General features: G+C 45.0%; 4 protein-coding genes across 4 annotated transcripts in view; all 4 read left to right on the forward strand.

Moving 5' to 3' along the window:
* The first annotated feature begins 71,874 nt into the window (after window positions 1–71,874).
* On the forward strand, window positions 71,875–118,587 carry angpt1 (angiopoietin 1). The gene is made up of 9 exons (XM_034545442.1): window positions 71,875–72,267; window positions 93,730–93,885; window positions 94,456–94,577; window positions 95,587–95,819; window positions 98,993–99,120; window positions 100,476–100,577; window positions 103,904–104,070; window positions 114,418–114,548; window positions 118,424–118,587. Exons 1-9 carry the CDS (start codon window positions 71,875–71,877, stop codon window positions 118,585–118,587), a joined length of 1,596 nt encoding a protein of 531 aa, XP_034401333.1.
* An 11,425-nt stretch (window positions 118,588–130,012) lies between these two features.
* abrab (actin binding Rho activating protein b) lies at window positions 130,013–130,589 on the forward strand. Its single transcript, XM_034545443.1, is given in 4 exon segments — window positions 130,013–130,018; window positions 130,262–130,349; window positions 130,352–130,434; window positions 130,437–130,589. Coding segments are annotated over 4 exon segments (330 nt in total).
* A 3,010-nt stretch (window positions 130,590–133,599) lies between these two features.
* samd12 (sterile alpha motif domain containing 12) lies at window positions 133,600–218,581 on the forward strand. The gene is made up of 6 exons (XM_034545445.1): window positions 133,600–133,686; window positions 136,276–136,381; window positions 151,084–151,292; window positions 158,213–158,342; window positions 168,802–168,942; window positions 216,605–218,581. Exons 1-6 carry the CDS (start codon window positions 133,600–133,602, stop codon window positions 216,634–216,636), a joined length of 705 nt encoding a protein of 234 aa, XP_034401336.1. The 3' UTR covers window positions 216,637–218,581.
* A 31,242-nt stretch (window positions 218,582–249,823) lies between these two features.
* The window catches only part of ext1b (exostosin glycosyltransferase 1b), a 90,846-nt gene continuing 52,311 nt past the window's right edge, over window positions 249,824–288,358 (forward strand). The window contains 1 exon segment of the mRNA XM_034546092.1: window positions 249,824–251,499. Within this exon segment, the coding sequence (XP_034401983.1) occupies window positions 250,556–251,499 (944 nt within the window). The 5' untranslated portion in view covers window positions 249,824–250,555.

A 288,358-nucleotide genomic window follows, 5' to 3' on the forward strand; every position in this document is an offset into this window, starting at 1 on the left:
TTAATCATTAATCAGCCCTCCCTCTGTCCCAGTGCCATCTGTGTGGGCTCGTCCTCAGCCGAAAAAGGACCCCGACCATCCTGACCGTTCTTGCCCCGCTCTTTGTCGGGACAAACGGTGTCCGTAATCCTTTTTTGGGCGGTGGACATTTGGTTTCAAGGGCAGGGGATGTCCACTCGCTTTCACACGCGAGACAGGATGCAGGACGCAGAAACCTGTTTTACTGTAATCTAGTGTGGAAACATTGTGTTTACCTCAAAACGTGATTAATGAAAACTCTTAAAATGGGATTTGCTGCTACAAAGTCGAATAATCCAATTATCCCAGCCAGCAATGCGTGCATATCAATATTTTTCCACTATTATTTAGATTTGCGTAAGCCTCTGTTTTAACATCTTTCCCATGGTAAGTTGGCATGAATCACAATGAGCCCATTGCAGTCCTCGACATGGGTACTGTTGATTTTGTGCGGCTGACATCAAAAGTTTATAGCACTTGTGCCACAAGGAAAGCTGGAGCCGCGGTCTCAGCAATCAGCATTTAATTACAGCCGGTCTTCAACGGAGGTGTCACTTTCTGTCATTATTAATTAACCCTGTGGTGTTGGTGGAGTTGGCCCTCGGAGGCCTTACAGATCGGCCCCCACAGCTGCTTTTCCCATTCTCATGTCTACCAAGACTGTTGGCTTCATTTCCTGCGGGCCTCGCCCCATGACACTTTCCTCTGCTATTTCACTCGTCTGGATTTCTATTCCTTCTCGCTCGTCTCCGGGTGTTTGTTTCTCCATGCGTGTCTCTTCCTGCGTCTATGCTTTACGACTTTTACCCGCTGTTGTTTCTGCCTTTCTTTGTCGCAGCTGATGCTGAGCCACCTGAACTTCTCGCATCTCACCCCGCCCGCCAGAACCAAATACTGTGTGAAAATGAGAAGTGAATGCAAAGCAGCATTTATAACCGAGCAGAGGAAATGGCTTTTTGATTGAAATATGAACGATATGCCTTTAAGCACTTTATTTTCATCATGCCGTCGCTGTTGCCAGATTTCAACTTTCATATGCTTCTATTTAAGTAGCTGCAAAAGTACAGTAGAATAGGTATTAAATATTAAACTTCTGACCTCACCGAAGTGCATGCACGTGTGCGTGTGCGTGTGTGTGTGGCCCCCTGCTTTAGCTATTTAAATGACTTAAAAGCATGGTTCATCAGCAGGTCAACCTCGAAAAGACATGGTGATTTATGGTGTCTGCAGGAGGAGGAGGGAGGAGGAGGAGGAAGGGGGGTTGGGGGCATCTAACACCCCATGCAGAATGGGGTGTTTTGGCAGCCTGCATGTTTGGCCCCTGCCGTGACAAACAGTGTTGACAGCGTCGATAAAAAATAGGCCAAGGTGCTTTCATGAACACGGAACTGTGATAAAACATTTTTAAAAAGATTTCTCCTTTTTGTAGACTGCCTCTAACCTTTTTTCTCTGCTCATCTACGACCACAAAGTGTTAACCGTAACTTCTTAACAGGTCTCCGTCACACACACAGCCAATTTAAATCTTATTTAGATACACAGGCCGTTCCACACATGTGTTTAACGGACTAAAACTGAGTCTACCCGCTCCCCTCCTATACTCACGCATTTCTTTCCTTTCATCTCGGGACTCGCTTTAATCTCAATCACTCCTGATTTCCTCTCCATTTCCTCCTTTCTTTTCTCCATGTCTGGCCCGCTCTTATGCTTATAAATCTGTCACGCCAAGGTCGATTAGTCTTGACGTTCAGTACAGATATCGTCATATTTTTCTGTGAAGCGCTACCGCCGCCCAGGCACTTAGTACTTTCACAGGCGAAGAGTTAGTTTGGGTGACATCCCAGATGTCAGAGACACACTTCTGTAAAGAGGAGTCATTTGTTGGGAGACACTTGTGGAAAAAAAAATAATAGAATACTGCAGTTGTGTGAAAAGGCAGCCGGGTGTTATAACCTGTACATTGCTTACGTCTAGTTAAAGGTGAGGCCACTGAAGCTAATATGGCCGTGCGCACACAACACGCCAGTTTATTGCCAAACATGAAAGGGAATCACGTCCAGTTAATTAATCACTAATGTTAAATACCTGGAGCCGGTTGCACCGCGAACATTTCTGTACGGTAAATGTGTAGCTGGAGCCAGTAGTCGTTTAGATTAGCTTAGCATAAAGACTGGAAAACGGGGGCAAAGACCTTCAAAGGTTAGCTTGCTCATTTATGACCCGTTAAGAGTGAGGAGTAAAAGGGGTCACATAGTTACATGACACTTGATGAAATTCTGTTTGTGAATTATGTGAAGGGGGACGATTTCAAACACCACGTCACCAAAATAACACAACACACTTCACGTTGCAAGACATTAACCTGATAGCATAAGATAATTGCGCTAATAATGAATCCCACTGCATTTATTGGCACGGCCAAAAACTGGGTATAGCCGGTTGAGGCAGAGCATTATTGATGGTTGGGCATTATTGCCCTTCAGTAGTCAGGGTCGAGGGCACTCTGCTGCAGTTCGTGATGCCATCGTGACTTCCTGTTGCTAAGATATCTCCTACATGTTAATGGTGTAGGAGTTACTTCATGCACACAGTTAGTGATGGATTTATAACCCAATCCTGATAATAAAATGACTATATTATCAACTAAACTCTTTTTTTGTTTTGCACAAATGTATTGCCATTTCACGTTAAAAAAAAAATGTAAAAGAGAGAGAAAACTCTCTGTTGTTTTGGACAATTTCCCCTGAGATCAGAACAGCTGCTCTGCAAAATGAGTAAGCAGTTTTAACAGCTTTTGCATATTTTCCCCAAAACAAATCCTGTTGACACACTTTTGGTCCAAATCATTTCCCTAAAAACACAATGAATATATCAGAGTATATTCAGCGCATAAATATTTAGATTAATTTTGGTCTCCACCCGTGGTCCTATTTACCCTGTATTTTTGTTTTCCTCTCTGGATGCATCAGCTCAGTGCTTTTCCTATGGCCCAGTGTTTGATGTGGAGTAAAAGGCTCCAGGAGTTTATGAATGAATATTTTAAAAAGGGATTCAGCGAGGCGGCGAGGCACAAAATGGTTCCTCTGTCCCCTCTACAAGCCAGTCAGTCATCCTGCCGCGAGCCCAACTCTGGTATCTCATAAAAGCAAAGCTGCATCACTCTGCTGGGAAAGGGGAGCAGAGTACAGCAAGGTCTTGTGTGTGTGTGTGTGTGTGTGTGTGTGTGTGTATATATATATATATATATATATATATATATATTGTGTATTCAAGAGAGAGAGCGGCTTGAGGCAGAGAGCTGACAGACAGAAGGAGTGCAAGACAGAATACAAGTTTAGGATGTGGGGGGGTGGGGGCAAAAAAGCGGCAAGGAAATTGTGTGGGCAAAAGTTGCTAAAATGGAAACTTTATTGTATTTTTCATGTAGTTTTTTTGTATGAACCACAGAGAAGTTCCCATACCTTTTTTTTTCCTTCCAATAGCTCAACTTGCGTACCAGCCGTTTACCGAGCAACAATACTGGTCTTTCCCCGTCTGCTCCATCATCGATTGTAGCGATTGTGTGTGCCCCCCCCCCGAAGCTGATAAAGAAAGTAGCTAACGAGTGATCCATCTCGCTCCTTTCTCATCTCTACAGGATTTTTTTTAGGGAGTGTATCTTAAATAATTTTCATAAATGAGCTGAAAAACGACATGATGATCGGATCAGTGCCGAGGAGCCCGATTTGTCTCCTCAGCACTTGAAACTTGAACTACTTGACAGTACTACTACAGAAAAATAGGCCTTTACTCTTTGGGGCCTCGGAGCCCCCAGCTGTAAAACATGCTAATGCTGTGCATCCCCTCTGTAACTGTGACTTTTCATGCCCAACTTTTGAGTGGGAAAGTTCAGCCAATCTTGACAAAACAGCAGGTTAAAAATATGATGTAAAACTTTCGCAATAGGACCAGCGGTGCCAAGGGTTCTCAGACTTTGAGCTGCAGTCTCCAGGATTTCCCAATGCAGCCCATGTTTTCTGTTCTCCCTGTTGCATAAGCACTTGTTAGCCAATCCTGGGAAAACCTTGCAGCCAGCGCGAGGCTGGTATCAGTGTTCGCTCAAAAAACAACAACATCTCAACGCAATGTGATCTCTGCTCAACTCTGATTTCTTTGGCCGCAATGCCGAAATTCCGAAGTTCGAACCGGTCGCTCTCCGTTTGTGTTGGAGGAGGTAGGGAGGGATGTCGTGGTGGCGGGGTGCTGTAATGCAAGTCTGTGTTTTTTTTTCTTCACCTTTTTTTTTTCTCCATGTCCTGTGTGGCTACAACAATAACATCAGAGGAGTGGTTGAGGGATCGTCTGAGAGGGGAACAATTGGTTTTGCAGCCAACGACCATTATTTAAACCATTCACATGCTGAAATAATGAAAGATTACAATAACAAAACTGCTTAATTTGGGTCATAATGCTAACTTCAATGAGTGAGATTTGAGCATGAGTATGTACTATAAAGTATTTACTTTTTTGTTAGTGGAGATCAGCGGCCTTTCCACTGCCGCTGCAGGAGATTATCTTGGGGAAATCCCATCCCTCAGGTCATTGTGTGCTTAATGTCCTGAGATTGAGTTGAGACCGGGAAAGCTAACTATCTCTGAAAGCATCGCCTCAGACATCTCAGGAGAGGCCGGGCATGACAAACATACACTAGACAGGGATGCTGTCTTGTCACGTGAACCTCCCCCCTGGCTTCACGTCACGGCTCTAGAGTGATGTAATGCATTGTGATTTTTCCTGACGGAGAAATATATATACTGTATATATATATATATATATATATATATATATATATATATATATATGTTTGTGGGTTTGTGGGCATTCTCACTCACTGGAGCGGGTGTCGGCGACAGTGTGGGGCTGATCTGGTGCCGGGACAGAAAAAGTATCAGCACATGTAGGTATGTGAAACTAAAGACAATAAATATGTCTATGCAAACACACCATTTCCCATCCGCTACTCCCCACTTTTGTATGTTCCCAAAACTAATACTTTGTAATCCCAGCGCCCCCATGCGCGGCCAAGGCGAGGTCGGTGGTTTACAGCACATCAGAGTATATAAATGTCTTTCATCTGAGCCACCGGCTAATACCACGGTGCAACATTTTGAGGCGAGATCAATAAGCAGCACAACCTTCATCATGGACTGGGGTTGGCAGAAAGGAGCAGATCGATGTTACAGCTGGCTCTGAGCAAATGTGTAATGACAAAAAAATGCTGCCGGACAAAATGTGTTGTGCGATTTGCTGTGAGAAATATGACCGGCGTTTGGATTGACTGAGCATAGAACCCTTTAATCAGTGATACTTTTGATGAATTTCTTTCAGCTTCAAGAGGTACAAAGCGAAACTTAGGCGGGGTGGGTGAAGAATACAGGAAAAACACCTGTGCTTTAATAGCAGAAGCCTCGTATCTTTGCTCTAACATCAAGAAGCCCGGTCATGACGTACCTCAGGCTGAAAACCTTTGACTTCATTCCTGCTGGAAAAGAAAGTGATGACACTTGAATTAAAAATGTTAAATCATAGCTTTATCAGTGCAGCGGGTCCAAAAGTGTCATCCCGTCTATTCACTGGAGCCCCCTTTTGAAATATGTATTCATCATTTACTGCAGGCACTCCTTTGCAGTCGCGAGGAACAACTTTAAATCTCTCTTGATTTAGCAGAAAAGCCAATTTTTGAGAGCGTGAGATATGATCACTTTGGCATCAGCGCATTCCCCCACCCCCCAAGCAATTTCTCCTGGTATTCATTTGAGAGCACTTGAGGTAGATGGTGTTTTTCCTCTAAGTCTTTCTAATGACGCCTTGTAAAACCCTGCTGATTTCCCTTAAATGTTTGTTGATTAAGAAAACAGGAAGGCAGGCATGCCTTGGTGCATTAGGATTTAAGGTACGCACACCGCCCCAAGGCAACGCTCATTCCATACGTACACAATGCAGCGCTGTAAACAAGTGCTCACACACACACACACACACACACACACACACACACACACACACAAGTTCACATGGAGCAATTAAAAATGTGCACAAACTATAGATGAATTCACGGACTTGGAGTACACCATGCCGAGTATTCCCAAACACACACACACACACACACACAGAGGTGTGATGCGCCAGGCGAGGCCGCAAAACGGCGCTCTGTGGGAAAACAACTCGCAAAGCAAACAGAGCCTCACAAGGAACGCGCTTGTTCCGAGGCTAGAACCCGGGGCAGCGCTGCTCGCATCCCCGTGAGAGGAGAGAGGAGCGATCCGAAGAGACCAGACTTTTGACACGATATGGATGCACGAAAGAGAAAAAAAAATAGAAGAAAAAAAACATGTCTAGGGAGCAAGAAAGAAATCCGAGGAGAGGAAAATGAATACGAGAGCACGCGGGTGCCGATTAAGGATACGGGTTCCGAGAGAGGTGGCGTGGAGGGCTTTGGAGGAAAGCTGAAGATGAGAGGCGAGCAGCTAAACTATACTAAACTAGTGATGCTAGAATGAAGCCTTGCTTTATGTTTTATGAAACGCTGCTTGCTCATTTCAATATCGTCCCCAGGGATCATCTTGACACATTCAAAAGTCAGCGGTTTTAGCTAACGTTAGCTTCAGTAGCTAGCTATTTGCGGCGGAAAACAATCGGCCAGTGACACTGGACATGAGAGGCTGCTTTTGTCTGCTTCTGTTTGGGATTAATTCAGAAATTAACAATCAATCCGCCACCGTTATGATTTTAAAAAAGCCTTACAGGCGTAACAACGCTAGCTAAAGCCGTTTTCACAACTAGATTCTGGGTTTTTTACTTTCACACACTCTCACCAACTGGACGTACTCTGTTTTGGTTCAGGCGAGGGTTTAAGGCCGGGGTAGAGTCATTGTGAGTTCTCCAGACAGTGAGCGGTGGGCTCACTCAGACAGTTACGCAGACTTTGCTCTAGGGGCGGGGTGAGGGTCAGTTTAATGTCCGGTCCGACAGATTTGCACTCTCACACACACACACACACACTTCCTCTGGGACAGGTTCAGGGGTTCAGTTGATCAGACGGTCAGTTGCGGGGAGCCAAACACAAAAACTGTAATGTAAACTTCACAACCAGAAAATGTACACGCAGAAGGTTTTACTGCGAATCGGTTCTGGATACTTTCCCGCTGAGTATTTGGCATGTGATTATTATTTATTTTTTTACTTTTTAAAACGACTGTGCAAAAGGGCCCCAAACCTTGCTATGCTTTCTGCAGAGACAACAATGAGCCACGAGGTCTGGAATCCAACAGTTTTCTCCCCCTCACCCTCTCTCTGTCTCTCTCTCTCTACCTTCTCTCTCTCTAAACACTTCCATTCTCCCTCAAGCAGAAGCAGACCGTTTTGAGAAATGTGAGCTTGTTATGCTTTATGATTTGCAATCTGGTGTCTTATTGACACGTTGCCTCCTCTGCCTCAAGAGAACCCTGTGGATAGCATACTTCAACAACGCATGACGCCTGGCATGTCAACGGTATAAGGTTGGTCGAGGCCGTAGATAGATTTCAGTCCTGGCTTTCTTACTCTTTTTAAATGGGGCTACTTTAGGACGTTTCCAGCTCAGCCCACTATAGATGGCTGGTTTTCCCTTCTATAGATGTGAATCTTGCCTTAGCATCCGTCCATGAAAGGCCAGCTGCTGCCAAACGTTTTAATGACCGCCAAGGAAAACTTGAACATGAACCGTCTCTCGGACAAAGCCAATCTTTTGTTTTTGCGGAGAGAAAAATACCCAGTTCAGTTATGACATTAATGTGCTTAAGTTTGCGAGGGAGCGATTCTTCTTTTTCTTAAATTCTTGCCGCTTAATTGCTTTCCCCTCTAAACCATGATAATCGTGTCAGACATTTTTTCCAGTCTGGAAACCTTTACTCTGATTGGTTGTTGAGTTGCCCGAGTGCCCCGGTCTCTGCTCAGTTCTGTTGCCATATACATTTTGGGTTGCTGTGATGCTTGGCACCCGGCCTGCAGGACTAGTTGTTTATGTAGGCTACGAGAGACCTGCCAGCTTGAGGTCCTGGAGCTGTAATGAAACGCCATACTCAATATTTCCCCTCAAAATCCAAATAAAAACCGACGTCAATAGCACTTTTTTAAACATCCAGAAACCCTTCCTTTTGCATTGTCGATGTTTGCTTTACCGGCTGGCACATTGCTCACGGTGACATGTTTGAGATGTTGTTGATGATGCACATTAAAAAAGCATTGTTCTCACATTTTCAAACGGCATCCAGTTTTCGGCGCTCCCAGAGTTCCCTATCGGTTCCAGCATCTGTTAACCATCAGCCAGCACCACTTCAAAAGCGATAAACTGGAAGGAATAAATAGTAATCAAAGTACAAAATGGCAGAGTAGTAAAAAAAAAAGAAAAAGGAATAGTTATTTACCATCTTAACAGTGTTTGTAGAATGTATGACTTTTTGGCTGTTAAAAAAAATAAAAAATAACATGAGCAAGTCATTTGTCTTGATACAAATGCTGTATTATGTGTGTGTTACTATTAGTGTGTGTGTATGGGTTTGTGTGACAACAACCAAAACCACAAAGGAATTGAATTTGGAAAGTGTAGTGGCCTTATTCATTTGTTTTTCGGCAGAATGTATAAATGGATACTTATCCATATATACAAAGAACAACTTCTGGGTCCACTGAAATGTCTCTGCTTCTGCTTCTATGTCACTCCATAATGTGATGTTCTTATTGCGCTATAGTTCTTCTTTAGGTAGACCATAATTGAGTTAAAGTTAGCCAATAGTTTTGACTTCTTCTCCTGGGTTTGGGGCCCTTGAGGGTCTGAGTGTACTTGTGTGATATCTACAAATCTGGGAGCCGGATCTGGACGTCCAGCTTCTGCAAGACACCCTGCTCTCATTGAGATCCAAAGCGACAGATTATCTCCGGCATTCCACATCTGGAAGCAGTTGAGTGCGGAGGAGCCACTTCTTCTGAGAAATATACAAATATGTAGGACAAAGTGCACATGAATGGAAGGGATATGGCTCTTTGTACTGTATGTCACAGAATCTAACTGTCCTCGTGGGCTTTGAGCTTTGGGTTTAACATGTCTATTGGAATTTTTTGATTTATCATTTTCAGGAACTAGCTGCAATATTTGGCGTTATCTTGGCTTTTACTTTTATTACAGTTCTACGAACATTGTATTACTTTAAAACTTAATCCCGCGGCAGTTGAAGGAATAGTCCAGAGTGCACTGTCATGCTGAAGCTAAGGAATTGTGAGCTTAGCTTTGCATAAAGACTGGAAACAAAGGAGAACAGCTAGCATGGTTCTGTCCAAAGGTAATGAAATCTACCCAGCAGCACCTTCTAGAGCTCGATTAATTGGCACGTTGCATTTCATTTGTTTAAGCCACGCAGGAACAGAAGTAGAGTCTTGGTGGAAACCTCACAGTAACAAGAAGACTCCAATAGCTCACTACCCCTGGGCAAGAAAAAGAGTAGTGGAGGTGTGAGTCCTAAAACCGGGAAATGAGTCAGTATTTTTTCCTATCCTATTATATAAAATAGGCCAGTGGTTAACCCTCCAGTGAATTTAATGTTTTAAGTGTCTTTGAAAAATGTGGTTGCTAAACAAGTGGCTACTAAACAGCAAACAATAAACAACTAAACATCATAATGTCAACAAGTCCTCCTTCATGGCCTTGTAGTATACTCGTAATCATGTGAACTTTGTGTAGTTTGTTCATAGCTTAGCTTTAACTTTTGGCAATTTGATTTACACTTAAAATATCATAAAAGTGGGGTACAAAGCATGTAAGTATCATAAACTATTTTTCTGTAATAACATAAACAGGTAAGAACAGTAAAAATGATCTTTTGACAGAATACTGACATTATACCAGCGACTATACTCCAGTTTCAATATCTGTAGAATATGACAGTTATGAAAAGAGAAAGAAAATATACATGTTTAACTCACCACTTGTTCTGTTTCAAAATGAAAGCCCATTAGCTTCTTTATGGGGGGAAAAAAGCGTATTTGTTAATACAGGAATTTTATATTAGAAATATTTGCAGTCTTTCAATCGTGAATTTTTATTATTTACAAATGAGAAAACTCTTACTAACTTTTCCTGTCTAAAATAAATATAAATTACATTTATAAGGACATGAAAAATTCTGGCCATTATAAAAGGCAAACTTTCAGCAGCAGCAACAGTGGCCCTGTGGATGCTACACGAGTGAGAGGCGAAGCAATCAGCAGACGTTCTCCTCATCCGACTCGCTTCCAGAAAGCAAATAATTACATTTCCCAAAATGACAAAACTGTTCCTTTAACAGCGACAGGCCACGGCCTCACCTGATACTTTGATCTGATTGGCCACACTCGAGTCTGATGACCGAGCTGGAACAACTCCACATCCACATGTTCAAAAGGGGTCATGACCTTTTTAAAAATAGGGTTTTCATTTATAAATCTTTTGATCATGATGTATTCCTCCATTAACAAAATTACATACACCATTAACATAAATTACATATGAAATTACATACTTGGTACAATATCAATTTTGTCATGTTATGTCCTGTTTTATGTAGGTACAACTATTAATTTTAACTATGCCTGCTACGCCTTTGTGATTGTTCACCTTGTCCTCGACCAGTCTTCTGAGACAAAAGCTATTTCAGGAGTGCAGATAAAATCTCAGTTTGGAATAATTTTTTTTATAAAATAGTCAGTGTGAAGTCAAGCAAAGAGATAAAAAGTTCTGACAGCAACCTCTGTGGTTATTATACATAATGGATCAGCATATTTACAAAGACGCACCTGCATGAATACACACACAGACACACACACACACAGAGACACATGCACGCACACACACACAGACACACACGCAGACACAGACACACACGCACGCACACACACACACACACACACGCACACACAATCATGATGATAATATTCAAACATTTGCGGATTCATTAACACCCTCCCATACAATCCTACCGCTCTCTGGAGTGTGATGATGGGTGGCTGAAAGCATTTTGTTTTCATGCGAGATGATTCATGTGATCGCACAGCATGATAATCGCCTGCTATTTGCTGTGCATCAATCAATTAAGAGAATCTGTCAGAGTCCCGTAATGGTTTTAATACGCTGCCTCTGCCCCTGGCTGGGTAATTGCCGTGTGTTTACTAAGTCGTCTCCGTTAGAGCTCTACCTGGTTACGCCGGTGCCTGAATGTAAATGCCTGGGAAGTTTGTTTCCGGTGGCTTTGTTTGAAAGGAAAGCACTTCTACTTAACGTGACTTAAAGGTGCTGTTGATAGCCTTGATAGGGGAGATTTTGACGGACTGAGGTCATTTTGCAATTAGCGAGAGATTTAGGTTACTTTGCCTCTCTGTGTTTCAAGATTCATGCAACGTCATCGATGGTAATCTCAGGATATGTCGTCCAAGCATGAGTGCGGTGCAGCTAATACGCAGGAATACAATTTATCTCTACTTCCTTTTTTTATTCTGCAGCGTACCCACTTCTAAATCCCCAACTGATGCACATAATATACATTGTTTGAGGGAAATATTACGGACACAAACAGTCGCTAATGCTAAGGTAGGTCCTCTGGGATTTAAAAGCTGTAATCTTTCTAACTTTCTAATGCCAGCGCCTTTCTACTCTTCCAACCACTCAAAGCGCTTTTGCACTAGATGTCATTCACCCATTCATACACCAATGGAAAGCGACCATGGAAGATGCCACTAGGACCAATTTGTGTGGGTAATTGTTGTTTGGACAATATAGCTAAGCTAATGTGTGCTAACGTCAGTTATCGCCTGTTGCCACAATACATATTTACGTATTGTGCAGCCTGATAGGGAGCAGGCTGACACCAGTGTCCATGAAGCCAGGGGGAGTGCCCGGGGAGCAACTCAGGGTTTAATGTCTTGCTCAAGGACACTTCGACATGGAAACTATAAGGTCTTCATATGCTTTGCATGCTTAGTAACTACACCAAATGTCCTAGAGTAAGGAGTGGAATATTCCCTTCTGAAATTTAGAAGGGAAGGAGTTCAAAGTAGTGTAAAATGACCTCCAATCGTACATGCGTTCAGGACAGTTTCACCTCCGAAAGAGCTCGGACCCCTGAGAAAGACACCAAAACCCAATGAATGCTCAAACTTTTAAACTAATAAGCCTCACCGTATCATATACTTTACATGACCTAGTCTTCATCTCAAAACACTTCATTGGAACATTTCAAACACGCCACAAACTAGTTCATTCAAATAAGCCAATAAATTCAGTTTTTTTTGTGGCCAAAACCGCCAAACTCTACAGCCAAGCCTAATGTACCCTTCATCACGACCAACTGGAAGGCGCCTCATGCTGAAACATAGAGCCGGCGCGTCACAGCAATCGCAGCCCAACAAGATGAGGCTTTGTGTGGAGCAATATATTGGCATGCAGTTTGGCTGTATTTGCTTTTCAAATGAGCCCATTGATGGCTTGAAAGTCACAACATTCACAATCCAGCTGTGCCACTTGGTAGTGACAATGGCGTGGAGAAAAGCAACGAGCACGGCTGAACCTTTTGTCCGCTTCGTACGACCCTGCCTCATCCATCTGCTTCACTTTCATCATTCTCCTTTCAACTTGTTCGTCAACAGATAGGACTTGTCAAGGTGGGGGTGGGGGGGGACAAACGAACGTCGCCCTTCGTCGTCTCGTTTAGAGTTTCATCCTCCGTCGGTGCCACTGATTAATGCCGTCTGGCCTTGTTTGGTGCCGACCGTGGTGCCCATGCAGCATTCAGGGCCCCTCAGTCACTCAGATAATTAAAGTCATTCTTCAGTAATATTCCTGAATCAACTGTTTCCTCTTGGCTATTTGAGACCTAATTGGAAGCATGTGCACTCAACCCAGAGGGCTCCTTTTAACCCCTGACACTTCAAGAATGTGTCTGTTGCGGTCATTGATTTTTTTCTTTGCTGTTTTTCCTTCCTTAATTCTTGCAGCGAGAGATAGCGTGCAACTGTGAAACCTTTGTTGGGAGGGAGGGGGGGGGGGGGGGGGGGGGGGGGGGGGGGTTGGAAGCTTTTATCAATATCAGCATATCAGCAACATATTTGCTCCCCAGCCGAACAAACCCATGCTTCATGCCAAGAGGGATTGAGCACGGGTCGTGACATCTCGTAAACGAGGGTGTTGTGTCACCGGAAAGAAAACCAGATTTACATGAATCTTTGACAAAGAGCATTGATAGAACAAATACGTTTGTCTGTGCGTTTTTTATTTTGATTTCACACCGGTTTCATCATCGCAATGGCGCCTTGTGCAAATTCTTTGTGTCGCAGACACTCTGATTTCGATTTGATTCCTTGCTTCCAACTTTGTCTTCTATATGACACACATTATTAAAACATATCTGTTAGATTATAGCATCCAAGGATGAAACAATCATTAGTGTGTGTGTATGTATGGGTGTGTACTATGAATCACTAATATGTGTTCTACGCTGTGATTGTCATGTGCCGTCAGAACACTGTATGCAATGTAATTTAGTGTTTTTCTCCATATGATTTCATGTTTCTTGCCTCCATTGTTATTTAAATGTATTCTACATTAAGCCAAACTGTCTCCCGTCTGACTTCACTGTGGAACATAGCAGGCTGCTGCTTCCAGCCCCATTACCAACCAAGACAGTGCGGTTGGGAGTGGTCTTGCAGACTTCAGACCGTGCGCTCTTTGCTTTTACAGTAAACATTGGCTTTTGTGTTTGGCCCTGTCGCCTGTTTTCATCACCGATGTCGCTTCATTTCAGTGGATCTGCAGCTTGTTATGAGATTTAGCCTCCGAGGCTGTTAGGTTTTCTCTCCGCCTCGCCGAACAACAACAAAAAAGCAACCAACGAGACAAACAGGCGTAAAAACTCCATTTGGATGCGAGATCATTTCTAAGACATATTGTTCCGATATCTTTTATTTGTTTATTGGTTGACCGGAGCGGCGGCTGGGACTCACTGAGCCTCGTCGTTCTGGCAACACAAATAGGGATTGGAAACAATCGGGAGGAGAGAGGCCGGGAGGGGGAGATTGATTTCTCAGCCATCGTTTCTGAGCCATTAAGCTTCACCTATCCTCTCCGCCTCCCCTCACACACCTGCTGCCACACGGGACATTAGTTGTGTTCAAAAGGGGAGATAACACACACACACACACACACACACACACACACACTGCCTCTCAGCCTCTGTTGGTCAACGCATCCGTCTTGTGCCTGTAGTTGCTCTCTGTGAGCGGCGAGCTACTGTACCTGCAAATGACTGTTTACAGGCGGATCAGCCGTTATTGTTCCTGCTCACTGGAGTCACGACACTCCAGTGAGCAGGAACACACTGCAAGAACAGAGAGAAGGGGAGAGAGAGAGGTTACGATGGTAAGCGCACGCAAACGCTGCCTTCTGCCTCCTCAAACGGTAACATTCCACTAGCAGCGAGCGAGGACGGAACACAGGAGGCTCGGCTTTCACAAAGAAGACTGCTGCAATCATACCCACCGTGCAGTTCCCTTTACAGAGCACTGACACTGATTGTTATATAACACAAGTGCATCATTCAAAACTAATACAAACACATGAAACTTAGCAATGAATTAGGGAACCAGGGCCACAGTTTGTAGAGTGAGTAAGTAGAGGTCTTCGTATAAGAAGTGGACCTCCTGGAGGGGACCAACAAACTGCAGTATGTACGCTGCACTTGTTCCTCGTTCCACAGTCAACTCAGTCCTGCAGAATAAATTCTTGGCATTGCACGTTTCTGCAAACCACGGGACAATGTTGATGTTTTCTGAACCAAAAATACATTCGTATTAGCCTTGTATAACGCTTGAATTAATAACCTAACAAAGTAACCTAACGCAACAACATAGCCACGCAACAACGTAACATAATAACGTAGCAACGCAACAACGTAGCCACGTAACAACGTAGCCACGCAACAACGTAGCCACGTAACGTAACGTGTAACGCAACAATGTAGCCACTCAACAACGTAGCCACTCAACAACGTAACGTGTAACGCAACAACGTAGCCACTCAACAAAGTAACGTGTAATGCAACAATGTAGCAACGCAACAACCTAGCCACGCAACAACGTAGCAAAGCAACAACGTAACGCGACAACGTAGCCACGCAACAATGACATTTGGTTGATTGTGGGTTTTCATTCAGCAAGTCACGACAGTCTCAAACAGATCCACATGGCATATTTCCTTGAAAGTGTGATGATCTAAAGCCTCAGATATGAACATGAACTGAAAACATTATGATCTCCACCAAATATTCCACTCACTGCAGAACCACAATGTCGCATTATGAGACATTTCTGTCATTTTGAGTGGTTGGCCCGTGTGTTAGCCAATTGGCATCAAGCTGAGGTCACCATTAGAGTTAGATAGAGAGAGAGACAGAGAGAGAGAGAGAGAGACAGAGAGAGAGACACACACAGAGAGAGACACAGAGACAGAGAGCGAGAGAAGTCTCCTGATGTCAAAGGTCTTGTGAAGGCGCTTGGCCACAGCGGCCTCTGCTGGGTGGCCAGGGTCGAGCACCCGGGTTGAAGAGATCAGCCATTTGAGTGAGGAGGAACTTGGCTGTGATATTTCCTCAAGAAGTGATCTGATGATCCTAATAAGCTTAATCCTGCATCTAACCACAATGGATCACACTCAGCCAGCTGCCGCGGTGGACTATAATTGATGTGGATGGATCCCCACGGCTTAACTGGGAGAAAATTGGGGAACGGGGAAGAGATTCATCTGTCCTGCCTTTGCACAGGTGCTGGAGAATGATGACAGCAGTGTTTTTTATTTATTTGTATTGAACTGAAATGCAGCGAGATTAAATCAGAAGTCAGCCGCGAACGGCGCTCATCAAATTATACCTGAAAGCACATACTCTCTCGTCTTATCGCGGGGAGCGATATCAGTTTAATATCTGACATTAATTAGAATTTATGAGATAACAAATGCACGGAGAGCAGAAGCTGAAAGCGCTGAGTGACAAGAAAAGAAAAACAAATAGTGAGAGGACACACAAATATAGCCAAGATTCAGAGAACTTTTAAGACAATATGGAAACACTTGTATTAACAGATGCTCACCACAGACAGAGAGAACAAAGGGAACTGGTGTTAATAACAAGCGCTCCACATACAGTAAGCGATGTTGTCCCATAAACTGCTCACCAAAGCTATTTTTGGTCTGTTTAAAAGTAGCCGAGCTCTGATATAAATCAAGTAATTGCTAACAGAGCCCCATGATGTAATTTCAGCCTTAAGCTCCTTGAAGAAGAGATCGGAAATTAAAGTGGAATAAAACGATGCCGTGTCTTCATCCGTCTGAAATTGAGTGGCCCCTCTAATGCGTGCTCGGGTTGGAGAGCGCGTGGCGCTGTGTCACACACCGGTTAAAGATGTGCATTTTCACGTGGCAATCGAAAGGCCTTTCTTTATTTATTTTTTATGTCACATAGTGTGTCACAAAGCCAGTGCTTGCGGATTAGGTTTGACTCTGACAGAGTGCCAGAGAGGGAGAGGGCATTTCACGGAGAACACACGAAAGCCTCTCTCGTGGATTCTTAAACGATAACTTTCATTTCTCAGCCAAATTTTCCACAACAACCTACAGACAGACAGGGGCTTATTTGTCATCATTACAGTTTTTTTGGCAGACTGTAATACTGTATTCTCACACACACACACACACACACGCACACAAAAAGACTTGAAAGAGTGACAGCATAAATCAAGATGCCAGCAGGGAACTGCTTTTGGTATGTCATCCTGTTACAGCGCCACATTAAAGGGGATTAGAGGGGAAGCGTTTGCTCGGAGGACAACTAAATCTGGAACGAAACGAGGAAAAGGAACATTTATCATACTTTCAAATGTGTCTTTCTGTGCTTTTAAATCAAATTCCGATACCGCGAGACATCCTGATTGTTGTCCCTCCTGTCCCCGGTGGAATTTATTTTTCTATCAAGTCATTTAAATATGAAACAAACGGCGAAAAGAAGTTCCCACGAGAGAGGAGGAAAAGGCTTTGAGAGCAGCCAAACCCCACCAACCCCCCCCCCCCCCCCCAAAAAAAAACACCCTCCACCGCTGCTATGTCATGACATCATCCTGCTTCCTTTCTACTGGTGTCCCTGTGGTCTGGGCATTCTCTGGCTGATGCTCTCTAAAAAATAAATGAATAAATAAAAAGTGCTGGGTGACTTAATCCAACACTGACAGACAAGAAAATAAAAGCTCTGCCCTTCAGCGAGGTCTCCGTCTGTCTCTCTGCAACGTGAATATTCTCCCCTGACACAACCCGACATTACCGGCTCGGATTGCCCCCGAATTACAGAGTTATGGTTTGCTTTGGCCGCACTCGCCGGTCCACAAAATAAAAAGCTTGGACACTGTGTAAACTCCAGAAATGTCTCTAATGACAGACACATGGCACTGAAATGTGACCCCCGAGCAAGAGATAATCACTGTCATTTAGGGGCGACAGCAAATCAGTGCGGGACATTCACACCAAAACCAGCACCAGGGAGCAGTTTGGTGAATATTCATATACAGTAGGTGCTAGAATTAAAACTATAAACACTTTTTATTTTTTCAAACTTCTAGATATGCATCTGGTTTTAGTGACAGTTAAATGCATGCTGCACAGTTCATACTTTATATTTACAGTACACACTATCGGGCTTATGGGTTTGGTTTCACATCTGTTATCAGATGGATTTTCTAGTCCAATTTACTTGGAAGAGAAATTATTGCAAAAGTAAATCGACGAAAAATGAATTTACGGCTTTTTGGATCATTCGGGAATTGAGTTAGAGATGTGATGTTTTTTTCCCCTTGTTTTGCATTCAAATAAATATAACTGAGCTGTTGGTCACACCCAAACACATTTGAAGACTTAACCTCAGGCTCAGAACGATGCGATATTTTTCATTTCTTTCTGACCTCCAATGGGCAGAAATGGTTTGTCAAGAGAATACTTATTGGCAGATTGATCAATAGTGAAACATGAATATAATAATGAACAATTTACAGACTCTCAATTCAGCTTTGACCACACAGGGCATGTGACCGTGTCCTGTGCAATGTGGTACCATCACCAACATTTCAGGTGCGCTCCATTTCAATCTGGAGAGACTTGTTTTTAGAGTTTAACAATAATGTATTACAATAGCATATACTTGAATAGTGCAAAGTCTTTGGCGATTGGACTTTATCCTGAATTAGGATAAGCAAGGGGTAGTGATGTTGATATCCTCCTGGAGTCAAGACACTGGTGGTGGTGAAGAAGAAGAAGAGAGTTGCTGTAACCCGATGATGAATGTTGAGCAGGACTGATGCAGACTGTAGGAGCCTGGGGTGAGGAGGGCCGCATCGGTTTGAGCTGAAATGACAACTGACAGCAGCAGAGAGGAGAACATATTTAAAAAGTTTGCCAACAAAGCTATGATTGGTTTACAGAACTGCGCCCCCTCCGATTGGTTCATTCATCGTACACGCCCCCAATCAGCTGATGGAGTAAGAGGCTGCTTATGAATGAACAAGAGTGTGAAGAGTGTCTTCCTTACTGTACTTCCGCTTAAGCTTCATTTAGATATCTACCTCCAAATGAAGTGGTTTGATTAACACCTAATACCCAGATGTGAGCACAGCTTGTAGCGTAAAAACATTAGCATTTCTGATAGAAACAATGTCCCAAAGCTATGAAATTCAAACCATAAAGCATAATTAATTGTAATTATCCCTTAAGTTGTTAATGCAGGAAATCCCTGGTGGAACTAATGAACTGACATTAACGATGGCTCAGTTCCAGCAGCTAACATGCAAAACACCAAGGCCTTAGAAAACAAATAAAAAGAAAAATGGGCACACAGCCGCAATTAATGCTATTTATTACACCTGTTCTTTTCCTTCTGACACGTCGAAATGTATCATTAACCCAACAATGTTAGCATTTTGACAAAGCAACGCAGCTAATAACTCAGTATTGCTTTATTTTAGGCTCTTATTTTCTGATCAAAACGCTTGAAGAAAACCTTGCTACCATGCAAAGTGGCACCTTCCCATCGGGACTATCCAACAACTGAATCAGAATCAGCCATACATGTAATTTGACTCCGGTTACATGTACGCTCTCGTCGTACATACATGTAATTTACAAATAAATGGATGAATATAAAAAGACATTAAAGACAACAGAGTAGCAACATGTATGTACAATATAAAAATCAACAACAGTGACAATGAATTGGGGATGTTAGTGCAGAAAGTGATAGTGCAGCTGGATGTGTCTGATTAATTGTTCATCAGAGTGATGGCCAGGGGAAAGAAGCTGTTCCTGTGTCTGGGGCGTACAGTGCTCTGTAGCGCCTACCAGAGGGGAGGAGTTGGAACAGCTTGTGTCCATTTACACACCGCAGGTTCCTGCAGGGGAAAATCGGTGTCTTGCCCAAGGACACAACAACATGGAGATCCGGGGAATCTAACTACCGATCCTTCGATCGATGGACGACCTCGCTCTATCACTGAGCCACAGTCGTCATGACTTTCTCCTTGATTTTATTTTGATGATGTAAACTCAACTCCTATTTAAGACATATAAGCACCTTTTTGTCGGTTGACGGTTTCAGGAAGTAGCTACGCTCCAAAAAACAACGGCTTCGCAAAATCTGGTCGTAACACTTATATTTATACTTTTAAACGTATAGACAAGTCAGTGAGCCAGTCAGAGTTTACTGCCGGGATCATTTGTACTTCATTCCTTCGCTTGAAGCCATTTTTCTAACATCAGTGTCAGGCTGCCGGGTTAGCCCAGAGAGGTAATGCTACCGCAACTTAAGCTGGATAGAGAGTCACAACAGGAGTCTTAGGCGCCCGTAATTGTGCCCTCAGTCCGTTGTGAAAGCGGAATAGTGTTCACACATAGAGGTGGTAGGTTAAACTAACGGCTGATTTAGTAGCTTATTTACTTTGGTGTTTCTGTTATGGTCAATAACGTTTATTCTTTACATAAATAGGGGCCTGGCAGGTGTCCAATGAAATAATATCTTAATAATCATAAAAGATTACTTCAAGTAAGTGAAAGTGCAGTTACTAGTACAAACTTTGCGCTGCAATTATCTTCTTTTGAATTATGTACAATCATTGACTTGCTACACGCATCTTTTCCTAAGGCAGTAGTTCTCAACCTGGGGGACGAGACGAGACCCCCGAGAGGGTCCCAATATAAATGTCAGTGATCACACAAAATAGCTTTTCAAAAAAAAAAATTTAAATCTTTTTTCAGCCTTTAGCTTGAGAATTCCAAGACACTTTTACACCTTTAAATATGTAATGCTTATTTAAATAAAACATGATGATGGATGAAACACTCTTTTGAACTGGCCCCCACACACACACACAAACCGTATATATATAGAGGTAAGGGTAAAAAAGTTCTGGTGAGATGGCCCTCAAAGTTTCCATAATTTCTTATGCTGCGTTCACACCAAAAGCGTGAGTTTACTCGTCCCACTATTTCTGGTTTATTCACGTCATTCGCTTCATTCGCACCAGAGAGGGAGCGGAGCATGGCTTATCTCTGTGGAAACAGTTATCATTTCCGCCATCCACCATGGAAGAAATAACCACTATTTCTGCTTTCTACTTGTTGTGGACATCCCACAAAAATCGGAACATCTAACGCCCTCGTGTTTGGGTTCATATCATCACCCGTGGGCTCACACAGCAGCCAGTTAGATTCACCAACATCACGATGTCAGTGATGACGGGCTATTTGCGTCATTCGTGACCTGGGAAAATTCGCTTTATTCTAAACCATTCGCATCTGTGCATTGACTTTACATGGAATCTACTCGCGCAAAATATTCAGAACACTTTTGGTGTGAATGCATAAGTGTTTTGTCATTTTCCAGTACAGCATTACCCTAATCGCGAGCTGAGTTAATTAATTTATTTGAAATTTTCGTGCAAAAATACCAAACGTCCTCTATTTCCTTCCTTCTTCTCGGCGGTGGGGATTTACTGCTTTCTCCCTGCTTGCTGTTTTTGATAATAAACAGAATATAGATTTTTCTGTGTTGGTCTGGGGAAACGAGCAATTATCCTACGACCTTGAGCAGTAATAGGCATTTTGAACACTAAACGACAACGTTGATATGCGGAACTATCAGGGCGACTGTGGGTCAGTGGTTAGCAGCTCTGTCTTTCAATCAGGGGGTTGGTGGTTCAATCCCCGCCCTAGTTGATGTGTCCTTGAGCAAGACACTTAACCCTGAATTGTTCCCTGTAGCTGTGTCTACAGTGTATGAATGTAACATGATTGTAAGTCGCTTTGGGATAAAAGCGTCAGCTAAATGACATGTGATGTAACTACAGGGAAATGGTAAAAAACAGAGTCGGGAGGTTGCCTCTGGGGGAGGGGTGGAAGTGAGCAGGGGAGTGTTTGAGTGGCCTTTTAGTGGCATTTTCTTTGTAGATAATACTTTGATGTTGTAAATAATAGTATTAGTATTTCATTCTCAATGGCCCATATTCCTGTCCCCACAAACAAAAAGAAGGAGACTGAGAATAGAACAGACAGAAGGCCAGAAACAGTGTATTCTCTGCCATAAAAGCTCCCTGTATGTGTGAGGAGTGCAAAGTTGGGTTTTGTCTCCAGCTGGACAAAAACTGCTTCTGGGAGCTAAAAAGAATCTCTAAAACGCCTCGACATTTACCAATAAAACAGCTTGTAACATGGACACTGAAAGCTCCAGGCAAAAACAACTGTTAGAGAAGATGTAAAATAGGCTAAATTTCATTCTCGTAATGTCAAAAGTTGTATACAAGTTCATTTAAAACGGTTTAGAAAAAGAAACCTGATGAAAATTCAAATAATGTTCTTAACTTTCGTTAATACACTGTTTTAAGCATCTATAACATATATTAATGACAAAAGAATTTACACAAAGGACATTTTCTGACAAGGACCAGGCGGCCAGTCACCAGAAGGGTTTTAAAGGTGGAGCTGAAAAGCTCAGGGAGAAAAAGAAGAGATGTCTGGAGAAAGATGCATCAAAATATTTACAAATCTGACATATTTGGGAAACCACCAACTGGTGACAGTGGTATGACGGTAAATTGTGGCGTTGACTTGGCCAATGTTAGCTTGCTTCACACAGATGAGGTAACGTTCCCTACCAGCTAGTTTAGCTAACGTTAGCTAGATAAATATCCAAAATTGAGACCGTTATGATCTGGTCAAATAAGCAAGTTGGCGCTGTCGTCATCATCCAGATTATCTAATTTAACAGGTTAGCCGTAGTCACTTTCTTACAATCGATGAGCAAGCTATCCATGGTGGTAGTTGTAAAGAGGGCAATCTTATAATTTCTAATAATTTATGTCAAATAACGCTAGCTCGTTATGCTAAAATCACTGTGTTACACACAACAGTACAGAAAAGTATACTTGCATGTACTCAAGTACAAGTTCAGTGTGTGCCATTTTAGTACCAAAAAGTACACTTAGTACACTTACATTTAATGTACTTAAGTGTACTTTTTTTTCACCTGGGGTACTAATACTATATACTACCAGTAGTCAATGGTTTAACATGCTAACATAATAATCCCTATTTACCACTCATGTAGGCTGAAGATGACAGCGACAGGGATAGCAGCCAAGATGACAGAGAAAGTCAAGGCCAGGATGACAGGGATCGCCAAGGGCATGATGACACAGAAAGTATAGGCCAAGATTGTGATTATTTCACCAGGCCGAACTCAGACACATTAGACCTCTTCTTCCGTTTTCACCCCCAGCAGAAGGCTGACAAGGCTGTAGTGCAGAGAGCTGCAGGTGTTTGCGAGCATCTACTGTCACGCTTTTGCAATTTGGAGATGCAGGGGGTGTCCGTCAGCTGACAGGGTGCAAAAAACGGTCGCAATGCAGGCGAATCTCAGCTTTTTTCTGTCTTGAGTTAGATGAGAAGTTTGGCCCAACTGTCTGTTCAATATGTGGCAGTGGAGGTCCTGCCCCGATGTATGGTAGTGAAAGACATTTTTTTTCAAAACACTTAAATTGTGCCATTAATTGCACATATGTTTGTCAAGTTTAAACCTAATTTTGCCCGTCAAGAAAGTTGTATTTTGTTTTAGTAGCATCATTGACAAAATGGTAAAAATACTTTTAAATTGATCAAACATCATATGTGTAAATTCATGGCACAATTCTTTTTTAATGTTTTCACTCGCAGTGACTACCGTACATATTTTCTCCTAAAGGTAGGTCTCATGGTGGTCCATTGGAACGGGCGGGACATCACATCTCGATAGCCAACAAACAACATGTTAGCGTAGCATATAATATTTAGTTTTTGTGCAGATTAAACAAACCAAAGAAACGTGTTAGTAACTGAGCGTCAGAGGTGCTGGTAAACAGATGTTGTTACTTTCTGACAGATACGGCTAGCTGCTTCCCCTTGTTTCCAAACTTTTGCTAAGCTAACTGGCAGCTGTTGAACTGTTGCCCCATATTGTCCGGGCAGATATGAGAGTGGTATCGATCTTCTTATCCAGAAAAGCAAATATTTCTCAAAATGTCAAACTGGAACAAATAATTACAATTCATCAGTTATGGGCTTGTAATACAAACCAAAGTTCGAAAACCAGTTAGAATAAGTAAAAAAAATATGTAGCACTTCATCATAAAAGATTTAATGATGCATACAATATATAGTCCGAGCTTGGAAGAAAGTTTTTAAAAAAGCATCACAAAGAGCTCCTGTTAGGAATCGCTGAGTGGGTTTTCTCACACACACACGCACACACACACACACACACACACACACATCCTCTGCTCTTTCCGTCAGCCTCTCTGCTGTGGTCTGCTGGTGGTTTGGCACCAGGGCGGCGTCGAGGTTCTGAGGGGGAGATCTGGGCCTTGTAAATACATTATTAATCTTAATAGGAGCGACCCAGGACGGCTCTGAAGGTGTCTCCGCCCCGGAGGCAGCAGACCTGCCGTAAATCTCAGGCACTCTGTCCTCCACCGCTTCACTCTGTAAATCTATCACTACCTACGTACATCCTAAACCTGCCCCCTCCCCTCTCTCTTCCACAGTCGCTCCACTCTGCGGCCCGCTGTCTGTTCTGCATGGGGATTTTGTAGGCAGCAACAACAGATGTGTGGGCAATAATTAGAGCGTTGCAATATATCATTTCACAGATGAAGAGAGGGCCTTCCTCACGATGTGTGCTGTTCATGACAGATGGCCGTGCGTCGGTTGGTTTTATAGTTGCCCCTCTGTGTTATTTAGTCATGCCGGGCAGAACACGAACACGTGTTGTTGTGATTTTTCTATCAGGTCCACGGTTTCAGCCACGTTTCATCATCGCCTGTTGCCGGGCCTCGATTATCCGTGTCAAGTGTTCTCAACTCAGCGGGAGTTTATCACAACGCCTCGCAGGAAAATGCAGTTCAAAGCAACACGGCTAATTCCATCGTTTTCTGAACTACATACTTTGTCATGGGTGTTATTATTATAATTGTTTTAATGGTAACAAATCCCATGAAAAGACAGAAACCAACACTAGAGAATATTCCAACCATGCCCCATCGAAGGGGAAAGAAGTTGGCGCCACAATATGCAACCGAGGGCTGAAATGCTAATGTTAAGTGTTAGCAAGCTGCAGTACTGTGGTCAGCTTTCACAGTAATACTAAAAAATAGCTTTCAATTTATCAACATTCTTCTATAATACAAAAACTGTGTATAAAAACTGCTTCAACTTAACTTATAGAAGTATAGCTAATCTAAAATGGATGTTTCTCTGTTGTTGACTTTTTTTACAGCTGTCATGATTGACAGCTGTATTGCAAAAGTCTATGTTGATGGTATCTGCTCCCTGCACTTTAAATGTGACTTAAGTCTTCAGCAGTCTAGTGGTTCTGAGACTTGCCTTAGTATGCTAGCATTTGCTTATTCACCACATTTCAACACATTTCCATCAATAATGTTGCAGGTATTAAGTAACACGTTTCAGTGTGGGCGCAGTTCACTAGTGATGAAACACAAGCTCTTAACAGTATTGGTTAGATCCTACACACACACACACACACACACACAAATCTCAGATGGAGGCCCAGCAACAATAGCCAACAGTGGAGCACAGTCTCCTTTCCTTGGGGGATTGGGATTGGGTTGCTGATTAAGCTGTCTAAATTCCCTATAAAAGACAATACATTATCCACAAATTCTCTGGGTGCCATCACAGTAAATATAGATGTCTCCCTTATAACCCTGGACGTGTTGAACTGCAGAGAGGCACCATGCAGCTGGTTTGTAGTCCTGGGCTGTAAACCACCGTGCTAGTTTTGCTACGTATTATGGTCCAATAATTAATGTCAGATGAGACAGTGTCATTTTGTAATCTAATCAGTTCCACAAAGTTTGGCTGCTTTAACAGCTGGTGCCGATCCGACTGTAACTCCCCCCACCCCCCGTCAAGGACTGATACTATTATCTTGGCCTGGAACAATGGCTGGCTTTAGCAACGGCTGGATGAGACAGAGCAACCGGTGGGCCGCTTACATTGCAAACAAAAGCCGGCTTGTCCGGGGATCAGCGAGAGGAGAAAGTAATATTTTTACACTAGTATCAATGGCTGAAGGGGCCTTAATATAAAACCCTAGGAGGAAAGGAAGCCATCCTTCAGCGTCTTCAGCACCAGCTCCAGGTCACAGGGTCAACAGGCAATGGCAGGAGTAGTAATCTAACCAGAGGAAACATGTGGACCGGGGTGGAGCCTTGAGTCCTGTCGTGGGGACCGCTGAGTCACCCCACCGCCCATTTAAGCAACAAACCCAATGTTTCTCATTCTGAAATCACCAGCGCGACCGTGATATTCATTTTTAATTCGCAGTAGATTCCTTCCTGCGCGTCTGCGGCGCACACCAGGCCGAGCCACAAGTCACCTCCTCCGCTTCCGTCCTCCTCCGTCCAGCCCAAAGTGGACGACCCACCGCGCCGTGAAGGCCGAGGCTTTATTTAGAGATGACCCTGGTGTCGGACTGCTTGGCCGTCGCTAGCTTCCAGCCCACCGTAATAACAGGCACGGCAACAATTTGTGGCGAGAGCCACCCGTCATTTTCTCATTCCTCGCCCCGGCCAATGCCGGCCCACCCATCGACCAACTCCCCTCCAGCGGCTCCCCGTCTGAAAAACAAAAACAACAGATGGGCTGTGCCAAGGAGACCGTGACTACTCCCGGCCATTACCACAGTCAGGAGCCGGAGGGGTTGAGCTGCTTGGGTTGCAGGTATGTAAAATAACCTGGTGGCAAGAGGAGTCTGGGCTGCTCTCCCTTGCATGTCTTCTTCTTGCTGCTCTCAGCACCTCATAATGCTTTTATAATTACAGCCCAACCCAGCTGAATCCTGATTCGTTGATCACACTCGTATCCTTTTTTTCTTCTTCTTCTGGAGAATCAGCTACTGTAAACATGTACAGGACCAGGTAGGCTGGAGGTGAAATAAGTACTCATATACTTACTGAAAGTAAAAGTACTGTCCTTGTCTCTACATAAATCCCCTCTCTGTGATTTATATATATGGCACCATGAATGCTTATGCATCAATGTGTAAGTAGCATGTCCCTTTTGTCTTCAGGGTCATCAGTTGATTAATGGGGCATGAAATAACAAAAGTCTAAGCTCTGCTCTACAGATTTGTATTCATTATTCTTGATATTTGTTTTCCTCTTTTCGTTAAATATGAGAGAAATTGACCCCTTTTGGTCTCAACTGTTATTTAAATGAAGCAATTTTTGTGGTTCAGACGGTATCCTCGATCAAAAATGTGACAAGGGGCCCCAACTAAACATTTTTGTAGCGGGGGCACATGCCAAAAAGATGGGGTTTTAGGTTTCTGAAAACTAACCAGTAACATCAGCGTTCTGAAACGCCGCGGAAGAGAAGTACAAAGTGGCACAAAATTAGAAGTACCTCAAATTTGCACTGAAGCGCAATACTTGACTGAGAGCCTGATCACAGCACATTTAACAAGCCGGAAAAAAGCGAGGCGTGTTTGTAGTTGTTTTTATTTGATTTCTTTGTTGCGAGGCAACTGAAATGATGTGTACGAGATGCGAGAGTACAGTTTAGATCAACGAAAACAACAACTTTCCTGTAATCTCTCGCACCGCCGCACTAACGTGTCTCCTCAGATCACGGGAACGGTTGGGGAAGCCACACAACTGCAGCTCTCCAGCAAAAGTCACCACAGTGAGGAAACATCTTGAATGAGGTCAGTGCTCTTAACGTGACGCGTTGAAAAGACGTGTCACGTCTCAGCAAAGCAAAAAGCAGCGTGCCAAACACATTTTTTCTTTTTCTAAAGAAAGAATTCTAAAAAGGTGCCCCCGGGGGCTGCTGAATCAACATCTACCTCAACCTGATCAGGGCCTAAATGCTGACTTTTAGGCACCCGGTGGTTATTCACTGTGATTATAATACTTAAAACATTTATGTTGGCGATAGATAGTCATGATTATGTCACGGTGAAACAATTATCTCTTGGAAACACTCCTTCAGAGCTGAGTCTGCGGATATATTACATATTCTTTTCAACCACTTACATCAAGCAACATCTGGACTCGGCTTGAAACGTGTTGTTGTCTGGAATTGGTTTGTTGCTATGAGCTGGCGTGTGACTGTGGTTGGCATGATGTTGTGCGTCACGAGGACGGAGCACTTGGTAGGAGCCGGCTTCACGCACAACCTCGTTTTTTTCAGGCAAACATTCACATTGGCTGAAGGCCGTGTGGGGACTCATCTGAGATAAAAAAAAAAAAAGAAAAGAAAAATGGCATGAAATAACCCCACCAGTAATGGCTCTGTTGGGGATGATGCCATTTTCACTACATAGGAGGTCTATCTATTTCATCTCTCCAAAGTCATTTTCTTTGGGGTAATAGCAATTCGTTCTTATCAAAACGGTTTGAAGCAAATGCTGAGAGACTGGAGGGGAACATAAAACAAAGCTGGGTTCAAGACAGAGGGATCGTAGACTCAGCCGTTATAGCGCTCTCACCGCTTTCCTACCGCTGGGAGAGTCTTTTATTTTTGCCCTTCACCTGAAGAGAAAGTGATTGTCACATTGGAAATACCAATCTAATCAAGCGGGAGCATAAGAGCCCTGTAAAAATCATCATCAGAGGTGTGGAAGGCAGGCCCCTTGAATCCGCTTTGCTATTGTCATCAATCATCTCCCGAGGTGTTTTCATCCCTCGCCTAATGTATCTCATACTTGCACTCCACCTGCCTGCCCCCTCCCCTTCCTTTTACCCTTGTTCTCCGTCTCATTGTTCAACATGTTCAACATTCAGAAAATAAATCAAATCAGAGACGCGATAGGAGAGGCGGTGACTTCCGCACGTCGCCTCCCGTCCCGTGGGAAAGAAGGCTCTCCTTTAGAATTGAACGTCTCTCCAAGTTTTTTTTTTTTAATAAGGGAACCGATCCGCTCCTGGAAAAGCGTTGCTGCTCTCCGAAAGAGTCGGCGATGCCAAGTACACGGCTTTAACTGCTACCAGATGTACCAATTACAACTACTTGCAGCCCTTGTTCGGTGGGCAAAGAAAAGAGGGAGATAAACTGCTTGGCAAAATAATGAACATTCTGCAGAAATATTGATCTGTTTAAGCATTAAGTTTTTGTTTTTTTTAAGTACTAATATTTTATTGCTTCTAAGACGAGGCATGTGTGCTCTGAGCCACACAAAGCACAACAGAATTTACTATGTTTTATAAGGTAATTATAGCCAAACACTCGTAGTAAGAGAGGGTGTATTGATTTTCATCCAGCTCATTATCGAGGCCAATTGAAAGAGCCAGATTATTTCCTCTGCTCCAAGAGTAGGACACACCACAACATTTTGTTTGACCAATCTGCTTTATTAGCCTTATTATGTTCATTGAGGTTTGACTCATAGTTTCCTGAGCCGTGCCAGGTGGCATACGACCTCATCTCTCTTGTCGAAACGGTTTTACTTTGAAAAGAGATTTTTTTGAAAAGCAATGTGGGGAAGGAGATAGAGAGAATGGGAAGCATCTGTTTCACATGTTTGGGAAGTCCCCTATACCTTCATATTCTCCACTTCTGGAATGTTTTCCATCAACCCCACGAGCCTCTGATCATTTAGAGATGGAATGTTGGCGGTGCTGGTATGTTGACAGTTAGCTAGACCCCCCCCACCCCCCACTTAGTTAATTTTGTTATGCCTGTCAAGCTTTCTGAAAACAACCAGAAATGTGTAGTTTTGTGAAACAATGGGTTGTTAACGTCAGACAAAAAAAATGCAGGTTCTTATTTTAAGCAGATTTTCCAGAAATTCTAACCGAAGCTGGCCGAGTAGCTTTTGCTCGCTGGTTCATAGTGATGTGAGGTTTGCGAACAAACCAAATCTTTTGAACGGCTCTTTTGGTACAAATAAAGGGAACAGGAGTCGTACTTTGCGGGGGTCGTTCTTTTTTATCGTCGTGCCCAAAAGAATGACGAGCCGCTCTTTGGAACGGCTCACGGAGCCACAAGATCCGCCAGCCGCTAGCTAACTGAGCTGACGTCAGAGCTACATGAGTTTATTGTTTGATATTAGGATCTTGTTGAAGGGGTCTTAAATATGGCCTAGAGATTTCCACCCCAATATGCAGTAAGGGTGGAAATCTCTAGGCCGGTCGTATTTAGCCTAGCTTAGAACGTGTCATTAGACGGCCATAGTCCACACTTCTTGTGCTCCCTCTGGCAACAATGGCAAGGGGAGTCGGCGCAATGAAAGCACTCGCACATAAATCATCCAAAGGGGATTTATCTTTTTGTAATAACAAATAATCTTTCACAGCACTCCATGCAGCGAGGATATAATGTAGTTTTCTGGAAGTGCTGTGGGGACTCTCGTCTTTATTCAGCTTATTTGGCACACCAGCTGGAGCTTAGAAAAAAGAGTTTTGCGTGTCTGTATTACTTAGAGAATGTTCCAACATGTCGACGTGTTTAAAGTCAGTCTGCTTCTGCATAACAATACACGGTCTGTAAAAAGATGGAAAATAATCTTCATGCTGACCTATCCCCACTGTATTGCATGCAATGCATTCCATATGAAATGAATGCACTGTCTGTTGGCCGGTAAAGCAAGCCGCCCGAGCTACATTAGGTAAGGCTATGCAAGCAAATAAAACGCTGACTCTGCTCGACTGTGACTCACAGGTGTGCAACAGTGTATATAAAGAGGTGGACAGCTTGTTATTACAGGTGTGCAACCACATGTTGACGTACAGTCCCTCCTTCTGCTGACACAAGTTTTATATGGTTCGGTCTCCGCTGACCCTAAAGGCAGCAGGGTGAGCACACTGCAGCCAGTTACTGTAACCCAGTATGACATTATGATTTAGCCTCAGTTTTGTGGTTAGGAATGTGATGACTTAAAGGGGCTCAGGCTCCTAAATCACTGCACCGAGGGATGCGATAAATATCAGTGAAGGATAAGTCTACCAGTTCAACATTTTACAACTTTTTATTGATCTATTTGTCTGCGAAGAAAAGAAAAAGGAAATGCTAAGTTCCCTCCCGACTCTTTTGTCTCTCACTGTCGATTTAGAGCAGTAATTGAGGTCAGGGGGTTCCAGTCAGATGGATCATAAAGCCTAGGCCAAGTGATTTTCTTCAGATTGCTGATTACGGGGTGGAAAGAGTACCAAATGTATCGCCTGTTATCTGACTTTATAGTTTACGTCAGCAAAATGATGTGGAAACAGAAGCTCTTTTTTTAATACGATCCACAGTATACATTTGAAGGACTTCCTCTTAAGGACATTATAGAGCATTGTAGGGCCGAATCTGGTCCGCCACGTCATTTTATGTGGCCCGCGACGGCTTGAAAGACATATGATCTGTACTACATAGTGTACAGTACGTGAGTATTGTATACTACAGGGGTATTGTACAGTACGTGATTAGCCTACAGCAGGTCCATGACCCCTATTATCAAAGACATATGATTGTTTTTATAGCAATGTAATTTGAGGAAAATGTACCTGCACATTAATGCTGTGAAAGCCTTTTTGATTGACAAAATCTGCCTCGTTTGGGCCAAAGGGCGATTTGATGGCTCGAAAAGGTCTTGTAAATAAATGATTCCTTGTGGGCACAATGGATAGCGCTCGTATAGGAAGTCATCATCACGTGATAACGGATCTTGGCGATCTCAAAGAACTCTCTCCCTATAAAACGTTAATCTAACTAATATCACTCCTTCATCAATGGGATCTCTGAGGAAGGGAGCTCCCAGCTTATCCAGCTAACTTAACTTAGCCTGCGCTGGAGCAGGTTCAAGTTTTTGGATGTGTTGCTATGGTGATTTTGCCAAACTTGGTTTGTGGAACCGAAAAGCCTGAATTATGTAATCTTATCGTGAAAATGATCCAGCTAACTACGTTAGGCAGGTACGAGGAATAGGGCCCAGAAGCGCCGGAGAGGAGGCGTGGTTTATCGCCAAGAAAACAGTTCATTACCGCCGTCCACCATGGAAGAAATAACCACTATTTGTACGTGTTGTACAAGTCCCACAAACGTCGGACCATCAAACCCTTGCGTCTGGGCTCATAATATTAATATGATATATAATATTATCCGTAGCTGCACACAGCTTCTTCAGGAACTGCGTCTGGATGATGGCCGCTTCCAGACGATCAACTTATCCTCCATAGTTTCTGATTCAACAGGCAGAGCATCTCAACGCTGATTGGCTGTAACGAAACAGCCTCGCACATTTTTTTCGCCCGAGTTAAAAAATTCAGCTTGTGTGAATGAGGCGCATTTTTTGCGTTGCGTCATTCACGGGCCCGGTGGAAATGACACGTTAATCACATGCGCGCCTGTGCATTGACTTTGTATTAACAAACGTCCCCAGTTCTCCTTAATTGCTGCTTCATGTTTTTCAGTATTTACCTACTGATAAGGTAATCAGAAGAAAAGTTAATGTTGTATACTTGAATCTTTTTTAATTGCATATTTTTTGTTTGTGGATAACAGCTGCTCCAAGACACCATTTCCATTGTAATGTTGGTTGTCATAGATTCAGTGAGTGAGCTATAATTGTCATCTTTTGAGGCTTTTTCAAACTACTTCTCACTAGACTTTTTTATTTCATGTTTGTGCATGAAAGCACTGTTGAGTATTCTTTTAAAGTCTGAAGTTACTGAATAGTTATATATGTTGTACTATACCTTGTGTTCTTAAGATGCACTTTTTTTATAATTGACTGTAAAAGGGAATATTCCTAACTAGTTTTGTTGTGCATACTATGATATTCTGAACTATCTTAGGTTCAAACTGCACCATATTTTCATTAAATCAATTTGAGAAGTTGAAAATGTTCCTCGATTTGGGTCGCACCACTCCCCCAGACCAGTTGAGAACCACTGCCCCAGACCAGTGGAGAACCACTGTCCCAGACCAGTGGAGAACCACTGTCCCAGACCATTGGAGAACCACTGTCCCAGACCACATCTGTCACACATGTTCTTAGCAGCTCACTATTTGTTGGACCAGAGTTATGTCCTTCTCAACTGTGACAAAAAAGCTTTGAACAAAGTTAATGTAATAACATGCGTCTGATCTTTGATACAGTAATGTGGGTTATAATAAATATAATAAAATTAAATGGATTTATTTTATAATAGAGGTTTTCCGGGCACGTCCAACTGGTAGGAGGCCCCGGGGAAGACCAAGGACACGCTGGAGGGAGTATATCTCCCGGCTGGCCTTGGAACTTCTCGGGATCCCCCAGAATGAGCTGGAAAGTGTTGCGGGTGAGAGGGAGGCCTGGGTCGGCATGCTGAACCTGCTGCCACCGCGACCCGACCCCGGATAAGCGGGTGATAATGGATGGATGGATGGATTTTATAATAGAGACATTTGCATAAATATATTTTTACATTTATATAAATGCATGTAAAATATTTTAACAAGAGGAACTAAGTTCACCCGTCTCTGGGAAAGATCTGGCCTGTGAAAGGCATTTGTTGTCTGACCAGCCAGGCATAAAGGACAAGTTGCGCCGTTGGAAACATGTGTTTCAGGTTTCTTCAATTGTTCTCCAACTAATATAAAAGCAGGTCCATTTGGATAGCTGGGTGCTAAGGAGACAAAGTGTGACAGGGTCAAATTGAATGGAGCAGTTAAGCTTGAATAATGTGGGAAAAGTGAATCACTATAAAAAAAAAATATATATATATATATATCTTATCTGGCATGAAACCCTCAATCAACCCCTGCTATCAAGTAATAGCATGTCGCAGTGTTGCAGCTTGGAATGATAGATTTATTTTATCTTGAACCGCATCGCTACATTTGACAGAAAAGTATAATATGGATACGCCTTGTTGTGACACAATGCCATAGGTGTAAGCCGAAGAAACGTGAAATCAAGAGTTGAGTAGGACCGGGAACGTTTAATCATGAAAAGCTGTTGATGGTGGAATATACAGTATCTGTGAAACATACTCACACTGTGTTGTTGTGTTATAACAGTGGAGGCATACTGAGACCTTCTCTGGTGACAACCCCTTTCATCCACATTTCATTCTCCCTTTTTTTTATTGATTCTGCACCTCCCGTGACATGCCGGTGGTAATGTGATTTTTCAAGGGAATCCATGTGCTGAGAAATGAGGCAGGAATAATCGTGTGAGCCTATCTCTCATTTGGAATTCCTAGGAAACGTTAACTCGCGTCGCCGTCCCTGTTTTTTTTGTAATTTTATTCATTGCATATGAATGTTGGATTCATTGCTATACTTCCAATTTGCTGCAAGGTTAAATTATCAGTCTCTTGGTAGGGACATTCAGGAATATTTAGTGTGACTGATGACCAGTGGTGGGAGGTCACAATGTACAATTTACCCACATATTGTACTTCAGTACAAACTTAGAGGAACATGAGGAACCTCTAGTCTTCTATTTTCGTAGACTTCTACGTGACTACAATTCACAGAAATACATATTTTCTTCCATTACTAATCCAGATTTAGCATATTTTAGAATGTTTCTTTGTTTCAAATCAATAAAATGTAATTGTTTTATATAAGTTTTTTATTATTTTGAGGCTTGTATAAAACAAGCACTCTAAAGGTGCCACTTTTGGCTCTGGGTAGTTATTATAGACTACTTTACAGAACCAAATTCGAATTATTATCGTTAATATTCCTTGAGTAATGATAATATAATGATATGGAATGGTAAAACACTCAAAGGGGCCATAAACGTGTACGTTTACTCCTAATACTTCCTTCCGTATGGCACTTTTATTCAAAGTTAGCGTTATTACATTGTGCTACTAGTACTTCTACTTAAAGGATCTGCTGACTGTGCCTTTTGTGACCAATAAACCATTTTGACATTCAAGACTCCACCACAAAAAAATAAACACCGACACAATGCGCCTAATGGAGATGAAACCGAAACAGCCACCTTCCTCCGCTTGATACGCAGAACGTCTCCCTTCCCAGAGAAGAAGAAAGGATATCATTTCAAGCATCACATTCCTTCATAAACGAAGCGGTCTCGCGGTGCGTTCCGCCGTACGTCACGTTGACCTCGTTCAGCGTGTGTGGTGCTGAGAACGAGCACATGCACACGGCGCTCTACAGGTGCGCCGTCGAGAGTGTCAACTTTGTCGGTTTTTACGAGAACATATTTTACAGAGCTGGAAATGGGACAGTAAAAAAAAACACCACCGCCGGGGCCGGACTGGAAACATACAGCGTTACACCCCCCCCCCCCAAGACTGTACCTAAATAATAAAACTGTGAGCGAGAGAGAGAGAGAAAGCAGGCTGGCCTGCTTTCTCTCTCTCTCTCGCTCACAGTTTTTATCTCTCAGCTGTGTAGACAGCAAATGGGATGTGTTTTGTCTTCTTCTTCCAGCCCTGGGGGTTACCGTGGCAACCCAGAAGAAAAAAACTCTGTGCAAACCCGATGCGTGGTCCCAAGGCGTGTATTTTTGCCCGCCACTGTGTTTCCGGCCCAGAACCCAGCCGGGTCAGTCAGCCAACATGTCGGGGGCAGTGGGCTTTCAAAAGGGAGACAGACTGTCAGTGGGGGCGGCGACGGAGGCGGCCGGCTGTAAACACTGTGTCGACTCGGACACCCTCCTGGCTCTCAGGTTCGACGACTCTGTGATTTGAAGCTCATTGAAAAGCCAGAGAGAATAACCGCAAACAGATCAAGAAGGCAAACATCAGGCACTCTCATCAGGTGCTCTCATCAGACGTGGCTTTGAAGTACAGTTGCGTCTGCCGTACGAGTGAATACGTAAGCGTCTCTCCTCAGAAAGCTGTCTGACTGCTTTGTCGAGCGGCGACATGATTATAGCAGGCCTTATGACTCTTTTGGCATTTGAGATCTTTTTGAAATTGTTCTCTTCAGGGGACTTAAGTAAGTGGTATTCTTTATTCTTCTTCTTGTTGACGCATCGCATGATCCCCCAGAAGGAGATTTAGTACATTTTAAATCTAACAGCATCAATGTGGCGCTCTGAGAGTTAAATTAAGAGGCTTGTTCTATCAGTGGTGGAACTAAGTGCATTTAAGATACCCAAGTACTGTAGTTAAGTACAGTTTTGAGCTATATTATTATAATATATATAGAAGTAATGAACTTGGCTTTCTCTTTTTTTTTGACTTGATGCTTACATATTTAATAGTGTCTCCATGGTGTCGAAGCAGAACAATATACTCTTCATGTTGTACAGTGTAACGGTTTTCTAAACTACAGAACATTTGCATTGCAGACTAATTTTAACAATGCCACCCATATAATAATAATAATAATAATAATGTCCTGTATTCAAATTGTGAATACATTTTTTTGAGTTTGAAAAGCTTGCTGTGTCCAGCAGTATGCATCATCCATCCATCCATTATCACCCGCTTATCCGGGGTCGGGTCGCGGTGGCAGCAGGTTCAGCAGGCCGACCCAGGCTTCCCTCTCACCCGCAACACTTTCCAGCTCATTCTGGGGGATCCCGAGGCGTTCCAAGGCCAGCCGGGAGATATAATCCCTCCAGCGTGTCCTCGGTCTTCCCCGGGGCCTCCTACCAGTTGGACGTGCCCGGAAAACCTCTAATGGGAGGCGTCCAGGAGGCATCCTGACTAGATGCCCGAACCACCTCAGCTGACTCCTTTCGACACGAAGGAGCAGCGACTCGACTCCAAGCTCCCCCCTGATGTCCGAGCTCCTTACCCTATCTCTAAGGCTGAGCCCGGCCACCCTACGGAGGAAGCTCATTTCGGCCGCTTGTATCCGAGATCTCATTCTTTCGGTCACGACCCAGAGTTCGTGACCATAGGTGAGGGTTGGAACGTAGACCGACCAGTAAATGGAGAGCTTTGCCTTCCGGCTCAGCTCCCTCTTCACCAAGACGGACCGGTACAGCGCCTGTTTTACTGCTGCAGCCGCACCGATCCGCCTGTCGATCTCCCGCTCCACCTTACCCTCACTCGTGAACAAGACCCCGAGATACTTGAACTCCTTCGCTTGGGGTAGGCAGTTTGCCCCCACCTGGATGGAGCAATCCGCCAGTTTCGGGCAGAGCACCATGGCCTCAGATTTGGAGGTGCTAACTCTCATCCCTGCCGCTTCGCACTTGGCTGCAAAACGCCCCAGTGAATGCTGGAGGTCACGGTCCGAGGAGGCAAACAGGACCACATCATCCGCAAACAGCAGAGAGGCGATCCCGAGACTCCCAAACCGGATCCTCTCCGCCCCCTGGCTGCGCCTAGATATCCTATCCATGAAGGTCACGAACAGGACCGGTGATAAAGGGCAGCCCCCACCGGGAACGTGTCTGACTTACTACCGAGGAGACGAACACAGCTCCTACTGCAGGCGTACGGAGACCGGATGGCCCGTGCCAACGGGTCCGGCACCCCATACTCCCGCAGCACTCCCCACAAAAAACCCTGAGGGACCCGGTCGAAAGCCTTCTCCAGGTCTACAAAGCACATGTAGACTGGTTGGGCAAACTCCCAGGACCCCTCCAGTAATCTTGCGAGGGTAAAGAGCTGGTCCACTGTTCCACGACCGGGACGGAATCCGCACTGTTCGTCTTGAATCCGAGGTTCGACAAGCGGTCGGAGCCTCCTCTCCAGCACCCTGGCATAAGCTTTTCCCAGGAGGCTGAGCAGTGTGATACCACGATAGTTCGAGCACACTCCGGTCCCCCTTCTTGAAGATGGGAACCACCACCCCCGTCTGCCAGTCCATGGGCACTGTTCCCGACCCCCATGCGACACTGAAAAGGCGTGTCAACCAAGACAGCCCAACAATGTCCAGCGCTTTCAGCATCTCAGGGCGGATCTCATCCACCCCTGGCGCCTTGCCACCAAGGAGCTTTTTGACTACCTTAGCGACCTCTGCCAGGGATATGGGTGAAACCACCCCAAAGTCTTCCGGCGCTGCCCCCTCTCCGGGGGACATGTTGGCCGGGTTTAGGAGTTCCTCCTTTCCACCGCCCGACGATGTCCCCAGTCCGGGTCAGCAGTTCCCCCCCCCCTGCTAAGAACAGCCTGGGGTAGACCCTGCTTTCCCTTCCTGAGCCGTCGGATGGTTTGCCAGAACTTCCTTGAGGCCAACCGAAAGTCCTTCTCCATGGCCTCCCCGAACTCCTCCCATGCCCGAGTTTTAGCCTCCGGGACCATCGCCGCTGCAGCCCTTCTGGCCCGCCGGTACCCGTCAGCTGCTTCAGGAGACCCCTGGGCCAGCCAGGCCCGAAAGGCCTCCTTCTTCAGTTTGACGGCTTCCCTCACCCCCGGTGTCCACCACCGGGTTCTCGGGTTGCCACCACGACAGGCACCGATGACCTTCCGGCCACAGCCCCGAGCAGCCGCGTCCACAATAGAGGCTTTGAACAAGGTCCACTCGGATTCCATGTCCCCAGCCTCCCTCAGGATTTGTGAGAAGTTCTTCCGGAGGTGGGAGTTGAAGACCTCCCGGACAGGATCCTCTGCCAGACGTTCCCAGTTCACCCTCACTACACATTTGGGCTTGCCAGGTCTTTCTAGCCGAGTCCCCCGCCATCTGATCCAACTCACCACCAGGTGGTGATCAGTTGACAGCTCTGCTCCTCTCTTCACCCGAGTGTCCAAGACATACGGCCGCAGATCAGATGATACGATTACAAAGTCGATCATTGATCTCCGGCCTAAGGTGTTCCACCTTATGTTCGAAACTGTGGCTAGCACAGAAGTCCAACAACAAAACACCATTCAGGTTCAGATCGGGCAAGCCGTTCCTCCCAATCACGCCCCGCCAGGTTTCTCTGTCATTGCCCACGTGAGCGTTGAAGTCTCCCAGGAGAACTATGGAGTCGGCAGGCGGCGCCCTTTCCAGGACCCCTCCCACCGACTCCAAGAAGGCCGGATACTCCGAAATGCTGTTCGGTGCATAAGCACAAACAACAGTCAGAGCCTTACTCCCCGCAACCCGTAGGCGCAGGGAGGCGGCCCTCTCGTTCCCCGGGGAAAACTCCAACACAGCGGCGCTCAGCCGGGGGCTCGTGAGTATCCCCACTCCCGCCCGGCACCTCTCACCCTGGGCAACTCCAGAAAAGGACAAAGTCCAACCCTTCTCCAGGAGCTTGGTTCCAGAGCCCATGCTGTGCGTGGAGGTAAGCCCAACTATATCTAGCTGGTACCGCTCCACCTCCTGCACCAGTATGCATTATCCAAAGACATATTTAGTGACAATTGCGAGTGACAACATCTGTTTTGAAAATAATTTTCCAGAGATTGAATGATGAAATAAATTTGATCGTGCCCCTCTAGACGTTCCAAATGTTTTGGGACTGTATTGATCACGTTCTTACAGTGAAACCAATACACTCCGTTGGGGTTCCTGGCGTTTAAAACAATTCATCTGTTGTTTTAAAAGCCACAGTGACGTAATCACAAATGTAGCTGGAATATGCATATGCAGCTATAGCTCTGAATCACAGGTTCACAGATAGAGGGCCGGGAAGGAGATACTTCATTTCAATACTTTTTTTTTTTTCAGGCCCGCCCCCCCAAAAATAAAACTGCACAATAAAGTACTATTTAGTTTACAGTCTTTTCATGCGTTTTCAGCAATTCATTTTCGAAACTTAAAACTTAAAACGATCTGATTAGCTCGCTGTGTCATTGGAAGACGGGCAGTTTCGAGAATTATTACTACTATCGTATTGAGCTTAATTCCTCAGCACACAGAGGTAAAATGACACCATCCTTTTTAAAATGAAAACAAAAACAACATCAGCGCCCACTTAAATCATGTCACTGAACTTTAAACACAGATTCCTTTTCAGGGGTTCATTTGTGCACGACATAACAGCTGATCGGCTGCTCGGCATGAAATCCTCACCAGCTTTAATGAACAATCCCTCTAGATCCTGGTTGGCCGCCTTTCTTTCGCAACTCCCTGACGACGGCCATTCTCCATGGCGTTTGCTGATGAGGAGCGTTCTCCACCTGTCGCACTCGTTAATGATAATTGCGTCTTCTTTTCCGTTCTCCCCTTTCTAAAAAAAAAATAAACCACTGAGGCTTCCTGTCCTCCATGATTCTAAGTTAATTCCGTCCCCCTTAGAGCTATTTAAGAAGACTTTTGAGACCGAAATTTTTTCTAGAATGTCACTTCACCCCCAACTGCATTGCCACTCTCTTTCCACTATCCAAATGGGATGCCAGACTTCATGCATTTTTAACAAGAGCAGAGGGATATGCTTGTCAGAAGTCCTACTTCTGTGTTTGTGTGTGTGTGTGTGTGTGTGTGTGTGTGGTGCATTTTCATGCGCAAGTGGGCATCAGTGCATGTGAATGCTGCTCGTACTTGTTTGTAAAAGCAAACCTGATGAAAAGGGCCAAAGAGCTTTCGATTGACTCAAAAGTTCTCTTTGGATGGTAATGTGGTGTGTGTGTGTGTGTGCGTGTGTGTGTGTGTGTAATGGGCCACACATTAATACAACATATTTTATGTCAGATCAACCTGGCCTCATTAGTGTCTGCACACAAAAAATATACTTGTTTATTATGTGTGTTTTTCTTTTCGCAAGGTCATCTTGCCTTGTGTCATCATCTCCTGTATTGTCATGGTAGAAAATTGCTGTGGGCTGGAAAAATGGAGAGAAAAAGATGAGCCTTTTCGTGAGGACGCTGCTTGCCCGACATAAAACAGACCCGCAGATGTCCAAAAAATAATCTATGCTTTATATTCTGCTTTTAGTGTCATCTTCACCCACCGAAGCTCGCGGGAGATGAGGCGCTCCTCAAGTTCATTTTCACAGCAGAATGTGGGGAATTGGAAGTTTGGTCTTGGCAAAGCCTGGACCCCGACTTCGGATACAACAGACCTTTTAAATTATTAAACGTGAAGGGATACAATACAGCCATTACTGTGGTGTTGTTCCTGTGAGTGTCTCTTTCAGTGTCTCGCTCCCTTTCCGATTGCAAAATAATTGTGGAGGTCTGGCCTGGGAACGCTACGCCAGGAAGGGACTCCTGCTAAGCCTGCTGCTCCTTTAACCAGGCACCAGACAGACAGAAAACATGTCAAAAATGTCAAATGGAATAACTGACGACTGTGACTTTAGATTGTATTGACCCAGTATGGTGAGATGCTGACCCCCTATTTGTTGGGGCCATGTGGCCGTGTGGCTAGGCATCACACGTTGTACCTTTTTTTGAACGTGGTCGGACGACGTGCTCTAATGCCTAATTTGTTGTTTATTGTTTATGAACGGACACATCTTGAGTGCCCTTTCGAATAAGTAAAATCTACTTAAAAGTGTACGGAATGCTTGGTTTATGAATCTGGGCACATGGTTTTCAATCTATACTGAATATTTCATCTCTGTTACATGACCCCTCCCCCCTCCCAGATGCGCCCCATCAGGGGTAGGGGGCTGTATATAAAATCTGCTTGAGTAAACTTTGACCTGTGCATTTTAGATCGTGTTGCATTACGATGCATCATGAGTTATTTATCTAATAGTGAAGAGTAAACTCAAAGAAAAAGAGTGAACTTTTTTGCTGCTGTAAGAGTTAGTGGTCGAGTGGGTTCACTGGTGCACGTCCATTAGATCCAAAGCCATTTATCGTTGGAGAAAATTCAATATGGCAGAAAACTGTATCAAAATAACAGTACTCTCTCTGATTGCCTCCACACCATTAAATGCCACACTAATATCTGGCCCTTGTATCCCCATTATGCACTGCTTAATTAAAAATGCAAATTAAGCTCCTTGGAATTACACACCAACTGACATGGAACTGGACAAAGCATTGTGTGTGTGTGCATGTCTGTGTGTGTGTGTGTGTGTGTGCATGTCTGTGTGTGTGTGTGTGTGGGGCTGTGTGGCTGTGCGTCGGGGCTGCATTATAGGAAGGTGAGTAATCAAGTATTGGTTGGAGTTGTGAGGTTTTCGCCGTGGACAATTGATGAAACTTTGTTAATGTCAGTCAAAGTGTTGAAAGGGGAAATGAAACCCTACGCTGAGTCTGTCAGCAGCTGGCATTGACGAATCAGGTGCTGACGCTTCTGTGAGAGCAGTTCCTCCACGGTAGTCTGTCTTGAGGGAAATTGCCCTAAATTGATGGAATAAGTCAGTCAAAATGCCCTGAAGTGCACCCTGAACCGTAGAACGATACATATCTGAGGTGTTTTTTTTTTTTTTACAGTGCCATAATGGGTGTATGCTGATTGAATTGTTTTTCTGAATAGCTGCGTTATTAGATCAGCGTTGTGTCCGTAACCCGTTACTGAGGCTACATCTATACAATTACAAATACAATATGAATCCAGGTCAATGACAACATATATGTGCTGTCAGATCAGATCGGTTCGTATGGTTTTAGGCGACGGCAAATCCTTAACTTACCGACCAGATAGACACAAAAAGAAGAAATACACATATATATATATATATATATATATATATATATATATATATATATATATATATATATATACAATATATACCCAGATGTATCACTGGAGTTTATGTCATGCAATCTCTCCATAATATAGCTCCTTTTTAACCTATGCTTCTAAAATAAAATCAAGCCCTTTTCTAAGTATTCACAGGAATGTTCCTTCTCTCCGCTGCGCCCGCTTAGCCTCTCGTTATTGTCTATTGTCGTTGCCATTTCTTTGTCGTCTTATTACAGGCTTTCAGATCCCCTCTGTCTCTCTGTCAAACGTGTTTGCCATTTCATTCCGCCGCCATCCGAAAGCCAAGCAGGAAGGAAAATGTTCGTCTTCAAATATTCGTTTATTAAACCCAGATTTGTCTCTCATCTTGAAATGGGAATTATTCATAAGTGTTGAAGCGAGTAGGGGGGGTCTCCTGTCACCGCATCGTGCATCACAACATGCCATTATGAAAGTGAATCCTTTAATATGGTGTATTAGGGACTGGAACAAACTCAGAATAATGTGCCCCAACGCTCTTCTGACGAATTGACAGAAATGCAACAGAACAAAAAAGCAGCAGATTTGGCCCGAGGCACAGCTTTTATATATAGTGTTACATATTGAAGAAGGATCGCGTATCCCCCCGCTGATATCAAACTGTAGGAGGGTTCTCAGTGTGTTGAACCGGGTTGAACTCACGCACGCTGAGTGGACTTTTAAACTGGAATGTCAGTCTGCTGTCTTCTTGAGTTGCATTCAACACATTACGAAAAAACAACACTTTTTAATTCACTCCGATGTCTTGAACCACACGACCCTATACGTGCTGCACAGAGTTGCCTTTAGGATGAAGAAAGTTTACTATGAAGTATTTATATCAGTGTATTTATTGGGAAATGACTGTTGGGATGTAAATTAAAACCCGCAGGTTTTGATTCATTTACCTCGAGGAAACCCACCTCCTCTGCCACCCACCAGACCGAACCTACCAACCAGACGACCTTTGATCTCCGCTGGTCAACAACTCGGGTAAAACAGAAGCCACCGAGCCGGTGTCTGTCTGGGATGGCGATGGAGGGAAGGGAAACCTCAGTCCTCTCTCATGTGGCCTTCTGCCCCACGGCCCAGCCTGTCTTTTTTTTTAAAAACCCACTGGAAGCACAAGATGGAACGAGGCACAAGAGGCACTCAGTGTAGCAAACCACCCTCCCCCCCCCCCCCCCCCCAGAAGAGCCCGTGCGGGCATCCTATCAAAGCTCCGGGAACGTCGCGCTCCGAGCTTAAGTCAACTTGGCTGCGTCTGAGCTCAAATATTTGAGCAGCGCTCGACGGCCCGGGCGCCACTGGCAGTGCATCACAGGATCCCAGGGGGTGGAGACGTTGGCGGGGAGGGTGCCTAAATGTTGGAAATGTGCACCACGCATGTTTATACGCCAGCCTCGGCAGTCTCCCTCCTGTTCCGAAGTGATTAGGCAGACTTGATTAAGTTGAAGGTCCGTGTGTGTGTACTTAACTTCTCTCTCTCTGCTGGTTTGGCGGGTCAATTCAGATAATCTGTGTAAATAACTTAGACTAACTATAAAACAAGATAAAAACCCAGCTCTCATGCACTTCCTGCATTAGAGGAACAGCAACAAAGCATCAGTACTTTACACATGTTGCTCATGTAACTTCAAATTAAGTCAACCAGACAATTTGGGTTCACAAAGAGAAACAGTGGTCTCCCAGGTGATGGTGCTGTGTGTGTGTGTGCGTGTGTGTGTGGGTGGGTGTGTGTGTGTGCCTAAATGGCATGAAGCTGTCAGCATGGGGAACGGCAAGAGGAATTGGCACGTCACTCACGCACCACGTCACTCAAACCTCACGCACCATGTCACTCAAACCTCACGCACCATGTCACTCACACACGTCACTCACGCACCCCGTCACTCAAACCTCACACACCATGTCACTCACACACCACGTCACTCAAACATCACGCAATATCGCGCACCCCGTCACTTACGCACCACTTACACCTCACACACCACGTGACTCACGCACTATCACGCACCACGTCACTCACGCACGTCACTCAAATACCACGTCACTCAAACACCATGTCACTCAAACACCACGTCACTCACCCATCACGTCACTCACGCACTATAACGCACCACGTTACTCAAACACCACATCACTCATGCACCATGTCACTCACGCACTATTACGCACCACGTCACTCAAACCTCACACACCATGTCACTCACACAACACGTCACTCACACAACACGTCACTCATACCTCACACAATATCACAAACCATGTCACTCACGCACAACGCCACTCAAACCTCACGCAATATCAAGCACCACATCACTTACGCACCACGTCACTCACACACCACGTCACTCACGCACCACGTCACTCACACACCATGTCACTCACGCACAACGTCACTCACACCTCACGCACTATCACGCACGTCACTCACGCACCACGTTATTTACGCACCACGTCACTCACACACCACGTCACTCACGCACCACGTCACTCACACACCATGTCACTCACGCACGACGTCACTCACACCTCACGCACTATCACGCACGTCACTCACGCACCACGTTATTTACGCACCACGTCACTCACACACCACGTCACTCACGCACCACGTCACTCACGCACCACGTCACTCACGCACCACGTCACTCACGCACCACCTTACTCACGCCTCACGCACCACGTTACTTACACACCACGTCACTCACGCACCACCTTACTCACGCACTATCACGCACCACGCCACTTACACCTCACACACCACGTCACTCACGCACCACCTTACTTACGCCTCACGCACCACGTTACTTACACACCACGTCACTCACGCACCACCTTACTCACGCACTATCACGCACCACGCCACTTACACCTCACACACCACGTCACTCATGCACTATCACGCACCACGTCACTCACGCACGTCACTCAAACACCACGTCACTCAAACACCACGTCACTCACACACCACGTCACTCAAACACCACGTCACTCACACACCACGTCACTCAAACACCACGTCACTCACACACCACATCACTCAAACACCATGTCACTCAAACACCACGTTACTCACGCACCATTTCGTGAGACCGGCCTGATAAATTATTCCACGCCATATAAAGGAGGAAGTATCTTAATCTACTTATGATGCAGAACCAGGCTAAACTAATTAAAAAGCTAACTAACTGCCATCTCAGCTCTTGACTCGAGTGCAGTTCAAACTATTTGACGTCAACCTTTATATTCCTAATATAACAATGTATTATATTGTATTGCATGATGTATTATATTGTATTCAATACAGATACTACTACTAGTGTCCTGAAATGTATCTCGAGGATCGTGGAGGTTTGCTGTCGGAGCTGAAAGCGAGGAAACAGTTTATACTCAGACTCCTCAAATATAACGGCTCCTTTTATTTTCTCAAGTTGTGGTTATTTAAGATGAACACACTTTGTGTATTCTGTATTCTGTGAAGTCTGTGAAGTGGCTCGTAAGGAGCTTTTTCTAACAGCATCCTTTAATGATATTACATATTTTTGTACTATATTGATCGTGGGCTGTACATCGATAAAACACTCTTTTGAGCTCAGTGCTAATTGTTGTGGCTCATTATTTGTATCGTACATTTCATACAAACACTTGCAGTGCTTCACACAATAAAATATTTAAATATATAACTCCAGGCAGCACCACAGTGCTTTCACCCGCTCTCCTTATTGCCCACAAATAATCGCTTTTTTCGTAATCGTAATTTATGTAAGTACTCTACTGCCAGCTAGTGGTTAAATGGGCATAGTAGACAAAATCACCTCTCTCACCGACGAACGTATGACGACACAACCCCCCACGGCCCCCTTCCCCTCGGTCCTCACATACCTGTTTGTTCTCCACTCGCAGTCTGCTTTGTGTCCAACAACCCACTGAGGGATCATTTGGGACCTTCTGGGACCTCAGCTCCCCCTCTTATGGAAGGTTAGACGGGACACAGGCAGCCGAAACATCAACACCACCAGCACCACCACCTCTGCGGTGCAGCCTCACATGACGACGAGACATAAACAAACCAGAGACTGACATCTCCCTCGGGGTGTGTGTGTGTGTGTGTGTGTGTAAAACTGTTGTTTTTACGGGTTAGATTTACAATATGTAATAATACTGAATTATTATACAACATGTTTTTCATTGTTTTGGCTCCTCTAAGTAAAGCAAAGATGTATAGCATTTAAAGTGCGACAAATAGAACACGGAAGGTGAGTAACTGGCCTTTTGTCAAATGTCGCAACACTTTTTTCAATGACATGTTCGTACTCTTCATTTGTTTGTTTGTATAATCGTGTTTTCAAATCAGTCAAATTCTGTGTGTGTAACATATTTGGCAATAAGCCTGATTCTGGAATAGATTTCGGAGGACCAACTACCGGAATCCGATTGACCCAGAACAGCGTGTGCCGTCAGTCGGAGGTCAATAACTGTTCCGCCTCTAAGTTTATGGCAGCAGATTTATTGATTTTCCTTCTGGAAAAATGCTCTGAGTGAGTTTGAGTTCCCACTGGTAAACAGTCAGTGTATTTGTCTCGGGCTTTTATTATGAAAGGTGAGAACGGTATTAGTGGATCTGATTTGTTCTACTATTGTCAAGGTTGATGAAGTCAAACAGTTTGCCTTCCGGGTTCGGACCAGTGAGCCTCCGTATTGTTTTAATTATAGGGGGTCGAAAGCTCTGAGAAACCCCCTGATGAGTAGAAGCACATGACTCCAAATGACTGAAAACGTTGCCTCCTGTTTTGCCAAATTAAAAGCTGATGACGTGTCGGTGTTCAGTGTTTGCAGGGCCCACAAAAGTAGCCACAAAAAAATAAACAGTTATTAGAGGTTTAAGATTAAAAGCCATTTTAAGTTGTTCAAAATCTTATTGGGTGAACCATGTAGGACTAATTTCTTCAGAGTTCTTCACATGCACCCTCAAATTAGAGCAGAGGGCCGGCCCTTGGTCCTCAAAGACTTTTCTTCCACTTCAAACCCTACGTGCTGAAATACCGAGCCGGCACAAAGCGCCCTGGTACTTGCAGGCCGCAGTGTAAGTCGGTGGATGTGACGGCAAATCCCTCAGCAATGCAGCCGCTTCCTCTAATAAACAACTCTGGGCAGGTGAACTTGAACTGTAGTTGGATATGCAGACTTTGATCATGCACTGTACGTGGAAAACAAATAATTATGATTTGCATGCAGCTCCGTTTTTGAATATGATGCAAGCCCCCCCCCCCCCCCCCCCACACCAGGCTGCTGAGTGATGAGCCCTTCTCTTGACAGCGTGTCTGGGACTTAACTCCCTAAGCTGTGACACAGTTCACAGGTGTGTGTGTGTGTGGTGTGTGTGTGTGTTGTTGCTTCCCTTGATCATGAACTGTATTTATATAGCAAGATGAAAAGTTGATGATGTCATATTTTCCTGCAGAGAAGCGGGGTGTGTGTGTTTGTTGAAAAAGCAGACGGACTATTTCAGAGGGATTTTTTAGATTTTGTTACCGGCTATTTTTTTTTACCCGCCCAACAGGTGGCAGTCATGCTTCATGTCCTTTTCTTGTAGCTCTTAAAGAGACACTTAACCTACATTTACAGCCGTTTGACCTGACGTGAAGAGAAACGTTCCACATATAATCACATTTTCAACAGAGATTCTGTCCACCTTAAAAAAGTGACATGTTTTGTGGAATATTTCTAACTGGGTATTTTATCATATCGGAAGCAGTGTTTGTTACCACATATGTGTGTATGGTTACTCAAAATACTCTTTACAAAATATGCATAGTCCATGCTCCCTCTTATTACCTGAATGAAAAACCAATGACAGCAAAATCCTCCTTGCAATCTTTTCCGCGGCTCAGAAATGCACATAAATCAGAGACTTGTCTCTGAATGTTGGATTTAAACTGACATTATTCCCAATGCATCGATTTACAATTCCCTTTTATGACCCCTTTTCTTAGGAATTCCCCCAAAAATGTAGAGAGAGAGAGAGAGGGAAAAAAAGAAAAAGATAAGCCGTGCAGACGATTATGGCTTTTTTACGGGCTCACGCCCGGTAACCCAATTCCCGCAATAACTAAAAGAAGTCACGCATTCCTGTCAGATCCAGGCTTTCCCTCTCTCCCCTGCACCGAGACCCCTCCGAGGATTTTTCCCAACGCTATCGGCGGCACTTTCTCTGTCTCTGTGTGCCGATGATAAAGGCCCAATAAATACTTTCAGACCTTCTCTCGCCCGTCCCAGTCCCACCCTCGGGGGCGGTGGCTATCAGAGGCCTGCGTGACCTCTTTGCCCCCGAGGATTCTGTCGGACCATATAGCTGGAATACACACGCTCCTTTGATCCCGGTCAAAGAGACTCTCTTAACTCCAGATTAGATTCACTCCCATTTGCCTTATGCCGCCAGCCGGCACAGTAACAGAGATGCATGTCGCACCGCATGAAAGACATGTCCGCCGTGGCTCATGCTGTGTGGGGTGAGCTGCTTTTTAAAAAATGATTATGATGCCTCACAGCAAGGATGCGTGTGCCACGCAATACGGTTACCTTTGAACGGGTAGCTCAGCGTTTTGAGAAGGATTCTCATTCGTGCATGTTTGTTGCAGAGACTGGGACGAGAAGATCCACAGCGCCCTCGAGGTTTGTGCACGATTTCACGTCCTTTAGCCGAGCGTAGCATGAAGACTGGAATCACAGGGGACGGTAAGCGTACCGATATGAGAGCGGTATCAGTACTCTCATCTAGCTAATAAGCGCAATTCCAAAACGTCAAACTAGTCCTTCTTAACCACCCGGTGATCAAAGGACCGGATAAGGGCTTATCGCCGGCAGGAGTAACGCGATACCTCCGCGTCAGTGCAGGCCCCGCTATCTCTGGAGTAAACCGTGGCTCGGGCTTAAAGCGGCCCCTGTGTGCTCGCTGCTCTGTGGCCGTGTGCAACTGCTATCACCCGTCTGGTCCGCTTCCTGGACACCACCCTGACTAACGCACACAAACACGTACAGACGCCCCTCTGACCTCCTCTCGGGCGCGTGCCGGGAAAGCGAGAGGATTTCAAGGTCCCCGGACACGGTGGGCTTCAGTTATCGCTGACATGGACGCTGGCGGCGACGCATGAGTAGGCACCAGAACCACACACACACACACACACACACACACAAAGCCGTGGAAATAAAGTGGGATGGTTTGGGCCTGCAACCATTACATCATCCTCTGTGTTTCTGTGACGGGGTCTTCTAGTCAGACTAAGGTCTCTGGTCATACAACGACTTATGACTTATACCAAAAAATCAGTTTCACATTGAGAAGCTTTGCTTTTTGTAAAGAAAACCAAGGCGTGCATTAATTATTCTCATCTACCTATTTGGCAAAAAAGCAAATAAAAACATGTCAATCTATTCCTTTTTAAAATGAAATGATGCTCTACAACTTTAAAGGCCGCATTCTCTGTTCATAATTTTTAAACAGGCTTTTACACTTACATGTTTCCATTGGTGATGACACAAATTAAGCCAATGATTGAGTGAGCTGGTAACTCCCAGTTTCGCCTCTCAAACACACACCCGTCACACAAGTGATATTGTAACGTTAATTCAACACAAGCTGTTATGTTAACAATATGTCAGTGTTTCTGTGATTGACACCCATCAGAGTTGACTTAGGATGGTTTCGACCGGCTGCCTCGGGCCCTCATCAGCTCCACGAGTCCCTTGAAATAGTTGCCACTAAAAATCGACACTTGCCCAGACGCTCTAATACATAATTATACTCCACGTCGGCCAATCACGATTGGCCGATTATGAGGTGTTGAAATGACTCGGCGGTATATTCCAGGACACCTTGTACGTTGTTTAAAGAAAGCTTAAATCAAAGACAGCAACTCTCTTGGCCTCGTTAAATTATAATCTAACCCGCCGGATGGTTTGTTACACGGAACCATCTGACAAGCAAACGTTAATAATAATATCGACATATACGCATTCAGGTACATACATGACATTTGACCTCTGCTTTTAACCCATCTAGATGCAATTCTAGGTAAATGAAGAAGAAGAAGAAGATCGAATGGGACTTCCATAAGTGGTTGAATTTGTGTTCTTCCATTTCTACCAGTTTGCTGATTTTAATCTGGATCGTCATCGTCACCCATTGTTTATTAAGGATGAAATCGACTGAGCATTAAACCCGGATATGGAACTGCAGTGAAAACAATAACATGTAGAGATGTGAATTGAATAACGATGAATAACAGACCATGTCTGAGAATTAACAGACACTTGAATTGATCTACGAACACATGCCGGTCTTATTTGTTGAAACTAATCCTGTTCAGTGCACCCGGAATAATTCTCACCTTCTTTGTGAGCTCAAGCGCAAAAAAATAATAATTTAGGCACTCGACATTTAATTAAAAGTCCTATAAAATAACTTTATATGTCAGACGATTTCATCAACCGCTACAGTCACAGTTCCATCGCAGGGAAACGACTGCGGACCGTAAATGCATTGCACTATATAAAAATAAAAAAATAAGAAGGGGTTTCTGACGCAGCTCTACTTTCTCTGTTTACTGCATATGACTGATATACTCTCCTGTAATCTTTGATTATATAATAGGGCGCTATGATCACAGTTAAGGGCACTTTTTGTCTGAATCTGTGCATTAAAGGTTAGTTGGAAGTAGTTGAAACTCTCTTTAACACCGCAACAGCAATCAATAAATCAAATGCTCTAACGAAACAAAAACTAAAATCTGCTGTTGTGCATTTAGAATGTACTCTCACGCCCCCTCACTTTCTCATCGTGATGTTGCAGCCTTGTGAGAGAGAATTGAATATGAATAATTGACATAATGACCAAGTAAAAAAAGTAAAAGGATTTCAGATTTCTTTCGATCATTTCAGAAAAACGTGTCTCTCCCATTGATATATAAGTATTCAGACCTTTTGCTGAGATTCAACCCAGGCGCCTCCCAGTTTTCTTGATCATCTGAGATCATCATTGTACACCTTGATTGGAGTCCCCCTGTGATTTGGAAAGACCCGTCCATAGGAAAGTCTCAGCCACGAGACGGGTGTCGGGACACGGGTCTCCACAGCCTCTCCTCCGTGAAAGACACGTGAAAGCACCGTGAGGGCTTTTTTCATGGCCGTGAGAAACTAAGATGATCTTCATCTAATGAAACCAAAGATTTATGTGCTTGGCCTCAACAGGACTCCAACCGGTCATCCACTGAGCAAAACCATCCAGTCCCGTGAAAAATACTTGCGTCAATGTTAATAAATGTGCACTTAAATCTTCTTCTGTCATTGTCTTGGGTGTGGATTGATGGAGAAAACAGATTTGAAAGGCTTTTCTATCAGGCTGCAACATGAAATAAGGAGTGGGAATACTTTCTAAGGGCTGTTCTCATCGTGTAAAATCCCCCAAAGGACCCAACGGTGCTGCTGCGTAATCAATGATGTCGACGCAGAATGTGTCAACGTCTATATTTTACATCGACTCGTGTTCGTTTTTTAAATACTTTTGTCCTTGGAGCTTTTATATTTTTACATTAAGCCAAAAAGTCAACAAACGTTTGAGGGAAAATGTCCAAATTCCATGCAGCAGTGCATTGTATTGATTCATGTATCATTACAATTGTGTTAATAGTGGCAGCCCTCGGAGCTATAGTTACATTTCTGAATAATAATGAATTACCTGCACTCTCTACTACAATCTAACTATGTGTTTATTGTTTACAGGCTAGAAGGTGCAAATAAGTGATGAAGTTGCTGTTAAGCTTGGCTACCAATGTGGAAGGAAAGTGAAACCTCTTGATTCAAAACGAAAACAAAGCTGAATTCACGAGGCATAAAGGGACGGTGAATTATAATGGTGAACAGCATGTGTGCTCTAGAGGGCCGACCCTAATGAAAGTGTAATGTGCACCGTGCTTCAGTGTGAGTCACAATGACAATATTTTAAAACAAGATGCCGCCCCTTTCACTGCACAGGTCTGGAAGGCTTTCCTGTCCCGTTCTCAGATAAGGACACGAGTAGCACTTTTCGTGACACTCTGCAGGTTGGAGCCGGTCACACAAAGAGCCCATTCAACCAACCCGGGCAGAAATATCCTCCCGAAGGCAGATGCCATCTCTCCAGCCGCGCACGGGACAGACGGGCGCAATAATAACGCTCGGAAACTTCCTGGCAGCTCGCGGCCAGACGCGGCGGCTCAGGTATGTGTGGTCAAGAGAGGAGGGAATTACAACACGACGCCGACATGAAATGAAGCAGCGCCCTGTGGGCCAAAAAAGCGCTAACTTGAGGTCATATTTATTAAGGGCCACTCAGGGGAGCGCGTGGCTTTTTCAGATTAATCACATTTGCTCATGGTAACACGGGCAGAAACACGCGCTCACCGTGCTGGCAGTGTCAGGAGACTGCTGCGCAATTAGAGTGGAGATCTTTCCGCTCAACCTCTTTGCATCGATCACACTGACGCTGAATGGGCCTATTGGCTCGGGTCCGGCTTTTCCCGTCACATTAGAGATGTCAAGCGGACACGGTTGCGTGCATCCCGGTGCCAAATCAAATACATCATCGCATAGGTGGAGTGTGGCATGGCTCAGTGGGCTCGCATCGGAGGCTCGCGCAGCAAATTGAGCGTAATGCCAAGCAGCTGTGAAAGCGATTGTATAATTACGGATGAACTCTCTCGGATTCTCGATCTGCCGCGCGCGACGTGGCTTCCCGGGAAAATTAGGATGAATTGAAGTCCTATCGTTTGGGAAATAAAAAGGAACCCTGTCTTAATGAAACAGGAAGTCTCGCGGTGTGTTTTGTATCTACTTTATTTGTATTGCAACCATTGAGAAAAAGGTTCTCGGGTCCCACGGGCGCATTTTAAGCCGCTGAGGGCGTGTGCGGAGGAGGTCTCAGCTTTACGCGAGGCATAAAACCGGGACTAAATCAATATTTGGGAATCAATTAATCTGCGGTGTTGGGATCAGAGTGGTTAGGGGTCTGGCATCCGGTTGTTCGCTGGCCTGTCGGAATGGGTTCCATGTGCCGTGCAGACTTGCTGCGAGTGGCTGGTAAAAATAGAGGGTGTAAGGGAATGAAAAGACAGTCACGCCGCTGTGTCCTGACACCTTTTAGCAGATACCAAACACATTTAATTGAGAGGTTCTTCCATGCACTTGGCGGCGTGTGGGTTTAATCTCCCGTCACCTCAGTGACACCCGGCCTCGAGAGGGGCTGGGGGGGGAATGGGGCCAAACCTCTTCCACTTTTTTTGATTGTGAGCACAAATGCATGCATGTACACACATAGACACACACACACACACACGCACAGTATTTTGTTACACACAGTACACAATGTAAAAGTACAATGTGTAGTGTGAACCCGGTGATTCTCTTCACCTCAGTTCATGAAACGGTACTTTTAGGAGCTAAAATTAGCTCCACCTTGGGCAGCATTAATGCTGCATTCATGTTCTTGCATTTTAAATGTTAAATACTGTCTGTATGTTTTGTTGCTGATACATATATACTTTTACTTAAGCCATGCAAGAGTTTTACTTGGAATCATTTCAAAGGAAGTGATCTGACCACTTGATAGTATACAGAGGATAAAAGCAAGTCAAGGTGAACTGCTTCTCCTTATCAGAGACGTTTATTCAGCCTTTGAGATAAAAGTATGTTCACCCTATAATGACACAGTTTGCCCACAGCGCCATCGAGGCTGCCCACTATCGCCACAGCAGAGACCAAACGGCTTGGCGGCAGTGCCAGCGCTTGGATCACACTTCTCCGTCTCCAGGCAGAAGAAGCATGGATTGCATCCAGCTCCAAAGTGACAGCAAGAGGAGGTTGCAGGGATTTTCACAAGAGGGTGCTAGTCGCCGCGCGCTGCGTTCGTAAGACGCTGCCGAGAACCTTCAGAGAGCTTAGTGACTGCACACTGGAACACGAGCATGGTTACAGAAAGCATTCTGTGCTTTTGCTACCAAATTCAGTCGATAAGCATCGGTGTACTTTACGCCATTAATCGGTGGGTTTCGTACTACTTCCTGCTCCAAGACAAGCCGTTGGGTGAGCGTGGTTCTGGCTTTGCCTTTGACAGCAACCTTGTCAGGTTGACATCTGCGTTGGCTTGTTGCCAAATCACTTCTGGATAATATGAGGACTTTTGTTCTTGTTTTACTGGATCACTGAATGTGTCACATTTCCCTATTTAAGACCATAATTTGGTCAACATTTTATATTGATATTTAGGCATTACATAACATTCAGATTCGCCAACTGAATTTATACATATTTGAAGGCTTATTTTCTATCTCACACACACTCCACCGGGGGCCAGATCTTGGACTTCGGCGCCTGATATATATATATATATATATACATATATATAAATAAACCTTTTTTCCACTGCAGCACCGCAAATGTTGTCTCCGGGGCAGAGCTATTGAGACAATTGGTGGATGACATTTCATTCATCTTAGTCTTTATATCTTTGTAATCCTAGGGTGGGGAGAAAGTCTTATTTGCATTTGGGCAATTATAAATAAACAGCATTTTTATGTAAGAAGCACACACATTAACATAATTGCAGAAATTAAACAACAACCGTGATTGCTGGAAAATAGCGTGCAGTTTACACCGACTCCTGCCCAATAGGTGATCTGCTCTTCCGTTGGTGATATTTATAGGTCTGTGAACCTTGGCTACCCTTTCTTACAGAATGGACGTCCTCTCTCTGCTGGCTCTTTAACTGTGTGCCCCTCACCTTCCTCACAGACGGGTAATGTTACACCACTGGGGCAAAGGAGGAACATGACAGAATGGAGCTGATCGATCAGGTTCCTCGATATTTGAGACACATGTCACTTCGGCTTGACTTGTGTGTCTTTTCATATTCATATTTTGTTTCGCGTGCAAAGCCGACTGCAGATAATCAAGAGGTTAAGTGAGATTTTAAAAGTAGAAGTTCCACATTTCCAACCGCTTTTTTAATCCAGGACAGGATCCGTGTTGACATCTGTCTCTTTAGTCATACATCCAGTTCATACTGACCGCGTCAGGCTGAACTTATATTAGTGGTTGATCTGAATGAGGCAACACGAGTCTTCCAACCTAACTTTGGCGGATCAAGAATCGGATGACGCCCAGATTTGGTGAACATGCTTTTGTATTAGGGATGATAATTGTATTTAGTGTTGGACACCTAATTGTAGACATCAGCATACTACCATGATGCCAATTACAATGATGAGATGCTGACTTAGCACTAATCACAAAGAGACTGATGGGAATATTCATAGTTTTTTAGTCATAAACCAAAGGGTTGAACCAATTTATATTTTGACCTGATGATGGTATTTCGATTTTGTAAAAATCATTCTGAGGGGAACATACCAAACATACCATTGAGTACCAAACTCAATGGAAATGTATCCAAAAGTTGCTAGCCACTTGCGTCAAGTGCACAAAGAGTATGGCAGGGAGAAACTGAATAGCTTTGTTATGTAATATAATGCCAAATACAGGTGCTTAATCCATCTGAATAGTTTAAAGCCGTGGCTGCGGTCTCATGTCAATGGCTACAACATGGGCTGGAAGCATGTAAACCAGACCAGCTTCATATATGACAGCAGTATTACAGGTATTACACTCATATTACCTCAACTTCAATATCATATTTAGTTGGAAGACAAGAGGGAAACATTATGTATTTCTTAAAGTTCCTTTTGCATAGAATGGTGCCATGAACAGATGATTTTCCATTTAAGGAAAACGATTTCTAATGATTAACATGCTATAAAATCTGATATATAATGGCCAAAGCCACACAAATATGTCTGGTTTATTTTCCTCTAAGAAATGACACTGGAAAAAAATATATGATTGAAAAGGATTTAGGTTGGACCCAAGTAGCAGTCACAGGGAAAGGTGAGCAGTTATTGGTTGTTATGGCTACAATTGTAAAATATAACAACCTAGGAATACCAAGACGTTGCACCACAAGAGTTTCCATGACTAGGAAATACAGATTCCAAGCATGATCTAACAAAGCTTTACTCAATATTCTTGGCTTTTCACCTCTTTCTGTGAAATAAATGTTTAGCCTTTAGTCCTTAAGTTTTTCTTGTGATTTGCACAATACTCACTGAAGAGCTCCAATTTCCCACAAACTGACTGAAAAGCTGCATTCTGAGCTTGAGAGCTCGGATCTGTCAGGCTTCTGTCCCTATTTTCCTTTTTGATAATGTTTTTTGCTCTTTTTAAATCACAGTGATGGCCACATCAGTCCTCAGAGGTCAGGAGCTCCACTGGCACTATGCCCCTGCCTATTCTTTCTTCTGGTCCCACAAAGTTACAAACTGACAATGCGTCATTCATTAAAGCAACTGTTTAACATTCTGTTGATAGCTTGCTCTGCAATTAAATTATTGTCATGTCATGCTGTAATCCCCAGAAGAACATTATAATAGTGAAATCAAAAGCATATTTTGTATCAAAGGAAGAAAAGCCATCTGATTTATGATCTTCGGAGATGTTCGCAGTGTGGTGTTGCCAAGGAGTTGGGTCATTTCCTCTCAGGTTGCGTAGAACTATAGTCGTCACGAGTAACTTGGGGATTTACACCAATCCTGCTCTTCCGTTTGGACAAACAGAGGAAGGTGCTCAGCAGAACTGACAAGTGGCATAGACAGGCCAACTCTGACATTTTTTAATAAAACTCAAAGAGGTTATCATTCTGGGCCAATCTCCATGAGTGGAGAGCTTTTCTGGCAAACGGAGCAAAACATATGAAGGTGTTTAGTACAAAACGTTTCCCTCACCATGACAGGGGGCGGCAGTGGGGAGGAAGAAATGCAACCAAAATGGGCCAGCCTGTTAAAAGTAACAGGAGGTAGATGTGGTGTTGAAAAGGCTGGCTGGTGTCCAGTGTCCTGCATGGCATTGTGGGAGAGGCAAGATACGGATGATAAAAAATGGTCCCGAACATTTGTTGTGAATCATGTGTTGGGTCGGGGGTTTGGATTCATATGTATTGTTTGTTCTCAGATGGGCAGCAGGAATCGTGGAATCCGGCATCATTAAAAAGACTTATGACAAATGTTGTGTGGCCAAATAACGTGATTCTTTTAAGAACATTGCTACGTTTCACTATATTTTATCAAAAAATTATGCTAACACAGTTTGTGACTGACGAGTTCTATATGATAGAAGTGCATGAGGACAAGACAAAAGGTTATCTAAGGCTTTAGTTTTTAAAAGGGAACCATTCGTAGCCATTGACTCTGGCAGATGTATTTTTGACATGCCGGTGCAGAGGAACTTCCCTTTTACGTCAAATAAAACCACACACATATTTCATTGTGCACAATCACAAGAAGGATTTCAATTACATAAGCTAAAAAGTGTGCGAGAGTGTTGAGCCTCCCTCCGTTAATAGTTTAACTGCATCTCTCACTAGCATCGCGCCGTTGCATCGTTGTTTTCTGAATCAAATAGGCTGAGCAGTTTAGCTCTTTCATTGTTTAAGAAGGTAGCCTCAAACACAGGCTACATTTTCCTCAGTGTTCTGAAGCTCAAGTGCAGCGGGCGTTTCTGCCGAGGTTTGAAAGAAAAATACTGAGCATCAGACAGTAGGTGAAGCCAGACACGGATGTGTGTGTGTGCGTGTGTGTGTGTGTGAATGTGTAGCCGACCGAATCACTTCCTTATGATGTGACATCATGTACCGATCCGTTGGCTGTTGCACGATTGTCCATGGATGTTCGAGTGCATTGATATAATGTATCTTGTACAGTCAACTATTTTATATTATATTATTAGTTGGATTACTACATTATGATTTCATTGGGACGTATATATTTATATGATATGTTGTTACATTAAAAGCATAATAACGTTGACGTGGTAAACTACTTTAGCCATGGCGCTGTAGCTCAGCTTGCTACAGTTCTCTAGAGGGTAGCTTCGGTGGAGCGAATGGGTGTCGAATCTGATTGGTCGAGTCTTGCCTGTGGTTAACTGATTGTCGAAGCATATCTTTTCTTTCTCGCGCATTGATGTCCCACTGTTTAAGCTTCATATATCTTTAGAAAACTTGTAAAAACAGCATTATTGGCCGAGATACATGTTACTATCGCTTAGCTGTCGTTTCAGAATAATGGACCGTACTGTTTGATGTGTGTGTGTGTGTGTGTGTGTGTGTGTGTGTGGTTGAGGTGCTGTTCGTAGTACTGACACTGAGCAGAGATCAATGGAGCCTTTCTTATCCTGCTTGCTTCTTGTGGTTGCAAACAGAACTCTCAGTCCTCATTCCATTTCCCCATTGCAGCAGTCCACAGATGACATGAAGGCAAAGAGACAGTCAACGGAAGAGAGAGAGAGAGAGAGAGAGATATTCAAACCGCACACAGACCGGTTGGAAATCGGCAAGCTTTCCCTTGAATGAATTAGACCACAGCCACATTGTTTTGAAAATGAAAACGTTTTTTTTTGTTTTTGACCCCATATATCCAAACACTAATTTCCTGTCTCTCCAGCTTGTTCTGCTACCACGTTCCACAAATGGTGACGTGCAGTTTCACAAGACCGGCGTGTCTAGCCAGTCATGAAAACATCTGAAACTGTAACAGAAGCTAAACTCGCTCTAATGTTCGTTTCACTGGGACTTCAAGAAAGCAAAGAGGGTTCAAAAAAAAAGCTAGAACGAGATGAATTAAATGTCGGAGTCTACAGTCCGAGGGGCATTGTGGAGTCCAAACCAGGTTTTCAGACAGAAAAGATTGGAGATGATCAGCAGCGTAACACCTGTAGACCTGATCTGTCATCAGAGCACAACACAGAGAGGGGGAGAAGCTCCTCGTAAGGAGGACAATTTCAAGGTTCAATGTGAGTGCAATTCAATTGAATTCAATGTGCTTTATTGGCACAAACGTAACAAAACATTGCCAAAGCGTCAAATAATTTTAAAAAAGTATTTAACTCCCAAAACCCCACAAAACAAACTCTATATATTTTATTATATGGTGGATTTAGCACCTGCTGTGGTCTCGGTGTAAGAGTTAACTGATGCCGACGTTGGAATTTCAGTTTGTGAAATATGAGTTGCGCCTCAACTCTGACCTGTATGTCAGAAATGACATTCAAACTATGGGCTACGTTTGAGCTTACCGCAACCCGCTGCGGAACGCTTTCCCTTTCCACGGCCGAACATCTTGGGTGTGGTCAGTCAGAGTCTTCAGATGAAACATCTTCAACACCACATTTTGACTGCTGCATATTAAATCTGCTGTGAGCTCAACCTTGATCTTTCGACAGAAACACGCTTTATATCAAAATGTCCAAGATAAGAAGTATTTTAACTCTGAACTGTGACAATAAGATATCACCAACACCATTCTCCACTAATTTATCATGGCAATGGAATTTCCCATATATTTTACATTTACATAAATCTTTTTCCGTGTTTGAAATAGATTGCGATGCATCACAATGATACTTTGTAAACATCTTCCATGTGCATGAAACATGACGAGACATTAACAGCATTCAGAGTAACTAAATAGAAATAGCCCATCAGTGTAAAGTTCCTCATAGTAACTTGAAGTAAATCTCATCCATAACATTCTTGGAACGCACTACTTGTTGGGCCATAATCTCTTATTTCTTCACTTGATACATTTTTCAGAATGACAAAGGTTATATAGTTATTGTTATATACTATATAAGTTATATAGCACCTTTTAAAAACACATACATAATAAGAGTAGATCAAAGTAAAAGAAATACATGCCACCAGTGAAGCTGTCAAGACAAAAGTATGCTTTAAGAAGAGATGTCACCGGGACCTCGCAGGGACAGCAGGGAATTGAGTAGGAAAAGTTGGAAGCGCTGTGCACCTCCATCCCCCAGTTCTGTCAACTGTGAGACCGCTAGGAGCAACAAACACAACCAGAGAGATCGTCAAGATGGTCAAACCCAGAGGTCACAGGGGTCACGGACCATGTGGCGGTGCTTTCCCTCCCCATTTGCGAAATTAGTTTCCATTTATTTTCACTCGGCTATAGTGGCTTTGGTGCGTGACAAGTTCACAGACTCAAACCCAAATAAGCACTAAGGACCCTCACTGATGTGTCCTGGAGGGCCAGTCATTGATTGTGTTTGGTGTTGGCCTGCTGACCCATCCGACAAAAGTGACGTGATGTAAACTATCGGTGCGCTTCTGGCTTTATTTGACGTGACGGACCCCCGGTAAACATACACACGGCGCGGCCACGTTTACGCCTCTTCTCCACCCTCCGCCTGGTTTCCAACACGGGAAATTGACGAGGTCAAATTATCACCCTGCGTGCGCCCAAATTACTCCGATTTAAAAGGAATCAATTCATCAATCGTGACGGTTTAATGAGACATTTGTTTCTGATCGGTGGCTGAGTAGTACCACCTCCGAGAAGCAACTCAAGTGTTTCACCGCGGGGGAGGAGGGGGGCGTGTGAAGATCTGGTTTGTAGCACAGTCAATGTTTCTGACAGTTCTCTGAAACATGTGTTTCTAATGGTCGGGGCGAGCGTCGCCAGACACTGACGCAATGACGCCTCACAGGCCGTTTCCATATACTTTTCTTTCTTCTTCTTCTTCTCTTCCCCTTGTCTTTATGATTTAAGTCTATAAATGTCTCGAGGTGCTATCAACATTGGGTGATGAGTGTTATTTGTTTATTCAAATCACGTGCACGCTCGAGACGTGAATTGCTTTGGCTCAGCGACATTTCACTTTACGAGTGCGCATAGAGATGCGGTCATATCTATTGGGTGCTGTTTGGCATATGGTTGCCATAAAAACATGATCCTATAGCCCAAAAACATATCCTCTCAAAGTGTTGGGAATAAAATGTTGGCACAGTGGCAGGTTTGGCACCGGTCGGGAGACTGTGTCCACAGCGCTATCGCAGCTTTAACGTGTGGTCACCAGCCATTTGTGCAAAGAGAAGATCGACCACCCTAAATGGTAAAAGCATGTAATATCCTTTTTATCGTTTTAGTTCAATGTTTTTGGTGTCGGATCTCAATCAAGAGCCGCAGAAAATGTCCCTTTGGAGGCCGATCAGCTTGTGGATGTGTGCTTTTTTGGCAACGGAAATTATGAAATTGTGACAATTTGAATCAAGTCGTCATGATGACTGTCCCCAGGTTCAATGGAGATATGCCAGAAGATGTGTATCGCTATGTTTTTGTGTTTCAACTTATGTGTCATAGTCACAGTCATAGTTCTGGAGAAGAAGAAATAAATACTTATAAATACCTTTGTGCGGTATGGAGGGGTCATCAATGTGGTGAAAACAAAAGCTAAACAACCCAATCCTTTCAAATTACTGCAGGAATGCACAGCTTAATGTGAAAATGAAGAAAAGGTCAAAATTAGCAATTATTCTTCTGGCAGAGAACCCCAATTTAATTTTGCTCCAGTCCCGTTTTGTGTGGTAACATTTCTTCAATAAAAAAAAAATTAAAAAAACACCCCAAAAAAACTTCAAACATGAAAATACAAAGACGTATATATATTTCACCCGGAAATATTTTCATATCGCATTGCACTCATCAAAGTGTGTGTAACCTAAGGAAAGTCAATGAGTCTGAGGTGACGACAGCACATTGAGCAGCCGTTCACCTGGTCACGAAGAAATATTTTTCAACGACTTTTTTTTTTCCGTCGTCTTAAATTGTAGATTTTACAACATGAAATTGAATTAGGAAATAATGGGAAACATGTCAGAATTGTCACCTATATGACATACAAAAGTAGAATCAACAGAACATCTATATATTTGTTGGCAGCGAAAGGAATTTGACGACAGAAACTTCACCGCTCCAACTTATATATTCGATCATGTAACTGATGACGGAACCGGACGAGAGAGACCACCGTGGCCATCCGACACTGAGTGGTATCACAGCCTCCCACCAGCTGATGTGTTTTAGGGAGAGAATGAAAACACCAGAGTCACTTTGTCCTGTCATCAGGTGATTCAGATACAGTAGAGGAGAGTCGAAGAGGCAAAAATTGAAAACAGACCATTTTGCAGGTCTGGGAAAGAGAAAGAGAAAAAAAAAAGAAAACCACCTCTTCATATATATATATATATATATATATATATATATATATATATATATATACATATATATATATAATATAAAACTTTCCTTGCAGTTAAAAATAAAAGGCTTATTTCTTCAGCAGTTTTCAAAACTAACGTTGCAACGTGCTTTACTGTATTTAAAACAGAATACATCTCTCAGGTGGGTTCTCAACCTTCAGCAACGTAAGGCCCACTTTTGATTGTTAATAACATTTTGAAGACCATCTTCCCAAATAAATGACAAAAGAAAACATAAAATGACAAAAGAAAAGGAGAAAAAAATAAACACAATAAATATTCTGCTCACCCTCACTCATTCACTGCCTGTTATGAATCCATATGTCATGTTTTCAGGGCCATATTTCCTCTCCACAGTCTTTTAAAACTTTTTATTGACCGTTTCACGAACCGTCCATTTTGGTCCAGTTAGCTGGCTCGCTAAGTCCACCGTGCTGTTATGCTACCCTGGTTACGGGACAGCGCCGGGTCTGACAACCACCAACAACACTCGCCATTTTCTGTTGTAGCGGTCAAATGACCACGTACAACGTTTGGATGGCGGTTCTGCTCCTATTGTGTTTCTATGAGCACAACCTATCAGAGTATTGCTTGACCAAAAACAGATGAGGGGAGATGGTAAGCAGATGCTTCTGTTTGTGTCTGAAACCAGGAAAGAGAGATTGGTCCCATGGGGCTTGGTGGCCATGTGCAGTTGATTTCTTTTTCTGTCTTTTTCTTTTTACAAAAAACAAATATTTATGTCTTCAGCACATGGAGAAAGACAACTGCAAACATTTCAGAGTTTATTTATGATTTAGTTTTTCTTATATTTATTATGTCATGCATACTGTTTTTTTGAATAATAACCAAAAACAAGGAAGCAAAAAAGACGTTTTAATGCTGCATGTGTATTAACTTTGAATGATTACTTCATAAAACATCATTAATAAAAATGTGTAGCAAGTGCTCTGCTGTATGAGGCATGCTTGCGCCTTTGTAACTTATACTGTGTGCTGGCTAACATAGATACCCCATTGTGCACCTTTCATGAGCATTCTTTGAACAATTGATTGATTTCAAAGACTTTCTGCAGCATTTAACCACAAAGTTTAAGCGAACCTCAACCCTTTTTTCTAGATTTGTATAAATCAATCCGGTATTCTTCACTGTGCTTGATGCAAGTAAGCCGCATTAAGTTTTTATCGCTTCATCACTCCTACATAACACATTTTTAAAGATGGATGTTGCGTCGAGAACGGCATCGTACCGATCCATCTCCCGTCCAGAGTCTTTATATTACTGCACCACCTGACCCCGCAAAGACTTTGTGAACATTCTTTGGCCCTCGGCAAACTAACCCTCCGTCCATTAAAGGATTACCATTGTGACAGAATCGACAAAACCCTGCTCCGTCTGGTGTTGGCTGTGTCATACTTCACAAAATCCACCAACAGAAATGGGAGTAGGTGTAGGTGGGGCGGACAGTGAAGCACAAAGACCCACCCTTGTTCACCGGGCCTCTTACCTGATTTCTCACCCTCCATCCTTCATGCGGCTAGGAGTCATCTGAGGGGAGTGGGCGCATGGGAGGTGAAGCAGGAGGTTCCTTACGCCGCCCCTTCCCCATCCATCTCGACTTGATGGAGCTCCACGCATCACGCGAAAGAGAAAGTGAGAGGACAATGAAACACGGGAGGCGTTTGTGTGGAAATGTGTGCATGACACCTACTTTCAACACCTCTGTACTTCCTTTGTGCGTGCAACATGTCCTTGAACGGGCCGAGTGTTTATCGCTCTCACGTGCATGATCTCACGCAATGCACAAAAACACCTACACACTGACTCAATACGTGTTGCTGATTCCACAGGCGACGGATCGAGTCCAGAAGAATAACCGCACACTGATGTCATGCTCCCCCCCTCCCCCTCCCATCTCGGGAGGACCGACCGGCCCCATTACCGCGGAAGGAAATACAACATGACAAATGGCAGCGGGCTGGCGGTGCATTAAGTCGACGAGGACAAACAACGCTTGCCAGCGGTGAAATTAGCAGAGCAAGTAAGAAGATATAGCTCGGCTTACTGTGTCTCCTCTGATGTATGACACTGGACGACGTGGCCCATCTGGGGCCAGCAGAGAGAGCCTCCATCTCAGCGTCATCGTGATTGATGTCAAACAGTGGTCCAAGTAGCCGGGCTAAATTTGTTATATCGGGAATTAAGAGCTGCGTTGCTGCCTCATCCCCCTCATCGGATCAGGTTCCATTGCTCGATGCGCGCTGCGGAGCGCTGACAAACGCCGAGGGAGTCCGACTGTGTTACTGTGACCGGCAGAAAAAGCATGTTTCTGTTTATGAGCGCCATGTCTGATTGGGCAACCCGACACGTAACGTGAAAGGGGAACATGGTGATATCAGCGGTCATCAGCCCGTACCAGGGTGATCACTTTATCTGATCTGGATGAAGAGTATACATCGAGAATAGTAGCTAAAGGCTGAGGAATGTGGCGGTCGAGGGTCCTATAGTTGCTCACTGAAGCTGGGAGCAGACCTCGGGATGATTATATTTCATGTTTTTTCTCCTATGAACTTCGCAGTTCCTCGGTGGCGGCACCTGTTGCCTGGACCTGGCCGCACCCTGCTAAATATTCTTTCCCTTGAGGGTCCCAGGTCCAGCCACCATAGTCTCACTAAATCCTGTGGGGAAACAGCGTAATATAGAGTGCAATATAAACTGAGCATTACAGTGAAAGAGCAGTTCTATTGGGCATGATTAAAGACTATTGCGAGGGAAATGGCACTTTCAGGTGGTTATTAAATGACGTTTTTTCTGCCATACCTCCTCTTGCCTGTCATTAATCTTCCACTCACGCTTTTAATTATAACTATGACGACAATACAAGCAATAACTTGGCACTTGCCACCTCTGGGTACACAACACATGTAGATCGATGCAGCAGTAAATGACCGTACCAGAGGGTTTGCTATCCGTATCTAGCTTTGGTTGGACTCGGAGACAAGCGTTTGAAATGAGTCATGTAAAAATCATGTTTTTTTGGGAAAGCTTTTTCCCGATCTACGTTATTTTGTGCACCGTCGAGCCATAAGCGCCCCAGAAATGTGTGCATTGTGACAGAAATCCACTGTAACAGTTTGCCTTGCTAATTGATGCCCCGATTATTGTGCAAAAGGAAAAGAGCTTAGGAGACGAAGATGCCTGGTGGGTTTAGATTGATATGGTTTTAAGTTAGGCCAATTGTGTCTATTGTTGTCTGTGTGTCTCCATTGTGCAACATGCCTATTGTTCAAAACAGTGGGTCTTTCGACTGTATCTCATTGTTGTTAGTCTCAGTGTTTGTGTCTTCTGCAGACCTGCATTGTCCTGTGTTTACTCGGCTCTCTAGACTGGTGGCGGAGCAGAGAGTAGCATACCCAGAGTATCGTTGCAGACACCTCGAGTCCTGCCAAAACCCTGTCTGACCTTTTGCAACAAGCGGGCATTGCAGCAGCAACGGTCACATTTTGTTCGTGGGCTTGTCTTCACATGGGGTTTGCTTTTGATTGCCCACTGAAAGCAGGGTTCAGCGGACTTCGTTGGGACAAATCTGATCCCAGTGATGTTGCAGAAAAAGACTCCACCGTACACAATAGAGGCAAAGTCAACTAAAGCGTTGGAAAAGGGCACCCTCAAATGGGACCATGCAGCACACAATAATACACAGGACGTATTAAGAGATACAAACATTAACTTATTTTTTGCTGTAATGATAAATTGGCAAAACAAACCACTAAAGTTCTTGGAGGTCTCAAATTGAAAATGGACCCAAATCCCTCATCTATCTTTTTCAATAGTGTTGTCCCTTGTTTCTATTGTTTTCTGATGTTTTGTCATTTGGTTATGCTACCGTGGTGCCATAGTGCCAACTGTGAGACCGTCAGGACATTTTCTTCACTATTTTCCCTTTCTATTGCTGACATTGTTGGACAAATAGTGTGGAAAAAAAGCCCTTTGAATTAAGAAGTGGAATAACAGATTTTACATCATACTGACGGACAGAAACCTACACACGTTTCCGTTCACCTCGGCCTGACCTTCATGAGTGGAAGATGGGAGAATTTGAGGCGGGACAAGGATTGTGTATGGCTGCACTGACAGGAGATGGAGGCCATGCCTGTGGTGAGCGCAGACTCCGAAAACAGGAGGGGGGCCGGGGGTGAGGAGATAACGAAGAATGACAGCCACCTCGTGCTAATGGCTGCGCCATGTCACTCTTCCAGTGGTCTCACCCCGATGACATCATGGCTCCAGGCAGGAACATGTCACAATGGGTTGTTTAGGAAATTCATCAAATCATCTGCTGCTGCAGCAGAATTCAATCCGGGCCACTAACAATGACGATGACAACATTCTTTACAATCTCCAAGCACTACGTTTATATCTCTATTCTCTGCAACTTTTATTTTTTAAAGTTAAGTCAAAGAGGTGCGTTGATTTAAGATATCATAGTATGTATTTTAATTAAATACAGGGAAATATACATGACATTTAGGTGATAGTTTACCATTTACGCTTCCATTGTTGTGTGACGTCAGACACCTATAAAGGGAATTCCATTGCACTTTTATAGTCAGAAATTGTCAAGTTTCGAGTTGTCTTGAATGCAGCATAACATTAGCTCATTTGGATTTACCACAAAGTACAGCAGAAGCTGATAGGAATTACTTTTGCAAATATATTTCCATAGACTAAAGTAGGAGCATTATAATGTTGACCTGATAATGGTGCGACGTGAAAGCTTTCAGGATCATTGAAGTGATTACAACGAGGGAATCATGGAGCAAGCACTTCAGCAAATATCGTTGATATAGTTGATGAGATATTTCAGTCTGGATCAAATCCGTGGACCGACCCAACAGGCCATGAACCAAATAATGCTAATGTGGTGAAATGTTCATTTTTTTCTTCACCGGAGATAGGTTTGTGAGGAATTAAGGATTTAATTTTTAATCCCATTCTCCAGAGGGTGTGGCAAAGCAAAACGCTTCTTACTGGGCCTCTGTTCAACTGTATGCTCAGCTGGATATCTGCCTTTCCTCTTTATCCTTTCATGTTTGTCTCTACAAGGAAAACCGTTGGTGGTTGAGCCCCAGTATTATTTTCAACAGGGATTTCTGTAAGCAGGCTTAAAAAACGTGATCTCATTACTCTGAAGGCTTATTGCAAAGTTGTTGAAGTGGCTTCAGGGAGAAAGCCACCAGTGTAACTCTTTTCTCAATACATGCCCTTCAGCACATTTGCGCAGACAGAATCCCGCACAAGGTCGAAGAAGTCCACTCGGAGCAGACACAAATGTATAATTCCTCAACTCTCACCTTTGAGCCATTGAGTGCCATGAAAAGTGAAGTCATCACTCAGCGAGTCGCTAACAAGGCTATTGTTGTGAGATTAATGGCCCCCCCAAGGCCCCGGAGAAGGTACTCAGGATATGACAAATCCGCCCTCAACTCAAAAACAGGAGAATAATACAAGATCGACCCGCATTTGCACTTGCAGAAAGTCCAATGGCTTAGATGCTGGCACTGGTTCAGCATTACCATGACACTGTGTTTGAGAGAGTGAGAGTGTGTTTGTGTGTGTGTGTGTGTACACTTTAATCACCTTCACCATGACAAACGGTGAAACTTTGGCAAATGAAAAGGTGCCATCAGGATTTTGGCTCGGTTATGCAACCGTTTAATTAAATTCAAATTATCGTAGATGAAAGAAACGGGCAAACACGGAGAGTGCTGGAGCTTTTCAAGCACGCCTGAATGAGTTGCCGAGGTTTGTCTTTCGAGTCAAACGCAGCGCTTTTTGTCTTCAAGTGACAACTGCGTTTGTGTCCTGGCCAGGGATAGAGGATTGAAGAGCCCCATTTAGGTACCATTCACAACTTTGTCAAACAGTGAATAGAAAATAAAAGTATATACATACTCTTTTTTGAACATATATATATATATATATATATATATATATATGTTTCTAATATTGTTCTAAGTCAGCAGTCGTGTTTGTTGATGTTAAGCTGGAGGTTTCACTCTTCCTATTTACAGTCTGCTACTGCCGATCTCCTTGCATGTGCATCCTGGTGCGTGTGTGCACAATAGATACAAAAGGGAACACATTGGTATAAACGTTGCTCCACAGCACCGCTAGGGGTCTGAAAACCCAACAGGATACCTTTTAAAAATTGTCCCGAACAATTGCTATCTTATTAATGTGCTCACCCTGCCTTTTGCATTTAGTTTTATAGAACTAAAACTATAAAAAAAGCTTTAGTCATTAAGTCAATATTAAACTAAAAGTCCCACATCCCCAGTGGAATTGGCTTGCTTGGCTCTATTTAACCGGTAAACAAACGCCACCGCACCAGAAGCGACTGGAGAGACCTTAAAGCTCTGATCTTCTATGTTCCCACGTGTTGTATTCAATTTTAGATCGCATGCGGAAGGCAGTGTCATTCAGATTGATGTGGAGTTTCTACAAAACGTCCTCCCAAACTTTTCACAAGTCAAACATAAGCCAGATTCCCATGAAGGCCAGCTGCCTCGAGGCCCCTCACAACTGACTTGACCTCCACTGTATTGGACTGGCACCAGCAAAACGATTGCATTGCATTTCCCTAAACCGGGTGTGCGTTGGATACATGTATGGGACAGGAAGTACAGGACAGACGGACACGGGACCTCAAGGTCCAGAAAAAGGATCGTACTCGTGAAGCTTTGAACGCCGTTTTTTTTTTCTTAATAAGTTTACATTCCATCGAGAAATCAGATCTGAGATTACACCACTCAGTTACTTAATCATAAATATAAACAGCTTGTGTTTCCAAACAATCTCGCTCTAGTTGGGCTAGTCAATGCTGGCTGTGCTACAGCTTAATGTTAATTTTGATCTTGCAAAATGGGTTGTTTTTTTATATATACATATTTCAATGAAAAGCATGTGCACAATGCATAATCAAATACTAACTGTCCATATGCCCACGTCAAATTGACTGGTCGAAAAGCGTCCTCCGTAGTTGCTAGTTGCTGTTGGGTTCATTCAAACTGGTGGTTTATTTCCCAAAGTCACAGTTTGGATAGTACTGGAGATTTATAGTTAAAAACAAACAGCAAATCTTGAATCCTTAAAAAAAAATTGTTTTCGCCACCTCAACGAAAAAAAGGGGGAAAACCTACATCTCAATCAATTAAACCACAACTTCAAACGTCAGCGCCTCCTTTCTACCTGGCAACTGACGGATAACGGCTGACAGTTTTAGCGAGCTAGCTGACGTTAGCCCTGTGAGTCGGCAGAAAACATTTGAATGTTTCCAGCTGACTCATTTGAAAACAAGAATCTTCTTTAAAAAAAAAGGGAAAAGAAGAGTCTCACACGAAGGGGTATAGAGTCCATACTGCGTGACTAAAGCTGCTGTTTAGAGGAGCAGGACGTTACACCTTTTCATACGTCAGTCACTCTTTTGGGCAGCTCTTCATAAAAGTCCAGTGTAGTGTTCATTTTACACGCGAGAGGGACAGATTATCTCCCAATTAGTTTCCCTCGGACGCCGGCAAAGTACGTCAACCGAAGACGAGCGCTCCGAGAGGTATTCGCACGTATGCTTTGTGTCTGGGTGACTTTGTTATCCCGGGTCTCCTCCCTTTTTTATCATGCGGGATCGTGCAGACTCATACAGTACAACATGGAAGCATGAGCAGGCACTCGGAGGTCGTAAAAACACGTGTGCACGACGGCGCTCTGAGGAGTGGGAGGACGCGCACACTCCAGCACATGCACCGTCACACAGATTTGGATGTTTTGTGCTCGAGAGGAAAGTCCGGACAGATTTTAAGACAGCTGTGTCTTTGCCGAATCAGAGGTTTTAATACATCTAATTGACCTTTGACCCAGAGCCTTTCAGCGCTGTGTTCCCTCACTCTGCTCCTTCTTCTGGCCAAAACCATGAGGACGCATTCCTTCTTCGACCGCTCATTCTTGGAGTTCACTTTTGTTTTCTTAAAAACACAACAGCAGAGGGCCGGGCGTGATCTCGACATACTGTAGCCGACATGAAGTGAACGAAGGTCGGGGCGTGTCATACAGTGGGTTGGATGAAAGCCCCCGGAGGGGAAATCAGAGCGGACCTTTTTGCCGTCTTTGCCGAATCCCACATTCAAATTCGTTGGAAAAAGTTTAAAGACTCAGAATGAGAAATGCATCAGGTGATGTCACTTGAGTCAGTGTCGGGTAGTGGCTGAAGACCACACGAGTTTGAATCTCTGCTTGAAACTCGAGGCGACATTAGCCGCCACTAGCATTAAACGCTCAAATCTCCAGTTGCATTGTGGGTAATAAGTGGGCATCGGGTTTTGCAAGAAAAGAGAATGTTTGCAATAAAAAAAGACAATATCTCATTTCAATTTGAATACCTTCTTTTTATAACTGTCCATTATGACTCCAACAATGTTATAGGAGTACAATGCTAAATAAGAAGAGTACTCTTTTTAGGATTTCAGTTCTGGTATTTTCTTACTTTTATGGGCATTGTAAAAATTGCAGCTTTAAGTGTACTCAAAATCACGAATGCGCCCAAATTGAATACAGTAAATAAGTGCATTTGCGTTTCCTGTGAATCAAATACCACTTGAATACAGTACCTGACAATGCAAAACTGCCACCAAGAGAAGAATAAAGAATGCAAGTGCATCGCATGGCTACGACCGAACGGAGATCTCACTTGCCGTGATGATGGTTTCCTGTTACCCCGGTGGGAGACAAAAGTAGTTGAGAATTAGACTATGAAAACACTCTGAAACGTCCCTCCCTTGTGTCTCCTTGTGATGTAGCACCTGTCATTGTACAGTATAGAGGGTAGTAAAGTTGTATCTTAAGTTTTTTTTTTTGTCAACACACACAAAAAAAAGGCAAGTCAACCACATGAGTCAGCAGTCAGCAGCGCCTGAAAACAGATCCTCATAGTCTAAGCACATCCTCTGTGCTGGGGTCCCTTTTCTGTCAGGCTCACACACACACACACACACACACTCGTTCGTGCACACACACTCACATTCCTCTGCGAGGGGCAGGCACAGTGTGCTGAAAAGCTTGGAGCTTGTTCTTCCAAGTGAGCGTCTCTCTCTCTCTCTCACTCTCCCCCAGTCGTTAAGTCAGAGAGCAGAGGAGGACTCGATTCAGAGAGACCAGGGGAGGTCTGACGCCACCTTCCCAACACTGCATCTATTCTGGATGCTCAGATCGATAAATGCACGCACCCGATTCGCTGCAGGAGCGTACGGATTTGTAACCGAGCTGTCACTCTGCAAGACATGTGTACAACTTTTCCCCGTCGGGACAAGAACTTAAAAGGGGCTCTGGAGACACAGCATGGTCCACTGTAAGGATGGATGACACAGGCTAACAATGTACCCCAACACTTCTCTGATCCAGCTCTAAAAGGGAACATTTAGCCAAACGAAGAAGGACCGGCGAGAGATACAAGCACCCGATTCATCTCCAACTTTGACCCCAGGCTTCTACGATGCCGTGGGACAACTACGGCCACCACTTGTTCTCCCTGGCAGCACTTCTGGTGATTGTGAGCTGCGGAGGAGGGGAGCAGCGCAGAGGGACGGATAGCAGCAGCAGCAGCAGCACCAGCACCAGCAGCACAGGTGGCAGCAGCAGCAGTTCTGGAGGAAGTAGTAACCGACGCTTTCACAAGATCCAGCATGGCCAGTGCACCTATACGTTCATCCTGCCTGAGGGCGATGGAGCCAGAGGGGGCTCCTGCAGGGAGGCGAAAGCCGGGAGCCCGCAGCACAGCGGCAACTCTCTCCAGAGGGACGCTCCGCCGCCGGAGCCCGACTTCCCCAACCAGAAGATCCAGCAGCTCGAGCACATTATGGAGAATTATACCCAGTGGCTCCAGAAGGTAAGGTGTGGGGGTAAGTGTGTGTGTGGGGGGGGGGCTTCAATGCACTGCGAAACCAAATCGGCCAACAGTCCTTAAAAACAAAGTAAATTCAACTGTTTTATTCGCACATTTTTGTGTTTTCTTAATGAAAACAGAAATTAAGTTAAAGTTTTTTTTTTTTATATCATATCTGCAACGACCCTACATAAGACCGTATCTGGTCTCTTTAGAAGTCAACACCGTCGTATATATTTGTTGAGATATTTGTGTTCCCGTGGCCGTGTGTGGTCTCCGCAGAGTGTCTGTTCTCACAAGATAACTTGTTTTGGTTTCTGGACGAGGCTCTCAGACTAAAAACTGTGCCGCGTTGGCGGTTTTCTCCTCGACGACACGTTGTTTGTCGGCAGTGTTTGTCAGGATTTGTACACGCTTTGGAGTTTTTTATTTCTTTCTCTCTCTTGTCTGGACGATGCGGTGTGATGCTCTGTCCTTGGTCTCGTGAAAACCTCTCAAGATGATTGGATGTGCTCCAAATGACATTGTGGTCCATTCGCTGTATTTTTTTTATTCCTGATCATTTGTCATAACAAAGCTTCGATCAAACGACGAAATGGTGTCTCGAAGACAGAGGTTCGTATGAACCCTGCTGTTATGTAACTGTACATTCTGTGAGGACAAATGTTGTGTTCTGGATGTCTCACAGCTGTCTGATTTATTTATTTATTTAGGATTTTTTTTCTTCTTTTTCGCCTCCACAGACCGTCTTGTGCCGCTGCATCTCCTCTCGTCTGTCGCTCCGTATCCGTGCAGAAAACGCATCCATGTTTTTATTGAATTTTTTTCCCTGAGTAAACTAGCCTTTGAGTAAATTCCACAGATGTCCGTTTGAGTTGCGCAGAGCGTCGGCCACAGAGCAGAGGTAGTTATATGTCAGTCACCCCCTGCTCTCCAGTGGGCTGTCTCTTTAATGGCAGGAAGTCAGAGGGAGTCCCTGGAGACGCTCAGAGGAGGAAAAGACAGAGAAACAGAACGCTCCCTCTATTTATTCAAGTCAAGGACATGAGAGTGTAACTTGAACATCCAGACTCCCGTATAAAGAAAAAATAAAATAAAATCTTAAACCTGTTTTATTTTTCTACAGAATAGAATAATCTTTATTTTTGTTTTTCTTTTGTTGTGACATAAAGTAACTCCCATTTAAAGACTCTCGAACGACCAAATCGATATGTATTTATAGATCCACGGAGGTGTTTGCTATGTTCAAATATGGCTCTGCTGTAATGTTAATGAGCTGCGAATCATCGCGAGGTCGTCACTGATATGGCTTGGCAGGCACTCTGCTTTTCTAAGCTCTGAGACTTTGTGTCTCCAACGAGAGCGAGACTATCTCGCTGAAATGAATACGTGAATCAAATAAACAAAGTTCCCAGATTCGGCAAGGAACCGGCTCCTTAACGTCCCACAATGTTGTTCTCGAGGAAGATTAGCAGGTTCAATCTTAATTAATTGCGTAAAAGCTGATGGTTTATTTTTCTTGTCCATTGAAGCAAATGCATGCACGGATAACGTGCGGGTGGATTTGATGGATTGCGGTTGGACTGGGGAATAAATCAACGTGAACTTCATCGATACCCCGAGTCGATTCCTTAGCAATCGGCGTGCCCTCCCAAATGTGTCGGGGCTTCTCTCCGGCGCGCCTGCTTTTCATTTGCCCTCGGTAAAACCTTCTCTCCTCAGGTCGGAGGAAATGGTCGTTCCTCATGCAATTACCCAGGCGTTGGTCACCGCGTGTTACAGCGAGATGGTGATTGAGTTTGTAATTTAGGAGGTACGGTGTTCAGATTCCCTCTCTAAAGCACAGGGTTTTGGATGGAAACCCAAATGAAACATTGTACAAGAGTTCTTTTTTGTTTGTTTACAGGGCAGAATCTGAAAATACCCGCTAATAACAATGTGTGTAATTATCAGCGTCTTATTGGACTGCACATAATATCACTGACTTTATCTCAGTTTAGAGAAGGAACTCACTGTATAATGGTGTATGTCAAGGTCATGGCAGAAGTAAGCCACAAAAATGTGCCCTTTTTCTCTTTTCGAGCACTTTTTGTTGATGAGTTTCAGGGTTTGCTATTTGAAGTCTGTAAACCTGTGTGTGTTCCGCATGGCTCCCAAAAGCGATCAATGTGTCAGGAAAGGCCAGGGGTGAAATAACACCGGCTTTATCTTTGCTCAGTGGACCTCATCCGTCTGTGATAGTACAAGTGATACTATGAAAACAGAACGGCGGCGTTGGTAGACTGAAGGTCTGACTAATGAGACCTCTCGAGTAACTCTCTCCTCAGACGTCTGCCATCGCCACCAACCATGCCTCTTTCCTTGACACGGTGGAGGCCTGCTGGACCGCAGACATTTTTCATTCTAAAAGAAGAAAGAACGATTTCACTTCCAATATCGAATGCATTCAAAGATCGTGTTGTATAGTAATAGTTAGCGGATTATATATAAAGAAAAGTGTGACATGAACAGAGTTACATTAAACTTCAGCCCCCCCCCCCCCACCCCCCTTGGGTCTGAAGTCCACACTGCATCATTTTGCAAAAAAATCCTGGACAAGGGGCTGAAACCACGCCCACTTTTGTAAGACGAAGGCCTCGACGCGGTGTCGCCAAATATGAAAGCTGCAGTAGCTTGCGAAATAGCGATGTTGGCGTGGGGCACTGAATTTGATGGATTCACTGTTTATCAGACAACAAATAAGACGATAATTACGAACGCAGTCCCTCCGCCCCTCCTCCCGCTGTTTAGGGACTACTTTCCCGGGAGGAGAGTGGGCGGCAGCTTCAGAGACGGACCGTCATGGCAGCTTGAATTCTGCCAGCACAAACCCTAGCCCCTCCTCCCAGCTGCCGGCTCCTAGTCGGGGACCCAGCCCTCTTCTCCGCTCGCTTTCTGTAACCAGAGTAACGTTAGTATGCTATCTAGCGCTCTTTGAGAACAAGGAAAGCCCTTACTGCTTCATATGTAGACTCTTGTCCCTGCGTAGGAAAGCACATGGCTCTCTCCAGTCCACAGACAGGAGAGAGCAGGCGAGGAGGGGGTTCTGAGCAGAGGGCGCAAAGTCTTCATTTCATTACGTAGATTAGTCCCAAATGATCGACCCGTCTCAGAAGGGGCTTTTGCACGGGGTTTTAGAGCCATTTGTAACCGTGAAATGCGTTTTTTCTATTAGACAGCTTAGATTTGAAAAAGAAGAAAAAAACATGTTTAAGTGTGCAGTTACTCCTCACATTTCCTGGGTGCATGTTTCAAAAATATTGGACAAAAGTATAAGTATAAAGATTAGCGCAAGAAGATAATTGGCGTAGACAGTTCAGAGGGGACACTTAAACACACAGTGGTAATTCATCCTAATTGCACTGCATGGGGGAAGGAGGAGGGGGACGACATCAGGATGCAGTTAACATTTTTCATTGGACAGAAGATTAAGTGTCCTGGCCGGTCTATCTATCTATCTTAATCACACCAGCGTTTTCTCTTTTTTTTTAACTGCTGCTCTAAGAGAAAGCTCGCCCTGATGTAGCTCCAGCTCCTGATGAAAGAGACTGGACCGTTCCAGATAGCACTGCCGGGCCTGGGTGCTCAGTCCAGTGCGGGAGGTAGACAGAGAGAGTGATGCAGCAAACAGCTGTTGGGGAAGTGTTTTAAGTCTGAGATCTTTCCTTCCTCAAGCTGAGGTAGAGTATATGGACCCTGATAACATTCCTGACCAGTCAAAGGTGACTTGTGTTTGTCCAAGAATTACCTCCCTGCCTGTCTGCAAGGCAAGGAGGCTTTACTGTCAGAGAGGAGATGCAGCAGAAAAACAAGTTGCTTACCACATGAAACAAAACCAATTAGCTTGGTGCTTTGCAAAATTGAGCCCTGAAATGGCAGCAGAAAAATAATCAATCGATTCAGTGCGACATTGGTGAAATCAATCAAAAACAGTGATCTTAGATCTGTCGAACAAAGACTACAACCCCCATTTATTCACCAACCAACCAAGTCAAGTCCATTTTATTCATTTGGCCTATTATCACAAATTGGCCTCAAACTCATTTAACAAAAAGGCATTTTGAGTTGCCCCCTTTTTCATTCACAGATTGCAGCCACAGCTCCATCAGACCCGCACAGTGTGACAATCAGTGAAGTCAATGCTCTCCTTTGGTCTTTTCGACTTTGGAACTACCTGAACAGTTGCAGCTCAAGGATGGATGGCAGCAGTCAGCAAAGGGAAAGTAGTTTATGTGCTTTCCTGTTGAGAGTTAAATTATGAGATTAATAAAGATTCAAATATATGTTTAAGATGAAGGGAGCCATGAAACATTTAGCTTCACAGGAGCAACTACCTCCTGGAAGATACTGATCCAGGGTCAGCGAGAAGTCTGGCACATAACCACAAGTAAAGCCGTAACTTGTCACTTCTACACTTGGTTATGGATTAAATAAACGAGATATAAAGTTGCATGCTGCATTGATGAGCTTAAGAGGTGTTACCTTTGGATCTAGCTGTTTCACCTTCCTTCAGGTCTTTATGCTAAGCTAACTGTCTTCTGACTATACAGACCTCATGTCTGGTATACATCTTTAATTTGCAACGCTATTACCCATTCCATGCCTGATATTTGATATTGAGAACTATTTAAAGGCCTTTTTAAGTACCATATTTCAAGCAACATGAATATAAATATTTCCTACAAAACCCTTTTTTTAATATAAGCCAAACTTCTTAACTTTCTGAATATTTGCAGCTACTCGAGCTTTGCCAGAATATAGCCGAGTCTGTGATGTGCGTGCGCCATTATTGCGCCATTATTTTTAAAGCCCGTTAGAAGGCTGGTGGGCTTTTTTGAATTTTTCTTAAATTGTGTTTATTTGATTTTTGATTTTTTTCCCTTTCAAGGAAGAACAAGTTACAAATACAGTAAACATAAGGAACAAGCTACCAGACAATTATAAATAAAAATACAAATAATGATAAAAGTAACATAAATTATATAAGATGACACTCAAAACTAGATGGCACACTCATTGATACATTGGCAAGGGGTATTTAGACAGTGGGATGCTCAGCGATTGTACAGGGGTAATGACTATTGTCACTTCAGAGCCCTAAGAAATTGAGGGCCCTTTACAAAGTCCAAGAAGGAAGTCCACATCTCTTCAAACTGTGCATACTTTCCTTTCAATGAATATGTTATTTTTTCCATGGCTATAACTTGTACAGTGTCCTCTAGCCAGCCTTTGGTAGTCGGCTTCTGTATAGATTTCCAACATTTTGCAATAGTCCGTCTGGCTTGTAGTAGGCATAGGTAACCATCTTTCTGTTAGCTCTGCTGAGATTAATGAGAAGGCTGGTGGGCTTTTGTTGCTCTGAAGGACAATGTCTCTCGTTGGAAGCCGAGACTGGATCGGTTACTCAAGATGAAAAGAAAAGGTTGCACCGTATCACATGAAGTACATATTTAGAGAATCCCCTTTTTACCTCTCTAATTCATCATGGATGATGACAATTTGGCCAAGATAGCATTTTAGCCAGCCAAATTGTGTTTCTGCTGTTGGGAGTGAAAGTAATAGATCATGTCGTTTCCCTCCTGGTGGAGACAGTAGAAAGTGGTTGAGAGCAGTGTTTCTGGAGGAGGACGGCCTGTGCCAAACTAAGCTGTTGGACAAAGGGAGGGGGGAAAGCTATCGACGGTGTCTCATCCCTGTGAAATTCCCATCATTCTGCCTCTCCACGAACATCGACTGTGCCGCAATAACAGTAGTTTAAAAGGATATAGCGACATGTGGGCAGCAGCTTGTTTCCCTTTCATACTGGGAGTTCATAAGCGAAAGGGTGAATATGTTTCTCTACTTGGTGCTATCAGAGGGCCACACAGCGTGCCTGGGGATCCAAGGAGAAAGCTATCTATTTTAGGGGGTGACTGCCTCTATGAGTGTTTATTTTCACTGATAATGTGGGCCAAAACTAACAATCGGATGATGCAGAAAAGGCTAAGAAATGCTCGGAGGAATAAAAAGCTCTTCCTTCCTGACCTCAAAAACTTGTAAAAAGGAAACTGCTGAAGGACACTACAATAACAGCATCCAAAAGAAAAAGGTTGCATCGGTCGTACTCTGGGTGAAAGCGAAAAGGAAACGGAGCCCTCTGCTTAGCACGTCGTGGGAATAGGGGAAACAAACATTACGGCCATGCCACGGTATTTCCACATGGACGTGAAAACGGAGCCCAACATTGTTAATGTGCCTGATTTTGAAGAAAAAGGGTCAATTAGTAGTTTTGTCACGCTCGATATGGCAAGCCACTTTGTTTTGAGGCCCCCCTTTTTTCCAGAAATCATATTTCAGTGCAGGCCCTAAACATGCTGGAAGTTGTGATATTGGGCAGGCAGGTTTTGTACACCTCTGTCTCTTTTAAACTCAATGAACGAAGAAAGAAATGTCTCTCCGCGTCTTGAATCCCTCTCGTTGGTTCTTTTTCCATCAGTCATCGTAGTGAAACGCTCTCTGCTGGGTACTTTAGAGGGGATTTATTTTTGTTTTAATTATAAGGTTATACATTTGGCTAAATGCGTGCAGGATTTATGATATCCCTTCTGAAAACATTGTTGCTTTAAAGCTTGCAGCTTGGCACCCACTGTGAAATAAATGGAGAGTTTCCTCTGATGGTCTGTGTTTCCATGTGCCCTCGAAGTACATTCATCCGCGTAATGTTGCTAATTTTTCTTCATTTGGTTTCCGAAGTGCTCTGCATTGTGTCACTCAGGTATGAAAGTGATATCTTTTAGCTGCATTGATAGCTCTTTTTTTTAAGGCCACTCGGAGGAAGCGAAACATACTATAAACCTAAAATTGACATACCGCAATTTTTTCCCCCTGTTGAATGTGAGTCCAATATTAATTCTCATTTTAGCTCTGTTTTTTGTCTCCACCGACTCCAGAAGTAAATATCTGACTCGTATGCTGCGAAAAGTTCCACCGTGTTCAACTGCTGGTTTCTTATTTTGTCTGTCCGTTTGTTATTTCATATTCCGATTATCAATTTTTCGCAATTTTCTTTCTTAACCCCAATTAATGTTAACGCAGACAAGCCGGTCACTTGGGAATTAATTATAATATACGAAGCGTCTGATTAAGTTAGTAGTTCCAAATGTTTTTACGGTGGCTCCTACACAGCTATTTTGGTTTTTGGACTCGCAGTTGTGACAAATTGTGAACGGCTGTGAAGTTTTACTGTCTGTGTCGAGGTCAAGAAATATCAGAGGGGTCAAGCATCTTGGCTGATTTGTAAAAAAAAAAAAAAAACTAAAAGAAATGGCACAAGCTGCACTGCTGGGATTAAAAAGACGCTGATGAGAGTGAACCAAAGCGTTTCAGCTGCAGGCCTTAGAAAACCAAAACGAGCTAAAAGACGCTCCAACGGAGCTGAGAGTCAACTGGTAACCATCTGCGGGCTCGTCATCACAAGCCACGTCTTGCACACACACGCGGTCATTTGATCCATTGTTGATAGAAATAAATGGATCATAGCATATTTCATGTATTGTGAATGTGAGTGCTCTGCAGTGGTATTGACTGTGGCATTTAAATATTTTCTTTTGAAATGAGTGGAACAAGAGCAAATGCTTTCTTCTAAGGAATGAGTATAAATAATATTATTCCGGGCAGGCAAGTGGAAGTCATTTGTACTGAGAGTGTAAGTTATGGTCTGAGGAGCTGCCAAAAGCCCCGAGGTTCATGGCTGTATCTCTGCCACTGCTAAGGCTGAGCGACTGCGTTGCCAAATATTAGATAGTAATAGGTTAGATGGAGTGAAACATTAGACATTACAGTCAATCTGAGCACGCAGTTATATAACGGGCAAGTACTGTGGCGTTATCACGGCCTGCCGCACATCACAACTGTGTTTGAACTTGTTTCAGTCCCAGAACCGGCTGTTATCTTCATTGTGTTTTTGTTTTATAATGACTCTCGATAAACAGAGCGGATGACAATATTACTCACCCTTATCTGCTGCTATTTATTTCCCTCCAGGCTTTAGATTCACTCAGGTTGTGCGCTGTAAATCAGGGTTTGATGAAGGTCGAGGGAACTGAAACGCCACGGAGAAACCAAGCGGCTTGAGAATTTGAGCTGCTCGCAACGGATACCGCAGGATGTCCACACAGTGGGAATTTACTGTAACGTGTCAGCCGCTGTGTTTTTTTTTCTTTCCCTGCTTTTGCTTTCAGGGAAAGAAAACAGAGGAAACATACATGTCTTGTGTTGCCGGTTCCTGGCAGGGAGCTGGAGAACAATTCACCGCAAGTTGTATGTGCCTCGTTTCATGTACATCACATTTTCTTTTAAGTTCACCGTAAGTTGCGTCGCTTCATCAACTCGTATTTCTATACGTTGTTCCGGCGAAGTCTAAAGTGGGGAGAAAGAATTCCTGAAGCCTCCCCACATGCGACCTCCTAGGCCGACTCTCCCCGCAGCGTCTCTTTCGCTCGGCCCGACAGATGTTGCTTTCTGAGTGGATGTCTTTGTCTATCAACGCTGGGGAGCCTTCCAGAGGACAGAACCGATTCACCTTTATTTATTTCATTTTTCTTTTCTTTTTTTTTGTGGAGTTCAGCCCCCCGCGGATTTGGTGTTGCTACGATTTCAAATAGAAGGAAAACAAAAAGGAATCGCATTCGGACAGTTGGGAGTTAAATCTGAGAAGTGAGCGCTGTAGAATCAGTCCGAGTGGTGTAAAACTAACGACATGGAGCAAGTAAAGGTCGGGGGAAAAAGAAAGAAAGAAGGAGACGGTGACAGGGTGCAAGATACTGGGTGAAAAATAAAGCGCTCCATTCCCCCACAATGGGGGCTAGATAGATGTTTAAATGGCTAATGGTTGGATCCACTATTTTATTTTTGTTCTTGTGGCAAAAGGGATATTATTATTTATTGAATCTTTTTTTTTTTTTGTCCTGTGGTGTGGGTGAGAGAGGAGAGTTGGTGGGTGAACATCTGGTGATGTATTCACATGCAACGTAAGACAAACACATCATTATGGTAGACAGTCTGGAACTCCGTTTATCGGGGAGCGTTGGGTTTTTCCATCGGCAGCGCTGACATGAGTCTACACGCGCTTGTTTAAAGAGAAGAGAGGTGTGATGTCACGCGTCACTGCGACCGCTTTGTAAACTGGGCTTTTATAAATGTTAATAAAATAGTGATGAAAAACTTTTTTAACTTGCAAACTGTGAACTGTCGCAAAAAAAGCGATTAGGTCCGGAAGATTCACGCCACTTCGCCGGCTCTCTCTCTCTCTCTCTCTCTCCCTGCAGGGTCGAACGGGGCTCTTCAACTACTTAAATTGTTTACTGGAGAAAATTGTTTATCTTGCTTTTTTTTTTCTCTATGTGCACCGGATTGATGCATTTAACTTCAGAATGCAACCTACACAATTTAGGGTGAATATTACAAAAATGTTATCCTATCAATCTATCTATCTATCTATCTATCTATATAAATCACAGGGGAAAAAATTGCAATGTCAATTGTTTTTTTCCAATATTGTACACACCTAAATTATACATTAGCAGTAATACAGTACAACATGAACATGAAAGCATTGCTCTGTTTTTTTTGGAATGTGAAAGTGCAATAAAAAAAAACGAGTTGTCCCTAAAATCAAGGAATTATTGTAACGGCAAGGCGACTTCTACGGAGCAGCGTTGGCCTCGTCTGGGCCCCGAGCCAGGCTTCTCACGTTCAGCACCGGGGCCGCAGTTGGCTCACAAACTACAGACTGTGACACAGTGAAAGTGTGTTACGTGTCCCCTTTGCTTTGTTAAAAAAAATAACACCCTTCCAAACATATTACAGAGCATGTCAAAGGTCCTCGTAATAATACATTTGCGTTACTTGACCTTCCGTCACTTCCTTTTTCGTCCTCTCAGCTCGTTGCGCCTTTGGTGGTGGCTCGGTCGGTGATGTCACAGCAGGTGATTAGCTGATGGAAAACACCTGCTGCACTCTGTATGTTGCATTGCTTTGATGAAGATTATTCGGGATACACACGCTTTTTCTTGCCTGATACCAGTGCCTGGAATAAAGGGTTCAGCTTCCACCGGTGATGTATTTACCTTTTCTTTTCAAAATCCATATTCCCCATCGAGTGTAAACCGATCGGGGTCACTCCTAAATCAGCACGAGGCTGTAACGCATCACTAATTCTCAGCCGTACGAATGACCTTGAATACAAAAGAAATGTTTTGGACTTCAGTTTCCTTGACTTTTCTTCAGCTCTCCATTTTTAAAGCAATACATCCTGATATTTGATACGTTTGGCATCCGTCGCCTCGTTCGTTGGCACACATTACGTTCTAAATGGCGGGGCCACTTTAACGTGACTGGTGCACATCGGTAGCTCGTTGACCTCACGCGGTGTCATGAAATGTGCTCTCAGGAGACGAGATGAAGACGTTTTTTTTTCACCTCGACTGCCACATTAGTCAGACGAGGATACGAGGTCGTGAAACTAACTCTTAAAGCTCAAACTCATTATGTGAGGCGAACGGTTGGCTGTTGAATTTGATTTGTCTCGGGATCTGATCCGCGTTGTTATTCCGACAGTTTAACAGTTAACGCTCCTCCAAAGTACAAGTGTGTCACAGTAGCCGCAGACTAGTCCTGAAATGTGAAGGAAGTCGCTCTTAAATCTGTCATTGATCGAACAGATGGATGTGTTTTTTTGGGGGGTCTTCGTTTACAGACCAAATACAAATGCTTACAAATGGCTCTTGATGTTTATTTAAATTGACTCGTTTGCAGTGGTTCCGCTTCGGAGAGGCCGATCCCTCCCGGCGCCTTTTGTGTTTGTGGATTTCTGCATGTGTGCGCAGACGAATCTGCGTCGCTCTTAATGTCTCTTTCTGCACGCGTGTTCGTGCACAACATTGTTTGAGTCTGTATTTGGATGACATGACCTTCAGCCTAACTGATGGCTCGTAAAAGTAACAAATGAGATGTGACTTGCTGCGGCTGAAAAGAGGCCGTCACATTTTGACTGCATTATGCATCTGATGCGTCTAAAATGGCACGGGTCACACTAATGAACAATGTCAGAAACAAACTTCCTGTCTTCAGTCTTCACTCATTTTTGCTTGATTCATTCCCCTTATATTTAAAATGATACAGCTGAGGTCCTTGGAATGTGCATAGTTGATCAATCTCAGTTAAAGGTCCATAAGGGTAGCCGTTCTGGAGCTTCTCATGAGCTTGACCAGAAGACGTTATTAGCTAAGTTGTCTTAAAAGTCTTCTTGAGTTTTCAAAGTTCATTCTTGATCTCGAAAACCGCCGCAGGTGACAACAAAATGTATTAAGAAATCTCATCCAGAGGTCCAATAGGTAGCTGATACTTTTAAAGGGCCAGTGTGTAGCATTTACGGAGGTCTATTAGTATTGTTGTATTTTTGTGACCTTCTAGTGAGCCGTTTATATGAGCACATGGAGCGGGTTCTCTTCACGGAGTCCGCCATGTTTCGACGGTGGCCCAGAACGGACAAACAAAACACTAGCTGTAGATAGGGGCCATTCACATTTTCAAATTTTCTCGGCAATCCACGTATTTGTCCTCTACGCCTTTAGCCAGTTAGGAGAAGTTCTAAAATGTCTCTGAAACAAATGGAAATCGGAACATCTACCACACCAAGACAACTGACAAAAGAGCATCTGCTGCGACTCAATCGGAGCTCCACGAAAGTGACCTTGAAGTGAGATTTGAGATTCTCAATTCAACCACTATCTCCGCAATATTCTCGCCCCTGAAGTACAAAAGGGGCTAACGGGATGAGATCAGTTGTCCGTTTGTGTTAGGTGGAGATGTGCTTTGTTCATGAGAACGGTTTATGCTCTGCAGGTCTGTGGGATGTGCGAGGATGTGTTGACATAACGATCCCCAGTCTAGATGCGCTTGGTTTTGATCATTTGAGCCATCCTCTGCTTTTTACTGTGCTTACACACTCGTCTGGTGAACTTCAGCCTAACGAACGTACAAATAAATACACAGAAACCTGGGCACAGGGACCGGCCAGGGATCGTACATCCAGTGCACTGTGTGTCCTGCATGCTTCTCAGAACTCTGCAAGTTCTTCTCTCCTGTGTTATGTAGAAGTTCCCAACAGAAATATGCTGTGAATCACCCAACAATGAAAGCCCCGACAAATTGCACATTTGCCATGCTTGTTCCAACTGATTTTAGTTGCATGACTCACAAATGCATTCACCCCATGGCTTTTCTAGGAAGAGCTGTACCGCAGCAGTCTATAAAGACATAAGAACACGCACGTTATCAGCATTTTAATCCATCATCGGCTGAAGGCCAGACAGCAGCAACTGTTTCTAATGCGGCGGCGGCTGAAAAGTGTCTGTGAGCTGCGCTTTATCACTAATAGCAGCATCTACTTTTCCTCCTCCCCAACAGCCACGGTGAACCACGGGTCAGGCTGACACAGCTCCATCTGGAGATGTTAGTCTGGCTACCGCACCTCGTCTTCCTGCTCATCTCCTCTTGTTTAGATTGAGTGTCGCTTCAGCATCACTTAGGGGGGAATTTAGGCCCGCACACACACACACACAGACACACTCCACACTGCATTAATGTACCACCATCCATACTTAAGGGTGCCCCATCTGATAAATAGTCTGGTGTCTGTTGGCCACGAGCAAAAGCAACCGTGTGAGAGTGGAAAATGACTCTGCGTGAGTAACATAATCTGGATCCGATAGCGATAGTGCCAATCCGTCTTTGGAGATAGAAGCAAAGCAAAGCTTGAGATTGTAAGAAAGAAGCGTGGGTGAGGGGGGGGAGATGGATAGATAACGCAGAGCGGCAGAAAGAGAAAGCGAGGGAATAAACTGCACGGCTGTGGTTGCCGTTCACCGTGGTGATTGTAACCCTGGACGACTGCAGCGGTGGTTTATACACTCCGGAGTCCTCGCTTAATGGGATGTTGGGATGAAAGATAAACAAGAATGTGACATTGAAGGAAACAGCCCCTGTCATTAAACGGCCATTCGTTTTGATTAGAAGAGACACCCTGCTTGATAGATAGTTGTGCTGGCACGCACAACCGAAGCAGGTTTTTTCTTTTTTTCCTTTTCTTCCTGAAATGTTGCCCGGCTCGGAGGTTTTAATACACAACAGTAATGTTTCTGTCATGGCTGAGCTTGGAACAAAACATGTCTTTTTGCATCTCCTGCTGCAGCTTCTTGGCAGAGGAATGATGCTGTGATGCTGAGAGGGTACACTGGAATGCTATCTCAAATATTTGGACGCCTCCTCCGTGGGATGGCGGGTTTGTGGTATCCCATGTGTGCTTCAGTAAAAAGGGGCAGACTGATATGTCCTGTTGCATTAAGATTTAAAAAAGAAAGTCCAATCCTGCCCGGATGTGTCCCTGAGGAAAGGTTCCCATGCAGGACAACCCTGCGTCACAACATCCACAGACTCTGCTGGTGCTTGCCGTTTAAGAGCGAGATGAATGAGCAGGTCCCAGTTTGTTTGGTTGTTTGGGTTCCGTACACATTCCCATGCCTCGGGTGAATGCAAGTACTTCCTCTCCCATACGGCCAGATACGCATAATTAATTGGATTAATTTTTGGGCCCACTTTGACATCAGAGAGCAGAGATTGTAACTGGAGGATTTGTGAAAATATACATTCATGCTTAAGTTGCACTTCACTGTATTTATTTTCCATCTAACGGAACGAAACCGCGAGACATCAAGACGATTGCAACTGCTTGAGGTTTGAGCCAAATTTAAGAGAAATATATCTTTTAGTACAGTGTTTGAAGGTCAAAGGGGTCCTTAAGTACTTTTCTAGGGGGGTTACTGCTCCGTCCAAGGGGGACCATAAACAATATTGTGTAAAGCTGTACGTCCAGTGGCTGCTACGCAATAATATTGAAAGGATACAATCTTTGATGTTCGGCATCTTACTGTACAGACATTACTAATTGGGTTTGTGATTAGGCCAACACTAATTTGAGGATGCGATACATTGAGATGTGCATTGGAGTCATTGACAGGTGAACTTGTAATTGAACCGTTGGACCCGGTGCAGATTCACACCCTCTATAAGAGTGACATCACATGTAGTCTCTGCTATTCCTTTTATAATGACAAACCGCTAACAATTCAAACCTGAATACATCAGCTATTCATCCTGCTGGCAGCTCCCAGTCTCCCCTTTAGCTATATCGGCTAAATAAGTTGAGTCGCTGAGAGGGTCTAAAAAGCAGTCAAGTCTTCCTCGCTAACTTCTAAAGTGGCATTTCACTCCGAAGAAAAATAAAATACATAATTTGGCTGAGTACACTTGACACCAGCTCAAGTTGCAACATGTTTCATTTGTTGGGGTTTGGCTAACTCACAAAATATGTGTTGATACAGCTTATAAAGTCTCAAAGAGTGACGCAGGCTAACAGTTTTGATTCTGCCCTTGATTTTAATGGGGAAGATTAGGTGCAAGGGTGTTGGTGGTTTTCATTACAGGGGGTACTGTTGCAATGACCTTGGCTTAAAGCCTTTTACGATATATTTTATTGCTTTCTTGCATGCTTTTTAAAAACTTTTTTTTCCCACTATCATACATATTTCTCTTCAGGGATTTAAAAAGAAACTTCCACATACGTCCGTGTCTTGAGCTTTATGTGCTGCTACTGGAATCTGATAAAAGCGTAGAGCTATCACTGTCCGGACCCACTCTGACAATACAAATCTGGAGTTTATTTTGAACATAAAAATAAGCAAGCGTCCCCAGCACCGCACCAATATCAATAACAGAAAAGTACAAACAGTTCTGTTGGATGAGCTCACGCGAGCTCCGGAGTGGTAAAGAACTCAAGTTCAAGACAAAGCATGCTGTCCGTCGCTTTATTTTGATGATCGGATAAAATTAAGTCTCTCCAAAACACGATGTCAAAACCTAATTTGTTTTTTGTTTACCTCATTTCACTTTTGAGGAGAATTGGCAATGATTGTACATATCACAGGCGTATGGAAGACTTTCTCTGATCGGTCTCGTTCCGAGGCTTGGAGTTAATCACTGAAGGTATGTCTTGTCGACAAAACACTGTCAGAGTATGTGAAATAAAAAAGTCCTCAAGCCAGAAGCCACAATCACATGGTGGGATTTGGTGATGAAACGTTAGCCTTCGTTAAGGACAAAGCTGAGCCTAAAATAACAGATTTGTGCCTGAGGGAAAGGTGCTGGTAGTAACATTCAAAGCTAACTGCCACATTCATGTTTCGAAATATGTCATTTATTTTTCCAAAGAAGACTAAAAAAAGAAACGGAACATCAAGTCTCTGTTCAGTTCCCCCAGGGCTTTGATATTTTGGGATATTTGACCTCATCCCAATAAACATTAACATCTCAAATTTGACTCAACTAGAGAGACATTTCTGCCGATTTGCATTCTAGATCATGATTTCACATTCTCCACATTTCACTCAGACTGTCTGGTTTTCTATTGTTGTAACTTAGTAAATTGGCCCCTTTCAAAGCTCGTTAGTCATTTGAAAAAGTCAAACTTAAACATCACAGTTTCCACTCTGTTTTAACAGTTTGTGGTTCAGCACAGGATAAGGATTAACAAGGCCACGCAGGTTGCACGTATTTGACTAAACAAAAATGGAAAATCGATTAGGCCACAAACATTTGTCCTCAAGTTAGAAATTCTGATTAGTTTTTCCAGAGAAACAACCTTGACAACTCAACTGCTGGCTAAATATTCCCACTTTCTTTCATTGTCTGCTCTGTTGACAAACCATCGCGTCCGAAAACCTTTGAAATGGTCGGCCTCTGATCCTGCCAAACGGTTTTGGGCACCTCCAAGTAAGCACAATGATTTACCCAGTAATTTATACAGAGAAACGGTTGGTTTGTTTTTCAGGTTGTGTACACAAGGCTCATTATGTCCCTTGGAAATGCACAACCGAAAATGCAATTGACGTCAACAAAACAGCATCTTGACAGAAAGACAAAAGACAGAAAAGAAGAAAGAAAGATGTAAAAGGAGAGGAGAAAAGGGGGACGGAGCTGGCGAGGAGTTGGCGAGGAGTTGGCGAGGAGTTGGCGGTATAGCTGCGTGGTTTTTCAGATGGCAGTCAATCTTTCTGGCCGAGTGACATCCAGATCAACAGTATTAAGACAGCAACAGAGATGAGGCCGGGGCTGGACCACCCACCTTACTGTTCCTGATATTTGACCATTCGCTAAGCTACACCCCCCTCACTGTTGCTGCGGCTGCAGGCTTTCTAGTCTTGCAAAGCACATATGCTGTCTATAGGGATGAAGATGCCAGATTTACTATTCAAAATGTGTTTTGGATTTTGAAACAATGGGACCTTGATTTCGGACGGCTGTGAATAAAAGCTTGTTTGTCATTTCTAGCGGCCAACTGAAACTGATGCTTTTATCAGCTGTATCTCAGGATGCACCAATCCGACTTTTTCTGTATTTCTCATTGCGTGGAAGTGACTGAGTTCATTATTTTATGGGGAAGGCAACAATCAGGCTTTCCTCCATTTGGTAAACCAAATATGACAAATAAATATCCTCACTAATAGCTAAAAGCTAAGCTTATGTTAGCGTCAAAAACACTGCTCTCTGACTTTTCATGCTGACTCTTATTCATACAAAAAAAGGACCTAAATATGTACTGGATTTCTACATACATGAAATCATACTAAAATTGTCCTTAACGTGATTAACATAGCCATCTCTGGTTATGTTATCTAGGGTAGCAGGAGCATGAATGTCCTCAAATCCAATAAAGAACAGAGTTGCTAATGTTAGTGTAATAGACGTATAGTACCCCAAATAGTACATGGTGAACGCTGTATGGGGCTTTGTTTACAAACTAATCTTTAGTTGATGTTGTTGTCTAGTTAATGATCTACCCAATGACCTCGGTAGCAATGCTTCATTGCTGTAGATGGTAAGCTAGTTAGCTTCATGCTAACAATTGCAGCTTATGTTAGACCAGATAAACACATGCTGCAAATTAGGTTTACTACAGAGATGCTACCCCATTGCAAACCGCTTCATTATATAGAGAAATCCTTTTCTTGGCATTTTCAGGCCTGGAGTGCCTCGTAAAGATAGCTGAGCTATGATTGGAGATCTGCAATTTGGGGAAGGTGTGAAGGGAATGAATGGTCAGTTGATCAAAGCTCCCATTTCATCATTTCACTTCTTCACATCTGTTTGTTTGTTATATTGCCCCCCCCTCACTTTTCATTCTATAAGAGGAAAGAAATGTGGCAGCAATTGAGTAAACGTCTGGGTGTTGACCACCGGGGCAAAGGTGACAGAGGTCAACCGTGAGTTCATCCTGAGTTGTTACTCACCTGATCTTGACAGAGCGTCTTAAAACTTGGTCATGGTGGATTTAAAACAAACAGGCCTGTGACTGAGTAAGACAGCTTTCTGAAATGTGCACAGAGGTTGCCCATATCTGTAATATACAATTCTGGAGAGTGACAAGGCAGTGAGAAAGAACACCTTCCTAAAGCCCTACCAGGGTGAATTATAGGCCCAGGTCTCAAAGAGGGGTGTCAAATTCACCCGTCATTGTCAGTGGGCGATAAGAAGGCGTGAGTGAATCTGCTGCCGTGCAGTCCAAGGTGGCTTGTTATACTCCAGGAGGTGCTGATACTTGAGGGTGGGTGGCGTTGGGTAACGGCCTCCCAGCTCCACTCCATTAAAGTGGTTTGAAATGGATTCAGGCCTGAGCGTAAAGGATGCATCCCAGAGCCACAGTAACACCATCACGCCCCCCCCTCCCTACCACAACCCCCACCCCAGACAGAGATAAGCGGAGATGTGACAGAGCTACAGCAGTAAGTGTTTTATACAGTCCAGACCCACAGTGTTCTGACTCTCACAGAGTCTCTCAGCTCCGCCGCTGCCGCTGTTTAGAGAGAGTTCAAGACCCCCTTTCAGAATGGCTAAATGGTAAATGTCAGAAAAGTGGTAAACATTTGCAGTAATCTGTTCAAATGAGAGCAGGGAGTATCATCTAGGAGGATAATCCGGTTCTTGGCTTTCAAGAGATGGCAATTTAGCAGCTGCCCCGTGATAATGTGCAGGATGTGTCGGGGGATGTCCGCTTTGTGCCTTTTTTCCCCCGTGAACACTTGTGCCTCTCTGCACGATGAACAGTCTCTTTGCTCTTAAAATCGGCATCCCGCTGCAGGTACATGCTTTACGTTGTGCAGCTTGTCATTTACACTCTCGGCAGCCCAAAGCAGCTCGTTTAGGGATTTAACAGCCAGTTGTAGTTCATAAAGTGTCTAAACGGACCCGTCTGTACACGCAGCAAGCTGCATTGTGAGGGTACTAATGGATCGCCATCGTTGTGATGGCAGACAGCATCATTGGCAAGGTCGCAGGCGGTCCACCCAAAGACAGACTGCCAAACACACCACCCTAAAACCTTTATGCCTCTGTGTAAAGTAGCACTTAGGGAAACATAAACTTGTGTTTATGTGGCTCTCACTTAGCAAACAGTGATTTTGTGAAACCGGAGGCTAGATTTAGTAGTTTCTAAAAGCAGAGACTGGTATTATTGCACCTTCTGGAATGTCCCATATAGGTCACCAAAAAAATAATTAGATTCAAGTGGAGTTTTTATTTATTTTTCTTTCTTTCCAAAGTGGGAAATGTAAAAGTGAGACTGTAACTTTTTAATGAATAAATAACACGTTCTTAAAAAACAAATGAAAAGCGTAATTTGGAAGCAATACAACTAAACATTTGTGTCTTTAGTGCATTCTGGTTTTGCAGCTGTAACCTTATTTGGTCTGGTATGACCCGTGGCTCATAATGGCTAATCTTGGCAAACTTTAGGTAAATATTTCTGTAAAACAAAGTTCTCTCCACTGTTACGGTTTGTATTTAGGATTACATCAGAGTGTTTACTTGTGTCCACAGTGGCTGCTGTTCTTCATCATCCTCAGAAGCTTACACCTGACTGTAAAGTTAGAGCTGACCCCATTATTCTTTTTTTGTTTAACCCTGAGTTGGTGGGCTCCACCTAGAGGCTTACCAAACCATACCAATTTTAAGCCAGGTTTACTGCTCTGACACCTGTTTCTCATCAAATTTGTGTGAAGAATTCACGAGTATCAGACAAAATTCCCACTCGGGTTTGTTATTTCATTGACTTTTTGACACGTCTTGATGAAAATGCAGCGTGAATTGAAATTAGCCAAATTGGTTCCAGTTTCAGGTAAACTTGTAATGGTTTAGTTACAATATATAATGGAAAAGAATCTGTCATCGGCATAATAACCTCATGTCTTCTCAGAAAATAAAGCACCACGACCTCTGCAGTCTTATCATTCACTCAAATGTATTTCAACATTTCTTACTACTGGTAGTCAGTGACGGGGAAAGAACAGCATTTAAGAGCCAAGGTTGGAAACCGTCAAAATAACCCCACACCCACGAAGACCCATTTTACGGCTTCCCGAGTGGTGATGTGACATGATTGGGCTTGTTTGCGTAATCTTGTTTTCCCTTGGTGCTTTCCATTCATGACCCCCACCAGATCCAGATGAGTAAGCCACATTCCCTACGACACAGACCATGAAGTGATCGTGGGCTTGAGTTTCTGTCTGCCGTTTGTACCTTCGGTACCTTTCCTCTCAAGGTGACTTACACTGGGCAAAGCCCAGGGCCGTCCTCAGACTGTTGACACCGTGGCCTCAGCAGATGGGTAAACCGCAGTGCAAAGCTGCTGCTGTAAGACGTATGAGGCAGGGAGGTTTATTGAATCTTGGCCTAAAAGAGTGTGAAAAAAAACACATTTCCAAACCCAGCCATATTCTGTGGTTCTTTGTTAGTCAGATGAATCCATCATTACTTGAGCTTTGTGGATTCCAGACCCACTGTTTTCTTTCCAATTCCTCGGGCCAGATTATTGGAGGCTATGTGGAAAGTGACACTTATATCAGCCTTGTGTAGTTTACAGTCCGAAGGAAACGTTGCATATCCCTTTAATATTGTTACCAAGGGAGGATGTTACACTGAAAAGTGTGCAAATGGCCCAGATCCGTCTGTGTCTGTGAAACAGCACAGAGATCCATCTCTGTTCACACCGTTTCATTATCGATCCGCCTGGGATTGATCGAAATGTTGCAATCCATCAGCTTTTTTATGCAGGTGAATGTTTTATTAGAAAAGCAGGCCATAACAACCGGCCCGAGGATCAGCAGAGCAATGATATACCGAGTTGAGACTTGTGCCGTCACCGCCTGCTTCTTTTGCAGAAGTGTCTTGTAAAATTCCCAGCAAAGTTATTGGGCCCCCTGGTTGCAGTAGAGGACGGGGAACCGTTGTTAAGGACACCAACACATGTGACGTTGTCTGTTTGACACTAATTTGTCTTGGCTGATGCGTTCCTGAAACGTGGCTGTTGCTCACCATCGATGAGCCAAAGAAAAACAGAGAAACTCCCCACTGGACGATTATTGAATCACCTCGGTCTGTGTTCAGTCATGCAGACACTTATTTATAAAACAAAAGAATGTCAGGAACCATACTCAGACAAATCCTTAAATTGCTCACAACTCAACCAGTTCTGCACAATGTGATTGGATGATGCTGCGAAAGCTCAGAACAATTAACCTCATTAAGTAACAAAATTGTGTAAAATGTGCGTTTTGTGGGAAAATGTTGACGTGTGAATTAATCGCACACAGAAAAACGCCCCATGTGCGTAAAGGCCTTTTAATAGGATTACCTAAATCTACCTACTTGAGCCTCAATACAGGAAAGGCAATTCAATAAAAAAATGTCCTGGGAGGAAAATGACATAAAGGAATCTGAGCTCAGTACGAAAAATCGTATTCCAACATAAAACTCCATCTTTGTTTGGGCATTTGTTTGTGTTTGGAGATAAGGATGAAAGAGTTCTTTACAGACACGCTTCAGAGGATATCTGTTCATCTCGGGCTCTTCCACCCAAAGCTAACCACCCACATCTGGCTGTGCGCACACTGACGAAGCCACTTCTTCACTTGAGTGCCATTCAAATGATGGAGAAAAAGGGTTTGTTTGTGGATTTCTTCAGATGTACACCACATAGGAACCCCTTTTTATCCCAGTGCGCAACAACAGGAATTTGAATAATCTAGTCGAAGCATTTTGTGTCTTGATTGAGGTACTTTTTAGGGCATCCTTAAAACTTGCAATTAGTGTGAATGTGTGAGAGAACAACTGGGGAGAAAGCAACGCCTCAAAAACAAGTGGAAAACTGCCTGATGCCAGTTTTTGAACCCTTGTTTTTGACCATTTTACTGAAACCTACAAGTACACTACGTTCTGTTCTGTTCTGTATTTCTGTGATCTCTAACCAGTGTGTTCTTTTGGGGTTTTTGGGTGCAGATTGAGAACTACATCAAAGAGAGGATGAAGACAGAGATGGCTCAGCTGCAGCAGAGCGCTGTCCACAACCACACAGCAGCCATGTTGGAAATGGGCACCAACCTCCTCTCTCAGACGGCTGAACAGACGCGCAAGCTGACTAACGTTGAGACGCAGGTAAGGCCTCGAAACACACACACACACACACACACACACACACACACACTGAGAGGATCCATCTAATGCACCGTTAACTCAACTATGCCATGTTCAACTGACCCAAAAAGGTTACAGAAACCGTGGCCAAAGACAATCCCGATGCCGTATGAATGGCGATCCCTTCTCGGACTCGTTTGGCTCAGGTTCCTCTGAGTGTTTATGTGGAGGAGTTTGAGGAGGAGGTGACGGAAAGTTTTGAACAAAGTGGCAGGTCATTTTAGCTACAGCACTAAAAAGATAACTGTTTGCAAAGTAAAAATAAAAAGAAGGATAATCATAGCAGAGATGAATATCTCCTAAGTATTACCATGTGTTGGGCGAACGCTGTGGACCAAATGAAAACAATGTTGATGGTTTATATTTGAACTCTAGTGTCTACAAAGCCTTAAATACAGCCTTGCGTTTTTGGGTCTCTCTTAAAAGTCTGTTGCACATGTGCATGATATTAGCCCATAATACCATAACTAAAATAGTATATATAGCGCCATGACATGATCTATTGTATATGTGTGTTTCTTATCATGGCAGGTTCTAAATCAGACATCCAGGCTTGAGATCCAGTTGCTGGAAAATTCTCTCTCCACTAACAAGTTGGAGAAAGAGTTAATGGTCCAGACCAATGAGATCAGCAAGCTACATGACAAGAACAGGTAAACAGACAACACACACACACACACACACACTGGACACAATCCATACTGCAGCAAAGATAGATTGAAGGAAACAAAGATGATGTGTCCACAGATAGAGAGCCAGTCTTTACCGTTGTTCTCTGCCGGGATTGAGTGACCAAAATCGAAAGCTCTCATATTCTCTCCATTATTCCATTGTATATACAACATCCATAATAGGAAGCTGGGCTTTCCATGTTGGACCACTGCGCATTTGTTTGCAAAATCAGGCAGTTGAAATGTGGCTTTTGGTCTCCAAATCGTGTTACTGTGATTGGTGCTTCGGGATTGTCCGAGATCAGGCAGTGTTTTAAAAGGGTTTGGTCCACATCTCCCGTTGCTCCGCGCAATCGCCATTTGAAAGCGCAGTCTCCGGTGATTCTGACTCTCTGCGCTTATTCTCGAGGCTTACTTCCCAAAGATTCCCGAGGGCTATTCCCCGCAAGCTTCAGCAATTATGACTTTTGAAGTCAGTCGATATCGTCTTTCGGACATCAGATTGTATAGTGGTACTTCTCACGTGCTGGATGGGCTTACTTATTCACCTCCGACGAGTCTGCAAAGTGCACGATGAGGCATGTGTTGATATGGTGTGGGGGAACACGTAGCAACCAAACCCACAGACATGATTATTTGCAGTTATGCACTCTTCTTGTATTTGTATTCCCATATTGTTCTGGGAAATAGAATATCATATTGATTGTAAATTATTCCAGTGTCCTTGACAAAGTAAGGGCAAGAAGTAGAAATGGGGAATTTCACTAATTCCGCTTTAGTCTGTTAACCCCTATTTATAATGCTGTAAAAAAAAATCAGTAAGTCACTGGTATTATCATAATAAAAAATGCAAAAACAACATTCAATCCATTTAAATCTGTAAAAACAAACCCCGTTCCAGCGGATTTGGATGCCCCAAAGGACCTCAATAATTAGCCAAATCTCCGTCTTCCATGACAAACTCGACTTCCTCTTCGCCCTTTCCCCTCAGCCAGCTGGAGCAGAAGATGCTAGAAATGGAGATGCGACACCGCGAGGAGCTGGAGACGCTGAAGCAGGAGAAGGGGAGTCTCCACACCCTGGTGGGGAGGCAGAGCGGCGTCATCGGGGAGCTGGAGACCCAGCTGAACCGGGCCACGGGGAACAGCACGGCCCTGCAGAGGCAGCAGCAGGAGATGATGGACACCGTCCACAACCTGATCAACCTCTGCTCCAAAGATGGAGGTACGTGAACTGGAACTCAAAGTCTCAAACGCTGAGAGGTTCGGAGCTTGTTAGAGCAAATTGTGAATGTGCTCGCACGCAATAGCCGTCAAGTGAGGACACATCCTGGTAGTTGTATGGTGCTGAGGATGGAGGAGAAGAAAGGCACAACCCATTGGAGGTGTCAGAAAAAAATGTTTTAACTGAGTGAAAAACAATAAATCAATATAAGGAATGTGTGCGGTTTGACCCCACTTGGCACCGCCCACATTCAGAACGAATATCCCACACAGTGTGACGGACCTTTCAAAGCCATTTCTCACCAGCGTAATGCAAAAATGTGGGAATACAAGTATTCACAAAAAAATATTCTGCTCTCATTGTTTTCTGGTCAGGCTCAGGTTTAACCCTCGAAAAAAGAAAAAAAAATTACAAATACATTCAGAGAATAAAGACCATTGAAGAAATCTGTGTTTCAGTGGAGAATAGTTTATAGACGGTATTATTATAGAGCAAGGCATTACAATTAATGATTATTTCTGCGCAATTATAAAAGAACACAGCTCGGCTTAATATTTAAATCCATACAAGCCCCCTGAACCAACGCAAACTAGCGACGACCCTTACCCGGAAATATGCAAAGCAATATTGTGGCCATTCCAGGCTTAAGAGGCGGCACTCGACTTGTTTTGGATCATACTTCCTTCCTCTGGTAAAATGTTACAACCTCTTCTATTTTACAATCCTCTTGAAATTACGGCGAAACCAGTTCTATAACCCCCCCCCTGATTATTGTTATGCTTCAACAACCAGCAGAATGAGTTGACACTTATTGTTGCAGAGACCCTGTAAAGTGTGCGGTTATTGCGAGTCACCTCGGTGACCTTCCTAAAACCTTTATTTTCGCAGACTGTTTTATTATATGTTGTGTTTGCACACATGTCTCTTTAAAACCCCGAAATTGAGCAATGTTTTTGAGAGCCATTTAATAAGGCGGTAGATAGCATCACAGTTGGTCAAAATTAATCCATTAAGATTAATTAATTTTGTCGGACACAAACAGGAGGTCTTTCACATGGAAGAGCTCAACTAAACTTAACTCACAGAAATTCGCCAATTGCATTTTAAAAGAAGCATATTTGCCTTCAACTCATTGTTGGACAATATCAATATTTCCCAAGGTCTTTATGTATTATATTTCCATCTCAGGATTCTGACAAAATGCATTCACTCTTGCAAAGTAGTTGCACGTGTTTTAGCGTAAAAACAAGTGCAAGTGTAGGGTTTCTATTATTAAACACACATAACTTGACTCTCATGAATCTTGCACATTACCCAGACATTTTCACACAACAATCGTAATCCCCTTCGCCATGTTGAACAAGGACCCCACACCATTGTTGACAAGTGTACTGTGGGAATTGTTTTACAGCGCTTTGCATCCTTCGTATATATATGAATACACCCGAGAAATGCATCGGATCTCGGAATGGAATCACTTAAACTCTCCGCGGCCTGTGGAGACTGATTATAGTCACATGGGAGCGGTGATGTCTGCGGCAGTCCATTTAGCTCCACCACTCGGGCTCATTTGGCAAGGGTACTGATTTATGCAAACACCCAAGCCCCGCCGGTACTTTCACATGAACCCCCTGCTGCATACGAGTCCCCGCTGAACCACAAAATATCTTTCTGTAAATAAATATCGTGACATAAATAATATTTGCAGAGCTGGACAGCACGCTGTTTCAAGGGCAGCCGCTCCTACACTTGAGCGGGCCGCGTCTCCCCCTCCCCCGCCCCCCCGCCAGGCGGTCTTCTTCCACCGAGGGAGATCTCCAAGGCGATTGTGAAATGATGGTGCACACTGTCACGGATCGAATACCAGAGAGCTCCCCTCTGTCAAGGATCTCACCCCCGGCCTCTAAAATGTGCCCTGCTGTCCGCCGGCTTGGGGTTAATTACCGCCTGAAGGGGCCGCTCTTTGTTGTATTAGAGTCCGGGGCGCGAGGGCCCACTCTGTCAACCTGTCACAGCAGGAGATTCTTGTCGCTGACACTCAATACTTTGTCAAAACGCTCAGATAGAACCCCCAAATAAGCGCCCTGCATGCACCGGGATGTTCCCCGCTTGGGGAGGGGGGGATCAAAGCGGAGGCTGAGGCTCGCTGACACATTTTGCTTCTCCCTGACATCTTCTTTTCCCAACTCTTCCAACAATATAAACAACGGTGTGAAAATTGAGATCAACGCCTCATATGGGAAGAGAAAGGGAGGGGAGAGATGCGGGGGGATGGGGGGGGGGGGGGGGGGGGGGGGGGGATCAGAAGGTATTTCCATCAATATAACAAGGGCTCGGAAGGTAAATATAAACCACTTGTTATAACAGGAACTGGAAATGTATAGCTTGTAGTATTTTGTCCTTAGCCCCTTGCTTGGTTTTCAAAATAGTGCCGCCATAATTATCTGCAGATGGAAATGGATGCAGCTGGTCCGGGGGGGGGGGGGGGGGGGGGGGCATCATCCTGTCGATGAACTGCTTCTCTCTTGCTAACAAGTTGGTCGCCCTCAGATGGTATCTGGCTGTTACGAGATACTCGCTGTGAGGCCTCACCGACCAGCTTCTGCCTCAGACTCCTTTTATGTTTTTCCCCTCTGAGATGTGAAATAAGATAAATTGACCCGATGTTCGCAATCTGTGATTTCATAACCTGTTCGAGAACCATGATCTCCGTTCTTGTCTGACACACAGGGTTGCAAGGTAGGTATAGCACCGGTTTTATTTGGTACAATGCTATTTGTGTGTCTATATGAAGTGTTTATTTGATCCCCTTGATTTGTCACAGAATGTTTTAACACCTGCGCTTTAGCTTCCTGTCAGTCTAAGTGTAAAATTGCTCGTGTCGTGTTTCTGACAGACAGCTGGCATATGTGGCAACAAAATCTCTCACGTCTGAGAGTGGCATTGATCTTCTCACCTTACGCTCGGCAAGAAAGTCAATAAGCATTTTTCCAGAAATGTCAAACTGTTCCTTTGAAGCAACGGCCGTAGCTTCTCGGCGGTAAAGATCATAACAATCCAAATCAAAAGCGATACCCAGTTGCTCAAAAGAGTCGGTCTGCTTGTGCTTGAGTTGTATCTGCAGAACTTCAGGTAACTCAACACTGTTTCCGTGATTTCTTTCATGCCCGCAGCCGTGCCCAATAGCACAAAGGTCGCGGACGAGGAGAAGCAGTTCCGCGACTGCGCCGACCTCCACCAGGCTGGCTTCCATAAGAGCGGCGTCTACACCATCCAGATCAACCCTCAGGAGACCAAGAAGGTGGGAATTCACAATATCTCACAACAGCACTGTAAATGTGAAAAAATGTCTGCCTCTTCATCACCTCTGGGTCGCTCGTTCACAGTCGGTTTACAGGGGCTCCTGAAAGCTGAAAATACACTCGGCAGCTTTGTGAGCGCAGGTTGGAGGGGGGTGGGTGGGCGGGTGGGAGGTCGGGGGGGGTGAAACTGGACACTGGTGACAAGTGTGTGTGTGTGTGTGTGTGTGTGTGTGTGTGTGTTCTCAACCTCTTCACTGTGCTTGATTGATGGGAGCGATGATTTAATAAGTTAGGAGGTCGCCACAAGGTTTGCGTGTGTGGATTTCTGTCCCTAAAAGTTTTAATTGTACTCTGCTGCATGGGCTCCGTGAGAATGGGTGCAGGGATGGATATTCAGGGAAAGCTTGCCACCTTAAGACCTACAGTAATTTGTAGATTTGCGAATGGACTTCTGCTCGTCCGCCGTGAACAAATGGAACGTCTATTGAGAGACGCAGACAAAACTGACGGGAAACCAACTTTCATGCAACTTGGTTTGTGACAAACATGAGAAATCGAACATGATACCTGGTGGCAAGGCGTCGGCACATGAGCTTCAAACCTCTGGGTGGCCGACTTCCACTATCCGAGTGGAAGCTTGTGAGTCTCCTCTTCACGCTAGACCTTCAGTCAAGTTATTTTAACACCTGCTGAGTTATCGTCAGCTCCCACACTCTCAGCATTGTGTTCGTCCCACATTGTATTTGTCCAAGTCAGTACACAAGCAAGTTTGTGCACGCATGCCATGAATGATGAGCTCGTCTCGGGGAAAAACGACTCTGTCAAGGGCACTTCCTTAATTGTACCCAGGCCGCGCTCATGTGTGTTCAGCTGTGTGGGCTGGCTGAGGTGAGAGACCTTCTCCACTCCGCCCTGGGGTCTCCTCAAAACAAAGAGCAACACCGCAGATAGAGCAACAGCCCTGCATTATCGGCTTACACACAATCGGGTCCAAGGTCAAGGGCCACATTACACCAAGGACCTCCACTTTGATCCGGCAGCAATGAGGCCGCCTGATGAGGAACATCTCCGGGGAGCTGGTGTGGGATAAGGAGACGCTGATTAAGTCCGAGGAGGACACAGATACGTTGCATTCCCGAAGATGATTCATCAGGAAAGCTGGGAAAAGGAGTGTCTAAAAAACCCAAATAATTGCCAGAGTGACCTGTCATTGTTTGTTAATGCCGCTGAGTCCTGTTGGATTCATCAGCTTCATAGTTACATTGCACGCAAAGACCCATGAGTCCTGTCATTGCTCCATTGCCTTAAGCATGTCTTTTTCCCACCCTCCTCCGCTCCCTTTGCAATCGTGTAGGTGTATTGCAACATGGAAACAGCCGGCGGTGGATGGACGGTCATCCAGCACAGAGAAGACGGCAGCGTGGACTTCCAGAGAACGTGGAAGGATTACAAGATGGTGAGACGAGACAGTCACACACACACACACACACCCACACAGACACACACACAATTGTCTGGTATGCAGACACTCATATCTCTTGGTACTGAACACTGACCTCTTTCTAACAAATATCTCATATTGAAATCAAGATCGCGGTGGTCCTTTTGAGCACAAGACAGTGGGGTCAACACGCAGACAGAAATGGAGATAAAACACACTCAAATATCCGTTATGTGGACAATGAGCAACACATCCTGTTTCAAAACTACACTATGGATGATGACAAATAGCGTACGCTTTTTTTGGCCTCGGAACACAAACGCTAAGAGGCAGGATCCGCCGATCCAGATGTCATTCCTCCTCAGCAATAGCCCCCTCACCCCGTTGTTGTGCTGGCAATATTGTCTCGGGTGTCTGAGACTTTTTCTGCTCCTTCAGGGACATGCTGTTATTCTTCCTCTTTTCCAACAGGAAATTATTACCTAAAATCTGCAAACACACACGTTTGTTTAGTCTCAGTAGCGCCGTGCCAGGTGTGTCATCTGTTTGTCATCAGGGAGAAATCTCTGCGTATTTGCATTGAGGGTGTTAACATCTCAGAACCGCAGTGGCGTTGAGATTGGATTGTGTTATTGCTGGCAGTTGCGGTGCTTGTGTTTGCTCTGGAAGTCACCTGTGTATACCTTCCACGAGCTGTGAGTTTATTGTCCAATGTTCATTCTATCCCATGTAATCTGCTTTGTGTTTCCCGTTTAATTACTTCCTCCCCCGTCTGCTCCGCTGCTCTCGATGTTCAACCTTCCAGTCAGTGGGACGATATAAGCAGAGAAATCCCAAGTTAAATTGAATTAAAGCACTTAACTGGGACTGAACACTTGTGAAAAGGTTTTAATGGTATAAGAAAAAAGACAAATAAAGACAATAAAGATATGCGAGGCCCGAAAAGAAAGAACCAACTAGACCAGAGCTGTGTGTCTCCCTCTGCCCTTGTAAACAAAGGCGTATAGGATCTCACTGTCGAGATGGCAGCGACGGATAACAAAGAAACCCGAGGATTTAATAATCTCATGAAGCGCCTAGCTTGAGTGGAACACAATGGATGTTTTTGAGCCACGACAAAGAGCCAAATGTGTCCAAATGTGTGTAACAGACTCAGGAACTAGAAAACCAGACCTGACTGATGGCGTGACCTCCACCACGGGCCGGCGGAGATAATGATAATAATAAGAGTCGGACGTGGAAACCCTAGAGCTCTTGAACAGGTGTCAGAGAGAGTGCATTGCGGTACACGACGGCACGCTCACGGACCTTGGCCGACGTTTACAACGCTGATCTAATCGCTGAGCGTTACCGGTCTTGGAGGATTTGTAAATCTTTCAGTAACAACTGACGTGTTGTTTCTTTGTGGGACCACGGAGAGACGCTTGGCAACGGGGATGTCGAGCACATTGTGAACTTAGGACCATCTGATGTTTATAATCACATTGCCAGGAGACCACACATCTCAGGGGACCTCGCAAGATCATATTCACAACTCACTCTTCCATCTTATCAGCATGTGAAAATGGTGCTCGTAGCGCAGCGCTTTCCAGCCCCTACAAGCACCTCGGGGGGTACTTGTGCAGTTTCCAGGGGCAAAGTGGGAAGCTCATGTAGTTGTGCTAGTGGATCCACCGTAAGCAGTAAGCCGACCACCAGCCTGAGTCTAGAGGATGAGAGAGGCAGGATAAGAGAGGAAGGAAGAGGCCGTCTACAAAACAGTCAAGAGTATAGGAATGACAGGACGTCGATATATTATGGATAGTATCGACGTAATTGCGTAATTGCAATGTGAAACCAAAACTAACTGCATTAAATGAATACAGTGTTACAAATACGCAAAGCCTTGTTTCTGACTTTTGGGTGTGAAAAGGCGCATCTCTATGAACAGATATCTGCATACGAATCTGTCGGCAAAGGGGGAAAGATTTTTGTTATCGGAAGCGTTCTGTTTTCCGTTTGTACTCCGTGTGGTAATGACTATTCGTGTTTGAGCAGGTGAACACAAAAGAGGGGGAATTCATTGGCGGAAATGCAATCTCTGAATCCACCGACTATAAAGCTTTTTTTCTTCTTTTTTTAAAAATGTTAATCGGAAGACAAGGATTGGACTCTCTCAGTATTTCTCGTGTATCGCTGCATGTGCAACAGTTCCTGACATTTCCAGTGCTCAATGTTTACAGCATCTTTTCTCCCTGACAAAGAGCTTTTAGCGAGTGGAACTGAAATACAAACTAAGCGCTCGGTCCAACAATGTGACGAGCCATCCCCTCAGCGCTTCTGAGCTGAATGATTCTGATTAGGTTTGCGTGTGAGGGATCGCGAGGACCCGGAACCACAATAAAGGAACACAATACCGAGCCTTTTTATCCAGCCAGGGTTCTTTAATCTAACCGCACTCACGGTAGGTGGCTTTAGACCGAGTTGGAAGACAGTCAGGAGGGAGCATCTCTCCAGGAGTGAGTTCAATTCTGGAGAAAGAGTGAGGGAGAAAAGGGAAATAAAAAGCAGTAATGGGCTCCAGTCACTTTCTCTTCCACCCACTCAGCAGGACATGCCTCAGGCTCGAGGAATGCCCCATATTTACTTTCCCTCCTTCCCATTCCTCATCACCACACACGCTCAGCACAAACACAGGCTTCTGCCTGACTTTGCCTCCTCGGCCCCCTCTATCCCGATCTTTAATGGGGCGGTTCAAACTGTCCTGTCAGACCTGTAATGTCATCCCGCTTCACAATATTCCCCCTCTGCAATCCACTGCTCTTTGCCGTTGTCAGAAGCACTTTGCCCGTGACCGGGAGCCACGCTGATGAAATACTAACTGTTGCAGTTGTTTGAAGGAGTGTCCCGCGCATGCAGCATGTATATTTGGGGAAAGGCGTCTTAAAGTAGTAATGAGTTTAGCGTGTGTTACTAAGAGGGCGACGTGGAATGGAAAAAGGTGTGCGTCTATTTCAGCTGGTACCAATTTAGACACGTTTATAGATAGGTAAGTCTATCCACGTGGAGGACCAAGCCAAAAGCAAGCTTAAGAAACCTGCGTAAAAGGACATTAATATACTCTGTGAGTAATGTGTGCGGCCTATTCACTGAGATCTGGAGGAACGGAAAAGAATGCTGGGGTGCTATGAGTAATAACTGAGAATAACTCCAATCCATCCACAATCCTCTAGTGTTGAGATATAATCATTCTAGGTTAAGAGTGGAGTTAGCAATGAGTAATATATCGTCCATAATTTGCAATGGGGATTTCCAGCACTGTTTCCACACTGATTGTTGGGGTCCTCTTCCTTTCATTCCAGGGTTTCGGCAGCCTGCCCGCAGAGCACTGGTTGGGGAACGAGTATGTTTACCAGTTGACCAGCCAGAGGCAGTACGCCCTCCGTGTGGAACTGACAGACTGGGACGGACACCAGGCCTTTTCGCTATACGACCGCTTCCAAATCGGCGGTGAGAAACAAAACTACAGGTAAGACGGCGGATACGAAGCTACTGGTAGACATAGATGGGGATTATGTTTGTATTTTCTTTCAGGCCAAGGAACACACTCAACACTGCAAGATTTGTCCATCCTCATGGCAGCTTTATGATAGTGGCTGATATGTATGATCTGGTTTGAATTTATATCTGCACCACATGTTAAAATGAGATAGACTTCAGGAAATTAAATTTGAATAAATGAATGAGCCCATAAATAATTGCACTAACCTGACAAAGGCAGTGTTGGTCGGTTATTCTGGTCCAGACTAATCTCACCCGCGAGACTATCTCACCCGCTATCGGTTGAATTTGCTATGACTTTTGGTACAAACATTTATGTCATGAATTATAATAACATTGGCGATCACTTTTATCAAGCCTGTAATCTAGCACCATTGGAAGGAGGAAAGGAATTATAGAGGTACACATTACTATAATGGAAAGTCAAAATGTTCAAAAGTGTTGACATTATACACACGGCTAGCGACTGTGAACTCTCCGGACACTTCCATCACGTCGCTCTAGTTATGGAAGTCTGTGGCGAGGCCTTTCTCATCGCAAATTCCTTCCAAACCAAATCTATCGCTTGTCGTCGTCTCCTCATTCCCCTTGATTGACGCTTTGTCCCTGCATGTTGCGGGGGCGAAGGTTTCTGTTTTCTTTAGTGGGGGTTAATGATAACATGGCTCAAACTATGGCAGCTGCTTGGCCCTCTCAGATGTGGAAAACTACTGCAAATTCCTCTGAGTTCCGAGCAATTGCTGGCTTCTCGGGAGAAGGTCTGACACCTCCAATTCTGCAGTTTTCACTGGACGACTGGTTCTCTCCGATAAGAGGTCCCTTCAGTTGCGAAATGTCTTGCGTCCAGCTTTGAATGACGAAATGAGGAGCGAGATTCTGCAGCTTGAAAGCCTTTTGCCTCAACCCTTCCATTCCAGTGTTTCCCTACGGGGGTTGTTTGATGTTGCCATATCCAATTTTCACTTTACTTTACTTTACAAGGGGTTTCCGTCTTGAGGAGCTCGTACCTGGAGTGGGCTTTGTGGTTCTCCCTGAGCACCGGGGAATTGGATTTCAATCTAGCGGATGAGGTCAAGTTTTTTTTATTTTATTTTTTTTATTTAACGCAGAGTTGAGGTTTTGTGCGACCACGATGTGAAATCATCTCTTACTTGTACCTTTGGTCTCTACTTGTGGCTCTGGTTTGCATGCGCAGGCACTGACCTCAGGCTTGTGTACAAGGCCCATCGATATGTAGAGTGCAATATCAAACCTCCACACACACTTCAATGTATCGTCCCTTGTGTGAATTCCTTCAATGCACACACACACATTTACTTCTGATTTTATATCATTCTTTCTATGGGTTTTCACACATATTTTTAGCATCCCACGCTTGACCTTTTGTTCTTTTCAATTATGGAAACTAAAAATGTTGCTGTCCCTCCGCGACTGGCCGAGGGCATCCCTGGCCATTACAGCCTGCTTTTCATGCAGGCTCATGCTGTTCAGGAGTCCCATCAACACACTAATCTCTACAAATAGATTTGTTCTTGAAAAATAGTTGTGGTATGCTAATCACAACACTGCTCCTCTGAAACACGGGCCAAAATAAACCAGATGGTTGGGCCCAAAACAAACTGCCATGATTTCTGCTTTGGCATCTACCTGCTACTAAGTGCTCTCTAAATTACATGTTGTGCTCTGAAACATCAGCGATAGCTGTATGCGATATGCCTTCCAGTTGGTTTTGGATTCTTTTCTGTCGTCCGTGGTGGTTTACTGGAACACAGTCTGCGTCAGCACGAGTCAGACAAACATTCGTAAAGACCTCATTTGGTGTCGTAAATCTGCCTCTTGCTCTCTGTCTCCCACACACTCACACACACACTCACACACACACTCACACACACACTCACGCATGCAGGCTGTAAGAAGGAAAGCACATTAACAAGACAAACAGACCACTTGGAAAGCAGGTATAATAATTGAATAGTCTAAGTCCATTTATCATAAACGAGCCGTTTGTTGAGCTGCCAGCTTCTTGGTTTCATCTATATGAGAAAACGGAAATGAGTCAACTTTCAGAGAGGGTGGGAGGTGTGCAATTATTCCTTTGTGAAATATAAGGTTCTGATCCTTTATAAATGAAGTCATTTTTACAGAATAAATGTCTTATTTATGACCAGTGTGCTTTAACTATGGACCTGCTATTCAATTGTATTCAGTCATCAAATTATTGTCGGCTTCATCTGGCATAATAAAACTTTTCAATCGGCTCATTAATAATCACACGATGGAAGAACTTATTTTCATATTATATTTTCTAAATAAAGTGTAATTTCAGTACTTTGGTTCCATTTGGTTGATGTTTTCATTTTAATTGCAATAATGGGAACCTTTTAAGACTATTATTAATGATATCTCAAAAATAGAGATTATGCTATGGTTATGAACACATTTTTCACTATTGAATTACATTATATGGACCAAACAAATAATCTATTATTACTTTTAAAAAGTGCAGATTGATGGATAATGAAGAAAACAAACCATGTTTGCCTTACTGTAAACTTTGCAAAGGCCTATTCATGCACCTCTGGCTCCAAGACTTGTATTATTGTTCCTCAGTGCAGTTTGGATAACAGAAAAAGACAATCTACCATCCTAAACACACACTATCTATCATGCATGCACAACGTGCATTCATTTAGCAGAACTCTCTCCAAAGTAGAGCTTTGGAGCAGGAGAGGCACACATCAATGCAAGAGCAGCCAAATAAAAGAAGAAATATACACTGGCTACATCTGCACAGTGTAAGCCGACATCAGTGATGTTGTTTTAAATTGAACGAACAAATCTTGTGGACAACACTGGGGGATGAATTTGGGTTGACCAGCGCTTCAAAGTTCCCACTGAACACAACCACATAATATTGTGAAATGAGCTCTTGAGTCTTTTTCCCTCATGGTGACTGAGGTCGCCATTATTGCAAAGGTTATTGTCTTTATAAACAACACAATAAATCCCCTATCATCAAACCTAATGTGGGTGCTGTGATACAGCATGGGTCGCAGAAAATAAAATAATAAAACCAACTATAATATCATGACCTACAGATATTGTTATAATGATAGCCATCAGATCAACGCGTTCAGTTAATCACCCTCATTTATCAAAGTTTCAAAGCTGTGTGCTACATATCAATGTGAATAGAAGAGGGAAAGTAAAAGTCAACCTCTAGGAAAGCAAAATAACAAAGAGACACAAGAGCTAATTAGAGAAAATGCCGATGGTATGAAAAAAAGAAGTTATGGCACAGAATGAAGAAAACTGCATGTTGCACAAAACTAAATAATGTAACAAGAAAAGACAGATCAACAAACTGAACTGAGCAATACGCAATGTTGGCAGACATAAACAGTTGCATGCAGATAAACAGTGATTACTGAGAATGGTCTATAAGTTACAGATTTTAAGGGAGATTTGTTATTGTTTCTAAAATAACAAGTTTTAACAGAGGCTTTGTCGATAAAATACCAAGGATTATTATTTCTCTTAGCCAGGAAAGATCATCTGAACCTTTCTTACACAGTGTATATATGATTTCCAGTAACAACCCGTAAAGTAGTTGTGTTGAGAGTAAAGGCAACCAAGCTTTTTGCAGTGTATTAAGAGGGAGTGGAAATATCTCTGTGGCCTAATGAACAGAACAAGCATGTATAAATAAGTATCGTCTGCATAAAGATGTATCTGAAAATCACGGTTTCAAAGAAAATAATTGTTAGGAAAGTCAAACATAACCAGGATACTCAAATTATGTGCAGGTAAATGATCTGATTGTTGGCTAACCTCCATTGGGTTACGGACTGTAACTGGACTAGAGGTCCACTTCATAGCTGTAGAGTATATGTTAAAGTCGTACACTTCATCTTAGAGGGGTAGATGCTGCATAGTGCTAAATTGATAAAGTGTATCTACTTAGGGCCAGGCATAAAAAAAAGTGCATTCAGATACATCTATATTTTAAAGATGTGAAATACATGAAACGTTTTCATGTTGAAACCTTTTCGTGATGTGGACTCAAACCTCAAATCGTATATTTTCCAACATGCAACATCGTTTGCGTAACTATTTATGGTCCGAAGCCTGACCACGTCACTATATGTTGCTTGGATTAAGAATTTAAAGTGAACTCCTTCACAGAGTTATGTGTGAGTATGTCTAATGCATATTAAAACATTAATGCATAGAGCATGGTGTGACCAGATAGAGCCAACAGAGGTATGTATGCACAAGTTGAGGTTAACATGGAAATATATTTTGTGTATCTACTGTTAAAGCTCCACTGCTGTAAGAAAAATACTTATGTTTATTTTTGAATGATCCATTACATCTTTATCCAATATCCTTCCTTGTTAGGGAAGCCAAGTTCTTAAATTTAATGATTTCTCCACATGGTAATGGCCCAATTTGGAATCACATCTCGTTCAGATGTTTTTTCATGCTAGGAGAAATTGGCATTGGTTTCCAAAACATGGTGAGTCCTCTATTTTCTCACACTGTAATTATCTGAGATATCTCAAGCCTCGCCTTGAACACCATCCCTGAGAGCGTCAGGTTCCACCGTTTACATTGATACAGAGATGAAGCACCGAAGATACTGGCTGCAACACATGTATAGGACAGGAAAAAAAGGATCAGCAGAACAATGTGTTGGAAATGAAAAAACATGTGTGTATTTAAAGTGTATCTCAAATCAATGTTTTTTGTTTTTTGTTACGGTGATGCGTCTCGCTATCGCCTTCTTGAATTAAACAAAAGAAAACCCCAAACAATTTTAATGGAATCAAATGAAAACCAATTACTGATGACACCTGAAACAATCCCAACTCAAGGTTCCACCTACCACCCTTTTCCAGAGCTTTCAACCACACCACATGGCCTTCATCTGTGGATTGAAATCCATCTCCAAGACAACAAAACAAATCAATCTCGCTGATGAAGTCTCGCAACCAGTTGAGATCTGTGCCCTGAGTGGAAGTTGTTATGTCAGATTTCCATGTCAAGATCCAATGCTTACCTGGACAAACATTTCAATATCAAGGTCTTGTTTATTGTCATTGTACAACACAGGATTGCACGATGAAATACAGTTGGTAGTACTATTTTGCGACATAAGAATCGCAAAACTATATTATGGAATTTAGGAGTCTCACAGCCGAAAGGAATAAGTTCGGTGAAGCGCGGTAGTGCGGCAGCTGACACGTCTGTACCGCTCTCCAGGCGGCAGCAGCATGAAGAGGCTGCGGCCGGACTGGGTATTGTCTTTTAATATCCTATCTTCCCACCAATATTACTGATGCTGGGTTGATGCCTACCAATGATGTACAGGACGTTTCTTTAATCACCACCCGTAGAGCCCACCAGCACATCCAGCGGCCAGTTTGCAATATTATTTTCATGAACACAAGACATAAAGAAGACGACTGTGCTGCTCATTGCGTTCAGAAAATGTATTCACACGCCACGGCCAGTTACTTAAATGCCAAAAAACACAGAAAATGTATTGCACTACAGCTAACCTCCAGTTCCATCACACAGTATGTGTGTGTTTCGATGGAGCTGGGTGTCGCCCAGCGGTAGGAGAGCAGTCAAGAGGGTCTCAGCCACCTCTGTGGCCTTGCAGTAGGAGCCCTTTTGGTCAGCGTGATTAACCTCGAAGGGCCAACCGGACTGCAGTTCAGGAGGCTAACGACTGCCAGGTGTGTATCAGCACGCGCTGGACCCTCAGCCGACCGGCTTGTTGGCTTTGCGCGTGGACATGAAAGAAAGCAAAGCAGGCTCAGCTCGGCCGTGTCAGTCAAAAAGATGAAATGTGGCATATTTTTCTTTTAAAAAACGTTTTCATTTGAGTCTCGGGAAAAGATTTTGCCGCACCTCGCGGCGATCGCTCGCATCATTGCTGTGTTTTGTATTTCTGCCATTTTGTCCGAAGAATCCCTCTTGAACTTTGTACACACACATTCCGTTAGACACATTGTTTTATGTTTTTTTTTTCCCCCTCCCTCCCGTAACCTCACCGGAGACATTCTTTCATGAATTCGCTGTGTGACAGCAATATCCTCTGCTCAGAGTAACACAGTGTGTTGTGAAATGGGAAGTGTCAGATAAAAGTAAGACTGCGAACAAGCCGATCTGAGGCCCCCAGCCGGCTCAGCAGTAATCCAACACATCTTTCCTCTGTGAGGAGGACCACCTCCAAGGAGTCCTATCAAACACTGCTCTGCTTCCAATCAAGTGCATTTCTGCAAATATATATATGTATATATTTTAAGTATAATATATATAACCTTTTAATATACATGGTAGATAAGAGATGGAATGCTTATATTAGAAAAATACAGCTAATTCAAATAAATGTAAATGTTTTAATGATTTCGATAACGATGATGTGTTTGAGATACAGTGTGATAGAATCAGTCATTGTAGCATGTACTTGGACGTGCTCTCGCCTAAACACATCAGAGTCCACTGAATCCTCACTTGACCCTGCAATTCATTTCTCACGTACACAGTCTGCAGCTGTGATACTCCAGAGCATTGACTCATTAGGAAAACTGAATCTGCATCAAAGACCCCCACCACCCCCCTCGCTCGTGCTATTAAGTCATGCAAATTGTCTTGTTTGATATGAGTTCAAAGGCATCTCTAGTGAAGACATTTGCAGCCACCTTATTAATTACTCCTTTAAAAAGTTGTATGTTACTTAACTCTTTACTTTGCGTCAAAAGTAATACAATCGGTGCACAAAAAGTACCCCTTAAATGTGGTTAAAGCAGGAAAGTGAGTGAATCGGTGTGCATTGGTCTATGAACATGGTTGATTATGTCAGTATCAGTTGTCTACAGCTGCTTTATACTGGATGGAGAGCTTCTCCTTCAGCTCAGGAAATCCCTGAAGGTAGCAGGACACACATGTTGATAAATCCGCCGCCCCTGAGTGCAGAGCCGCTATATGCATTTGCATCATTAAATTGTCTGAAAATGACACCCGGCTGCTACGGTATAAACCACATAGACAGCGTCAGGCTGGTCGGCTATAACTCGATGTTCTGCTTCTTTTGTTTTCTTTTCCGATGGAGACGTCTAGTTACCAGGTTGCATCATATAGCCTCTTTCCCAACTATGGGACCTGTGGTTTAACCGCCACGTCATCGTAACATAAGCTTACCTGGCACAAAAGACACACACATCGTGGGCCACTGTCGAGCTGCTGATTCACAGATAACTGATTACGCATATTACCTCATTTATATATGTGCAAATGGCACAGGAGCGCCAAGATGCTTGGCAGCGCAGTTCAAGGTGCATTTCACCGCTGACGGGTGCTTCTTCTTATTTGTGCAGGGTTAGCAACCGTAAAAGACCCACAATCCTTTTTCCTTTTGTGAGGTCGCCCCAGAGTGTTGTTGTTCTGGGGGGGGGGGGGGGGGGGGGCTAGTGTTGGCTGTCTCTCTTTTATGACTCCAGTAAGACTACAAGTTAAAGGTGACCGGGGTGATATTTGTGATCAGCAGAAGTCTCAGCTCAGATGTCTCAAAAGCTCTGCGTGAGAAGATCCCACCAGCGGAAAATTGGATGGTTTCCTTTAGTTTTGTTCTTCTAATTTGGCTGAACTGATCTTAATGCTGACATGCACTGCTGCTATATAAACTTTCTAAGCGATGCGAAAGACCACAAATAAGCCGGCATCCCCGGTGGCTATTAGAATAATTAGATGGCGGGACACCCGGGAGGTGTCATCGAGTGAAACCAGAGAATTCCCCTTACAGCTCAATGTGTTGGTTGCCGGTGAGCTTCGACCTATCACATTACTAGGTTACTTTAACGGGAAGGTTCAGATTTGCAGACATTGCCCGTTAGGTTCCTGGTGTCTGTACCCCGATCCATTTCATGAACATGATCTACCGCTCGCCGATGTCTCTCTCGATTGTACAGACAGGCCTCAGGAAAAAAACATCTCTTCCTCTTGAGTTCATTACTTGGCCTATCTTCACTTATCACTTGTGAGTGCGTAATGGATCCTGACTGCAGACGTCGGTGGAGTTGAGGAGGGATCGTCGGTCTGCGTAAATAAGCAGCGCGGCCAGTAAACACAGCCGCGGACTATTTCAAGCGGCCCGTCAAAAAGTGTCGTGCTAAAAAAAATCCCTCCCGATGGTGTGCCTTGGCGATTCGTCAGCGCGGCAGAGATCACAAGAGCTTCGGAGAAAAAAAACAGAGAGGGAGAGAGAGAGAGTCTGTTCTTCATCAGAGCGGTAGCAGGCCCCATCCTCGACATCGCATGTCTTATTCCTCGGGATCCGGAATTAGCCTGATGGAAGTCATGCTTTCCCATAAGTGAGACCTGTTTGTTGCGTTGCGAGTTCACTCTGAACTGGAAAGCATCTCCGGAATCATCTGTTGCCGAGCTGCCGAGCAGACACCGCGGTTCATACCTTCAGCACGAGACGTACTGTTCCCACACACACACACACACACACACACACACACACACAGGGGGGAACCTGCTCATTGATTCGTACACCAAGTGCTTATACTCAAGGGCCCTTGTCCAAACTTGCCGTAACCAGTGGCCGTTTGGTGCCACTGATTAGACACATGACTCACCTCATGCATTGTAGGATTACACGCCTCGGTTTACTGGCTTAGTGAATCCCCCCACCGGTGACCCGCAGTCACACTCTTTTTTAAACTCTGCTGTACAAACTAGACATTTGCACAGCTGTCCAAATACAGAAGTCCTTTCCCGGTAAATGACTTTCTTTCCCCTGGGGAGTCTCTTTCTTTGAGGTACTCGTGATGTTTTCCGAGCTACAGGCTTCACGAAAGCCGGAGGAGGTGCACGCGGAGTAGTTCAACGTCTCCCGTAAAACACGTCATATTTTTGGTACGGGGCTTGTGAGGTTCACGACACGCACCCGGGGTCCCACTGTTGTTGAGAAGTGAACTCAGGAAAAACAGAGAGTGGGCCGAGCTCAATGATGGCGTCCCTGATGATGCGATCCTCTTCTCTTTGGATGCGCAATCTCTTCTGTTGGGAGGGGTGGGGGGGCCATCTGCTATGGAAGGGATGAAGGAGCGGTCCGATTCCACGTGCAGCGCTTCACAGTGGGACACGCCCTGGAGAAGCCTGCTGTCGAGCTGTGTGAGCGAGTGAAGAGTCGGCAGGACACTTTAATGCATTTTAATACTAACTATCTTGTCATCTTTTCCACTGGATGAATTATTGCCTGATGATGCTCAGCAGCTGTTTATCATAGCCAGTCATAGTTTATCATCACTCCATTTATTCAGTCTGCATTAACAACAGCTGTGACTTTTTTTGGGGAGAAGAAGAGGAACTTCTGACCTGAACAGACAAAGGCAATAGTGCCACCTACAGAAACTCAAACAAGTAGAAAAAAAAAGATGTATTATTTTAGTCTTTTCGTCCTTTTTTTACTAACTAAAACTTCTTCTCGTCAGTTTCCCAGAATGGTGTACCGATTAATTTTGGGGGATTTAATTAGGTAATTAATTGAAGATAAGATGGAAAATAAAATACAATAATAATTGAATATTAAGTATTACAAAATCATCATCTTTTTCTCATGAAATACATGAGGATACAATTAGACCTTTCTGATATCCCTGATAATGCTTTTAAAATATAAAATCCTTAAAATATATGGACTGGCAGCAAGAGTAGTGGGTATCTTTTTTTGTGAAAGGGATGTATCATCATGCAAAGAGGAAAAAAAAAACCATAGCAACTGTGTACTTAAACACAAAAAGGCGAGACAGAGAGAAATATTGCACACCGGGATACTAAAGACGGGAGAGTTTGTCCTACCTGCCCCGCCGTGGATGGATGGTTTGTTTAACAGGTTGCTTATTGCTTTTTGACTGTGTGTAGCTGTAAAAGGTCAGTATGGGTGTAAATTAACGTACTGTGGACCCGCGGATGGAAATGTGATTCCCAGACATTCCTTACACAACACAGCTCTTTCCTCTCTTCTCTCTCTCTCTCTCTCTCTCTTTCATTTATTTTATTATATCTTCTCTCCACCCTGGTAATGTTGTGCCAGGTGCTCTACATGTACTCAATCACAACAAAAAAATAAATATCTCTCGGGAGGCATTTCTTGCAGCATGTTATGTCTTCTCGCTGTCTTTATTGCTTACACTGCTTCCCCCCCCCCCCCCCCCCCCCCCCCCGCCCCATCATTCCTCCGACCCTGATGTGTTTTTTTATGTCCTGACTCCCTCCTCTTCCTCCTCATGTATTACAGACTGTTCCTGAAAAGCCACAGTGGGACTGCAGGCAGACAGAGCAGTCTAGTAATCCACGGAGCAGACTTCAGCACCAAGGACATGGACAACGACAACTGCATGTGCAAATGTGCCCTGATGCTCACTGGTGGTAAGTGCAGCCAAGTGGTGCTTTACAGTGAGGACATCATTCATTCATAGCTACAGGGGACCACCTGTATATTATTACCTCCCGGTGTGACTACGTACGGCAAGTACAGTAGATCAAAGTTGAACAACATTGACATATTATCACCTTATAAAGTTAGCAACGGTGTGAGAAAACATTTGCTTATTTACATCACCAGCAGACACAGAGAAGCAGTAACATTCATGTGATCTATGTCTCTGGCCACCTCATGAACGTACGTGCAATATTCATTGTACTTGTAGCTCTGTTTTTGGTCTCCACCAAGTCCCGAGAGAAATATTTGGCTCTTTAGCTGCTAAACGCTCCACTATCATTACTTTACTTTGCCAGCCTGAATCAGCAGACAGGCTATAAAAAACAGAACAATTCCACAGAACAGGTTTGTCACAACAAACAGCAACATAAACATTAAATGCAGTAAAGTCATCTGATCCATTGATCGCAGAACGCATCAGAACAAGGGGCAGCCATAATTTCAAGGAATGCGGAGGGGGTGGGAGGCATACGCAATGAAACAGACATAGGCCTATATTACTATGGAGTACTTACAGAACACTCCAATACCCAGGCCAGGCATCGGTATAAAGAGACTGACGCTGAGTCTTTTTCATAAAATAAAAGACATAGATGTAACTATGCAGTAGCCTCAGAAAGGTTCAATAGCAATAGTTAAAAAAAAACCAGATCAATCAAATAAGAACGTCGTACTGTTTAAATGTATGAAAGATGGAACCATTTGCCTTCCTTTTTCTTTTCCACATAAGTTTAGGTCGCCAGAAGATTTGTTTAAAACCCGACTGATTGTCTAAGATCTCGTGTTACTGGCAAGAAACATCAGCCCTCTTTAGTCGTCTCAGAAATGAACTTGGGGTGCACAATGTAATTATTACCAATATATACCTTGGGTAAAACTACAAAATAACGATGCAATGAAGCGGTATAATCATTTAAGCATTTGTGTCTCTCTGGCACCAGCGAGACAATACAGGATTGCTTTTACGAGATTTACGATTTAATCATTCCAAAAAGCAATTTTCTCTGATTGGCATTGTGACGAACATCCCACAATGTTCCTTGCCTGGTCATTAGTTCAGGTCGTTATGATCGCAGCCTGCACTCGCGAGACATGCAATGGGGGCTAACATGGCCACTTATCCATCTATCTGCACCTATTAGGGCTATGTTCCACGTCCCCCTCCCAGTTGCACCGTGGTTGGAAACAAGCACATTATAAAAAAAATCCCTGGGCGCAGCACCAAGTGTCAGTGAGATTTAACATGACTCCGCTTCTCCTGCTGTGTAAGTGGAGCCCAGTGACACTCGCTGTCACCTCATGGCAGCGCTACGGCAGTGGAACCCTGACCTGGTACTAATCAAGCATCTCTAAGTGCAGATTTAAGATCACCATTAGGTCATTGTGAATGCACAGAGTTGAAGGGAACTGGCATCTGATCACCAATCAACACCCCTACTTGATTCATGGCCTGCCTACGGCCAGGCCACAAAGGAGAGGCATGACAACATGTAGCCTGAGGCGAGGCTGGTCCGAACCCAGCACCGTGCCGCGGTATGTACAGTATATCATTTGATTTATTCCCCTGCGTTTATAAGAGCCGGGGCTTACATCAAGTGATGTAAGTGTCTGGAATATGCAAGAGGAAAATACTTCTCATTTATGAGGACAACTGCAGTATGCCGGTTTAAGAAGACGCAGGAGGATATACTGTGGGCCCACATACTGTAATGTATATATTTACACAACACCTGAACGTACAGTAGGGATAAAGTACTGACAGTAGGAGAGATCCCTCTATCAAACTACACTAGACTTTCTTTCTTTTCTTTTCTTTTTTTTTCTAAAAAGAAGACATCTCCACTGTTTTCTCAAGTCAGTAGAGATATCTGTCATGGTAAAGGAGAGGATACTGGTCATAAATCCCAAAAGATTGCTGCTGTGCACACTGAATGTTTATGGGCGTGACGGCGGTTGTGGGGTCTGCACTTAATCAACGAGCGATGGATGGCAAGCAGGAGACATTCGCCGTGTTCTGCTTCGTTGGTTAAGAGGGTAAAAAAAAATACACTGCCTCAATAAAATAAAACAGCAGGTAAGCTAACACGCTTAGGGATGACACCACCAAACCCCATCCCATCGTTGTGTCAACTACAGGACATTTCTACTAGCTTTTTACTAGCTCTGTCAACTATGTTTTCATTCTATTTAGGGCTGGTGTCGTAAACTATGTTGTGTTTACGACACCAGCCTCTTTTTTGGGGGGAGGGGGGTTAAGTGGCTCGCAGACGTTCAGTTTCCTATTTAAAGCTGCTTCAAAGTCAAAACGTATTACTTATTATTACATTCAAGAGATAGCTCTCTACTAAATTTAAGTCAAATATTCACTCTCCTTTTAGCTCTGTTTTGGTCTACACCACCTCATGAGGGAAATATCTCTCTGTACATTTGTGCGTCCGTCCCATTCTCGTGAACGCAAAATCTCAGTCACGCCTGGAGGGAATTTCTGGAAAAATAGGCACACACGTCCACTTTGAGATCAACCTCACTAAAAACATTTTTGGCCATAACAAATGTTTACAATTTCACACAAATGCCTAACAGGATACAATGAGGAAGTGGTGACATGTTGAACAGAAATGGATGTTGGTAAACTGCTACATGCACCTTTAAAACTTTAAAACCAGAACAATGAGCTAATAGACCCTGAAATGTCCTGTGGAGCTGAGGGGAAACTGCAGTTGGGTGACAATTTCACTGTGGATTCAACATTTCACGTAGTAATTCAATCGATCATTAATTTATAAATATAGACTACAGCAGCTTTAACTTTTCACCACTTTGGTCCATCTGTTAAGATGTCAGGTGCAGTAGCTCCTCTGAAAAAGCTCCCGAGCTTGAGGACAATTCCCCCAAAAAGTCTTAAGAATTCATAGCAGAGCAAATGCAAGTTCATATTTGGTTCCCACTGGCGCCAGCATATGCTGAAATTATAAGCAGCTGTGGAAATTTAAGGAAGTGTCCACCCGTTTGTGTACGTGTCTCATGATGAAGCAGCAATCAATGGGAAATTTATATCTTGTGCGATCCACGCCAGCCACAAGGGCAGAACATTGCTCCTGATTACTGACAGCTCTTGTGAAATGTCAGCCTGGAGGCCGCAGTGGTATTCAGGTCTGACCGGGGAGAGGAGCTGCCATTTGTCCCCACGTGACTGACACATGCCATGCCTGACATATGTTCTATATCGGACCGTTCACGAGTTCAGATGTGAGACGCGAATAAAGGATTACAAGGATGGATTACATGTTATGTTCAGAAAATGAATAACTCTGAACTCTGCTGATTCTGAAAGATACAGGAAGCCAATGTGTGTTTTAAATGATTCCATATAACCGTCCTCTAAGTCCAACCATGTGTACCCTTCCTCTAAGCACCAGATATACCTCAGAGAAATTGTGAAATGTGTCACCTTGGTAGAATAAAAGTTTCCCATGCCATTCACCACTCTGGTGTCAAACTGGAGCTCGTGCACAATGCACCCTTTGCTTTAAATAGAAATGGGTTCCGAAAAGTGTCCAGCAGCAGGTACCGGCACGCCATTGAACCCAGTGACAGTAACACATTGAGCAGATAGCAGTGCAATGGTGTCTGAAGCATTGCCATGGCCCTGTGGGAGAGGCCATGGGAAGCTGTCAACCTTTTACCAAGGACAAAAACGTCTGATAGAGGGGACTTTATCAACCCACCTACTTAAAGGTTTCTTCTGCTAAAAAGGCATGCTTTGCGACTAATATTTCACTTTCCCTTATTCTCTTCAAAGGTTGGTGGTTTGATGCCTGTGGCCCGTCCAACCTTAACGGCATGTACTTCACCCAAGGACAACACATAGGGAAGTTGAACGGTATCAAGTGGCACTACTTCAAGGGCCCCAGCTACTCGCTACGAGCCACGGCCATGATGATCCGCCCGCTGGACTTCTCCTAGCCATTTGAACGTTGAACTTCCAAACGGGCGTGTAGCACATTAGAGGGACGCTCCCTATGTCATCCTCTTGTTTCATCTCATTTTTCTGGCCGGCCCCGGGAGTCATCCAATGAATCTTTATTTTTTATTCAATCCGGTTCCTCTCCAGAGCGGCGGCCATTGCCTCGCGCCGTAACCTTCCCCCTCAGCGGTCTGAAAACCAGCCGCGCGCGAGAAGGAACGCCAGAGCAAGAGAGGATCCACCTGAACTGTTTCTGTTCCCGAAGCAGAGTAACGAACGTTGCGTTATTTAAGAACAAAAGTGTTCAGTAGGTGTTATCGCCACACATTAAAGAGCGCGCCAGAACAGCTCTTCAAAAATCCAAGCACGATGTCAAACCACAACTGTCCCATTACCCTGGGGACCTGCCCTGTACTAATACAGAGGACTCTTCTGAATGGAAAGCAGCACTGACTCTTCATCTGCAGGACAGAACGTATCTGGAATGCTATAAGGAAACAAATCTTTTCTATTAAAATGTTGCTCACAGAATGCAGCCCATAAATATTACCATCGTATTATATGTTGTGGCTTTTTTTGTAGTATTTTTTTTGTTATCCCAACTGTATACAATATCCAAAGTGAGATGAAATTGTCTTTTGTACTATAAGTGTAACACGCTCAGTTTTAAGGTGACCTTGAAAATCCAAGTGACGAGCTGGTAAAGGGTCACTTGCAGTATTTGCTGCCTCGTGTGATTATTATTAGAGTTCAACATGAGAGGTTTTTATTGGGTTAGATTCTGGACTGAGAACCATTTGCATTTGTTATTGGCTGAGAAACGACTCGTACCTGCCAAGGTTCAGCTTGTGAGTGATCACCTTACCTCTGCTGAATATGAAAAACAAGGACATTAATACTGATTCCTATTATTAGTGATGTATAACAATTGCAGCTGTGTGCACATGGGGGAAGCGAATGCACGTATGCATTTACAAGTAATGCTGTGTATTTTTTTAGAATACACAGAGATAAACAGTATATTCCAGCGTGTGATGAAGTACCATGTCATGATCCGTCCATATTTACAAAGATCTAAATGCTTATATTAAGCGGATGTGTCATAAAGAATGAGGTCAAAGTTCTTATTTCTTAGTCTAAAGGACATTATAAAAGCTCTTTAAAGGTAACTTCAGTATGTTTTAACCCTATTTTTCCATGTTTTTATGTCTAAGTGACAAATAGGGCCAACAATTTCTTTTATTTGGTCCAGTGTTGAGGGAGAAGGCTGCAGACTAAAATGGCTGCAATGTAATTGGTCACCGTCAATGTAGGTCCACTAGAAGTGCTTGTTTCAGCCACTGGAAGGCTCAGATTGTTGTTGTAAGTGTCTGACAACGTTATGGAAAGAACCCTACAGAGAAATAAAACCTTTTTCTTAACCTCTCGCTTGATCCGGTCTGTCTTTTAGCTCGAAGACTTAAATCTTGCGTCACAGCCGCATACTTAAAATATAAATATTCAATAAATCAATAAATATTCACCCATGACATTGACAATCTTTTAGATAACACAAAGCTACACTTTCTGTACTCTAACCAGGCGGCAACCTCAGAGTCTGAAAAGTGAAGCCAACTTGCATTCTCTCCACTGACAAGCAGGGGGCGACTCCTCTGGGTGCAAAAACCTATGAGAAAGTTACTCTACTTCTCACTTGATTTATTCCCTCAGCAAACATTGTCCGGTCTGGGACTTGCAACTTTAAACCTTTCACAGGATTCAATTCAGTTGTCAATCTCCTAGAAAAATTGTATTTAGCTTTCGGTTGTACTCCATCTCTCATGTCATTTCTGGTCGACCAACATGGCGACGGCCAAAATCCAATATGGTGGCGGACAGAAACCAATATGGTGACGGACAAAATGACAAACTCAAGGCTTCAAAATGGCAGTTCACAAACCAACGGGTGATGTCACGGGGACTACTTCCACTTCCTTTATACAGTCTAACACGCCAACAAACTCTTAATAACACCGCCACTCCTCTCACCAACGCATGTGGTTTTCTGGCAACAAGTCACATGATACAAAACCAAACAAAAAAACTGTACGTTTACTGGACTTAGTGGACGTATAGTGGACTGGTCATTCCCTCTAACCGTAAGGCAAAAACCAGATCATTAAGACAAGTTTCATCCAAAAGGTTTTTCACAGACGTCAACATGACACAACCTTGGAACCCAGACAGTTTCTGTTCCTCATCAATGTAGCCTTGGAATTCTTTTTAATAATAAAACAGCTGGAGTTGGATATGAAGCATGAAATGAATGATTCCACCAAGTGATCCGTGTGAATGCATATTTCATAACTTCTAGCTTTGTACCAACATAATCTACTGTGGGGTATTAATAAAGGTACAAGTGGCGAGAAGATAAAGCATATCTGCAACTTGTAAAACTACAATTGACATGTTTATTAACGTACTAAAATGTAGAGGATTTAATGTGTGTGTACGTAGAGCAGCTCTCCTGAGGAAAGCAATCATTTCTTTTTTTGCTGTTTTTACTCCACCAGAATTATAATGATGTTTTAAAGTTGAGCTTAAAACATAGAAGTTAAGATAATAACCCTGGAGAAATGTGCCTTCGATAACTCTGCTTTTACCTCATTCCATTCCAGATTGTGCAGATTTATTTAAACATCTTTTTGTAACATGTGGTCAGTGTTGTGTTGCTAGATTAAATAAAAAAGGGAAATGTTTTCAATCTGCATCCAGGCTGCACTTTGTCTCTGATACAAAGGCTACACTGCACGTCATGTAAAGCGAGCTCATCACACAGAAAGACGCAGGATAAATCACATGGATACATAGACATGCTTTCTTCCGCCCAAACCAGATGGTTTCGGACATTAAACTCCCGCTCTGGCCAGGCAGCGGAGTGGCTTTTGTCTCGAGTGGTGACTCGCTCGCTCGTGACAAAGACAGATTGCCGAAGTGTCAAACGATGCTGTCGGGACCCGTAGTGTCCTCATAGTTGACATTCCTGGGCCTAATCAGAGGTTAAACAAATGACTGCAGCCAGCAAAAGCACCGCGTGTCCCTCTGCGCCCGCACTGACCCGACACCCTCGCTGGAATGCGTTCTATACAGAGTCCGGAACAGTGGGGTGTGAAGAGAGTCCGCACACGCTGGTGAACGCCAATGTGGGGCCTAAAGTCTGTCCTTTGTTGGCGTGACGACAGAAGGTACCAAGAACCACTTCTAAAACCGGTGGAAGTTTTGCCTTCGGTGGACATTCGGGTGTCAGAGCAAAGTGGTGTTTCGCTTGTCACCTCCACACACACACACACACACACACACACACACACACACACACGCACACATCACAAGCTCCTTACATCCACGGCCGGGCGGCTGCGCTGAAAGCGGATCCTTTCCTGTTAACCGAGGGAGAGCTGAGCGCTGGCGAGGTGATGGGACTCCCTGAGGGTCTGATCCACACGCAGACAGACAGCGCTGGACCTCCACCAAATCAGATACGACAGAGCACAGTACCCGCTGTATGGAATCTCGGGGCCACTGAATCCCCTGAAGGGGCCACCTGCTCACATGGAAATGAATACAAACATTGAGGATATGCAGAGAAAGGAAGTGGAAGTAAAAATAGAGTGTACGTCTGTAGCCGTTCGCTTCATATCAGATTTAATCATGAAATGCCTTTAGTATGGGCTCCTAATTCAAGTTTTATTAATCCAGTAGAAATAGATTTGCAGAATCACAAATGCCTGATTATATTACAACTGAGATGGTTGGATTCAAGCAGACAAAATGAAAGATTATCCCCTGTGGTAAGCAGGGTGCGCCGAAAGATGACGAGAAATGTCAAACAATAGTGAACAGCTAATGATATAGTCATTACAGCCTTGATGTATGATAAGGGCTTAAAATAAATAAGTCAGATGAAAGTAATATAGTTTTAAAGTCATAAGCCAGATGTAAATAAGCAAGGAAATTATTAAACGGGGGAAACAGATCAAGCAATCTGGTTGGGTAATAGCCATAATATAATAACCGCATACCATGGCTATGATGTCTAATGCTGTGTTCACAATATAAGCGACCAACGGCTACATTGTCGGCGAGTCGCTGCTGAAGTGTTGCTCTAGTCATATTGTTACATAGCACCAGAGTGCGTAAAAGAAGGGGACGTAGTTACCAATTGGTTTGTGGACTGCCGTTATGAAAGCCTTGAGTTCTGTTTTGGACGTCGCCATCTTAGATATAAGCCGTCGCCAACAAGTGTATGGAAGTGACCATATTTGGACTGCAGGCAGAGCTTTATGGTCTATTTACTCAAAATGGGACCATCATTTACTAAATGAACATCATGCTGTATTGAAAAAGACTTGAAACTAGCAATTGACCTTTAACATGTGCGAAGTAGGGTCATTTTCTCATAGACTTCTATAGAATCAGACTTGTTTTTGCAACCAGAGGAGTCGCCCCCTAATGGCCATCAGAAAGATTGCAAGGTCAAGACACTTCCGCATTGGCTTCGCTCTTCAGAACCAGAGGTTGCTGCCTGTACAGCAGTGGGAACTGGAACTGGCTCCAAAAATCAAGATGGCGATGGCCAAAATGCCAAACCTGAGGCTTCTAAACCAATGGGTGACGTCGGGGTGACTATGTCCACTTACATACGGGGATATGATCCGATGCCAAAGCAGCTAACGTAGTGTGGATCAGTGCAATACCCTGCTTTTGTGAATTTAGTTTCCTTGGTATTGAGTTTGAGGTTTTTTTGGTATCTCGTCTTTTTTAATTTGTTGTGTTTTTCTGACACTGTTACAGACTGCGAGTTCCACAGCTTTGTGAGCAAAGAAGAAAAGCCTGTGTTTAAATTAAAGTATCAGGTCTTAAATGTTTTTCATTTTGCGGGGCAATCGGCAGCGCCAGCAACTATAGAAATCAGCAGTTCAGCCGCATAGCTGGCACAGATATTGACCGCCGATAAAGCAAACATACTAAAAAGCTCTGTAGAATGCACTTATATATTCATCAGGCGCGAGTCACCCTAAAGTCATTATATTGAAGCCGACATCAATGTATGCAACTCCCTTTTCACTGCAGCCGACTCTATAATCCCAAACCAACTGTGTGGTCTCTGCAGAACTATTAAGACTTGGCGTCTCTGTAAGTCACACACTGAAAGAATCATATGTGCTGAGCATTGTATCAAACTGAAACGTTATCCATGTCAAGTTAATGTATGTCGTAGACCTCCAAATCCTCAGCAAGACGTTCTCCGATCTCTGATTTCTCGAGACGGGCAAAGGCCAACTTACATCTGCAGGTTTCCTGAGCTTTATCACAAGAATTAGTCGCCATCAAAGTAAGAGATATTCCGCCCAACTGTGGGGAGAAAAGCCATGTTGGGTGGAACAATACTGGTTTGAGTACAAACTCCTGCGGTTTAGAAAAAATAAATAGAGTGGAATAAGAATGTAAACCTGAGTTGAGGTACTCCCTCTTCGAGAAAAACTCAAAAAGAGCTGGATATGATTGATGGCCTGTGGGAGAGAGAATGACACTCGGTGTACACAGAGGGTGCGAAGCAGAGAGAGAGGCTGCAGGCCCAGGCAGGAGCCATTCAAACTGATAATGGCGTGATGAAAAGAGTTTAGAAGTGGCTTTCTCTTTCGGGTGTTAGTAAAAGCCGAATCGGCTAATGCGGACCCCAGAGAGACTATAAATCATCTTACTACATCATGGGAAGATGAAGCTCAAGAATTGAAGAGTTTTCTTTCTTCTTCTTTTTTTTCTATTCCTGTGACATGTTGGAAAAACAAAAAAATGGCAGAAAGCATGATAAGTTGGAAAAGAACCAGTGGCAGAACAAACGCGCAGATCCTATTTTTGGGGGCGTTTGATTCCAGAGATCCGTGTTGGTAACATTGGGAAGGTCCATGTAACGAGTGAGAAGTGTGTGGCCAATTATTGCTCCAGAGGCTGCTGCGGTCACAAGTAATGAAGTGCGATTGCTGACTGACGCCATGCGAGCCAAAAGCAACATGTTTTTATAAGATCTCTGGTAACGAGACCATGTGTCAAAGCAAATAGGCCAGATGTTTTCCTTACACGTTTAATATCTCTGAAATACAGTGATGCAGCATGCAAATTGCCAAGCTTTTGGAAAACAACCTAAGTTGTCCTCGTTTTCCCATAACTTACAATAAATGGTGCAGTTTGACCATTTTGTGCCGCTGTGTTGTTGGTTTTAGTCTGCGCTCTCTTATTTTTTCTGAATAGATGTTACCTCTGTGTTTTCTGCATATTTTCTCATGTGACCTCTTTGTAGACAATCACGCTTGGCGTAGGCTATGACGTTGATTAATGCCGTCCTCTGTTCGGCCGCTCGCCGCTCGTTTGAAGAGCGTTTGCAGGATAGATAGCTCTGTCTGCAGCAGTAAGCCCAGTTATTTGTCTAAATTAGGTTCATTTATGGCCCAAACTGTTTTCATGCAGAGTATGAACCGGACACCAGTACCGTGATTTAATTTTTGTATAAGTAAAAATAACTTTCACTGACCTTTACAAATGACCCATTTCATTTAAAAAGACAAAAACTGACACAAATATTATATTTTTAAGTAAAGTGCACGTTGTCCTGATTGCAAATTAAAGAAACAACTTAGAACACTGAGAAAAATAGGATTTTAGGAATTCTTTTACTTCACCATGAAATAATCTGATTGGAATCTTATTTTGTGTGTTATTTTGTGTCTCTATTTCCATATCATTAGGATGAGTTGTTGTTGCGTCCCCAGTTGGAAGTGTTCCCACGTCATTAGCGTTGTCGTCAAGTGGCTACATTCCCTGTTTTTGCTAATGCGATGCTAAGCACTAAAAACATGAACCATGGCCAATTTAGAAACCTTTTTAAAAAAAAAAAAAGGATAAAGAATTAAGTTTCATTTTTGAAAAGTAACTAAATGCAAAAAAGCAATGAACTAGTGATAATTAGCAAATATTGGCTTGCTAACAGCTATATGGTTGAGCGTGGTAAACCTTGTAGCTTCTGAATATCAGCATGTTAGCATTGTCACTGTGAGCGTGTTAGCATGCCGACGTTAGATCAAAGCACCACTGCGGCCCCACAGAGCCGCTCTTATTGCTATTCAAGGCCAGTTATCAGCGACGCGGAACGACGTCTTTAACATAAAACAGTGCCATTTAGGGTCACTACATCTGTAAACACTTGCCTCTCCTGAAACGCTCCTGTTTTATCAGTTATCCCGCCCCTTCCTCGTCTGCCTCCATCCCTCTTCATCGTGCAAAACATTCGTTGTGAAAAGCTGTCACATAAATCCCAACCAGCCTCTAATGACTTTGTCTGGCTCCAGCGGCGCTCTCAGTCATCCTGTCGGGCCCTCTGCAGGAGGGGGGAGGGGGGGGCCAAAGGTTTTCCTCTCAGCCTCCTGGACGTCCCTCGTTGACCCCTTGTATTGAGCTCGCTTTAATTTACTGTCCTCCCCATCTTTATTTGTCAGGGCCAAGTGGCACAGCCAAGCAATAACATTCGGCCCCTTTCGGAAGGAAGTATTAGTGGACTACATAGTGGTTTACTTCTCCCGGGCCAGGACAGATTTGTGCGGCTGGCCTCTTTGTTGAGGTCAGTGTTGTGGAATGGCAAGATCCCCTATTTGGATCAGAACTGTACTTATTTCAGATGATCCGACCGTTAAAGATGTTATTGTTGACGGGGAAATGAAGAGACGTTAAATCCATCAAACCGTGCGGACGAGAAGGGCAAAACATCCTCCGAATCCTGGTTGCAGCTGTTTCATTTACAAATTTGACAAATAAACCGCGGCTACTGCTGCAATCCAGATGACGGTTATGAATGTCTCCAACGCGCTGGGATGTTGATCGGATCGTTGCAACAACAGGATTCCAATTACGTGCGAGATCACCCCGACACAGGGGTCAGAGCAACAGCTTGAGAGACCCTCACAGATGCACATTCCTGCACAATTAATGTGCAACAATGAGGACGGCCAAATAAAACAACTTCGGAACGAGCAGCAGAGGGTAAACAAAGCAGCAGCGGCGGCAGTGCAGATGTCGATAAGCAGGAGACACAGGTGCATTCGCTCCAGGGTTGCACGTCCTCTTGCTGCAGTGGGGTCGAACACCCGGTCAGAGAAGACTTTAATTCGGGAAGTCTACCTGCAGCAGGCCTGTCTTTTCAGAAGCTGAGACAAAACGAAAACCACCTGAAGACATTGCTGTCATGACTAGAATTCGGCAGATGGTTAACAGCATTTTAATGAACATAATCAGCACTTGGATCCAATGTTATTTGTTCATTTGTTTTTTCCTCATACTCTCGAAGAGGGAGTACCTCAACTCAGGTTTACATTCTTATTCCACTCTATTTATTTTTGCTAAACCGCAGGAGTTTGTACTCAAACCAGCATTGTTCCACCCAACATGGCTTTTCTCCCCACAGTTGGGCGGAATATCTCTTACTTTGATGGTGACTAATTCTTGTAATAAAGCTCAGGAAACCTGCAGATGTAAGTTGGCCTTTCCCCGTCTCGAGAAATCACCTTTACGTGACTCAGCCTTTTTGCTATCTTGCTTCAAGCTTTTAAAGTGAATTTAGAACCAACCTATTCAGCCAGGCTTTTGATCTGGAAGGGTTCCATTTCTTTTACTTTTATTGTATTTAAGCTGTCAAATGTAATTCTTTTTTACAGTAATTTAAAAAAAGCTGTTATTTGACTGTACTGTTCAATGTTATTATTTTTATTGTTATTTTATTGATGCTTTATTTTATTGTATTTTAGTGATACATCTCATTCTATTTTATTGTAATTATTTTTATTAATCTAGTTTTAAATCTTTTTTTTTGTTTTGTTATAGTTTCATCAATTCTATTCTATGAGGACGGTCTCAAATTGCTGAATTGTTTGTTTTTTTACGGTCCAGAAGTTTGATTTCCACTGTCGTCTAATTTCAAATGCAACCAAGTAAATCGTCAGGGTGAGATATTGGGCACTTTCTTCAGTTTAATATGCTAACCTGTGGTGTGCAGCGCACGTCACATGTGCTCTAATTCAATATGCAGCCGAACTAGTTGCTGATTCATTGGTAGGAAGGTCTACATGTTTATAATGGGGTCATTAAATAAAAACATTAAAACAAGGTTTGTGTCCTTTTGGAGCGTTACAAGTGCTCCAACAATGAAATCATAGCAGCCTCTACTGGTAGACTTCCACCCTCACATCTATCATACACATTTAAAGTCACTCTAAAAGCGAAACCTGACTTTTCGCCATTTCTGTCAAACTGTAAATCTAATAATGTAAATTATGTAATTATGTAATGTAAATGAAGAATATTGACAACATCTCTTAAGCTGTCACATGTGTGGGAGGAAGGATGCACAATTTCTCTTTGCCAAGAGATTCTTTGTGCTTCCACCACCAATATATTTGTTACAGGTCCCTGCAAATCTGCTGTCACGTACAAAATCCAATGTGAGGGTCCAATAACAGAGGATGTTTAATGCTCTACACATTATAAAGCCCTCCTAAGCAAATGTGTGATTGTTTAAAAGTCAGACTCTAGAAATCAGGTTCAGAAAGGTGTTCCATCCAGGTGTCATGTTTTCGTTCCAAAACCTGAAACCGCAATGAGCCCTCTTGTCCTTGTGGAGGCGCACTAGCCCTCGTCTCAGGAGCAGAATGTGAACATGTATACATCACATTCTGCTCCTGAGACGAGTAGTAAGTAGTGAGTAGTGAGTAGTGAGTAGTGAGTAGTGAGTAGTGAGTAGTGAGTAGTGAGTAGTGAGTAGTGAGTAGTGAGTAGTGAGTAGTGAGTAGTGAGTAGTGAGTAGTGAGTAGTGAGTAGTGCCTACTCGGTTGGAAGAGGCATCCTGTGCTGATGCTCGATGAGTCACTTCCTCTCGCCGTGACAGACTGCCAACAGCTGCAACTTCACGTCACGTGTGCGTGTGCGTGTGTGTCCTAACACACGTAAAACTACATCATATAGGTTCACATAAAACACAACTCTTAACACCCCTGCCATGGATCAGTTTAGCAAAGCATAAAGTCTTGATGCTGATGTACAGGATGCATGCTGCTCTCTGCTCTCGAGTCGGTGTGACTGCCAGCTGCAAAGAAACACTTGATCTGAGGTGATCCTGGATGCTGAAAAGAATCCAGGATCACCTCAGATCAAGTGTTTCTTTGCCTCTGTGTTGCCCTCTTTTGACGTCATGGCTGCATCTGAAATGGAATTTAATAGTATTAGGTTGTCTTTAGTGTATAATCACCTGAAAATAAGAATTGCGTATTTGTGGTTTTGCATTGGCCCCCATTGTTTTTCGAAACACTTCTACCTTTAAGTGGAAAAAAAGTCTGATTATTTCAGATTATTATGGTCAACACTTTAAGAATTCCACTACGTTATTTCCACGACTGAGGAATCAATGTTTGTGAACATGAGCTACTCAAAGCCAGACCCCAGAGAAGCAAGTCTCCAACTTGCGATGTCATCAAGTATAAAGTCTGGAGCTGCGACAAAGACAATGAATAGGAGACTGATTTAGTTTCTTACCGCGGGATTGTCTCTGCATTTCTCTTTGTGCCTCGAGGAAATCGTTGTGGGTAAATGGTTATCATTTGATTAACTACCAGTCTTATCCCTATAAAACTGTCATAAGGGCAAACCTGACAACAGGAAGGACCCGTGGTGGAACACAACTTCAGGTTAATTTACTCAAGTATTGCACTTCAGTTCAGCTGAAACTTGTACTTTCAATCGAGTATTCACTTGAGTATTTCCAATTTTAAGCCACTCCATTACATTTATCTGACAGCCATACAAATGATATAGAATAGTTCAAATAAAGGGCTTTGCTCTCCCCATTTTGGTGGCCTAGCTGCAATCGTTAGGGTGGGAAAGCAGCGGAGGGAGAAAATAAAAGATTTGAGAAGAGAGGAGATGGATATGGATATAATCAGGCTAATCTGACAGCTGTCAAGGAAGATCGCTTAGCGGGATTAAATGTGCCTGAATTGACACATTAATACTCGGAATTAAGCGGCTGGGCTCCATCTTCACTGGGAGGACTGACAGGAACAGACAAAGGCACGGGTCCCAAAGTAGCCTCCTCCCGCTCAGATCCAGCCAACAGAAGCTTCTCGAAATCATGTACTCACTTCCGGAGAGACTTGAAAGACCGCAACGGCCCATGAGGAGACCAAAGATTCATCCAAGACTGAGGAGGCCAAGACCTCAGCTGAAGACGGTCTACAGGCAATTGATGGAATCAACAAGTGATAGTTGTGTAGAGAAAGGCCGTCTGATTTGATTTGGTTCTGAGGATGGGCACAAAGCCAGGACTGTTGGTATATTTGCAATGACTTAATGGAGGTAACGACACACACTTGTGCACCATGAGGTCACAGATAAAGATGGGAAGTCTTCCAGGAAGTATCAGTTTCCACAAAGATTAACGTCCTGTTCCATAAAGCAGTATTTTATATTACTGGGTCCAAAGTTACTAAGCGTGTGTCGTATATTTTGTACATATTTGTCATGTAATCTGTAATCTCCTAGGTACAGAAGGGAAGCCGGGGAGGCCAATAAGATCAACGCAGCGCAGTGTATTTCAAGAGCCGATGGCAGAGCTGGGCCTCAGAGCACACCGTTAACCAGAAACTGAACCCCTTCGGCGAATTCTTCGACCACGGTTACTCCACGTCCAAAAGGGCAAAGAGGGTTACGGACTTCCCAAGGAGGGTACCAAAAACGCGGAGCAGGATGGAGGGACCCGCGTCACGTCTGGGCAGCTGTTCGGCAGCTGTTCGGCAGATACGTTCGGATCTTCGACAAGGTGGTGGGGATTCTGATGAGAACCAGGAAACACACGAAGGTGACGTTCGAAGGGGAGATGCTGTGGCAAAGCCAGGATGATGGAGTGATCATTACTCTGCTGGTGTGAGGTTAACGCACGGGTCAAGGTTGTACGGGAAATCCTCTTACGGCTACTCTGTCATTATCAAGCAGGGCGAAGGATTTTAAACACAATCAGTCGGTGTGGATTATCCAAAGAATATGTGGCTGCTAGTTTTGTAGATATTTAAATAATCACTCTTTCTGTTTTGTGGATTTGAAGATCTCGCCGTCATGGACATATTTTGAGAAATCATCAATATTTGATGCTCGAGCATTCGGCTGCTGAAGTTTCCATCCAGAGTTCAATCTCCTTTTACACTTTCTTTATGGTTTATGTTAATCAGAAACTTCTCGACTATGTGTTAATGTACCAAATAACCAGCAGCTTTGCAGCACAGTAATTCACACACGGATTGGGTTTCATTGCCCGAATACCTGCAGCTCAGCAGTCCTTACACTGCACCGATGCAGAAGGAACAGAGCAGACCACAGCACTTTTAAATCGTGTGGCCTTTAAGACTGAGGCTGTAATGATTCATGCAAAAGGTGGCTATGACTGTCTGGGGAGAAAAGCAACACTTTTATTTTCACACTCAGTTATTGAGTGTGAGCAGAATCTATCGTCCAGAAAAGAAATGAGAGATGATATTTGTAGCGTTTTTGACAAATAAGGCAAACTGAAGACGCTGTTTGCCATGTTGAGTCATTCCGTACTCCTTAGGTATTTGGTTGCACTCTCATTAAAAAGCAATAACTCAACAAGTTGCTATACGCAATAAATCTATAAATAAAAAGTGGACGGCTTTCTAATTTCACCTTTACTTTCTATGTACATTCATTTTGACAACAATGTCCAGGAGTTCAGGAAGAGCCTGTGCAGTTCCCAGCTGCTCCAACAGTAGGTTTAACATTTTCTGTCGTTTGATATTAAAAAGTAGTAGAGCCGCTTTAAACAATTACACACAATTTAATTATTAAAAAAATGTTCTCCCTCCACTGCGTATCGCTACATCTACAGGTGCTGAAATGTCTTCCTCATGCTTGAGCAGGATATTTTGTTACAGGATACGATTGAGGTCTGCTCCCCCCTCAGACAGGCTGAGCAGACCTTAAAACAAAAGAAGGAGAACGTGCCGTGTGTTTGCATACCTGTTATGACACACCTGTTACGCACCACACAGAAGAAATGTGCTGGAAACCACATTCCTCGTACCGTGACCCACATTATCCGTCTGTCACTGCAGGATATCAGTCATGGAAATGGCGCAATCAAAAAACTGTGACACAAGGCAGGTGAGCGGGCTGGGCCCTCCTCCCCGTCCTGAGATAATATGTGTGGTACGCACGTTCAGACGCAGTCGTTGTGAAACTGCTTTCTGACTTGGTGTTCTCCTTGATTTCAACCGCTGTCTTGATTTTAACCTGAAACAAGTGAGGTTAAATGGAAAACCTGGTTTGAGCTTCAGAGGTGTTGCCTTCAGCGGAGACGGGCTATCCGTTTCCCCGTTTCCAGATAAACTGAGCTAATCAGCTGCTGGCTCCAAGTGTTCTTATAGATTAGATTTGGACTATTCCACCAGATGGTGTTTTTTTATTTCTTACTCGGTTGGTCAAACTAACCAAGAATATGATCCAGATCTGGGTGCTTTTGGGGGTATTTTGGCCCTGTTCCCTGGGAGGAAGTGCTTGATCAGCATCACATCTGTGTCCATGTGCAAAATTCACTTATGTGTCATAAGGTGTTGCGGTTAGCATCAGTGCATTCAAAAATATATGAAAAAAAGTGGCATCGGCCTTAACTCATCACCATGCCACACCCGGCCAACGCGCTACGCGATCCTTATTGTTCAACAGGTGCATTCTGGGTCTTGCTAACATGCTAAATGCTAAAAAAGCTCACGATGGACTTCCGTGTCCACTGTGGAGCTTTTACCTTCAGTGAGCTTACACCTTTCTACCGTTTGTACCTGTACATCCCTGTCATAGTGACTGCAGAGCCTCATTCAGCTCAAACATTTTAGGAACCTTTGAAGGAGCACAGTGGGACAGAGAGCGTGGGACTGGTTATAGTGGGAAAGAGAGATCGACTACAGTAAGTGGACTGCTTATGTGATGCTTAGAGAATGAACTACACTTTGAATGTGTGTTTTCTGTCTGCAGCCGCTGTGGGGTTAACATTGTTTAAACAGCTCCTTGTTGTTTCTTCGTGGATGTTCAAACAAGAAGAGGACAATATCGGTTGGTATTGTTTCCACCTTGTGAGTCTGTGTGTGAGTCATCGTGGCTTAATGTGGTCACATGGAGACACCTGCTGGAGCAGGAACTTCCACACAGGCAGTTTGTATCGGTGTTTGTGGGTTGAGATCAAAATGAAGGCCAAGTTGGGGGAAAGCTGCTATTCAGGCGTTATAATTTATGTATCTTAATATGTTGCAGCCACTGCGTTGTCAACTAAGATATTTTAATTATTGTCGGTAATTTTTGTTTAACTGTCTGATTTTTTTCCCCCGGTCTTTTCTAAATAAGTTTAGTAAGGCTACATGAGGAGGAGGATGACTGTATAATTGATAACCCGTGACATGCACAGGCTGCAAAGTGCCCTATAAAAAAGAGTATATTGTTGGTTTGGATGCTTAGTTTATACATTGAAATGTGTATATATATATATATATATATATATATATATATATATATATATATATATATATATATATATACATTAAACTAAATGAAAGATGAATTGAACATTTTTAGGAGACAGGGTTGAGTGACGGTTCTTCCTGTTTTCACTTTAATATACTAAGTACAAAAATAGTGTATTTCAATTTAGCACATGTATGTAAAGTATACTTATCCAATACACTTTGAGTGTACTAACCAATAGTGGAAAGTTAAGTACAAAAAAGTGCACTTAGTACACTTACATTTAATGTACTTAAGTGTACTTTTTTTTCACCTGGGGTACTAATACTAAATACTACCATAGTTTGCTGATATTGTCAATGGTTTAACATGCTAACATAATAACCCCTACTTACCACTCATGTAGGCTGAAGATGACAGCGACAGGGATAGCAGCCAAGATGACAGAGAAAGTCAAGGCCAGGATGACAGGGATCGCCAAAGGCATGATGACACAGAAAGTATAGGCCAAGATTGTGATTATTTCACCAGGCCGAACTCAGACACATTAGACCTCTTCTTCCGTTTTTGCAGACAGGCTGTAGTGCAGAGAGCTTTTTTTTGCAAAGATGGCACAAACAGAAAATGGCTATCATACAGTCAAGACAAAGAAGCCCTCTTCTGTTCCCTTTGTCTGGCTTTTGCTAATCCCAGAGCAAGCAGCTATTTCATCACTGGCATGTCCAACCTCACACAGGAACACCTCAATCTCTGCATCGAAAGAGCAAGCAGATACACCAGTCTGGTTCAAGAGGAGGTAGCGGTGCACTTGTCACCCTCCTATCCAAAACGACCATCGACTACATCATCACCACCATTCAACGCCTAATGAAAACTACCATCGCTGCTGAAGTCAGAGAATCTGGAATGTCCTCGGTCCAGATCGACGCCACACAGGACCTCACAGCCCACGATCAGTGCTCTGTTGTCATACAGTATGTGACTGTTTGTGAGCAACTAGTTGCTGTAATCAAATTATTCTTCTTCTTCTTCTTCTTCTGCCCATTGCTTTTGCATGTCAATCAGATATTATTGAAAGGCTTTCAAAGCTTGAAGCTCTTCTTTCTTTCTTTTTTTTCAAAAGCTGGTCTCGAAATTTAATGAAATGATCGAAATGTCTTGCAGATGCAAATAATATATTCTGCGCATGCAGTATGTGTATTACTGGTTTGACCACTTGCATATTTTAAATTGTATACAGTTACAATACAATCTAAAGTTGTTGGTGCATGTTCAATAGTTAGAAATCATGAGAAATAGCTACTTGAATAGAAAACGTAACCCTTAAAAAAAGCTTTATTTAGATGTATTAGTTTCATAATTTGAACGTGTGGAAATGGTGTCAGGCTAGTGTTATTATCAGATAATGTATTTCATGGTGAGGAAAAGTAATCTTAACATTGTTTGTATTGTATTTCATTACTTTAACATTTCACAGTTTTGGCTCAATTCATGAAATTCAGTGACACCTTGTTTACATATAAATGATGGGGATAAATACAATTTTAAGCACGTTGATGTTGCCAATAAAGGTTTAAACATGAAAAAAAACAAGAAGAAAAAAAACGGTATTCTTAATCAGACTAATTGTTCAGTTAGTAAAAAGACACTTTCATGGGAGGTTAAATGATAACAGCTGGAACGATAACTTGTATATTTCTCCTATATATTAACCATATTTGATGCATATGTGATGTTAAATAAAATAACAAAAATCTTGTAATACAAAAAACAATTGTCTTACTCAACTGGGGACGATTCATACCGTGTTAATAATAATAATACATTTCTTTTGTATAGCGCTTTAAAAGGTACTCAGAAGGCACTTTACCTATAGCATCACATATTAGTATTGTTCACCCTATTCACCTGCAGCATCTTCAAAATGTATACAAGTTTACAATACAAATCTGTAAAGGCCATTTTCGTATATTGAGTCTTTTCTCAGACTGGCAGCTAAATCTTTATTTAAGCACTGTGTTATATTGACGAGTTTACACACATTATTTCACTTTTTCAATCAGTCAAATATTGTTTTTCCATCCTTGGACGTTACTATGACTATATGTGCTTGGTGATTTTCCATGAGTCTTGAGCACGCGCAAACACACGCAGAGAGAGAGAGGGAGAGAGAGACAGAGAGAGAGAGAGAGAGAGAGAGAGAGAGAGAGAGAGAGAGAGAGAGAGAGAGAGAGACATGCTTTCAAACTGACTTCCCTGCAAATACCGATGAAACTCTTTTTCCTTCACTCATATCCCTTTAGAAAGCGCCGAGCCTACACTTCCCATGATGCTTTGAGGCGCGGCGGCGGCGGCGGCGGCGGCGGCGGCAGCAGCGGCTGTGCGCTCCGGCTCGCCCGCAGCCAAAGTGATAACACTCCGAACAAGGTGCGATGACAGGGAGCGGTGACTTGTTTTACATGTTCGCCTCGCCTGCCTCTCGCGAGTGATGCGCACATCTGAGGAGTAGCGCGATGGCTGTCGAAGGTAAGTCGCGACGCCACTTCCGTTGCGTGTGTTGCTGTGATGTGGGTGTTGCGCAGGCATTTAGTTGCAGTTGCCGCGACGTGAGCAGGTGTGCGCGGCTCAAAACAAGCGCACCCGGGGGCGGCCGTGTGATTGGGTGAGGCGGTCGCTCCGCACGACGTGCCGCCGTCCCCCGGTCATCTTCTGCCGCTGTTGCGCTTCACCGTTGAAACGGTTAACGCGCCGCCGTGTGTTTTCTCCGGTGATGATACCGGACCCCCGCGGTGCCGCCGAGATTAACATCAGGGACTCTCTTTTTTTAATTGTCTTTTTATTATTTGTGATCATTTATCTTGTTGATAATCTCCGTATAGCTTATCTGCGCTGTGCGCGTGTGCATGTGCGTGTGTGTGAGAGAGTGTGAGAGTGCGTGTGTGTGTGTGTGTGTGAGAGTGTGTGTGTGTGTGTGTGTGTGTGTGTGTGTGTGTGTGTGTGTGAGTGTGTGTGAGAGTGTGTGTGTGTGTGTGTGTGTGTGTGTGTGTGGCTCCTCCCCGTGATTGTCCGGACAAGGCGGTTAGCGGTAGGTGCTCGCTCCAGTCGGCGTGGAGGTGAGAAAAGTGACCGACAGTGGCCCGGAATATTTCGGCCAATCATCGGGGGGCAAGTTGTGGATCAAGAATCTAATGAGAGGTATGTTGGAGGAGGAGGAGGAGGAGGAGGAGGAGGAGGAGGAGGAGGAGGAAGAGGGGGCAGACTCTCTCTCTCTCTCCATGCAAATGCTTTTCCAGTCAAGTCCAGTGATTATTAGTTCATGCAGGTATGATTGGTATGAGGCTGTGGCACTCTTGCAGATCAAGTTATTCATGTTTCATAGAACATGTCATGCACATTGTCCTGTTAGACCTGTTCCTCTTGTCATGTTGTGTTTGTGGTTGTTCTGCTGCTGCTGGGTGACCTCACGTCTTCACCTGCCAAGGACCCCAGAAAATAAGACGATTGTGAAACGGCTGTTGACCCCAGAATCTGACATGTCTCAGGTTTATGGTGCAACATTTGTTCTGTGGTAAATATTCATTACTTTACCTGAGGAACCACCTTGTAAAGCCTCACAAGGTCACATGGATGTCTCTAACTTTAACAACAACTTCCTTCTTTAGGCCTCTTTTTTTTTTTAAGATGTCCTGTGTTGCTTATTCACCGTGTTGACCGCTGACCTGCAGCAGCGTGAGCACAGCAGCAGCAGCTATAACACGTCTGTCCCTCTGTGTGGTTTCATTCATGCATCTCTTCAGATTCCTCAGCTTTCAGATTTCACAGCCATACAAAATAAATTGTGAAGGCGGGTTCTGCAGATGCACTTTGTTTCCAGAGCTGAATGTCCAGCTTCGTCCTTTTCTTCATCCCGTTCTCACCTTTTTATTTTGTTATTTATATACATACATTGTTGTTGGATATAATAGTTATGGAGAGATATACGTTATCCTATAATCAGACTTTTATCATTTTCATTTCACCTATATTTCACAAACGGAGGCAAAAAAAAAGCAATAACTTTCATTACGTTTATACATTTCATAGATTGATTGATCAGAGGGATGAATGAAAGTTACTGTTATGTGCAGATTCTTTTGCAGCACTTTCACTTCGCTGTTTTCCATTTGTGCAAGTCGGCAACAAAGAAAAATCCACTAGTTTCTGCAAAGCTTTGTACCAACAATACTCAAATAGTCAGATGTACACACTAAAGAACGTTCTAATAAGTTTCTCTATTGTGGGAAAATGTCCCGATGGCCGCCTTTAGCTCAAACATCTGCAGTAATTTGCCGTTTGCTTATTCGTGCAAGCATCTTTTTTTGTGCTTGTAACAAAAAAAGAAGAAGAGTACCAAATTGCATATTATTTTTGAAGTCCAGCCCGGAAATTAGATGCTTGAAGAATGTTTTGTGCCGGCGTGTCAGAAGAAGGCATGAATCTCCCTGACACGTTTCTTCTACCTGCCAGAGGTGTGACACAACAGTGTTGGGAATTGCTGCATCATGTCGGACGGTAAATCTCTTGTTAGAAAGATGCCCCGCCCCCTCTTACACGTCTATGTGTCACATGCAGCTGTACTTGTCCCAGCTACACATTGCTTCTATTGGTACTAAGTAGGCCCAGCAGTCGCACTACATACTGGACAAAGGCTCCAGGCGACGTAGTCATCGGCACAGTCGGAGATATTTATATTCTCAAGTGCTGTTGCGTCATCACAGCTACTATCGATGACTTAGCGTGATGTTATATTTAGCTCTGCCCATATTGACTGAGGGCCGGGTTGTACTACAAAAGACCAGGTTTGTACCAAGTGAAAAGTGTTTGTGGCGGTTCTGAGAATAGCCGGCAATAACAATAGCCATGGGACACATCTTCAGACAGACACGTGTCTCGTGGGAGGAATCCTGTTGTACAGATGAAAAGTGACAGAAGTCGTTGTAGTTACAAGGGGGGGGGGGGGGGGAAAGAACGCTGACGTTCCAACCACACTTCTTTTCTCTCTCCCACGCTGCGTGAGGGGCGAATCCGGGCGTGAATGTCAGATTGTCCATTTTCAGAAAAGTGACACAAGTTGTTTACTTTGAGAACGTCTGGACGGAGGCTGAGTGGCCTGAAAGGAGTGCAATTTGTTCATCGGCACCTGTAGCAACATACCGCACACGTATAGCACGGTGCTATTTGAGGAGGTCCTTTTGTGGTCGTATGGCGTGCGCGTCCGTCTTCACCACCCGTTCACCAGCATGCGGTGTTATTTTCAGTCGGATTGGACTGAATATAAAAGGCTAAATGTCCTTGGGGGGCCATAATGAAAAGCTACGTTTTGTAAGAACATATGACAGAAGCATGGGCTTCAAAATGCATGAAGATGCACATGCAAATAGAAAAAGAGCCGAGAACTGGACCCCGTGTCCAGCCGCAGCAGCAAGCCTCCTTGATACATCCTGCCCTGCGCTTGCATGCCTGTGCACCCATTCAGAAAAACTCAAATCCGGCCCCCGGGATCCGGCCCAGGAATAGAATTAGCAGGATAAACGTGTTTATTCGAGTCGGTGGAATAGGATTACATCTCAGTCAGGATAATCAGCAGTTGCCACGGCGAGGGGGGCGAGGGGGGCATGGGGAGGATTAAGATGACAGAAGATGCAGCAAATGCCATAGGAGAGTGGTGTTGTGTAATCATCCCTCGGGTGGACCCACAGACACTCAAGCGCTGCCGCCTGGAATTGAGACTGAGAGCGAAGCAGAGAATAATAATAATAGAGAATAAAATAAGGAAAAGTAATATTGGGCACAGAGTTGTCCTGTAGCAATGTCAGCACTCACGTATTAGACTTTATACTCTCATCAACAGACTTTGTCAGACTTCAAACTCTAGTTTGTTTTTACCCACTTGAACCACAATTCGTGGAAATATCTCAACGGTTGATTAAATTATTAAATTGACAGGAAGTCAGTAGGCAACTGAAGGATTTCTCATCCAATTGTCCATCCATCCAAGTATTTTTTGTATTTTTTTTATTGTGCCATTTATAAGTGACCTTTTTGAAACAGTTTCCAACGACGGCTTCTCAGATGGTTCTGTGGATCGGGACATTTTGAAGACGGCTCTTTGAGCTCTCGGAAATTATAAATAGACGAGTTGCTTAAATCAAGAAGGTAATCATTAGATTAATCAAAACTGTGTTTATTAACTTTCTATTCCAAAACTCTTCTTAAGGACACCAATAATAGTGCCGATACTGTACCATGAACCACAGAAGGGGCCTAGTACAAGTTTGATGTAATTGGCACTGAGCAGAACTACATTTTTTAGGAAATAAAAAATAAAAAGTTAGCCTACATAACCACAGCCCGGCCCGGCCTACGGCCAAGTGGAGAAGATTCACTCAATTTAAAAGCGGCGGTGTTTCAAATTGTAGTTTATTTTTTTCCCATCGCTGTCTCGCCTCTCACTCGCTGCATTAGTGTCACCCTTTTTTTGCTTTTTCATTTTTGCACTTTGCACACACTGAGCCGGAATCGCAGTGATCAAAGAGGGAAAAGGATGCAGATGTTCCAAATTTAGATCCGATGAATATGCAGATGAGCGAAGGCGAAAAAGGATGAGAGTGTGGAGTTGTGTTGCCTTTGTTTTTCCTGCAAAGGCTCTGCAGCAACCGTTTGGGACTTTTTATTTAGTGTGTGTGTGTGTGTGTGTGTGTGTGTGTGTGTGTGTGTGTGTGTGTGTGTGCGCACTTGGGGGGGGAAACGTTAATCGTTTTGTCGAACTCTTCACCAAAGCCTTCTCCGTACACAAACAACGACCTCTGTGCTTCTTTGTCATTTTTGTGTGAAGTGCCCTGCGACACTCGGCACCCCGCTGTGTCGAGTGCAGAAACTTTGCCGGCGTGTCAAGGTTCTCTGGGCTCTGTTCCCACTCACTTATTGAAGCCTGAGGCAGTGTGTGTGTGTGTGTGTGTGTGTGTGTGTGTGTGTGTGTGTGTGTCCTGGAGGGGCGGGGGAGACGGTCGTTGTGTGGCATGGTGTACAGGGGGGCTGCAGAGTTGCTTCATTTAAGGTGGTACACGCAGTGAAAACCTTCATGCTTCAAATACACGTTGGCTCTACGAGGACATGTGGGCTGGATGGCAGTCTGGAATTACTTTCAAGTGCAGACTAAAAAAACTCTTGTTCGGAATTATTCCGCTGCATGTGTTCGAATCAGTACTTGAAGAAAAACGATGCGACGGGCTACAGTGAGCTCAGGGTCGATTTGAATCTGCGGCAAAGCAGCAAACATCGTTGTTCTGTCGACTCCCAAAAGGAAAACGACCTTCATGTCGTTCACATTGCTGCCGGAGCCGGTAAAAGGTCAAAAGACCAGCAAAAGGTCACGAAGAGCGAGACGGCTGCACGGCCGGATCTGAGGAGACGGATCTGGCAGGTGAAGGAGAAGGGGAAGGAGCAGGTGAAGGAGCAGGTGAAGGAGCAGGAGAAGGAGCAGGTGAAGGAGCAGGTGAAGGAGCAGGTGAGAGCAGGAGAAGGAGCAGGAGAAGGAGCAGGTGAATGAGTAGGTGAAGGAGCAGATGAAGGAGCAGGAGAAGGAGCAGGAGAAGGAGCAGGTGAAGGAGCAGGTGAAGGAGCAGGTGAAGGAGCAGGAGAAGGAGCAGATGAAGGAGCAGGTGAAGGAGAAGGAGAAGAAGTAGGTGAAGGAGCAGGAGAAGGAGCAGGTGAAGGAGCAGGAGAAGGAGCAGGAGAAGGAGCAGGTGAAGGAGCAGGTGAAGGAGCAGGTGAAGGAGCAGGTGAGAGCAGGAGAAGGAGCAGGTGAAGGAGCAGGAGAAGGAGCAGGTGAAGGAGCAGATGAGAGCAGGAGAAGGAGCAGGTGAAGGAGCAGGAGAAGGAGCAGGTGAGAGCAGGAGCAGGAGAAGGAGCATTTGAAGGAGCAGGAGAAGGAGCAGGTGAAGGAGCAGGTGAGAGCAGGAGAGGGAGCAGGAGAAGGAGCAGGTGAATGAGCAGGAGAAGGAGCAGGAGAAGGAGTAGGTGAAGGAGCAGGAGAAGGAGCAGGTGAAGGAGCAGGAGCAGGTGAAGGAGAAGGAGCAGGAGAAGGAGCAGGTGAAGGAGCAGGTGAAGGAGCAGGAGGAGCAGATGAAGGAGAAGGAGCAGGTGACGGAGCAGGTGAAGGAACAGGTGAAGGAGCAGGAGAAGGAGCAGGTGAAGGAGCAGGTGAAGGAGCAGGTGAAGGAGCAGGAGAAGGAGCAGGTGAGAGCAGGAGAAGGAGCAGGTGAAGGAGCAGATGAGAGCAGGAGAAGGAGCAGGTGAAGGAGCAGGAGAAGGAGCAGGTGAGAGCAGATGCAGGAGAAGGAGCAGGTGAAGGAGCAGGAGAAGGAGCAGGTGAGAGCAGGAGCAGGAGAAGGAGCATTTGAAGGAGCAGGAGAAGGAGCAGGTGAAGGAGCAGGTGAGAGCAGGAGAGGGAGCAGGAGAAGGAGCAGGTGAGAGCAGGAGAAGGAGCAGGTGAATGAGCAGGAGAAGGAGCAGGAGAAGGAGCAGGTGAAGGAGCAGATGAAGGAGCAGGTGAAGGAGCAGGTGAAGGAGCAGGAGCAGGTGAAGGAGAAGGAGCAGGAGAAGGAGCAGGTGAAGGAGCAGGTGAAGGAGCAGGAGGAGCAGATGAAGGAGCAGGAGAAGGAGCAGGTGACGGAGCAGGTGAAGGAACAGGTGAAGGAGCAGGAGAAGGAGCAGATGAAGGAGCAGGAGAAGGAGCAGGTGAAGGAGAAGGACAAGAAGCAGGAGAAGGAGCAGATGAAGGAGCAGGTGAAGGAGCAGGTGAAGGAGAAGGAGCAGGAGAAGGAGCAGGAGAAGTAGCAGGTGAAGGAGCAGGAGAAGGAGCAGGTGAAGGAGCAGGAGAAGGAGCAGGAGAAGGAGCAGGTGAAGGAGCAGGAGAAGGAGCAGGTGAGAGCAGGTGAAGGAGCGCTCAATCCAAATATGTGGACAGACTTAATGATCAGTATGGATGTGATGATGCACTACACTATTTTTTTTATATTTCTTAATATATTTGAAGACATATATTTTTCTAATAATAATGTTTGACTGGAAATACATTTGCTAAATAATCTGTATTTCACCTTTTCATCTGTTCTTATGCCGTGCCTTAATGCTGATACTGCAGTTATTTTTCGACATGCGGTGCTGACATGAGATACTCTGGTCTCATCACTAATCGCTAATAAAGAACATGCAATTGTGAAAATTAGTCCAGGTTCAAGGTCGGCAATGCACACTTTGCAGCAGGCAGGTATACGACACGCTGTCCCCGAGAAATAAACCAAACATTCCAACGGTTCCTGGTCCCCCAAGAGAGGAAGCGTGTGTCTCCTGTCAAATATTTATAGCCGCTACTTTGCTCTAAATTAAGACAATCTATTTATTTTGTTTTGCCTCTGCACCGTCTGCCTTTTTGAAGCGGAGCACGTTAAAAGCTTTATGCCTGGGACGCAGGCTTCGCAGCGAGCGGCCGTTTTTATATTTAGCTTGCATGTGGGTCATTTGGCCCCTTCGTCATCGCTTGGCTCCGTCCCACCGACTCGTTTGTTGTCTGCCTTTCTCACAATCCATCCCTCTCTGCAACTTCATTTTTTCTCCTTTTTCTCATCTCTCCAATTTATTTATTTTTTCTACTCGACACACAGGACCAGCCAATCGCTGCCGATCGAGCCCCCGCGGCTTCGGAGTGTCTGAAGTTTGAGCACCGTTAACTTTTGATTGGATGTCAGGGCGAGTTAGGAGCCCCGCGGAGAGTCGAGCTGGTCGGATCACTCGTCACACGGCTTCACTTTGATTTGTTAGCTGTGCAGTCAATCATCTTTGTCTCAGCGGCAGACATATGAATAGATAAGCCGGCCTAAAGGGGAAGAGTTGAACGCCAAAAAATGGTCATTTGTGGTGCTCGCGTGGTTTATCGTGCCGCGCATGTTTTCCTCTCATCTCTGTTCTCCGTCAGTTCAGTCCATCGTGAGGTTCTGTCGCAGGCTTTTGTCCAAAAATAACGAAGTGCACTTTTAATCCTTACGGACTCCTAAATAGGGGGTTACATTTTGTTCATGGGTACATGTGTATATGTGAATATGCATGTACGTTGTCAGAATCAATAACGAATATAATTATGCAATATAGCATATTAAACAGCAGAGCCTGGGCTATAATATGAAGTAATCCGTTTGTACATGCTCCAAACACAACTCAATAACCAAAGTCAAACCTAACCAAATATAAAGATGAAAATGGCCAAAAGTTTTTACAAAGATTATGGCACAGGCATAGTTTGCAGCTCTCAGAGCCGCTAGCAATATGCTACATGCTAACGACGAAGGGTTCCGTCGCCTCCACAAACTGCGGATTCAGACGCTACCTTCCAATCTCTTCTCAGACAAAGCATCAGCAAAATAGGATCCAGGCCGACTATTTTTTTTAATAACAAATGAATTACCTTTTTAGATGAATATCGGGGGGCCCACGCGCCATTTTAACTTCTAAATGACGGAGAGCTTCCTGTGCAGCACTAAGTGTCCGGAGGAGGTTTGGAGTTACAGTACCCTCGTGGGGTCGGTCTCAGTGGCATCGAATCAAATCCTACGCGTCACCAAATGTGGAGACTTGGTGATTCTCTGTGGCTGGCAATCTCATTTGGATTGCTTTAGACATCCCATAAGCTTGCACGATTAAAAGGAGTGTTCTTAGACTGAAATCGGACTACGTAAGGCGGAGATGATGACCGAGTTTATAGAGAAATATGATTAATGGATATATTTTGTTGATGATTTAAGGGCACAGGGCATTATTTAGTGTTTATTTAGTGGATGTTACGGCTGTATGTGGATGTATTGAACAACATAGTGATATAAAAGTTTAAAAAATAGCGTGTTACATGAGAACATTCAAATATCAAAATAATACTAAAATCTCTCTCTCTTTTTTTTAGTTTCTTCTATTTTCTGCCTTCAATAACTTTTAACCAGTAACACATATACTGTTATATGCACATCTTAACTAACCTCACAAGTGTTTTCTTCATTTTAACACCAACATTGTTCAAATAGCTCTTGTGGTTGAGAAGATACACTGGCTTTAGTATGGGACATGCAAACCTTCACAATGTTTGAGAAAAAGCAGCTAGTGCATAAAAGCCCGCCGGTAGGCTTGAAAATGACCTTGTCAAGAATTTCCGCCAGATGTCATGAGCTGTTATTAACGGCTCATTGCATTTGTATTACCAGGCTACGCTTATGCAACAGTGAGTTTAACGCTTGTTGCACAAACCTATAGGCTTTCAACCAAGATAGAGCTAACGGTTCATGTGGAATTTCTTCTCTAAAACACATTATAGATGATAGAAAATATTTGAGGAAAATGTTTGAAAAGACTGAACATGTCGAACTGAAATGTGGCGTTGGAACCTTTTTTTTAAAATTTGTATTTATTTTTAACCATTTTTGTGCTTCGAAAATCATGGCTCGATGACGCACTGGAGCCGTCCTGAGTATAGACCCCCTCCTGAGTATAGACCCCCTCCCCTGCGCATAGCATCAGTTCTCCGTCACAGTCTGATCAATTATGTCCGATAACATTTCGGAAGTCTGGAAGAGCTGCACCATTTTAATTATTGTGTCCCTATCCCAGTTGGTATAGCGCTAAACCGGAAGGTTTCTAGTGTGCATGCCTTGCCCACGGAGCATGCGCGTAAACGCTCTGCAAACAAAGTGGCTTTTAGGTGTCCAACATGTGGCACGCGAGCTGTGACTGAACATACAGTATGTCATCAGCTCTCACCCACCGCTGTTCCAGAGCAGAGAAAACTTCACATTTCTTTCACGATTGAAACCTAATTGGATATAAATGCCGATCATTTAAATTTAGCTGGGTGGTTAACAACACTTTTCTTTTTTTTTTAATTAAATCTTTTTGGCGGTGTGACAAACTCAGTAACAGATATAGACGTTTTGCTGTATCTGAACTTAAACACAGACTTCAGAGCTTCAGCCCAATGATTGTCATTGCGTTTGAACTTTGAGTCGACTAATGACGCGTTCGACCAGTTCCTTCAAATCTCTGCTTTTTTTTTTATTTTATTTTTTTATCCGGCGACATCGGAGTGATTCACAGTGAACGATGTACCTGAGATCACCAGCGCCTCTCGTATAGGCCCGCAGCGCCGGCTCAAGAGTTTTAAAAGCCCTAAACGGCGGCTCTATTAATGACCCTTGTCTCCGTCAGGGTAACGGATGCCCTACTTATGCCATGCGTTTGAAGCAGAGACACCTCCACCTTGCCAGGCTTAAAGTGGAACACCTTACATAATCTCTCGCTCCTCCTCCGACAGCAGCGACACATTCGGTCTGACACTCCAAACCAGCTCCAGGCAAGACTGCAGGTTTCCTGCAACCCGTCAACGAAGATGTTTCTTTCTGAGCTCAACGCAACGTTAACTGGCTTCTGGTGTCTGCAGCGCGGGCCGAGGCGGTTGCTGCAGGTGCCATCGAGCTCCTAACTCTTTATTGTTCCAATGAAGCCGCTCATTAGCGGCTTCAGGGTGTGAATAAAGACGACTGCTTTCGTACTAAACAAGACCGGCGTCTGCGCGGCAAAATCATGCAGCTCTAATTGGCATTTGTTACACAGAAATGTCATAATGATGTGAAGGGCTTGGTATCTTATGATTTTATTTGTATTTGTTTACTTAAGGAATGAATATAGCAACAGAAGACCCATTTACCAAATGTTAAATGTTTTCCAAACGCGTGCGGACTCAAACGGTGGGAAATGAGCAATATTTCATTTTTAAATCAGGAATTGTCTCGTTTGAAACAAGATTACAAATGCCAGCTTTTGTCACAGATGTTTTTGATGCAAATGTCTTTTCTGGTCTCCAAAGAGTCTCTTTCTGTGAGATTACAACCAAGAGCACTTTCACAAGCCATATTCCAGATGCCGCCTTACAGTGAAATGTATAGTTTTTAATCTAATTCTATTTCTCAATGCACAAATTAAAGCGATCAAATACAAAAATGACGACAAACATTTGCTCAGGGGCTCGACGAAGAAGCAAATTAATGCAGGAAAACGACCGACTGAAATATTAATAAGATCTACGCTTGACTCTACTGCGCGCACAAATCCTTCCTCCTGCAGTTTACCTCAAATCACTCTGTAGAAGTCACTATTTGTGTTGCCTTTTTTTATTTAGCATGCTCTGCATGTTCCCCCGCGGCCCAGATGTCAAGCCGAATTCGGTCCTTCCCCACTCATGTGACGTCCAGTGGGCTTGTGAAGACTAAGAGCCTTTCTCCTGAAGCGCTTTTTAAAAAGCTAGAGATCCACGATACGCCGCCGTCTCTTGAATTGTAATCGTCAAAAACTTCTACAGCCCAAAACGCCCTGGCCTGCAGCTCCCTCCGTCTCTCTCCGCCCTTCAAAGATATTCTAATTCGTACTCTGGGACGCGTGCAACAAGGATCTGACTGTCTTCTGTGCCCCGCTGATGGAGACACTCTTTGCAAGGTCCTCAGGGTAGACAGCTGAGCAGGCTCACTCTCCTCACACATTTAGTTCTAGTTTTGTCGGGGGGGGGGTCAAAGCAGACTGTGGGTGTGAAGATGGGCGACTCATGCAGTTTGAGGGAGGCCATTTTCACCGCCTCTTTGTATGCGTCTGTACGCGAGTATACGAGTGCTTGTAAATCATTGCGTGTGCGTGTGCGTGTGCGTGTGCGTGTGTGTGTGTGCTGATTGGAGCGAGATGACAGATGGAGGAAGCTGACCGGGCTCTGTTAAGCAAAAAAAAAAAAGTGCCAATCCACACATTCATTCCCCGAACCGCTGAGTTATTTTTAGGGCCGGGACTGATTTCAGATTCAGCTCCGAGCCACTGTTGACACATAAAAATAGAGAAGCAGCTGCGCGGGTGACTGGAATGTCATTTTTTTTGCCAAGACCCTGCCAGTTTCGGTACAAATTCAAAGAGAGCGTTTAGCTGGAACGGTTTCCGTGTTCTGGGGACTTGTGCGCCCACGTCCCTGACATGCCCCGTTTACGCCCGGGTCACCTTTCTGTGAAGCGTCGCCGGGAGCGAGGCCAAAGGAACAAAGGCTGGGGGTCGGTGCGATCTGCGCAGTCATCTGGCCCGGCTCACGCTGGCTGCTTTCCCCCGGGCTCGGTTTCTGGGTCACACAGTTGATTCTGTTCACAAACAATTCATTCTGCTCCACTTTGAGAGTCAGCCAGAGAGAAAGAGATAACTATGAGCCTGAGCGCCCACACAGAGCAAACTTCACTTCTGATTATGGACCCGCTAGTGGTTTCACTTTGAACCAGCTCGCGCCGTGAAGCACAGGCTCAGGAGGCATTTTTTAAGTAACGGAGCAAACGTAAATGTCAGGCCGCAGCCATGTTACACAACTAATATAGTGAGCAGATCCTCAAAATGTCTTAAATTCTGAGTATAATCCCATTAAACCAGTAATGACCTAAATGTGAACATTTGACGTCTTAATATTGACACTATGTTTAGTTAATAAAAAGGGATTTGTTTGGTTTTGTTTGGTGTCCTGTGGTCAGTGGTGGAAAGTAAATACATTTACTCTAGTGCAGCGGTTCTTAACCTTTTTGACCTTGCGGCCAAACTTTTCAAGTACAAAGTGGCCCGGGGGCCCGTTCAAATATGAACACAGTATTTGTTCAACTAATTGATCATTTGATTTGCATCTAAATCAAATCCACGTACAGTTTAACGAGCAAAAACATGACGCAATGTGTTCATTGTTCATCATGTGTATGTAAACCTGCACATACAACAAGCCCAACAGGCGAACAATTCATGGAACAAATCAAGCTAAAACACATTTAAAGTCAGGCTTATTAAAAACACAAAAATAATTAATAAATAGATTTTACTAGAGAGAGGGACTAAAAAAGAGAGGAGGGACTAAAAAAAAGAGAAATTGGATAAATAAATACGGTGTTTGGTGTCGAGATGCCGCTTCAGTGCTGCTCCAGACATCCCTAAACAGAGCATTGAACATCTCAGCATATATATATATATATATATATATATATATATATATCCTGATAACGTGGGGACACAATGTTCCCGTCGGCCGGCATTTCTCAAATACGACTGGTTGGTAACGGCTCCTTGGTACGCAAACCATGTCCAGTAATTAGGAGAGACATTGTTATGTAAGATTAATCCAATTCTTGATTAATCTTCCTCTCAGTAATCTCAGAATGCATTTGGCCGTGCAGGGATGGCGCTATTCTCCAACACCTCCGTTTATTGTTTGCTCCCTGTTTTTACTGAATCTCATTGAAAAGGAGGGGGAAAAAAGGAGGCAGACATCCTCCATCATCTGTCTCTCTCTCTCTCTCCCCTCGCGACGCTCGCTCGCCGCATGCCAAGGAGGAGAGAGGGAAGAATGTAATGGGTGCTATTTATAGCAACTGTTGGCGTTTAAAAAGAAATATATACAAAAAAGGATTGAGGGAAAAAAAACACAACTGTCCTTCCTTCCTTTTTTGTGGGCCTCCACTTTCCCTAACCCCATCATCATGTTGTCCGCCATCCATCCATCTATTCCTTTAAGCGGAGGATGTGTAATTAAATTCTCCCCCAGAGTTGTTGCACACCATTCGTGCATCGAGTCAGGGCGAGGAGGTGGGAGAGGGGCGAGAGTGAGCTCTGTAGAGATGAGGGTGGAATAAAGAGGCAGTGAGAGGGAGCGACGCTTCGTGCCGCGCATCTCAAGTCGGCTTTGTTTCAATCATGTATACATTCGCTCTATGGTTTGCAACGGGGGGACGGGCATCTCAAGACCTCACCAGGGAGCGGCAGCTGTGCCGTGTTTGTGATGTGACTTCGAGTGAAGATGAAACCTGTTAGTCGTTGTTATTCTATTAAACACTCCATTTACAAGTAAAAGTGCTGCATTCAAACCTTCAGTACAGGAGGATTATGTGAAATGCACCGAAGGTATTAAAATGACTTGACATCCTCCAGCTCCTGTGATGTGGAAAGACAGCACCGATGTCGTCGTCGTCGTCTTCGTCGTCTTCCTCCATTTCTTCTGAGCCGTCTCAGAGTTGTTGTCGTTGCTCGGTGGCAGTGGCCTAATTGGCTGTTTTCCTGGCCGTGCCAGCAAACAGGCCCAAATCACTGTCTGGCCTTAGACATGGCCGTCGATTTTTTTCCATCCGGGACATCGAAACGTTTGATTTATTCTAAGCAGTTTGCACAAGTCGATGCTTTGCAAACTGCTTGGAATAAATCGTGGTATTTCAAATGCATTCCCGCTCTCTGTGTAGACCGTTCAGAGTGTGCGCCCCCCCCTTTCTTGAAAAATAACCCTTAATCCCCAGCAGCAGCAGCAGCAGCAGCCTTCAGGTGTGATGAAAAGCGTCTCTGGCTCCCAGAGGCGTCTGTGTTTTTTAGAACGAGTGGGTGCCGATCGCACGATGCCAAACGGCCTATTTCCGTGACACCTCGCAACCCACACGGCTCGCCGTCGCTTCTGAGCTCGCACCGGTGGCTGATGAGGCTAAAATTAGTGCCCGAGTCTGACGCTCGGCATAAAGGAACCAAATGAAAAATACTCTGAGTGGTGCAATGCAAGTTTATGAGAAGGAATTAAAGCCATCTGCTGATGTGCCTATTGTCCTTCCTCTCCTGAGGGCTCCCGTCTATAGAATAGAGTCTCCACTCACATGCAGATACTGCTACTCAGTGGATTTAAATCTCCATTCTCAAGTCGTGCGCCTGAGATTCAAACTTGACTGCCAATTTGCTGCAACAAGTAAGCACTTTGCAAGGATTTAGAGCCTTAAAGCTGTTGATCTCTCATTAAAGGCCCACTTGTTGCTTTTTTCTTTTTGGCTTTTCTGCAACAGCAGCCTCTTTTTCACTAAAAAGATGCTTCTTTCTGGCTGACGATGGAAAAAGCTGTTGTCGTGTCTCATTTAAGATAAGATAAGATAATCCTTTATTAGTCCCACAGTGGGCAAATTTACCGGATTACAGCAGCAAAGGGTAAATGCACACAAGAGACAAGTGAAGAAAAAGAGTAATAGAAACAGTGCAGAGTCTACAGTAACTGAATGAATATTATATATACAGACAATAAATATAAATATAACTATTATGCACAGTATTTATATTGCACAGGTTGAAGTGGAGTCTGTGAAGTGATTGGAGTGTTATGAGTAATGGGTTAAAAGCGTTTGCCTTTTGTGACGTGAATGGTTGACAATTGCTCATGAATTTAACTTTTTTCATTTGCAATCGGAAGCAAGTTAAATAGTCTTGCTTCAAGATTCCAATGTTGTTCATTGGAAGTCTCACTTTTAAATGAGTTGTCTATTCATTTTTATCGCTGGTGTCTTTGGATGGTCAAACACGTTGAGTTGGAACACCCTGGTATTATTGTAGCATTGAGACTCGATAGCTGCTCATCCACCATTATCTGCTGACATCTAGTGGACCTTTAGCAGCGCAGCATTCAATGTGAGGACCTGGTGGGATTCCACATGCTCGCAGATGGATCATCAAAAATCATCATATTTCATCAGTCGACCGAGCAGCAATAACTACTAAGGTGTTAAAGAGTCTTAACTAAGGTGATTTAAGCTCATAGTGCTACTTTGGAAGCCGTAAGTACTGAACAATTAAAATGTAAGCATTTCCACAGTAAACTTCATTTGAGTGGAGCAGTTTTAGTACAATACTTCTTGATACATAAAGGGTAGTAAGTACCTGATAAATGCACTTGAGTGTACTTTTCTACCCGTGTCCATCGCCTCAATCTGTCCTTTTTGTTTTGACCTCCCTGCCCCACACAGCTGTTCACTGCAACCTGAGCCAGAATGGCATCGACCACCAGATGTGCCCGGAGGACATGACGTCACAGCTGGAGGAAGAGGAGGAGTCGGTGGACGCGGGGGCCGTGCAGCTGGACGACGACAGCCCGAGCTACCGGGACGCCAGCCCGCCCGTGTACCAGCGGCGCCCGCCGCCGCACCGCTCCGTCTCCGAGTCGGAGCTGTCACGGGTGAGAGTTGGCCGGGGAAGCATCATATTTTTTTTTCCATTCCTAGCGCTCTACTCTAAATAATTGTCAGTAAAAATGAGCACTTTGGGGGAGATGGCTCTCCGAGGCCATGATGCGTAAACACGTTGTTTTATTATAGCATCTTTCAACTTATTCTAATTTCAGTGCCTGCTTATAGAAGTGTCCCCCTGGAGTTACCAGTTCCTTTTCCCCCCAATTAGATTATTAGTACAAAATATAATCAATAAATACGATTATGATTCTCACACATTAAAGCATCAGCAGGTATGATCCAATTTTATAATTTTTTATTCCTGAGGCTTCTGTTCTGCGTAATAAGTACTTATACTTTTGATACGATAAGTTGGATCCAAATAGAAGACGTTTGTACTTCTAAACAAGTTGTGGCTCGCTGAACGTTTGTTTGCCACAGAGCTTTTTTTTAATGCAATATTCCAAAACCCAATGTAAAAAAAGATTTGCAGAGGAAGCCGACGCGTTGCTTTCTACCGGCGTTGGCCCACGACATCTCTGCTGTTCGCATGTTCGCATGCCGGCGTGAGCATTACATCATTAATTATTCCCCACATAATCCCCAATGTCCAACATACCATCTGCGCTTTGTGTTTTGTTGTTTTGTTGCAGGCGTCATCGTTGTGTCATTTCATATCGCAGCATCGCAGCCGTTTAGAGATGAATCGAATTAGAGACCTGGAGGGGAAGTGCTGCATTAGCTGAAATGAATTAACGGACGGCGCTCTCAGTGTCTCTGGAATGCAGTTAACAAGAATGTTTTCTCTTCATTTAGGTTTGAAAGATCAACTACAGAAGAGGTTATAATTACATTGAACGGCGATCTCTTCTACCACGCAGCGCAGCCAAGGCCCACGTGGTGTTTATTCATGCGTTGAGCTGGATGAGGTCGACTCATTAGCGTCACTGTTAGCAGTTAAAGTCGCAGGGAAAAACCTTCAGTTGGAGCGTTTACGGCCTCAGTGATGTCACGCCCTGTACATCCGGGAGAAAGGGAAGCTGCTTCGGCCCCTTCACCCCCGGAGAGGACCCAGAGCCTCAGATCTGATCAATCAAATGCGTATTGAACACATGTGACGCCAGAGCTAAAAATGTTATGATGAACATGGCGCAATGAATCCAGACCTTACTACGTGCCCCCCCCCCCCTGTTGAAAAGCCCACTCCTGAAAAGTCATTTCAGTTCACATCAGCAAGTGTTCATTTTCAAATATTGAACACTCTGGATTTTTTTAATGGGGCGGCGGTTCAGCCGTTAGGATTCCGACGCGAGGCACTAAGCAGTGTTGGCCGTAACAAATCATCTCGTCTCAGGCGCAATCGACATCAAGCCCCGAGGTGAATATATCACGTTTAGTGTTCAAGCACCCTGCTGCCCTTCATGGACCCCTACGGAGTCCCGAGGTCGAGGGGCAGCGAGGGGGGGGGGTAAAGTGGGCTTCTTCTTTTTTTTCACACAGGCTTATTAATTCATCCGGGCGCAGCGTGTTATTCTCCGTCAGCCGTCCACAGCTCTCCGGACACACACACACACACAAGTGCACACGCACACGCATCTCATCTCCATCCTCTACGCCTGTATGCAATGGATTAATTAATGAGAGGAATTTTCATCTCCCGCCAGCTCTGGCAGAGAGAGAGAGAGAGAGAGACAGAGAGAGAGAGACAGAGAGAGAGAGAGAGACAGAGAGAGAGAGAGAGAGAGAGAGAGAGAGAGAGCTGTTAATTAGCTGAGCGGAGGAGATGGGGGCAGACGACCCTGGGCTCCGGGTCTCAAACAGCCATTCACTCAGTCAACATGACACTAATGGCAGTGGCCCTCCTCCCCCCTCTCTGTCCAGTCCCACTCAAAGGAGCGGTTGCAGTGTCTAGTTGCAACACTAGAGGGCAGTATAAACCCGCGTGACATGAGGCGGGGGGGGGTGGAGGAGAGGATCACTCCCAGTGTCCCTGGTGTTCTTCAAAGACGTATTCAAATAAATTGAGAAATTGAAGTCGGAATTTGTGTGCGACGGATTTGCATACTGACAAGTCAGAGCAGGATGTGTGAGTCAGACGGATGTTTTAGCAGAGTTAAGCTTCCTTGCACACATAAGTGGATTCTGCTATATGAAAGTTATCATTGTTGTAACTACTGGATGTCACTAAACACTAGTCCTTATCTGCTAATAAGTACATTGTATATTATTAAACCTTGAAATAAACAATTTATTCCATGTTCAGCAGTGTGTGTCAAGCTGTTATAGTCATAAATTTGTAATCGATTTATTGTCTTTTGGTTAGGCGCCCATGCAAATAATGAAAGTTTAGAGTGTTAAATGGCTCGGATCATTATGATGCAAGTACATGATGATACGACTATATGCTCTGTTATGTTTCATAAGTTGCTGCAGCAAATTTTGGGTTAAAACCATTAGTTACACAAATTTACCTCCAAGATACATTTTCAAAGAATTCTCAAAAATAAGAACTTTTGACATTTTGAGATTGCAAAGTTTCAGTTATTGTGTGTATGTTTATATATATATATATATATATATATATATATATATATATATATATTTATATTTATATTTATATTTAAAATCAGTAGAGGTTGTAACAGTGTTTTCATTCGTGAAATTATCTGTAAAAATTTAAGTTCTCAATTTTAATGAAAATATCCCCATTTCTCTGTTAAATGAATAGACATCTTCAAGAAAAAGTCTTAAACACTCGACCTCATCATGCTCACCTCCCTTGTCCTTGAAAAGATTGCACATACGAATATGTAGTTCACTAACTATCGCCTCATAAAAGATGCATTACATCTCTAGAAAAAGTGCTAAATGCAGAAACTGAATCTCCCTTTCCTGATATACTTTTACGCATTTCTGACTGGTTGCTGCAGATGTGTTTCATCCCCAACAACAATAACAACATTTCAATAATGACAGCTGTAATGGTTTCTGATAAACTGCTGTCAAAGAGGAAATTATTGGGGGGGGGGGGAACTGGTTGAATAAAGTCCAGAGTCGTGGTTATATTTCTGGTCAAGTAAACAACAACCATGAAATATGTGGGACGTTATGAGGCGTTTGTGACCGGTTTAATACCAAATAACAGTGCGGCAGCATTGACGAGAACAATGCTCTAATCGCTGCTGTAGTTTTAATTAAGTGGGCAGCCATGTGACCCTCCAATCAGAGGCAGCGATCTCGGACTCCAAATGACTGGGAGGATCGAACTCACTCCCAGTCAACTTCACAGCTCCCCCTATTTAGTTTGTTTGTATTCCCCCACTGTCTCCACAAAAACAATAGGTGGGGGGCGGCATGTGCCTCTTGATTAATGCATTCATTTTGGATCTTTACATACTTATCAGCGATTACGTGCTTCATTACGATGGTAATAGTTCTCCACTGTGGTCGTTAATGTGTGGCTGTTTTACTCCAGACTCTGAGGTTCCTCCTTCTTCTTGTGGGTTGCCCTCCTCCCCTCCCTCTTTAAGGCTTTATTCCTATTCCTCGTCTTTTTTAATTTCTGAGGTGGTCTTTGCTCTGTTGCTAAGGTAACGATGAAGAACACTGGTAGCTGCACTGGGCTTTCAGTTATCAATTAAAGCCAAGGACAGCAACACGCCGCACGCACGTTGGCACACACGGTGATTGGATGCTTTCTCTGCCTGGGCTTCACATGTGGAAATATATTTATATATATATATATACGTGTGTGTGTGTGTGTGTGTGTGTGTGTGTGTGTGTGTGTGTGTGTGTGTGTGTGTGTGTGTGTGTGTGTGTGTGTGTGTGTGTGTGTGTGTGTGTGTGTGTGTGTGTGTGTGTGTGTGTGTGTGTGTGTGTGTGTGTGTGTGTGTGTGTGTGTGTGTGTGTGTGTGTGTGTGTGTGTGTGTGTGTGTGTGTGTGTGTGTGTGTGTGTGTGTGTGTGTGTGTGTGTGTGTGTGTGTGTGTGTGTGTGTGTGTGTGTGTGTGTGTGTGTGTGTGTGTGTGTGTGTGCCCGTTCCCCAGACGTATCCCACTTAAAAATAAAGCCGGCTTCTCTTCTCACCCCTGCGCTGTCACTCAAATCTTTAATTGGCCCCGGGTCTCTTGAACGCAGCTCTTTGAGCGTGATTGTATACTCGTGTTTTCTTCCCTCTGCTGTTTCCTCTCTGCCCTCTTGGCTCTGCCGACCGGCCTGCTGGCTGGAAAGGCACCGGCTCACCTATTGTGCCCCGGCCTCAGCAACACCGCTACGGGCCAAACCAGTGCAGAATGTAAAACACAGATGGCCATTGACTCACAGATGTATTCATGGAAAAATGAGAGAACCTCTTGGGTCAAATTCTGCCGCGTCCGTTCCGGAGCACTAGCTTTTTTTTCTTCTTTTTTTCTCCCCCCTCTGCTCTCCATCTTTTATTCCATCTGTCGGTCCTGCCTTACTCCAAACTCCCAGAATCCTCTCCTCCTTTCGCTACTTACCCGCTACCCTTCAAAACTCCCCCTTTCCTCCCACACAAACATTCCTCCTCTCTTACTTTTTCTCCATTCGTTCCTCCCCTTGCTCTCTCTCTCTCTCTCCCTCTCTCTCTCTCTCTCTCTCCCTCTCTCTCCCTCCTGCTGCCTCAGGCCTCGAGTCAGGGTTAATTAGCGTTAAGTTGAGATGTGTTTAATGGTTAATGTGGTTTTCTTCCTGCGATGCCCTCCTCTCCCCCCTCCTGCCCCTGCGGATTCACCCGACCACGCAGGCTGCCGAGCGATCGCTGTTTTTCGACAGCGCTTTGACTGTCAAAAAAAACCCAGCCCAAAAAAAACCCAGCATGTACATCTCCTCCAATTTCCCCCTTTCTCACCGGGACGCTACATATAGTGAGTGAGTGGGAAGGAGCTGTGGAGAGACAAGAGAGAGGGGGAGAGAGTGAGGCGGTGCCATATAATAAGAAACAGGTGAGAGGGAGAAAGTGAGACAGGGAGGGAGCGAGATGGGAAAGATGAGAGCTACAGTATGTGGGGAGAGGAAGTGTGAAAGACAGCGTGATAGATCTGACACGGACCGAGCGAGATGATCGAATACAGGGGAGCGAGATGAGAGCTAGGGAGTGTGTGTGTGTGTGGGGGGGGGGGGGGTGGGGGGGGGGGGGGGGGGGGGGGGGAGCAGAGGAAAAGCTTCTAGTACCTGTTATTCTGCCTTCCATTGCTATGCCAAACGGCAGCCTGGAGAGAGCAGGCTGAAGTGGAGTGGACGTGAAATGTTAATCACCTCTCTCTCCGTTTGTCATTTTTAGCAGCCCCCTCGATCCACATGTAAGAGCATCGGCAGCACTCCTCGAGAGCCGGGTGTCCAAACCCGTAACCATCGCAGGCGCGATGCTGATAACGTGCACGGTGTGTTTGCCTATTGCGTTCATTCTGATGTATATTTTATATTCACTTTTCTGTCAACTTGAGCAGGTAGAAATGTAGTGCCAGAGGCTTTATGTTTTTCTCGAGTTGTCCGTCCATCTGTTCCATTCTCGTGAATACAGCTCGGAAAACGGCCGGCCGGAGGAATTCTTCGTTCGCATTTTGGGACAAACGTCCAAAACGGGTCAAAGGTCACCGTGATCTCACACGTGGGTTTTTTTCGGCCATAACTCAAGAATTGATATGCTATGCCAATTTCACACAGTCGTCCACAGGGGTAAGAATGATGAAGTGATGTCATTTTGGTCAGATATGGATGTGGAATTCTAGTTCTCTCTCGTCTTTGTCAAAAACTCCAAATAACTCTGCTTCTAGTTTTTCCATTTTTATTGTATCTTGTTGATTTTTGAAGTGTTGATCGGACAAAACAAGATATTTGAAGGTGTCACTTTGGACTCCACAACAACAAAATGCACGTCGACTGGAATTGATCTCCCCTGTGTTTTCTGTTGTTTTCACTATAGTTAATAAAAAGACGTGTTGGTGGTAATGAGCTGTTCAAAGTAGCAATATGTCAATAAAAGCTGCTATAAATAATGCTGGTTCTCTAAGCATTCACACATTTTTCTGACAAAGAACAACATTATTATGATGGGATTATTATTATTATTAACAGAAACATTATTTGGTAATGGGTACCTTTTTTTTTTAATGCATGGGCAGACAGGGTTTGGATTAAGCATGTTATTAACCCTCAGCTGACTGGAATCATTTCGACGTTTGGACGAAACATTTTCCTCCCGTAATCAGGACATTGTAATTATGTATGAGAGCAGTGCACAAGGCTGCCACCCTTATTCAAGCATCCACGTCTGAGTTGAAAATATTAACCCTGCCAACCTCTCGCCAATGTCGTTCGGCGGCAAACCTGACAAATTCTCTGAAGACGCGCTGGCCAATCAGAGGGCAGAAAAGGGCGGGGCTTTTGCGGAATATGGATCCAGTGAAGAACAGGCTGAGCAACTGCCAATGGCTGTGAAGAAGGTCATTTAGCATGCGCATGAAAGGGCATTTCATCATTTCTCTCTCATTGCTTTTTGTTGTGTTGCTCGTATGCCACTGCACTTGTACTTTAAAAAGATGAATACTTTATTGATCCTGGAGGTGGGAAAATGTCACACGGCAGCCAGTAAATATAATATGACAAGATCAGTCGGGCGGAAAGTGTCACTCGACGGCCCTCTGACCCGTCGGTGGAAGACTACGACAGGCGACTGTATTTTATTCCACGGTTCCTGGAGTCCTGGAAACTCGTGCTCTGACCCAAGTGTGCAGGTGGGAGTCCATAAGCAGTGGCCCCCGGCTTTAATAGAGCATGTACATACATGAGGGCTCTCTAAAGAAGGACAGTTCAGCAAGCTTCAGTCAAAGTTGATTCTGAAGTGAAAATATGAGGAGTATAACTGATCATGAAATGTTTCTGAAATGTGCTTTTCCCTGTTCGTCTCAGCCAGGATATGTGAAGCTGTCCAAGCCGGTGGCCCTGTGGACCCAACAGGACGTCTGCAAGTGGCTGAAGAAGCACTGCCCCAATCAGCACCAGATCTACAGCGACTCCTTCAAACAGCACGACATCACAGGTGCGCTGTCTCTCATGGACGGCGGTCCAATCTACGCCATCCATTGAGTCTTCTGGTCCTGTTTTATTTCATGCCGCCGCGCTGTGTTTTTTAAAGTTATCCGTCCAGCCGTCCGTACGGGTCCATTCTTGCGTTCGCGCGGCAATATTCTCTCCGATTTTTCTTTAATATTTTCTCTTTGGAGGAAAAAAAAGTCAACTCCAGATGCGTGAAACATCCTCGGCCATTCAAATCTGAATCCCGCGATCACACGATCAATACTGGAGGCGCGTGGCTCCTTGTGCATTGTTAGGGCACCTGCCCAAGAATATGAGAGATGCCTCCTGAAAAAAGCAAGAAAAAAAAAAAAAAGCTTCTAAGGAAGAGGCTACATGGAGTCTTAATTGGGATCGGTGGAGCAAGTCCACTAATTGAATAGTCCAAAAATAATCTCTCTAAAATAATAATAATCTATATTTGATTTTTTTTTTTTTTTGATATTCATGCGTTTAGAAAAAGAAGAAAAACAAAAGATTTATGGTCCTCAAATTTAAAACAAACAGTGTGTGGTCAAAGTGCTCTAACACCCCTGTTTGCGGTGAAAACGGCCTCTGAACCATTTGCCATGTCTTCCTGTCGAGGAAGCCGCGTCTCATCCATAACATCCCATCTCTGTCTGCCACCCCGCAGCCCCGCCACCCGGCCTACCCGTCTGTCCGTCCGTCTCGCGGCCAGCTCGCCTGCCGGCGTCACCGCCTGCTCGCGTCGGCCGCCACGTCAATCACTCCTCGCTAACGAGGCGCCTCAAGGTCACCCCGGCGCCGACGACACTCCGCATAATAAAAGGCCGGTAATTTTTGCCGTCGCTCTCTTCGGAGCCACGGCTGATCACATTAACATGTGTATCCGTGGCTTTTCGAGGACCTCCTCGACTCGCAATCGCTCGGCGGCCATGACGGTTCGCGGCCTCGCCATTTTACCCCCTTTGATGCATTTTGTCTCGCCGAACCGCTGTTTTAAAGTGCATTTTGGAAACTGTTGTTCAAGATGGAGTTGAAGCACCGCTGCAATTACAAAAAAAATAGAGAGAGAGTGTTCCTACTTATGTTAGTCTCGTGCAAAAGGAATTATTCGCGGTAGGAGTTCAGATGAAATGCAAGGCGCATAGGCTACTAGGGTTGCACGGCGTACCGATACTAAAAAGGTACCGCAGTACCAGTACGTTCAAAACGATACGGTTTTGCATATTTTCAGAATCGATACTTTATTAAAATAGCGCACGATCATAGCCCACTCACTGCTCCGCTCCCGTAATGCTGCCCAGCGCGTTGACTGCAAGGGGGCGGGGCTGCGCAGCGCTCACACACTAACAGGCAGGGCTCCGCTGGGGAGACAAACATGGCGTCAAAGTCTCCGGAGCATTTACCGACCGTCATCGGCTTTTTGTAAAAAAAAAAGATGCCAGAAGTGAAATCTGGAAATACTTTGGCTACATTGCAGACAGTGTTTCAAAGCAACTCAGACCAGGGAGCAACATGTCAAACATGGCAAAGCACCTTTTAGACAGACACCCCAAACTTTACAAAGAGTTCAAAGAACGACAGGTAAGCAAATGTGATTATAAACATGGTGCACACCTTAAGCTCACCCACATACAGCCTAACACTGTAGTCTGAGCCTAGTTTGACGACCAGTCTATATGATCATGAGGTCACAATGCACACACGTGTACTAAATGAAACACAATTGATGCTAAATGGCTACATGCTGGGTTTTTTTTTTAAGTTAAGGAAAAATAATTATACCATGAATTAAGATAACATATGAACTCTACAATTGCTTATACTATGAAAGGAACTATGTAGTCATCTGGTCAGATACGGACAAAAGGCCTACATAGCCGTGTATAATCAATGCTATGATGCCACTATGTAGTTTTCATTAATATCTTGCTGTAGGCTAATACTAATATTAATGCCAAGTGTTCAACAAGCTGGGCAGGAACAAGCTGGTAAAAAGGGAACCATACAGATGTTTTATTTATTACTATTATAGATAATAAATATACCAGTATCATATCGTATTTGTGGTATCGTATCGAATTCTGGTATCGTATCGTAAGTATCGGGTATCGTGATATTTATGGCAGGTAACGTATCGATGTTATAAGTTTGGTATCGTGACAACCCTAGCGCATACACGAGTGCTTCCAGAAGCTGAAAACACACCTCTTAACTCGCGCAGCATTTGTTGCATAAAAGAGAAATCATGTCAAGTGCAGTCACTCAGTTGGTAGATAATTTCTCAAGAGGGCCATATCTAATTAAGGAAAATGAATCTTAACTTTAGGATTAAATGCCTCACGAGCCTAATGTATTCAGTTACAGTCTGTAAACAACAACATTTTCCTGTATTAGTCTTTAACTCAGCCTGCTGATATGTGTTTGATTATTAAGGTGTAATGATTTTTACAGGATGGTACAAGAGAAAAGAAAGGGTTAACCACATGCAGTACAATCTCTCTCTCTCACTCACACACACACACACACACACACACACGTGTGTGATTTTCCTATCAGCACAATTAGGCAATAATGACATGCACAAAAAAGCTGCAAGTAATTCAGTTTGTCTTCACATGCAGCATTCATTAACACAGCCCAATTAAAACAGGCCTGGCCACAACGATCGGCCTCACGAGGCAATTTGCATCCCAATCAATCTTTGAAATATTATGCCGAGCTCGTTTTTTTCTTCTACACCCTATTAGAATAAACAAGGGGGAAAACAAATGATGAATGGAATATTGTTGTGGAAAACAATCATGCGTGGAGAGGCAAACCTTCGTAAGGGCATCTGAGCATACCTGCGTAAAATAGCTGCAGCCCTTGAACCGTGTGTGTGTGTGTGTGTGTGTGTGTGTGTGTGTGTGTGTGTGTGTGTGTGTGTGTGTCTGCATCGATTTTTTTGGGGGGGTCTGCAGAACATTGGCTTCTTCAACCCATAACGTCTCCTCTCCATATTTCCGGCCCAATCCGTCAACAGAATACTGTGATACAGCTGCCAGCGGTGCTCGGATCTCCCTCGTCATCCCTCCATAAAGTACCGAAATCAATAGGCGCTCTCAATTCCAGATCATAATTCAAGCAGGCCGTTTGCGTCCGCCCTCTTTTTTGGCATGACAACGCTTGGCGAGGGGAATCGCATTTCGCCTGCTTCTCAGGGACCGCCGCGGTATTTCGCAGCCAAGCGACTTCAGTTATGCAGCAGCTGGCTTCCTGCTGGGCTCCTGCAACCTCAGCCAAAGGAATCAATGTTTCCCATCCTTCCTCAAGCACGCACTGCCAGGAACCCCCCCCCCCCCCCCTGTCCTCACCTCCAACAGACACGCCGTCGACATTTGACTTCAGCACCAGAGCTGCCATTAAAAGGGCATTAAAGCATATTAAGGCATAATGAGATATTAGTCTCTAATCCGTTGTAATTACAAGGCCGAAGCTCTTTTGGGTGGGCGAGTAGCTCGGCATGAAGAATTAGTTAAACACACAATTTGCGATACCTTGGATGCAATCAGGTGTGATGAAGTCATCAAAAGCAAAGGGAACGGAAGAGGGCGAGGCACCCCTAAGTTATATGTTCTGTCAGCGAGGCCCATTACATTACATCACGTTGTGGAATTTCAGAGCCGCTCTCTTAAGGCATTCGAACAAGGAATTGGATGCAGCTGTAGAGGCTGGCTGCAGGGGCGGCTTTACCAACCTTTCAGTAATTTGTAAATGTGCTTCTTGGCCGTAACGAAGTCTACGTTATTTAAAAATGGCTTTCCTTGTTTGTTATCCAGTGTAAAAGATTGCCAAATGAACAACTTTAGGTATTCTAGTATGAAATGATGTCAATCTGCATCCCACAGCCGTGGATAGATTGAGACGACGGTTCCCTGGTAACAGCCATCTACATACTGGAAGGGCGAGACACCCAGACTGAAAGAGACACAAAACAAAGTGTGGAATTTCTTTAGCTTTGATAAAAAAAATTTAAAAAACGGGAAATGCTGTGCATTGGGAATACCACTTCAACCATCCATCGATGAGACTCTCTCACTCGAGCAGCCTCGTAATACCGCTTGACTTATGGTGTCATAAGGCATCGCTCTGAATAATTAATAGCCTGTAATATTAGTGCATTAATGAAAAGAGTGGCCCGTCCGTACCCACCAGTTCCTCACACTCGACCACTTCAGTTCTTCTAAAGCACCGCGTTCAACCTCACCTCCCTCCTTGTTGGCGGTCCCATCATCCCCACGCTTTAAAGAAGCAGCGGCGGTGTCTTTGACGCGCCGCAGAAAAAAGTATAAAAAGGTGTCAAACGCTTTTTGTTTCAAGAAGCGTTCGACGAGGACACCCAGCAAGCAACAAAGGCCTAAACAGCACTTGAGGGATGAGACAATGAACTCTGCCGGCGCTGCAGCTCATTGTTTTTTTGTGTAATTTCCAAAAGGGAAATTTGAACAGTTCGCTGCTGATGAGCTGTTCGGGGGACGATTTGATCCGCAGACGGAATGAATCGCGCATAATGATGCCATTGGCGAAGGTAATTATATATCATTGTGTGACATCAAATTAATTACGGCTCCGCCAATTGCATGTTTTGCAAATGTCGCCCCTCGATTTTTCCATACGGAGAGTTTGGAGTTGAAATACTTTGAGAGTGTGAACGACAAGCAGCGGAGCCGCTACATCAACAAAGCGCAGATGGGCTCATTATACAGAACACACTCTTTACTGTCACTGAAGCGAGATGCGGATCACAGACCAGGAACGCAGTCGCGGTGCAGGTACAGCGCAGTCAGTAATGAGGCGCCCCAAATTCAATGACGGGGGATACAAGTGCAGTGGAGTAACCCATCAATCAAAGGCGTTATCAACACGACAACGTGACACGATTCAGGGATTCAAGGGGTATTGTATTGCTGTTGCGCAACACACGGCTGTACAACGATATGGAGCCATGTAGCCCATTTGCTGCACAAGAAAAATATGAAAATCTGCGTCAGAGCCCTCTGGAAGCACGCGTCACCGAGCTGCCGGTGTCTGATCCGGCTGATGGGTGTTTCGGAAGATGCCGCTGGGCTGTGGTCGCCTCAAGGTCCGGCGCACTTCATCCAGCACCCTTTGCCCCCCTCCGATGATGATGATGATGATTGAGTGTTATGTCACGTCCAAAGATTGTTCGCAAAGTACACGGGACCCCTCCCCCGCCGCAATCTACATGCTGAAAGTAGACGAGGTGAAGCTGTCGCATCACCTCCAGGCCACAAGGGGCCGACGCTCTGTGACGTGTTAGCCGACAGTGAGCCCCCGGCAGGTCGCTCCAAATCACGACTTGAGTCGTCGGAAAAGGTCCGCCGCCACATTCGTTCGTTGTGATGTTCCCTTCACACATGACAGGACGATGGAGCACTGGAATCACAGCCAGCAGTCCTTCCCTTTAATGACCCGGGAAATTCAGGGCGGCCTGTCTTACTCGGGACAGCTCGTTAGCTCCACGGTGATTTTGGTTATCTGTACCGACTGCTCTGTCTGCAGGTTGTTTGCCGCGGCTAACCAACAGAGGCGCGCTATAATGATCGGCAAGCTGAAATAGATCAGTGGCGGTGGAATCAGCATGAGGCTACCGCTGCTGTGACAAGTGGAGGACTGAGGCAGCTTATTATCCGCGGCGTGGGCGTGTGTTTGTGTGTCTTTCCGGCTGGCTGGACCAGTTTCATTACTTCCTCTGAACCCCGCTCTCTCACTGGGGCTCATGACTGGCCTCCTCTCCCGCAGTCGGGGACGAGCATTAGCATCGGATCACAGGTGCTCAGTGGCTGCAATAGCCTTTTTATATATTTTTTTTGCTGTAGGTCCACCAGCCGCCGAGACAATCAGTCACCGTTAACTTTAAGGACTGCAAGCCAAATCCGCCCCGGTCCTGCAGTATGTTTTGTAGTCGTCGGGCTTGTTGAATCCGATGCTCGACGGCAGTGCAGTTCGCCAGAGTGCAGCTCTCACGTGCCCACACACACACACACACACACACACACCTCCCTGTGTGGGTGCACAGCTGCGCGGGGAGATTTGAGAAAACAAGTGTGACTGCCGTGGAGGATCTACCTGAGTAGAATACATTCTTGCGGCGTTTATATCACCGGCGCACCCCCCCCCCCCCCCCCCCCGCCCCCCCACAACCCCCATCGCACCCCACCATAATTAGCGTAGCATTTTAGCTCCATGCGCGAAATGAAGTGCAGCATCAGTGTCTGTTTGTGTAGGTGTGACCAGTTGGCAAATATCCCCCAGCTTGCGCATGTTTTTATATCCAATGTGTCCATGTACGTGCGTGTGTGTGTGTGTGTGTGTGTGTGTGTGTATGTGTGTGTGTGTGTGTGTATGTGTGTGTGTTTGTACAGATGCACTTTAAGCTCCCATTCATCAAAGCCGTGGTTGACTGTGCCAGGCTATAGATGTGGATTAATCTGCTTCAGCCCAACACTGCTGCTCACCCACCACTCATTAATCTAACTCCCAGGGACTGTGTGTGTGTGTGTGTGTGTGTGTGTGTGTGTGTGTGTGTGTGTGTGTGTGTGTGTGTGTGTGCGTGTGCGTGTGCGTGTAAAAAGTAGTTTGGCTTGGCCGTGAAAATACATCCAGAACAAAATGACCGATCATGCGTTGTTTTAGTGTAGTTACAATATAGCTCTTGTCTAATAAAATAAATATTCTTGGATGTGAGTCAGAGGACCAGGTTGAGGGGAGGCCAGTTCAGTGAAATCAGCAGCGGGAGCTCATCTTGCTGGGAGTTTTTGATCCCTTTGCCCTCTTATATAAATAAGGAAAGGAATTGTTCGGCTCATTCCACCAGGAGCAGAAAAGTGTGCTAGTCAAGATGCTACCTGAATAGGTAAGTGACAGACAGGTAGTGGGGAGCTGCGAAGGCTTGAGAAAAGGAAGGAGTGGGCCTACAGTATTTTTGGTATGTGCAGAAAGCAGATGGACGGGAATTTGTGTCAGTTCAGCGTTCCACCCCAAAGTGTTAATCCACAAATCAAGAGTGATGAAGGCCGATGGCACCAAAGAAATACTCATTTTGATGGTACTTCTTCTGTTGTAGAAAAAAGTCAGAGTTCCATGCTACCACACAACCATACATTTCAGGGGCTAAATAACATGTGGTTTAAAATGTTGTTTTGTGCCACATCTGGTAACCTCTGTTCTTATGGAGGCAAAATAAACCTGTGAATTAAAGAGGGCAACGGTCATTTCCATTGACGTCCGCGGCGTTGTGACACAAGCTCATAGTTTTCCTACATTACCCAATAATGAAGTTAAAATAAAACAAAAGGAGACTTGTCAACCCTGAAAATTGTTGGTTTACTTTTTTGTAGGACTGCAGTGGGAGGGACGGTGGGAGCAGGAGAATCGTGTGATCCTGCCCTTGGGTCGTTGTTGTTGTTGACGAAAGCATTTTTATTTTGCCCAATTTTGAAAGATTTCTCTGACACGTGCAGAGCATTGGTAGTGGGGAGCATGTGCTCCGTCATGGTGCTGTAACCTCGTAGAATTAACCATGCAGCAAGATGATGTCATATGTTGTCTCTACCACCACATGACCCAGTCGTGGCCTTTATTACATTTATTGTTCATTTCGGAAGCCTTTTACGGCCGATTCGCCATTTCACTTCCAAGTTTTCTCCCAAGTATCTCTCCCTCTCTTGCCTCATTTGTTTCCTCTTGACCAATTCCCTTCTCTTCCTCCTCCTCCTCCTCCTCCTCCTCCTCCTCCACCTCCTCCTCCTCGTAGCCATGCAACACTACTCAGTGTATTAATTGTGGTTTGAAAGATTCCCCGGCTGAGGCTTGATGGGATTGTCGACGGCAATGGCTCTGAACTGCAGAGCGAGGGAGTAAAAGTGTGGACTCCTTCCAGCCGACGCTGCCTCGCCGGCTGGAAGGAGCGGCCCGTCGGCACCCGATGCACTTCTGGTGTTAGGCTGTGAGTGGACATCAGGCCTGATATATTAATTAATTAAACTTATTTCGTGAGTGAAACATTCAATGCTAAATGCTTTTATTGACCAATTCAAAGTCATAACCGGAAGGTTTCATTAATCTTCTGTCTTGGGGTCCAGGAGGATTGGGTTCACTTAAATAGCAAAATAAAAACTTAAGGCTAGGGTAGGGTTTTTAATTTTTTATTCACTTTAAGTCCCGAAAACAATCAATATATCCAATGCTAACCAAAAAATCTGAATGACAATCTGTAATAAACCCAAGAAATCATTTCATTCTGAGTCTTCCGGTGTTCGCTGCTCTGAACTAACAATAGCCATTTGTTATTTATTATTATGATTTTTATTTTTTTAATTTAACTAATTTTAGGGGAGTGGCTGTGCAGGGAGGCCTGAAGAGACTATTTTGCAAGATTTAGTAGCCTTTTGAGTTAGTGCTGCTTTGGCAACACTGGCCTGGGTTTTCCACTTTTTTCTGAATCTAGCTTACTCGCAGGGTTTTTGCAATGTTACTGACCCAAGCTTAGTACTAACGTAGTTTTTAAAGCTTAGTACAAACTTAGTATGGAGTTAAACTAGTCGGCTGCTGAAATTGGCTTCATATTTAATGGACACAAGAGTGATATCAATCTTCTAAATACACTGTTGGTAAGAAAGCAAATAAGTCTATATATGATGTAAAATAGGAAATATTTCCTTATTTGTTGTAATATTTCCTTATTTGGTGTAATGACAGTGTGTTGTCGTTATCTCGTTATTCTGACAACTTCACTGAATGTGCAGAGAAAACGGCAGTCTGCGGGACCTCTTTCCAAGTCCACATGCAAACGCACCAATAAACAATCCCAAGCTGCTGCTTCCTCTTTCTTTTTCTTTAGCACAAAGCTTAGCAAAGATGCCGTGTGAACCACCTGTTAATCTGCTGGTCCTGCAGAGCCGTGTTTCATCTGCTGTTATTTAAGAAAGACATCACTGAAGCGGAGAAAAAGAAGTGAACCTCTGTTGCCATGCCAATCTATCTTTGGTTACAGAACAAGATGCCCAGTGCCGGTTGGTCAATATTTATAGACTCATAACGGCGTGCGCACGGCAGTTTGGTTTTGGTTCTCCCTTTTTCTGGCCAACTTTCCCCCTCGCCTTCGACCCCTCAGTCCTCTTTCCACCTCACTAATCTTGTTCTTCCCATCTCCCCATTTAATAACCTCCACTCACCTCTGAGCCTTTATGACTCTACTTTGCTCCCCGGTGTTGGCACGTAATGTAAATGGGCACTTCTAGCGCCATTTTGCATCAGAGCGTCGTAACAGCATTTGACATTTCACCCCCATCTGGCCGCGGCGGCGGGCGAAGAGCTGCTTTTGTTAAGACGGGAGAAAACGCTGTCAACGTTACACCGCTAACACTTAAGAGGTACTTAGCTTTCCCAACTACTCCCTTCTGTGCTGTGGTGACAAAGTGGTAGTCTGAGGCTCGACACGCGCCAACGACCGACAATAGATCGCCCCCCAACAAGTCATGACACGTGAAATGATGCCGTCTGCCTTTTCATTCTGTTGTAGTTCTGTTGTGTTAAAAAAAGAAGAAAAAAAAGGGGGCACTGAAGAGGGATTTAAAACTGCATAGATTGCATCTGGGATGTTAGCTTTAATTATCTGGAAATGAATAGAGGGGATGTTAAGAGAGAGATAGAACAAGGGAGAAGAATGATGCAGCTAACTTACATCAACGCTGATACCCCCCCCCCCCCCCCCCCCCCCCCACACCACCAACCACCACCAATCAGAGCCATTTTCATGCCCAGGGAGCCATCAGAGCAAAGGGGGCTGTCGGGGTCCAAGCCAACGCGTAGTAATTAACCCTGAATGTTCACCCCGTGTGCTTAGCATCCACAATGTTACAAAGGCAGTCGTAACAAGCGTTAATAATTACGCCGTATTCGAGTTGTGTTTTTACCAGCAGCCCAAATCCCCCTCATCGACACTGATTGGATGATTAAATTATGGATTGTATACAAGGATTTGCAATTAAGGAAGAAACTGTGAGGGATTATTGCTCAAGGGACGTACAGTGCTAATATTGATGTAAACTGAGTTTTAGAAGATTGTGCTTCACAGTGAGTTGTGCTGCGCTTAAGGCTAATTGACAGCCACATAATAGGCAAAGGTTCTTGGAGAATTTGTTTTTCTGTCACATTTTGCAACCTTGAAAAAAAAAAATCATATCAACATTCAATGCACAATTTGTGCGGCTGTAATATGTGTTTGTGTGCGTGTTTGTGTATGTGTGTGTTCCTCGCTCTGTTCTTCCACTGGCATAAATGCTTTATCTGTGACCTTTTAGAGGCTCTCCAGCTGTGCATAATATATCCCCGCTGGCTTTCCCACTCCTTCTCTCCCTTAACCCTGAGCCTGGTTGGTTTTCCTCTCTGCTTAGGACGGGCTCTGATGAGATTGACAGACAGAAAGCTGGAGAGAATGGGCATCATGCAGGAAGTCCAGAGGCAGCACATCCTGCAGCAGGTCCTGCAGCTTCGCGTCCGGGAGGAAGTCAGGACCCTTCAACTCCTCACACAAGGTAGACTTTTTAACATCCGTTCCCACCCTCAGTCCACCATGAAATATATACGCTACACGCTACACATCTCACCATAATATTATCTGTCTCTTTCGGCATAATCATTTGCTCGCACAAGCTTTCAAAACCACCACAGGGTTTCAGAGCACATGCTGTATCTGTATCTCTGCCGGGTAAAGATTATTCACAAGGACACCGACTTCTCACATTCTGATAAACATTTAAATAATTTACCGTGCAGCATTTATGTGCATGCCATCTGTCGTCATGGCAATCACTGCATGTTTTTGGGCAGAAATGATTATGCAACTCCAAGAGTCAAGCACAGATCTTCTTCTTTTTGGCATCTTTTGGCGTGACGTGATCACAGAGCGCTCGTTGTATACGCTTCTTGGTGTTGAATTCCGCAGTTGTGCCTTGATGTCATTTGGGGCTATTCTAAATACCTGGTACGGCTTCAAGGCCGGACACACCAGGGTTTAAAACGCAGACATTTTAAAGTGACATCAATTAATTCCAGCGGAATTGTAGGATCGGTTTGGGAGAATGACCCGTAGAGTGCGGTTTTGACGCCCATATTTTCACCATTAGCAAATAGGAAGCCATCTTGCCAGTTCTGAACTCTATGAAGGCCACAAAAGAAGGAGCTATTGTAGTTTATATTTAACCGACTGTGAGTCAGTGGTTAACAGGTCCGTCAGTGGTTAGCAAGTGCGTCTTTCAATCAGAGGATCGGCGGTTCCATCCCCGGCTCTGCTAGCCCTAGTCGATGTGTCCTTGAGCAAGACACTTAAACCTGAATTGCTCCGCGTATCTGTGTCTATGTTGTATGATTGTAACTCGTTTTAGATAAGTGTCAGCTGTGACTGCCACTTTAAAGGTGGCCTGTGGAGTTAAACAAATTATTTATATATATATATATATATATATATATATATATATATATATATATATATATATAACAAATTATATATACACACACACACCATGGCACCCTGCAGTTTCTCACCTCAACCTCATTTCTTTGCCGTCTACGCGCTGTCTACAATTCTCACTTTGCACCTCGCATCCTCCTCCGTAGGATGTTTCATGAGAACAGCCAGGCGCTGTCGCTTTCCATTCTCAGCTTCCCTCGTCTCCAATCCTGGCACCACTACCTCCGTCAGCAGGTCCGCCTGCCCACAGACTCTCAAGCAGGGCTTTGCCCGCAGGGGGCCGGTAAACTAATTCTAGCGATCTTTGTCACTCTGCGATATCCTTGGAAAGCATTTGGAGTGTAATAAAACGGCTTCTATCCCCCGTCGCTGTTTTGGTCCCCTGGCAAGAGGAAAATAGAAAGAGAAAGAGAGAGGGCAAGGGGAGAGTTTATCTGAGTGATGATACTTTGCTAAGGGCCACTCTCAGCCTACTCATCCCTTTTTCCTCTGTGTGTGCTGTCTCATCTTCGCCACTCACTCTTCTTCGTCCCTCCTCTCCCCTGTATTGATAACGTGGGAAGCAGTGGTTCACCTTGCCTCAGGCATCAGCAGGAAGTAGCATGTTGATAGGGGGGGGGGGGGGGGGGGGGGGGGGGGGGGGGGGGGGGGGGGGGGGGGGGAGGGGGGGGAGGAGGAATGTCGACAATGTCTTTTATTTGAGAAGATTCAATGTACATGCTGTTTTGCATGACTTAGCAAGTGAGGATAGTGTCTTGCAAGGAATCGCATTCATAAATTACCAAAAATATCAACAGTTTCGATTCGATATCGATGCTTGTCTTTGCCAATCTTTGCCATTGTTTGGCGTCTTTTGTGTTTAGCAGCTGTATGCGTGTAACACGTGTGATGGGCGAGAATTGTGGCGCAGTGAGAAAAAGGACGGGAAGGAAGCAGAAGTATTTTAAGTCTCCAAAGCTGTCGCTCTTGGAGATGCTTTTGGCAGGGAGCGAGAAATTGGAAGGAGAAATGATGGTGGAGTTTGTCCAGGCCCAGGGCGCACTTCCACTAGCTGTTGCTAGAGGGAGGAGAGAGAGAGAGAGAGAGAGAAAGAGAAAGAGAGGATGAGATGATAAAGAGAAAGAAAGGAAGAGGAGTGGTGAGAAGAGTGGGGACAGAGGGAGACGGTAGGTGTCACGAAGGTAGCACGAGAAAGAAAAGGAGAGAGCGAGAGAGAGGGCGGTGAGGAGATGGAGTAAAAATGGAAAGTGAGGAGTGTGAGAAAGAGAGGAGGTGAGAAAAGAGAAACCCTGCTCCTCTGACGCATGACAAATTGCATTTCTGTATCTATGAAATATCTATCTATATATACTGCAAATGCCAGGAAGGATTGAAATAATGGCTGTGTTTCAAATTACAACCGAATGAATACATTTCTATTAATTATTTCACCTCTACTTTGTTGTTTTTCCATTTTTCTTCAGTTATTTTATAGTTAAACTCAACACTTCCTGTCGATGTTTCACATTAAAAAGTTCCCCGGCTTTTACGTCATTTGAGTTTCTGGAAGGCTTTAAATATGAAACATCTCTATTTGAATGCGGGATTACGCTAACTTTATCACCACGGCAGGTAAACATCAGCTGGCAAGATAAAGGGCCCCACGCACTACTTAAAATGCATGGTATATGTCCATGATATGAGAGAGAGAAAGAGAGAGAGAGAGAGAGAGAGGCTTTATATGAAGACAAGCATGACAGAGATACAGACATCTATTATCTATAGAGAGAGAGGGGGTACAGAAGAGGGCACTGGTGCGAGCAAGGTGCTCAATAGAGGGAGAGAGAGAGGTTGTAATTACTGCAGTGTACCCAGACATAATTGGCTAGACGGACAGTGATTAACCTTTAAGGCTTGCTGGGCCATGGGAGGAAAAATAATTAGATTCCCCTTCTCTCTCGCTCTCTCTTTGCCACGGCAACGGCGGCGATTGGAGGCTCATCGGTCGCCGTCTGGCGTCTGCAGAGACGGGGCCGAGACACTCCAAAAAGAAAGCGATACCCAAACAAACAACGGAGTGCAGTGCTGGGTGCCGATCAAGGGTGCTTATAGGTCCGCCATTCCCTTCGCTACCACATCTCCTCTGGTGTGACGCATAGGGAAGGTCAGATCATGTTCACTTTGCCAGCCGTGCACACTTTGCCCAATCGCTGCTGCGCATGGCCTGCGTTCGTAAGGTATTGAACGCAGCCGTTATATGTGACTATATAAATCAAGTTCCAATTTGGACACTAATTGCACATAAAATCAGTAGTGCTCTGAAAACTGATTGCACGTACAGTATCTTGACTAAATAATGGCTCGTGGTGAATGAGCCTCATAAATGTAGCAAGCAAAACACGTCCGTCAAAACCGAAAGCCATGACAGGCCAGAACTCGCCTGCTCAGCATACTTGAGCTTTCTCATTTGCACGGCAGCCACCCGTAACGCGGTGACAGCCAGCAGGCTGCACGCGTTTGTCCGTTTCAAAACGCATTACTGTGAAGTCTGGTTCGTACGGCCGCCGACCGAGTCGCTAGCTAGCTGAGTCATACTGGTTAGCACGGCGCTGCCTGTCGGACCGCCGCGTGCGGCCATATCGGAGACGCAGATAACGTTTCTGAAACACAAATTAGGGGCCTGTGTCATACAACATCTGTCTATTTGATGGAAAATTTTGTTTTAGAGATGTCATGGTTAGTTGTTGTTTTTTGCCAAACGTGGTGGTGGTGGTGGTGGTGCTAACGTAGCATAGGGAGGCTCACGCGCTAACAAGCTGCGCCGGTGCTCAGCTCCTGATTGGGTCAGGCCAGTATATATTGACACCAAGGTTCCAGCCCCTGACCCCTATTGCCGATATTGTACCGCCAAATGCATATCTATATTTATGATTATGGTTTAAACCAGGCCAGTTAATTGCATGTTTTATTATCTCAAATTATACAGTGTGTTGATATTGTATTTATACAGAAATAAACACACACTAATTCACACAATGTCTATTTTTTAAAGAATGAAATGACATAAAATTTTAATATAATCAAATGTGAATGTTTTTTGTCTACAATGGTGAAATATGTATTTCCATCTTTCCATCGATTGACTTTCCAATTCCCAAGGAAAAAACTAATCTCGCTTGATAACAATCAGACTGCCATCTCAAAAGTTGTCAAATTTCTTCAAGTCATCGGGGAAGCAGCGGCTGACGTTAAAATGTGACAATCAACAGAACTGGAACTACAAAGTGTTCTTTCTAAAACAGTATTGAAACACTTAATGAATATTTTGATGAAAAATAAAACCTTGTTTTTGACAGTTTGTTTGTACGATTTTTTATTTTTATTGAAAAGCTCTTGTCAAGTACAGCTGCGCTCTGAAAGGGAGGAAATGAAAACAAAAGATACAATCAAAAGAGGAAAAAAAGCTTTTAGGTAGAATATAAACAGTAAGGACATTCAATAAAAGATCAACACTTTGAAGAAGATTGATGATTTCAAACACCCTACAGGTTTAAATCTGTGTTTTTATCTTGACTACGCCTGCATCTGAGACGGACATGCTCGTTGTGCCATTTATATTTAGCTTTAATATGTGTATCCATAGAAACGAGCCGTGATTTTTCCGCACATGAGACAAAATGTAAAGTGCAGGGTGTTTTGCAAAAGCGCCTCTCTCTCTCCTGGCCAATGAAAGTGAGTTATGGCTTCATATTAACCCCACTGACAGTTTAAACGTCCGACTTTGAGACAATGGAGACGAGGGAATGAGAATGTTTTGATTAATTAGGTTGTTTTCTTGATAATGGCATCCAACCGTTCAAATAGTTAGTGTGTAAAGGCCTCCACTGACTGCACTGAATCTCTCTAAATTAACTCCCAAAAAAAAGATTGAAAGGCGTTAAGCCGTCGCATTTCTCCACTCCTCCCAAAAACAAAACAAAAAATCATTTTACTCTTCTTCTGTATTCAATTTCATGCTTATAACCATTTCAGAGTATTCAATAACAGTCCCATGCCAGTAAATATGCTATTACTGGCTTGTGAAATCATCACTCTTAAAAGAAACTTGAATTACACAGCTGACAGAGCTCTATGAAAGTGGTTTTCTGAGTACATAGCGCTAATCTGTGAATGTAGACACAGGGCCGCTTTTTGTGCTTCATTTACTGCAATGGAGTCTCATTTAAAGGAGAAGACAAAGACAACTTTTAAGGAAATTAGACATCGAGGCTTCACAGTTTCCGTCACTGCTATCGTCCAGCAGAATTCTGGCATTTGTTGCTCAGAGGTTTGTTTGCCCCGGTCCAAGGATTTTCTAGCTCTTTGGAAGGAGTATTTTAAATCTTTGCAGTGTCGTTGCCAATCGATAATAGATAAAAACGTTTTTTTTATAATGATTTATAAATAATGAAAAATGTCTTCTTTGACCGCCGACATGTTTTGTATTTTTCTTCACATATGTAGGTGTTGTTCGTGATTCAAATATGCTTCCATATCACAAGCGGCAGCCATTTTTCTAAGCATAAGTCTCAGACACACCTTCAATTTCTTATTCAGGTCCAAGGGGGAACAAGTTCAAAAGGACTTTTGCCCCGGGGCAGTGAATGAAGGAATCTTTCCTGTTGTGCTTCAGTGGGCCACGGTTCGCTTGCTCCAGGCACCTCAATTCAGATTCAGATTCAACTTTATTGTCACAGAGTACAGGTACTCATGCAACGACATGTTGATTAGCATCTGACCAGAGCAGTGCAAAGAGAGCAGTACATATACAGATATGATAATGAATTATCTCTCTCCGCTTCATGACTTCATAAAGGAAATGTCTTCAGTCCGAGAGCTTCAGGATGTCCTCTGTCTTTTATTTTCCCATGGTTTTTAGTTCAACATGTAACGTTTGCTGACATGACGATCTGGAGTAGGGGAAGTAAAGAAATATGTCAAGAATTGTAAACGCTGCATTTTAGTTTTTTTCCCAGCTAGTATACATAAACACTTAATTTTGCGGTCTAGTGATTGTGGGATAAGGATCGGCCAAATCAATAACGTTGTAATGACTAACAGGCCTAAAGAGAGAACCGTGTTGGCTTGCCTCAGTAGCTCTTTTAAACATCTCTGCTGGCTGAGGCAGGAATACTGGAGGACAGATGTCTGTGTTCTTGTGAACATATTAACATATTTTAGCATTTATAAACTTCACACGGGAATGTTATTTATTCTATTGATATTTTGCATTTGTTTCCAGTGAGATATCAATTACTTTACATGGGGACATTGCTGTCGCAAACATTACTGTTGCTGCTCTGGATATAACATTGAGTTGTATCTAAATTATAAATAACTTCTACTGCTGTTCTGAATTGATTTGTTTTCAAAATTCTGTACATGTTTGTAAATGAAATCATTTAGTCATGAATAATAAGAGTATAGCTCCTTGCAGTAATAAAATCTTCAACATATCAGGCGACGATGCGACCAGTGAACTTTGCAGCCTTTACTCTCATTGTGAAGAATGGAAAACCCACGTTGACACACACACACAACGCGTGGACCAACAACGTAAGCAAGCCTCACGTGAACACTGGGTCTGAAAGGGGTCAAACTGTTGAAACTTTTAGAAGACTATCTCATCTGTTGAACAACAACAAAAAAACAGTCCTTTTGACCGGTGTGGAAGGCCAACGGCGCACCTTTTTTACGAGCAGAAATTGCCATCACGGGTGAATAGAGTATCTTTTAGTCCAAAGTCTTTGTTTTAAAGCATTCACTCTGAAGACTTAAGGAGCTACGGGTGACTGCTGAGCGTCCTTTGGGCTTCTCGGTGAATCAGATGTCTTGCTCCAGTGTGTGTGTGCGGAGCTCAGAGCTCTCATTATCCGAAGCTCTCTCCTCAGGATCCTGCCCTCTGTAGAGGCACTCCCCCCTTAAACCTCCCTGGACTCCATCCATCTCCCCCTCTCTCTCTCCCTCTCGTTCTCTTGCCGCAAGCGAAGGTCAAATTAATAACTTTTCATAATTTCCTGTCAGCGAGATTCCTCCCTCCGAGACTCCATCTATGGCTCGGGGCCTGAAAGATGTGATTAAGGGTGAAGACGAAGTGAATACCTGTCCCCTGAATAAGTGAAATGTGTTTTTTTTTTTTTCTTTTTTCTCTCTCCTTATCGATTATAGATGCATTTATATACGGTGTATGGTAATAGCGCTTTTAATAAAGCTTCACTTTTGCTCTACTTTGAAAGTGAACACACGCCGCTCGAGCAGCTCATAAGCGCTCACGCTCACAAAGGAAACGTCATTTAGGAGCAAATGGCTCGACGGCTCCGACGCCACGGTGTGCCCGAAAACCTCGCTCATTAACGCCGAGGGTCTCCCGTCTGAGGGCCTTCAAAGCCTATATGCAGACATCTACAACATAACTGCACACCTCCGATTTGTAATGATGTTCTGAAGTAGGGAGAGTAATTGCGTCCCCCTGTTGTGAAAGAAAAGGTTCCTTTCGTTAAGGCTTGAATTGAGAAGTGGCCGCGGTAATGAAGGTCGGGCGGGCGCCCCAGAGCTGGTGTGGCATTCATTCAATCAGCAGACGGAGTGAAGGAAGGTGAATGAGCTTAACTAATAATAATAAAGTACACTCTATCTCTGCATTTGACCCGTCCATAGTTAATACTTAGTTATTAAGTATTAAGGAGCAGTGGGCTGCAGTGAAGCGCCCGGGGAGCAACTGGGGGGTTCAGTGTCTTGCTCAAGGGCACTTCAACATGCAGCTATGGGGAGAGCGGGGATCGAACCGGGTACCTTGTTGCGGGAACAACCACTCTACCCCATGAGCTACAGCCGACCCCCAATGCGGCATATTGGAAAGAACCCCGTCCCCCAACCCTCCCTCCATAAAAAATACTTTTTATTACCTCAAGCTATAATTCTCCTTGACATGTAGAGAAGACTCCCCGCTCAGGGCCCCCAATTACAGACTCACTTCGAAGCGCTGGACTGCCATTCGTCGGCGGGGAGCAAAAAAAAAGGACGGATAAAGAGAAAAAACGGCAAGGTTGAGGCGAGGCGCATTTCATCCGGTTTCACCCGGGGAGAAGCGAAGGGGGACGCATGATTACAACCGATCGCCTCCATCTCTTGGCTCTCAAGGACGCCACAGCATGGACGCAGCGGAGTACGATACAACATGTGCAGATCCCTTAATGAAGCCGAAGGAAAGAGGGCACCGGCAGGATTCAACAAGCGTGAATATGAGGAAGATGGGGGGGGGGGTCTTCCGCTCCCTCACATTCATGGTGGAAGGGGGAGTAATGAAGAAAGATGAACAGCGAGGCAGGGGGAAGAAGAGGTGCACGGGTGAAATAGCTGCAGGCTCAACACCGCCACTAGTTATGTGTGATATGTTGTGTCTGTGTTCTGGCCTCTGACCCATGATGTGTGTGTGTGTGTGTGGGGGGGGGGGGGCAATGCGACAGATTGCTTTGACAGGTCCACAGACCCCGTGCATGAGATGTCCGTGCTCTTTTTGCCAGAGTCTCCCTGGAGAGTCCCCTCTGGCATCACTGTAGCCCGTGTCCTTTTTGTATTATTGTGAAATAATGACGGGAAGTTTGAGCTCAGCCGTCAGGGCGCCATTTGTTTAGCAACAAAGGGCGAGTCCCTGCAGCCCCCCGGGTCCCCCGTGAGTCACGTAAACCTAATAAAATGGTACGTCGGCATGGAACCGCAACCCGAACCCTATATATAACCGAAGTGTCCCCCTGCCAGGTCGATGAACCCTCCCCCCCCCCCCACCCCACCCCCCTCCAGTGCTCGATAGTTGTGCTCTTTTTATGCCATTTTGTTTAAACCAGAAGCGGCGGGTTAGGTTTCGGTCGCGGAGCCGCACTCATTAGTTTACAGTGGTATAAGAGGCCATAAAAAAAATGTAAACAAGTCGGTCGCCCCGGCATGCGCGGCCGGTTCCACTCTGTCTGCCGCCGTCTCCGGCCTCCCCTGACCACCTTCCGGACATCCAGGAGCCCAGACGGCGTGGACAGACCAGACGCCTGCAGCACTCCGGCTTCCCAGCAACTCGCTCATGATCTTAAACAACCTGGATCAATAGCCGTAGGACACTTACTGTACTCTGAGGCCGGCCATTACCCAATAAACATGCCGAAGCGGCGCTGGCTCCAGACTCGCTGTGCGGACGCGTAATGGGAGAAGTGAGAGGAAGAAAGTAGAGACGGCACTCGAGGTTTTGAGGTGACACTGCGGTGGGCTCATGAGTTAATGCGTTAGGGCAGACACCAAGATGTGTTCATATTAAATAACACTGCTCCCTGCTACTCCACTTACTAATAAGATAAAGCGTCAGTCTTGAAGGTCCCCAGCCTGCTTTGTGCCTGGAACACGATCGCTTTCATTACAATTATAATTCACTTTGAATCAATTAGGGATTCTGCACAAGCAAAAGTATCATTTAGTTATTACAAATGTGTTTATATTTTTACCCGATTGATAAAAAAAAAACCAAAGAAAAGGGTTATGTTTCTATACCTAATAGATTCAAACGGGCCTTTAGTGGAGAAGCAGAACCACAACCACGGATGTATTATTTATCCTGTATTACTAGGAACGCTGTGGCAGCCGCGACGTATAGACGTAATCTTCCTGTTCACCGTCTCTGGTTGATATTTTAACATCGTCATGATTACGGCAGGTAAACTTTACATCAGCCTATGGATAGAAAATATTCCATTTTGAAGGCTTTTCTCTTCCGGGAGGCGGGTGTTAAACGTACCGTCATGTGTTCTGTGTTTCACACGCCGCTTCGTAGTTCCCCTGCAGTGTCGTAACGTCTTGCTTGATACAGTGGAGGCCGGCCGCGTAAATCTGGAATACTGCAATCACACCGGAGACCGTATCAACGGCTCTAGTTAGAGCTCGGCACTCTGGTGCTCAGCCATCACCAGACTCACTCCCCGCGCTGTGGAGGCTCACGTCAGCGGCGGGCAGCTCAGCCAGCAGCCAGAGGGACTGAAAATAAAGAAGAATTAAAAAAAAAAAAAGAATATGTATTCAGTGTGCCGCAGAGACGAAACATAAAGGAGAGCGCGCGGTGCGGTGTGGTAAGAGATAGAGAGAGAGAGAGAGAGAGAGAGAGAGAGAGTGGGATGCCAAGGACATTTTGAGAGGAATGGGGTGCAACGAGTAGGTACATCAAATGAAATGACACCGTCGCGCGGGGGGCGGGACCCCGCGGCTTGTGTGTCGAAGGATTCATGGCGGTGTACTTAGCAACAGCGCAGCACCTGATCCTCCATTAGCATCCTAACATCGCTCACTTCGTTGGGGGGGCGGGGCAGACGTGATTTGATGGGAAGCCGTTGATGACTTTGGGTTCCAGATTGTTGTGACCACGGGGGAAACAAACGGTCATTGTGTGGACTGATTAGCAAAGGATGAGGACCACGGCAACGACGTGGAGAAGGATTTCTTGATTGTCCGAAATATGCATTTCGACCCAAATGTGCACGATTATATTCAACTTGAAATTATAAGCAAAACTGCCCGTCCTTATTAATGTGAGCGTACTCCTAATAGACCTCCCCTCTCTCAGTCACTGAAAAGACATACATGACATTACTGTAAAACACAATCTGAAAATAAATATTAATAATAATTGAAAATCAGAAGGAAGCCTCGTGTAAGAAACTGATTAACCCGCCCCACATCCCTTGTAATTGGTGCCATTAGTCTTTTTTTATGCTTGATTGCCTGCCAAAATGTCAGCCTGTGTCTATTTTCCCTCTTTTGACGCTTTTTCTTTTTTGTTTTTGTAATTAAAAGTGATTGTCTCACTGCCAAGTGGAATAACATTTTCTATTTTCATTTTTTGAAGGTATTGTTTGTTTTAAACTTAGTGATGACAGTTCTGGGAAGCGGTGCTCGTTATCGTGAAGCACACCTTCAGCGCAGGTTTCTGGGGCCGTGCAGTGTATTAGCGTTTAAAACATATTGAAATAATCCTATTAATTTTAAGAGCAGAAAATGCAGAATACTTTTTGTAATATTTGGGCACCCCAATGAACTATTGAATTAATTAATTTTCTACGGCACATTGAGTTCTCTGGTCCAGAAACACTGATATTCCTGCAGTGTAACTGCCTGTTGACGACACACTCGCCATTGACCCTTGACCCTTGACTATATATTTATTCCTGGGGTTTGTCTTTGGAGGTCAAGGTTCAAATACTTCTATATATTAGAAAAGCATATTGCATGTTCAGTGGATTCAAATGAAATATTGTACAGACATTCATGTTCCCAAGAGGAGGACTTATATTAGCGACATCAAAAAGTATATTTTTTTCCCTCCATGGCTGTGTTCCCGACTTATATAGTTTTGAACATGAGCAAAATTCTTGCTGAAACACACACGAGTTATTGATGCCCCGGGGGGGCGGGTTCATAAAATGACTCAAATGAATTGACGTATCATCACCAGTGGAGGAGGGAAAGAGTAAATCATGTCCGCATGTGTGCTGACTCAGCAGAGATGACATTAAATGAGGGACGTTGATCTACAGGAGAATAAATATTTGAAGAGCAACACTCGCACTGCACCCTGTTCCGTAGCGCTCTGTTTCTCGGCTGCACGGCGTTTCAGCTTCTTGACTGGCAGGTGCCCGGCATCTCTAAATAAAGACACGGGAGCAGCATTTGTTTCTCCCCTTCCAGGTTGTGATATCCGTGCTTATTTATGAGGTAACGGTGCCCTGTGGCAGCGGCATTAGCAGCCAGCAAAGCATTCACTACCCCACGACCCCCCCCATTCCCCCACGATCGTTAGCTCACTTTAATTTTTTTGGGGGAGAACTTTAATGTGTTTGAGACGGCGCTGGTTTAAGCTTTGGGTTTTAAACAGAATTAATTGTAACTGAGCCATGTTCTTTTTTTTAAAAAACATTTTTTATCCACAACACCACCACAGGACCTCAATCTTCAGAGGCTTTTTTCAACTTTTATTTTAATTACTTAATAAATATTTAGAGGCGAGGGTTGCCAGAGGGATGAAATATAAATGAGGCTTTTTTTGGGGGTGCTTTTTGGGTAAATAGCTTATGATATAATTCTCTTCTTTTTCCCTCGCTGACTTCGTCGCTTGTGAGTGTCTGCACGTGTGGAGGTGAGACGCATTTGCACTTTTATTATTCCTCCTCTTAACTTTCCCATGCCTCTAAGCTACAGCAGAGGGGGTTTTGGCTGAACTTGCCCTCCATTAAAGATTCAGCTTGTTCACAGAGGGGAGTTATTAGAGGCAGGGGCCCCTTGTTTCACATCAGGACCAGTTTGTTGCATTGTCAGAAGATGAAAGACAGTTTCCTGAAAGGCCTATTTGCTATTCCACATGATTGAGCCTAACCCCACCCCCCCCAACCCACAACCCCCTTTCATACGACAGCTCTCTCCTCGCCTCTCCTTCTCTCTCTTTTTCTTGGTTCTTTTCTTTTTTTCTGCTGCTCGCTTGCTCTCGTGTTATCTATTTACATGTCAACGTCGCCTGTATTTCATCATCTCTCCTGGATTCGTCCTCCTAATCCTCCCACATTGCCGGTGTCACGATCGCACGCTTCTCTCCGGCAGGCGGCAAGAGCTCGAGGAATCCGGGGGACGGGGGGGGGACGGGGCCTTCTTTGCTCCGTTCCCCTCTCGTCTTCTCTTTCTTTCTTTTCTTCAATTGGCTCACCGTCTCTCCATCCGTGAGTCTTCGGCGGTCCGCGCCTTGACACCGGTCAGCGACTCCTTTTTGGCCCCCGCCAGTCGCTTGCGCTTGAGGGACATTCCTGATGTAATTACAGCTTTTGATTACCCTCCAGACTGACCCCCGGGCCCCTCCTGATGCGGCACCGGCGGTGTGCCAGCCGCTACCGCCGCTGCAGCTCATGAGGGAGCGCTTGGCGTTTTCCCCGCCGCCGGCTGACTGATTCATGGTCTCACTCGCGACACACCTGCGGCGGCATTCCTGTATATTAGCGGACGGTAAATAATGATAAGTTTACTCCCAGACTGGCCGTCTCTTGCGGACGAGCACACGCTGATGCCTAAATAGCACGTCACTCTGACGTGGCGTCATAGCGCGATAGTTAAGCTCAATGGTAACGTACAGTCCGGGGGGGGGGGGTCGGTCGGGACGGGGCTGTAGCTTCAAGGACGGTCACTCAGAGGGTGTAACTTAGCTTGTTCTGTCATTCGGGGATATTTGAGGCATTTTCATTATTAATCCGTCGGATCTTTTTCTTATTTTTTCAATTACTTGTTTGGTCTGCAAAGATGTCCGAGAAATGGTTCGGTGGGACCAACATAGTTACTAAGTGCACTTACTCCACTTAAAGTGTGGATGTGTTTGAAGTGGGGCTGGAAGAGGTTCTTTTCCGTTCACGCTGTATTAACCTGCCGCTGCCTCCATCGGTTTGATTGTTTGTGTTATTTATCGTTTAAAAGGCCAATATCACTGATGTCACTGAATAAAATAATGTGACTGTTCTCTTTTCCTTGCGGCTGTGAAGAGAGCACAGATTGCGGCTGCAGTTCCTCACCGGTAAGGAATGTCTGACGGTAAGCGGGGAAGATATTGTAAATCTCATAAACTGAGGCCATAAGTTCTTTTTGCGCTGGGCCTTTCTTTAAGGTTACTAAAACACACTTTCACAGCAGTCGTACTCCTGCATCTCCAATGTAGGGAGCGCTGACCTTCATCTACTGGAGATAATACATTGTCCATGGATAAGTGCTTCATGTGCCCCACGCCAAAACACCCAAACTATACCCTTGAAGCAGACCTTTGAGGGAACTTCATCCGAGTGTTTCCACTTTCTGCCACTTTGTACTCCACTGAGTTTCAAAGTCAAGCGTTATACTTCTTTCTTTTTCTTTTAATTGAACTTATTGCTATTATATATTTATAGAAAATATAATCAACAGTTTAATTAAGATGTATCGGGATAAGATAAGTCATGTGTGTTACGGCGGGTTTTACTAATTGCTACTTCAACACTTGCCGACTAACCATCCGCAACCCAAACATATTTTGATGAAGTTTTGACCAAATCCCGAAACCATTATTCAACCGTCAGTCAGACGCTCACACTGCTGCCAATCAGAACATCTCTCATCGGGAGGATGGACTTTGGGTGTCGGAGCAGCGGACAGCAAAGTTGTGTGTGTGTGTGTGTGTGTGTGTGTGTGTGTGTGTGTGTGTGTGTGTGTGTGTGTGGAGGATGAGGAAGAAGGCACTAAACGGTGTGGACTCTCTTGTGTGGAAGTACAAGCTCACCCTCCTTTGCTCATCTGTCATGTACACAAGCTCTTTGTAATTAAAACGGCTCGTATCGTGTGTGTGTGTGTGTGTGTGTGTTTGTGCTGATTATGGTTGTCTGTGTTTCTAACCTCGGCATATCAAAGGTAACCTCTGCGACCTCCTGAAAATTTGTCGGATCTGCAAACACACACACCCCCTGATCCATAAACACACACACACACGACTGCTTGGTGTCCTGACCGTAATTATGCAGGTTGAGAGAGAGCAAGTGGCTCGCGAGCGACACATTAATTGGAATTCCTCCTTTCGCCCTCCGTGTTTCACTAATGGTTCCATTTACAGTCATTTGTTCCTCCTGCGGCAATGACTCATAGCACAGACATTTGGGTGTAAAACCAATGTGCGACACACACACACACACACACACACACACACACACCCTTTTGTGCTGTGTCCTTGATTCCTTACACATTTTGACTTCCCTCTTCCTTACACGTCTCTCAGTTCAAGTCTCCTCCTCCACCTTTTCGAGACTTCACAACGTTACGGCTTCTGGCTGCAGAACGTGAAGAATGATGGCGCGTCGGTGTTTAAAGTGCTGCCACCATAAAAACGTGCGCAGAGATCCCATAAGCAGGGAAGAATGAGGTGCTCCGCCATGCCAGTCATTTACTACCCTGGCGACGGGGTGATACAGTGCACACTTGGGGCACATGACACCAAATCTAACCGGAAGATATTTACGAGGGATATATTAGTTTTCATTATGCACGCATTAAATCATCGGTGGAAATATTAGAGATGAATGATTCCACCCTAGAGCCTGAAAACATTCGTTCTTTTGGGGGGTTTTACGGCTTTGGAAGTAGTTAATTTCTGAGTGCCTTTAACTCCAACGACTCTGACGTAGACGGCGCAGATTGCTACTTAACCGCCACTGTTTTGAGGACTCAGTTGGCTGCGTGTGATCTTTTATGGGGCGTCCCGGTTCTTGCATTTTGACTACAGCAGTGATACCTGGGACAGCAACCTGGGGACCGGGAACAACGTCAAACGCCGTCAACGCACCCACAATCCCAGCAGAGCACACCGGCATTCATCTGGCCACGTCCCACGCCGTCTTCCTGGTCCCGACAATCGACGGCACGGACGTGTTTTCCGAGTTTCTCCGCTTGTATAAATACCTCCCGACAGTTTGACCTGCGCAAGCTCCGTAATATGAGACGCTCTGGTTTGCTAAATGTTCCACACGAACCTCCGTCTGTCTCGGCGCCCACGTGGCCATCGCTAACCCGCCCTCCCCGAGTTAGAGGTCGGTTTCCGCGAGCAGCCGCACCGCGCCTCCCCTGGTGGTAGGTGTGAGTGAGTCACTGTTTGCTCCGTCGAGCACGCCGCTGATCCACGCGTTCTCATTTGTAGCGGCGGACCCACGGGACCGTGCACTCGGTTTCCCAGAATAAGAATGTTAATGTTGGATCGCTGGCCTGGTTTCCCTTCAGCGTGTGCGATGTGAAGCCTCTCGGAGGGGGAACCAGGCTTTACATTTAGTCTAAATGTAGCTTTAGGGTTAAAGGCCCCGTAACTATGGCTACATCTACATCCAGTACCCGTGTTGTGTGCTTCTCAACAGAAATGTAGCATATCGGCCTGCTTTACTCCATTGTTTACACAATATAATAGACAGAAAACAGGAATAACTCAGACGTCTGTGCGTTTTGAGGGTGGCCATTCAATTAGAAGACTGGTGAATAATTTTTTGTTGTTCAAACCTTCATTTACAAGTTTTTTTCGATGTATAATTAATTAGACATTGAGCAACATTGCTATTCCTATGGATTCAAGTCCAATATTTCCTCTTTTTAAGCTCAGTTTTAGTCTCCTCCTCCTGAGGGAAAGTCCACTCTGTGTGCTCGGTAGGCAGCCCACAGGTCTCCAGATTCTTGTTATTTACTTTCTGTGCTTCCACTCAGGTTCTGTTTTTTATTTTTATTTTTGAATGCACAAATTCAAAATAGGCATACAAATAGGTGGATGGAAATGCACCTGGTGGGTTGTACTTGTGCTTTTATGCTGGAGCTGGAAACAATGCTAATGAGTGCAGAGGAGAACTGGAGACTGTAAGACCAAAACAATGGACGGACACATGCTAAGAGCTTTGTCGTGCTGAGAGGGACTCTGTGTAAAACCCCCTGTGGGTTTATCACTACAAGTGAGCCCTTTTATATGATCATTTTATATCATTCCATATGAACGTTGTCAATCGGCAAAATATGCGAAATTGGTGTTTTGACTTCAAAGATGTTAGGGTTGCGTGTGCGTGCGTTTGTGTGTGTGTGTGTGTGTGTGTGTGTGTGTGTGTGTGTGTGTGTGTGTGTGTGTTGAGACACGTTACCAACATCTTTTTTATTTTTACAATGAAAACACAAGTTTGAAAAGATATGCAGATAAGAGTGAGAGAACCCTGAGTAAAGGATGATCAGACGGAGTGCAGGTAAATATTGTGTGCTCTCTCGTTCTCTCACACGTTGCTAAATGGAGCCTTCAACCAGCACATCGGCCCCCCCGGTCCGCCTCCTCGAGAATGTTTTGCTCCTGACAGTCGGCTGTAAATTTATGTACGCGAATACTTCAATTTAATGACATTCGCATCTGATAAACAGGGCCCCACTACAATCTTCCATATTTTGCATCACCGCTGCTATTCTTAGACACATCAAACTCCCCGACTCGCAGGCTTCAGTGTGTGTGTGTGTGTGTGTGTGTGTGTGTGTGTGTGTGTGTGTGTGTGTGTGTGTGTGTGTGTGTGTGTGTGTGTGTGTGTGTGTGTGTGTGTGTGTGTGTGTGTGTGTGTGTGTGTGTGTGTGTGTGTGTGTGTGTGTGTGTGTGTGTGTGTGTGTGCGTGCGTGCGTGTCCTCTGGGTGTTTCTAACATGATGGAAAAGCGAGGCTCGTGTAATTAAGGTATTGGACTGAGGAGCAGGTTATGATTCTCTCAGTCATAATTTGCAGGTTATTAAAAGGTAAGACGTACAAGGCAGGCTTATTGTTATTCAAAATTAAAGTGTGCCGTGTCAGTGCAATCGTTTATCTGATGACGGGAGCTGCATGGAATATTATCCTTGCCCCGCTGTACGCACCCTGGCCGGTCTCTGGGAGGACAATGTATATCAATGCAAGCGGCACTAGCTTACATTTTATGTATAATATAATAGATAATAATAGCCCCAACTGCAATGTACTTGGTCAATTCAGATGAATTTCTTTTTAGCACCTGCTGATTTTGATTTTCTTACTTTCAAAGTACTTTAAGGGAACGCATACAGATATTTGTTCCTATCTTTTCTTCCAGGGAAAATTTTAATTTATTTGTGTGTGTTGATAATAAAACATTGACCTCCATTTTCTCCAAAACTGGACCTTCTTCAAACAAATCTAAAAAATAAAAGTGCTCCAGGTTACCGATTAATATCCAAACGGAAAACGATCGTGTTGAATGTGTGAATGTTTTTGTATACTTATTAATAAATTACTTGAAACGCTGCTCTGTTACTTTATGTCCCGCCCGTCCAAACCCGGGATCTGTTCTAGTATTCACACCCGAAACCAGCCCGACCCTCTCATCACTATTAAGTAGAAGTATCTACTTCTTGTGCCAGCAGTCGGCCAGCCTGGTGGCAAAAAGTAAACCCTTTCATTACAAATCCTGAATTATTCAAGTTATACATTTGCAATTGCTCTTAATAAAACCCTTTAACTTGTGTAACCCTAGACCTATGTTAACTAAGAACAGATACGCAGGAAGAGAGGGGACTAAAGGAAGGACGGAGGCCGTGACACACCACCAACACACTGATTACTTAACGCAATGGAGAAGAAGAAACCTTCATTAACATCAGTTGCAAGAATCAATGTCAAGACTCATGATGATTGCTGACAGGAACTGAAGAGGCCGTTACTGGTGATTGACAAAGTCCAAATTCTCATTTCTTTACAATGCAGACACTTTCTTATCGACTTCTCATCTGAGCGCGTAAATAACAATCATTGTTTCCATGGCGTTTTCAGCTGTCGTCGCCCTACACTCGACTGAAGAGTTTTAATGAAGCTCTCAGCATTTATTGATATCTCCAAACTTACAATGTGTAAATGAAGTGCCAGCTGTAGACAGCTTACAGTTTGTTTTGGGTTTGTTTTTTTTACGTTATTGACGCGTTAGTCGGAACTATTTTCAGTGCCCTTCCCCAGAAAGGGGAAAACACACGACACCAAGAGAGATGATCGTCTTCAGCTGGTATTATGTTCAGCTCCAGGATGCCATCCATCCTTGTTTACCATCGCATGGGAACGTCGGGCAAATGTCAGGCCGATGCTTCAAAGTTCATCGCAACGGACCATTTGATGACGGGAGGTCGTCATGTATACCGCACAGTCCCCCTGAGTGTGGAGACCTCCAACTGAAACCATACAACCTTTTCATCGACGGCGTAACGACGCATTAGTTGGATCTCCCTCACCGGCAGCCTTTTTGTAAATTAGCCCTTCGTCAGTTGAAACCAGAGGTCCATCAACAAGTGACCTTTTCAAATATCCGGCCTCTGTCAAAATGGAAGTATGCAGCTGCATAGTTTAATTCTGACTTGCAGCCAACAACGCTGACTTATTCATCACCTCCATATTTACTGCCCGGACCGTATACAGAGTAAGGCACTTAAAGCCAATCTGTCTGGCTCTCCCGTCTTAGCACAACATTTTTCACCTCCTGCAAAAGAACATGAGATGATGCGTCAAACTCCTTCCCACACATTCCATCTCTTTTTCATAATCCCTTCCTATGAGCTTTCTCCCTCTCGCTGTCACTCGCTGTCTTATTCCTCGGCTGTACTTTTGAACTTTTTGCCCCCTTAATCCTATTTCCTAAAATGGCCCTGTGTCTGCAGTCGGCTTGTCCGGGGCTGCGGCGGGGAGATTTAAGGCCCGGCCAAGTGTAACTGCACAAACATCGGCAGCTTGGTCTGCGGTTTCTAAATGTGTGGAGCCGTCTCTCGTGGTCGTAGTAACTGTGACGGGAGTAAATAAGTAAGTCGGGTGACGTGGTATCAAGGCCGACAAAGTCATCCTCAAAGTCAAAACAACTTTCACCCGGGAGACCGATGTACGTGTTCCGTGTGAAAACAACTACTTGTGTGTGAGACTGATTTGTATGCATGTAAGTTAACCTACTAAGCTATCTGCTTAACTAACGTCACGTAAGTAGTGTACTCACAGGCTTCACTTACGTCACGTACTTAACTAACATTACGTACTTAACTTACTTTATTTAACTTACTTTATTTAACTTACATATGTAGCGTGCTTAACCTACGTCAAGTACACAATGTACTTAAGTTACATCACGCATGAACAAACTTAACTAATGTCACTTCCGTCATGTACTTAACTCAACGTACTTGTATCATGTCCTTACTTTATGTAATGTACGTAACATACTTACATAATGTACTTAACTCAACGTACTTACATTGTACTTTACTTAACGTACTTCAGTTAAATTACGTATAAACGTACTTAACTTACGTCACTTACATTCTATCCTTAACTTAACTTTCTACCTAACGTACTTAAATGACGTATGAACGTACTTACGCGCATAACATACTTAAGTTACATCACACATTAACTTACGAAACGTGCACAACGTACTTAACTTACATCAGGTACATACCGTACTTAACTTATGTCATATACTTAATTTACTAAACTTGAATCTCATATGTAGCGTGCTTAACTTACATTACATGTGAACATACTTAACTTACATCAAGTACTTAAGTTATATCACGTATGAGCGTACGTAACTTATATAATTTAACTTAACTCATGAAACATACATAAATAATGTACTTAACTTACATAATTTACTTAATTCATGAAACATACATAAATAAAGTACTTAACTTACATAATCTACTTAACTCATGAAACGTACATAAATAATGTACTTAACTTACATCACGTCTGAACGTAAGAGAACCACCAGCACAACAAAGAACGTGAGACAGGAATGTGTGAGAAAGGGTTAATTAAAGCGCTTCCCTGAACCACATTTACCAATACCTGCTTCATAAGCTTCACACATTGATCACCTCACCCCTTTTTCTACTGTCGGCCATGTCCTTTGTTGATCTCTGCCATCTCCATCCCTCCTCCCCTTGGGGTCTAATTCCCTGACATGTCATAACAGGCCCGTGACGTGCACGACTCCTCGACACAGTGGCTCACATCCCCACCAGCAGGCAACAGAGCGGACAAGTCTTTTTTTAAATCCTGTTTAATAAAATCGCATATTCTCTTGCAAGAAACATGACGTTGTCCCATTTGTTCGCGGTATCCGACCCCGGTGGCTCAGATGACGGGCGTGAAGAATAACTATATAGAAACAGACAATCTTCTCGAGAATTCAAATTCAACACCATATTTTTTTACTGGACAGGAAGAGGATGAAAAGAATTGCAATCTGAAAGGTAATCTAGTAACTAAAGCTGTCAGACAAAACTAGTGGAGTAAAAGAGTACAACATTTCGTAGTCGAAGTGTAGAGTTGCTTAAAATGGAACTACTCGAGTACATTTGTCATAAAGTACTGCACTTGTTTTTTTGTCGCTTGAGAAAATGCTTGCGTGGATCGTTTGTGTGATGCTCGTATGTCTTTTGGAAGGAAAGGGGTCGGGTCTTTTTGTCGTTTGAATGAGGACCGATTGCGTTATGTGTTAGCACAAATGTGTAAATGTGTTTCCTGTACTTGCCTGCCCATTGAGAGGTGTGTGCATTAACACATTTATTCTCTCTCTCTCTCTCTCGCTCTCTTCTTCTTTTTTGTAAATGCTTGCTTTCTTTTGTGGGGGGAAAAAAGGGAAGCATGGACCTGAGAAGATAAGAGGCAAGAAAAAGTCAGAGAGACAGGTGAAGAGCGAGGAGGGGACAGACAGGTGTGTGTGTGTGTGTGTGTGTGTGTGTGTGTGTGTGTGTGTGTGTGTGTGTGTGTGTGTGTGTGTGTGTGTGTGTGTGTGTGTGTGTGTGTGTGTGTGTGTGTGTGTGTGTGTGTGTGTGTGTGTGTGTGTGCGTGTGAGAGAGAGAGACCTAGAGAGACTACTTACACTGCATCAGGCTCAAGGGAAATCTAACCAGGCAATATCCAAACCAAGGCTCTCTGCTCCTACCACCTTAGCCCCACACAATTACAATACTATCTGACAAAGATATTGAGCTCAGATCCCTTGCTATTGCTGTGGATGCGTCTAGCCGGCTCCAGCCTGGTTTTATATGAAAGGGCCCCAAAAAAAAAATTGCATTAACACTGACTTATTGAAAAGAGCCTGGCAGAGCAAACACAACACAGGAGAATATGTTGACTCTCCAGAGTCCAGGAGAGACACAACAGAACGTGACTGAAGCGCTAATCCTCTTGTTGGAGGTGGGGGAAAAAAAAGTTGACCTTTAGCTTTACACCACCCTTCATTGGTGACCTTAAACAGGGTGGAGTCACAGAGGAGGAAGGAACAGCTTTTGTGAATGAGGCGGTGATGAGGAGAGAAAGAAAAGACACTGACAAATTGCAGTCTTGTCTTTGCAATGAGAAACAAAGGTTTCCCCTTAAAGTCAGATGGCCATTTGAAAAGCTCCGGGGGAAAAAAAATCAAGTTGGGTTATTGTTTTCTTTTGCAGATGAAGTTTCTGCGATTTCAAAAAGTCGTTGAGGAAATGACGAGGCTTACGACTACTTTTGTGCACCTTAAGGGAAAGTAGTGAAGAAGATGAATCGGGCTCATAAAGCACTGCGAAGAAGACCTGCTGAATTTAAGTGGTGTCAGCATTCTTGGTGGCAGAAAAGTAGGAATACAATGCTCCAAAGTCTTTTTTTAAATATCATGCCATTCATCTGAGACTCTTGTTCTTGTCTCTTATTATGCATGTAGTGGTTATAGGGCAGTATTTTTTTTTTTCTCTTCATTTTTGCAGGGGAAGGAGTGTAGGGCGAGATATGTAAAAACAATTAACTACAGTACCAGAACCAGTACCCTTAAAGTGACACAGAGACCCAAAAAAGTACTTCATTTAATTCTTTAAAGCTGTAAGCTCTGCAGCACTGTTGCCGTTGTTTGCACTGTTCGCTGTAGCTGACCCCAGCCGGACAATGGTGAAGCGTACTGATGTTTCCAAAATCTTTTATTCTTGAGCCTTTTTGTGAACACAAATTTTCCATAAATCCATAAAGATCCGGAAATCACCGTAAGAGCTATGGAACAAATACAACAGAAATGAGCTCTTAGTAGTGTACAAATTAATTAAAATAAAGTCACTAAACATGTAATTGAAGCCCAAATAAAACACAAAGTACCCTGTTCCCGTTCTAGCTAGGAGCTTATCAATTCGTAGAGTGAATTATAAGAGTAAATACACATGAACATTCCTTCTCCTTCAGTACACCGTCAATTAACGGACATTTGCGATGTCAAGTTGCGACAGGTACATCTATTTCCGGTCTCACCGGAAGAACTTCAAAATAAAAGGACCCAAAAAACATACAAAGGCACTTACAAAATAAAGTCTTGCAGGAACTAGTCACCATATTAATGGAACATTTTCAGAGTCATTTACATTCGCTGCTAGCTGTCAAGCGGGTTTCCGGCTCTGTGGGTTGTAGCTGCTTCAGTGGGCCAATCACACCTCGCATTAAATCAAAGAGCGCTTGCCGGGCCAAACCAAAATAAAGGATTGTTTGCAGGTATCATTTGATGGCATCAGTTTCAATAGCACACCGACACCCAGGCCTAGAGGAGAGGGATAGATAGTTGAACTTAATGTAGACCCATCGCTTTCTTTCTGAATATATTGCTTGGACCTTTTCTTTTAACTCATTTCTTTCTTAATATATCTCTCCTTGCAGCCGACTTGATGCTATGAAAATAACCTTATTTTCATATCAGTTTCCTTTTTCTCTTGACTTTGCTCTCGTTTTAATGAATGTTCACAGCCCCATATTAAATTAAAGAGCCTGACGATTCTCTCATATCCTCCTGAGAGCTCCTCGATCATGTGGGCTCCACCAGGCAAAAAAAAAAAAAGTTATGAGCCACCAATTCAGGCTGAGCCAACGTGTAGGTATGTATTCAAGATACAGATTACAGACTCTAAATCAGCAGTGGGAGGAGCCTAGAAATGGCTCCCTTTCTGTCAGTACTCTGGACAGCGCCATAAGCCTCCCCACCCACACACACACACTCACACACACACACACACACACACACACACACACCCTCCCATACAACAAACAGCTCTGTCCATGGTCCTAACACAACAACTAAGCAATATAGTCACATCATGTATCAGTAAATCATTTAGTTTTTTTAATATTTTTCAGACGGGCACAAATACAACTGACCAAGTCGGTCTTCAGGCCATGAAGTCCCCTCGGGGCCCGGTGTGCTGATCTTTGTATGATCAGCGGCCTCACAATTCATCTGTCATGTTCAAAAACAAGTGATCTGTTTGAAACGTGAGATTACTCTTCGAGATCTAAAATCTACGCATACACAAGTGTGTGTATGTATGTATACATGTATGTATATACATGTATGTATATACACACATGTATGTATATACATGTGTGTATATATGCATGTGGATTTGTATATCATCAAAATCAGTATCAGAACCAAGTTATTGCCAAGTATGTTTTCACATAAAAGGAATTTGTCATGGCGGGTGGTGCAACAATAGACAATAACATTAACAACAATCAACACAGTGCAAGAATTAAGAATATAAATATAAAAAATAAAAATAGATTGCTTATCAGAGTCCTGCCTTACTTTGAACAGGGCAACATAATTGGAGCTGATTCCATGCTGAGGCTATTAATATGGATTGTATCATGATATTGTACAGTGCTCCCATCATAACCACCTTAAACAGAACTATAAGAATCTCCCCTAAAGTCTGTAAAAAATGATATAGGCTTTCACGGCACTGGAACTTCATGTTCTCTCCGAGATAATATTCTCTTTATGGGCCCGGGTCACATCTTTTCCCACTCCATAAAGTCATAATGGCAAGATACTGCATGATCAGTAAATGGAATGTGCAAATGTAAGACTAATATATGATTTAGGGCGAAGATGTTCTATAAATTCAGAATCAATAATTCACTAATGTACAGTCGATGCAGTGGCAAAGTGCCGCATTTGAATATATCTTGTTTTCAGTCTCCGGTAAAGTAATGTTGACTCAGTTTGAATATCACTGTATATTATAATATCAGTTAATATCATTGTTTTTAATTAATGATATACGTGTAAATTCTGCCTGGTGTAATGCAGTGTGTGTGTGTGGTGTGTGTGTGTGTGTGTGTGTGTGTGTGTGTGTGCCCACTGCAACTTCTCACTCACAGTCAGCATCCCCCCCCCCCCCACACACACACACACACACACACACCCCACACCCTTTCATAACCCCATCAGAGAGCCAATCATTGCAGGTGTTGGTATCTGGAGGCACACCTTCTCCTGGCCCCAAAGAAACTCACTGAGAGCAGCGAGCTCGGGGTGTGTTTAAGTCACAGTGCTGTTAACCTCCATTACCCTCCGCGGCACTGTACTGGAGGATTAGCGGAATACAAATAGCCCCTCTTGCTCCGACCTGTCTTCCACGCCGCCGCCGCCGCTCTCCCACGCACCACCATCCGCCTGGAAGAGTTGCTGGCGACGAGAAAGAGTGAAATATGATTTGGGGCCCCCGAAGCAGGTGTTTAGTGCATGCTAAACAGTGTCCCGCTGCTCATTATGCAAGCCGTAATGGTGGGAATGCATAAGCAAACCATGTGAAGTTTCAAAATGTGAGGGGGATTTGTGTGTGGGGGGGGGGGAATACTACTACAGCTTGGTACCATGTGGCCTTGGCTTGCAGAAGCTCTGATCGTGGTGTGGAGCAAAGGGAATGCTGGAGGGTTTGGAGGCTTATTCATAATTAATACCCGGCACACTTCTTTGTATTGCATTCCAGCGTCAAATGTAAAGGCATTACAAATCAACAGCTGATCCAGCATCAGCCCCAAAACTGCCCCCACTGTTAAGCTCTCTGAAACATTTATGGATATATATATGTCACACATTTTTACATCCGTTTCTTTCTTTACAATTTACATTCTGGAGGTTTTTACAGAGGGGTTTGTTCATATATCATTCATAGCCTGATTAATAAAACATTTTATTCTGAAAAACATGAAAAAAAAAAAAACATTTTTTTTTTGTTTTTTAAATGGCGGTTGACAGTGCTTTAAGATTCATGGAGTGATGAAAAGAAATATCCCAAATTCCCTCTGTAGCAACCTTTGACTGTTCTGTTCTGGAAATATATGCATTTTTGCATATATTTCAGAAGATGTCGGAAAAAAACCTGTAATGGCAAAAATGACTGCCGTAATGTAAGTTCCCATGGTGACGTCTTTTTGTGAGCTGATTCACCAGGAAGGTTTAAAACCAAAAGATGAAGTGAAAGTACAAAGAGGGGTAACTAATAAGTGTCCGCTCCTTTTCTCTTTATCGCTCCACTGTCCTCGACGAGCCTCCCCCTTGTCTTCTCCCATTACATTTTTTTTCTCTCCATTCTCATCACTCACTCTCCTCCCATCGATCCTCCTGTTTTCCATAGCCTCCTCCTCTCACGCCCTCTCTCTCTCTCTCTTTTCTCTCCTTCGTGGCAGCTCGGGCCAATATGAAGCAAACCAATATGAGATTTATTGGTTGATGGAGAGCCACAGTCACTCTATCACACTGTCTATGTGTGTGTGTGTGTGTGTGTGTGTGTGTGTGTGTGTGTGTGTGTGTGTGTGTGTGTGTGTGTGTGTGTGTCTATTGCTTTCAGCGTGTGTTTGTCACACTGCAGCTCTGCCGGGCCCGGGTGGCTGTCAGTCTAATTTTTCGTGCTGTGTGGAGACGGAGATGCAGGAGATAACGGTGTTGTGTGACTTACTGTACTGCCCGGGCTTGTGTTTCCCTGGCGCTTCAATCAAAGTGAACCGGCTCCGGGGAGAGAGGAGTCCTGCAGACTCCCTGTGACTGATTGAAGGAAGGCCTCCAAGCCGCGCAAGCGTCGGCGCACGGCCTGATGGGAAACGGTGATGGAGGGGCGCACAAATAGATGCACACACTTACACACAAACACACACATAAAACGCTGACTCATACGTGCGCGCGGGCTGCGTGATGACACACGACGACGCGCGTTCTCCTGCTGAAAATTCCATCTCGACGAAAATGGCGACGCGGAGCAGAAACGACTATTGTTGTCACCGTTTTTTTTTTTTTTTGGTTATGGTTTTATGGCATCTCGTTTTTGCTGGCTTTAGTCGCACGACATCCGCTCGTCACCTCCTGGGGAATGAATGTACTTTGGGTTGAGAGCTTGCGTGACTCTTCCATGGCAGCTGCACCGAGTCTATCTCCATCCTGAGGCCGGACACTGAAATCTAAATGTTTACAGCCGCGGGCAGAGACATGAGCCTCGGCGGGCCGCAGTTTGAGGGGCTTTTCTCTCGAGGATGCTGTGACCAACGGCAGACGGCAGCAAACAGCTGATGCAGTGGAGTAACAAGCTCCTCTGCACTTTGTTTTCGTAGCTGGGGGCCGGCTTGGCGTGCATGCGAGTCCCTCCCACCAAAACTGTGGGCCCTCCTCCCCATTTCTTCGTATAGCGCCATATACACGCAAGTTTCCTTTGACCCCGCCTCCCCAGCCATCGGCCCAGCCCTGTTCCTGGTCTCATTCACACTAATGGAGGAAGGAAACTACCTCTAGATTTAGTGCGTTTCACAACTTAGAGGACCCAACTGATTTAAATAAGGGCTACGCTTACGTTCGTACTGGGAAGTTTCTGGGCATCATGGAAACATGTGACGTAAATTATACTTCCCCCTTTTAACCAACCATGTGAAATTAGCTTGAAAGTCGATACCAGAGCTAAAATAAGAGGGAACATTGGTCTTACGTTCATCAGACTGATACAAACACGACTGCAAGTGAACGATAATTGATTCATTGATGACTCGTATGCATATAGTGTCGCAGACATAACTACCGGCAACCGGCGAGGTCCGGCCTCCTCACTTGTTCCCCTAGAGGCGATAGCGAGTCACTGCGGCAGTCAGTACAGACAGAGAAGGAGTCGGGACGCTTCTCTGTTCGTTTCAACGGCACGTGCGGTTGGATCGCTGCTGAGTGGGGTTTTTTCGGTGCTTGAGTGGGATGAAAAGCGAGACCAGAATCCAAAGCGTGGCTCGGTAAACTGCCGTTTAATGGCTTCACACGTTGCAACTAAGCAAAAAAGAAGACACGGCGTTGATGTCTGTGGCAGCGTTGTCTGTAGTGGCTCTCAGGTGATGGACAGCTGAACATACACTATTCCGCAGTTTGTCTGCTCTAGTTTGTGCAAAGAAGAAGTCGCTAACTTGCCCCCCCCTCCATTGCTGAGCCGTGATGTAAAACAAACCCAATCCCATTGCTCTTTCTTCTTCTTCCGCTCAGCATACAGCGACTGCGTGTTCCCCCACTTCGCTCGCTAAGGTGCCGAATAAGCGGCGCACGAAAAAAGGCGGCGAGTGTTTTGCTGAAGTCAGCGCTCCTCAATCTCGACACCTGACGAACGACATTACTTCCCCCCCCCCCCACACTTATTTTCTTCACACCTCCGTTTATCTCAGCTGCTTCCCACTTGCCTGAGGTGGCTGCTTTCTGTAATTGCAGGTTTTTTTTTAGTATTTTCTTTCTGACACACGGCACAGAATGTGTACTTAATCTGTAATAAGTGTTTATTCTGGCGCGGTGAGAAGTGCGCCGCAAATGATCCTCAAACGGCCACCGAGCCTTGTGACTCTATCACGTCAACACTTTGATTAAGATCTTGAGGCTGTGACGGTAATTACCTGCCAAGCTACTCGTCTTAACCACAGTGGAGACCCCCGGGGAGGGGAGGGGGAAGCTTGAGGAGGAAACAATACCATGATGAAGACGTAGCAGTTGGAGTGTTCGGAGAAGAGCTGGGGGAGAGAATCTTCTTCTTTTTTTTTAAAAAGTAAAAAGTACAAACTGGGATTACAAAAAGTACAAATTTGAGGTATTTTAAAGGGGGGTGATGAGAACTGATGTCATTGAACGGGGAGTTATGAGCCAAACCAGCAGTTAATTTCTCCATTTCAGAGTTCTAAGCCTTTTATCTCCTACAGCAGTGCACAGCTGGGTTATGTGGCCAAAATATTCCATCCCGATATAGTTCATTTCATATCTCAATGACGGCCTATATGCACAATGCAGCGGGATTTCTGGTAATTCAATAAATAAATAGTCTATATGAAATAACCAAGTTTTTTAAAAGTTTTTTTTATTTAGTATCTCCCAAGATCACACATTTGCCTCAGAGGGCTTTACAATCTGTACAACATACAACGTCCTCTGTCCTGGGACCCTCGACCCATGGAAACCTGCGAGGCGAGAAAGCACAAAAGCCTCCGCAGATGAAGCAAAGTCAGTAATGTGCATTAATGGCACATGAATTCATATAGACGGAGAGAGAGAAAAAGGAGAGAGGAGCTCAGTGTATCCTAGGAAGTCCCCCGGCAGCCTAAGCCTGTAGCAGCATAGGGGCTGGACCAAGGTGAACCTGAGCCCGCCCATAAATTGTAAAGACTATTTTCATACGCACCTGTGTGAATTAAATCCTTGACAAAGTACTGAGTAGTTTCTTGTTTTATGACGAAGGTTTCAAGAGAATTCATATGTAAAAAAAATGAAGACTCACTGATTATTATATCGGCGGTTAAAATGAGGAGGTTAGCTGTAGAGAGTAGTTTTTGTAAGTCGTGGACAAATGGCGTAAATATTGCCGAGCCGCATCACGGCTGCTGGTGTTTAAACATTACGATAGAAACAGTAGAAATGGCCTTTTTGATATCGTCACACCTCCTAAGCCTATAGAGAAAAGGTCGTAGAAGGTGTACACGTATCAAACCATCCTCCGTTTTCTATTCTTCTGCAGATGCACACATGTCGCACGTACATGGCGTTTCCACAGCGACGCACCTGCTCCGAAGCCCGGTCGACATATTTGAATGCAAGACACAAAAGGCAGCGTCTGAATGCAGATTTTGTCTTTGACTGCTATGGCAACGAATGAAGCGTCAAAGCCTCTGAACATGTGGGTCAGCCCTTATTGTACGCCGGCATTCACTGTAAATACCAGCCGCTCTTGACACACCGTGGAGCAGTAACTTTGCGTTGGAAGACTGCCACTGAGTAAGCTCAACTCCGTATATGTGCTGTCGTATTCAACCGGGCCGTCATTGTTCTGCTGCACCAACAAATGTCAGCCTGTCTCTGCCGAGGACTGACAATGGATCGTCATCCCCCCACCGCTCCCCCAACCCGTCTTCAATCTGTATCTCCCCATCCTTTGTTCCTGTTTTGTCAGCCATTGTAACTCCAGTCTTTTCACCTCCTACGAATTAAGGCCCGCGTTCAGCCGTCAATTACACGAGCGCGGAGATAAAGAGGCGAGGGCCGCGCCGCTTCTTTTTTTTTCTTCTTCTTCTTCTTCTTTGTCTTTGGTTCATCCGGCTGACGGACGGGCTGGATCCTGCGCTGCGTGGGATTTGGTGTTCGTTATTCGGCTTCCGGGGCCGTTCTGGTTTACCCAGGTTTTGTCGAGGCTGAGGCGGCAGGAAGTGAAGACAAACTCATTTTGTCCTCCGCCGTTAATGAAGAATGAAATCCCCTCTTTGGTTAACGGCGGCCGGGTTTAACACACAATTGTCTTGACTTCTGTCTTTGTCCAGAGCAGGCCAAGTGGATTCTGCTGAAGTGCCCCGTGCTCTCTCATTGAGACAGATGATTCATTCAAAGAGGCATTCAAGCATATGTTGTTTCATACGCTGCCTCTCGGGCCCCCGGCCAAACACTCGCCACACCACACGCATGCCTGCATGTATATGAACGCATAGGGCCCCTACGTATACACAAAACACTTCAACTCTTCTGTGTTCTGGTCATTTGCGATGCAAATTACAAAGTGTAATTGTATTACGCTGCAGCATTAAAGCCTATTATTTTATTTATTTTTTAATTTAATCATAATTCCTCAACCCACAAATTCAAATCCTCAAGGTAATTTATTTCTTTTCACTTATTTTCCCTCGCACCTTAGTGGAATAGTTAGAGCCAGTAATGTTAACCTGTATTATTTTGTGTTCTGAGATATGTTAATTAAGATATTTTGAATTAAAAAACACCTTTGCAGCTAATTATTACACATTGGCATTTTTCCATTTGAACAAAAATCTAAATGGAAAAAGGAATACAAATTGATGTTTAGAGACAGTGTTAAAGCAAATAAACTTTTTGGAAACATACAAATGTGCAAATTGATTCAACAAACGAAGATAAATTGGCAACCCATCAGAGGAACATCTGCAGTAGTTCTGCGTGCCGACATGATAGAAAGAAAACTGGTTTGAATACAAAAAGATGCGTTTAAAAAATGTCGGGATGTGTGCAGGATGTCGTGTGTTGATGACTTGATGACTCGTGGCTTTCAACATCAGGGTAGAAAATAGAATAGAATAACCAATTCTTCTGTTACCCGTTTCATTTCTGCCTCTTCATACACGTGTGCTTCTGGCCACTGTAATTTAGTCTTCTTCCTCCTCAGGTTAGCAATTAGGCGTCCTCTGGTTTTCTGAAATCACCTCATTTCTTCCAGAGAGAGCGGCTATCATACAGCGGGGTGCTCGAGAAAAAGAAGGAAAAAAAATGAATTTGCATTTCTGTCAGTGCTTCAGTCAGCCTTTCCCCAAGCGCGCCCTTACACTTAGGAGAAGCAGGACAAGCCAGGCTTGTTAACCGAAGGATATGTAATAGCCCTTCATTAGAGTACCGGTTCATGTCCAGTACACCTGAGTTTCAGCCGATCCGATTGATATCGAGCCTGGGTCAAATAGCACTTGTAGATTATTCCTGTTTTTATTTGAACCTACATTTGAGCCCTGGATGGGTGGGGTTCTCCTGCTACAAGACACCAAAGGAAACTGCAGTAAGTGGACTTTTCTTTCACATTCCCTCCACTTCTTTGGAGTCCTGCTTGTTGTTTAATTGTACCCGAACCATCTGGCACATTAGCCAAACCAATTTTCAAATGCTATACCACTCTCTTGTTCCGATGCTTTGTTTGCCTCAGTCCTTCGATACTTTGTTCCATCCATACTTTCTTTCACGTTCCCACCCTCCCCGTGTCTCTGGGTCCTTCCGCTCCTCCCTTTCCATCTGTAGTGCTGTTTTGCACAATATCTCTGTCCTGGTTTTTCGCTCCAAAGCTCCCTCTCTCTTTATTCCTCCTCTCCTTTCTAGTTGGCAAACCACTAGTGCTTTATTTGTGCTCCTAGCAGGTGTTCCTGTATTGCTGCAAGGGCTTATCCCTGACGTTTTACCAAAATAACATCCACGACCAAAAAAAAAGGGAACTCCAGTTGGGGTAATGTGCCTTCTCTTGCCTCTTCATGCAGTGGAATAAAGAAGGACGGATTGTTGACGTCTCAGGAATCAGCTGCCCGGATGCACTACATAATTGGGTCAATTGTTTGCACAGAAAGCTCTCTGCAACATCTGATGCTTCCCGTGGTGATACAGGGGGTCAGTCCTGATCGCTGAGTACTTCCTGTGGCACTCGGTTCTTCCCTCCCCAATTGGCCGGCACGGATGTGGGAGGCAACGGTGCCATCCAGTAACATGGCAGATGTCTCTCACTGTGTGATTACTCAGTGTCAAGTGGGCGTTGAAAAACAGGTGACCCGTTTATTTGCGGGGTGCATTCTCGAAGAAGGCTTTGACGATTAGTCATCATTCATGCAACTGTTCTCTCTCTCTCTCTCTCTCTCTTAACTTAAACCTCCTGGAGAGGCCGGTCTTGGTTTGATAATGATTGATAATAATAAAGGAAAAAACGGGCGCCACACATTACATTCAAGCACTCTGGCAAAAGCGGCCTGTTTTACTCCCACACCGGTAGACTGCACCGTGCAACTTGACTGCAGTTAGACAAAACGCCTCCCCGTCGCACGGAGGACGGGTGAACACGGTAACTGTCCCACTCCACGCTGGAGCTCTTCAGTGCAGTCAGTGAGTCGTGTACTCTCGTCTACGGCCCCGTTTTGGGTCCCTAGAGGACGACTTCTGCAGCCTCCCACCGGCTCCGTTTGAAACTCTCCTACATTTACTTATTGTTGTTTGTCCTTTTGTCCAATCTTTAAACACAATCAGGAATATTCAAGGAATCGCTGCCCTCTGATTAAAAAGAAAGAAAGAAACAGAGTGCTTGATTCCAAGAGGCACCTCCATTATTGAGGCTCTTCAAGTGTCGGATTGCGTCTCAAGTGTGGCGGATGGCAAAAAAAAAACGGATCCCCAAATGGATACGTTTCCCGCAGACCTCTCAGCTGGCGTGCGCCTAATGCATCCGGCAAACAATGCTGATACTTGCCAACCGGTGAGCCGCACACTCTATCTGCCTCACATCAGCCTCCCCCTGCGTCCCCAACGCGTGTTGATCCAGACGTATTACCGACCTACAGGTGGTACTGGAGCCCCGCGACGACTCGCACCAGAGAGCGCCACTATCCTGTCGCACAGCGGTGTAACGTGCGTATCATTTGCACACGCGTGAAGCTCCAACCGCTCCGACTGGAGGGCATGCTGGGACACCGCGGCCTGTTGCAACAGCAGATATGGCAGTATCGATGGCTAATGAATGTGTACAGTAGATCCCCCCCCCCTCCCCCCAAGGTAATACTTGACTACAATCTCCAGAGTCTCTCCAGAGATCTACAGCGCCATATGATGATTAATATTCATCATATGCCGGCAGATGCTCCCTCTGTATCTGCTGAGACCGCCACACCCCGACACTAACAATACATCCCTTCACAACGGCGCCATTCTTGATGCAATGAGTCCCCCCCCCACCTCCCCGTCTGTGTGCCGCGCTAAGGTTAATGTGTCTAGCTCAAGGGCGATGTGGTGTTGCGGTGGCAGGTACGGCCCCGCTGGGAACCCGTGAGCTTCGGCGTGTAAATACACGTTCAATGCTACGGAGTCAGCAGGGGCGGACGGTGTGCACAGAATACACCATCACTTTAAGTGATTTACGTATGGCGAGGCAGCCGAGCAGCGAGTTTGTGTGTGTGTGTGTGTGTGTGTGTGTGTGTGTGTGTGAGGGACCGGGAAGGAGGATTCTCCGCGTCAGCACATGAAGACTACACACTGCCTCACACTGCATGAAAGCTAAGCCCAGTGAGGAGTGGAGAGGGAAGCAGCATTTCGAACGTCAACGTCATATTTCTCTACTAGGTAGAGAAGTGCACTCTTAACAGCCCGTTAAGAGGAGCGAGGGGTCAGCAGTCAATGATGGTATGAAACAGTTGATCAAAAATATCTTTTTTTAAAACATATGAATTTCTTTAACCACGAGAGGTCCTTGAGCAGGCAGTCGTAGACGAGCACAATAAACATTCGGCTGATGCGTCCGGCAGTATGCAAGATGAGCTGTGGACAGACAAACACAGAGATGCACACACACTCACGCGCACATGACAAAATACATATTTATTGGTGCCGATCATATGTAACCAACTTTGTGCTGAATGCTGTGGGCTGTGTGCCACTGTCATGAACTATGTCAGCCAAAGATTTGAAGGTCTGGTTCTATTGAATTATTGCCTTTATTTAATTTACCCTGAACAGTAAACTGAGCCTTCAGCTGCTCGCATTTTTCGACATGTTTGGCCACTTGGGGGCAGTTTAAATTGCTATGACATTGAGTTATGGCAATTGTATTAGCAAACAGCTGGCGTTTTACACATTCAGCAGATGGACCTTTTTTGACGTCCACCAACTCCTGGGGAAAATAGGTCTCTTTAGCGGTTAGATGCTCCACTATTTTCACCATCTAGTCTCTATCTGTGTCAGTCTGCTGTTTGATGCTCAACAAGCTTTTTCACGGAAAGCGGCATGAGCTCCTTCGAGCTCGGGGGAACCGCAGAGTCAGATGTTAAGTCTCTGCAGGTATGGTCACTACAAATGGCCCCTTTCAAATTACACGTCGTCATTTTCATTATTCATCTCGAAAATATTGATTTTTGTGTCTTTGAGGGCAAACAAGCTCTTTTGTGGACTCAGCATTTTTCTCATTCAACGGTCGACTAATTTCCCCGCCGACAATAAACGACATGTCTCGTGGCGCTGCAGCCACGAGACATCGTGTCAGGGAAATGATGCTCCCCTTTAGTTCATTTTTTTTCTTTTGCCTCGAGATCACAGTTCCTATGTTGTTGCTATCATTATCTGTATTGCACTCTCCTCTCACGCAAATTGAATGCAACAAGTTCACTCCTGTTCTCTTGGACTTGTTCAAATGCATCGTGGGAACTCTTTGGAAAAGCCAAAGCAGGGTTAAATAAGGCGGTTTGAAGTGAGAGTGGGTGCGCCCAAATGTACCTCGCACATAATAAACCACAGGAAGCATCAAGCGTCACAGACAGTAAGTCCATTCCAAGGTAAGACGTTTCATTGAAACACAAATATTTGAGATTTTTACATCCAATGAATTCTTCAAATTGTCAAATGTACCTTCATATCAAGAAGAAAATAACTGAGCTTTCTCCCTGCAACTTCAGCATATTCATGAATATTGAATATATAGAGCATCTCGAGACTGCTTGATGACACTGCAGATTCAGGCACTTCGCTTTCTTGCCTTGCGAGAAATGCGAGTTGCTTGTAAATAATGTTTATGCAGCCGCAGACAGCGGGAATAACGCAAACTTCTCAACTGAGTGATGTTCAACAGCTTTAGGTACGTCCCAAAATCTCAATTTAGCTCGTTTGTGTAATTATCAACACGTGTTTCTGCTTTATTCCTACTTTATGTAAGACATTCCTTGTTATCGTTGCCTTGTAGTGGCTCTAAACGTGGACCAAATAGTGTACAGGTGTGCCTGCGGTTTTGTATATTTTGTGTTTTTCTGATTCCCCCGAAAAAGGGAAAATAAAACTTTGCAATCATTTTCAGAGAAGGCCATACTTTTTACAAAAACCCACTCACACAAACGCACACGATCTCACACTCGCATACACTTGAACTAGTACTAATGGTTCGCATCCACCGGCGGAACCAATTGTTTGTAGGATTGATTTCTTATTTAATTACCAGACAATCAAATTAGTTTAAAATTGAAATCCCAGAGCCACTCAGGGGGAATTAAAGTGTTTCCAACGGTTTTCAGTGGAGGAAAATGTAATTGTCTTTTCATGGTGATTGTTTATGTCGCTGAGAGAAAGGCTTTGCACTTCCATCTAGGTTCATCAGCTCAGTATACGAAGCTCGCCCAAAAGGGAATTGCGAGGCGTAACCACAGCTTTAATGCACAGAGATAATACATGCTGCATCTTTTGGAAACTGCATCCAAATGCTGCGAGCCGCTCCTTTAAATTGTTACTGCGTGAAAACGGATAATGATGCCGTCAGTAGCAATGGTGCCTTCGGGGAAAGAATGGGTCCGTGATTTGGATTAAATGGAAATTGAGGAAAAACACACAAGAAAATGTCTTTTTTCACCAGTTTGCTTACCAGTCATTTTTTATTGTTTTGTAAAAGTGACAAAGTGCTTTCAGCTGTAAAAGATTGCAATCACATTTAATACAGATGGTTAAACCACAAAATACATTTTCAAATTTTGCAGTAAGTGATTTTTCCAGGCGGGCTTTAGTTTTTCCTTTAATCTTTTTTCTGCACCCTCGCTTCAAAACCACGGAATAGTTTGTTTCCCAGACTGTACTACGGCATTGTGAGAAGATAAGCTTCAATGGCCACCAAGTCATCATGTATGTAGCCATCAAGTGGATGTTAAAGACACTTTTTACAAGAGCAGGTTTTAAAACAGGTCATCTGGAAACATGGCGATGTTCTCGCGCAACTCGTGGAGCTAACGTTAGCTTGATTAGCTCGGAGCTACAGCCAATACAATTAGCTAGCGACATTTGTTACTTCAAATTTAAATGTTGCTGGCAGTCGACAGTCAATTTTCATTCCACGAGATTGTCCATTAGTTAAAACATATAACGATAATAGCTTTTTGAAAGCACCTACTTCTCTGCCTCTGACATTGTGATGAATAATGTCAGAGTTTGACCAGAAGGAGACTTGCAGTGCCACCTTCTTACCACAGAGCTGCTCGACAAGTTGGCAGACGAGCAGAAACCTGATGGATTAATAAACATGAATGAATAATCGAAAAAAAGATCCCACTACTACACATTAACAAAGGGGGGAATGAGAGTTGTTGTTTCTGGCGCCCCCGGGAGGTCGTCATTATTCACACAGCAGCTCTCAGGGTCGCTGTGCCGAGAGCCGAGAGGCAGACCGCGCGGAGGAAACGCTGAGTCTGGAACATTGCGATCCTTTTCCTTATTGTGAGCCCCACTTCCCCCACGCTGCATCGCTGACCGGCTGTCGAGTCATCACATTTCCGCGGAAAATGAGATTCGCCGTGCCACTAAGACTGATGATCCCCTTTAACCTCAGCTACTGGAGCGCTGCGCGCCAAAATAGCAACCGAGCCCTTTTGTCCCCGCTCTTTGACGGCCTCTTATATCTCGTGTTTAAGTGCTGTTGACTTTGAACAGGCCCGGTTCGAGGCTGGATAGGCCGCCTTGAGGCGGATCGTTTTCCTTCAAGTATGCTCCGAGTAAGCTATAAAAGCGTATATCCCAAGGGCAAATTGGATAGCACCGTGGTAATAGACTAGCTTTCTTCAATTGAGTGGTATATCAACAGCGTGCAGAATCAGGATCGTCGCGGTAATCTCACTCATGTCCGGCTACATTGCGTGGATCATTTACAAGTTGCTGCACATCTAAATGTGAAAGCTTGGATGGAGTAAGCAGGTTAAACTTATACGGTGCCACTGGGAAACCCTCGTAGGACACCGAGCTGTGTATTAAATGATGTAGTGGAGACGTCATTCGTTTAGGTTATAGCTCATGTTATTATTATTTTGTCTATGTACAGATTGTGAAAGCCCTCTGAGGCTAATTTGTGATTTTGGGCTGCACAAAATAAATTGAATTGAAATAAATTGAATTTTGAAGTCTGCTCAGCATCCTATAATATGCCAATCAGGAGACATTGGAGACATAATTTTATTACAGTGTTGATGCCATTTCTTTCATTTATCCTGAACCAATGCAGTGGACCGGAGTTTTCTGACGAGTTCTACGGTCATTGAGACTACTGGCGCATGCGTAAAGGCTAGTGGAGAAAAGAGAGGTGTTGATAGGCAAACAGGGCCGTGGTTACACTTCTAAGCTGTGTCCACATATGTGAATGCACGCTTTACACATTTTGTTGAGCGTTTGTTAAATGGCAGAATATCACATTTAATTTCCTATAAAGGCTTCACAATAAGAGTCCCTCGTTGTTTTTGTTGATTACTCTTCCTCTCCGCAGTATAAGTAGACTTGTTTTTTAATAGCTAATTCAGTTATGGACACATCCATCCATCCATCCATTATCACCCGCTTATCCGGGGTCGGGTCGCGGTGGCAGCAGGTTCAGCAGGCCGACCCAGGCTTCCCTCTCACCCGCAGCACTTTCCAGCTCATTCTGGGGGATCCCGAGGCGTTCCAAGGCCAGCCGGGAGATATAATCCCTCCAGCGTGTCCTCGGTCTTCCCCGGGGCCTCCTACCAGTTGGACGTGCCCGGAAAACCTCTAATGGGAGGCGTCCAGGAGGCATCCTAACTAGATGCCCGAACCACCTCAGCTGACTCCTTTCGACACGAAGGAGCAGCGACTCGACTCCAAGCTCCCCCCTGATGTCCGAGCTCCTTACCCTATCTCTAAGGCTGAGCCCGGCCACCCTACGGAGGAAGCTCATTTCGGCCGCTTGTATCCGAGATCTCGTTCTTTCGGTCACGACCCAGAGTTCGTGACCATAGGTGAGGGTTGGAACGTAGACCGACCAGTAAATGGAGAGCTTTGCCTTCCGGCTCAGCTCCCTCTTCACTAAGACGGACCGGTACAGCGCCTGTTTTACTGCTGCAGCCGCACCGATCCGCCTATCGATCTCCCGCTCCACCTTACCCTCACTCGTTATGGACACATTTTCCTGTAAATCATCTAAAAGCTTTTTATTTTGAACCGGTAAAGTCAGGACGTTTTTGGGTTCTCATCAGCGGTAACAGGACTCTCCTCCCTTCTGCTGTCCTTGTGTGGGTGGAAGATGAAGGAGACCTACGCTGAGCCAGGCCACCTCAGGGTGCGGTCTGTCTGACCGGGTCCGGGTACAGAGTTGGCGTGATCTGATGACAGCTGTCGCGTTGAGAAGACAAGTGTAACCACGGCAAGCTGTGGGAGTGAGTCATGCAGGGGCCCCGCCTACCTGTATTCAAACAGGTGTGGAGGAGAATCAGGGTTCGAAGAAAACAATCAGCTCCCACACGCAAAGTTCATTGAACGGCTGTGGTTTGTTCAGGCGACCTTCGTCGTGCATTTCATACGGATGAATATATGAAACGCTTGAAGGTTGCTTGCTGAAATGTAGTAACTGTGGAAGTGGGCTGATCAGCCTCATGCACTGTGCGCATTTGCTAAGATTTATAGACGAAGGAAGCATAAAATCCGGCTTACGAATATGTTGTTTTCTTTATGCGTTTACTTTGAGTTTAATGCATTTATTCTAATAAGATTACTATGGCATGTCATCATACTGCTATTCTTTTCTCTTTTTTTTGCTATTTGCTGTCTGCAAACTGAAACGCCCACGTCCTTGTGCATCCAAGAAAATATCAGCAAAATAACAGAATATTAAATAGTTATGAACTATTTCTGCTGTATCGATAACTGTTTAATTCCCAGCACTGAGCGAGGCTCTCGGAGGTTGACTTGAGCGGCACAAATGAGATTAGGACATGAGTATAACCAGCAGCCAGGTTTACGCAGGTAAACATAGCCGGTTGGTTTATTTGTGATTTTATAAAAGGGGGGTGGGGGTTTATCGGGGAGTGAAATATTAAGAGAGAGAGATACGTAGAGGAAGAGAGTATGGTGGCTAGAATACAGGGAGAGAAAAGCGAGAGAGTGGAAGAATCTCAGAGAGACTCAGACAGAGGAGGAGAAAAAAATGATTCTCTTGGAACACAATGCCGGATGGCGTACTCCAGCTAAATAAATTATCACGGGGGCTATTTTTAAGCTGAAGTGTAAATGCAGTAATCCTTGGAGCAGGAGCTGCAAAGAGCCAACACACAGAAGCCACATCAGGGAATACAGCTCTGCCTTTATCTTCCCTCTACCGCCCGCCCCTGTCTCTCTTCCCTCCCTCTCTCCCTCTCTCTCTCTCTCTCTCTCTCTCTCACACACACACACATCCTCCACTCCCAGCACCTCCATCTTTTCTCGGCTTTATCCGTTTCCCTCTTTCTTTTCTCCCCTGCCTTTCATATGGTAAAAACCTCCTTTCTGTGTCGGGAGTATTTTGCTTCTCACTGAGCCCTCTGTGGGGACTCCACTGGGTTCTATTGGGAAAAAAGAACAACAACAGACTTTTGAACAAGACAGGGAGGGGTAACATGTAAGTGGCACGCAAAAGAAGCAGCAGTCAGAGGATATTAGGCCACAGTGGGTCATTCTGCAAATCATACCAATCTTTTTTAGCGGGTGTTATAGTGTTGCGGTTGTTTTTCCGTTATGCTCTGGTGCCCTGTGGGAGAATGTCATCAGGCCCGGGGGGAAAGTTTCTCTGAAGAACTCATAGTTCCATCTTGGCTGTTTTGGTATGGGAGAGGAGAACCGCCCCTGCTGCTGTTTAATAGCACATAATGGGATGTCGTTAATCACCAGCGCCGGCTGAGGTTTCACAAGGTTAATGTTAATGACGACGTAGTCGAGCTCTCAACTGTGTCCCATTCCTCAGGTATTTTGCAGTGTCAGCGGCCACCTGAGAGCTGGGGGGCAGTTCATAGTCCCCTCCCTCACCGTGCCCACTTGTCTCCATCTCTGTCCTCGCTCCGCCCCCTCTCTCTCTTTCTCTCTCTCAAAGTGTAATACGCTGATACGCTAATACGTTTATATGGATACAACTTTCCGCTGTGGTGTTTTGTAATGCTGTATACAACGCTGCAAATAAAGATCATTTTGTTCGCAATTAATCCAGGGTGTTTTCAAAGTGTGGAGCGGGGGCTCCTCGTGGGTCCTTGGCACTCTGCCAGGTGGTCGGGCGACAATAAAAACAAGCAGAATGTGTCCATTGTTCCCACCCAGGTTAGCTTTTGGACTAACAGAACCCATAGGTTTGTGACTCATTACGTCTATCTGTCATGAATCAGTCACTTCCTGCTGCCACCTAGCTGTGTTTATTAGCCATCGAGCTAGCTAGCTCGCGCGCAGACATATTTGAGTCAGTCCATCGTCATGTGACACCAAGCCCAAACTAGTTAAATTGAGAAAACATGGCGACCGTTTGAGTTTGTTTCTATTGAGAACAGACCAAAATGTGTTATGTGTCATCAGGTGTGTCAACTGTGTGTTATGTGTCATCAGCAAATGAAGCTGTGAAGCTAGCCAAGTTAAAGCAACATATGAATCACCCGGTTATCAGGGCAAAGCTAAGTGGTTTTAACATGATTCACATTGAAATGTGTTTCTATGCATCACTGTCTGAAGTATTTAGGTTTAATGTTTTACAATACAAATAGTTCCAATGGCATCAACCTCTACAAACGGTAGTTAGTTATGCTTAATCGGTTATGAGGAGGTCCTTGGAAAACATGCTCTCTTTCTAAGGGGGTCTCTAGCCCCAAAAACTACAATTTACCATTTACGCTCTTGATTAATTCACAAATTGTGAAAAGGGTTTCCTGGACTTGACGTCTTTAAAGTGTCTTCTTTTGCCTGACCAACAAAACCAACAAAACCCAAAGATATTGAGTTTCCACTGACAAAAAACCCCAGAGAAAAGTGGCTAATCCTTTCTGGAGGCAGAGCAAACGGAGAACTCAGCATCCGAGATTTGTCAGCCACATCTCACGGCCGACAAATGAAGTTTGCTCAGTGGGCGTGGCAAAGGTTCAGTTGTAATCGCATTCCATCCACTGATGAAGGTGGCGAGAAGGCTCCAGAAGAAATGTACAGTTTACGAGTGGATATACTATTTCCAAGGTCAATAATGACGCGTTTGCAAAACTCTGTTTCTATGTAATACCTGATAAATCAACAGTGCTGTAGTTGCCACAGAGAAGCCTGCAATGCCCTAAAACAACTTCAGATGTAAAAGGGACCTGAGTATATTTCCAATTCTCTCAGCTCATATATCTCATATCGGCCAAAGCTAACAGAGCCTGCTGCAAGCACAAGCAATGATGGAGGACCAATAAATCTCTTAAAGGAAAGGCAACTTTTTTCACTTTCTTGCCAAGAATTAGTTCACAAGATGATCAATAACCCTCTGATATCTGTGCAGTAAATATTAATATGTTATTAGCGGCCTGCTAGCTTAATTTAGCGCAATGGTAATACAGGGAACTGAACCAGGACTTCATAGGACGGTGCCAGCGGAACCGCATCCAGACCAACTCTGGTAAAACCAAAGAGCTGGTGGTGGACCTCTGCCAGGGTAAACACCCTCATGTGAACTCTCCAGTGAACATCCAGGGAATGGACATTGAGAATGTAATATCTTATAAGTACCTGGGTGTTCACTTGAACAATAAACTGGACTGAACTGACCACACACAGGCACTCTATAAAAAGGGACAGAGCAGACTATATGCTGAGGAGACTGAGGTCTTCAGGAGTGCAGGGAGCATTCCTGAAGACCTTCTTTGTCTCTGTGGTGGCATCAGCCATCTTCTATGGAGTGGTGTGCTGGAGCAGCAGCATCTCGACAGTTGACAGGAAGAGGCTAAATAAACTGGTAAAGAAGGCCAGCAGTGTGCTGGGGTGTCCACTAAATATGGTGGAGGTGGTGGGAGACAGGAGGATGATGGCTAAGCTATCATCTCTGATGGACAACACCTCCCACCCCATGCAGGACACCCTGGCAGCTCTGCGCAGCTCCTTTAGCCACCGGCTGAAGGATATAAATACACTGCAACATAGTTATAATAGTTATTCTGTCTTTGTATATAATATTTAGTTATTGTGGATTCTTTGTTATTACGTCTATTATTTCTACTACTTTTTTTTTGACTGTCTCTTGCTCTTTACCCCCTTTTCTACTGTAATCCTGTAAAAGTCCCCACTGCGGGACTAATAAAAGGAATATATCTGATCTGATCTTATCTAAAGACTTGAAACAGCTAGCTTGGCCCTGTCTCAAGGTAACAAATCCACCTACCAGCTGCCCTTTAAAGGTCATTATTAACATGCTATGTGTTTTTTGTTTTTTTATCCCTACAAAAACCCAAATGTAAAACAGCGCCTTCCCGGAGCACTATTGATCATCTAACTTTCCCAAAATGTTGACCTATTCCTTTCCTTTTTCAGGATTAGTATTTCTAAGGCCAAAACAAACAGCGTTAGCCCGATCCCATTTTAGGCTGTGGAATATAAAATGCAGTTCCATGCCTATTCCTTGTGATTCATCATGATGAAATAGTCTAACCTCGGTCATGTGTTCATAACAGCAACCGCCAAAGCCTTCGGGCTCGTCACACTAGTAATGTCAGCGCCGCAGAACTAGGGCTCCCGTTTAACACCGTAAATCATCGCACAGTGGCGCTCTCTCCCGCCTCGACGCGTGCGCGAAACATAGATTCGTGCAGATGTCGGCACGCATGCTCTGAAATAAATGAGGGGCTTGTTTTCGCTGTTCCACTTTTTTGCTCCTCCGCATCGGCGTCTTCGAGCCCTGAAGGCCGTGACAGCTCTGAGTCAGGAGAGATATCCTGCATGATAAATCAGCACAGGAATGGTACTGAGCTCCGTTTGGCATTCCCCTGCTGAGCGACAAGAGGAAGCTGAAGCATTGTGTGTGTTTGTGTGTCTGTGTGTGTGTGTGTGTATTGGCAGCAAACAAATCCAACTCGACAAACAACTGGAATACCAAAATACGAGCACTTTGAGAACTACCATTCGCCTGCTGAGCGACAAGAGGAAGCTGAAGCATGGTGTGTGTTTGTGTGTCTGTGTGTGTGTGTGTGTGTGTGTTGGCAGCAAACAAATCCAACTCGACAAACAACTGGAATACCAAAATACGAGCACTTTAAGGAACTACCATTCGCCTGTCTGTCTGTCTGTCTGTCTGTCTGTCTGTCTGTGTGTCGCCCTGTATGAAATCGAGTTATCTACTAAACCTCACTGGGTTACTGCTGATGAGGATTGCTTTAAGGAGATAGAGGGGGGGGGGGGGGGGGGGGGGGGGCGTCTTGTTTGTGTTGTTGAAATCAGGGTAGGAAATAAGCAGGCGTGCTCGCAGAATAAGATGACCTATTTTGAACACACGCTGGGAGACGAGGCACTCCAAACCTTATCTGAGCCCCACAGAGGCTCAAGACATATATAATTAAAAAGTATATATACATATATAGGTATGTATTTGTCTGTGCATATGTGTATCTGTGGCGTATATATGTGATGTGGCTGGACTCAATGACTCCCACAGTCACAAGGCATTTTCTTATTAGTGCAAATAGATCACCGTAACCACAATCTTTACCAAATATGAACCATACACTGGTTTGCCTTGTGCAGATAGTGTGGAGAATCCGTCTTTCTTTGAACCGCTCACAACTCATGTCCGCACTGAGGCCGTAACCTGCGATGAGGGATCTTTTGCTCCATTTTAAGGGCACCGGTCCAAAGAGTTGTAGCCGTGTTGGCTGAGTGACTTCTTGTTTGTGTCATTCTGCTTCCAACCTGTTGGCGGCGATTAATGATAGTGAGGCATGTCAGATTGACCCCTCCAATAATGTGTTGCCTAGTATTTTTTTAATGCCCTCTCGAGCACTAAAGATTCTGAGTTTAATATCTCAAAGATTCCATTTGATAAAAATATGAACTTAAAAAAATCTCCATTATTGTTTCCTTTTTTGAGGGGGATAATTAGTCTCAAGCTATGTATGCTTATACTACTATAACTATAACTATGTATGCTTATACTACTATAAAAACTATGAATAAACTATTCAGGACTTTGATTATTACGTGTTAATCCAACACGTGAAGGTATCCAATCCCAGCTATGTTTCTTATTATCAGCAAATCCCCGGATAAGACCCCAACCTATTATGTGTTGGCCCATCTCACAATACTTTCCAACCTCATTACCTTGTCTTTTGCAATCAGGGGCAGATTTATTTCTGAGGAAGAAGACGTACATCTTTAGGTCAAAGGTACCTTTTCTTTTTTTAAAGTTGTTCTAGTACAGCAAGAATTACTCAAACAGGAGTAAGTATGGCATTTGTTTGACTATTTCCATCCACAGAATACACAATGTTTAGTGAGTATTTGTGGGATTGAGCATCAAGGGCAAATGGTACAGAAAAATATGGCCTCCCAGGTGTGGGCTGAAAAAGCAGTACTTCTGAATGTTTCCAGCAGCCAATCTGTCAGGGATCCCCCTGCAGGTAAAGCCTGGGACCAGCCTGGATCAAGCCTGGGATCAGCCTGGGACCAGCCTGGATCAAGCCTGGGATCAGCCTGGGACCAGCCTGGATCAAGCCTGGGATCAGCCTGGGACCAGCCTATTCAGCGGATACTACGAAGCTTAATGGACAGAATTGGTGCAAATACGTCTTCATTCACGTTGTTATTTACCATTTTGAGGCATTTGTGTGAGTGTGTGTGTGTGTGTGTGTGTGTGTGTGTGTACGGTGTGCGTGCAAGCATTCATGTGTGAACATATGGGTATGAGACCGAATCTGTGTGAATTACACTGCGGAAGAAGTGCATTAATAATAGATCAACTCTCCCTTTGTTTGGGACGTGAACATGATGAGTGGGCCTTGTAATTGGTTAGATTAATAACTGGAGACAGAGAGTGTCCTCTGCCATTTTTACACACACACACACACTCCTTCGTGCAATTACACACCACAAAAACATGCAGAAATTGTAATTTTCTGGCAGACACTGGAACACACACACACACTCCACTCTCATGTCAGGAAAGCATTCACACACTGGTCTGTTTAATTTAGCTCTGGCCGATTAGAGTAATTATGTTAAAGAAAAGATTTTTTAGAGTCATTTGCCCTTTTCTGTCCTTGAAGACGGAAGGAGGATCATATTCTGTTTGTTTTTTTTACACCGCGACTCAACTGTTCAACCAGATTGGGAAATATGTTCGCATAAAGGTTGTGAAAGCATCCAGGCTTTTATTGTTCCGGGTGGTTTTATAGCAATAATAATGTCTTTGATCATCCGAGGATGTTCTCCCGCTGATGTAACCAAAGCCGTAACAGCAAACTATCCTTTATATTAATGTGGTGTGTGTGTGTGTGTGTGTGTGTGTGTGTGTGCGTGCGTGCGTGTGCGTGTGCGTGCGTACGGTGGTGGAAGCCGAGAGAAGCGTAGTGACATCGACATAAATTGGAAATACAGAGTGTAGCATTGAACTGCACCTCTAGGCCTCCTCTCAGTTCAGCAGTAGAGTCAAATAGTGTGTGTGTGTGTGTGTGTGTGTGTGTGTGTGTGTGTGTGTGTGTGTGTGTGTGTGTGTGTGTGTGTGTGTGTGATGGAGACACTCAGTGTAAACTACCCATAAAATTGAGATTCAGAACAGTTTTCCGTGTTTGTGTGATGCGTAAATGAGGCCGTTTGCATGTGACAATGCAAACTACACTTGAAATTAAGACGTGAAACAGGAGACATTCCTGTGTGTGTGTGTGTGTGTGTGTGTGTGTGTGTGTGTGTGTGTGTGTGTGTGTGAGAGCTCCAGGTATTCTCACCATTCTCTGGAGACCGGGGGGGGGGATTTGAAGAATCTTTCGAACACGCTGACAGCTTGTCAAAGCCCTCCTACGACTAATGAATTTCAGCCTTTTGTGATGTGTGTGGTCCCGCTGCACTGATAAGCCCTGGCACTAATACAGTTAACAAGGAGCGAGTGTGTGTGTGTGTGTGTGTGTGGGGGGGGGGGGGGGGACGCCTTTTGACCAGAAATTGCATGACTCATCACAGTGTTTGTCAATAATGATGACGATCACCTGGTTGGTTGAATTTGTGTTTTGACGGTTTGTGTATATAATGACCACAGTGGTTAAGAACCATTATTATTTTTTTATATAAAAGTAATAATTATAATTTATAATAATACGTGAAATAATTTCACGCATTTATCCAACAGCTATGTTTAATAAAAAGAAAAGAAAGAAAAAAAAACCTGCGACTGTCAAACCTGTCAGTGAGCAGACCTCAACGACATGTGCACTTTTGTATCTACCGAGCTCTGCATTGAGACACACACACACATACACACGCACACACACACACACACACACACACACACACACAAGCTGTTGTCGTAGTTGAGGCTGGCATGTATCTTTGTGCCTTGTCATCACATGCTTTGTCTGAGCTCTAAATGTCACTTGTCTCTCTCCGCTTCATCTGCCCGACTCGTCGTCCATGTCTCCACTCTGAAATGCCTCTGTGAGTGTGTGTGTGTGTGTGTGTGAGTGCGTGTGGGTGCCTGTGCATGTGTTTGTGTGTGTGTGTGTGTGCCTGTGCGTGTATGCGTGTGTGTGTCTGTGCGTGTGCGTGTGTGTGCCTGTGCGTGTGACTGTGTGTGTGCGTGTGAGACACTGGCATGTGCTGGTGTTTCCATTTGATGGACACACCGCTGCTCTCCACCTCCCTTTTTACGGCGCCTGCGAGCACAATGATGCTCGCTACATTGATTTTTCTCGTGCCATTTTTAGAATGATGTCCCCTCCCTTTTTAATTCCCCCCTTCTCTCTCTATCCTGTCTCTCTTATCTCTGCCCTCTCTCTTCTACTTTTATAATTTCATCCCCCTGATCCATTTTTATGCCTCGCTGTGCCCGTGCCTTGTTATCTCGGCCCCTTTCTCTTTTCCCTGTTTGATCTCAACTTCTTAATTTCCTCTCTCATCTACGTCACTCGGCTTTGCCCCCCACCCCCCGCCACCGTCACTCTCGCTGTGAAGCTCGTCATTGTTTCTCTCTTTGCTTCTTCCTCCTTTTTTCCCCTTCCTCCATTTCTGAATTTTCTCGACCTCGTGCCCTTTTTTTTTCCGACGGGAGTGTTGTTTTGCACCCACCTGACACCCTCTCTCTTTTTTGTCTTCTGTCTTTGTCCCGAAGCTTCTCTGGAGTGCAGTCCATCTTCACCGTAGCCCGACTGAGGAGGACTACTCGAGTCACAGAAGGACGCCCCACCGCCCCCCTGCCAACATCCACCCAGGATGCCGTCCCCTGACGTCTTCGCGGGGACAATCTCGGCTCTCCGTCTCACTCCTTTGGTCTCCCCCCTCCCTCGTCCGATCTGGAAAAAGAAAAAAAAGGAAAAAGAAACATCTTCCCAGCCACTCCTGAGAAATCTCCCACGAGTTCTGACTCGCTCTTTTTTTTTCTCCGCTCCCAGCCCAAACAATCCCTCACAGCTTCCTGGAAATCCGACCAATAGTTTCCATTACAGCCGTCCCGTCTCCAGTCATCGCTGACCTTTTGCAGCCGAGCCTCCACCAGACCTCTCACGCTATACCTCCTACACGCCTCTCAGAACCACTTCGCTCTCCGCTCCCTCAAGATCCACGCCTAAAAGCACCCCCCCCCCCCCCCCCCCCCCCCCCCTCCTCCTCCTCCTCCTCCTCCCTCCCAACACTTAACCTACCCAGAATGCATCACTTGCCTCGGCTGGGTTTCCTTAAAAGCATTTAAACACATGGATAATCTCCGCACCACTGCCTCGGGATTGGACGCCAGTGCGTGTGCTGATTTGCTTTGAGGGAAACCTGAGCCTCGCAATAAAAACTGACACCTATAATCCACTTCTTTATCCAAATGCAGCCTCTCGGCCTGTTAGTGGCGTGTCAGCATCCTTCTTCCGCGCCCCCCGGTTCTCCTATATACGCCTATTAGACCCTCAATGGCGGCGACCCGTAACAGGCGACCCACAAGATATAGCCCCTCTCCTTCCCTTTGCGACCCCGCTCCGTGTTGCGGACCCCTCTCCTGCCGGGTGGACAGTGAGCCACTGTGCCCCTAAATGTACTGTGTATAACCGGGAAAGAAGGGGAAGGGAGTGGCTGACCGAACAAGAAAGAAGAAGAAGAAAAGAAAAAAAAGAAAGGAGCAGGAACAGCTGAAGGGCTCCGTGAACCCAAGAGATGCTTTGACTTGAAACTCTTTGCGACCAATGAGGAGAGGAAGAAAAGACATCACGGATAACAAAAGAGGCTTTCGCCGACCCTTTTTATTGCTTTGTCTGCTCTCCCATATCTCCCGGCTTGGAACTATTTTTAGATGAGAAGTATCTGAAAAATAGTGTCGAAAAGGAGACGTGCTGTGAGCAAAAGCTCATCATGGAAATGTTGTCTGTCAGTCTTTTAGGAAGATTTATCTGTGAGAGGGGGACACTCAAAGTCTCTGCTGTCGATGTGAATAATGGCCACTCACTGTTGATATTCTAGGGATTTTAACTGCACTTAAAAAAAAAAAAGCATGTGTCTGCCACAAAACAAAACAGCTGTTCCTCGGACCATCCCCTTCACCCATCTGAGAGTATAAATGCTTCATGTAGGACCCCGTAGCCACTGTAACGACCTCTCAATATCAGATGCTGATTCTGATATTCATCAAAAGCTCGCATCCACGCCGGTGTAGCATGAGCTGTTGTCATGGTAACAACATATTTCCCCTTCCTGGATGGGAGCTGTCAATCAGAGGTGCATAAAATAGCTGTTGCAGGTGGGGAGAGGGCGGTGCGGGTGGGGGGGAGGTGTCAGCGTGTGCCCCAGAGAGCCCTCATGCTTTAATGGGATTCCATTTGTACAGGAGTCCCTCCGTGTCCGGCCATTCGTTGTTTGGATAGCAGCTGTAGCCTAATGCTGCGAGACCCTGTGAGCAGATTGAATATTATTGATCAGCTCTTTGGGACGTACAGTCGGTCCTCCAGCACTACAAAAAGCCTCAAGGAGCTTGTGCGTGCGTGTGTGCACGAGTGTGCACGTGTCTCTGTGCGTGCGTGTTTGCGTGCGCGACCAGTCACATGAGAATGGAGTTGTTCGGGCTAAAACACAAGTGGCTATTTCACGGTCGAGCGGAGATGCCGTGTCCATGCCTGTCAAGGCCACCGGGGGGAAGGGAGGGGGGCGGGGCCTGAAGCGTCCGTTAAGTTTGTCATCACTGTCAACATGTGAACCGGGAGAAGCTGGTTAGCGGTGGTGAAAGGTTGGAGAGCTTGAAGGCTGGCTTCATTTGTGGCAAAAGACACCTGCCTTTGTGATGTAACTATTTAAATCGATGATGACGATGATGATGATGATGATGATGATGATGTTGTTTTAATACGTTCAATGTAGCCTCTCATTGTCATGAAAGGGGGGACACACTGATTCCACGAGATGAGAACATTGACTCCAGTCCCACGTCTACGCTGTGTGTGAAGCTACCATCAGCGTAGCTTAGCATAAAGACTGGAAACAGCTAGCTCACCAATGAGAAAAGTAGCACCTCATCTGTCTCATTGGCATTTGGGAAGTTCCGTGTTTTTGGGATAAACCCTGACGCATCAGGCTCTCATGTTCAAATGTTTCTGACAATATCCGAGCAAAAGTGACACGTTTACTTGAAAACATCTGCTTATTCTTTCTCTAAGCAAGAGTGAGGTGATATGATCACAACCACTCGTCCATTCGTCTGAGCTTAGCCTCGCATACAGACTTGGCTGTAAATGGCCACTTGATGCTGGCTCAATTAGAGGACATCCCCGTTGACCTTGTAACATGTTTACCCCCTGGGACAAAACAGTGTTCCACAAATGTTGATAGACATATCGATAGACGCTCTTCACCCCGTTTCCAGATTGTGTACTAAGCTAACTGACTGCGGCTTCGTTCAGGAGACAGACGTGAGAGTAATATGGACCGTCTCATCTTAAATGGTGGCGAGACATAAATACTACCCAAGCGTCAAACTATCTCACTAAGTTTTGCTCGGAGCCAGTAAGAAGCCTCAGAGAATCGAGGTCCGTGTATTCCCCAAATCTGTCCCCAACACAAGGCCCCCTTTTTTTTTTTTTTCTTTTTGTGATCTTACAGCATATCAACATTGCATCGAATTTCATCATATTTATGATTGCGCGGCCCCGTAAAGAAATCCCAGTTTCTTTTGTGTGTGTTTTTTTTTTTTTTTGCTCTTACCACCCATTTCAATGTGGCTGTACAGGATTATTGGAAGCACTTGTGTCCAAATGTATTATCCCAAAGCTTCTTTGCAATTCATTTTTTCACAAATATCACGCAGGCGGTCGAAACTTGGGGATTTGCTTGCCACTAAACACAAGATGTAGCGGTGTGTTTAACCCCGCGTGTATGCATTAAAAAAAAAACGAGTCCCTGTAGTCACTCTCCAGTGCGTGTTCCTGCTCCCAACATGCAACGGCTTTCGTTTCTGGCTCTGGTATCCGGGTAGAACCAGATCTGGCCACTGTGCCAAGTTGTCCGAGGACTTGCCTGAACTGGCTCAGCCCGGACTACCTACGAGAGGTTTATCACGCACCCCCTCAGACGCCGGTACACAGTTACACAAGGGACCGTCCTGCACAACCACTTTCACACACGCTGGCACGCACGTTACGACGCACGCACACACACTCACTCGTTCATCCTACGGTCGACACGTTATATTGCCCAATACAAAAGTGTCCGAGCCGCTCACAGGTTTCCGTAAAGTATGCATAAGTAAGCGTAAAAAGCAAACGTGTAGCTGACTCCTTATCACACAATCCAAACAGAAGACTAGATTTCTATATTTTTTTATTTACTTTCTCTGCCGTGTTGACAGCATGTTTCGATTCGTGTGTTTTTTTGTACCCAACAGGCATGCAGACCAAGTCTCTACTCCCCACCTATTTCCATACTGTATAAGGTGCCTAATGATGGATATTAATGACAATATTGACATCATCAGTATATACAATAAACAGATTAATCTTCATGTACACGGTGTTCTCTGTTTATTCAGCGTGTGATTCTAACATCTCTTTCGTGGGGACAGACTGAAATCCAGACAAGTACGTGTTAGGTTTACACTGCAGTGTGTGTGTGTGTGTGTGTGTGTGTGTGTGTGTGTGTGTACAGTAAAATATCTACTCAAATGCAGGCAGATATAAATTAATCAAAGGTTACCTGACAGATGTGACAGATGTTGTGGGACGTTGCGGTTTGGGACCCTGGATCCTGGACGCTGTGGATCCCAGCAGGGGAACGACTGAGAGTATCCAGCCTTTTTTATGGAAGATGAAATGTTGAATTTTCAGAGTTTTCTCACGGTGGTCGGCGGCAGCCAAAGCATTTGCGCACTATGGCCTCCGTTGTGTTTTTAATAGCTTCTGCCAAGGCAAATACACCTTCAAGTTCAGTGGAATGATGTTAAAGGAACCGCTGAGAATCTTGGGGAAATATATCTCATTTGCTTCCTTGCTCGTTGAGAAGGTGGATACCGCCCTACGGGGCCATTATTGCGGGGGAAACTATTTGCAAAGGTGTGTGGAGAGTTGTGTCACTGTGTCTCAATCCGTGCGGGGGCGCAATCAGATTTGTACAATCTGTGCTTTGTGATTGACTAAGGAGTCTGAACCCGCTGCAGACACTGTTATCTCTGTCTGCACCGTTAGCTGCAAGCTGCCGGTGGCGGCAACAGATTTGCTCTGAAATCCAGATTGGGCACCTTGAATGAATTATTCATTATATATATATATATATATATATATATATATATATATATATATATATATAGTTTGTGTGACTGCACATCATTTTGGGTGGAAGTGTGCATGTTCGCTTTATTGCCATTAAAAGTATAATTTTTTTTGCAGTAACGGTTGTTTTACATGGCCTTGATTTTCAGAAAGGAATCGCACCCAAAAGTATCACGTTTAATCCCACATCGAAACTGATGCCTACACCAATGCCAAACAGGCTGTAGTACTTCTGCTACGTGTGCTGCAGGGTTGGGTGAGGGTGGGAGGAGGAGGAGGAGGAGGAGGAGGAGGAGGAGGATAACAGGCGTGAGGGATGAAGAGAAAGAGAGATATGACAGAAAATCGCTAGCACTCAGTCCCCTGCCTGCCTCTCCTGAGACCTGCAACACACACCCTCAGCACTCTGGGTTCTTACCGCCTGCCTGCATGAGATCCCCACAGTTTTATTTTTTTCTATATGTCTGCAAAATTTCTACCCCCCCCATTCCCCTGTCTCTCTCTTTTGCTCTCTTTTCACTTTTGCTGCTCTACTTCTATCCATCACTTTATTCCATGGAAGCTGGCATATCTCTCACCTATTCATTTTTTCTTCTTCTTCCTTCTCCCTCCTGCTATCGTTTTATCGCCTCACACTTTCTCCGCTCTGTCTATTTCTGTAACCGTGTTTTCTCTGTCGCCGTGGATACTCCTACATCACTTCTTCTTTTTCTTTTTTTTCGCCTCCTCCTCCTCTTCTTCATTCATTGGCTGGATCTCTTCTTCTTCTTCTTCTTCTTCTTCTTCTTCTTCTTCTTCTTCTTCTTCTTCTTCTTCTTCTTCTTCTTCTTCTTCTCCTCTATGTAATATAGCCTCCCTCTCCTGTGTGTGTGTGTGTGTGTGTGTGTGTGTGTGTGTGTGTGTGTGTGTGTGTGTGTGTTTGTGTGTGTTTCCTTCGTGTTCGAGAGAGAAGGAGCCCTCCTTCAGTGCTTAAGCTTTGCCGGCGCGACAAAAGAAAAGTTTCTCGTTCCTCACACACTCTCTCACGCTCTCCCCGCCTCTGCCCGTCTCTTATCTCGTTTGATTTCTCGCTCCGTGCTGTTTTCAACTCGTGGTTCATGTCAAAACAGTTTTCGCTCCCCCTTCTCTCTTATCCCCCCACCCGCCCCCTTTTGTTGTTTTATTCTACCGCTTTTCATTTTTCCCACTTTTATTCAACTTCTTTTCTCTTGTTTTTGATCTTTGTTTTTCGTCCTTGTGTTGTCTTTCATCTATATCCCACTCACAGCCCCCCCCCCCCCCCCCCCCCCCCCCCCCCCTACATCTCCTCTCTCTCTCTCTCTCCCACTTCATCCTGATCTCGCTGCTTCTGTCAATACGATTGATGTGAAAACCTTTCAAAGCAATTGATGTTGCTTATTTTGGGGGTGAGGATAGTCCCCCGATCTCTGTGGGCTCCGTGTGTGTGTGTGCATGTATGTGTGTGTGAGTGTGTGCGTGCGCGTGTGTCTCCATCTCTGTGTGTATCATCATCTCTGTGCGCGTCGGTATCTGCGAGTGGAAGCGCCGATGGGCCCGCTACGTTAGGCGCCGTATCTCGCCGTGTAAGTGGGCATCAGGAGAGTCGCTTCACCAGCTGAGGAGGTTAAGCCTTCTTATCAGCCTCCGCTGTGTGTCGATTCACTTTCAGATCGAGCTGACATCCATTCAGTCGTGAACTTCCAGTCCTCGCTCTGTGCCGCACGGCTATAACTCTCGTCTCCAACAACCACTTTTTATTTATTTTTTTATTATCTTGCCAGCTTTGCCACGACCAGCGTCCAGACTGCAGGAGATACTGCTCGCCGTCCGTTGCACTGATTTACCGTGGCAACCTTTTAAAGTGCGAGGGGTCACACAAAGACGGCCGTAAAATCTATTCAATTGGACAACCACAGAAATAATTGGTCCGAAAAATAGGATACGGTCTTTCTCTTTCTCCGGGAGTAATGCTCGTACCTGAAAGCAGGGCGTTCTTCACCCTCAAATCCACTGTGGTCAACGTAGAGGCACGGAAGGCGTGCTCCAAAGAGAGAGCAGCGAGGAAGGACCAAGGACCAACAGCTGGTGCGGTCTAGTCTATGCGGTAAATGCATGAAGGAGAAGTTAATCAGGACTACCCGCAGCTTTACCAGCCGGTCAACGGACCGTCTTCCTTGGTCTTCCTTGCTTCCTCCATCCCGTCCAATGACGTCACAACATCCGGTTGGAAGCTCGTCGAGCAGTAAAGCTGCTGTGAGGGATTTACATGGCTGGCAATGCCTTTGTCTTGGTCTTGACTCATTTGAACCCAAACCACAACCTTTTCCTACACCCAAACATGTTGTTGCCCAAACTTAAACGCTAAAAGCTTTAAAAACTGTGTAAATCACCTATGGAAGTTGACATGTATTTCTATGTAACGAGTGGGAACTGACCGTGTCCCTGACACTGATGAAACTAGAGCGTCATAGTTTGAAGCGTAGGGCCACTGACCAATGATTATTAACAACACATATTCAGCAGTTTCCCCTCATCTCAACGAAGCGTTTTAGTGTCCTTGTAGCTACTAGCAGCTTGTTTTTCAGCGAAAGAAAATGATCTAATCTACTGTTTGCTTCCTGTCCAGCACAAAATGGAAGACACTGTTCGTAACTTGAATATTGCAAATTGCTGAATCAATTAATTCAGGTTTAAAGTTGTGAATTCTTTTATATCAAACCAATGTTTTGTTACTATTTCTAACAGAGGACTTTCACCCAGCAGGTCGTCGTTCGTGTCCCACATGAAACCCAAGGTCAACTTTCACTATGTTAAATTTACATCAGTAAACCTTGTTTAAAACTGCTTATAGTTCAATCTGTTACTCCGTCTCTCAATACTTTCCAACTATCCTGTGTTTGGCATTCTGGCCCAAGTCCATCGATTGTTACAAAAGAACTAAATCTGCAAAAACAAACATATAGTTTCTTCTTCTTCTTTTTTAAGCAATTTCCTAGCTAGCTAGACATTGTAGCTTTTACTAAATGGGAGTAAATAATTCCTGATTTGAAATAAATCAAGATAAACAGTGCAAAGGAACATGTCAGCCAGTGCAAGGTGTGGCTCACTGGTGTGTATTTAATTGTTTTAAAGCTGAATATCACAGAAATGCACAGACGATACTTATTAGTCAGATCATTTCTTTGTTGGTTTGGGCCTTTTCATGGGATTTGTTGGTAACTAGAAAAATCTCGACCTCAAATTCTATTATAGCACAGCGCTGTCTGATTTCACGGCAATGGCAGATAGGAAACCGCTTAATAGAGAGAGAGAACGAGAGCAACCAATTAAAGTAGGTGTCACATTTTTGTAAAGCCAGATATGCGTTTGTCTTTTCCTGTGCTGCATAGTCGAGAACCTACGTGGCCTTTTATTCATCCTAACAGCTATAATTCCTTCAATAAATCGCCTCCCACTGGTGAAACAATCACGTAACCTCTCAGCCTTGTGATTCTAATCGTTCTCCCCTCCTTTAACTTGTGTATTTAAATTAGAAAAGTGCCTCCTCACCCCCTCCCCTGGCTGCAGCGCGATCACGCAGCCCAGCAGGTGACGGCGGGGGTGCTCCGGGCCGGCAGACGCCCCCACCCGCTGCCCGGTGACTTGTTCTCTCCCAGCACCTCGCCACAGCTGTGTGCTCTGCCGCTCGACATCAAGGCGAAGCCGGGGTTATTACCACTATGTTTATGTGTCAGGCAGAGTCAATTATACCTCTGACTGGTGAGAAGAATAAGAAAAACAGAGAGCAGAGCGCATGCGGTAAACCTTTCTCCCCTGAGGCTGTGTGAGTGAATGTTCTTCCTTTCTTTCTTACTTTTTTTAAGCCTGTGCATGTGTATGTGCAAATGTTCTGGTTGCTCCACAGGTAGTGGGAGAAAATAAATATCCACCCTAAACTCCCCCCACACACACACACACACACACATACACACACACACACACACACACACACTACGTTCGTTGGTGATGGAACAGGCGGGCAGTCCCTACTAGGGGGGCCAGGACCTGGGGCCCTCCAGCCAGAAGGCGCCACTGAGGATGAAGGGGTGCTGTGAGCTCGCTCGTTAAACAGCCCTGTGCCCGACCCTAATGATATCCGCTGGCACATTTCCTCTCTCTCAAGACCCCCTTGCCCTCTCTCTTGCTCTCTCGCTCCCTCTCTCTCTCTCTCTCTCTTTCTTTCTTTCTCTCTCTCTCTCTCTCTCTCTCTCCGCTATCTCCACCATTGTTTCACTGTCACTCTCCCTCCAGCCTTCTTCCTCTTTCTTTCTTTCGTCGCCATCTGCCTCTACTGCTCCCCCCCCCCATACTCTGTTTTTGTTCTCCCCCCCGCATACTCTGTTTTGGGTGAGGAAGCCGAACCCCGTCTGGTGGAGAGGGAGAGAGGCTCTGTCACACTTGCCTTCTAATGAGCAGTCGCTCTGCGTGTCGCCGGCTCCGGCGGAGCCAAAATGGCCGACAACATTTCACACTGCTGGGCCCTTGATCTGTCAGGTTCGTGAGTGGCTGGCTCGACGGCTTCGCGGTGCAATGATATCGTGTAAGGGGGCGGGGGGGTGATGGGGGGGGGAGAACAAAAACAAAGAACAGAAGAAATGATGTAACACGCTGCCTTTGGTGAGAAATTTGCGCGGGCTCGTTTTCACTAGGATGCGCAGAACCGGGACAGTAAGACGTGCGGTGGTGCCGGTATATGGAGTTTAGTTTAACATGCGTTACTGTGCGTACGAGTCAATATTCAATTTGAGGTTTTTTTTTCATCCTCCTCCCCTCCTGGACGTCGGTAGATATTTAATGTCGGGGCCTTCGCACTTCTCTGGCGAATGATTAACGCCGGTGTCCTAAATCGCTCCCTGACCAGAAGGGCCAATGAGGCAGAGAGCAGTTTGTCTGTCACAGGGTCCTGTTTGTCTGACGGGTTGATGATCGATAGAAAAAGGGGGCATGCATGGTCAGCAACCTCGAACGAAAGGTTGCGTGCAAAAGGTGCCCCTCACCCCCGTTCTTGGTAGTACAATTGCGTTCTATTCTCGGAGAAAAATCGGACCCTTGCACAATAAGCTGCAGGTACGGGTGTGTGGAACAAACAGCAGCGCTCCTCCTCCTCCTCCTCCTCCCACCTTGTTGTGCAACCTTGTACGTGGGTTCTGGTTAACCGTTAAGACCTTCTGATAACAGCCTTACAGTTCTTAGGAAACAGTGTTGTGCAATTACGGTTATGATTACCCATCAGGTATCTTATATTACAGTTTCTGGGGTTGGTAGACACTCCAGATACCTAAATGTAGGCACACAAGCACTGTAAACAAATATGTTTGCCGTGATATACACCAGAAATAATTTTGTGACAGTCAAAACAGTATTGGACAGAAACCTGGACAACCTAGTTTGCTTGTGTATGTCTTGGGTAGGTGTGCAGCTGAGGAAGGAGCATCTGTCTCCCCATCCTGTTTGCACAAGATGTGTGTGTGTGTGTGTGTGTGTGTGTGTGTGTGTGTGTGTGTGTGTGTGTGTGTGTGTGTGCGCATGTGTGTGTGTGTCATCGGTTCCTGACATTCAAAGCAGCAGAGGAGATGACGTCCTGTCCACACAAGACGCAGCACAATAACCCGCGGTGACAAGTATTCTTCTGTTCCTTAAGAACACGGCACTGCGGATCGCTGTGCAGCCGATTGGCTCGGGGGGAGATTTGCATAATGCGTGGGCTGAAATAACGCTGAACAATAACCGATTCAATATGAATGGACAGTTAAGGAACGACGGCAACAAAACAGTGGATAAACAACAAGGCCAGGGACAAAAGTCACTCTTCTCCCTCAGCCACGGCAAAACGTCTCTACACCCGCTCTCGAACACTATACCCTCCTCACATTTATCTCCAAATCGGCCTCTTAATCTCCGCCATTCTGCATCTTGCATTAAATAGTCCACCGAAAATTAAAGATGACATCATTTCTGTCCCGTCGGCAATTACTCGAATGCCTTTTTTTTGTTCTCCATTTTTTCTTTCCCTTAAGACGCATTGAGCCAGAGTACTGATTTATTGATTGAGGCTGTGTATCTGCTCGGCAGTGAGGAGGAGGAGGATTATGTAGCAGCACGGTGATGTTGTTGACACTCCTGTCGCCTTTACAGCTCCGACATGCCGACACTTGGGCGGGTGCCCGACCCTGAGTGTGTCTAAATGTGTGTGTTGAGGAGGGGCGGGGGGTGGGGGGGTGAAGCGGGCATGTTCGAGAGGTCAATGGAGGAGTTTTTGGCTCTGAGATAGCAATAGTGTGTGTGTGTGTGTGTGTGTGTGTGTGTGTGTGTGTGTGTGTGTGTGTCATCGAGGCGTGATGGAGGAGGGGGTGGGGTGTAGAGCGGTGGGCCAGCTGGCAGCCTCTGGACCCCGTGCGCATCCGGCTTGGCGCAAATTTGCTCTACTGCGACAGCTGGGACCTGGGCGCCGACCGAGACAGAGCTCACAGACGCACAGCGACGCTCACACAGACCGGCACACGCACACAGCAGGCGGACACACAGGATTGGGTGGGAGGCGAAAAAGGTGGGATGACGAGCTGCACCTGCAGTTCACACAAATTACAGCGAATATCCCCTTCCCTCGCCTTGAGTACCAATTTAATATGGGGACCCATACCGCTGACACATTAAAGTGACTCTGGTAGATACACTTCACTGATAAGAGTTACACTGTATGACATCAAGAAAGAAAGAAAGAAAATGTAGCCACTTCTCTTTGTCCAGGCCGGTATCCTAGGAATGATATTCATATCGGAGGATTCAGCACATCTTAATATTCATCCAATGACAACATTCAGTACCAATTTCAGGAAGGCACATGATGCAGGAATTGGCGCTTACTCTTTGTGAAAAACTAAATTCAACGTTGGCCCCTCGGCTCAACCACACCTGAAGTGACTTGCAGGTGATTTTACTGTACATATACCTATAACCTTAAAGCAGCTATAATCATTTTTATAAAGCCATGGAGCAGATGATTATGTACTCTGCAGGTCCCCTCCGCTCTACCGAGCTTTACAGCGATTTGTAGCTACCGTAGTTTTGATTTTGCTTTAAACTTCTGGTTGGCTCTCACGGCTCTCAAGGGTTGGAGTCCGAAGGAACCGGGTTCTCAAAGCCCAGATAAATTCAGCCTAATTCATAATTTAAGTAGAGCTGCCCAACTAGCATGTTATAGATTGGTTAAAGCTCCTAGCTTGATAGTTATAAGCGCTTATGTCCAATAACATTTCTTATCGGCTACTACTGAGTTGAACCAGCTTTTGGAATTGCTCTGCTATTTCCATGTTGGTGGTGAAGAGAAGAAACTAACTCCAATTCGCTTTAGTGAAAGGACGTTTTTCTTTGTTTTATAGGGATAGAAAAAGTGTTTAGTATTAAATATGCTTAAATAGGAACGGCACAGATTAATGTTTAATGTAACGTTTAATGTAACGGCACAAATTAATGTTTAATGTAACAACAGATTACAATATATTTCAGCTCATTTCTTTCTGTTAGAGATTACGTTTCTCAAAATCAAAAAGTCTTGGTAACCACATCATTTTCTCAATGGAACAGTTGTGCTCATTGAAGTAAGTCACAACCTCCCAACGGAAATGTAGCACCAGGTTGTGGTTCCGGGCACCGGGAAAACCCAAAATGAGGACACGTTTTTTGGAAAGAGGGAGGCTGAAGTCATGGAGGTCGAAGACTGCTGAGAGCCACGGAGTGAAGGAGGTTAATGGGAGTAAATCGGGGAACTGTGGCCGTGGGGTGGAACCTTTTGAGTATTTGTTTATGCTGACTGTCCGACTCGCCTCATTTGTCAGTGTACTCTCCAACGACTGGCTACCGAGCGACGGTTCAAAATAGAAAGAACTGTCTCAGGATCTGATATAGTTTTTCACCCTACAGCTCGGTTGTAATGTTACATTAGTTTCATTTGTTCACTCTCGTGCTGAAACCTCTTTTGTTAAAAGGGAACGCTGAGGAAAAAAGTAGTAGCTAATGAGGCCTTTTGAAGCCTGAGTGATGTCACTTGAGTCAGCTAGCAGCTTGAGTCTCTGTTAGCAGCTGTTAGCATAACACAAGCGAATTTCCGACCAAACTGTCAGCGTTTGAATTGAAGTAATGCAGCCACCAGGTTTTGACAAGGAAGAGGAATGCAAAGACTCTGAGAAACTGACAATCCATACATGATTAATAGGAGGAGGAGGAGGAGGAGGAGGAGGAGGAAACAGAAGTTAAACAAGTAGAAAACACAAAGTGACCATGTGTTCAGTCAGATAGGAACAGCCCTCTGATCTTTCCATCCATCCATCCAGAGTAAGAGACATAACCGCCAACACATCCCTCAACATGGAAAAATGGGCCTCACCGGGCGAGCGAGCGAGCACATTGTACCGCGATATGCGTTATCGCCCTGATGTGCTTTGACAGCTCGGAGTCCCTCAATATTAAACTCTGTCTGAATGCGGAAGGGAAACAGCTGGGGCACGAGGTTAGATCAACATTCTGGGCCTCGCACGCAACTCGTGCATTTTCCAAATGGCATCCATTTTTCACGTGCCCGCCGACGCGTTTGCTTCGGATAACCCCCATGCGCTGAGACAACCCCTTGTGCAAATGTACCATTGCATGTTGAGCCTCGGAAACAAAAGAAAAAAAACGGCCAAGAACGGAACAAGAGTGCAGTGGCGAAAGTGCGTCGCGGGGAAAATGAAAGCAGGTGTGACGGATGGACTGGCTTGTGGGTACCACATCGAGACGGACAGGAAAAGCCGACGGGTAGAGATTACCGCTGAGCTGTAATGCACGCTGAGAGGTGAGCGACCTCCCACCTCACGCTCACAAGCACAAGAGAATCCTCGGAGGATTTATGTGGCTGGCATGAAGCGCACAGCAGCCATCATTATTGCGTCTGCCTTCCCTTATCTAAGTACCCGCGACAGCCCCACTTTGTTAGGCCTCACTTTGATTAATTGCTCTCGCACAGAACCGCTCTATTTACCGCATGTAGGTCAGGTTGTACCTGCTCAACCATTAGGTGGCAAAACCTCGACGTGCCCGAAAATACACGGAAGTTTACTTTTAGTTTGCTTACTACGATGTTGATGTTGCACCTGGCGCCCGACCAGGTCCTGAATTTACTTGCTCCAGAATTCAGGGATTTGTTTCCCCCCCCTTTTTACTAGAAAGATGGAGATGACCCAGCCTACGTTTAGTCAAATCACTTAATTTTTTACCGGTTAAGAGTCCGTTCACATGTTAACCCCTCAGGTTAGCCTACAATAAGGAGTCACATAGTTTTGTTTCGAGCTGAAAGGAGTGACCTCCGGAGAGCTGTGTGCAGTTACCGAGGCTAAGCTAGCTGCTGGATGGCCAGTAAATCCCTCCAAACAGTGATAAGCAACAATGTCCTGTTTTCTATCTCTGTACAATGGAAGCAACGGGTGGGAGGATTTGGAGTATAGTTTGAAGGCCTATCTGACAGAGTGCAGAGTACCTCATCACTTCTGCTGCTCTTTAAAGTAGTGGAATTACTTTTTGAATGATTCATGTGAGTAATTCATTCCACACCATCTCCTAAGTTTTGAGGGAAGCCCATTTTTGCCGCAGTTTTGAACCGACCTGTCACTCAAACACCTAACCTTAAGCCTTGATATAATTTAAACAAGTAATTAAAAAGTCACTCCCCTTGTACAGTTGCCATATTAGCCATAGAGACAACAAACGTTTTTTTAACATATTTATTTTGGTTGTTTAGTCGGCCATTTTAAAAAGGGGGTCTATGAGGATTGACTCCCTTTTGGAGCCAGCCTCAAGTCGCCATTCAATGGACAGCATGTTTCTTCATTTTTCAGCCTACGAAGCTATAGTGACATTTCCATCTGCCTCAGCTGTACTTTGTGTTTTGCACCAATTAGTTACGGTTAGCTTACTCATGCGGTGCACATTGTAGACACTGCAACTGATCTTAAAATGTTTTTAATGTCAAAGCCCCCGCACGAGGAAACCCTAACAGAGCTGACGGCGCAGACAACTCTCCTCGTTTCACTTTCCTTCCTCACGTTAACACTGAAAATGGCCGCTACAGTGTTACCGCGTCGCACTGTATGCTGCAGACAATGCATGGCAAAAATCATCTCATCCAAATCGCTCATTGTCTCTTTATTAAGGTGGCCGAGGGAGAGAAAATGCAATGTCGGATATGAGTAACCTCTATAAAAAAAAAGAAACAATGACAAAATCCATTACCTGCTATTTAAAAGTTACTGGTTTTGTTGAAATTGACTTTCCTTTAGACTTTAAATGTCCCAGTTGGTGAAGTGGAATTTGGCTTTGGCAGGAAAACAATGTAATGACGATGACTGCACTGGCCTGCTGCTGGTAACATTTGCTTTAATAAGACCAGGCACTGACGTCATTACTGGGTCACTTAAGCTCCGTTTAATTTCAATTTTCACAATTTTACCTCAATGAGCCTTTTGTTTGTTTTGAGTGTCATTTAGACTACAGGCTTGTTAAACACTCGGTGAGTTTTCATGCCTTTTTTCCGTGCGCCTCTCCACTTCATTGCTCCAAGGTAAATCTGTCGTAATATGTTTTTGTTTGTTTTTCCTCATTTACTGAGAGCCCGGTATAAAATGAATCCTCCCAACCCCCAGAGGAACCCCCCTCCTCCTGCCTGAGGTGTACACACTTACACACTCACACACACACACACACACAGTCACACACAGTCACACGCACGCACACTTCGAAAAGTGATACAGTTTCACTTCTCACGGTCTTGTTACCGTCTCTCTGTACCTGCTCTGGTCACATGTACGGTCGTGAAAAGCAGCATTTCATGACCTTTGGTCGACACTGTCTTTCTCTTCCCTCATCTGCAGACACTTCACTTTGTTGATTGACTCTCAGTGGAGGCAAACAAATTAGTTCCACATTACAATCACAATGTCCTTACGCTCGTGCCACGAGAAATGCAATAACCTTAATGAGAATCTTCCTGCGTGACCTGACAAGATTTGAGTGTCTGTCCTCCCATTAATTGTGAATTTTGACAAATGTTCCGGGGATTAATCAGTTTGGGGAATCCTCGAAATGTGAGTTTTGCTGGTAGAGCGGAATGTATTTCAACAATACCCGTCAAGCTTTTTCGGGCAAGCTCAAGCTCAGGGGCAGACGGAGGCGAGGAGACGGAAAGAAGATGGATGATTTTCTGCAGTCTTGTATTGGCAACTGTGAGGGAGATGAAGTCGCATGTCTGATCTTAAAGGTAGATGGGGAGACACACACAGGCACACAGAGAAATGGATTTACAGAGCAGAGAAGGGCTTGACGCCGACGCCGTCTTCACAGAATTTGCCTGTGAACAGCTGGCCCCCAAAAGGGTGTCCAGCTCTTGCAAACATCGACACTTTCTCTCCCCTATCTCCGCACAACCATTGCTCTGTGCTCTCCTTGAACAACACTGAATCCAGTCCTCCTGCGTTCAAACCCCTGACTCGTATCTTTCTCGGAGACTGCAGGTTCTTTGTTTGTGTACTGCGTTCACATGGTCCATAGCAACAAGACTTGCCCAAGAACCACAATGTGCATAACTTGTTTTAAATTCAGAGTTCTGGGAGCCCAGCCTCGTTTTACTCCTGTTGTATAATGTTGGTGACAGTATTACTGCCAACGAAATGGAACAGGAATGACGGGTTATTAAAAAAAAAGAAAAAAAGGCTGAGCCGGAGCCTGGGGGAGATTATGCTTTTGGTCGATGTGTGCTGGTGTACGTGCTTGTGTGTAATCACCTGTCTGTCCACAGGCTAATCTCATATATACTACTGAATACGTCAGCCTGGGAAAAAAAATTCCCGTTCATTTATGACCGTACGCTCTCGTTGTAGAGGAGATTAACAATTTGATTGACTGTTTTATACCGCCATTGACTGCTATTTCCGGCAATCTATAAACTATGATAAAATCAAGTTTATTCTGTTACCTTTTTTAGGGCTCAAATATTTCAAGACACCCACCGAAAAGTTTGGTTTCCATTTGAACCAGCGCGTCCGGAGATTAATGCCCCACCCGATATGTTACGATCAAGTATGGAAAGGCATCATTCGAGTTGAAAAAATCCCGTTTTTTGTTATCTTCACCGTCATCTTGATTGTAAGGGAGCCTGGAGGGACAATCAACTGAGACTTAACTTTATCTTTATTTGCATAGTTTGTGAAGGTTTTGGAGGAAAAGACCAGAAGGAGAGTTCTATTTCAGTTTGAATGTCAAATCCTTAACTACTTCTAGTAGTAGTAGTAATACTAGTAATAGTAGCCCACAAAACGATGACATGCGATACCAGCTTGATTCTTGATAGGTTTTTAACATAATTTATAACAACATTATGTATTGGGGGTTTTATGGCTTTTCTTTGACGCTAACACTGATTCAATTTGAAAAACTCTCGCTCTCACCTCGCGTGTGTCATCTGCTCTGCTGTACACAGCCGCTCTCAGGCCTGGCTGGTGGGAGGCTCGATCTCACCTTCACTGCTGCTCTTTTTTTCCACCAACCTCTCCACGCTCTCTTTCCTTCCCCCCCCCTCTCCCCCTCCGGCTCCTCCTCTTCTCCCTTACTTTTATCTGGCATTTTGATTAAAGGCAAACCCAAAAGTTCAGGTTTGGATGAAGTTTACGACAGTGATAAACAATGGGAAGACCCCTTGAGTTTGGATATCAGTGACCCTCTGTCTTTAGCAAAGAGCACGCAGGGTCAATATTCACGAGAAATTGGCACGATCTAGTTTGATCGATGCGTCTGGGTTTCTCCGGGCTCTGATGTTGAGAGCCGGTGGGCCGTCCTTGGACTTCTTGGGTTTATTTTTCCAGCGTGTCCAGCACCGGTGGCCCAAATTAACACGCAGCTTCCGGCTGACCTTCTGACATTTTCCAAATTACGAGAACTGTGTAAAAGGCTTTGAGGCCTTGATTTTTCTACATGCATGACGTTGAGGCTGAAGCTACATATCCCGGGCCAAATCCAAAGCATGACAGACCTAGTTACGTTTGCTATGCTGTGATTGGCCTGCCGCTGCTAGGGGTAAGGGCTTTGAGCTTGGCCCGTTTATATTTTAAGCAGCTAATGAGCCATTTAAACTTAAAAGCACTTTTTACTATCCTTTTCACTCACTACCCGACATGATTCAAAGATGACTGTAAATACATTTTGAATTGCTCTTTTGACTTCAAACTTCCTTCCTCCTGGACCCTGCCCCTTGGCCCTGCTCTGGGCCCAGCCTCCTGCCTCCTTGGCCGTGCCTCCTGCCTCATGGGCCCGGCCTCCTGCCTCCTGCCTGCTGCCTCCTACCATGACCCTGCTGATGCCCCTCCTCCCTATCTCCTTCTGTTTACATGGATCGTGGTTATCTGGATGGTGGTCCATGCCTACTACTCATTATTAATCATTTCTGTCATATTCATTGAAGGTGTTTATGTAACTCTGTAACTCTGTTCATCTGTACACATGACATCTATTGCTTCTGTCTATCCGGGGAGAGGGATCCTCCTCTGTTGCCTCCTGGAGGTTTCTTCCCTTTTTCCCTGTGAAAGTTTTTTTTCTCTTTTTTTGGGGAGTTTTTCCTGATCCGATGTGAGGTCCTGGGACAGGGATGTCGTATGTGTACAGATTGTAAAGCCCTCTGAGGCACATTTGTAATTTGTGATTACACCTCATTACAAAATAAACTGAATTGAATTGAAATGAGGTTTGTTTTAAACTTCCGACTGGGATATTCACACCCCAGTTATACGAGCGCTAATGGCTTCACTGTGTGCATTTTGCCTGGGATGTCGGCTGTTGTTCAAACACATTCACTTAATTGGATGAGCCCCCTTTGTCTTTGGGCGAGTCTGTGCATGCAACTGCGAATGAGTTTGTATGTTTGTGCCTGCCTCTCTTCTTTGATTTCACTTAATTTCAGTGTAATGGGCTGTGTAGATGCCGAGCCCATTCGGTCTTAAAGACACATCTGTACGTGACAATGTCAATGTCTAATATATACCAAAGACATTCTTACTCAAGCTATTTTGCTTTTTAGAAGGTCAGAATCTACCCTCTCTGAAAGCTCCCATACTTGTGTAACCAAAATGAATAAACACAATAAAGGCCAATTTTATGGCACTTTTTGAATTTGTCCTACAATGAATAACAGCCGCCACTTCACACAGCAGACAGCCTGTATTATCTTCACATGCATCTGTGGTTGTGTCTGAAAATAACCTAAACACTTGTCTTCTTTATAGTTTCCAGGTTTTGTGAAACAATAGGGTTTAGCCATATGTGGAGTATACAGTTAGCTATGTTTTCTTTTCCTGAGAACATCTGGAGTCCACTATTGCTGTTATAAAAGAGTCTGTTTATCTTTAGTAACCGGGTCATTATTATTGGAAAGACACATTGTTTTTTTAAATGTATTTGTTGGCGATCTGAGCACCACAAGCCATATGCCATGGCAACCGCAGACTAGCAGTCCTTAATGTGCTTTTAAAAAAATGTTTTTTACATTTGATCTTTTAACATTTCATGACAACCGGGCAAGCGCTGTTTGGTGTTGAAGCTCATGTGTATCGAAAGCTCTGGAAAAGGTACTAAATAGAGTCTCAGCTAGCGCAGGCTCGTTTTCAAATAGAAAGGTTTCAGCGAAGTCTGTTGGGACGTTGTGAGCGTACGACTGGATAAATGAGACTTGGATTGTACTGCACAAGTTTTGTGGGAGTTTGTGAACAGATTTTGTTAATAATGTTTTGCTGTTGTTAAACCTGGCCTCCATATACTTCAATTGAGCTTTTTGTAATTCCCTGCTACCGTGGAGGCATGCAAATTCAAACAAGGGTTTTCTTTAAGAATTAAAAGGTAACACGCGGTGAGTAATTGATATACAAATAATTGTTCTGTCGGGGAAGAACTATTAATTTGCACTCAATCTGATGTGACTTTGTAATCACAACTTAAATGTTTGACTTTAAAAGATCGTAACTCAAGGTCTGCTTACGGACTCTTTCCCCCAGATCTTTCAGCCACATCCTATTGTTTCCTTTAGCCGACGGAGTCGGCTCAGTTATCATGGACGGCTCCACTGTATCCTGCCTGCATCTCCATGACAATTGAGCAAACTCCATATCTTGACGAAGAGAGATGTGCTTAGTAACCAGTAAAAGAAAAAAAAGACTACGTTATATATGTGTGTATATATATATATATATATATATATATATATATATATATATATATATATATATATACACACATATATATATATACATACATATATATACAGCAACATAGTTTATTTTATTTATATATATATATATATATATGAAACTGGCTTCTGAGGTCAACCATACACCTTAAAGGATGAGTTAAATGCTTTTGTTGTGCATCCTTTTGCCACTCAGTCAAGGTTTTCCTAGTTTTAGTTGAACAAAATAGGACATCCATTTCTTCACCCTGCTTTATTTCTTCAATGAGAGCCTCAGTTCAGTCTTTTAACACTTCTACTTTCATACACAGTAAGTCACAGCACGTCCCTGAGGATTGCCAGTCGAGCCATAACGTGTAATAAAGAGCAAGAAACATGTCAGCTGACACAAAGGCGGTCATGGGAACTGTGTTGGAAAGCGGCAGTTCCTGAACCCTGTAAATGTTTGACGGGTGGCGTGTGGGAGCTTTGTCATCACAGTGAATGGAAAACGTTGTTCTTATCACTGTGTCGACTTCCCCCAGGCAATCTAACATGCAGCATTAATGTGGATGTGTCACTGTAATCACTCGGAGCTCAGTGAGTAATGAGGAACTCCCTAACTGTTAAACAGCATGCAAAACAATTTTCATCCAACTTGATTTACTGCTCCGCAGTTCGTCCTTTTTTCTTTTCCCCCCTCCCTTGCCCACACTCCTCTCCTTCCCTTCTTTTTCCCCATCCAATCACCTTAGTCAGTGTCCTTCTCCGCCCACTATCTTTGCTTCGCCATCTTAACGAAATTAGAGCAAATGAGGGGGGAGGAGTGATATGGGTGATGAGGCATGGCACATAATGTCAACCGATGATAAACAGTGCAGATGAGAGGGGGGGGGGGGGGGGGGGGGGGGGGGGGGGGGTGGGGGAGGGGGGGGGGGGGGGGGGGGGGGGGGGGGGGGGGGGTGGGGGGGGGGGGGGGGGGGGGGGGGGGGGGGGGGGGGAGGGGGGGGGGGGGGGGGAGGGGGGGGGGGGGGGGGGGGAGGGGGGGGGGGGGGGGGAGAAAGAAGGAGAGAGAGAACATGATGAAAAGAATAAAAGTACCCTGAATATCCAGACCTCAAAAGAAATGATTAATGAGGCCAGATGTTACGCTTCTTTTAGCATGAATCATCACATTCCCCCATGACAAAGCAGAAACGACCCCCCATTGCCCCAAACATAGGCGCAGCAGGAAAATTACTTTCCAGACTGTCGACAATAGAGACAAATCCAGTACTTTCCTGGCTTGAGCAACTCTCCCATTGCCAGGTCAGGACATTGTATCGACTAAATGTTTCAAGTGTTTCAAATGTTTCTTTCATGCTGACATCACTTTATTCCAATCCATACCCCTCTGGAAAGAAAACAACAACAACCAAGGTCTCTTAAATAGATACACTCAGGCAGAACCACTTCAGAGCAGCTTGTTTGCCTGACCAAGCTAATTGTGGCATGTAGGCAATCAAATGGGTATGAATCCGCAGTGCCTCGACGATGATGTGAGAACACAGCGGATCCTTCAGAGGGGCATTTACCAGCCACAGGAACTGACATCCTTTAAGAAATCAATGCAACTCAGCACGCTGTGCCAGCAATGTCAGCTTGGCCTCTTTGACTGATTGATCATGAAGCAACAGAATGAGGAGCAGAGTGGGACGAGATAAAGCACAGGAAGGGAAGATGGTTTGTAAAGATGTATCTTTACTCGGCTCGATTTAACACTCAACATGTGCGCACTGTGCACTGTGCACGCAGCAGGGTGTAATCTCTGTCCTCACAAGTCCACGTTCCACTATCAGTGCCCATTCTCGTTGTCCCTGTATTTTTCGGAAGAGTGTCGGTTACGGGCATGCTAATAGCGTTAGCTTCAAGCTAATAGCGTTAGCTTCAAGCTAATAGCGTTAGCTTCAAGCTAATAGCGTTAGCCTCAAGTGCATACACACGCTGAGATATCTAAAGATTGAAGACATCACAGGAAACTCAGCATTATTTGTGCCGTAACAAAAAGTTAGCAAAACATGTTACACAGGACAAACATACTCACTCTATTTGATTGGTTATCAATCTCGGAAACCCATCGGCTATCGGTCTGACGAGGATTCAGCCTTTTAGATATTTCTGGACTTCTGGTGTGGGAAAACTCAAATGACGGGTAACTTCCACTGGCCGGAGTTGCAGTTGAGAGATGACCGGATTGTTTCGCAAGTAACAAGAGTACAAGCTAATTGTAAGCTATCGTCAGACGATAGCCGGTGGGTTCCAAGATTGCATTTCGGCGAATGTCTTTTGCCTCTTTTGCTCTCTACGCGTAGGAACGGTTTCACCTGAATGCAACATAACCCTGCCCAAACAGGATTGTTCAATACCACTCAGATTATAAACGAAATCCAGACCACTTCAGATCTTCCGACCAAAATCTTTTGTGAACTGTTGATATTTCTTGACGAACAACAGTTTATTGATCCGCCCAGCACCTCTGTGCAGCATCTGTTGGTAATTAAAGCGCAGGTTGTTGTACAAAACATTCAGTGAGAACAAGGTTCTGCTTTGATCTCTGTGCAGGTGAGATGTGTTTAGCCTAGCATAGCATAAAGACTGGAAGCAGGGGGGGAGGGAACAGGTAGTGCGACCAAAATTCAACAAAACGCCTACCAACTACGCCAAACCCTGACTTAATAACATACTGTATCTTCTTTGTTTAACATGTTGTTTCACCTGGCCGTGTGTTTAGAGGACTTGTGATTCCAGTCTTAATGCTAAACTAGGATTAAGGATGCTAACAGACACACAAAGTTGGTATCAATCGTCTCATCTTCCTCTCAAAAAAGAAAGCAAATACGCACATCCCCAAAATGTCTATTGTAACTATTAATTTAAGGTCATGGTGGGCATGGGCATGGGTTTTAAGGGCATGATGGAAGTTGCCGTATTCCTCTGTCAGATTCTGGTTCCTCTCTTCAGCCCAGTTGGTTAATTCTTAACATCGGCTCCATGGTGCTCACAGGGTGTGTTTTGCTAAAAACCCTTGAGTAAAATAGGCCAGCCATAAAAACATCTGCCGAAGCTGTTGTTAACTTCTCATGTCATAAAGCTTGTTTCAAATCCCAAGTTGAACTCCACCAGCCCAACGTAACCTCCAGCAGTAATAAAACATAAGAGGGACCTAATGCATATAGCCAGAAGGCTCAGTCGTCTCTGCGACTTAGTGTTGAGCCCTCTCCAACAGAAGAGGCCATCCATAATTAACTCTGCACTGTCAAGTCAAGGCGGCAGTCATAACATGTCCTCACATGTCATTCTAACCTTTTTCCCCGCATCATTTTCTCCACCGTCAACTCATCACCCAGATCTGTCGCTCCCCGCATAAGGACTGATGTGAGAAAGGGTGAGGGAGAAGGCTTTGATCTGCCGCGTTTCCTTCACAGCATCTCTCTCAAAGGCTTTATACGGCAAATGATATTTGGAACAGAGAGAGAAAAATGTGTTTCTCATTAGCTTTTGTCAAGGGTGGTTCTTGTGATTTATTCCCTATTAGTAAGAAGTGATTGAGCTATTTGGCCGTAGGGTAATCATTGCTATCAACATCTGTTGTTCTCAGCAAAAATCTAAGTATATTGTGTCGTTTCCTGTTTCCTTCTCTGTATTCCCCCTTCTCAGCTCTCTAAATCCTAATACTTCTTTGTATGACTACAGATTTCATTAATTCTGGAGATGGGGAAATGGGCAATTAAAATGTATGAATCAAAGCAGGGGAAGCAGAGAGGTATAGAGAGTGCAATTGACTGAGTCAAAGGGTCAGAGAGGGTAAGTCAGAGAGAAAGAAGGAACAAGAAGAGAGCAAGATACGATGATTAAAACTTGAAAGAAGGAGATTGATTTGCGTATCTCTGACTAGAAACTGAAATAAGGGCCAACCAAATATGTGAGGGAGAGTAAAGTGAGAGAATTGTAAGAGCAAGAGAGTCAAATCAGACACGGGACCAATATACACACAGACCGAATGATAAAGAATGATATTTAAAGATTGGTTTGCCTTCAACTGGAAACTTAAATAGTAAAGAAATATTAAAATGTGCTTCTAGCCACGCTAGCGGCGTGTGGCTCTCGGGATGGTGGTCATTGGGTTGGTTCACCACGTCGGTTCAGACTGAAATATCTAAACTCACGGCTGGCTTGTCAGGACATTTAGTGCAGACATTCGTGGTCCACAGAGGATGAAGAGGATAAACCTTACTGTTCCCCTCGGAATAAATTGTTTCAACTGTGGTGATCCCCGACTATTTACAGTGATTATTATTATTTATATATATTATTATATATATATATATATATATATATATATATATATATATTATATATATTATTGTCATTTCAGTAAATACATTTAAATAATGTGCAAATGAAAATATAGAATCTGCGAATGATATGTTTGTAGAACCGGCAGTTGCTCTTCATATCTGTGACAGCTGGAGTTTCCAGTCACGACGGACCTTTTGTGCTTCTGGAGCCCATTTAACTTTCTCTTGAACAATCCCACCGGCTTTCCCACGAGCGCTGATGTTTGGTGTCGAGATGCGGCTTCAGCTTTGAGGCTTCAGTGCTACATTGGTAGCGTTAGCCCACTACACACACACACGACACACACACAACACACAACACACACACGACACGCACACCTTTTTTTATTTCGTCTTCATGTTTTCGTTTTAAATACTTCTGCATAACTTTCTCTAGAGGCTAGCGGCTGGCAGAGTGTCTTCTCCTGCTTATTGGAGCTTGTAAAGCAACTGTCTGACACATTACTTCTAGAATCGCTGTACTAAATATCATCACGCTAGTCCACTTTAACAGCCTCCCCGTGTGGACTCCACCCCATGTGAGAGCGACGTAGCTCGTTCAAAGCCCGTCGTTAACTTTTTTACTTCTGCTAATTGCATAACACCATTGCTGAACAAACGTGAAAGTATATCAGTTTGCCAGAGACCTTGTTTTCGGCAATAACCCAAATTCCCGTAGGCTTTTTTTGTTGTGGGAGCTCGTTTGATGCCAAATTCCGTTGTCGGCGTCCAAAGAACACGTCATCCCTGCACCACTCTATTCTTTTGTCGTAATCTCCTCCGTCTAAGAACTTCCACACTGTTACAACACTCTTTACCCCGCTGTTACATGTCTGAACTAACCGCAGCCTCACCTATTGGACTCGTCACGTCTGTTGAGCCTGTGGCGTTTAACCTGCAAGTGTCATGGATTTCTGGCAAATGATGTTCATTAAAGGCTGCCATTAAAAAATATATATATATATACATATATATATATATATATATATATATATATATATATATATATATATATGTATATATATATATATATTAGTTCTGGGCAAAGATGAACAAATGTAATCGATTAATCGCATGATTTTTCTGTGATTAATCGTATTATGCGCAAAATTCAATAATGAATTATAAACTAGTGTATTGCACACTTTTATTTTAAAGTAATGTTATCAGAACAATATAACAGGCACTCTCGGAGCAACAGCAAGTTAACATACAGAATATAAATCTGTTTTCTTAAACAGGTACCAAAAAAAAAAACATTAGTCTTTTATCAGGAAACAGCATAAACAGTCTCTGTTCAGTAGTTAGGGTTCCTGTTAGAGTGAGCTAAAGTGGTCTAGCACAAACAGAAGTACTAAGCTGGAAGTGCAAGGGACCTTTTAGTGTGTAAAGCCTGGATTTCCTTTCGAGAATCTCAGTCAAAGAAAGAAAAGAAAAAATACTTTCAGTGATGCAGGTTGAGCAGTTACAGTTAGTTTGAAGTGGCAGCATCATATTTCATGAACTATCCGTGCTAAGTGTGCTGACTTTATTGGAATGCAGCACCCACAGTTCATCAATATAATGAACTTTGACTCAGAGATCACTGTGGTTACCCAGCGATGTAGCCTCCGGTGTGAGAGCAACATTTGGTGCACGTTGTAACCGTCACTTGTGTCTTCTCCTGACGACGGTGCGTCTTGAGGGAGACTCGTAGGCGTCATCATTCGTTGCGATTCTAAGGACGCTCCTCAGACCGACATCTTCCACTACTGGAATTGGCCTGCAGTCCGTTGCTCTCCACTTGGCCAAACCATTTGTTTGGGTAGCTCTTGGCTGGCATCAATGCTGTGTATCCTTTGAGTGGTACTTCATATTCGTAGTACTCCGGTCATAACTCCAGTTTGAGTGGTTATAAATAACTTTGCTTTTATCAACTACGCTGTCTGGTTGAGATTTAAAATGGAAATGTCCATTTAAAAGTACCTTTGTCCATGTTCTCGGTCAATGTGTGCAGCAGTGTTAAGCCCCTCCCAATGCAAAAAAAGAAATGTTGTTAACGCATGAAAAAATCATTGTCGGCGTTAATGGGTTTATAACACTTTAACGTGCCCAGCCCTAATATATATATATATATATATATATATATATATATATATATATATATATACTGTATATATATATACATATAGAATAAAGAACCCCATATGACATACTGGTAAGCAAGGCTCCGTTCCAGGGCTGGATTTTTAGTTGTTAGCCTTACTACAAATTCCAGTGGGATTTTCAACGAGGCCTTCTTTCTTTTAGCACAGAACCACGAAGATCAAAGCATCCCCGTGCCTCGTTACAGCCTCGGAGAGTCACTAGCGTGGCTGTGGACTCTCATTCCCAGGTACAAGAACACAACCCCTAGTGTTCAACCATCTCACCATCTCCTCACTCACCAAATACCCGGCGGCCAACAGCACAGACGGGGCGAGGACCGAGGTCGGTTGGCCTACAGTGCAAACTGGGTTAGAGTTCAAAGGGCCGAGGAGAGCGATCACCGCTCTGATCTTTGGCCAAGGAGTTAAACCATTAACATTCACACTGCACAGCCAGGATTTACTCCTGCATCTCCTCAAAGACAGGGAGGATTCATACAGTATGCAGAGGGAATGTTCAGCATGTATACAGGATTCATAAATATGTGCGTGTGTGTGCGTGTGTGTGTCTAATCTGAGAGGAGTATGATGTCGGACAACGTTGTGGAGGGATAGGAAACAGGCCGTATAGAGTGTATACGGTCTGGTTTCCATGCTCACGGGCTCAGTGGGATTACTTCAGTCCATTTATCATTCCATATGAGTGTGGCTTGCTTGGGTAATTGTAAATTAAGTGGATTACCATGCAGTATAGTCCCTGAGGGAATTAGAGAATCTCTGAATGGATGCAAAATCCCATCGTACTGTAGCCAGTAGGTCCCACAGCCGCATCAGCACTTTCTGAGGCAATGATATCAGCATGAGCCCCTTTGATTGATACTGATTTAATATCACCGCGGTATATTTAATGATACCGGCAGTCGTTACGATTCGGCTCCCAGAAGGGTGGCTGGCGCTTCAAGGGAGCGGCGCGCTCCGCCCCAGGCGCGCCTGAGAAGAGGTGCTTCGCAGGGACATGCCGAACACCCTTTCACCGGCAGGAGTGCTTTCACCCCGCTCAGCCAAGACGTTTTGTTTTTTTTGCCTTTTAATTACAAAGTTGGAAAGTGAGCGAGAACAAAGCCTATGTAAAGTTGCTCTTTCAGGACCTTCTGCGTAAAGATGAAATCACAAGACACATTCTTTCGTTCTTTTTTTCTCCTCCAGGCTTCAGTGGCCTCACACCCTCAAAATCCCCCCCCCCTTAAATCAAAATCCATTGCGGCGGAATACAAATGAGCAGGCAGTGGCAGGGGTTTCTGTTTTAATGAGGACAAAAACCTATCGCCACATCTAACCTGAAACGCTTCATTTGCTGCTGTCTGCCAGCCGGGACTTCCCAGTAGGATTCCGGGGTTAAAACTGTTGAGTTTCCGCGCAGCTCGCTCACAGCCCCGGCAACAAGCCATGGCCTCCCTCCCACGCCCCCGAACATTTAAACCCAGCTCACTTTGCCCAAAGCAAACCTCGGCTCGGGAGTCGAAAGGTCACTTTAAATAAATAAAGAACGGGGAGATCACCAGGCATCCCACACATGGAGGGAGCAGCACTTTGAAAAGGAGAGCCAAGGCTACACACCGTTTAGCATTCAGTCGCCTGAAGCAACCACGCTGGCAGTCTGGGAACACAAAGTCCACGTCCAGATTGGCTCCCACTCGATTGCCGCTGCTGCATCATCCACGTTGCTCTTTTAGCATGAACGTTTGTCGCTGCACCCGTTTGCCGTTGTCAGCGATGAGAGCAGACGACCGTATGCAGTGAATTCATCGCCTCGGGCTGAGGCCCGGGTCATTGTGTGCCGCCATCACAATACGTACGCATTCCTATATGTCTCTCCTAACCTTAACCCCCTGACGCTTTGCACTGAAACAGCAGCACAGGTGAAGGGACTCGAAACGGAAAAAGACCCTTTGTGTTATTTTCTGACAACAAAACTAAAAAGAAAAAAGAAGGAAAGCAATCCTGTCGGAGAGGAAGCGCACACTCCCCGTGAGACCACGCAGGCGAGATTACACACTACTGCTCCGTTCTCGGGTTTTAGGAGGGAACTTCTCAAGTCTTTTAAAAAGTAAACTCAATTGGATGTGCGGCTCGTTATTCACACACAACTAAGATACAGTCTCGAGTGCATAACCAAGCCAGGTGCATGGACACACACACACACACACACACACACACACACACACAGCACCCATGAGATACAGTATTTTTGGGCATATGCACACCTTGTTACACACACACACACACACACACACACACACACACACACACATGGCCTTTGTGTTCGCAGGAGCCCAGTCTGTTACATCATCCAGAGGGGAGTTTATCAGCGACTGATCAGCAGCAGCCTGAAGACTCTCAAAGGCTGTTTTGTCTTCCTCCTGCCTGAAACTCCCTGAACCCACAGGTTACCTTGCAGCCGTGGGTATTTGTTTACCGCGGCCTGAATTTGCAAGTCTTTATCGTGGCTGCCTGCCGTCACTGAGGGGAAGCGCTTTGCAGGAGCAGAAGTCCACAGGTACTTTTTGTTGTTTGTTTGTTTATTCAGGCAGGACATATAACTATTAAAAGTACTTTATTATCTGGCTCTGGTTGTGGTCGCGTGATTTAATTTTTTTTTTCTTCAACATAGGGTGTAGAAGTTACGTCAATTCAGCTAGCATTTCTGCTTCATTTGATAGTGAGAGAGACGGACAGGGAATGCAGGGTCGAGAGAGGGGATGGCGTGCAACAAAGGGCCACGAGCCGGACTCGAACCGCAGTCCTGTGCTGCGCTAAGAACTTTGCCTTAAAGGAAAATTATGTACATTTATTCATACATGTCTTTCCTAAGGTCTCAAGACAGTCCAAAGATATTAGTGAACAAGAACAAATTGTTCTCCTAAGTGCTAAAAGTGCCAAGTATATAAGTGTAGACCTGCTCCATAGACAAATAACTGTGAACACTATAATAGAATAATAAACGTTATACCTGATGACGTCTCAGGTTTGCTTCTTGGGTGTCTGGCTTTGAGAGAGAGTAGCTCAGGCTCATTAATATTGATTCCTAAACAGTGGAAATAACTAATTATAAGATGAAATAACAGACACGGTAGGAACCCGATTTTCAGCTTCACCGAAGCTAATTCAAGTGAGAACAAGTAACACAAAAGAAACAGTGTGTTTGTGTTACATGACGATAGACATAAACTGCAGTCATATGTCATTGCTCTTTTTGTGAAACACAAGTAAAAATATTAGCAGATTTATTTTGTATAAAAACATGAGATTGGCAAGAAACATTATGGTGACCCGATTATTAAATGTCAATGTAAAAGTTGCACAAGGAGGACGTGTCAAGTGAACAATTGAGGAAAAATAAATAAAAATAATTTATTGCACAGCACATGTTTTCATCCACATGGTTGGAAAAGTCTTTGAGGAATCTGGAAATACCTTGAAAACCCAGCGGTAAGCGTTCTCCGACTACCTCGTGGGTTTTCGCAAAGCTCGCTGATAATTAATTTTTTCTCAAAATGTAATATTAGCTCTGTACTCCGTAGACTCAAATGTAATTGCAAAACACGAGAGGCACAAACTGGGGCAAAACAAAAGTGAGATTTCATCTTGCTGGATTTCAACGTTACACGTTGGCACCGTGAGATATTTCTATACAAAAACATTCTGTGTGCCAAAAAGTAATGTGAGAGCTTTATATCAAAGAAAACAGAGCGTTTGCTTTTCCCAGTATGGAAGAATCTGTGACTTTCTTCCTCCACTACAGTGGGGGAAATTTCACTGCACATACATGGCCTTTCTACAGTATAAGTGTGCTCTTCTCTAATTCAAACACACTGATTAATTCATAAAAATAAAAAGGAGAAGCAGTATTTTACATAACTATTTTGGCTTTGTCCAGGTTTTATACCGTTTCGCAGCTGGCGAGGCCTCCTCGTCGTCCACATTCTCCGCTCCAGCCCTACATGTGTCCCCACCTGCAATCCAGAGAAATGCGTAATGACATGAACGACCCACGACACATTAACAAAGAGAACATCTCTGTTTTCATTGGAGTCATTTAGCAACTCCACGTTAACCCCATTGGAGTTGGAGGCAATGAAAGGAGACACATCGTGCTCATTACCAGGTGTATATTTGTATGTCGGGTGTCTACTTTAACTCGTTGACGTGCTTTAATGTTCGAAAAACACACCATATTTTGACCACGCCATCTGTCTGAACATACCTGTATTCACCCTCCATCTGAAACGCGACGTTTTAGCGCCTGTCTCTTTAAGGCCACTTATATTTATACATATAGCACCAAGACCTGCTTCATCATAAAAATACAAAAAGACTACAATATGGGACCTTCAAGAGCAAAGTACCCCAGGCATCAACAGCAAAGACTGTCCACAGTGAGGCGGCCAGCTGTGTGTCTTTTTCATCAGAGTTAACATTCTTGTACTAAGAAACCAAGGAGAGAATACAAGGCTCGCTACCTGTTATGGGATGCAAATAGACAGAGACGGAGACTTCACGGTTCATATGGTCCTATATATGGACCACTTGACATTGGATTAAGCAGGACAAGTGAGACAGGAGCACCGCTCCGGAACCGCATTCATCACCAACATATTCCGACGATGAGCCAACCACAGGATCCTGGCCAGTCTCCCAGTCAGCCCCGCTAATTAATCCCCCTCTTCGGAGCTAATTGGCCGATAAAAAATGAGGATGGCCTCCTCACCCAGCCGCAGTGTTTTGCCACCAAATGGCGGTGGGGAGGATTATGCGGGTTTATGAGGCATGGTGACACTCAGCGAGAAACCCTCCTCTGCTATTAATTCCCTTGTCAAAGAGGGAAAGGGGGTGGGGGGTGGGGGTGGGTCGCCTCTGCTGTGTCACTTTAAAACTTTAGTCCGGGCTCGACTTAAAGTTATTCTTGTGAAGTGCCTTCACATCTTACCTCTTTACTGTGTCAGTTTATGAGACAAATTACCCAATGACATCATTCTTTTCCACCAGGTCCTGCAGGCGAGTGTCAGTGTTACAGCATGTTACAGGCAAATTGCATAGGGTTAAACTTACTTTTGTGAGTTTGGGATTTTATTTGCACAGTCATCGAGACTGCGGGCCTGGATTCCCATGAAAAGTGCCTGTCAATCCAAAATAAAAACATATAAAAATATATAAAACATACCCCTTGCAATTCACTCTGTCCTCATTTCCTGTCTGTCTCTACAGCTATCCTAAAAAAAAGGCAATAAATGCAATTGTTGACATTTAAGTACTTTTTAATTTTTAAATTTATTTTATACACTTTATCCACTTTATTCTATTTCTACTCCGTCTGTATATATAATATTCTTCTTGTTTTTACTCTTTTATCTTATTTCTGTTATTATACTACTTGTTTTTTACTTATTACTGTGAGCAATGCTGCTGTAATCCTGTAATTTCCCCACTGAGGGACTAATAAAGGATTATCTTATCTTATCTTATTTTATCTCTTATTGTTGTCAAGGTTTCTTAATATGGTACGATAAGCTCTGACACAAACAAACAAATAAGTAATATGGTATGCTATTATGCTACCTGTGCTGAATATGAAACGAAATGAACTTGTAACCCTGTTGCCGTTTGTGACATGAAAGTCAGAAAATGGAATATAACATGATTCACAAATGAATTAATGAATGATAGGTGCACAATTCTATGTACAAACGAAAGTATGTGGTCAATATTAATAGACTTTGTTAATGTACACTGTGCCTTTAGTGGGTTATTGGAAAGGACATTAAAAAGTATTACAAATAAAGAAATGCACACACAGGTGTGTATGCCTCCACTCTAACATCCACCGTATGGTGCTGAATATGAAGGAAAAAAATGTTTTTCCTCACTCTTTATCGCAATATTTACAGCTGCGAGATCAAAACTGGACACATAAAGGTTAAAGAACGGTGAATATCAGTCCCAGAAACCATCAAGTAAAGACAGTTTATAGAGCATGCTGTAGTAAAAATAATAATAACGACCCAAGTATAGGCTGCTTTATGGAGACAATGAAAACAAGATTATTATATAGCACAGAGATAAACCCTAACCAGAGCACATATGTGTAATACACAAGTAAAAGCTTACCATAACCATAAATGATGAGAGTAAGGCAACAATGACATCACAATGTAATGTAAATATTTCTAAAGATCTCCAAACTACTTCCATACGTATCGGCTCACAATTAGATAATATGCACACATGCGGAGGACCCTGGTTATGAATGGGTGCACCCCCCCCCCCCCCCTTCTCCCAACACAAAAGGCCCGCCTCTTCCGTTCCCGGAGACCGACCAATCAGCGGCGCCGGTGGGCATGGATGGGACGGCGCCTCAGCTGCAGTCGTGTCGGGATTGGAATGTTACGGACTAACAACCGGGGACGAGCGAGCACTCGGTAATTGGACACTAGGAGCCGAGGAATCCCGTCCTTTCGCAACGTTTCCTCCGCTATCTGCCCGGCGTTTGTTTGCCTCGTGTCGGACCGGAGAACTTCGCGTGGTTGCGTGGCTCCCCCCGCCCCCCCCCCCCTCGCCGGTGTGTGTGTGTTTTGTTTTTCTCTCCCTCCCTCCACCACCTCCTCCCCATGTTCTATCGGCGCGTACGAGGGCAGTGTGTGTGGAGGTTGTGATACACAAGAAGAGAAATGCAGGGATTCGTCCGGTTACAGTTGTACCGCTGAGCGAGCTGCATCTCTACCCCCCCCCCGGCTTTTTTTTTTTTTGTGTGTGTGTGTCTTTTTTTTTTTTTTTTTTTGGGGGGCGATCCCTTCACACGGGACCATGGAGTGATACAACAGGGGGGGGAATAGGACGAATTCAGCCGGAGGAGGCATTTGGATTCAAGCGCGGCGGCCGCACCGACTGGGTCTTGACGCTCCCCCCGCCCCCCCCCCCGGTCAGTGTGGTACCGAGTTTAACGTCCGAACCGGGGGTTTACCTTCCCCCCCGAAACTGGGAGAGCCTCGGGGACCCCTGACGCTGCTCGTCTGGGGGGAGAGAGAGAGAAAGAGTTCCCAGACGGCTGTCGGACAGTTTGTTTTTTCTCCCCCGGTTGAAGAGCTCCATACAGGCTGCCTGGATGAGGGCGACGAGACACGCCGGCGAAGAGAGCCGCCGCTTGTGATTGTGTCCGAGTGGGTCCGGGCAGCACGGAAGCTTTTTATTTTTTATATTTATATTATTAGGCAACTCAATCTCGCCGTAGGCGCCCGTGCGATATGGTGAAACTCTACAGAAGAGGGAGAACGGGACAGTACTTTTAACACACACACACACACACACACACACACACACCACAAATCGCCCACATGCACTGGATCAATTGCTGGATTTGGGAACCGAATACGCAGACGGGGGTTTGGGGATCAGTGGAGGCTGCCGGAGGATGGAGCGGTGTAGCCGGGGTTGGTGAGAGCCTCACTTCGGGCCACTTTGCTGTTTTTATTCCCAAACAACTTGCCCCCGTCGCCAGGACACATGCAGGCCAAAAAACGCTACCTGATCCTGCTCTCCGCCGGCGCATGTCTGCTGCTTCTCTCCTACCTCGGAGGGGTCCAACTTCCAGCGGCGAGCAGGAGCCGGCATGACCGCAGCCGGACCGGGTACCGACCCGACCAGCCCTGGCCGCACTTCTCGGACCCGTTACACCTTTTCTCGCCCGTGGGCCATACGGACACGGAGGAGTACAACCTGCACATATCGCCGCGGCAGAAGAGGGACGGCACCGCGAGCGTCTACAAGGGCAAGCGGTGCCGCGTGGACTCCTGCTTCGACTTCGCTCCGTGCCAACGGAACGGATTCAAAGTGTACGTGTACCCGCAGCAGAAGGGGGAGAAGATCTCCGAGAGCTACCAGAACATCTTGTCGACCATCGAGGGCTCCAGGTTTTACACCTCGGACCCCGGGCAGGCGTGTCTGTTCATCCTGAGTCTGGACACTCTGGACCGGGACCAGCTGTCCCCGCAGTACGTCCACAACCTGAAGACCAAGGTGCAGAGCCTGCCCCTGTGGAACGACGGGAGGAACCACCTCATATTCAACCTGTACTCGGGGACGTGGCCGGACTACACGGAAGACCTGGGCTTCGACATCGGCCAGGCCATGTTGGCCAAGGCCAGCATCAGCACCGAAAACTTCCGGCCCAACTTCGACGTGTCCATCCCGCTGTTCTCCAAGGAGCACGCGCGGACCGGCGGGGACCGGGGCTTCCTCAAGTACAACGCCATCCCGCCGCTCCGCAAGTACGTGCTGGTGTTCAAGGGGAAGCGCTATCTGACGGGCATCGGCTCGGACACCAGGAATGCCTTGCACCACGTGCACAACGCCGAGGACGTGGTGCTGCTCACCACCTGCAAGCACGGCAAGGACTGGCAGAAGCACAAGGACGCGCGCTGCGACAAGGACAACGCGGAGTACGACAAGTAAGTTGGTTCGATTTGGGGGGGGGTTGTTTCTTTGGATGAGCTCAAACTTTTCGGTACGTGATCCAGGCTTCTGGAGCTGTCACACCCCAAAAAAAACGTGTGTGGCCATGTCTTTCCCAAACTGAACATGGCGATTTAAGCAATTGCACCAAATATATAACTCTTTATAAAATCTAGACTCATAAAGCAGCATTATAACCCATCATTGTATGGGAGCCTTTGTAAAGACCCCCCCCCCAAGCTGCAGGGTCACAGTTGACCAGGTTCTTGTGGTCCCACAACGTGGCTGGTTCAGACCCGCCGTGCTCCCTTTCAAATGCTGAGTGAAAGTCTTATCAGCTCCCCGGACAACCCTCCCCTTCCCTCCTTTCCTATGAAGGAATTTAACCCCCTCCCTCCCTCCCTCCCTCCCTCCCTCCTCCTCCTCCATCTCCATCACCTTCCACCTCCACCCCGTGGGACCACGGCGGCCCTCACACCAGGATAATGCAGGGACACGTTTTGATGTTTGCAGCCGTGCGATCGGCAAAGGGCGCAAACACCACAACGTGCAAACGTAGTGAAAAGTGCTCCAGGTGGGAGCTCTCGCGTGGAAAAACTGCTGGAACCGCTCCACTCCGGTGACCTTGTAAAATAAAAAGCAGGAGGCGCTCACACAGTGAAGTTTGTGCGCTCGGACTGGCGTGTGAACGAGTTTGGTTGAAAGTACAAAGTGATTTAGTGCGAATAAATCAGCCGTAATAGGTTAATTATCACCTTCATTCCCGAGCGTTAGTGCCATCCTTCCCACTTAGCCCCCGGGGCTAGTTGATTACCTCTAATTTTTGGAGGTCTACCGTTATGTCAAGGTGGTAATTAATGGTCCCCCCCCCCCCCCTCCCTTGGGGATCAGCAGCTGCAGCTGAGCGCTTGCTGTGTTTCAGTAGCGACAGTGCTTGGTGTCTGAGGTTTACGTAGCGAACCCCTCTGCCAGGTTCATGTCTCTGTGAGTGACGGCGGTTATCGGTGGCCCGGGCCTCCCCCCCACCCCCCCTTCGGAAGCCTGGATGGACTCGGAGGTGTGTTAACGGCACGTGTCGACATTGTTCCTATTAGTGGGTGTGTGTTGGTTTCCCTGTATACACACACACATACACACTTCATGTCACGGTTAAGGGGGGGGGGGGGGGGGGGAGGTGGGGTTTAACCAAACGCACATCGGCATGCGAGGGGAAGGGACTCTTCTTGAACTCGAAGTGAACTCTAAAACATGCCCCCTTTTTTTTGATGTGGTGGAAGAAGAAGGAAAAAAGAGCAGCTCTAACAAAACTTTACGAGCACACACTTGTCTATCCATCCGTCATTCCTTCATCCTCGCCGTCTCTCCCCCGGATGCCTTGGGCTTCGGCGTCACCTGCAGAGATACGCCATCCATTATCTGACATTCCAGTCGCTGCCTGACTGCCCTGCTCTGCCCTGCTCACGGCACAGCCCCCCCCACACCCCTCCCAGCAAATCAGGGCCCTCGTTTTCCTGGCGGTGTCCTCTGCCGTCTCTGGAACATATCTCGGTGAGTTCAGGGAACTCAAGCTCTCTCGCAGCTCTCACTTTCCGCTGCAGTGGGCTTCGCGGCTGATTTAGTTCTGATCAATACCGCCGCCTGTTAGTCATTTCATTTCCAGCATCGACACTGCATTTGATTTCTGTACCCGCCTCAAACTCCATGAATCCATTTACTTCTCCACACAACGCTTTTACTGCACTCGGCATGCTTATTACATGTTGTTTAAGAATTGAGGAGGCGGTGTTTTTTTAAATTATTTTAGATTGCTAGCTTACTTTGTCACCTAGCAACACAGTGAAAATAATACACTTTAAAGCCTTTTTTTTTTCCCTTTTTTCTTTTCTTTGTTATGATTTAGCAGCCTGTTCAGATTTAATCAAAGCGATGCCTTTCATTTGAGTCTAATTCAAACCCTTTCGAGTGCCGGCCCCCGTGCTTTTGCTTTAAAAAAAAAAGCTACCCAAGCTACCTACTGACGTAGCTCCCTTGGGTGAACGGTATCCGCTTCTAGCCCGGCCGGTCTCGGCGCTCTGCTTTCATGGGAGGGCGGACAGGCGGTGGACCGCTGTGGTGCAGACTCAGGAATTCACACACACGTGTCAGAGCAGCTGTTTTGCGGCTGAGGAGGGAGCCTTGCCAAGGCCGGCTGGGCTATGCAGTGCTACACGTACAGACCTGGATGCTCTTTGAGTGGCGTATGAATGCAATGGGAGGGACGCGGGGTCGCTCGGGCCTTCTCTTCTCTCGCAGTCTATGGTCCGCACACATCCATCCACCCTGCCCGACACAAACGCACATGAATATACGCTCCCTGCCACGGCTGGTGGCCATGCTACGGCCAGGCTCACCTTCGCCTCGTGACCTTTGACCTTGTTGCCTTCCAGAGGAATGTTGCTCTCCAAAGGAATGCATCAGCAGCAGGAGGGCAGACTAGTAGCTGGTCTATAGGCACTTGAATCCACTCCCACACACACATACACGCGTCACGCTGCGTGCATTTATTCAATTGATTTTCTTAGCTGCAATAGCTTTCAATTGGAGTCACTCCAGTCCACTTCCATGGCCAAGCGCTGATGAAAGGGCCCATTCACTGATACATTATCCAGTGAGTTTTCAGCACGGCTGACAATGATCCTTGGGAGCAGACAGTGAAAGGCTGTTACAGGCCCGACAATTGGGGAATGGGGGGGGGGGAATGCCACGTTGAGCGTGACGGTAGGCCCCGTGGTGACTAAACCTCCTTTCCTGGCGCACACCTCCCTCCTTCTAGATCTGTAACATTTACTGTTTCCATCTCGGCGTGATCTCATTTTATGGAGAATACACTTATTTCTTTTGAAATAGGAAGTCTTGTTTTGTGGACTTCCTCGTTTCGATACTTAATCATTTCCGGCGCCGAGGTTTCGTTGTCCCGTGTCACCTCGAGAGGGCAAAACGCCATCCACAGTAAACACAGGACGTAAGTATTATTATATTCCACCGGCGAGCAGATTGTCCTGCACAACTGAAAAGTGCATCAACTGTCACGAGTGGCATCATTATATCTATTAAGTGTTCCATTTAAAGGCCGGCTGCACACATAGCTTTTTGTTTGCTCGCTGTTGAGCTTCCCTCTGGCTAACAGCAGCGTCATCATCCCCCATTTAATACTTAACCAGCATTGTTGGCACGTATTGACTTTGTACTTTAGCTACTTCACTGGCAGCCGCCGCTCAAGGTCACCCGAGGGACTCGAAAAGAGAGTGTAAGAGCGATGACGGGAAGTGTGTGGAGGGGGGGGGGGGTATTGAAAGGTAAAGTCAACCGGAGATGCAGAAGATGCCTGGAAGTGTGTGGGTTTTTTTTTTTTTAAGGAAGGAAGGAAAAGCGCAACTGGGTGTGAGATTGAGTGATAATAGTCTTTCGGGGTGCAAGAAATGGGAGAGTCCAGGATTTTTTTCTTCTTCTTCCCCATTAGGAGTCAACGACGGTAACGTCGAACCAAGCGCCATCGCACTTTAATTTTCACAAAGTGCGTCGAGTGGTCATGAGAGGGAGAAAAGAGGAAGAAAAGCCGTCATCCCTTTTTTTAGTTTCCACGTCTCCTGCTTTCCCATACCTTCCCTCCCTTTACTTTTTGGTTTCTTTACTTTCCCCTCCCCTCCCCTCCCCTCCCTCTCCTCCCTCTCTCCCTCCCTCCTTCCCTCTCCTCCTAACAACATGGAAACACTGATGTGATTTAGCTGGAGATGGCTCTCCGCCACATTTCCATTTCCCTTCTCTTTTTTTTGTTTCTCCCCCTTCTTTTAACGACGACGCTGCGGTTGACATTTTGTTGACACACTGCCACAGACTGGGAGGCAGTAGCCGATCTGGGCCAAGTGAAGAAAACCAGCAACACTTCCTCTCCACCGTATCTCAGTAAAAAACTATTCTGAGTGGGACTACCGGCATTCACCTGAACGCCGCCGCCTGATAGCAGACTCCCGTCGGAGATTATGGAGAGTGCCACAGTCACGTTTCCATCTCGCAGGAGAGGGGCGTCGCTGCTCCCCGGGTTGCCATTGTTTGTGTTTCGGTGGTCCGAATTAATAAATCATGAATATTTCATGATTGCCTGCTCTCCATTTTAGTCCCAAGCTCGTGATGGTGAATGTTAATGATGCGGAGGATAATAAGTTTGAGGGCAGTGTTTGTGTGGACGGATTTTAGGCGCGTGACTTCTTATCAGGCCATCCATACTTCTCACATACCCCCCCGACTTTCATTATCTCAGTCTCCCTCCGGCCTCATTTTAACCGTCTCGTTTGTGCTTTCCAGTTGCGTCAGCCTTGTTTGTTTTTTATCTGGGGCGAGTCACTGTGTCACCGTTACGTGAGAGAAGTCAACTTGGCAGTATATGTTTTTTTTTGCAATGGCTCCCGTCTGGCGCCGCGTCTGTTTCTTCTAGAACTGGTGTCTCTCAGCAGACACAGTCTCTGGTGATAAACCTAAATGAGGAGTTACGATCTTTTTTTGTTGTCGGATCGATCATATTCTTGATTAACTGTTTGGTCCACACCCAGATCCAAAGGCAACGTCTTCAAATGTCTTGTTTTGTCACCAGCTTTGCAAAATGCAACAACTAACTTGAGTTTACTGTCCCAGCAGACACTCGCACGCTGTTCATTTATTTTCTGTTAGTCAACTACTCTATTAATCTTCTAATCATTCCGACTCGACTAATCTCGTGTGTGTGTGTCTGCGTCTCAGTCTTTTTGCGTGAGTTCGAGTGCACGCAGGATGGCCGGGGTCGAGACCCCGCTGTCTGTCCCCTCACTGAGTGACGAAGGCAAAGCCCAACGCACTGACCCACATTTCATTGAGGGATTACCAGCACAGCCAAGCTGCCCCTGGCCTGGTGGAGGGGGGGTTGGAGCGAGGGAGGGAGGAAAGGACCTCCTCCCAGGCCAGCTGCCAGCTAGTTGGTGTTGAGATTGATCAGCTGGGATGGTCCCCACCACACACACACACACACACACACAAAAAGAATCGATGAGAGGCGTTAGCACAGCAGTGGGCCGGCCCCCCTGGAATCATTTCCTCTATCAAAAGTGGCCCACTTCCACCTGTTTGGAGAAAACAACTGGGTCCGAATGCTTGTTGTGCTCGCCAAAGCGGTCATTTAAAGAGTGAGTGGATAACAAGGCATCAAACCTTCTTTCCTCCCAACTGTCAGGAAATGTTTTACAGGGATGAATTTATAATTGGCACTGACACGGTAGTAAAAGTCGTCCCCACCCCTTCCCCCTTTCTCTCTTTATTTTGTGTCACTCTTGAAGCACCATCATCCTTAACTAGTGCCGATACGGTAAAAAGTTTGCATGCCGACAGGTGAGTGAGCAGCAGCTCAGTTTGTTTGGGAAGGCGAGAGAGGGCGAAGCCGATTGGGTTTTTGTGATCTCAATTAAACCAGACACTGAGGCAAAAAAAATGAATAAATGATAAACCGGTGATGATCACGTGATTGGCTTCTCATTAAATTCCTCGCTGAGGAAGATGTGTCTGCAGGTTCTGGAGAGTACGATAAGTTCTGACATCTGTCCTTTTTTTTTCCCTTTTCATTTTATGTCGAGAGACAAAGTGTTAACAAAAATAAAAAATCTCTGTCTTCATTTCCGTGGCAAGGGGCATGCTGAGACAGGGGGCAACTCTGCTCCGAGCACACTCCGTCATTCCAGCATTCCCACGTTCAGCTGCTGCAGTGTTTTGAAATTGTTGTTGCATTTTGACGCATACCTGTACCGACCAAAATGTCTATGTTTGCGTTTGAATGCATAAGAAATACCCGTGGGGAAACGACAACATGATCTGAAACGGGGTTATCTCAGAAAACTCCGGCCTGTTCTGTGGCGGGTACACACGCTGTTAAAGAGATCTGCACAGACTCATCGGTGTCGGCAGTCGTCGCAGACCTCGCCTCCCGTGAGCTCCGTGACTCCCTCAGGGCGTTTTACAGCAGCTCCGCTGGGGAAAAGGAGGAGAGTAGTAGTAGTAGCTACTTTTTATGGCCCCAAGAGGCCGTTCAGCGAGCACCGACTGCCGGCACTTCAATGGTGACGGCAGCTTGCGCGTTGACCTCCCTCCCTCACTTCTCACCGCCACGGGAGCAAAAACAAACACTCAACCCCTCGGCTGGTATTCATATTTAAATAGTGATTGGCAAAAGGAGGAGGGAGGGTATGGGGAGGGCTAAGGGTGAGGAGGTGAGGTGAGGTGGGGGAGTTGAAGAGAGCAATAGCTTAAAAAAGCATTATGTCACTGAAGAATGTGTGCCTGGCTCAACGTTTAAGGGGCCAGGACTCGGAGGAGAGAATGGGGGTTTTGTTGGAGCAGATCTGGCTGATGGAAGGGCTCATTCCCCTGGCCAGTTCATCATGCTTTATAGCTCTCTTTGACTCCCACTCCCGTGGGGTGTAAAAGTTGGGGTTGGCCCCCGGGTGCTCCAAAAGGGGTCCTATTGTACCAAAGTTTGCTGTCTTTCCAGAGGGATCCCTTGTGCCTTGTTGACACTGCAGCCTTCCCATACGGTCCCCTTTCACTCCCTTGTGTGTCACTCCCTCTCCAACAACCCCGACTCTCCCTGTCCGCCGTGGCCTCTCTTCCTCGCGCGCCTCTACCGCGATGGACGCTGGCGGCTACAACAGGCAACAACAGCCGCTCTCGCAGCCCCTGCCATCGACAGCCATGTCCTGGTTTGGCAGAGTCCACGGCCCTTCACGGATCGGCGGCTGAGCCAAATCTAACTGGAGGAGGAGGAGGAGGAGACGGTTGCAAGGGAAGAAGGCGTCTGGTCTCACCGAGGCGAGTCTCGGTATGTCCGGAGCGTGGGCGTGTGATTGGAGGAAGGAAAGAATCATTTTGATGTTCCGCCGATTCTTCCCAGTTTCCCCTGACAGTTTGTTTGGTGGCGTTTATTCAAGAGCTTGACGGGGCCTCCTTTTCACCTTAAGGGGAAGGAAGGAGTGCATGGTTGTTTTTTGGGGGAGGCAGTGTGGGACAAAGTGCAGCTTCTGTTAGATATTTAAAATTGACGCCCACTCTCCTTCTCTCCAATTTCTTCCTGCCTTTTCTTCTCCACGCTGTTCCCAACTCACATTTTCACTTCTTGTCTTTTTATGCCGTCTCTTCTGTCTCGCACTCCCACCGCCTGAAAGAGCCCACTTACACAACTCTTTAATTCTGCATGCATGTGGAAAGAGTCCGGAAAAAAAGAAGCTCGCCAGCGTTGGCTCTGGGCCGTCTCGTTGCGTCATAGACGGAAACATTTTAAGAATAAGGGCATTTTATTGTGAGTCATTTCCTCAGCGATTCAGTGGTTTAGTGGCATCTTTCAACAGCAGTATGTATGTATGTGTGTGTGTATATATATATATATGTGTGTGTGTATATATATATATATATATATATATTCCTGTTTAGCTGATATCCGGCGGCCTTTTCTGCCTTTTTCTGTGGCTCTTATCACCAAGCAGTGGGACAATCTTCCCGTTTCAGTGGCTTTGGTGGTGTCTATCCAACCGCATCCCTGCTATCAAAGCAACCCCCCCCCCCCCCAAAAAGGAAAAATAGAGGAAAAAGAGCTTCAGTGGCAACAGCCAGTGATCCCATCAAGAATCGGAGGCAGTGAGGTAAAGGGAGAAGAGAGAGAGAGCACCCCGCTTTGTTTAGCAGCTCGACGGTGTGCGTTTCCTTTTTCGCGGGGGTTGAATTTAAGTGTTTATTTCCCCCGGAAAGTTGTAACACGACAGCACTTTGTTTTTCCAAGCGCCTGCAACTTTGCCTTCGCAGCTAGCTCGCTCACTCGGCTCTCCGGCTGTCTGAAAGCGAGACAGGTGAGCGTGGCGAGGAGGGGTTCTTCCAGATGCTCCGGCTTCTATGCGCTATAGGCGGCTCCCCGTGTCAGATTGTAACGGGTGTCTTTTCCCCTTACGTCAAGACACATTTCCGATGGATGTGCCAGTTGCCTCTTGGCTATAAATTCATGGAACCAGACTTAATTAGCAGTATTCATTATCAGCCACGGTTGAGATGCACTTGGGGTTGAGTGGACTTCAGTTTAGGAGTTCCTGTACCAACTGCAAATGTAGGAATGGCACCAAAAAGGATACGGGGGTGGGTTTTTGTATCATTTTAGTTCACGCCAGAGTTGTCCCTTTTTAAATGGGAATACATCACCCACAAACTGGCCATTCATTTATAAATGACTCTCCATGAGTTACTTTGAATTATTGAAGAAAGTGACACCCTGGCTTACATAGAATCATAAAAAACGTGATACGTCGTGGTGATGTATTGAGTGGCTGGCAAAACAGGTTTTAAATAGTGAGGTTTTAGGGTTGTGATCCCCTCAAAGTGTTTTTTAGTGTCATCGCTTCTATATTGAGGTGATGGGTCAAATTCTCCTCCGGTTTTGTGTGTGTGTGTGTGAGTGAGAGAGAGAGAGAGAGAAAGGAAGCTCTTCTATTTGCTTGTGGGCCCAGTGTAGAGTGTGTGGGGTATCTGGTGACTGGAGACTATTTGCTCAGAGCTACATAGCTCGCTATCTTTAAACACACACTTATACCCGACTGGGACCTTCCTTTTTTTCCAGGAGCTTAAGGAGAGCCTGAGCTAATACTCTTTGAATATACCTGCTATTTATTGCATGCGTGTCACCTTTTTCCTTATTTAGCATGTGTATTTTGTCCCGGAAAGCGGAGGAACCCTCTTCCCTGTCTGAGTATCTGCAAAAGGTTTGCACTGTAGCCGACCTGGGGACAGACTGAAATCCAGACAAGTACGTGTTAGGTTTACACTGCAGTCCGAGGTGTGTGTGTGTGTGTGTGTGTGTGTGTGTGTGTGTGTGTGTGTGTGTGTGTGTGTGTGTGTGTGTGTGTGTTAAATCGTGCAACGACGGCTGCATATGTGCGTTGCTGTGCAATGCTGCCGGGCCTTCCCCCTTTAGCAAGGTAGTGCTGATTCAGTGGCGCCTCCTTCCATTCCCACTTTATTTTTTATTTTTTTCTCCCGCTTTCCTCGGTGAATGCTCGTCTTTTTAAGCCGTCAGGCAACCATCCCCCTGGCTGGCTCCTGCCTCCCTGTACACAAACACACACATGCACGTACACACACACACACATACTCAGCAGCATCTTGTTTGGCCGAAACCCGGCGCTAGCTCTAACTGTGGCCGCTCATGTGGAACCCCCAGAAGCTACAACACATGAATTATGTATCAGCAAGAGGAGCTTCTTCTTTCTTTTTCGTCATGTTTTTTTGTGGCTCTTGATATTAGGTAGCGTGTCCACATATAACCATGCAGACGTACAGTGCAGCACAGGCCATACCATCCTTGTAACGGGAGCAGTCATGCTCAGGATTTCACCAATATTTTCACCAAGCGGCACGCTTTTTTGATTTGGAGAACATTTCATTTGAATTCCATCCAGGTTTAGAGAGTGACCTTGAAGGCCTGTTTTTTTTTTGGGGGGGGGGGCGAAGAGTGTTGAAAGCTGAGTGAATTTACCGAGTTCACACGGTCGGAGGAGCAGAGGGGATTCATTATTCAATAAATTGCATTTAATGTGGAGGATGAAGCGAGACTGAAATGAGCCTCAAAAGCCTGGTGGCATCTTTGGATGCTGATAAGCTTTTTAGGGGACGACACAGGAGTTTTTTTTTTTGGGAACTGGAACAGACGGACTACATCAACCCCCCCCCCCCACCACACACACACACACACACACACAAAATAGATGCATCGCTTCGCATTTCCCAGCTGCCGTATATTTTGGGACGGCTGAGGCGAGTACATCTAAGGGCTCTGCGACGCGTTTTTTAAATCCCTTTTAAAAATAAATCCGGAAACCCCCCCCCTCCCCCCCCAAAAAAATCTTAAGCATCTCCTTTTCTCATTCCATCTATTGTAATAACTTGATCCGTACCACTTGCATATCTTGACTTCCTCCACGGTTTGATCAGAGCCCGTTTCCACTCGTTGATGTTGGTGATAAAGACGTCTCCCTCCGCAGCAGCACTTGTGTTTAATACAACGAATTCTATTACACCAACTATAACTGCGGATCAGACGCCGGCATGGTCTCTGTGGTGCACGGAGAGATGAAATGGAAGGGGGAAAGTTGCTCCGGTCTGTGAAGCCTCTCGTAGATTTTGCCCGGCGTCTGAACCGGTCGTCACATCTGACTCGTCTCCTTTTCATGTAGCACACGCGGCCCCCTCATGGAGGGCTACTGGTGCACGGATGCCTTACAAACAGCTCGGTGCAGCTGTGATCAGAGTCCGTGCTCTGGGCACGCAGAAAGAGAAAAGGCCGCAATCGTCTTCATTACACGTTGGGAGTTTGTGGCGTGTTGTAAAATAAACAAACATCTGCACCGTCTCGTTGAACCACTTCCACCAGTGTGAGACTGTTTCTTCTCCTCCTTTGACTCATTTGAAGCTAGAGCTTAGCTCCTTTTACAGTGTTTCTTTTTACTCCAAATTGTGTTTTAAAGAACGTCTGCCCCTGTTTGTTTTTTTTATTATTTATTTATATATATATATATATATATATATATATATATATATATATATATATATATATAAATCTGCTCTGTTGAAGTCCTTTACAGACCAACACTATTCATGCTGGCAGTGAAGCCAATTTGCCACACGTGCAACACTTCAGGTCAATAAAAGGTTTGGATCGATTTGCGAAGGCCGAGGACCAACTACCCAGAATCCCTTTGAACCAGAGCTGAGGTATACTGTTGTATAGCCTGAGCTACTGTGGGGATTTCTACGAGTGGATTTGAGTTTCCATTGGTAAACAGTTACGCAGCGTATGTTGAGGGCTTTCGTTGTGAAAGGCAAGAACGGAAGGCGTGGTACGAGCTGCACATTTTGGAGTACAGGGCCTCTATGTGTTGTACACGAAAGCGAACGCTTTGGCTAGCTGTGTTTCGCCCAACGTGATTGGTTGATGCCTTTTTATCTTATTCTCGGAAGGAAAAAAAAGTACATTGCTTTCTCACCGCTGCGTTGACACAGAAGACAGTTCGAATAAAAATATATCGACTTGCAAATGAATGGCGCGCGCCTTTTTTTAGTGGCGCTGTCTAAAGCACACGAAAGGCTCGACTTCTCTGTTCAGTTTTTCAATATGGCCACGTTCAAATGTTTCCGCCGACTTCATCAGCACTTTGAGTTTACATGTCGAGGTGAGTTACGACATTTAATCCCCACATCTGTGTCGGAGTGTGCACTCGCTCTTCTGAGTGCGTGAACAGGGCGGAGAAATCTGTGTCAAACGCTCCCTGTTCATCAATAAAATATGGCCTTATCAGTGGAGACGGTGTTGGTCCCTCATCCTGTACTCTTAATAATGTATTACAACTTCTTTTATTTTTCCATAGTAAATTCCCGTGTGTCCGAGTTGGGGTCAGCGCCACTTTTTTAAAGCTAACCGGATTGAAAAAGGCGCCATTTAGCGCCGGCTAGCCCGGCTATCTGCTAATCACATCAACGCTGTTAACATCACCTGACGTCTTGAGGGGCGGCTGCATTATACATTTTTACCACTTCACAGGGTGTTAAGTCAAGGGGCACTCAGGATGCATATTTTATACGCTGCACTTTCAGATTGTGATTTTGCCTTTTTTTTTGGAGCCACTCAAATGTTTTTTTCCACATATCTTTTCCTTCATTCAAACTCATAAATGAACTGTTTCTTTTCTTACTTTTTTATTTATTTTTATATGTCACTTCCTGTTCAAACCTTGAAGGGTGTCTTCTTTTCTTCTTCAGATCAGACTGTTGGACTAACCGCGCTGCCTAGTTAAAGATTGTCAGATACCATTACCCAACGTAACCTTTATCAAGGCCACATGTGTCAGGCTGACGCTCCTTATCAGTTAGTTACTGCACGGATGGATGCGCGTGTGAACACACACACACACACACACACACAAACACACACACAATAAACATGGATTACAGCGACTAAAAACCTGGCCTGCCAATGAAAAGGCTTGTCCGTCGTGCCAAGAGCAGCTGGTACCCCCACCCCACACCCCACACTCGTTTGTAGGTGCGCTCCTCATTGGTTGGCCTGTCTCTCCTGTCTCTCCATGAGTCTTCTCGGTCGTGGTGGCATTTCTCATTACTGCATGGTAATTCATGCTCTTATTTGCCGGCACGACGTCGACGACGAGGGGGGGGGAATTGTGAGCCTGCATGTCTGCGCACTGAACCGTGTGAATGTGAAAGATCCTTTTTAACTGTACATGAGACCTTTCGGTACGTGATCAAATCATGTTTAGTTCCCTGTTGTTACGGAGCACTTACCATCTCAGCGGAGAGCCCTTCCCCTCTGGATGCCCCGGGCTTTTCCCTCCCAGGAAAGTTTCACCATGGCAAAACGAGCTTCGAACCTTAATGGGTTGTGTTAATGGTTCAGTTAATCAGACGGCAGGAGCACATTAACCATTTATGAATCAATATGGCAATCAGCGAGCGCGCATCCTCGTCACTAAGAGCATACAAGGGTAATGTCGGGCCGCTCATCAGTGTCTTCCAACAGAGTTTTTCATTTCATGTGGAGATGAAATGAAAAACGTCCCATGATGCTTTAAACACTCTGACAGGGCTTCTACCATCAGACTCTGTGGAGGGACATTGGAACTTTGTTTTTTATGCAAGACATCTACATTTTCACATTTAAGACAAGCCAGCATTATGTTTATCCTTCTCATTTCCTCCCCGCTACATCTCACTGCAACTTATAACAATAGACACACTTACCCCAGTCTAAATATGGGCCCCAGCTTCAGAAACGCCTACCATTTGAATGTTTGCGTGTAGTTGACGAGACGTGCGTGACGTTGGCGGTCGCACGTCGTTTCCAGCCGCTGTGATTGTGACGCGGGTGCTGACGGGATGGGTTTGTGGAGATGTGAATGGGAGGTGTGAAGCGGCACAGACACACACACACACACACACACACACACACACGCACTTTGCAAACAATAGCTGTTGTGGCTGCAGGAAGGAAGGTGAACATGTTTGAATCAGAGAATGGGGGAAATGACAAAGGAGAAGCCGCCGAAGGTCTCTTCTTCTAAACAAACTGCTTTATGTTTGTAGCGCTTTCTCACGCACGTCCATCGTCTCATAAAAAATAAATTATATATATATATGTATATATATTTCTTGAGGCACATTTGGCTGTTTGCTATCCCTCATTTTTTGCCTCTGATGGCCTCCAATTGCTTGACAACGGCAACCCTTATTATAGAACCCTGAATTATATTACACTTTACCCAAATAGATTAAATACAGCTGTTGACTTCCAGCGTGTTCAAAGTATTAAAAACCGGTATTCATATTCCTTTTTTTTGGCGACCAAAATAAACTGGGGTGTCCTTACAAAAAAGTTGGTTATTTTGGCCGAACTTTTTATGGAGTTTTCGTCTAATCTTGCTAGAAAACCTGACCTTGCGACACCCTGTTTATACTGGTGTTTGCTTGCAGCACCGCGGTCACAAGCTTCCCGAAAACACACCCGATTGGAGTCCTGACCGGTCTAAATCTTCCGCTCCCCTATTATCCTCCCATCAACCTCATCCCACCTCTCTAAGTGGAGCTTGGCTTGTTGGACGCACTTGGTCACCGCGCAATTATGCGACGGGAAAAGGGAAAGTGCGTCGGGGGCTCGAGGTAGCCGAGTGGCCCCGCCGGTCCCGCGGTGGCCTGATGGAAGAACATTTGTGGCAGTAATTTAGCACATGGGCGCTTCCGCTGCAGGGGTTATTGTATCCGTCACGCTCGGCTGCGACCGCGCCGACCCCCGCTTGTGTTTCCAGGCCCGGCCGGCTCCCCAGGAAACTCGCTGGCCTCCAACAATAGACTGCGAAATGAGACACGTCAGAGAGAGAGAAGGGGAGATGGTGGAAAAGAGGAGATTAACAGCGGGTGGAGGGAAGAAAGAGAAATAAACCGAGGCATAAAACAGACGGACTGACTGCACGCACACAGAACTACACACTGTGAGCCTGTGGCGCTGGGCGTAACCAAATGTGTGGTTATCTCTGCGTCTGCAGCCCAAATATATACAGAACATAGCTTGATAATACATAATACATTGAAACTTGGAGAACATTATTTGATGGGGGGGAGCCCGGGGGACTGAGAGGGGTTGGTGTGCAGGGGTGTCAGCGAGGCAGACCACACGAGGCCTCCGGGCTCGACATAAACAGAGAGCATGTGTGTTACTGAACACCACCAGACCACAGAGGCTGTGTGTGTGTGTGTGTGTGTGTGTGTGTGTGTGTGTTTGTGTTTGTGTAAAGCCACAACATTGCGCAGGCCATCAGCTGTTTCAGCCAGTGTGGTTGGAGCTAACCTCAGGGTCATTTGGATTATATTTTTTCTTTTGGGGTGGGTGTTCTTTTCTTTCTTTACTTGAGCCAGGCTCTGCCTATATTAATTAAGATGTAAAGAGGAAATCTGGCCTTCGGAAGGTAATTCTTGCCCATTTTTGGACCAAAAGTCTCAAGAGCCTGAGCACATTTCCGTGGTCGTCTCAGAACACTGGTTTAAAGAGCTCGCTTTGATGACTTACTTTCGCATATCAGAAGACATCAAAAACGGCTTTAATTGAATCGTTGTTAAGAAGGATACATGGCCAAGAGACGAGAGACGGCTGTCTCTATCGTGCGGATCTTCAGAGTGCTTTGTGTGGTCGTTGTTTTCCTCTTTTCCGTATGTAGCCACATCGAGGCAATTAGCAAATGGCATTACGTTTTTTTTTATCTCACTCGCCGCCTCTCGCTCGCCCACACTTCCTCTTCATCTCACTTGTTTTTGTAGACTAGACAGGCAGACGGCTACATAACTCCTTTCAACATACTGGTAGTAGCGGTACCCTGCTTGCCTACTTTCCGTCTGAAGCACAAGCTTGACACAATTGGAAACTGCAGACTCCACTTGGAACTACTTTGTCAGGAGGTACCAGTAACCAGTAACCACGACCCAGGAACCAACACTCAGAGCAGAGTTCCTAAAACAATTCCTAAAAAGAAGAAAAAAACTTCAGCAGAGCTAGAAATTGGTGAGCTGTGGAAGGACGAACCCCATGGAAGCATGAAAGGAGTCTTGGAAATTACCGGGGAGATTGTTTTATGATGAGAATCCAGAGCAGGAAGCAAATGGAGATTCCTCCAAAGAACACAACGACATGCAAGCTCCATTGAAGACACACACACGGGGAACATGGCACAGAGATGAGTTCAATGACTGAAGGCGACGTTTCCGTTTCCGTACTCAACATCATGACTTACTTTCAAGTTTCACGTTGGTAGGAATCGTCTCGTTACTTAAAATTGATTTCCATCAACTGGACTGCAGCCAATAAACTCGGCTACAGCGTAGCTCGGTCCGAAGTATGTGCTATAAAGGCTCCAAAAAAGAAAACAGTAGTAGAGGAAGTAGAGGTCGCGAGTCGCCATGGCCATTTAACCGCAGTTTGTACCACCTCAAGCGAGCGTTTGGTTTCATCACATTCTGTCCATTTCCGTCTAGCTTTTCGAATGCGATACGTATAAACATGTGAATTAAAAACACACGACTGGGTTCCATCCAGGGTTCGTCGGGGAAAATATGCTGGAACAGCACGTCGACATTTAAAGTATACAAAAAGGTACGACATGTCAAACGGAGACAATAGTCTGATATTACGTAATGGATCGGTAAGAACTTCAAAGTCTATATTCAGCCACAGGATTTGGCATCGCTGTCATGTGCAAATGAATTTCATCTTTTGGCGTGAGGACAAATGAGCCCTTGGTAAAGAAACAACCAAATATTTTAGTGATGCCAAGCTGCCAGTCTTCTGCTGTTAATGATTGGGAACACAATATCTCCCAAAAATGTTTTAGCTGCCCTAATCTGCCTGTTCTCAGGCTCTTTTCCCTCCATCAACACCAGCGTCCTGTGATGGAAAAACATCTGGCCTGGGTGAACCGAGCGCCGCGCCAGACAGAAATTAGCCCGGTGTCTCGAGGGGCGAGCCGAGGTGCGGACTTGTTCGCCGCCGATTGTTTAGCGTATCAAAGGATGCACGCTGGGGGAGGGAAGGAGAGTGGAACCCTGGGGCCCTGTCGCATCCAGAGCCCTGACCCCGTCCCCAAGTTGGCCCTTTTCTCCTATCGATTAGTTACGCCACGTCACCGCCATTGTTCCCCGGGCTTGTCCGGGGAATCTATGTCCTTCCGTCTCTGGTACAGTGCTTCCTTCAAAAAGCCCCCAGAGAGAGACGAGTCTGAGCCCCTCGGCCTCTCCATTGAGAAAAGCTTTTTAGCCAGCAGTGGCCAATAAATGAATGACTGAGGGGAGGGGAGGGGAGGGAGAAAAGCAGAAAAATGGGGTTGAAAAATGAGAATTTGTGTTACCATCTACATCCCCCGCCCCCTTCCCTCTCGTCCTTGTACCTCGTCTCCCTACCTAACCCTCTTGCACACACACACGAACGAACACACACATTTTTTTTTCCCGGCCGGCCCGTCACTCACTGTGCCGGAAAATCCGACTTTCTCTACAGTCGGGGATCAAAGCTCAAAGCTTGGCGCAGCCGTCGTGTGAGAAGTCACATTCTTGGGCTTTTGGGCTGATCCGCGGGGACCCATCCTTTTCTTTTTTTCACCGCCCGGCAGCAGAAATAAATAGTTGCTGCCGCTGCTCCAGGAGAGAACACATCCAGCACTCTGTCCCGCGTCTCCTCACGTTTCCACGTAAATCACGAGTCGCAAAGCCCCGCTTGTGAGTCAGATTACTCCTCACAGGGCCACACCTGAACCTACCGTGACCTCTCTGGCAACGGAGGAAGAGGAACTTGGTGACCTGAGAAGACAGTGGCATATCTCAGCCAGGAGTGATCCAGCGGGAGGAAGGATGACCCCCAGAGCGTCGGTCGAGTTGAGGTGATTTCTCGATTTCTCGCATTTATCAAAGGGAGGGCGGCTGGCGTCGGGTTTCCGAGGTCACGGGTCGTAACGAGAGGGGAGAAAACGTGAGCGATCCGATGGTTTCCCACGTCTAGCTGAGGGGTTCGGCTGCTTCAAGCAGCTTCACGGGCTTGAAAGATTTGTTCAGCAAAACCTCCTTTTGTGCCCCCCCCCCCATTCATTGCGTCACAAAAGCGGGTTAATTGCATGAGCGTCCAAAAATACTTTTTGGGATTATCAGAGCACGAGGTGAAAAAAAAAATAAGAGAGAATTATTACAGAGAGGGGGAGGGGGGGAGCTTGGTAAAGTTTCACTGAGTATGAAACATAAAACATCAAGCCGCCTTCATCCATTCAAAGCTCCATTTCAAAAAATCTATTTGTTAAATGGTTATCAGGTTCAGTTATCGATCGGGCTGCAAGCAGCTGTGGGCTCGCTATAATGCAGTCGGTGGCTTTCTGCCGCTGAGTGTGGGAGATGTGGAATGGTTCTGGGTTTTAGCGCTTTGTAATGTTGGCGTGTGTTTAAATATATCGCCCCCTTTTTTTCCTGACTATCTTTTCTTTATTATTTTTTTGAGGGGGGAATAAAACGGTTTCCTCGATCCTTAAGCCGCCGGGAAATGTCCCCTCTTTCTCTCTCCTTCTGTTTTTAATCTTCTTTTCTTTTTTTTCTTCCTTTTTCCTCTTCCACAGCATGACATCCAAAAATAGACCTGGACAAAACAGTCCGCTCGCTAGCTGCATGACTCAGAAGACAGAGAAGTGATGGGTCGGGGGGTGGGGGTGGAAAACGTGCGAGCGGGGAGGGGAGCGAAAGCGAGAAGGGCGAGCGAGAAACAGAGCGACGCCGACCCATCACGATGCACTCAGTATCCCCAGCAGCCGCCTGTAAGCCCATCACACTCGGACCTTTACTGTGCCGAAGACAGAAAAACCACAATATTCTCAGCTCTCCATCAAGGTAGAGTTTATTATCCAATTACCGGCATATTGTCGGAGAGAGGGAGAGCGGCTAAACATCTTCTCCATTCAATTCAGAAACAGCCGAGCCAATATTTTCTCATTAAGCTCTTAGCTTGAAGCGGTTCCGTGTGGTCCTCCGACAGATTCCTGTTTTGAATGCGGCTAATCCGATTCCCTTTTTATTTTATTTTTTTTGGGGTCCATTTGTGACGATGCATGCGTAGTAAAACTCGTCACTAAAATGAGAATAGCTGGTCCACCTTAAATGTCAGCCCACCTTAAGTATGCCTCAGGGCCCAAGTTGTTGCCAGCTTCGGTAACTCGTTAAATCTACTCATTAAGTTACTCCCTCAAGGGGTTTACTTATATGTGATGCATTTGAGTTTAAAAGACATCTTTAAAATACATTACACATGTTTCTAAATGTCCTGGTATACCGGAGTACCTTGATACCTTCCCAAGCCTAACATGCAACAAAGGCTCCCACGGCTGGAAGGGAGCAGCGCTATGTAACTTTACCTCCATGTTGGACTCGCCTGAAACTGCATCTGGTTTCCTACCAGAGAGCTGCAGCTTTTTTTTTTTTTTCTCTTCACCCTTTCGACCTGCGAAACAACCCGAGGCTGCACGCTGCAGCTAGCCGATTGCCAGCCGGGAGGCCGCGTTTATATAGGCCACTAAATCCGCCTTTTTTATTCCAGCTATTAAACACACCTGCGTAGAAAACGCACCGACGGCGAGATGCTGTGAGCATCATCGTATATAACGGACCGAGGAGAGGACAGAGGAGGCTGGAATCGCCAAAGAATGACTAAATCAGGAAAGTAGCTCCGCAATCTGCACATTGTAGTTGTGATTTGATGAATCGCCTAGTTACATACGCAACAAACAAACCAACAAACCCCAAAAAGCTCCTCCGCTGGTATCTGCAGTGAGCCAGTGAGCTCCTCTTTGGCCTTATTAGCTGATATCTGCTGTCATGGCGATGTGACACACACAGATGCGTTTTAGACCTCAAAGTTCAAAGAAGTGAATGGAGACGAGGTAATCGCAGAGGCTGCATCTGAAAAGGCTCCCTTGTTCCCTTGTTCCTCATTCCTCATACACCGCTGGCTGCGCCGTAGGTGCTCGCTACTTTACATGCCAGACCTAAATTTAAGGACAGTTGGTAATCGTCGTCTCTGACGCGCGTACCGTTGAATTGTGGGATTGTAAGCAGATATGGGATGAACACTGCTTATTGTTTGTTGCATTGTGAGGAATATTTGTGGGCATTGTACAGCGTGTAAATTCCACACCGAGAATTTGGACACTCAAATATAAACGGAGCACTGAAAATATATATTTATTTAAATATGTTTATATATATATATTTTTGTGTGTGTATATATATATATATCCCTTTTTTTAATAAATTGCCAGTCCAGACAGACGATAATACATAAACTATCAGGTAGAATCAGGCCCCCAAATGTGATGTTAATGCTGCTAAAGCTGTTAGCATCACATTTGCCATATTCTGTGACCAACATCTAACGTCAGCTGCTGGGTGACCTCAAGGTCTTTATTTGAGGAAGTTATGGAGCTATACCCGGTGGTATGACGTCACCTGGAACAAAGGATTACGTTGGCCAAACATCAAATATTTCCACCGCCGCTGAAGTTGAGGTCCGTCTGTTGCCACCCGAATGCTCCGCAGGGGTTCTGGAAGCATTCATGAGAAGCCTTCTAACCATTCAACAACTTTAAAATGTGCACATTTTAAACTGATGTCCGTGTTTGGTTCCAAGACTACACAGTAAATAAGGAGGGCTTTTCCGGTGATCCACGACGTGTGTGTGTGTGTGTGTGTGTCCGTCCGTCTGTCTTTGGCTTTTAACGTCCTGAGGGACTGCTGCTGAGAGTGAGCAATTCCTCCCAGACCTGAGCAGCATGAGGCCCGATGCTTTATATGTGTGCGCTGTGTGTATCCCAGCGTGTGTCTCTGCTATGAGATGAGAAAAGCCTGTGTGTGTGTTTGTGTGTGAGGGAGAGAAACCAACCACACTTCTACAAAGCAGGGGGAAGCTCTTTGCCTTGCAACCCATCAACCAATGCCCACACACAAGGGGAGGGGGGGGGGCATGTATTCAGTATCCTGCCTCCATCCCCCCTCCTGTGTACTGTATTTGTGGAGGACTGTGTCAGGCTAACTTACCTCATGGGCCCAGTCGATGGGCAGCAATAGAGTGGGCCTCGCCACCACGCTCCTTCAGAGCCCAGATGTGGAACAATAGGTGGTGTTTTGGTTTTTTTTGCCAGGGGGAAGACGAGGACCCAGACACACGATATTTAAAAGAGGAAATTAAAACAGAGGGGGGGGCGGGCTTCTGTTGTGGCCCTGGCACAAACTGCTTGGTTGAATTACTCGGTTCAATGTGCTGCTGTTTTCCTTCCAGGAGAGGGTCGGGGAAATGTCAGCTTTCACATTGATTATTAGCGTGGGGGCGGGACGCGTCGCTTCTGTTCGCCTGGCCAAGGCGTCCTTTTGTGTGTTTGAGATTTGCTTCACTTTTGAATAGATGAGATATTGACCTCTTTGAAAAATGAGTGTGGAAAAAAAAACTAAACAACAACAACACACACACTTATGTGCATACCAGCTCCAGTGTGCAACCCTGACTCCTACGCAGAATGTTCAGTGCACCGCTGATCGGCTTTGTTAGATATAGGGTCATCTTGGAGTCTGTTGATGTCGTCTTGAACCACGCACACAATCCTCCCTGAACCGTGTACGCATCAGTGTGTAGCATTTAGGGGAATTTATTGCCAGAAATGAAATATAATATCCGTAAATGGGTTTTTCTTTAGCGGATCATCGCCTGACAAAAAAGAATCGCCGTGTTTCGGCTGGCTAGGAATGATCTGTTTGTGTCTCCATCGGTAGCAGGTCCTCTTCAGAGAGTCCGCCATGTTTAAAAGAACATTTAGACCAGAATGGACACAACTAAAAACTAGCTCCAGAGAGAGGCGTTTGCATTTTGACGTTACCCGAAGACCACCGAATGCCACTGGATCCCACACGCCGCTCCTTTTATAAGCCGGCACGTTTTTAGTTTGCTCGAAGCCGCTCTGATCAATATTTCCATATTACCAAATCCTATCGAAAGGGACCGGTCGCAGCGATGCAAGAGGAGACAGACGGATGTGAATTCGAGAGAGAAAAGTGTGTGTGACAGATAACTGTGTGTGTGTGTGTGTGTCCCTGCGTCACATTTGTCTGTTTGCTCTCACGCCTGCTGACAGCCACCAGTTCTCAAACAGTCCAACGAGGGATCGACTCTGTAACGGCCCCTTTGATCCCCCCCTGGTGTTGTTGTTGCTCTCCCCCACCCCCCCCTTAACTGTCTTCCTTTCTTTCCTGTGAATCCGCTCGGAGAGCCCTCGCCCTTTCATCACATCGATATTTAAAGCCACCGTCCATGCTCCCCTCTCCCCCGCCTCTGTTTTCATCCGTGTGTCAGGAACAGCGTGTGCGTTACTGTGTGTGTGTGTGTGTGTGTGTGGTAGCTTTATTGGTGCTGACGGGTAGCGTTGGCGAGTCCGAGTGCGTCGCGGTTCTCGGGTGTCTTAATGCGGACGATGACAGCCCAGTGACACACAAGGCACCTTTTTGTGTGTGTGAGAGTGGGTTTGTGTGACGATGTTTTTTTATTAACTTCAATGCAGTTCGACGACCTTTTTGTGCGTTTTTCCATCTCTCTTTGCTTTTGAGTGAGCGTCAGTCAGTCTAACCCTTCACCGCCGGTCATGAAAGTGGTCTTGAAGTGAATTGTTGTTGTTTTTACTTCCCCTGCCAAGTCTCTTTTTAAAGCCCCACTCTAGAGTGGATGTACGCTATGAGGCTGTGGGTGCTGGGGCAATGATATGCTCGACCAATAGATTTTTTTTTTTTACTGATGGAAACATTTTATAAATTTAAGTGAGGGGAAAGAAGAGTCTGTGTAAAACATGCAATAAATTAGACGGCAGTTGGAATTCTCCCAGTTACTTCTGCTTTCTTCTCAGACACCAGACTGCATTGACTAAAAGCAGAACACGAGTTTAATTACGTCTTTTCATAACAATGGGAACTTATTTGCTAACGTTGACTAGCGCTCACGTGCTTCACACCCTTATTGCCGAGCTTAGTCCGGTAGCCTGCGTCACGGCTTGTAGTTGTAGTTTGATATTTGTTAACGTTTTTTTTTTTTTTTTTTAATGAAAACACAGTTTTGATACTATCATGTTTCTTCTTCGCTTTCTTCTCCTGCAAATATTCACACACCACGTTATTATCTTTCTCCGCCGTAGCTTTCATTGCGAGTCCGCCAGTCCCGGACTGGATTCAGATTGCCTTTTGCTCGGGTGATTCACCGGGAACAATCACTGGTTCCCAGAGGCTGCTTTAAAGGACGGATCTATGTGCCTTCTCTTGCCACGCCTCTCAAATGGAAACGCCCACTCAGCCGTGAGCAAGAAGCCGTGACGCAGACTACCGGACTAAGCTCGGCAATAAGGGTGTGAAGCACGTTAGCAAATAAGTTCACATTGTTATGAAAAGACGTAATTAAACTCGTGTTCTGCTTTTAGTCAATGCAGTCTGGTGTCTGCAGAAGTAACTGGGAGAATTCCAACTGGCGTCTAATTTATTGCATGTTTTACAGACTAGAAGGAAGTGTGTGTGTATATATATATATATATATACACACACTGTATGTGTAGCAGCGTCATCATGCAGGTGCATACCAGACGCAACCGAAATTGTACGAATGTTTGAACGTGAATTTAAGGAACGCCCCTGGGAATGATCTGAAAACCTCGACAGAAGAAAAGATCAAAGTAAAATAATAGACTGTTAACGCCAAATTATAATGCTCTGTTCGCTGAACACTGCCCCTTTAACCACGGTAACCACGAGTGTCGGGTGTGAAATCTTTTCACGATTTCCAAACTTCCGAAAGCTTTAAAACACGTGGTAACAATTACGAACGCATTCCCCACCCTTGACCTCGACACCTTCACCCTCACTCTCGCTACATAAAAGGGCACGGCGGCAACTTTTGTTAAACACACACACACACACACACACAGACACACACACACACACACACACACACACACACACAAAGTGTTTTCGGTACACAAAGTGAATTAAATCAAGCACACCTTAAGCAGTTCATCCCATTTGGTTTCCTGTGCTCTCTCTATCTCTCCCTCTCTCCCCCTCCTGCCTGTGTGACTGCGGTCTGACCCGGTTTAAAAAGCCTGTGACTCACTGTGGGCCATTGTCGGTCTAATCCCAGCCAGCTTTATTTGTGGGAGCATGTGTATGGCCTCCGTCTGGGCTTAACGTGACTTAATGCCGCTGAGAGCCAAGCCACTTCTCAGCCTTTGATCTGCGGTGGGAGCGACTGCGCGGTTAAGACACTCAAAAGACCACACCGTCATCTTTCGGGAAGTCTCCCTCTCCCTGTTTAGTCCCCCCCCTTCTCTCTTTCTGACAACACTCGCATGCTTTTAAATTCACCGCTAAGTGAAAACCCAGCCTGCCCGGCTCTCTTTTCTATCTCTGTTTTTGTTTGTGTGCCCCCCCCCTCCCCCCACGCGCGCGCTGAACCGTCCTTGGCTAATGCGGCCATGCGGTCGGCCGCTTTTACACGACATGAGCAGACGGTGACAGAGACGGCTATAATTTTTTAAATAACATTTTAAGACTTCCTCTCCGTTTCCATTCCCCCCCCTCCCACCCTCCTCCTTTTTTATTTGACTTTCCAGTCAGACAATTTTATCCCCCCCTGTCCCGTCTCAATATGGGAGACATGTCAGACATCTGCATACATCCACTCTGGCTCTGGCCTATACTTACCAAGCGCATAGAGCATCACGTTTCCCCCGTCTCGGTGTCTCGCATTGGGAACGCCAGAACGGGAGTTTTCGTCATCATCTCGAATTACCCCCCCAACTCCCTCTTTAACCGGCACCCTCACGCGCGTAATCCTATTTTCATTCCTCCTTAATTTCATCTCCCCGCCGTCTTTCTCTCTCTCACATACATATTGTATTTCCCCATATTCCTCTCTTTTAGTTGTCGCCTCCCGCGCATGCATCTTGGCACGCCCGACACAAAGGCTCCTTTTCAGTCTGATTACTTCGGCCGTGCTCCAGAGTTTATTTTCCTTTTCCCTTTTCACGCTGCACCGGCTTTACCCTCCGCGCCGATTAGTCACCCAGTGCTTTTACCGCTCCGGGTTTTATTATTTTATTTTAAAACGCTTCCAAGTTCCCTCAACGCTGGCGCTCCCGGCCATGCCAAGAGGGCCGAGGTTAGCGCGGGCCACATGATGTAATGAAGCCGATTATTTTTTTTATTTTTTTTCAAGGAGGCCACCGACACGCGTTCGGAGTCTCACATTAACAGCGCGACGGGGTGATGATGTTATGTACAGCAACCAGATGAGGGCCGTAAATGTCTGCCGCATGAGTACATAGCACATAGCATTGGCTTTTACGATGCCTTTATCCCCGAACGCTCCGAGAGTCAGTCAGGTGCAGCTTTGTGTGTGTGTGTGTGTGTGTGTGTTTACGCCCTCACTGGAACGGGCAAGCTCAGTGTGTGTTGACATGTGCAGTCAGCCGTCAGCTTGTGTGTTTACCCACGGCCCCCGGAGCACGACTCCGTCCACAGGCCTTTGTGGGCCGGAGTCACAGGACCCAGGAGCACAACAGGGACCGAGGGCTTGTGGTCCATGCGTTTGGTGCGCTGGGAGGCGAGGTCATTAGATCAGAGGGAGAGCAGGTGGTCGCCGCCTGCTTTAGCCTCTGCTTGGAGTGGTAGGGGTCGAAGGTCAGGCCCGGAAAAAGGCTGCTGGCCCAGAGCCAAAGACATTCCGGCATTCCTACGCAGTCTAAATCGGAGCCAACACTGCCTCTCCCTGGAGATCAATAGGAGAAATGTTATTTAAATACAAGGTGACTGTAAGGGGGGGTCACACACACACACACACACACACACACACACACACACACACACACACACACACAACAGCCGCACTGCTGACAGCAGTCATCCCTCCCCAACACCCAAAAAAAAAGAAGCTTTTTCTCTCGCCCCAGATGACACCCCTCATCATGAAGTCTTTCTCAACTCGCAGCTTTGACTTGACAACTTATTAAATGATTTACATCCTCACAAAATACTGAGAAAAAAGAAATCCCCCCCACAGAATATTTTAGATTTACTTCAGTCCCAACTGAGTTTTTAAAAGGGGGTGATGAATTATTCACTGTGATCCACTTGTCTCTCTATACAGCTCCAATCAGACCAAAATGACTGCTAAATTCTAAACTCTTTTATGATACACATATATATTTTTTGGAGACTTTCAGTAGAGTTGACCTTTTAACCTTCCACCACTGTCTGATGGTTCTTCACCATTTAAAAATGAAAGACGCAAAACTTTAAATATCAATATCGTTCCCCTCGTGTAAAAAATAATGTGCCGAGGGCAGAGCGGAAGAAGTACTGAACGATGTCTAAGGGTTGATGGTGACTGCGGGCGAAGCAGACCACGCTGTTTATCTCAGTTTTTTTTTCCTCTTGCTGATGCTGGATCAGTTAATCAGATGTGTATCATGGTGAAATGCGTACACGGCGTTTCCCCCAATGCCTATCAGCCCTTGTGGAGATTTAAGTGTGAGCTCAGTCGCCGCGTCAGCTTTCTTTTCTTTTTTCTCTCAATGTTGAGCTGTGATCGGGCCCGACCCCACGTGAGCCCAGTACAGAGTACAGAATAGTCTTTTTCCGAGCTGTAACATTTGGGTTCGGACGAAGATTTAAGACAGAAATGCTGGTTTCTGACTTCTTTAGTTCACAAGGTTTTTATAAAGGGCTACGCCTTGACTGGAAGCTACCAATGCTGCTTTCAGTCGTCATCAATGAGACTGGATATCAAATGCCCATTTCATTCTTTGTTTTTCTTTTGGGTACCGACCAACATGTGTCTTTGGTACGATGCAATGGCGCCTCAAAAATGTGAAATCATGTAATCCTGTTGTGTGAAGCTCCAGAACAGCTACTAAATGGCCTTTTATGCAGGCTGTTTTGTCAGTTGCTGTTTTTTTTAAGGTCAAGGGTCAATGTAAACTTTCAACTTTAGGCTCATTTTTAACCTTTTGTGAAGGACCCCGTTGGACCAAAAGCCCGTTTGTCCGACAGGCCGTTATACCCGAGAATAAACGGCCATTGTTCTGAAAATACACACTCTCGCAGCGAACACAAGCACATGGCTAATTATCATGCAGAATGACATCATCGCACCAGCCCGATTTATTTATCTTTGCTTCTGGCGACCCGAAAAGGTCCAATGATGTCATGTTGCATAATAATTAGCATTGTGCTTCTTTTAGTTTGTATTTATTTTTATTTCTTTGAGGCCATCATAACGATGCCATGGCAACGTGTAAACTCCAATGTTAAAACATTTCAAATCAGCTTTACACATAAATTGAGAAATGTGAAACATTCCATGAAGATGCAAACGGAGAGGTCAAACCCAGCCAACCGAGACGGGCCATATGCTACTACTGCACTCATGTGCCCTTTCCTTTTCTTTTCTTTTTTTATTAACAATGTTCTTTTTGGATGAATTGCTCTCTGAATTAAGACAATATGTCACTGACAGTCAAGGCCAAACATTTCTGATAACGCGGCCAGTCCCAGGAGAAAGATAACCGGATCTTCGTTATGAAATGAATCCATCAACAGCGTATGTTAATTCATCTGATTATGGCAACAAAGGCACTCGGTATTGTTTAGTTTTTTTGTAGTTGGGCTGATTATTAATATTGACAATCAGAATAATTCATCTTAATTCGAAAGAACAACTGACCTACAGCGGGGGGGGGCGACTTGATATTTCCCTCTTGCTGATACATTAATATTCCGCAATTAGTAATTGCGGAAACTACTCGTGATTAGACAAAATTAATCTTCGCAGCCTCGGGCGAAGCACACGAGACTGACGCCGTCTGATGGCTGTGGGTTTCCGTGTATCTGCTGGCAGTCCGATCGCGCTCGTGTGGTCCGTGAAGGCTGGATTGGTTGCGGAGGGGCGAGAGCTCGTGTGTGTGTGTGTGTGTGTGTGTGTGTGTGTGTGTGTGTGTGTGTGTGTGTGTGTGTGTGTGTGTGTGTGTGTGTGTGTGTGTGTGTGTGTGTGTGTGTGTGTGTGTGTGTGTGTGTGTGTGTGTGTGTGGGGGAGGGGGAACGAGGGCCTTACGGAGTGGGGGGAGTAGGGGGGGGGTCAGCCCATCAGGTGAGACCACGCAGGCTGTAATGGATCTCTTTAACAGCCATAACTGTCCAGTCACAAACAACAGCACCTTTTCAGAATCTCACTACCCCCCCCCCCCCCCCCCCCCCACACACACACACACACACACACACACACACACACACACACGAGCGCTGGCACCGTGGGAAATGAAGATGGATGATGGGCACCTTGCTAAGCAGGGCTGCAAGAAGCTTAGCAGATGAAGTGGGTTGCGCACGCACACACACTCACACACACACGACCGGGTCGACTGCCACATACGTAGCTTGCACGCGTCGTTTTACGGAGCGGCACGAGGGCCTTTATTTCGCCTTGTCGTGTAGAGGGGGGGGGGGTGTTCTAGCCTTGCATCGTGGTTCCGTGGTCGCATTGCAGGCGCTTTGGCTCCTTCGGCGGAAAGCTTGCAGCGGTGCGGTCGAGAACGGCAACCCCGATGTGGGCGGGGCTTCATTAGGAGGGGCAGCAGCAGAGTTACTGGCAGAGCACAGAGACACAAACGGGGAGAGCTAATGTGCTCCTCTCATTAACGGGGACTTGGGCTTTTCCATTGGCCCTCACAAGCACGATAGCACGAACACACACACACAAACGCACATATACACACACATACATACACAGGCAAGAGCCCCAAAGTCAAAACATATTTATTGTCATCCCTTACAGGAAATACTTCTCCGAAAAGTATCAAACAACTTGTATATAGCTGCTGTACGTCCCTCCCATCCTAACTAATAATAATTATAATAATAATGATGATAAATAATTAAATACTAAACTAAATAATAATAATTAATATGTGTATTATTATTAATATACATTTGATTAAGACATTTAAGAAACAAGAAAAAATCTAATTACAAAATACATGTATGGTAAATAAAATTGGGTTTGGTTCACTTTTTTATTTATTTCTTAGGCTCAACTTTATAATAATGATGATAATCTGATGATATGGACCTATATGTGTTTTGAAACGTAATTTTTGAAAAGGATTAGAGAACACAGGTCGAGGTTGTGCATCGGTATCGACAAATAACATGAGTGTTCAAAAGTACGACTTAAAATAGACATCACATCACCGTTTCAAAAATCAAACCGACAATAAACATCCCATGATGCGGTGTGGGCAAATACACTAATACGATTAAAATGGAATGTCAGCGAAGCCAATTTATAGACCGGCCTCTAATTAGCAGTCACAAAACAACCAGACACACACGCATCATATACTCCGAAATACACTAGGCTACTTACATAAGCATGTGCACGTACACACACACACACACACACACACACACACACACACACACACAAACACAAGGGAAGCAAGGCAGATATTAATCACGTCAGGGGCTTGTTGTACTGACGGAGCTCCGCAGAGAGAAATGCTTCATTAATATCAGCCCTCAAGCCCCTTTGGTAGCAAGATTACACACACATACAGCACACGTATGTGGGGTCTCACACACACACACACACACACTAAGCAACATAAGTTGTATAGACATACAGCACACGTATGTGGGGTCACACACACACACACACACACACACACACTAAGCAACATAAGTTGTATAGACATACAGCACACGTATGTGGGGTCATGCACACAAACAAACTCCATATTGCTGTTTCTCTACTTCATATGCACATTAATTTCAACCTGTCGAGCATACTCCCACTCACTCACGCATAGAAAATGTCTGCATCGATAACCATCACACACACACACACACACACACACACACACACACACACACACACAGATGTGGGGGCTCTGAGCATGCGGCTGACTTATTTATTCACCCGCTACCTATATCCGTGTCAGGTCATCTCCAATAGCTTAATGCACAAACGTTGTAAACAGCAGCAGACCTCTCCCTCTTTCGGGTGTATGAGCACACACACACACACACACACACACACCCACGCACACACACGGCGTGTTTTGCCGCTAACTCTGCGAAGCTTGATTTCCTCCGATTCTCGCGTGGTCGGGGTGTAGTCGCTGTCTGCCGTTTGTCTGCCGCCGCCGCTGCTAGATGTTTTTATAGCAACCCTCGCTTTGAAGCTCACAAACTGACCCCCGCAGGATGGTGGCAAACACACACACACACACACAAAGTGTAGTGCAAAAGGAAGTGTCGAATTGGATCAAGTGCAGGAAGTTCCCCGCTTAACTTCCTGTTTGCATTGGCTATTGTAAGACAGAAAGACCGGTGAGGATGTGCAGACAACGCACCCCCCACCCTCCCATACGTACACACACACACACGCACATGCACACGCACACACAGCACAAGCCCGGGTCAGATTAAGATCAGCCTCTCGCTGCCAAGCTGCCACTCTCCAATGAAATAGATGTAAAGGACACAATAATTAAGTGTCAGACTTGATGCAGCATTCAAAAGGCCTCGGCCCGATTTGCAATTTTAAGCCGACTCGGATGCCGGCTCTGTTTCGGTGCCAGCGGTCTTTTCTAATGGTAATCAGCCCACCTTTTGCTTCTTTGTTGCGCGGACAGAATTTCTGGTGGGATCGTTTTCTTTTCAGTTCGTCCGGAGTTGTTTCTTTAGGCGAGCCACAAAAAGCGGGCGAGGTCTTCGCTGCAGCGGTTTGCCGGGACGTCGCCGAATTGTTGATGATGAACTACTGTCTTGTACTACGGCCACTCGGGAGTGGCAGAAGCCTGGTGGTTTCAACCCTTCCTTTTTAGCTCACCGTTTTAAGCCATTTGGCTTTCACTTTGAGCTATTTCAACCATTCGACTGTCATTATTTTAGCTAATTGTTTGACATGTATTCCTTTGTATTTTGTCTGTCACGCATTTTCTCGTGCCATTCCTTTTGATGTGCTTCAAGCGGGGGAAGTCTGAAGCGTCTGCTATACATAGAACGGCTTGATGTTTCTATATGTGGATGACATCAAGTATGCTTCACTTTACTAGGTCATGTCCTTACATTTACATTACATTGTCTTTGCATGTGTAGTTTTTTCTGCTGCCGTTGAAAGGATAACAAACAAAGCGGGTGTTTTCTGCTGGAGCCTGAAACGGACAAAGCTGGCATTGAGATGTAGTTAATAACTAAACCTGAGAATGCCCGAGCCTCTCCGTTTGTGTGCCCGGTCCAGTGTGTCTCTCTCTCACACACATTCTGCAGCCCACGCAGACTTCCCTCTGCGGTTTGACACCTCAGTGTGTGCAGGTTTTCAGGCGTTGCATTATCTACAGAAAGTGGTGGGCGAAAGGAAGAAGTGCAGCACGGCCGCTCTCCAACAGGCAGAGAAGATAGACAGACACACACACACACACACGCGCGCGCGCGCGCTTAACGCCGAGGAGAAGACAAAAATGTCAGGGCTGGTTCTGGGAGACGAGGACGACTGCTGGCGTGGATGAGGCCGCCGGTCGGCAAGGGGTCGCCGCAAAAAGACCGGCGCGCTTAAGTTCACTTCAAAATGTCAAAACACCTGAGGGGGGTTGAGGGCCACGCCGGGGCCCGACAACTATCAACCTTTCCGTGCCTCACGCAGTCTGACAAAAACTGGTTGGGAACCTGGGCGATAGCTGTGCAACCTTTGCAGTAAGCGCTTTGCCCTTTATTGGCTTCTCCAATCGCATTCTTCTCTCTTTTGCTTTACACCAACATGAGTTTAGGCGACGCTGTTCTCCCCTCTCGGGACACTTTCAGGTGGCGCGCCGGCGAATCGTGTGACTCGTGCACCTCTCCGCCGCCGCCCCGGCCCTCTGCTCGCCAGCCGAAAGAGCCTCATAAACACGGCAAGCACATATCTCAAAAGAGCAAAACTATTAGGGCTCCCATTACGGCTCCTCTGGGCTTTGTACTCTCCTCACATGTTAATTGACAGAAGCTAGCTTGATATTTAGTGGCCATGAATTTTCCCACAATGCGCTCCTCGCTCGCCACCGTGACATTTAACAAAGCCTTAAAGCAGAAGTGCTGCTCATCGCTCAACACTCGGCACAGCTGTCCCCCCCCCCCCCCCCCCCCACCCCCCCCAGCCCCCCCCCTCACTCCGCCGCCGCAAAGATTTACGGCGGGCCTAATCCATGAGGCTGGTGCCGCCGTGTGTTATCAAGGCGGTGAATAGCCTTTCCAGCATTGCAACAGTGAAAATAAAATAAAAAAAGACGCTGAATTTGGTTTCAGCTTCTCAAACGTGAGGATTTGCTGCTTTTCATTGTCTTCCCATCTGTTATCCACATCTGTGGCAGGGTGGAAGGGTGCACTACCTGAATACCCTGTTGGGCCCTCGGAAAATATACTTGTCAGAGTTCACCATTTGATGACACCTTCAGAGAAACCAACGGATTGTGACCCACCGACTCATCACCTAGAGACGCGTGGTCAGGTTACCCCTTGGCGTCACCTTTTAACCCACTGGGTACCCGCTCTGGCGTCATTGTTTAACGTGCAAGGCGTTTCCAATAGACTTTAGGAAGTTGTTGACATTGCAAATTCAAACAGAGCTACTTGATTAGGTTTGAGAAAAGATCGTGGTTGGGGTTCTAACGTTTGTTACATAACTTAAGTCATGTATGCAATATTTTTGGTACGTCAGGCAAGTTAACGCAAGGACGCGAACAATGGTCTTCTGGGTGAAGGTGTTTGTTGACCCATTCATCCACACCGACCTCCTCCATACGTAGACGTTGTCACTCTTCATACTACGTCACACAACTGACATGAGAGCAGTATGTGAAAACCGCCTGCGGGAACAGATCAATGGAGATCAGTTAATTACCACCAGACCCCTGTGTGTGATTCCCTGAGTGGTCTGTTTCACCTGTAACCACATCCGTCACTTTTACCTCACTGCTGCAACGGGAGGAATTTAAGCAAATGGAGGTCAGCTGTAACTATATATATATATACTACCGTTCAAAAGTTTGGGGTCACTTAGAAATGTCCTTATTTTTCAAAGAAAAGCACTGTTTTCTTCAATGAAGATAACATTAAATTAATCAGAAATACACTCTATACATTGTTAATGTGGTAAATGACTATTCTAGGTGGAAACGTCTGGTTTTTAATGAAATATCTACATAGGTGTATAGAGGCCCATTTCCAGCAACTATCACTCCAGCGTTCTAATGGTACATTGTGTTCTTAGAAGACGAACGCATGATTAGAAAACCCTTGAAAACACTTGTGCAATTATGTTAGCATAGCTGAAAAAGAACAAAATTAACTTTTCAAATATAAATCATTATTGCTAACCTTGTCAATGTCTTGACTATATTTTCTATTCATTTTGCAACTCATTTGTCTGAGTGTTCATGGAAAACACGAAATTGTCTGGGTGACCCCAAACTTTTGAACGGTAGTGTATATATTTATATATATATATAACTAGATGTCTCAGCTGCTGTTTGATCGGTAAGTTGCAAACAGACTAATGATCTTGAATGATAATAAATCGGTTATCGTAAAGATAGTGGTCAATGTTCATCCTTTAGTCTTTAAAATCGTCGATATTAAAGCCGATTTAAAATCAGCCGATCCTCATATTTTAGGAGCTGATTTCATCCAATGGCATGTTTGCTTGATGAACTAGAGGAACACATCATTATTATTAAAACTGTCAATGGGCTAACCATCAGCACAATTAGTTATTTTCCGCGGGCCCTCTCCCTCCCCACAGCCCAATTTCTCTTGAAGCTTTCAGGAAGATCTTTGTTTCTTCTTCTTCCCCACAATGAAAACGCAACACCAGCGTTCGCCATCTCACCACAACACAGCACCCACAGCTTGTGTACGTGACCCACACACACACACACACACACACACACATACACATACATACTGTACACACACACACACTTCCCGCATGTGGCAGACACCGAAAATGCTGAGTCTTCTCGAAGTGCCTCCCTGTCATCAGACGGGTTCGCTGTAAGCCACATAAGGGCCATGTTAGCCCCTCTCTCTCTCTCTCTCTCTCTCGCTCTCTCTCTCTCTTCCTGTCTTAACCGCAGGAAACTTTCCCGTCGCCGCGGGCCCTCCGAGCCGCTGACTGATTGTCTGACTGATTGTCTGACTGTACGACTTGAAAGGGACCCACCAGACCTTAGGCTGCTGCTAAGCGTCCTCAACTTCTCAGTAATTGGTAGGCTTAGGGCTCCTTCAGAAAAAGTTGTCGCTGCCAACGCCGTCTCCCCCTACAAAGAGATTTAGGAATATTTACTGTACGAAGCGAGCGGCCCCCCTGGAAAGACTGTTGAGGGGGTTTTGGGAGATATAACTAGTGTCAGGGCTTTAATGAATCTATAAACTGTGACCACAACTATCATCATAGACCACAGTTTACATTAAGCCGGCTAGCTATTGCGACTGTTTCCTCCCGCCGCGCGTTTTCGTTGAAAACGATGTGTTTATAGGCGTGGTCCGTGGGGGCAGACGTTCATGTTCCCCTGAGGATGAATCCCAATGGCTTTTGAGGATCCTCTCACTTGGATGGTGGTTCAGTGTAATATATATTTTATTTGCTATCTCAACTACTAACTATTTAATGGACTGCTGTGAGCTTTGATAACATTATCTCCCCAGAGTGTGAATCCCTCCGACTGTCACGATAACTGCTTTTTATTTTGGCAATATATTCTCCCTGAAATTATTTGTTATTGTAAGACAAAAAAAACCTAGAATATAATAGCATAACAATGTAAGCACACCCTTTTTTTAAAAAGAGCAATCCACTGTTTTCTCTTGAGAATATAAATTACATTCTATATAATATTCAGCTTTCACCCATACAACAAATGCCTGATTCACTGAGGTCAAAGGGTCGCACAATAGTTATGGACGTACACAGAATCCTGGATTCAGTCAGGTCGACGCCAAACCGCTACTTTGTGTTTCACTTTCAAGGTGTCGCGATAGCCCCCCGCCCCCCCTGATACGCGTTTTCTTTCTCCTGCGCGCTTAAAAAGTAGCTTAAAAAGTAGCTTAAAAGAAAACCCGATTGAAGGCAGTGCAGTACGTGTAATCGGGGCTTCTCCAGCAGAAATCTGGACGAAGGCCTCTCCTAATCCCTCGAACCTGTAAAAAGGAAGCCGGGCTTCCAGCCTGCATGTTCCTGAAATCAGGTTACCACCGAAAGTGAGGAATAATGAGATCTCTGTAGAGCATCGCGCCGCACTCGGTGGTGCTCTTTGCAAACAGGAAGGAGCAGGCTGGGAAAATGTCGGTTCCATTCATGACGAATCCAAACACATTTTGGAGGAGTACATGTGCACCTTTTCGGAAGGCCGCAGACAGGACAGGGAGAAAAAAAAAAAAACATGTCAGGTGTAGTGAAGGGTCACCTCTGTCGCGTGGAGGAGGCCCACCTGCTCGTTTGGCACTTTCTAATTGGGGGGTATTCCAGCGGCTCCTGGCCTCCCACCGGGGCTGTTCTGTCTGTTGGGTGCGAGAGGTGAGGCGAGAACGGGGAATGGGAGGCGGGGGAAAGAGGTGGAGACGGGTTAAATGTGGAGGTCCGGCAGGAGACTAGAGGAGGAGGAATGGGAGGACGAGAGTAATGGGAGAGAATAACTGGCCTTTTACTATGTCTGGAAGTGGGGGTGAGGAGGAGGAAAAGTGGAGCAGCATTTCACCCAGAGGAGTGCGTGGTGGATTTGTTAAGGCGTACTCCCGCCGTCAACCTGTTTGAGCCCGAACAAGAGAGGGCGGCTTAACTCGCCGGAGGAGAGGTTACAGGTGCTGAACTCACACTAATCAAGTTTTCTCCTTGTGCTTTCTCTCCCTCTCTCCCTCTCTCCCTCTCTCCCTGCGCCGCCCATCCCCCGCACCGATCATCACACATCGTATAGGTAAGAAAACCCTTTTTTTCTGTTGTGTGTGTGTGTGTGTGTGTGTGTGTGTGTGTGTGTGTGTGTGTGAAATGCGTGGGAGGCTGGGTGGGGCGTGAGAACTGGCAAGGGTGGCAGAGCGAACGGGCTCGGCATATCAATGAGCGCCCCGAAGACACACAGCAGACATGTGTCGGTAAGAGGGCCGGGGCTCCTGTCAAAGGGCCTCTCATGGCCGCCTTTCAGCGGGCCGCATTAGGAGACACTTTCCCCCCTTCCTTGTCTGCCAAAGGAAGAGAGATTAGCGTCTCGAACGCGGAAGAACGGAGAGGGAGAAGAAACTCTTCACGAGACAAAAGGGGGAACTACGTGGAATCTGTGAAAAGAAACGTTGAACAGGAGTTTTTATTCTGCCCACTTTTTACAGAGGAAAGTCAAATTTAAAGTGATACTGCAGCTATGGCGCATGATTTTGAATGATTCAAACTGTGTTTGGACATATTTGTGCATATTGGCAGTATACAGCGGGAACAAGGAGCCCTGAGTAGGACTCGGGGGTCTAAATGAAGTTCTGGGACATGAGGTTAAGCAACGTTGCGAAGAGGCTCGTTTTCAGGCAAAAAAAAGTAACAATTAACTTTTCAACGTTTGGTCAGTTTATCAAAGGTAACGCCCGTTTGGAAAAGTCCGATGTCGGTGGGCGAATATTCCAGGAACTTCGTGGACTGATATTTGAGAGCTGGCATTCTGCATCTTATCAATAAAAGTTGTTATGTATATTATATTACTGTTGTATCTTCAATATAACCTGCTGAAACTCATAGCTGTCATCTCTGATTCCTCACATGACGCCTCTCGCTCTTTCCCCCTGTGAGTCTGGCTCCGGCTGCGGGGGGGGGGGGGGGGGGGGGCATTGTTAGCCTTTTTCTTTTTCTTTTTCCAGGAGTAGGGTGGTATTCGTTGTGGGCTTCATATTGATTACCTCTGATGCTCCTGAGATCCGCCAAGAACCGTCCCGCCCTTCTTCCGACACGCTTACCTCCCCTCCTCCTCCTCCTCCTCCTCTCTGCTTCTTGTTTATAGCCGCCGGTGGGAGGGTGTTTGGTCCACTCTCTGCGGACTGTTTGCAGACAAACAAGGCTTTGAAGGCCGCCCTGGCTCTCCCCCTCTCCCACGCCAGGTTGCTCGAAACTTTGCGGTCACGCTGTCCGCTGTTTTGACTGGAGCAGGGCGTCCTCACCCACGGCGAGGGGCGGGGGGGGGGGGGGAAGAGGGGGAGGAGGAGGAGCTTCCACCTGCGAAGTTTGAATATCCACGCAGTTTTAACCCACTGAGATAAAAACTGGAGGGGTTAGCTGGCAGTTCTCTTCCTGACTTCTTCATTTCCCGTCTCTCTCTCTCTCTCGCTGCAGTGAATAATGAACTCTCCCCTCATTCTTTATCTCCCTCTCACACTCCCTCCCTCCCTCCCCGTTCAATAAACTGCGCCTCCATTCGCCACAGTGTTGCAGCAGGCTGTTTGGCAGACCTGGCGCTCCTGCTCGCACAGCGCCAGCCTGCTGAATGCGGCGCGCCTGAGCACACTGGCTGCATTGTGCTTTCTTTCTTTTATACTTTTATTTTTTTCACGAGGCCCCTCGAGAGCCCCGCGTGTGTGTGCGTGTGTGTGCGTGTGTGT

This window comes from Cyclopterus lumpus, chromosome 11, assembly GCF_009769545.1.
Source record: "Cyclopterus lumpus isolate fCycLum1 chromosome 11, fCycLum1.pri, whole genome shotgun sequence".
Taxonomy (NCBI): Eukaryota; Metazoa; Chordata; class Actinopteri; order Perciformes; family Cyclopteridae; genus Cyclopterus; species Cyclopterus lumpus.

Bases quoted from the DNA above. Each gene is read 5' to 3' on its own strand.
- samd12 (XM_034545445.1), top strand. From the start codon at position 133,600: ATGACAGCGACAGGGATAGCAGCCAAGATGACAGAGAAAGTCAAGGCC. The intron at 136,382-151,083 runs GTATGTTGGAGG...TGCCCCACACAG, and splicing joins GATCAAGAATCTAATGAGAG to CTGTTCACTGCAACCTGAGC. The intron at 158,343-168,801 runs GTGCGCTGTCTC...CTCTCTGCTTAG, and splicing joins CAAACAGCACGACATCACAG to GACGGGCTCTGATGAGATTG.
- angpt1 (XM_034545442.1), top strand. From the start codon at position 71,875: ATGCCGTGGGACAACTACGGCCACCACTTGTTCTCCCTGGCAGCACTT. The intron at 72,268-93,729 runs GTAAGGTGTGGG...TTTTGGGTGCAG, and splicing joins ATACCCAGTGGCTCCAGAAG to ATTGAGAACTACATCAAAGA. The intron at 100,578-103,903 runs GTGAGACGAGAC...CTTTCATTCCAG, and splicing joins CGTGGAAGGATTACAAGATG to GGTTTCGGCAGCCTGCCCGC.